This window comes from Pseudophryne corroboree, chromosome 6 (genome assembly GCF_028390025.1).
Source record: "Pseudophryne corroboree isolate aPseCor3 chromosome 6, aPseCor3.hap2, whole genome shotgun sequence".
NCBI classification, from domain to species: Eukaryota; Metazoa; Chordata; class Amphibia; order Anura; family Myobatrachidae; genus Pseudophryne; species Pseudophryne corroboree.
In genome coordinates, this window is record NC_086449.1 from 794,257,468 (window position 1) to 794,545,825 (window position 288,358).

General features: G+C 46.8%; 2 protein-coding genes across 6 annotated transcripts in view; both read left to right on the plus strand.

The window, feature by feature from the left end:
• The first annotated feature begins 25,371 nt into the window (after positions 1-25,371).
• FGD4 (FYVE, RhoGEF and PH domain containing 4) lies at positions 25,372-240,120 on the plus strand. Of its 2 annotated transcripts, none has more exons than XM_063928870.1 (17): positions 25,372-25,895; positions 169,355-169,519; positions 203,796-203,967; positions 205,847-206,456; positions 209,518-209,604; positions 212,954-213,099; positions 214,915-215,071; positions 216,794-216,932; positions 217,323-217,381; positions 217,896-218,042; positions 225,447-225,619; positions 227,395-227,425; positions 228,269-228,364; positions 230,108-230,233; positions 231,459-231,602; positions 231,868-232,008; positions 233,603-240,120. In XM_063928870.1, exons 1-17 carry the CDS (start codon positions 25,781-25,783, stop codon positions 233,846-233,848), a joined length of 2,754 nt encoding a protein of 917 aa, XP_063784940.1. In that variant the 5' UTR covers positions 25,372-25,780; the 3' UTR covers positions 233,849-240,120. The 2 variants fall into 2 exon arrangements, with proteins under 2 accessions (XP_063784940.1, XP_063784941.1); XM_063928871.1 differs by lacking the exon at positions 25,372-25,895 and adding an exon at positions 133,262-133,479.
• A 45,275-nt stretch (positions 240,121-285,395) lies between these two features.
• DNM1L (dynamin 1 like) overlaps positions 285,396-288,358 on the plus strand; it is an 87,765-nt gene continuing 84,802 nt past the window's right edge. For 2 of the 4 annotated variants that reach the window (XM_063928872.1, XM_063928874.1), the window contains exon 1: positions 285,396-285,657. In XM_063928872.1, coding sequence (XP_063784942.1) covers positions 285,556-285,657 — 102 coding nt within the window. In that variant the 5' untranslated portion in view covers positions 285,396-285,555. The remainder of the gene's footprint in view (positions 285,658-288,358) is intronic. The other 2 variants (XM_063928875.1, XM_063928876.1) reach the window with 2 other exon arrangements.

Sequence of the window (288,358 nt, forward strand, 5' to 3'; positions counted from 1 at the left end):
TTTCATGTGTCGACCATTTTAATGTGTCGACCATTTGTCCACGTTGACCATGCCAATGTCGACCAATAGTGGTCGACCTAATGACTGATGACCATAACATGGGCGACCATTCATACCGGAACCAGGCTGCGGGAGGGGGTGGTTAGGGTTAGGGTTAGAGATAGGGGTACGGTTAAAATGCTCGCCAAGATGCGTCGGGATTCTGACCGGCAGAATAGTACAAAACGTGCTACCAGCCAGGTATAATCTATTGCGCTGTCAGCGAGATCAGTAAATCATTACTAGGAGATGACTGTGACATGGCACTATCCCTCGCAGGGAAATATGACTGGTCCTGCCTTTATAACAGGTAATAAACGTGGCTGATAATAAAACTTCAGCAGACTGTATACTGAGCTATTACATCACACGGATTTCACTCCCATGAAGTAATCACAGGCAAGAAGACCGGTCTCATCACTAGAGATGAGCGCCTGAAATTTTTCGGGTTTTGTGTTTTGGTTTTGGGTTCGGTTCCGCGGCCGTGTTTTGGGTTCGAACGCGTTTTGGCAAAACCTCACCGAATTATTTTTGTCGGATTCGGGTGTGTTTTGGATTCGGGTGTTTTTTTCAAAAAACCCTAAAAAACAGCTTAAATCATAGAATTTGGGGGTAATTTTGATCCCAAAGTATTATTAACCTCAAAAAACATAATTTACACTCATTTTCAGCCTATTCTGAACACATCACACCTCACAATATTATTTTTAGTCCTAAAATTTGCACCGAGGTCGCTGTGTGAGTAAGATAAGCGACCCTAGTGGCCGACACAAACACCGGGCCCATCTAGGAGTGGCACTGCAGTGTCACGCAGGATGTCCCTTCCAAAAAACCCTCCCCAAACAGCACATGACGCAAAGAAAAAAAGAGGCGCAATGAGGTAGCTGTGTGAGTAAGATTAGCGACCCTAGTGGCCGACACAAACACCGGGCCCATCTAGGAGTGGCACTGCAGTGTCACGCAGGATGGCCCTTCCAAAAAACCCTCCCCAAACAGCACATGACGCAAAGAAAAAAAGAGGCGCAATGAGGTAGCTGTGTGAGTAAGATTAGCGACCCTAGTGGCCGACACAAACACCGGGCCCATCTAGGAGTGGCACTGCAGTGTCACGCAGGATGGCCCTTCCAAAAAACCCTCCCCAAACAGCACATGACGCAAAGAAAAAAAGAGGCGCAATGAGGTAGCTGACTGTGTGAGTAAGATTAGCGACCCTAGTGGCCGACACAAACACCGGGCACATCTAGGAGTGGCACTGCAGTGTCACGCAGGATGTCCCTTCCAAAAAACCCTCCCCAAACAGCACATGACGCAAAGAAAAAAAGAGGCGCAATGAGGTAGCTGTGTGAGTAAGATTAGCGACCCTAGTGGCCGACACAAACACCGGGCCCATCTAGGAGTGGCACTGCAGTGTCACGCAGGATGTCCCTTCCAAAAAACCCTCCCCAATCAGCACATGATGCAAAGAAAAAGAAAAGAAAAAAGAGGTGCAAGATGGAATTATCCTTGGGCCCTCCCACCCACCCTTATGTTGTATAAACAAAACAGGACATGCACACTTTAACCAACCCATCATTTCAGTGACAGGGTCTGCCACACGACTGTGACTGATATGACGGGTTGGTTTGGACCCCCCCCAAAAAAGAAGCAATTAATCTCTCCTTGCACAAACTGGCTCTACAGAGGCAAGATGTCCACCTCATCTTCACCCTCCGATATATCACCGTGTACATCCCCCTCCTCACAGATTATCAATTCGTCCCCACTGGAATCCACCATCTCAGCTCCCTGTGTACTTTGTGGAGGCAATTGCTGCTGGTCAATGTCTCCGCGGAGGAATTGATTATAATTCATTTTAATGAACATCATCTTCTCCACATTTTCTGGATGTAACCTCGTACGCCGATTGCTGACAAGGTGAGCGGCGGCACTAAACACTCTTTCGGAGTACACACTTGTGGGAGGGCAACTTAGGTAGAATAAAGCCAGTTTGTGCAAGGGCCTCCAAATTGCCTCTTTTTCCTGCCAGTATAAGTACGGACTGTGTGACGTGCCTACTTGGATGCGGTCACTCATATAATCCTCCACCATTCTATCAATGTTGAGAGAATCATATGCAGTGACAGTAGACGACATGTCCGTAATCGTTGTCAGGTCCTTCAGTCCGGACCAGATGTCAGCATCAGCAGTCGCTCCAGACTGCCCTGCATCACCGCCAGCGGGTGGGCTCGGAATTCTGAGCCTTTTCCTCGCACCCCCAGTTGCGGGAGAATGTGAAGGAGGAGATGTTGACAGGTCGCGTTCCGCTTGACTTGACAATTTTGTCACCAGCAGGTCTTTCAACCCCAGCAGACCTGTGTCTGCCGGAAAGAGAGATCCAAGGTAGGCTTTAAATCTAGGATCGAGCACGGTGGCCAAAATGTAGTGCTCTGATTTCAACAGATTGACCACCCGTGAATCCTTGTTAAGCGAATTAAGGGCTGCATCCACAAGTCCCACATGCCTAGCGGAATCGCTCCGTGTTAGCTCCTTCTTCAATGCCTCCAGCTTCTTCTGCAAAAGCCTGATGAGGGGAATGACCTGACTCAGGCTGGCAGTGTCTGAACTGACTTCACGTGTGGCAAGTTCAAAGGGCATCAGAACCTTGCACAACGTTGAAATCATTCTCCACTGCACTTGAGACAGGTGCATTCCATCTCCTATATCGTGCTCAATTGTATAGGCTTGAATGGCCTTTTGCTGCTCCTCCAACCTCTGAAGCATATAGAGGGTTGAATTCCACCTCGTTACCACTTCTTGCTTCAGATGATGGCAGGGCAGGTTCAGTAGTTTTTGGTGGTGCTCCAGTCTTCTGTACGTGGTGCCTGTACGCCGAAAGTGTCCCGCAATTTTTCTGGCCACCGACAGCATCTCTTGCACGCCCCTGTCGTTTTTTAAAAAATTCTGCACCACCAAATTCAAGGTATGTGCAAAACATGGGACGTGCTGGAATTTGCCCATATTTAATGCACACACAATATTGCTGGCGTTGTCCGATGCCACAAATCCACAGGAGAGTCCAATTGGGGTAAGCCATTCCGCGATGATCTTCCTCAGTTGCCGTAAGAGGTTTTCAGCTGTGTGCGTATTCTGGAAAGCGGTGATACAAAGCGTAGCCTGCCTAGGAAAGAGTTGGCGTTTGCGAGATGCTGCTACTGGTGCCGCCGCTGCTGTTCTTGCGGCGGGAGTCCATACATCTACCCAGTGGGCTGTCACAGTCATATAGTCCTGACCCTGCCCTGCTCCACTTGTCCACATGTCCGTGGTTAAGTGGACATTGGGTACAACTGCATTTTTTAGGAGACTGGTGAGTCTTTTTCTGACGTCCGTGTACATTCTCGGTATCGCCTGCCTAGAGAAGTGGAACCTAGATGGTATTTGGTAACGGGGGCACACTGCCTCAATAAATTGTCTAGTTCCCTGTGAACTAACGGCGGATACCGGACGCACGTCTAACACCAACATAGTTGTCAAGGACTCAGTTATCCGCTTTGCAGTAGGATGACTGCTGTGATATTTCATCTTCCTCGCAAAGGACTGTTGAACAGTCAATTGCTTACTGGAAGTAGTACAAGTGGGCTTACGACTTCCCCTCTGGGATGACCATCGACTCCCAGCGGCAACAACAGCAGCGCCAGCAGCAGTAGGCGTTACACGCAAGGATGCATCGGAGGAATCCCAGGCAGGAAAGGACTCGTCAGACTTGCCAGTGACATGGCCTGCAGGACTATTGGCATTCCTGGGGAAGGAGGAAATTGACACTGAGGGAGTTGGTGGGGTGGTTTGCGTGAGCTTGGTTACAAGAGGAAGGGATTTACTGGTCAGTGGACTGCTTCCGCTGTCACCCAAAGTTTTTGAACTTGTCACTGACTTATTATGAATGCGCTGCAGGTGACGTATAAGGGAGGATGTTCCGAGGTGGTTAACGTCCTTACCCCTACTTATTACAGCTTGACAAAGGGAACACACGGCTTGACACCTGTTGTCCGCATTTCTGGTGAAATACCTCCACACCGAAGAGCTGATTTTTTTGGTATTTTCACCTGGCATGTCAACGGCCATATTCCTCCCACGGACAACAGGTGTCTCCCCGGGTGCCTGACTTAAACAAACCACCTCACCATCAGAATCCTCCTGGTCAATTTCCTCCCCAGCGCCAGCAACACCCATATCCTCCTCATCCTGGTGTACTTCAACACTGACATCTTCAATCTGACTATCAGGAACTGGACTGCGGGTGCTCCTTCCAGCACTTGCAGGGGGCATGCAAATAGTGGAAGGCGCATGCTCTTCACGTCCAGTGTTGGGAAGGTCAGGCATCGCAAACGACACAATTGGACTCTCCTTGTGGATTTGGGATTTCAAAGAACGCACAGTTCTTTGCGGTGCTTTTGCCAGCTTGAGTCTTTTCAGTTTTCTAGCGAGAGGCTGAGTGCTTCCATCCTCATGTGAAGCTGAACCACTAGCCATGAACATAGGCCAGGGCCTCAGCCGTTCCTTGCCACTCCGTGTGGTAAATGGCATATTGGCAAGTTTACGCTTCTCCTCCGACAATTTTATTTTAGGTTTTGGAGTCCTTTTTTTTCTGATATTTGGTGTTTTGGATTTGACATGCTCTGTACTATGACATTGGGCATCGGCCTTGGCAGACGACGTTGCTGGCATTTCATCGTCTCGGCCATGACTAGTGGCAGCAGCTTCAGCACGAGGTGGAAGTGGATCTTGATCTTTCCCTAATTTTGGAACCTCAACTTTTTTGTTCTCCATATTTTATAGGCAGAACTAAAAGGCACCTCAGGTAAACAATGGAGATGGATGGATTGGATAGTTTACTAGTATACAATTATGGACGGACTGCCACGGTTAGGTGGTATAAAAAAACCACGGTTAGGTGGTATATATTATAATAATAATACAATTATGGATGGACGGACTGCCTGCCGACTGCCGACACAGAGGTAGCCACAGCCGTGAACTACCGCACTGTACACTGGTTGATAAAGAGATAGTAGTATACTCGTAACAACTAGTATGACACTATGACGACGGTATAAAGAATGGAAAAAAAACCACGGTTAGGTGGTATATATTATAATAATAATACAATTATGGATGGACGGACTGCCTGCCGACTGCCGACACAGAGGTAGCCACAGCCGTGAACTACCGCACTGTACACTGGTTGATAAAGAGATAGTAGTATACTCGTAACAACTAGTATGACACTATGACGACGGTATAAAGAATGGAAAAAAAACCACGGTTAGGTGGTATATATTATAATAATAATACAATTATGGATGGACGGACTGCCTGCCGACTGCCGACACAGAGGTAGCCACAGCCGTGAACTACCGCACTGTACACTGGTTGATAAAGAGATAGTAGTATACTCGTAACAACTAGTATGACACTATGACGACGGTATAAAGAATGGAAAAAAAAACACGGTTAGGTGGTATATATTATAATAATAATACAATTATGGATGGACGGACTGCCTGCCGACTGCCGACACAGAGGTAGCCACAGCCGTGAACTACCGCACTGTACACTGGTTGATAAAGAGATAGTAGTATACTCGTAACAACTAGTATGACACTATGACGACGGTATAAAGAATGAAAAAAAAACCACGGTTAGGTGGTATATATTATAATAATAATACAATTATGGATGGACGGACTGCCTGCCGACTGCCGACACAGAGGTAGCCACAGCCGTGAACTACCGCACTGTACACTGGTTGATAAAGAGATAGTAGTATACTCGTAACAACTAGTATGACACTATGACGACGGTATAAAGAATGGAAAAAAAACCACGGTTAGGTGGTATATATTATAATAATAATACAATTATGGATGGACGGACTGCCTGCCGACTGCCGACACAGAGGTAGCCACAGCCGTGAACTACCGCACTGTACACTGGTTGATAAAGAGATAGTAGTATACTCGTAACAACTAGTATGACACTATGACGACGGTATAAAGAATGGAAAAAAAACCACGGTTAGGTGGTATATATTATAATAATAATACAATTATGGATGGACGGACTGCCTGCCGACTGCCGACACAGAGGTAGCCACAGCCGTGAACTACCGCACTGTACACTGGTTGATAAAGAGATAGTAGTATACTCGTAACAACTAGTATGACACTATGACGACGGTATAAAGAATGGAAAAAAAACCACGGTTAGGTGGTATATATTATAATAATAATACAATTATGGATGGACGGACTGCCTGCCGACTGCCGACACAGAGGTAGCCACAGCCGTGAACTACCGCACTGTACACTGGTTGATAAAGAGATAGTAGTATACTCGTAACAACTAGTATGACACTATGACGGTATAAAGAAAGAAAAAAAAATACCACGGTTAGGTGGTATATATTGTAATACAATTATGGATGGACGGACTGCCTGCCGAGTTCCGACTGCCGACACAGAGGTAGCCACAGCCGTGAACTACCGCACTGTACTGTGTCTGCTGCTAATATAGACTGGTTGATAAAGAGATAGTATACAATACATACAACAATGAATATACTACTATACTGGTGGTCAGGCACTGGTCACCACTAGTCACACTGGCAGTGGCACTCCTGCAGCAAAAGTGTGCACTGTTTAATTTTAAATTAATATAATATTATGTACTCCTGGGGGCTCCTGCTATAACAACCTGCAGTGCTCCCCAGTCTCCCCCACAATTATTATAAGCTTTGCCTTTTATACATTGATGTGCAGCACACTGGGCTGAGCTGAGTGCACACAGACTGAGTCACACTGTGTGACTGGCTGCTGCTGTGTATCGTTTTTTTTCAGGCAGAGAACGGATATAGCAGAGAACGGATATATATTAAAATAAATAAAAGTTAACTAACAACAACTGCACTGGTCACTGTGGTAAACTCTGTCTGACTCTGCACAATCTCTCTCTCTCTTCTAATCTAATTTCTAATGGAGAGGACGCCAGCCACGTCCTCTCCCTATCAATCTCAATGCACGTGTGAAAATGGCGGCGACGCGCGGCTCCTTATATAGAATCCGAGTCTCGCGAGAATCCGACAGCGTCATGATGACGTTCGGGCGCGCTCGGGTTAACCGAGCAAGGCGGGAGGATCCGAGTCTGCTCGGACCCGTGAAAAAAACATGAAGTTCGTGCGGGTTCGGTTTCAGAGAAACCGAACCCGCTCATCTCTACTCATCACTATGTGCACGAGTGGGATGTATGGTCCCTTCACTTGTAGTACACCTGTTGCTTTCTGCAGATCAGTGGTTAGCAAACTACGTAGGCGACATGGGGGTCTTGCAAGGCACTCGCAGGGGTTCCGTGGGTTGCATGTGGCATCTGTGTAGGTTGGGCCGTGCTCTACATGTTGACTTATAAAAGCAATGCAGAGCAACGGTGATCACAGACTCTGCCAACCTCCCCCCACTGCCCGCGGGACAGTGTCCGAATAGCAGGTCTGTCCTGTCTGGGACAGGTGAGAGGTATGCATGTGCACTGCACACCCATTATACATACTCTGCTGTCCTCCATACACCTTCTTACACAAGAGTCCCGGAGGACCGCAGTGTAAGTAGGGTCCCCTTCCTTCCCTGTTCCACTCCATTCTTCCTCCATTTCAGGGACAGATCTAGACTGTTCTTGTAGAGGAGGGGGGCAGTTTAAAAATGAATATAGACTCCTCCTCTCTCTACTCATTACTCCTCCCACTTCCAGTCCTGCCCCTCCCATTTTTTAGACTGTGACGTCATCTCCCGGAGTCAAGAGCAGGGCTGCCCCACCTGTAGCTCCCAGTCAGTCAGGAGGAGGCTGAGAGAGAAGGAACCTGGGAGGAGCAGGGCATGCTGGAACTTACAGTTCCACCACACTTGAAAAACTATAGGGTACACAGGCTTGCATTAGATACCTTACATAAAACCCGAAGACGTGTCTGCAAGGTTTATCAATAAAAATGGTGTATTCCTAAGGCTTCCTGTATGCAACACCTGCCCGCCTCAGATAATGCAGTGTCATATAGCCTGGCTGATCATGAATGTACTGCCTTAATACAACCAATACGCCAAAAGTTCTCATAGCTTTATTTCTGAGAACGTAAGATGCATAGAAACACACACCTGATAAATAACTTTACAGAATAATTAAACAGCGGAAGTGAGTACAACTGCAGCTTCTCCTAATGTACAGAGGTGTAGCAAGGTGTCATGGTGCCTGGAGCAAAGTATATTTCGGCGCCCCCCTCCCCTGTTCTGAATTGGGGGCATGGCCACCAGGGCCGGTTCTACACCTTGTGGCATCCAGGGTGAAAGTTTCCTTTGGCGCCAAAGGCACGCAGCAAAAAATAGGAGTGTGGTTTCATAGGTAAGGGGCGTGGCCACAGTTATGCCCACTGTAGTTATGGACCCAGTGGTTGTGCCCCCTGTAGCTGTGCCCCCTGTAGATTTGCCCCTGGTAGATGTGCCCCCTGTAGCTGTGGCCGGAGTAGCTGTTCCCCATGTGGCTGTGCCCCTAGTAGGTGTGTCCCCAGTAGGTGTGCCTCCTGTAGCTGTGCCCAGAGTAATTGTGCACCCTGTAGATTTTCCCCCAGTAGTTGTGCCCCCTGTAGATTTGCCCCCTGTAGATGTGCCCGGCGTAGTTGTGCCTCCTGTAGATTTGCCCCCAGTAGTTGTGCCCCCTGTAGATTTGCCCAGAGTAATTATGCCCCTGTAGCTGTGCCCCCTGGTAGCGCCGCAAACACAAAAGAAAAAAAGAAAAAACAACACTCACCTGTCCGCTCCTGCTTTCCGACTGCTGCTGGACGTATTTCCGTTCGTTCGTGCGTGTGACGTCACACGCAAGTCACGGACCGGCGGTAAGCGGAGGGGGGGAGAGTGGAGGGGAAGGAGATCCTTGCTGCGGCTGCGAGCTGCTTGCGGGAGGGAGGTTCCGGCGGAGTCGAGCTGCAGCGCCCTGTACTGTCTTGGGCGCCTGGAGCTCGAGCTCAACCGGAACTGCCCTCCCTACGCCCCTGCTAATGTAGTTCACAATCTGCACCCCTGCCCTGTCACACTGCCTACCAACACAAAGTGCAGTAACATTGACAGAACACTGCCACAACACTGTACAGGTTGAGTATCCCATATCCAAATATTCCAAAATACGGAATATTCCGAAATACAGACTTTTTTTGAGTGAGACTGATATAGTGAAACCTTTGTTTTCTGATGGCTCAATGTACACAAACTTTGTTTAATACACACAGTTATTAATAATATTGTATTAAATGACCTTCAGGCTGTGTGTATAAGGTGTATATGTAACATAAATGCATTCTGTGCTTAGATTTAGGTCCAATCACCATGATAACTCATTATGGTATGCAATTATTCCAAAATACGATATCCAAAATACCTCTGGTCCCAAGCATTTTGGATAAGGGATACTCAACCTGTACTGTTATTCAGAATAGAGCTGTCTGACAGTACAATGGGGGTCATTCCGAGTTGTTCGCTCGTTATTTTTTTCTCGCAACGGAGCGATAAGTCGCTAATGCGCATGCGCAATGTCCGCAGTGCGACTGCGCCAAGTAAATTTGCTATGCAGTTAGGTATTTTACTCACCGCATTACGAGTTTTTTTCTTCGTTCTGGTGATCGTAATGTGATTGACAGGAAGTGGGTGTTTCTGGGCGGAAACTGGCCGTTTTATGGGTGTGTGCGAAAGAAACGCTACCGTTTCTGGGAAAAATGCGGGAGTGGCTGGAGAAACGGAGGAGTGTCTGGGCGAACGCTGGGTGTGTTTGTGACGTCAAACCAGGAACGACAAGCACTGAACTGATCGCAGATGCCGAGTAAGTGTGAAGCTACTCAGAAACTGCTAAGAAGTGTCTATTCGCAATTCTGCTAATCTTTCGTTCGCAATTTTGATAAGCTAAGATTCACTCCCAGTAGGCGGCGGCTTAGCGTGTGCAAAGCTGCTAAAAGCAGCTTGCGAGCGAACAACTCGGAATGAGGGCCAAAATACGTACATATCATCTGGCTAGTCCCAGAAGCAGCCTCCTTTTGTCCCTCCTCCTTGTCCTCCTCCGGCCGGACAGCATCCTCTTAATCACAGCGATTGAGCAGCAGCATACTAAAGAGTCAGAATGACTTATTACAAAGCCGCCGGCTGGCCGCGGGTCCCTTCACAGCAGACGCACTGACAACGCAGCTCACCCCTCACAGCCCAGAGCTGCAGCAACAGAAAGTTTCTAAGTGGGCGTGGCTGTATCTGTAAGTTAGGGGGGCGTTCACCCCAATCGTCCCCCCCCTAAATCCGGCCCTGCTCCATTTGACTTACCGCATGTTCACCTATCTTCGGTCTGTGACTCTGTCCCTCTATGTATGCCTGTCACCCTTTTTATATTATGCTCTCTTTCCCCTATCTGTATGTGTAGTGTACATGTCTGTCTGTCTCCCCATGTGGGTCTCGCTGTGCCCCATATGTGTGTATGTCCATTCCATCTGAATCCCTGCCTTTTTCTGCTATCTGTTCCCACAACCCACTGTCCAATTGCACTACTCCCTCTTGCCCCTTGTCTTCCATTTTTACCCTCTTCACAGTTTTTTTTCCTGCTGGTCAAAGTGACAGAAAACCGAGTGCTGGAACGTGGACATAAAGCAGCACAACGGTGTCCACCAACACATAACTCAACCTAGGGATGACAGGTAAGCACGGCTTATGGCATGTGCAGCTGAGGACGGGGTCATGATTAGAGGGGGCTCCTACCTGATTGGAGGAGGGCTGCCGCTACCCATGCCAGGAGAGGAGACAGCCACCTGACCAGCCAGGTGCCGGCACCTACGCAATGGATCTGACAGGCATCAAGTGGCGGTGGGACTGCACATGCCCAAAACCCTGGCTTCTATGGACTGCATCGTCAGCAGCCATAGAAGCTGGGTAGGACTGACGATCAGGCAGGGAGTGTCATCCCACAGGGAGCATGCTCTCTGCTAATCACAGCCGAGTCTGGCAGTTCCAAAAGGAGGAAACCCCTCCCAATTGGACTGCCTGTCCTGCGCGTGATTAGCAGGTAGCACTTCCAAATGGGAAGTCACGGTCAGTCAAAGCATAGCCAGTGCAGTCATGGATTGCAACTGGCTCACTGAGGTGGTGAATTTTACTGGTGGGGCTGTAAATCCTCCCCTGGTCATGATGATGCCAAATACAATGCTATGACCCTCTCCCTGTGCAAGCCACTTAACGCAAATCAAAACAATTAGGCAAGTACGCGTCAATTAATTAAAAATATATGAAAACAAATAATAATGATTATAAATCTTGTTTCAGAGATGTGTTTGACACCGCAGTCTTTCAATATAAGTGTGACAGGTGCGTCCCCAGTCTGCAATTCTCTGTGGCGCACGTGCGGTTTGCAGATAGATGTGAGAGCTGTCCGCATTTACACCGTCTGACTCAGAATCAGGATAGATAGATAGAGAGAGAGAGAGAGAGAGATACATAGGTAAATAGATGATTGATAGATAGATAGATAGATAGATAGATAGATAGATAGATAGATAGATAAACAGGTGATAGATAGATAGATAGATAGATAGATAGATAGATAGATAGATAGATAGATAGATATAATAGGATTTTAATACCTACCGGTAAATCCTTTTCTCTTAGTCCGTAGAGGATGCTGGGGACTCCAAAAGGACCATGGGGTATAGACGGGATCCGCAGGAGCTTGGGCACACTAAAAAGACTTTGACTGGGTGTGAACTGGCTCCTCCCTCTATGCCCCTCCTCCAGACCTCAGTTATAGGAACTGTGCCCAGGAGAGACGGTCATTTCGAGAAAAGGATTTATGTTTAAACAAAGTGCGAGAAACATACCAGCCCACACCACAACATACCGTACAACTGAAGTAGTATAAAACCAGATAACCGTATAAATTAACAACAGCAACAAGCTGAATAAACTAATACACAACCCATGTGTAAACAAATACAACCAGTAATACTACAACCGCAAGTAACAGTCCGCACTGGGATGAGCGCCCAGCATCCTCTACGGACTGGGAGAAAAGGATTTACCGGTAGGTATTAAAATCCTATTTTCTCTTACGTCCTAGAGGATGCTGGGGACAAGGACCATGGGGTCTATACTAAAAGCTCCAGAGCGGGCGGGAGAGTGTGGACGACTCTGCAGCAACGATTGAGCAAACATGAGGTCCTCATCAGCCAGGGTATCAAACTTGTAAAACTTAGTAAATGTGTTTGAACCCGACCACGTAGCTGCTCGGCAAAGCTGAAGTGCCGAGACCCCTCGGGCAGCCGCCCAAGAAGAGCCCACCTTCCTAGTAGAATAGGCCTTTACAGACTTCGGCAACGGTTTCCCAGCCGAAGAATGAGCCTGCTGAATCGTATTACAAATCCAGCGTGCAATAGTTTGTTTAGAAGCAGGATTTCCAATCTTGTTGGAAGCATACAGGACAAACAAAGCTTCTGTTTTCCTGGTACGAGCCGTTCTGGCAACATAAATTTTCAAAGCTCTTACAACATCAAGAGACTTTGGAACTGCCACAGCATCCGTAGCCACAGGTACCACAATAGGTTGGTTAATGTGAAACGAAGAAACCACCTTCGGCAGAAATTGTTGACGAGTCCTCAATTCCGCTCTATCCGAATGTAAAATCAAATACGGGCTCTTGTGAGACAAGGCCACCAACTCTGACACTCGCCTGGCCGACGCCAGAGCCAAAAACATGACCACTTTCCAAGTGAGAAACTTTAACTCAACCTTACGCAAAGGTTCAAACCAGTGAGACATAAGGAACTGCAAGACCACTTCAAGATCCCACGGCACCACCGGCGGCACAAATGGAGGGTGGATATGCAACACTCCCTTCACAAAAGTTAGATCCTCGGGAAGGACGGCCAATTCTTCCTGAAAGAAAATAGATAAAGCCGAAATCTGCACTTTTATGGAACCCAATTTCAGGCCTGCATCTACGCCAGCCTGCAAAAAATGGAGAAACCGACCCAAGTGAAACACCTCCATCGGAGCTGCTTTGGTCTCACACCATGAAACATATTTCCTCCAAATACGGTGATAATGTTTTGCCGTAACTTCCTTCCTAGCTTTAAGGAGAGTGGAGATGACCTCCCCTGGAATACCCTTCCGAGCTAAGATTTGGCGCTCAACTTCCACGCCATCAAACGCAGCCGCAGTAAGTCCTGAAACACACAGGGCCCCTGCAACAACAGGTCCTCTTGTAGAGGAAGCGGCCAGGGATTTTTCACTAGTAATTCTTGAAGATCCGGATACCAGGCCCTCCGTGGCCAATTTGGAACAATGAGTATCGCCTGAACCCCTGTTCGTCAAACGATCCTCAGCACCTTCGGAATGAGAGGGAGCAGAGGGAACACATACACCGACGGAAACACCCACGGAGACACCAGGGCGTCCACTGCGCTGGCCTGGGGGTCCCTCGACCTGGAACAATACCTCGGAAGCTTCTTGTTGAGGTGAGACGCCATCATGTCTATCAGAGGAAGTCCCCAATGCTTTGTCACTTCTGCAAACACCTCTTGATGAAGAGCCCACTTTCCCGGATGGAGATCGTGTCTGCTGAGGAAGTCTGCTTCCCAGTTGTCTACTCCCGGGAGGAAGACTGCTGACAGAGCGCTCACGTGCTGTTCCGCCCAGCGTAGGATTCTTGTGGCCTCCTCCATAGCCACCCTGCTCCTTGTTCCGCCTTGGCGGTTTATGTACGCCACTGCTGTTATGTTGTCCGACTGGATTAGGACAGGGAGACCCTGAAGAAGGTTCTTTGCTTGCAGCAGTCCGTTGTAAATGGCTCTCAACTCGAGAACATTTATGTGGAGACAAGATTCCTGGCTTGACCATTTTCCCTGGAAATTTCTTCCTTGCGTGACTGCGCCCCAGCCTCGGAGACTTGCATCTGTTGTCAGGAGGACCCAGTCCTGCATTCCGAATCGGCGTCCCTCTAGAAGGTGAGAGCCTTGCAGCCACCACAGGAGAGAAATACTGTCTCTGGAAGATAGAGTTATTTTCCGGTGCATGTGCAGGTGAGACCCGGACCATTTGTCCAGCAGATCCCACTGAAACACCCGGGCATGAAACCTGCCAAACGGAATGGCTTCGTAAGCCGCAACCATCTTCCCTAGTACCCGAGTGCATTGATGAATTGACACACTTGTCGGCCTCAGGAGCTCCCTGACCATGGTCTGGATTTCCAGAGCTTTGACCTCCGGAAGAAACACTCTCTGTATCTCCGTGTCCAGGACCATGCCCAGGAAGGGCAGCCGAGTGGCCGGGATCAACTGAGACTTTGGCAAATTTAGTATCCAACCGTGATGTCGCAGAACCGACAGGGAGAGATCCACATTTCTTAACAACTGCTCCTTGGACCTCGCCTTTATCAGGAGATCGTCCAAGTATGGGATAATTGTGACCCCTTGCTTGCGCAGGAGGACCATCATCTCTGCCATTACCTTGGTTAAAACCCTCGGGGCCGTGGAAAGCCCAAACGGCAACAACTGAAATTGGTAATGACAATCCTGTACCGCGAACCTCAGGAAAGCTTGATGAGGAGGGAATATCGGGATGTGTAAGTAAGCATCCTTTATGTCGACTGACGCCATAAAATCTCCCTCTTCGAGGCTGGAGATAACCGCTCGAAGAGACTCCATCTTGAACTTGAAAGTTTTCAGGTATGGATTGAGGGATTTTAGGTTCAGAATCGGTCTGACCATCCGGCTTCGGCACCACAAAGAGGCTCGAATAGAACCCTTTCCCCCGATCTGACGGGGGATCCGGCACCACGACCCTCTGTTGACACAACTTTTGAAACATAGAATTTGTCGGCAGATAAGCACCACTTGGCCCATCTAGTCTGCCCCTTTTTTTTTTTTTTATATTATTTTTATCTCTAACCTTATTTGATCCTTATTTCTTTGTAAGGATATCCTTATGTCTATACCATGCATGTTTAAATTGCTCTACTGTCTTAGCCTCTACCACCTCTGATGGGAGGCTATTCCACTTGTCCACTACCCTTTCTGTGAAATAATTTTTCCGAAAATTTCCCCTGAACCTCCCCCCCTCCAGTCTCAGTGCATGTCCTCGTGTCGTATTGCTTCTCTTCATTTGGAGAATGTTTCCCTCCTTTACTTTGTTAAAACCCTTGATATATTTGAAAGTTTCTATCATGTCCCCCCTTTCCCTTCTCTGCTCCAAACTATGTATCGCATCTCTTACCACCTCTCTTTTGGGAAGAGAAGTTGGCAAGGCCGACACGAAAAAACGGTTGGGGGGCATCTCCTGAAACTCTAGTCTGTACCCTTGGGACACTATGTCTAAGACCCAAGGATCCAGAGCCGAACAAACCCAGACCTGACTGAAGAATCGGAGCTGGCCCCCCACCGGTAGGGACTCCTGGGTGCCTGATACTGCAGGCGACTTCCTTCCCCTACCTCTACCCTTTGAAGCGAGGAAGGATGAGCCCTTACCTCTTTTGTATTTATTAGGCCGAAAGGATTGCATCTGCTGATGGGGTGCCTTCTTCTGTTGTGTGGGAACATAAGGGAGAAAAGATGACTTACCCGCCGTAGCGGTCGACACCAGGTCAGCCAGGCCTTCACCGAACAAGACACTACCTTTCAAAGGAAGAGCTTCCATATTCTTCTTGGAGTTGGCATCAGCATTCCATTGGTGAATCCACAGCGCCCTCCTGGCCGAAATCGCCATGGCATTGGCTCTTGATCCCAAGAGACCAACATCCCTCGCCGCATCCTTTAGGTAATCTGCAGCGTCCTTAATATTACCAAGAGTCAGAAGAATATTATCTTTATCAAGAGCATCCATATCAGAAGCCAAATTTTCAGCCCACTTTGCAATAGCACTACTCACCCATACCGACGCCACAGCAGGTCTGAGCAATGCACCAGTATTGACGAAAATGGACTTCAAAGTCGTCTCCAGCTTATGATCCACTGGATCCTTGAGGGCAGACGTGTCAGGAGACGGAAGTGCCATCTTCTTGGACAATCGGGATAGAGCCTTGTCCACATTTGGAGACGACTCCCATTTTTCCCTATCGTCAGAGGGAAAAGGATATGCCATCAAAATTCGCTTGGGAATCTGCCAGCTTTTTTCAGGCGACTCCCAAGCCTTTTCATAAAGCGCATTCATTTCATGAGAGGGGGGACATTTTACCTCAGGTCTTTTCCCCTTAAATAAACAAACTCTTGTGTCAGGAACGGAAGGTTCCTCAGATATACGTAACATATCTTTAATGGCTATAATCATGTACTGAATACTCTTGACAACCTGTGGATGCAAAGAAGCCTCATTTAAATCGACATCGGAGTCAGAGTCCGTGTCGGTACCTGTATCTGCCATCTGGTTAAAAGCACGTTTCTGTGACCCTGAGACTGTTTGTACCTGAGACAATGCGTCTGAGAATCAGATTTATCCAGTCTCTTTGACAATAAAGCCACATTTGTATTCAGTATTACTCAGCATAGTCATCCAATCAGCCGTCGGCTGTGCCGACAGACACATATTTAAATCTTTTTCTGCAGCCCCCATAACTTCCTCCGGGTAGAAACACCCAGGCTCAGACATGTCAACACCTCGTGCCGACACACTCACACTCACACAGTCCACAAACCCGGAGACAGACCCACAGAGAAGCCCTTAGGGAGAACACAGAGAGAGTATGCCAGCTCACACCCCCAGCGCCCATACACTAACCGAAGCTAGTAATATGCTCAGCGCCGGCAATATAAATTGAAAAACACCAATTTCTCTAAAGTCCTAGTGGATGCTGGGGACTCCGTCAGGACCATGGGGATTAGCGGCTCCGCAGGAGACAGGGCACAAAAATAAAGCTTTAGGATCAGGTGGTGTGCACTGGCTCCTCCCCCTATGACCCTCCTCCAAGCCTCAGTTAGGTTTTTGTGCCCGTCCGAGCAGGGTGCAATCTAGGTGGCTCTCCTAAAGAGCTGCTTAGAAAAAGTTTTTAGGTTTTTTATTTTCAGTGAGTCCTGCTGGCAACAGGCTCACTGCAACGAGGGACTTAGGGGAGAAGAAGTGAACTCACCTGCGTGCAGGATGGATTGGCTTCTTAGGCTACTGGACACCATTAGCTCCAGAGGGATCGAACACAGGCCCAGCCATAGAGTCCGGTCCCGGAGCCGCGCCGCCGACCCCCTTACAGATGCCGAAAAGCGAAGAGGTCCAGAAACCGGCGGCAGAAGACTTTTCAGTCTTCATGAGGTAGCGCACAGCACTGCAGCTGTGCGCCATTGTTGTCACACACTTCACACCAGCGGTCACGGAGGGTGCAGGGCGCTGCAGGGGGCGCCCTGGGCAGCAATGAGAATACCTTGTTCTGGCTAAAAAATACATCACATATAGCCCTTGGGGCTATATGGATGTATTTAACCCCTGCCAGGTCTCACAAACTCCGGAGAAGAGCCCGCCGAAATAGGGGGCGGGGCCTATCTCCTCAGCACACAGCGCCATTTTCCTGCTCAGCTCCGCTGCGAGGAAGGCTCCCAGGATTCTCCCCTGCACTGCACTACAGAAACAGGGTAAAAAAGAGAGGGGGGGGGCACTTTTTTTTTTGGCGTTTTTGATATATATTAAGCTGCTATAAGGGAGACAACACTTCTATAGGGTTGTTCCTATATATTTATAGCGCTTGGGTGTGTGCTGGCAAACTCTCCCTCTGTCTCCCCAAAGGGCTAGTGGGGTCCTGTCTTCGATAAGAGCATTCCCTGTGTGTCTGCTGTGTGTCGGTACGTGTGTGTCGACATGTATGAGGAAGATGTTGGTGTGGAGGCGGAGCAATTGCCGGTAATGGTGATGTCACCCCCTAGGGAGTCGACACCGGAATGGATGGCTTTATTTATGGAATTACGTGATAATGTCAGCACATTACAAAAATCAGTTGACGACATGAGACGGCCGGAAAACCAGTTAGTACCTGTACAGGCGTCTCAGACACCGTCAGGGGCTGTAAAACGCCCTTTACCTCAGTCGGTCGACACAGACCCAGACACGGACACCGAATCTAGTGTCGACGGTGAAGAAACAAACGTATTTTCCAGTAGGGCCACACGTTATATGATCACGGCAATGAAGGAGGCTTTACATATCTCTGATACTGCATGTACCACAAAAACTACCTGTAGTTTTTCCTGAATCAGACGAATTAAATGAAGTGTGTGATGAAGCGTGAGTTAACCCCGATAGAAAACTGCTAATTTCAAAGAAGTTATTGGCATTATATCCTTTCCCGCCAGAGGTTAGGGCGCGCTGGGAAACACCCCCTAGGGTGGATAAGGCGCTCACACGCTTATCAAAACAAGTGGCGTTACCGTCTCCTGAAACGGCCGCCCTCAAGGATCCAGCGGATAGGAGGCTGGAAACTACCCTGAAAAGTATATATACTCATACTGGTGTTATACTGCGACCAGCCATCGCCTCTGCATGGATGTGCAGTGCTGGGGTGGTTTGGTCGGATTCCCTGACTGAAAATATTGATACCCTGGATAGGGACAGTATTTTACTGACTATAGAGCATTTAAAGGATGCATTTCTATATATGCGAGATGCACAGAGGGATATTTGCACTCTGGCATCGAGAGTAAGTGCGATGTCCATATCTGCCAGAAGAAGTTTATGGACGCGACAATGGTCAGGTGATGCGGATTCCAAACGGCATATGGAAGTATTGCCGTATAAGGGGGAGGAATTATTTGGGGTCGGTCTATCGGATTTGGTGGCCACGGCAACAGCCGGGAAATCCACCTTTTTACCTCAGGTCCCCTCCCAACAGAAAAAGACACCGTCTTTTCAGCCGCAGTCCTTTCGTTCCTATAGGAACAAGCGGGCGAAAGGACAGTCATATTTGCCCCGAGGCAAAGGAAAGGGTAAGAGAGTGCACCAAGCAGCTTCTTCCCAGGAGCAGAAGCCCCCCCCGGCTTCTGCAAAGCCCTCAGCATGACGTTGGGGCTTTACAAGCGGACTCAGGGGCGGTGGGGGGTCGACTCAAGAATTTCAGCGCACAGTGGGCTCACTCACAGGTGGACCCCTGGATCCTGCAGATCATATCTCAGGGTTACAGGTTGGAATTCGAGAAGTCTCCCCCTCGCCGGTTCCTAAAGTCTGCTCTGCCAACGTCTCCCTCAGACAGGGCGACGGTATTGGAAGCCATTCACAAGCTGTATTCTCAGCAGGTGATAGTCAAGGTACCCCTCCTACAACAGGGAAAGGGGTATTATTCCACACTATTTGTGGTACCGAAGCCGGACGGCTCGGTAAGACCTATTCTAAATCTGAAATCTTTGAACCTGTACATACAAAAATTCAAGTTCAAGATGGAGTCACTCAGAGCAGTGATAGCGAATCTGGAAGAAGGGGACTTTATGGTGTCCCTGGACATCAAGGATGCTTACCTGCATGTCCCAATTTGCCCTTCACATCAAGGGTACCTCAGGTTCGTGGTGCAAAACTGTCATTATCAGTTTCAGACGCTGCCGTTTGGATTGTGCACGGCACCTCGGGTCTTTACCAAGGTAATGGCCGAAATGATGTTTCTTCTACGAAGAAAAGGCGTATTAATTATCCCTTACTTGGACGATCTCCTGATAAGGGCAAGGTCCAGGGAACAGCTGGGGGACGTAGTAGCACTAACCCAAATAGTGCTGCAACAGCACGGGTGGATTCTGAATTTTCCAAAATCTCAATTGACCCCGACGACACGTCTGCTGTTCCTGGGAATGATTCTGGACACGGTTCAGAAAAAGGTGTTTCTTCCGGAGGAGAAAGCCAAGGAGTTATCCGAACTTGTCAGGAACCTCCTAAAACCAGGGAAAGTGTCTGTGCATCAATGCACAAGAGTCCTGGGAAAGATGGTGGCTTCTTACGAAGCGATTCCATTCGGCAGATTCCACGCACGAACTTTTCAGTGGGATCTGCTGGACAAATGGTCCGGATCGCATCTGCAGATGCATCAGCGGATAACCTTGTCGCCACGGACAAGGGTGTCTCTTCTGTGGTGGTTGCAGAGTGCTCATCTGTTAGAGGGCCGCAGATTCGGCATACAGGACTGGGTCCTGGTGACCACGGATGCCAGTCTGAGAGGCTGGGGAGCGGTCACACAGGGAAGAAACTTCCAGGGAGTATGGTCAAACCTGGAGATGTCTCTTCACATAAATATACTGGAGCTAAGAGCGATTTACAATGCTCTAAGCCTGGGAAAAACCCTGCTTCAGGGTCAGCCGGTGTTGATCCAGTCGGACAACATCACGGCAGTCGCCCACGTAAACAGACAGGGCGGCACAAGAAGCAGGAGAGCAATGGCAGAAGCTGCAAGGATTCTTCGCTGGGCGGAAGATCATGTGATAGCACTGTCAGCAGTGTTCATTCCGGGAGTGGACAACTGGGAAGCAGACTTCCTCAGCAGACACGATCTACACCCGGGAGAGTGGGGACTTCATCCAGAAGTCTTCCACATGATTGTGAACCGTTGGGAAAAACCAAAGGTGGACATGATGGCGTCTCGCCTCAACAAAAAACTGGACAGGTATTGCGCCAGGTCAAGAGACCCTCAGGCAATAGCTGTGGACGCTCTGGTAACGCCGTGGGTGTTCCAGTCAGTGTATGTGTTTCCTCCTCTGCCTCTCATACCAAAAGTACTGAGAATTATACGGCAAAGGGGAGTAAGAACGATACTCGTGGCTCCGGATTGGCCAAGAAGAACTTGGTACCCGGAACTTCAGGAGATGATCACGGAAGATCCGTGGCCTCTACCTCTAAGACGGGACCTGCTTCAGCAGGGACCGTGTCTATTCCAAGACTTACCGCGGCTGCGTTTGACGGCATGGCGGTTGAACGCCGAATTCTAAGGGAAAAAGGCATTCCGGAAGAGGTCATTCCTACACTGGTAAAAGCCAGGAAGGAGGTGACTGCACAACATTATCACCGCATTTGGAGAAAATATGTTGCGTGGTGTGAGGCCAGGAAGGCCCCCACGGAGGAATTTCAATTGGGTCGATTCCTACATTTCCTGCAAACAGGATTGTCTATGGGCCTCAAGTTGGGGTCCATTAAGGTTCAAATTTCGGCCCTGTCGATTTTCTTCCAGAAAGAATTGGCTTCAGTTCCTGAAGTCCAGACTTTTGTAAAAGGAGTACTACATACAGGGCCGGCAACAGAAATCTTGGGGCCCGGTACAGTAATATCTCTGCGGGGCCCCCCACCCGGCCCTAAAAACATTGTCTGCACTATGTTCTTCCCCACGACCGTCACATGCACCTCCCTGGGATGTAGTTATGATCCCGGCAGCCGGGATCCTGGTGGTCAGCATACCGACGCCGGGATCCCGGACGCCAGAATGCCGGCAGGGGGCCCAGCCATATTCCCACTTGTGGGTATCCTGGCGTCAGTATGCTGACCACCGGGATCCCGACCGCCGGTCACCCGATCCCAACCCCGCCTGCCTAATACAATACTGATATATTGGGATCATCTCTTTCCAAAATTAAGATTCCCAGACACACAATGGCCAGGCATTTTGTACTGTCTGTGCTGAGCAGCAGATGAGCCTGAAAGACCAGTCACCACCACACAGACATTCTGCTCTGATCTCATCTGACATGCATGCATGCAGATGCATCTATATGTGCAGAATGCTGCATGCATAATGTGCCTGCCTGCCCGCAGCCCAACCCAAACCAATCCCAAAGCCCCAAACCAAACCCAAACCCCTAAACATTCTGGAGTTGGAGAGCCTTACCAGCAGCAACACACAGCCGCCGGCGCCGCTAATTGACCAGGCTCAGAATCCCGCAGTACTGTCCTGGGCCACTCCTGCTTGGCGCTCTGGCTCCTTACAGCTCACACAGCAGAGACAGGGAGGCGTGCGGTGAGGACTCGAAGAGGAGGGGCGGTCCGGACGGGCGTCATCGTGTGTGACTGGTGCAACGTCAGTGCACTGCACAGCATACAGCACGGCCGGGGACTGGCTGGCTCAGGCTGACAGCTGACCTGGCTGGGGCTGTGCACTGAGGGGGTGACCACACGGCTTGGGGGGAAGGGGGGGTGCTGCCGCAAAAAACAACAACTCAACCACACAGCGGGCCGCACGCGGCTGGTGCGGTGCCGCGAGTTATAGAATTATGTACATTTATTATGATATGCTGCCACCGCTGGACCTTGGGGCCCCTCACAATGACGGGGCCCGGGACGGGTGTCCCCTTTGACCCCCCCTGTCGCCGGGCCTGACTACATATACAGCCCCCGGTTGTGCCCCCAGTGGCTCCGTGGGACCTTAATGTAGTTTTGGATTTTCTCAAATCCCATTGGTTTGAGCCACTCAAATCGGCGGATTTGAAATATCTTACATGGAAAGTAACCATGCTACTGGCCCTGGCTTCAGCCAGGAGAGTGTCAGAATTGGCGGCTTTATCGTATAAAAGCCCATATCTGATTTTCCATTCGGACAGGGCAGAACTGCGGACGCGTCCTCATTTTCTGCCTAAGGTGGTGTCAGCGTTTCACCTGAACCAGCCTATTGTGGTGCCTGCGGCTACTAGCGATTTGGAGGATTCCAAGTTGCTGGACGTTGTCAGGGCATTGAAAATATATATTTCAAGGACGGCTGGAGTCAGAAAATCTGACTCGCTGTTTATACTGTATGCACCCAACAAGCTGGGTGCTCCTGCTTCTTTCTAAGCAGACGATTGCTCGTTGGATTTGTAGCACAATTCAACTTGCACATTCTGTGGCAGGCCTGCCACAGCCTAAATCTGTCAAGGCCCGTTCCACAAGGAAGGTGGGCTCATCCTGGGCGGCTGCCCGAGGGGTCTCGGCATTACAACTCTGCCGAGCAGCTACGTGGTCGGGGGAGAACACGTTTGTAAAATTCTACAAATTTGATACCCTGGCTAAAGAGGACCTGGAGTTCTCTCATTCGGTGCTGCAGAGTCATCCGCACTCTCCCGCCCGTTTGGGAGCTTTGGTATAATCCCCATGGTCCTGACGGAGTCCCCAGCATCCACTAGGACGTTAGAGAAAATAAGATTTTACTTACCGATAAATCTATTTCTCGTAGTCCGTAGTGGATGCTGGGCGCCCATCCCAAGTGCGGATTGTCTGCAATACTTGTACATAGTTATTGTTACAAAGAAATCGGGTTGTTATTGTTGTGAGCCGTCTGTTCAGAGGCTCCTACGTTGTCATACTGTTAACTGGGTTCAGATCACAAGTTGTACGGTGTGATTGGTGTGGCTGGTATGAGTCTTACCCGGGATTCAAAATCCTTCCTTATTGTGTACGCTCGTCCGGGCACAGTATCCTAACTGAGGCTTGGAGGAGGGTCATAGGGGGAGGAGCCAGTGCACACCACCTGATCCTAAACCTTTATTTTTGTGCCCTGTCTCCTGCGGAGCCGCTAATCCCCATGGTCCTGACGGAGTCCCCAGCATCCACTACGGACTACGAGAAATAGATTTATCGGTAAGTAAAATCTTATTTTTATGTGCCCGCCTCCCCCCGTTTTTCCTCCCCATGTACTTGCGGGAGCTTGGAGGTCCGGGCAGCGTCTCTGCAGCGCTGTAGAGATAGGAGAAAATGACGCTGGTGAGTAATGTGCGGCTAAGCCCCACCCCCTTCCCGGCGCGCTGTAGCCCGCTAAAATTTGAATCTGTAAACTGGCGGGGGTACTCTATACAGTGATCGGACACTGTATAGCCCTTTTTTAGCCAGCCAAAACCTCAGTAACTGCTGCCCAGGGCGATCCCCCTAGCGCCCTGCACCCTGTGAGTGCCGTTGGTGAAGTGTGTGGGAGCATGGAGCGCAGCGCTACCACTGCGCTGTACCTCCGTTACTGAAGTCTTCTGCCGTCACTGAAGTCTTCGATTCTTCTAATACTCACCCGGCTTCTTTCTTCTGGTTTCTGTGAGGGGGGTGACGGCGCAGCTCCGGGAACAAGCAGCTAGGCGCACCAAGTGATCAAACCCTCTGGAGCTAATGGTGTCCAGTAGCCTAAGAAGCAGAGCCCTTGAACTAAGAAGAAGTAGGTCTGACTTCTCTCCCCTCAGTCCCACGATGCAGGGGTGGTATTCATGTGACCGCCGGTCAGCTGACCGACAGTCACATGACCTCCTCCACCAGCCCGACGGGTCACTATCCCGACGGTCGGCATGCTGACCAACAGGGACTATATCCACTCGTGGGTGTCCACGACACCCATAGAGTGGAAATAGAACCCGTGGCGACCGCAGGTCGCCACCGAGCCCGCAAGGGGCTTGCTGCACTCGCCCCTCCCCGCCGGGATACCGGCGTCGGTATGCTGCCGGGATCCCGGCGTCGGTAAGCTGACCGGCGGTCAGGAGACCGCCGGTCAGCAGTACTACACCCGCCAGCAGGTCTGTCTGAAAATAAAAAACCTAACATAAAGTCTTTTAGAGAAACTCTGTAGAGCTCCCCTAGTGTGTGTCCAGTCACTCCTGGGCACAAAGTCTAACTAAGGTCTGGAGGAGGGGCATAGAGGGAGGAGCCAGTTCACACCCAATTTAAGTCTTTATAGTGTGCCCAAGCTCCTGCGGATCCCGTCTATACCCCATGGTCCTTTTGGAGTCCCCAGCATCCTCTAGGACGTAAGAGAAAAAGAGATGATAGCTAGATAGGTAGATAGATAAATAGACAGATAGATAGATAGATAGATAGATAGATAGATAGATAGATAGATAGATAGATAGATAGATAGATAAATAGATGATAGATAGATAAACAGATGATAGATAGATAGATAGATAGATAGATAGATAGATAGATAGATAGATAGATAAACAGATGATAGATAGATAGATAGATAGATAGATAGATAGATAGATAGATAGATAGATAAACAGATGATAGATAGATAGACAGACAGACAGACAGACAGATAGATAGATAGATAGATAGATAGATAGATAGATAGATAGATAGATAGATAGATAATAGCATGAACAAGTGGTGTTTATAGCAAACCCTTGCACAGACATTTTATGCTGTAGCTTATATAACAGCTGCAAATGTGGGACAAGTATTGTGGTAACAGGCTGGAGATGTTTCCTCAGCTGTTTACAGAAAGTGAAGTGTGAATCTTGCTCTATAATTGGAATTGCCAGCAGCCCTAGCAACCAGTATGCACGGTGCATTCACTGTGCTGCTACCTCTGCTGCTCAGGTGAGCAGATTCCCCAGGTGAGGGAGGAGTCAGAGGAAAGGGGGCGGGCCGTGTCTTGTCACTCACACATGCCCTAGCTTGCAGCAGTAGTTGTTGATCAGCTTAGTACTGAGCTGGGGGTTGGTTTGGTTACAGCCTGGAATGTGTCTTGGAGAATTCTGCAGTGTGTCACCTGGGTGCAGGCGGTGGGTGGCATTCCTGGTGGCACCTGGCACTCACTGGTAGTGTGGCACAGCAGGGTAGAGGGATATCCCGTCCTGGATAACTTTTGCAAATTCCACAGGAGTACAATAACTACACAGGAGTACAGCCATACAGGAGTACAATAACTACACAGGAGTACAGCCACACAGGAGTACAATAACTACACAGGAGTACAGCCGCACAGGAGTACAATAACTACACAGGAGTACAGCCGCACAGGAGTACAATAACTACACAGGAGTGCAGCCATGAGCTCAGATGATTTTAGGAGAGTGGCAATCCGCAGAAAATCCAGTCCATGCCTGACCAGGGGCACCTTATCCTTAGCTGTGCAGCTAGAGAATGAGAATGGGCAGCAGAGTGGTGAGTACAGCCAGACTAATGCTATTACCTACAGCTGTGTGTATAGTAAGCAGAGTGCTGACTATCTGCAATAAATGCAATAATATAATACATTGCACACAGTGAGCTGTAGCTGCCACTTTTGTGCCTACAGATCTCATTACTCTGTAGTGTTGTGTGTATGTGGTGTTGTGTTACCCCCAGCAGCAGTTACCCGTTTACCACCCTGTGAACACATGTCTGAGTCATCATTGTGCAAATACAACACTAGTGTCATGTTCACAAGCTCACACCACTATAATCCATCTGTGCATATTACATATGGTGCACTATCACCACAGTCTGCTATCATATATGTATGGGACATATTGTGTGTATTGCGTAATGGCTTGCAGTAATCATCACTGTATATGACATGTAAATCACTTTCTATGTAACACAGATGTGCAAGATGTTTCCAAGGACATTTTGCCGCTGAAGTATTGCGCAGTTGTGTCATGCTTATTACATTGTGTTATCATTTATTTTATTGCGCTTTAAATGTAGTATTTAATATCAACCTTGAAAAGCCCGGATACTAGGTGCAGACTGTACTATTGGTTATGGGCCCTATTTATCAATGTGGGAGATAAGGTATTCAGTTGTACAGTAGTACACTACTTTCCCAATTAATATAAAGGACAGTACCTGTACCAATGATTGTGATAATGAAGTTGGGAAGTAAAGTCCGCCTGTCGCCTACACACAGCGCGATTATATTGCAGGATGAACTGGTTGCCAGCCTATGAACTCTCTTGGAACTAGTGATGTCATGGAACCATCAGGCACAAAGTACAGATACAGTATACCTGACTGGGGAATGATATTGGCCAGCCCACAGAATTGCTGCCTCAGCTGTGTGAAGGTGACGGGTATAAAATGCATGATATAAAAATAAATTGGTTCTAAAACACTAAGGGGAGATTTATCAAAGTTTAGAGAGAGATAAAGTGCCAACCAATCAGTCCTGTCATATTTCTATTACTGCCTGTAACATGGCAGTTAGAAACTGATTGGCTGGTACTTTATCTCGCTCCGATTGACCTCTCTCCAAGCTTGGATAAATCTCACCCAAAGTAAGAGACTCTGTATATGTTTTAGGGGTCTATTTACTAAGCCTTGAATGGAGATAAAGTCCCAACCAACCAGCTTCTAACTGTCATTTTTCAAACGCAGCCTGTAACATGGGGGGTAATTCCAAGTTGATCGCAGCAGGAAATTTTTTAGCAGTTGGGCAAAACCATGTGCAGATATAACATGTGCAGAGAGAGTTAGATTTGGGTGGGTTATATTGTTTCTGTGCAGGGTAAATACTGGCTGCTTTATTTTTACACTGCAATTTAGATTGCAGATTGAACACACCACACCCAAATCTATCTCTCTCTGCACATGTTATATCTGCCCCACCTGCAGTGAACATGGTTTTGCCCAACTGCTAAAAAATTTCCTGCTGCGATCAACTTGGAATTACCCCCATGGTAGTTAGGAGCTGATTGGCTGATACTTTATCTCCGTCCACTTTATCTCCATCCAGGGCTTAGTAAATAGACCCCTTAGTGATAACTGGGTACCACAATCCTACTTTATATACGTTACGCACATGGATTGATGACCGGTGGTCGCCAATGTCCTGGGAAAATTCTGGTTTATATCCATCGGCAGTACGCCATCGATGATTAAGCACCGCTCATGTGCACACTTCCGCCATCAGACCTCGGTCACTGGCATGATGCATCATACCCCCACCATGGATGGCATAATCAATGAGCATCGGTTACAAACCATCGATAGTTGCTAAACATGATAGTCCATGGCCATCCCTAGTGCAGGATAAACTAGATGCAAGATGGCTATCTCGCATTCTTGTGAGTTGTCTCATTTACGTGTATTACAGGTCAATGAAACACACACATAAGCCGTGATATAAAAACACTGCGATTACTAAACAACAGTTGTGGTGCAGGATAAGCGAGGTTAGCAGGTGTGGTTAATTAAGCGAGCCAAATGAGTCTACCGCGAGCTTGATGAGACTGGTATAATTGTTTTGGGTTGGCACGTTTATACAAGGACATGAATGGAAGGTGTAAAACGTGTATATGTCATTTGTCCTCGCCGTGAGAGAATGTTAAACACGTAGGATATTTTAAAGATGTACAGTAAGGCCTAAAATATTGCTGTTTGTGATTATTAACCGTATGCTCGTGAGTGGCGGTAACATTCCACAAATAACGAGCCGCATAATGATTAAGAGGGAGATACCGTAAACCTTCTAAAGACGAGGGCAGCAATTAATGAGATTCTAGCTATCATTTTTATAGAATGCACTAGATAATAGCTAGAATCTGATTGGTTGGTTTGGGAAACGCCTCCACTAGCTCTATTAAAAAGGTTGCATAAACTTCCCACGTTTATCTGAAAAATAGGAATGTTATCTTATGTTTAATAGTTCAGAATAAACTACAAGCAGGAAAGATAACACCAGTTACCGGATCCGTCAGGCGCCTGTCTGATACCTGTGGCGTCTGCATTTTGTCAAGTTTTACTCATATTCCATTGTGTGTGGCCCCCCTTCCCAGATACCTTGCAGGGTTTAGCCACACATCTGTAGGATTAGCATGATCTGTTGGATTACAGGAGCGCAGGAGACAAAATGGCGACGGAGCAGGCTAAGGGGGAGGGACGCCGTGCGGCCCGCGGGCCAACGACGGGAGAAAGGGGGGACGGGCAGGTATGCCCGGCACTCCCCCTTTCACACCTGGGGAGCAAGCGGCCAGTAGGAAGCCGCAAGGGAGGGGGCGGCTCAGAAGGGGTTAAAAGCCGGGGGTGGGGGACGGGAGGATTCGTACAGCACCCACCCAACCCTCATGTTGTGAAGTGTCAGCTATGTGTGCAAAAAGAAAATAATTTTTTTTATATATATATATATATATATATATATATATATATATATATATATATATATATATATATATATGTATACCTTTGTTTGCTGTGTTTTGCTTTAATGTATAAGTGTGCTTTGCAATATTAGGTACGGATTGTCAATCCATTGAATGTCAAATTGTTGTCACAGTTGGCGGGCGGCGGAAACAAGCAGCGCGCAAGGCATAGGTAAAGGGGGAACCAGCTGAGGTTTGCAGACTCACCCTCGGAAAATGGGCGCACGCTCGGCACCAGCTTTGGACGGTTGGGCCATGTGGGCTGCGTGCCAAGCGAGCGTGAGATGCGCCACAGGGGGCGGGTTCCCTAGAGGGGTGTGGCTGTGGCGCCTACCGGGTAGGCGGACACACCCCCGGGAAATAATCAGGGGGATAACGAAAGCTTGCCTTGCCCACTGCTTATTTTTGGCGCCCTGCAACATAGGTAACGAGGTAACAAAAATAAAGCTGTGACCAGATTATTCATCCAAAAATCCTGCCTCCGAGTCGTCTATTCATGGGGGGGTCATAGCCGATTTAGAGGGACGCAGGCAGGTCGGTCTCTACCCCTTAGCATGGCAGAGCGGCCGGAAAAGGAAGCCGTGCGCATGAAGTGACCGGTCAAGTTCTGTTGAGGTGATAAGTGATGATATCCGGTCTCTAGGTCGATCACACTCAGGTTGACATGCATTAGGTCGACCACTATTGGTCGACATGGTTATTAGGTCGAAATTAGTTTTTCACGTTTTTTTCCTTCTTTTTTTTTGAACTTTTTCATACTTTATGTTCCATGTGGACTACAATTGGGAACGGTAACCTGTGTGGAGCGCAGCGGTAGAAGAGCGAGGAACCTTGCCCGAAGCATGACGAGCGAACATGGTGCACTACTTGGGGTTCCCGGTCACTCCATGAAGAAAACGACACCATTTTTTTAAAAAAATCCACGTTGACCTTTTATCATGTAGACCTTGCTCATGTCGACCTAATGTTTGTGTCGACCTATTTTAGGTGTCGACTTAGTTACTGTCGACCAATAGTGGTCGACCTAGACACTGTCGACCTAAGTCGACCCTATGAACCACACCCGTGTTGATGCAGAAAACCCCCCAAACATCCTTTATCACCGAAGAGTCATAAAAAGGCCTATTAGTCTCTAACGGGTCATTTACACGTACAGAAAGAAATGTACTTCTAGCTTATGTTTGTGTTATACACATATACCTTCAGCATGTGTGAACGAGCATATACCTGAAACCACACTGGAAAAATAAAGGATATTGGGGGTCTATGTACTAAGCCGATAAGAGATAAAGTACCAGCCAATCAGCTCCTAACTGTCATTTTTCAATCTGTAAGGAGCTGATTGGCTGGTACTTTTTCTACGTCCACTTCATCTCTCGCTATAGACCACATTGCCATTTAAACAAGCATTATTTTCTATACACATGTGGATGATGTGATACATTATTTTATTTGTACATATAACAGTGACGGAAAGTTTACTCGTCATACGTGTCTCCTAATGGGCATATGTTTTTGGTTGTCATGTTCAGATGGAAAAAGAGTTTGATCTGTATATTACATGTGGCACCTGTCACGTTGCGTTACCTGACATCTAATGCAGTGTTCTCTGTGCGTGTCACTAATGATCAGATCATTCCGTTCATAGTCTATTTAATTCCCTCTCAGGCTACGGGTTTATAAAACATCGGTTTCCTGCATCTATATATTGTAGCTTTCTATGGACACAAATGGCCGCCCTGGCTTCACATATTAGGGTTTTCCTCATTACATGAATGTAAAACTCATCTGCATACGTGTAGTGTTCACGCTAGGCTGTTTTAGCAGGGCGCCGCGCCCTGCCCATTTTTTAACAGGCAAAACCCGCCCTGCCCCTTTTGCGGCGCCCTGCTAGAACAGCCGCCCGCTCCCTGCCCTCCCGGCGTGTATAGATGCCGTGCGCATGCGCGCGGCATCCATTCACGCATTGGGAGAGGGCTGGGGGAAGCCCAGCACTGACGGAGGTGCTGGGCACGCCCCCAACAGTGACGTCGCCGGCCACAGACGCTCTCTATAGTAGCGTCTGTGGGCCGCACCGCCCCCTAAAATGACGGAGGCGTGGCAACGCCCCCTAATTTGCGTGGCCGTGCCCCCATTTCGGACGTGCGCACATGTGCCCCCGGAGTCCAGCGCCCTGCCCCTTTTCACTCCTAGAGTGAACACTATACGTGTATCCCCTCATATAATACATTTTTAATCGTTCTCTACTGACATTGGCAGCCACGGTCTGTCAGAAATAATTAGATTTTTCCTGAGGCTTAATTAAGCGTTAAACAAAAATGAGGCCACCAACAGCGAGATAAATGAATTACAATTTTATGGGCCTTATTCCAGTATTTGTTCTGTGTCCCCTCTTCTGTCTCATTTATAGTGTGACTTTGATATATGGTGGACTAGACACGCACAGCATATGGTATTATAGTGACGTATATTTTTATGTACATCAGGGAGCTACCCCTTCTTGCAATATAATTTATGCCTAAGGTCGCAAGCGGCCTCCTGTTTGGCTTACATACGTTATCCCGGTGGATTGGATGCCGGCTGTCAATATTCCGACAGCGGCATCCCACCCACTAGAATGCCGGTAGGGGGGCGAGTGCTAAGAGTCCCCTTGCGGGCTTGCTGTGCTTGCCACGCTGCGGGCTCGATGCACTTGCCACAGGATCTATTTCCGCTCTATGGGTGTCGAATAGCCCTGGTACGCTGGGATTCCGGCTGGCAGTATTTTGGCGTCGGTATCGTAAACGCCGGAATCCCGGCAGCCAGCATTCCTCATATTCACCTACCACCAACTGCACCAATATCACCACACTGGAAGCTGTATAACAGGCATAAGAACCATAAGTCCCAGCATGCCTTGTGGGATACCAACACCACTACACGGGAATCACATATCCCTATATATAATAGGCTTAGGAAGACCGTGAATCTCCAGCTGTTGTGGAACTACAAGTCCCTGCATGCCCTGTGGGATACCAACTCCACTACCACCACACGGGAATCACATATCCCTATATATAATAGGTTTAGGAAGACACTGAATCTCCAGCTGTTGTGGAACTACAAGTCTCAGCATGCCCCGTGGGGTACCCGCCTCACACTTTTTTTTCTCTCTTACATTTTTTTTCTTTTTTTTATTATTATTATTTTTTTACATTCTCTTAATTCCTCAGAATGTATGCCCCTAAACAATTTTATTTTGAAATAACCTGTCAGCGCTGCCTGCTGCCAGTTGGCAGGTGTCCCAGTGGGCGCAGCCAGCGGCTTCGTAATGGAATTCCGGCCTTTCGCCCAAGAGGTATAAAGATCAGAAGTCGGGCGATAATTCCCTGCACTTTCTCGAATACACTTGTAGAGCTTTTCCCTGTTACGTAAATACATGGTGTGTGTGCATAAGCCACCGCTCCGCTGCAGGGCAGCAGTTCAGTAATTATACTGTAGCTGAATAGTAATTAACAGGTTGCTGGAGGCCCAGGGTCAGCGTGGAAGGGGTGATCAGAAATGATTATGTTGTTATAAAGGAGTTGAAATATCCAATGTCTACTTACCATACTATCATAATATCGCCCTTTCCTAATCCTGCCAATTCTTTTTCTGTTTATACTGCATGAAGCTTGAGAAGAATTCCACATAAACTAAAAGTTCAGATGGTCATATGATCTAGCGCTGCAGCACTGTGTAAATATAGATAGATCAGCGCTATATAAATACATGTGACGGGTATGGCAAATATTAGCCTCAGACAGATAACGTTGTATATTTATTAGATGCAGAAACATAGTGAGGGTAAAACATGTTTAATCCGAAATATTGTGCCCAAGAGCTCACTACAAAATACAGTCATGGGCCTATAAACAGGGGCTCTGCAGGGGGAGGGGGAGGCCGCCAAAGAGGCAAAGCCACGCCTCAGCAGCATCTACAGAAGGGTCTGATATCCTAATCTGCCCCACCACAGAAGCCTAAAGGGGGGTACTCACGGAGCGATATTCTAAGCAATCTGACTAGATTGCTTAGAATATCAGCATGATCGCTCCGTGTGTAGCCCCCTCGGCGATAGCGATGCGCGGCTCCGCACATCGCTATCGCTGCTGCTAGATTGGCCTGCATGCAGGCCAATCTAGCGGGTCGCTCACTTCACTTCACTTCACCCGCTAAAAGCAGCTTGCGAGCGAACAACTCGGAATGACCCCCAAGGTGTATGTGAAACATTAATGAATTGTGTGAATGTAGACACACTTTGTTTAATGTACAAAGTTCTAAAAAATATTGGCTAAAATGACCTTCAGGCTGTGTGTATAAGGTGTATATGAAACATAAATGCATTCTGTGCTTATATTTAGGTCCCATCACCATGATATCTCATTATGGTATGCAATTATTCCAAACTACGGAAAAATCCGATATCCAAAATACCTCTAGTCCCAAGCATTTTGGATAAGGGATACTCAACCTGTATTAATTACCTTTATTTATACGCGGCACCGCCAAACACTTACACAGGTAGAATCAGGACAAAATAAACCCCGCCCATGATACATCTGAAACCCGTCCGCATTTCAGCCATGACCAGGCCCTAATTCATCCAATCAAGCCCACTCTCCCACTTTGACACAAGCCCCACCATTTCCCTGGTATGCAAACCCAGAATGTCCCACTGCAATTAGCACAGTTGGCAGGTATAGTTTATATTACACCAACATATTAAATAGTGCATTGCAAAGAATATTTCTCTGACGTCCTAAGTGGATGCTGGGACTCCGTAAGGACCATGGGGATTAGCGGCTCCGCAGGAGACTGGGCACAACTAAAGAAAGCTTTAGGACTACCTGGTGTGCACTGGCTCCTCCCACTAAGACCCTCCTCCAGACCTCAGTTAGATTTCTGTGCCCGGCTGAGCTGGATGCACACTAGGGGCTCTCCTGAGCACCTAGAAAGAAAGTATATTTAGGTTTTTTATTTTCAGTGAGATCTGCTGGCAACAGACTCACTGCAGCGAGGGACTAAGGGGAGAAGAAGCGAACCTACCTAACGGGTGGTAGTTTGGGCTTCTTAGGCTACTGGACACCATTAGCTCCAGAGGGATCGACCGCAGGACCCGACCTTGGTGTTCGTTCCCGGAGCCGCGCCGCCGTCCCCCTTACAGAGCCAGAAGCACGAAGAAGGTCCGGAAAATCGGCGGCAGAAGACTTCGGTCTTCACCAAGGTAGCGCACAGCACTGCAGCTGTGCGCCATGCTCCTCATGTACACCTCACACTTCGGTCACTGATGGGTGCAGGGCGCTGGGGGGGGGCGCCCTGAGGGCAATAAATAACACCTTGGCTGGCAAAATATACATCATATATAGTCCCAGAGGCTATATAGATGTAAAATTACCCCTGCCAGTATCACAGAAAAAGCGGGAGAAAGTCCGCCGAAAAGGGGGCGGGGCTTCTCCCTCAGCACACTGGCGCCATTTTCTCTTCACAGTGCAGCTGGAAGACAGCTCCCCAGGCCCTCCCCTGTAGTTTTCAGGCTCAAAGGGTTAAAAAGAGAGGGGGGTCACTAAATTTAGGCGCAATATATGTATACAAGCAGCTATTTGGGGAAAAATCACTCAGTTATAGTGTTAATCCCTGCATTATATAGCGCTCTGGTGTGTGCTGGCATACTCTCTCTCAAAGGACTTTGTGGGGTCCTGTCCTCAGTCAGAGCATTCCCTGTGTGTGTGCGGTGTGTCGGTACGGCTGTGTCGACATGTTGGATGAGGAAGGTTACGTGGAGGCGGAGCAGAGGCCGATAAATGGGATGTCGCCCCCTGTGGGGCCGACACCAGAGTGGATGGATAGGTGGAAGGTATTAACCGACAGTGTCAACTCCTTACATAAAAGGCTGGATGACGTAACAGCTGTGGGACAGCCGGCTTCTCAGCCCGCGTCTGCCCAGGCGTCTCAAAGGCCATCAGGGGCTCAAAACAACGCCTGTTACCTCAGATGGCAGACACAGATGTCGACACGGAGTCTGACTCCAGTGTCGACGAGGTTGAGACATATACACAATCCACTAGGAACATCCGTTACATGATCTCGGCAATGAAAAATGTGTTACGCATTTTCTGACATAAACCCAAGTACCACATAAAAGGGGTTTTATTTTTGGGGAGAAAAAGCAGCCAGTGTTTTGTTCCCCCATCAGATGAATGAATGAAGTGTGTAAAGAAGCGTGGTTTCCCCCGATAAGAAAATGTTACTGATGGCGTACCCTTTCCCGCCAGAGGATAGGTCACGTTGGGAGATATCCCTTAGGGTGGATAAGGCGCTCACACGTTTGTCAAAGGGTGGCACTGCCGTCTTAGGATACGGCCACCTTGAAGGAACCTGCTGATAAAAAGCAGGAGGCGATCCTGAAGTCTGTATTTACACACTCAGGTTATATACTGAAACCTGCAATTGCCTCAGCATAAATAGTGCTGCTGCAGCGTGGTCTGACACCCTGTCAGATAATATTAATACGCTAAGACAGGGATAATAATATTTGCTAACATTGAGCATATTTAAGACGTTGTCTTATATATAAAGGATGCACAGAGGGATATTTGCCGGCTGGCATCCAGAATTAATGCAATGTCCATTCTGCCAGGAGGGTATTAGAAACCCGGCAGTGGACAGGTGATGCTGCATTTAAAAGGCACATGGAGATTCTGCCTTATAAGGGTGAGGAATTGTTTGGGGATGTTCTCTGGGACCTCGTATCCACAGCAACAGCTGGGAAGAAAAATTTTTACCTCAGGTTTCCTCACAAAAGCCTAAAGAAAGCATTGTATTTTCAGGTACAGTCCTTTCGGCTTCAGAAAAGCAAGCGGGTCAAAGGCGCTTCCTTTTTGCACAGAGACAAGGGAAGAAGGAAAAAGCTGCACCAGTCAGCCAGTTCCAGGATCAAATATCTTCCCTCGCTTCCTCTGAGTCCACCGCATGACGCTGGGGCTCCACAGGTGGAGACAGGTGCGGTGGGGGCGCGTCTCGGGAACTGCAGGGATCAGTGGGCTTGCCCACAGGTGGATCCCTAGGTTCTGCAAGTAGTATCACAGGGATACAGACTGGAGTTCGAGACGACTCCCCCTCGCCGTTGCCTCACATCAGCCTTGCCTGCTGCCCTCGGAGAAAGGTAGTACTGGCGGCAATTCACAAGCTGTACTTCCAGCAGGGTGAAATCAAGGTACCCCTCTTTCAACAAGGCCGGGGTTACTATTCCAAAATGTTGTGGTACCGAAACCAGACGGTTCGGTGAGACCCATTCTAAAATTGAAATCCTTGAACACTTATATACGAAGGTTCAAGTTCAAAATGGAATCACTCAGGGCGATTATTGCAAGCCTGGAAAATTTCAGGGTATCACTGGACATCAAGGATACTTACCTGCATGTCCCTATTTACCCTCGTCACCAGGTGTACCTCAAAATTGTGGTACAGGATTGTCATTACCAATTCCAGACGTTGCCGTTGGTCTGTCCCCGGCACCGAGGGTATTTACCAAGGTAATGGCCGAAGTACTCATCCCGTACTTGGACGATCTCCTTATAAAGGCGAGGTCCAGGGAGCAGTTGTTCGTCGGAGTAGCACTATCTCGGGAAGTGCTACAACAGCACGGCTGGATTCTGAATATTCCAAAGTCACAGCTGGTTCCTACGACGCGTCTACTGTTCCTGGGTATGGTTCTGGACACAGAACAGGATAAAAAGGGTTTCTCCCGGAGGAGAAATCCAAGGAGTTGGCGTCTCTAGACGGAGACCTCCTAATACAAATACAGGTATCGGTGCATCTATGCACGCGAGCCTTGGGAAAGATGGTAGCTTCTTACGAAGAATTTCCATTCGCCAAGTCCCATGCAAGGATCTTCCAGTGGGATCTGTTGGACAAGTGGTCCGGGTCGCATTCTCAGATGCATCGGCGGATAACCCTGTCTCCAAGGGCCAGGGTGTCGCTGTGGTGGTGACTGCACATCTTCTAGGGGGCCGCAGATTCGGCATACAGGACTGGGTCCTGGTGACCACGGATACCAGCCTTCAAGGCTGGGGGGCAGTCACACAGGGAAGAAACTTCCAAGGCCTATGGAAAATTCAGGAGACTTCCCTACACATAAATGTTCTGGAACTTTGGGCCATTTACAATGCCCTAAGTCAGGCTAGACCCCTGCTTCAACACCGGCCGGTGCTGATCCAGTCAGACAACATCACGGCGGTCGCTCATGTAAACCGACAGGGCGGCACAAGAAGCAGGATGGCGATGGCAGAAGCCACAAGGATTCTCCGATGGGCGGAAAATCATGTGTTAGCACTGTCAGCAGTGTTCATTCCCGGAGTGAACAACTGAGAACTTTCTCAGCAGACACGACCTCCACCCGAGAGAGTGGGGACTTCATCCAGAAGTCTTCCAAATGATTGTAGACCGTGGGGAAAGGCCACAGGTGGACAGGATGGCGTCCCGCCTCAACAAAAAGCTACAAAGATATTGTGCCAGGTCAAGGGACCCTCAGGCGATAGCTGTAGACGCTCTGGTAACACCGTGGGTGTACCAGTCAGTGTATGTGTTCCCTTCTCTGCCTCTCATACCCAGGGTAATGAGAATAATATGAAGGAGAGGAGTAAGAACTATACTCATTGTTCCGGGTGGCCAAGAAGAGCTTGGTACCCAGAACTCCAAGAAATGATCTCAGAGGACCCATGGCCTCTGCCGCTCAGACAGGACCTGCTGCAGCAGGGGACCTGTCTGTTCCAAGACGTACCGCGGCTGCGTTTGACGGCATGGCGGTTGAACGCCGGATCCTGAAGGAAAAGGGCATTCCGGAGGAAGTTATCCCTACGCTATTTAAAGCTAGGAAAGAAGTGAACGCAAACCATTATCACCGCATATGGCGGAAATATGTTGCGTGCTGTGAGGCCAGTAAGGCCCCAAAGGAGGAATTTCAGCTAGGTCGTTTTCTGCACTTCCTACAAGTCAGAGGTGACTATGGGCCTAAAATTGGGTTCCATTAAGGTCCAGATTTCGGCTCTATCGATTTTCTTCCAAAATAGAACTGGCTTCACTGCCTGAAGTTCAGACTTTTGTTAAGGGAGTGCTGCATAGTCAACCCCCGTTTGTGCCTCCAGTGGCACCGTAGGATCTCAACGTAGTGTTGGATTTCCTGAAGTCGCATTGAGTTGAGCCACTTAAATCCGTGGAGCTACAATACCTCACGTGGAAAGTGGTCATGCTGTGGGCCGTGGCGTCGTCCAGGCGTGTATCAGAATTGGCGGCTTTTGTCATACAAATGCCCTTATCTGTATTCTATATGGATAAGGCGGAATTGAGGACTCGTTCCCAATTCCTTCCTAAGGTGGTATCAGTTTTTCATGTGAACCAACCTATTGTGGTGCCTGCGGCTACTTTGGACTTGGAGGATTCCAAGTTTTCTGGACGTAGTCAGGGCCCTGAAAAGTATATGTTTCCAGGACGGCTGGAGTCAGGAAAACTGACTCGCTATTTATCCTGTGTGCACCCAACAAGCTGGGTGCTCCTGCTTCTAAGCAGACTATTGCTCGCTGGATCTGTAGCACGATTCAACTTGCACATTCTGCGGCTGGAATGCCGCACCCTAAATCTGTGAAAGCCCATTCCACGAGGAAAGTGGGCTCTTCTTGGGCGGCTGCCCGAGGGGTCTCGGCTTTACAAATTTGCCGAGCTGTTACTTGGTCGGGTTAAAACACTTGCAAGAGTCTACAAGTTTGATACCCTGGCTGAGGAGGACCTAGAGTTTGCTCATTCGGTGCTGCAGAGTCATCCGCACTCTCCCGCCCGTTTGGGAGCTTTGGTATAATCCCCATGGTCCTTACGGAGTCCCAGCATCCACTTAGGACGTCAGAGAAAATAAGATTTTACTCACCGGTAAATCTATTTCTCGTAGTCCGTAGTGGATGCTGGGCGCCCATCCCAAGTGCGGATTGTCTGCAATACTTGTATATAGTTATTGCCTAACTAAAGGGTTATTGTTGAGCCATCTGTTGAGAGGCTCAGTTGTTATCATACTGTTAACTGGGTATAGTATCACGAGTTATACGGTGTGATTGGTGTGGCTGGTATGAGTCTTACCCGGGATTCAAAATCCTTCCTTATTGTGTCAGCTCTTCCGGGCACAGTATCCTAACTGAGGTCTGGAGGAGGGTCTTAGTGGGAGGAGCCAGTGCACACCAGGTAGTCCTAAAGCTTTCTTTAGTTGTGCCCAGTCTCCTGCGGAGCCGCTAATCCCCATGGTCCTTACGGAGTCCCAGCATCCACTACGGACTACGAGAAATAGATTTACCGGTGAGTAAAATCTTATTTTAATTATTTACATCTGTCCATGACCCTGACCCATAGTTCTTAATCCTCTACCCCACAAAGCCACACAGTATCGTAGGAAGAAACTGAAACTGCAGTGACCAGAGGCAGACATGGGGAGAACATACAGACTCCACACAGATTGTGCACTGATCACAATAGAGGTCATGACCATGCAGAGATTTGGAGCTCAGCAATCAGTCACGTGACACAAGTTTATACTGGCTACAGGAGACTGCTGGGATTTGTAGTCGCTGCATTTTCTGTGAAAATGTAATCCATGAGCAGAGACACAGAATTGATCAATATTCTCCTTTTATAAATGAGCTGCCCAAGGACATGAATTGTTTCTGGGCTGTTCTTGCACAAACGTCTGTTAATCATCATCCGTACAGGTGGATTACATGGTTATTTGTCCAGAGGTCGTATTCCGGTTCCAATTGTATTCTTTATTTAGTATTTATTTTTCTTTCATTCCTTATGAAGAATGTGGCCTAGAGATAATTATGTGAAGCATTTGCAGAATATCCATTAATGGTTATAAAACGGATTGGTTTAATTTTTAATGAGAAGAAATCACGATACAATATTTTGGTTTCAGTGCCACTCCCATAACACGCCCATCTCGTGCGTCCGCTAAGCCACCTCCCTGTCTCCGCCCAGTAGCGTCCAGTATATTTTCAAAACATTTCTGAGAAAATTGGCCAGGATGTACAGTACTAAGGCACTCATTCCGAGTTGATCGCACGTAGCAACTTTTTGCTGCTCGTGCGATCAACCTGATGCCGCCCATGGGGGAGTGTATTTTAGCATAGCAGGGCTGCGGATGCTTGTGCATCCCTGCTATTGTAAAAAAGTTTCCTGCAAAACAAGACCAGGGTCAGACTTACTTAACCTGTGCGACAGATCCAGCGACGAAGGTCCTGGGATTGATGTCAGACTCCGCCCTCCAAACGCCTGGACACGCCTGCGTTCAGATCTCCACGCCCAGAAAACGGTGAGTAGATGCCCCGGAATGCCTCCCCGCCGTCAATCTTCTTGCGATCGCCGCTGCAATCACTTTCTGCGCTGGCGCCGCCGCGCAGCCACAGTCCCGGCCTGTTAGCACCGCTGCGTGCGAACGGTTCGGAATGACCCCCTAACGGCAGAAATGGGTCCGAAAATTCTGTTTTCAGAGTTTTGGCTGCATTCCCATATGTATCAAGCTCCGGAATGTGCTACATTCTGGAGCTTGGGCCCGGTGGGTAACGCTAAATTTGATGTGACAATTTAGTTTAGGGGAGATTTATCAAAGCTTGGAGATAAAGTGGAGAGAGATAAAGTACCAACCAATCAGCTCCTAACTCATTTTTCAAATGCAGCCGGTAAAATGTCAGTTAGAAGATGATTGACTGGCATTTTATCTCTCTCCATTTTATCTCTCTCTGGACGGGATGTACTAAAGTAAAAGAATGTGTCCAAAAGCCAGGAAATCCAGTTTTCAGAGTTTTGGGCACATTTTCATCTATATCAAGCTTTGCTTGAACTCGGTTGGTAACCCCATCCCACCACCCCACGCAGAACATATCGCATCGGATTGGAGCGTACCATTATCCCAGCGACTCCACATGCACCTTACATCTTTGTTTGGGAGACTCGCGAATAGACCAGCCTCCAGAACCCTCCCGCTTACCAAGTGAGGTGGGCTGTCCGGGCCCTTGCTGTATTGTGTTATCTTGGGCCACATCCAGCGGCACAGTGCCACGAATGGCGGTATCGTACGGAGGATGGCACAGCACCGACTCATGGCATCACTCCCCCACAATCTGCAATCTGGACTTCCACCACTGGGATTCTTCCCCCCCCCCCCCCCTAACACCCCCCTCTCAAATAAAGGGTCATAATTCAAATGACGCCGCACAGTAGCACAATCTTATTCACATTACACAACATAGTAGTGTCCCTTATTCATGGTATGACGCATATTAATGCCCCTTATACATAAAGCCCATAGTAGTAGCACCCCAAATACACATAATGCCCACAGCTACAATGCCCTCAGTAGTAGTGCCCCTTATGCAATGCCCACGGTAGTGGTAGTGCCCCTGATCTAGAGCCCGTAGTACTGGTGCCCCCAGTAGTAGTGCCCCTTATGTCCCCAGGAGTGATGCCTCTTATTAAGTGCCCCCTATGCAATGCCCCCCTGTAGTTCTGCCCCCCTGTAGTTCTGCCTCAGTAGTTCTACCCCCAGTTGGTTTTTCCCCAGTAGATACGCCCCCAGTTGGTCCCCCCCTGTAGCGCAGCTTACACACACACACACACACACACACACACACACACACACACACACACACACACACACACACCCACAATACTCACTAGCTCCGCTCCTGCTTCCGGACTGCTGAACTCCACCTGCCCGCCCCGCTCATAGGAACTTTGGGAGAGGCGTCATGACGTCTCTCCCATAGTGCACTCTGCGGGACTCGGGAGCCGGAAGTGGGAGCTCAGCCGCTGAGAGGAAGGAGCCGGGCGCCCGCTGGTAACACAATCTCAGTGGGCGCCCGGAAGCTCCAAATGAAACGCAGTTTCGCCCCGTTCTGGCTCACTTTAACCTCTGGTTATTTATTTATTAAAATGTACTTATATAGCTCCAGCATATTCTTTTGCATATTGAAATGTTATGAACTGTGCCTCACACTTGTGCGCATTTGGTGGCTCAGCACTTCATATTCCGCAGTCACATCCCTAGAGCCTGGGGCACAGACCCGTAATCCCCGAATGGCATGAGGTTCCGGTATGAATGGTCGACACTGTTAAGGTCGACACTCAGGTCGACCACTATTGGTCGACATTGACATGGACAAAAGTTCGACACATGAAAAGGTCGTCGTGAGTTTTTGTACTTTTTTTGGTGTCGTTTTCTGTGTAAAGTGACGGGGAACCCCAATTAGTGCACCACGTCCCCTCGCATGGCTCGCTTCACTCGCCATGCTTCGGGCAAGGTTACCGTTCACAATCGTAGTCCACATGGATTGTAAAGTATGAAAAAGTTCCAAAAAAGCAAAAAATTTAAAAACTCACGGCGACCTTTCATGTGTCAAACATTTTCATGTGTCGACCATTTGTACATGTCGACCATGTCACTGTCGACCAATAGTGGTCAACCTAATGAGTGTCGACCTTAACATTGTCGACCATCTGACGGATACCATGGCATGACTAGATGTGCAAAGACGATGTTGGAATTTATGGTTCAGTGTGCAGTGTAAATTTACTTTGTGTTTCTCTTATTTTTGTTTTAAAGTAAGCGCACCAGTGGGGGGGTCAACCATTGTCTTGGCATGAGAACTTATTATCCAACGTTTAGGTCAGTGGTTCCCAAACTGTGTGCCATGGCTCCCTGGGGTGCCTCGGGACACTTGCAGGGGTGCCTCGGATTGGTAGTCCAGGACCAATTCAAATTATTTATGGTCAATATAATAGGCAAAACTAGTGCTAGTAGCTGGCAGTCATAAAATATGGGGACAAACAGAAGCAAATCTTGTCCCTCACCACACGATTCAGCCTAAGGATGACCTATAAACACAATCTACTTAATTTAATACTTCTTTCTAAATTTCTCAATAAGAAATGTTTGGCCTAGGGGTGCCGTGAAAAAAAATTCTGATACTCTAGGGCGCCGTAATTCAAAAAGTTTGGAAACCACTGGTTTAGGTTATTCACGATGCAGCACAGGCGGGTAAGAAGGCGTGGCCATGCTGCACTGGGGGTGTGGCTGTGTCACATGGGGACATGTCTAGTGCTTGTGCATATGAAAGCTATTACTGAATGTTCAAAGAGGGCTTAAGAAAACTCCGTCTGTGTTAAATAAATATCTGACCGAGTTAGAACAGGGTGTGTAGGACATATTCTTCATACTTCTAAATTACTCTGGCTCACTCTGTTTTTGCCGGAATTTTGCAATATATTTTCTTTAAAAAATGCAGGTGTGTCCCTCCCCCGCCGGCCTGGGGCTCCGTGTTCCTGTGTCTTTGCTTGTGTGTTATCTGTAGTGAATGGAGTAAATCCATCTAAAGGGGTTACATTTCTTCCCTGGCAATCCATGTTGTGATGCAATTGTTTGCACTTTTGTAAGAAAACCGGTAAAGAATTGGCTGCTTCAGCGCGTAATGCCAGGGCAAAGGTAAAGGGATATAGGGCGACAAGCCTAACTGGTACCGTTACTAATATAAACTATATCAGGATGTCCACTGAAGGGTCCATGTATAAAGGTATATTACTTTTCAGGAAATTCCTTGAAATACCCATTGCCTGGAGTCATATACTCCCAAGAGATTATATCAAGTGCATTTGCAGCGTGAAAGGAGAGGGTAATGGCTGAGGCTCTCCTGGAATTTATAACCTGGATAAGATCTGTGTACCGCCTTGCATTGTTATAATAAACAAGCCTCTTGAATGCTTTGCATAATACACTGGGAGATACTTCCCAACTGCCAAACAGGTCAGGATAATGCAGTCCCAGTCGTGACAGGGAGACAGAGCCCTCAAATCTGTATTATCGGAATACTCCCAGCAGCACATAGTATTTCAGGAGAGATGAACTGAAGTTATGGGATAACAGGGTATGCGGTCAGTTTGCTGGGTGTGGGGATCTCGGAGGTCAGGATACAGACGCTGGAATCCCGACACCCGGTAAAATCCTGACCGCCGACCGGAATTCCCTCTTGGGTGGTGGTCCATGCGTGGCGAGCAGACACGCTGCGCTCGCCGCCGGTATTCCAGCTGTCAAGATTCCGGCGTTGGTCTGCTGACCGCCAGGACCCCGACAGCCGGGATATCATACTGATGCCTTTAACAGGTATGGAAAGGTGCAATCCGGAGGGCTAACTGGAGGTATATAAAATCCAAACATTAAAGGGCAGATTCAATGCAGTGCCGTTGGCAGCTCGCATTGCGCAATAGTCTGCCAGTTACAGAAGGCAGATCCTGTTTATAGCTCCATAGCCTGCTCTCCCGAAACGGCCAGGAAGCACCGGAAAAACCGGACAAGTCTCCAGGAGCCGGCCGCAACCCACCCACTTACCAAATGAAAATGGGCGATGTGGGGTGGTCGAGGCGATTCGCACTGAATTAAATCATCATAGCTCCACCCACCGCAGCACATCATTGTGTAGCAGTGGTGGGGCCAGAATGACGCAATCACGTACTCATTATTCTCACTTTCTTGAAACACTCCCCCTTTCGCCCCCAGCTGAGCTGACCTGTTGAAAAATGTGTACAGGTGTAAAGGCTCTGGATCATTTTTCTCTAAGATCCAAGCGGTTTCTGGCTAAGGTGGAGATTCCCAAGGACAGGTATTCTCATAGAGGAATAGTCCTCAATTCCAGCTCGTATCGTGCTCTAAAGCTCTTTCTGAAGGGAGTGCATCGTCCGCTCAATGGGATTAGGTTAATGAGGGCCGGGCCGTGCTATTATGTGTAGGGGGAGGATCGGTATGTGATCCCACCGCACGGGATGCCGAATGTCAGTATACTGACATCGGGGCGAGCACCGCAAAGTTCCTTGCAGGCTCGGTGACTTTGCTCGCCACAGGTTCTATTCTCCCTTTATGGGTGTTGTGGACACCTATAGAGGGGGAATCACCTACCTTGACGGTATTCCGACGGCGGTATAGTACCCCCATTGGGATCCCAGCTTTGGTATTCAGACACCTGGGATCCTGACGGGCGGTATGTTAACCGCATACCGTAGAGGGGAAGTGGGATAGTGGAAGGAAGGAACAGGATGTCCTGTCCAGAACAGTGAGGTGAAGTTCTATTCAAATTGCTATGGAATCCATATAAAATGACATTTATACATCCAACTAATTCTAGGAATATCTAGAAAGTGCAAGGACTTGGTATTAACTAAGACCAATAAAATAGCAGCCAGTCAGCGTTACAGTGCACTCCACCAATAATATCATTGTGAGTCACGGTTTATTGGTGATAAAATTCCTTGCACAAATAAATACTAGAAGTACTGTACGCTCTTTAGGTCAGTGACCTGCAGTAACTACCACACATCAGTTCCTGCTGTTTATTATATTACACTTTTATTAGGTTTGGCATGTGCCCAGAATATGTCCTTAGTAAAACCCATTGCTTAAACCAGTTAGTCAGGAACGGCGAGTCACACATGAATTTTAATGGGTCGAAATTTTCCATTTAATTAATGGGTCACTGTAATTGTATATGGATAATCTGAGTAGCAACTTTCTGTAAGACAACACTTTAGTGTTCTCCTATAAAGGCAAATCGCATTTCTCTAATCCTCAATGGTAACTACTAGGAAAATTGGTCTGCCGAAGAGCTAGCAATCTAATGCTCCCTACACATTTGGCGATCTGCCGCCGAGCTGCCCGACGGCGTATATGGCCGACGGGCGACACGGCGGCGGGGAGGGGAAGGTGACGGGGGGAGTTTAGTTTCTTAACTCCCCCCGTCACCCGGCTCCATAGCCCTGTATGCTAATATGGACGAGATTGTCCATATTGGCCTGCATGCATAAGCGACCCGGCACCAACGGTGAACGAGCGCTGGGCCGCACATCGTTCATCGTTGGTGCCTACACATTGAACGATATGAACGAGTTCTCCTTCATTAATGAACGAGAACGTTCATAACGTTCAGTATTATCTGCCAGTGTGTAGGGCCCATTAATATTGAGCCTCTGGGTTGAGCTAGGTATAAATAATAGTGCAAATTTCTAGGTTTATTTGTCCATTAAATTCTGTGGAAAATATTTATTTGTACTGTTAATGTGCAAGCGTTGGACAGTGGGTAAGAACAGCTTATGGAAATAAGGGGACCAGTTAAAATGTTTATATACCGCTTGCAAGATATAATATATGGGGGAGATGTACTAAGCATTGGAGAGAGTTGGATAACCAGCAAATCAGCTCCTAACTGCCATGTTACAGGCTGTGTTGGAAAAATGACAGGGCCTGAGGCAGATGTGGTTGGAGAAGCGGCCGCTGCTGCTTACATAGAAGCAGTAATATGGTAATGCAGCAGTAGGGGGCATCACACCAAGGACACAGTATCGGATCATCTGCCACACTACCGGTAGGCTGCATGACCCATGGGGTCACACAAGCTGGCTGCCACAGAAGCTGCCAAGTCGACAGGAAATCTCTGGCCTCGTCCTTCCCCCGCGAGGGCGGCAACACGCCTCTGTTTTGAGAAACGGAAGCCATCGTCGCCCCCAAATGGCATCAGACTGTCAATCACTGACGGTCTGATGCTGCTTTTGTGTGCGCCGTCACAGTCCCCCTATTGCACATGTGCAGTACAGGTCCAGCGCGCACGCAATGTACTGAACATCGGTACTTTGCAGCATGCACCGCTTATGCGTCAGGATCTGAATAAGGCCCATAGTCAGGAATTGGTCATTTATCTCTTTTTCAAGGTTTAGTACATCTTCTGCTAGGCCTGCTTCAGAGGTGTACGCAAATGCTGTCACAACTGCGTATTTGTATGCAGCAGCTGTGTGAAAAAAATATGTGAATGTCGCAGCCACTAAGAGTTGTATTGAAACGCCCATAATCGGTGTCTCTGTTCCGTCATTTGGGTACAATGACGTAACCATCTGACCCACATCAGTCAAACAGCGACCTTCTGACTGACCCTATGGTTGCGCAGCTTGGCCGCTGAAAGTAAGGCGCTGCAGCCAGTTTTATGGCGTAGTACGGGATATCCGTTGCAAGCCGTGACACACCCCTAAATCAATTGCAACATGCCTGCATTTTTGCCGCCACTGCCTTATTACTTCCATCAAAATTCTTTTAACCATAAAAAAAATTCCACAAATGTCTTAAATATTGTTTTTGTTTTTTTACTTTTCAAATTATGTAAATGAGCTATGTAACTTTTTTATTCTGTATGGTTTTATCAACATCTGTATATATGTTAGTAAAATTATTCTGAATCAGATTTAAAAAGGTATTACTTACAAAATTTGAAAATTAAATAAAAAGATCAACAATTGTATTAACATTTTTGGACAAAATATTAGCCAGTTAAGCAGGTAAAGGAGCATGAAGACGCTGAGTTTAATTGAGACAATGCAATGGTGTCTAACCCAATGCATTGCAGAATTCAGCTGTAATTATTTTACGCAACGTAATCATTTATGTTTTACTGTACTGCCGTTAAATGATTCTACCCTAGTTTGGAATGTCATGGAAGTTTGTGTTATAAAACCCTCCGCGCTTCCCTCCCTTCTTATTACTGGGAAGATTCACATTTCAGATCCCTCTAACACTTTGGGCGTTCCCTCACAAGATCTACAAGCGTGGACCTGTCACTCCCAGGCTACGCTGCTCGGATAAAATGAGAAAGATCATTATCTCTGGCTCACGTTCTATCTGATTTAGCCCGGATCTGTGAAGAATCAAAAAATAAGCTCAAGATTTATCAAGCCTTGGAGAGTGATAAATTTCACTATGATAAAGTACCAACCTATCCGCTCCTAACTGCCATGTTACAGCCTGTGTTTCAAAATTGACAGCTGATAGGTTGGTATTTTATCATCGTGCAATTTATCACTCACAAAGGCTTGAGAAATCTGGGCCTAATTGTTTTATGATGTAGCGTAGTCCTGGAAACGTATGCTTAGCTTGGCTTGTTCGAAGAAGAAAGAGAATTTGAGTTAAGGTGTTGCTCGTAGCAACCAATCCGGTTTTTACTAGCATTTTCTACAGTGTACTAGATATGATAGCTAGAACATGATTGGTTCCACTGGGCAGCAGCTCCACTGGTCCTTGTTCGAGACTGTCCATACCTTGTCTAGGCGTAGACAACCTAGGAGCAAGGACATGTGAATTAACCTCTTTAAAATGACAAGGTGTCTCACTACTTTTAGAACCCTGGGGGATGTTTACCTTCCAGCTCTCGCTAACTTCCTGACCTAGGAGCTAAAATTACCCAATATGTGAAAAGTTCACTGGGAACAAAAAAAAAAAAAATATGACACCTATTTACCAAAGGCCAGTACTCACTGGCCAATGCGGGAGAGATGTGTGCTGAGCGAACCGCTCAGCACACATCTCTCCCACCGCTCAGCACAGCGCGATCTGTGGTGAGCGTGCGGGGGGAGACGGGGGGGGGGGGCGATCACTTCACCCAGCGGCTGAAATGAGCGACCTGCTAGATTGAGCACCAGCGATAGCGATGCGCGGGACTGCGCATAGCTATCGCTGTAGGGGGTACACACGGAGCGATCATGCTTAAAATCTAAGCAATCTAGTCAGATTGCTTAGATTTTAAGCAGCGATCGCTCCGTGAGTACTCCCCTTAAGATTACCGTGACAAAAACTACCACCATTGTGTCCTTTCAGTCTATAGGTTGAAGGCATATCAAGCTACATAAATTGAGAGTTCCCTGCATATGGCTGAATTTCGCCTCACAATTGGCAATTTATTACCGAGCACTTATTATATTGCTTGTACTAAGTAAAAAAACAAACAAACAAACAAACAAACAAAAACGCCCACAAATTCTGGAGGCAACCATGTTTTTAGCTATCTACCGGCAAAGTGGTTATTCTCACAGCCCAATTATTATTCCATGACATCCTGTCCATTCTTTTCCAATTAGAATCTTCCGTAATTCATCTGGGGGTCGAGCTTTTAGTCATGCGGCTCCGACTCTATGGAACTCACTTCCCCGCAAAGTGCGAGAGGCCCCAACTATAGAATCCTTCAAAAGTAGACTCAAGACTTTCCTGTTCACTCAGCATTTCCATAATGTCCCTTTAGTATCTACATGCTTCTGTATTTTATTAAAAGCTGTTCTGTACTTCATTATTTTCTGTACTATATTATGCTATGTATCTGTTAAGCGCCTTGAGTCCTGTTGGAGAAAGAGCGCTATATAAATAAAATTATTATTATTATTATTATTATTATTATTATTGTTATTAATTATATGGAGCTGGAGGCAGCATCCTGTTTTCAGAGTGTGGCTAGTACCAAAGTTTGGGCAAATGGTGCACAAACTGTTGAAATGCCTCTGAATTAATTGATCTACCTCTACTATAGGCAGCACTGCAATGCAAAGGATTCTGGGGGATATTCCATGGCTTATAGTTTTTGTTAATAAACCTCCTTCACTTTAACTTTTTCTTATTTCATTGCTATTTAGGGCGTCTTACTGTAGTATGGGATACAGTCATTATGTCGACCACTATTGGTCGACATGCAGTATGTCGACAGGGTTGCTAGGTCGACGTGAAAAAAGGTCGACATGAGTTTTTCCACAATTTTTTCTTTCTTTCATGTTTTCAACTTTTTCATACTTTACAATCCACTTGGACTACAATTGGGAACGGTGACATGGTGCACTAATTTGGGTTTCCGGTCACTCTACGATGAAAACAACACCAAAAAAACAAACAACTCATGTCGACCTTTTTCATGTCGACCTAACACATGTCGACCTATAGACCATGATCACCTAGCAACCCTGTCGACCTAGCAAACCTGCATGTCGACCAATAGTGGTCGACCTAATGACTGTCTACCTAAGTTTGGTCGACCCAACCACCCATACCACTGTAGTACAGGTGTATTTCCAGCTGTGTATAATTCTGAATATAATTTTTACTAAAATAATGTGAAAAAGGGTGTTTTCCCAACCTGTTCACATTATTTTAGTATCCCCTAAATGTACTAAGAGGGAATTGGAGGAGAATTTGCTAAATTCTACTCCAAGCCTTTAATATAGTATTATTTTTAGTAAGTGCGGAGGGAATTGGCAGGACAGATCTTTCTCACAAGCTCTATCACTGCATGCGATATTTGATACATCCAAGCGACAATTATTGACAGGTTGATTCTGCCTAGTAAATAATCGCCACTTAAAAAAACCCGAAACGTACAATTTTGGCCGGAATCTCGGAGCTCCAGCCGCCTCGCACTGCGTTACATCCGGCCCATATTGTTTGTCTCTAGAACACACAATGGGGCAGATGTAATAAGCCTGGGGAAGTGATAAAGCGGTGATAAGTGCAAGGTGATAACGCACCAGCCAATCAGCTCCTAACTGTCATTTTTCAAATCCGTAATGATTGGCTGGTGCGTTATCTCCTTCCACTTATCACTGCTTTATCTCTTCTCCAGGTTAATACATCTGCCCCAATGTATCTGTCTAGTATGTACCCAGCTATAGACACACACTTTTACTTCAGAGTTTATCTCTATTTAGATTCTTGGAACGGCCTCTTAATGTTAAAGGACTTCTCACACCTCCAGCTCGGAGCCTTTGATATTGCGGATGTTGTGTACTTGGTATTTCTACTTCCGAGATTGTCCAACCTCCCAGCGCGGCGAGATAGTAGACAAGCAAGTCATTTATTAATTTGGTTTCAAAGTCCACATGTAGACAGTTCTTCCCTCCTGACTGCCAAGATGGCAGTGATAGCGTGGGTTATCCAACCTTGTAACCAGGCCGTATCTCCATTACTGTGCCCCCCCCCCCTGCTTTTGGGAGGCATTATTGAAGGGGGAATAAGCAGCTTTGCTCCGCTGTGAGTCACGGGGAGATATAACGCCACCACCCCCTCCCCTGTCACTATTACCTGACCCGTTGATGGCCAGTTCACAGTTGTCTCGCATTGTGGGTGTGTAGTGTTTGCAACACCTGATTAAACAAGAGTCGCAGCCAATCTGTCACTGTGCAGTGCACACGCCCCGACCTCTGGATGCCCCGTCCTGATGGATATTTTGTTGGAGTGTAATCAGAACCATTGATACTACAGAAATACTCCGAAGGCGCCTCTCCATTATCAGATGTCCGTTTACCGTTCATAGCAGATTATGTGGACAGTGGAATCATTATCAGTTGTCCGTTGCCACCGGCGAATGCCTTTCCCTTGCTGGCAGTAAGCTTCGGTTGGCTTTCACTTATCAGGGTGGCGATAACCACAAATAAAATAAAATAATAATTGAAAAAAATGTTCTATTAACTGAGTAAAGCATTTTTTCAACTTTCGACAGTTCTGGAATATTCCTTTCCATATTTGTACGCTAATTTGAACTTTTTTTGTTGTCCCCATTTTTAGCCTATATCAAATGTATCTGAATAGCCCAAGCCGGGTGTAGTACGGTTGACCGGCGGTCTCCTGACCGCCGGTCAGCTTACCGACGCCGGGATCCCGGCAGCATACCGACGCCGGGATCCCGGCGGGGAGGGGCGAGTGCAGCAAGCCCCTTGCGGGCTCGATGCGCTCGCCACGCTGCGGGCTCGGTGACGACCTGCGGTCACCACGGGTTCTATTCCCACTCTATGGGTGTCGTGGACACCCACGAGTGGAAATAGTCCCTGTTGGTCGGCATGCCGACCATCGGGACAGTGACCCGTCGGGCTGGTGGAGGAGGTCATGTGACTGTCGGTCAGCTGACCGGCGGTCACATGAATACCACCCCCCAAGCCAGGGCATCTGCTGCATGTACTGGTAACGTAGGAGCAGATGGAGAGAGATAAAGTAGGCGTACCAGCCAATCAGCTGTCGACTGTCATTTTTCAAAGACAGCCTGTAAAGTGGCAGGTAGCAGCTGATTGGCTGGCACTTTATCTCCGTCCGTTTTATCTCTCTCCAAGGCTTAGTATATAACCCCCTTAACTCTTACCGCTCCAGGATAGTATCACTCAGGTGCATTGGTGAGATTTCCTTGAAAAACTGTTACGATAAGCGGATAACCAAACTCATTGGTATCAGTGCCTATATCACTGCAGCATTAAGAAGGCATCAGATGACAAGACACAAAGGAGGAAGGGGGTATATAATTAGTGACGATTTCAATGAATATTGGGGCTAATTCAGACCTGTTCGCTCGCTAGGGTTTTTTTTTGCAGTCCTGCATTCGCATAGTCGCCATAGGGGAGTGTATTTTCACTTTGCAAGTGTGTGAACGTATGTGTAGCAGAGCTGTGCAAACAGATTTTGTGCGGTCTCTGCGCAGCCCTGGACTTACTCAGCCGCTGCGATCACTTCAGCCTGTCCAGGACCGGAGCTGACGTCAGGAACCCTCTCTTCAGACACTTGGACACGCCTGCGTTTTTCCGACCACTCCCAGAAAACGTTCAGTTGCCACCCACAAACGCCCTCTTCCTGTCAGTCTTCTTGCGAACGGCCGTGCGAATGGATTCTTCGCACAAACCCATCACTTAGCGGCGATCCGCTTTGTACCCGTGCGGCACGCCTGCGCATTGCGGTGCATGCGCAGTTTAGACCTGATTGCTCGCTGTATGAAAACGCAGCCTAGCGATCAGGTCTGAATTGGCCCCTTTGTGTGCTGATTTGGGGAGTATTCTGTACGTGACGCTCTGCTGCAGAGTTATGCAGTTATATATTAAGACGTCCTCCTTTTTTGTTTTCTCTCTTTTCAAAGGACATTGTATGGAACAAGGAATTCTAGCAGAATTTCCACCAAAGTGATTTAATTTCAGCACCATCCTCTGTAGAGTTACAAGCAAGGCAAACATTTAGGGGTACATTTACTAAGCAGTGATAAGAGCAGAGAAGTGAGCCAGTGGAGAAGTTGCCCATGGCAACCAATCAGCACTGAAGTAACATCTATAATTTGCATACTATAAAATGATACAGAGCTGCTGATTGGTTGATGGGGAAATTTCTCCACTGGCTCACTTTTCCGTTCTTATCACTGCTTAGTAAATGTACCCCATAGTTACCAGTGTATGAGTAGAGTACGGTTACCCGGCCTATTGGCTCCGTTTTTGTGCATTGTACACGCTGATACCCTGAGGCTGTTCCGTTGCGTGATACAGCTGCTAAATATAACTTTGGCGCTTTCAGTTGGAAGAGAAAGTGAAATAAATCCTGCCTTTCACACTGTCAGCATCACACGACGTGTCTATGTCGTATGTAGTTGAGCAATGTTTTTATTTTGCTTATGAGTGCCGATTTCAGAGACACACACATGGAAATATGGGTTGGAAATGTATTTGGTGTCTGATGTGTGCTAAGAAAATATTCCTCATACATTTACACCACCACCAGCCCGTTCCAAAAGAGGGAAGGGGACTCTTTACCTGTGCCCGGGCTCCCCAACACAGCACACAAGGGTCCAGGGAGGACTCTGCCGCTGCGGATAAGCCCCCAGCGTCCCCCTTCCCCCATGCAGTGGGTGCGGCAGCTCATACTCCTTTAAAAATATATGCCAGAGGCCCATCACCACTCTTGACGGCACTGCCAGCCCAAACTGTTGACCCAAGGCAGGATGGATCGATGGATTCATGTTATTTACACCAAGGGGTGGATTCAGTTAGCCTTTGGCAGCTCTCGTTGTGCATTTATCCACCTATTGTGGTAGGCAGATCCTGCTTGTACCTCCAGAGGCTGCAAGCAGAACCTGCCTTTTTGCTGTTAACGTGCGGAGGCCCAGCAATATGGCACCAGCTACCATTGCAAGATCAACTTCACTTTAATCACTTTTCTTCCCAATTCTGTTGTTTGGTCTGAACAACAGCTGAACCCCTTGACCATGTCTGCATGCTTTTATGTATTGAGTTGCTGCTTCCTGATTGGCTGATTAGATATCTGCGTTAGCAAGTTGGTAATCGGATATCTGCAATAACGAGCAGGTGTGCCTTATAAAGTGGCCACAGTACTCCCACAAAATGGAGGCAACACACCTCCATCTTGTGTAACGGCTACCATCACCGCCCCCTCCCTGGCCCCCAAATGGCTAGAGACTGTCGGTCACTTGATGTCTACAGCTGTACTGGGTCCAATGACGCAGAACCCGTACTATACATGTGCAGTACAGTTCCAGCGCTTGCGCACAATATCGGCCGTGGCTAGTCTGCAGAATTTTAGCTGTTGCGTTGGGACCTGAATCGAGCCCAGTGAGCAACAGGGCTATTCCCACTCGTGGGTGTCCATGACACCCATAGAGTGGGAATAGACCCTGTGGCAAGAGCAGCGAGCCTGCAAGGGGGCTCTTAGCGCTCGCCCGGCTGCGGGCATCTGGCGGATTGGATGCCACTGTCGGGATTTTGACAGCCGGCATCCCGTCCGCCGGTAATCCATACCGAACCCTTGTAGAATAACTGTAACGTGTGAATACTAGAGATGAGCGGGTTCGGTTTCTCTGAATCCGAACCCGCCAGAACTTCATGTTTTTTTTCAGGGGTCCGAGCGACTCGGATCTTCCCGCCTTGCTCGGTTAACCCGAGCGCGCCCGAACGTCATCATGACGCTGTCGGATTCTCGCGAGGCTCGGATTCTATCGCGAGACTCGGATTCTATATAAGGAGCCGCGCGTCGCCGCCATTTTCACACGTGCATTGAGATTGATAGGGAGAGGACGTGGCTGGCGTCCTTTCCGTTTAGAATAGATTAGAGAGACACTTGATTTACTAATTTTGGGGAGCATTAGGAGTACTCAGTACAGTGCAGAGTTTTGCTGATAGTGACCACCAGTTTTATTTATAATCCGTTCTCTGCCTGAAAAAAGCGATACACAGCACACAGTGACTCAGTCACATACCATATCTGTGTGCACTGCTCAGGCTCAGGCCAGTGTGCTGCATCATCTATTATCTATATATAATATTATATATATCTGTCTGACTGCTCAGCTCACACAGCTTATAATTGTGGGGGAGACTGGGGAGCACTACTGCAGTGCCAGTTATAGGTTATAGCAGGAGCCAGGAGTACATAATATATTATATAGTGAGTGACCACCAGACACACAGTGCAGTTTATTTAATATATCCGTTCTCTGCCTGAAAAAAGCGATACACACAGTGACTCAGTCAGTCACATACCATATCTGTGTGCACTGCTCAGGCTCAGGCCAGTGTGCTGCATCATCTATTATCTATATATAATATTATATATATCTGTCTGACTGCTCAGCTCACACAGCTTATAATTGTGGGGGAGACTGGGGAGCACTACTGCAGTGCCAGTTATAGGTTATAGCAGGAGCCAGGAGTACATAATATATTATATAGTGAGTGACCACCAGACACACAGTGCAGTTTATTTAATATATCCGTTCTCTGCCTGAAAAAAGCGATACACACAGTGACTCAGTCAGTCACATACCATATCTGTGTGCACTGCTCAGGCTCAGGCCAGTGTGCTGCATCATCTATATATATTATATATCTGTCTGACTGCTCAGCTCACACAGCTTATAATTGTGGGGGAGACTGGGGAGCACTACTGCAGTGCCAGTTATAGGTTATAGCAGGAGCCAGGAGTACATAATATTATATTAAAATTAAACAGTGCACACTTTTGCTGCAGGAGTGCCACTGCCAGTGTGACTAGTGACCAGTGACCTGACCACCAGTATATATAATATTAGTAGTATACTATCTCTTTATCAACCAGTCTATATTAGCAGCAGACACAGTACAGTGCGGTAGTTCACGGCTGTGGCTACCTCTGTGTCGGCACTCGGCAGCCCGTCCATAATTGTATATACCACCTAACCGTGTTTTTTTTTTCTTTCTTTATACATACATACTAGTTACGAGTATACTATCTCTTTATCAACCAGTCTATATATTAGCAGCAGACACAGTACAGTGCGGTAGTTCACGGCTGTGGCTACCTCTGTGTCGGCACTCGGCAGCCCGTCCATAATTGTATATACCACCTAACCGTGGTTTTTTTTTCTTTCTTTATACATACATACTAGTTACGAGTATACTATCTCTTTATCAACCAGTCTATATATTAGCAGCAGACACAGTACAGTGCGGTAGTTCACGGCTGTGGCTACCTCTGTGTCGGCACTCGGCAGCCCGTCCATAATTGTATACTAGTATCCAATCCATCCATCTCCATTGTTTACCTGAGGTGCCTTTTAGTTGTGCCTATTAAAATATGGAGAACAAAAATGTTGAGGTTCCAAAATTAGGGAAAGATCAAGATCCACTTCCACCTCGTGCTGAAGCTGCTGCCACTAGTCATGGCCGAGACGATGAAATGCCAGCAACGTCGTCTGCCAAGGCCGATGCCCAATGTCATAGTACAGAGCATGTCAAATCCAAAACACCAAATATCAGTAAAAAAAGGACTCCAAAACCTAAAATAAAATTGTCGGAGGAGAAGCGTAAACTTGCCAATATGCCATTTACCACACGGAGTGGCAAGGAACGGCTGAGGCCCTGGCCTATGTTCATGGCTAGTGGTTCAGCTTCACATGAGGATGGAAGCACTCAGCCTCTCGCTAGAAAAATGAAAAGACTCAAGCTGGCAAAAGCAGCACAGCAAAGAACTGTGCATTCTTCGAAATCCCAAATCCACAAGGAGAGTCCAATTGTGTCGGTTGCGATGCCTGACCTTCCCAACACTGGACGTGAAGAGCATGCGCCTTCCACCATTTGCACGCCCCCTGCAAGTGCTGGAAGGAGCACCCGCAGTCCAGTTCCTGATAGTCAGATTGAAGATGTCAGTGTTGAAGTACACCAGGATGAGGAGGATATGGGTGTTGCTGGCGCTGGGGAGGAAATTGACCAGGAGGATTCTGATGGTGAGGTGGTTTGTTTAAGTCAGGCACCCGGGGAGACACCTGGTGTCCGTGGGAGGAATATGGCCGTTGACATGCCAGGTGAAAATACCAAAAAAATCAGCTCTTCGGTGTGGAGGTATTTCACCAGAAATGCGGACAACAGGTGTCAAGCCGTGTGTTCCCTTTGTCAAGCTGTAATAAGTAGGGGTAAGGACGTTAACCACCTCGGAACATCCTCCCTTATACGTCACCTGCAGCGCATTCATAATAAGTCAGTGACAAGTTCAAAAACTTTGGGTGACAGCGGAAGCAGTCCACTGACCAGTAAATCCCTTCCTCTTGTAACCAAGCTCACGCAAACCACCCCACCAACTCCCTCAGTGTCAATTTCCTCCTTCCCCAGGAATGCCAATAGTCCTGCAGGCCATGTCACTGGCAATTCTGACGAGTCCTCTCCTGCCTGGGATTCCTCCGATGCATCCTTGCGTGTAACGCCTACTGCTGCTGGCGCTGCTGTTGTTGCCGCTGGGAGTCGATGGTCATCCCAGAGGGGAAGTCGTAAGCCCACTTGTACTACTTCCAGTAAGCAATTGACTGTTCAACAGTCCTTTGCGAGGAAGATGAAATATCACAGCAGTCATCCTACTGCAAAGCGGATAACTGAGTCCTTGACAACTATGTTGGTGTTAGACGTGCGTCCGGTATCCGCCGTTAGTTCACAGGGAACTAGACAATTTATTGAGGCAGTGTGCCCCCGTTACCAAATACCATCTAGGTTCCACTTCTCTAGGCAGGCGATACCGAGAATGTACACGGACGTCAGAAAAAGACTCACCAGTGTCCTAAAAAATGCAGTTGTACCCAATGTCCACTTAACCACGGACATGTGGACAAGTGGAGCAGGGCAGGGTCAGGACTATATGACTGTGACAGCCCACTGGGTAGATGTATGGACTCCCGCCGCAAGAACAGCAGCGGCGGCACCAGTAGCAGCATCTCGCAAACGCCAACTCTTTCCTAGGCAGGCTACGCTTTGTATCACCGCTTTCCAGAATACGCACACAGCTGAAAACCTCTTACGGCAACTGAGGAAGATCATCGCGGAATGGCTTACCCCAATTGGACTCTCCTGTGGATTTGTGGCATCGGACAACGCCAGCAATATTGTGTGTGCATTAAATATGGGCAAATTCCAGCACGTCCCATGTTTTGCACATACCTTGAATTTGGTGGTGCAGAATTTTTTAAAAAACGACAGGGGCGTGCAAGAGATGCTGTCGGTGGCCAGAAAAATTGCGGGACACTTTCGGCGTACAGGCACCACGTACAGAAGACTGGAGCACCACCAAAAACTACTGAACCTGCCCTGCCATCATCTGAAGCAAGAAGTGGTAACGAGGTGGAATTCAACCCTCTATATGCTTCAGAGGTTGGAGGAGCAGCAAAAGGCCATTCAAGCCTATACAATTGAGCACGATATAGGAGATGGAATGCACCTGTCTCAAGTGCAGTGGAGAATGATTTCAACGTTGTGCAAGGTTCTGATGCCCTTTGAACTTGCCACACGTGAAGTCAGTTCAGACACTGCCAGCCTGAGTCAGGTCATTCCCCTCATCAGGCTTTTGCAGAAGAAGCTGGAGGCATTGAAGAAGGAGCTAACACGGAGCGATTCCGCTAGGCATGTGGGACTTGTGGATGCAGCCCTTAATTCGCTTAACAAGGATTCACGGGTGGTCAATCTGTTGAAATCAGAGCACTACATTTTGGCCACCGTGCTCGATCCTAGATTTAAAGCCTACCTTGGATCTCTCTTTCCGGCAGACACAGGTCTGCTGGGGTTGAAAGACCTGCTGGTGACAAAATTGTCAAGTCAAGCGGAACGCGACCTGTCAACATCTCCTCCTTCACATTCTCCCGCAACTGGGGGTGCGAGGAAAAGGCTCAGAATTCCGAGCCCACCCGCTGGCGGTGATGCAGGGCAGTCTGGAGCGACTGCTGATGCTGACATCTGGTCCGGACTGAAGGACCTGACAACGATTACGGACATGTCGTCTACTGTCACTGCATATGATTCTCTCAACATTGATAGAATGGTGGAGGATTATATGAGTGACCGCATCCAAGTAGGCACGTCACACAGTCCGTACTTATACTGGCAGGAAAAAGAGGCAATTTGGAGGCCCTTGCACAAACTGGCTTTATTCTACCTAAGTTGCCCTCCCACAAGTGTGTACTCCGAAAGAGTGTTTAGTGCCGCCGCTCACCTTGTCAGCAATCGGCGTACGAGGTTACATCCAGAAAATGTGGAGAAGATGATGTTCATTAAAATGAATTATAATCAATTCCTCCGCGGAGACATTGACCAGCAGCAATTGCCTCCACAAAGTACACAGGGAGCTGAGATGGTGGATTCCAGTGGGGACGAATTGATAATCTGTGAGGAGGGGGATGTACACGGTGATATATCGGAGGGTGAAGATGAGGTGGACATCTTGCCTCTGTAGAGCCAGTTTGTGCAAGGAGAGATTAATTGCTTCTTTTTTGGGGGGGGTCCAAACCAACCCGTCATATCAGTCACAGTCGTGTGGCAGACCCTGTCACTGAAATGATGGGTTGGTTAAAGTGTGCATGTCTTGTTTTGTTTATACAACATAAGGGTGGGTGGGAGGGCCCAAGGACAATTCCATCTTGCACCTCTTTTTTCTTTTCTTTTTCTTTGCATCATGTGCTGATTGGGGAGGGTTTTTTGGAAGGGACATCCTGCGTGACACTGCAGTGCCACTCCTAGATGGGCCCGGTGTTTGTGTCGGCCACTAGGGTCGCTAATCTTACTCTCACAGCTACCTCATTGCGCCTCTTTTTTTCTTTGCGTCATGTGCTGTTTGGGGAGGGTTTTTTGGAAGGGACATCCTGCGTGACACTGCAGTGCCACTCCTAGATGGGCCCGGTGTTTGTGTCGGCCACTAGGGTCGCTTATCTTACTCACACAGCGACCTCGGTGCAAATTTTAGGACTAAAAATAATATTGTGAGGTGTGAGGTATTCAGAATAGACTGAAAATGAGTGTAAATTATGGTTTTTGAGGTTAATAATACTTTGGGATCAAAATGACCCCCAAATTCTATGATTTAAGCTGTTTTTTAGTGTTTTTTGAAAAAAACACCCGAATCCAAAACACACCCGAATCCGACAAAAAAAATTCGGTGAGGTTTTGCCAAAACGCGTTCGAACCCAAAACACGGCCGCGGAACCGAACCCAAAACCAAAACACAAAACCCGAAAAATTTCAGGCGCTCATCTCTAGTGAATACATCCATCGCCCATTGAAAAATACACTGTTTGTCCAAAATGGGTGTTAAATGGTGAGTGCTCTTGCAGGGCAGAGGGGTCAAACGAGTAAAGAGCTGGTTCTTAATCTGTACCCTATTAGCGAAACACACAAAAAAAGTACACCACAAATACATTTTATTCTTTACATACCCATGGCACATGAGGGTTTTTCTTAGGGAATAGATATTAATTACACTGCTTCTTTCCATTTTCTTTCCTTTCATATAATTAGTAATATGTTCGTGTAACATGCATTGATATTACCTGTGCTTCACAGTATGGCCAGCAGGTGGTACTGTTGCAGTGGGGATCGGGTCAGTGTTCTCCATACAGCAGGGATGGGGAACCTTCGGCCCTCCAGCTGTTGTTGAACTACACATCCCAGCATGCCCTGCAACAGTTTTAGCATGGCCAAATATTAAAACTGTAGCAAGGCATGCTGGTATGTGTAGTTGTTCAACAACAGCTGGAGGACCGAAGGTTCCCCATCCCTGCCATACAGTCATGAAGTTTCTGGTTTTGGTAGCAGGCTTTCTTACTGCAGCACAAGGATGGCGCTTTCAGAGGCTTCAGTTACTGCTCTATGCAAATAATGAAAGATTGTCACTGGGGTCTTGCTAGACCCGGACGCTGGTTTGCTACACATCACGTTACATGCAGATTCATTTTTAGAATTCTTGTTTTCTATTAGGCTTCAATTATTAAAAACAGAAATGTCGTCTTTTGTTAGAGCCACTTATAACGTTATAGCACATGCATAGACGGGAGCAGCTTCAGGTGTTCTGGCTGTAGGGCCGTACTCTGAGGGGTATTAGTAATTGTACCAAAGATCTATTCTAAAGCCGATTTAAATCGATCAACATATGTGGTTTTTCAGGGCCTAAATCGTACATTTACCAACAGCCTTTTTTTTTTTTTTACATAGTTTCTATGAAATGTGTGATTTAGACCCGGAAATGGAGCATTGATGCTGCTCGATGTAAAACCAATTTTTAATCGATCAACATCGATCTTTAATACATCTACATTTTCGTCATGAGAACCTGTCTATACGTCGGAGTGGCCGCATTCTTGGGTATTCCTATGATTTGCAGGATATGTTGGGCCTTGTTGTATCACTACAGCTAGTAAACCATGGGTGACCTTCCCCCTTTAAATCAGAGGGTTTAAAATTGTGTTGTTTTTTTTTATTGTATTTTGCTGTAACACGTGGAGATAGTGGCACCCAAAAGTTGGTTTCAGGGCGTTTTGGTGGCATTTGGTGGTTTGACTTGCGTGTTATCGCCTTCTCGTGGCTGATCTGCAATATAAAGTTTTTTTTTATTTTCTATTTTCTCTAACGTCCTAGAGGATGCTGGGGACTCCGTAAGGACCATGGGGAATAGACGGGCTCCGCAGGAGATAGGGCACTTTAAGAAAGCTTTGGATTCTGGGTGTGCACTGGCTCCTCCCTCTATGTCCCTCCTCCAGACCTCAGTTTTTACACTGTGCCCAGAGGAAGATGGGCGCACTGCAGGGAGCTCTCCTGAGTTCTTTGCATTAGAAAGCATTTTTGTTTGGATTTTTCTATTTTTACAGGGAGCACTGCTGGCAACAGGCTCCCTGCATCGAGGGACTGGGGAGAGAGGAGCAGACCTACTTAAATGATAGGATCTGCTTCCTCGGCTACTGGACACCATTAGCTCCAGAGGGGGTGAACAGAGGTTGGTCCTGGGCGTCCACCCCGGAGCCACGCCGCCGTTCTCCTCACAGAGCCAGAAGAACAGAAGCAAGAAGACGTCTCAGGCGGCAGAAGCTTCAGCGGCTTCACTGAGGTAACGCACAGCACCGCAGCTGTGCGTCATTGCTCCACACACCTCACACACTCCGGTCACTGTATGGGTGCAGGGCGCAGGGGGGGCGCCCTGGGCAGCAATAATAACACCTCAAAACATGGCAAAAAGATATATACATGTACAGCTGGGCACTGTACATGTATATAAAAGAGCCCCCGCCATTTTTACACAAATTTGAGCGGGACCGAAGCCCGCCGCCGAGGGGGCTGGGCTTCTCCCTCAGCACTCACCAGCGCCATTTTTCTCTCCACAGAACGCTGAGAGGAAGTTCCCCGGACTCTCCCCTGCTTACACACGGTGAAGGGGTGTTTAAAAGAGAGGGGGGGGGGGGGCACATAATTGGCGGATAAGATATTATACAGCGCTGCTGGGGAAAAACATTTTGTGTTGGTCTCCAGGGTCATTGCGCTGGGGTGTGTGCTGGCATACTCTCACTCTGTCTCTCCAAAGGGCCTTAAAGGGGATACTGTCTTCAGAAAGGAGTTTCCCTGTGTGTGTGAAGTGTGTCGGTACGTGTGTTTCGACATGTTTGACGAGGAAGGCTCGCTTAATGTGGAGGGGGAGTGTTTGAATGTCAGGTCGCCGTCTGCAACACCGACACCGGACTGGGTGGATATGCTGAATGTCTTAAATGCAAATGTGAATCTCCTGCATAAAAGGTTAGACAAGGCTGAGGCTAGGGATCAGTCAGGTAGCCAGACTGTGCCTGTCCCTGTGGTGCCAGGACCTTCATGGTCTCAAAAGCGCCCCATATCCCAGGTCGCTGACACAGATACCGACACAGATACTGACTCTAGTGTCGACTATGAGGATGCAAAATTACAGCCGAAGGTGGCAAAGGGTATTCGATACATGTTTATTGCCATAAAAGAGGTTTTGCATATCACTGAGGAACCCCCTGTCCCTGACACGAGGGTTCACATGTATAAAGGCAAAAAGCCTGAGGTCACGTTTCCGTCCTCATTTGAGCTAAGCGAATTGTGCGAAAAGGCTTGGGAGTCTCCGGATAGGAGACTACATGTTCCCAAAAGGATTCTTATGGCGTATCTTTTTCCACAGAAGGATAGCATACGATGGGAATCTTCGCCTAAAGTAGACATGGCACTGACACGCTTATCCAAGAAGGTGGCACTGCCTTCTCCGGATACTGCTTCCCTCAAGGATCCTGCTGATCGCAAGCAGGAAATTACCATGAAGCACATTTACACACATTCAGGAACTATCGTTAGACCGGCCATGGCGTCGGCCTGGGTTTGTAGTGCTGTCGTGGCATGGGCAGACTCCTTATCTACGGAGATTGACACCTTAGATAGGGATACCATTCTAATGACCATTGAGCATATCAGAGATGCTGCCTTGTATATGAGGGATGCTCAGAGAGACATTTGTTTATTAAGCTCCAGAATAAACGTTATGTCTATTTCTGCTAGGCGACTCTTGTGGACCCGACAGTGGACGGGAGACGCCGACTCAAAGCGGCATATGGAGTCATTGCCTTACAAGGGGGAGGAGTTGTTTGGAGAAGGCCTCTCGGACCTTGTCTCTACTGCTACGGCCGGTAAATCTAATTTTTTACCTTATGTTCCCCCGCAGCATGCTAAGAAGGTACCGCATTATCAAATGCAGTCATTTCGTTCCAATAAAAGCAAGAAGGTACGAGGATCGTCCTTTGTTGCCAGAGGTAAAGGCAAGGGAAAAAAGCTGCACTCGGCTAGTTTCCAAGAGCAGAAGTCCTCCCCTACTTCCGGAAAGTCCACCGCATGACGCTGGGGCTTTCCGTGGGGGGGGGGTCAGATCACGTGGGGGCACGTCTTCGTCTTTTCAGCCACGTCTGGGTTCTTTCACAGGTGGATCCCTGGGCAATAGAGATTGTTTCCCAGGGATACAGACTGGAATTCGAAGACATGCCTCCTCGCCGGTTTTTCAAATCGGCTCTGCCGGCTTCCCCGTCGGAGAGGGAGCTGGTGTTAGCTGCAATTCACAAATTGTACATTCAACAGGTGATAGTCGAAGTTCCTCATCTCCAGCAAGGAGAGGGTTATTATTCATCCCTGTTTGTGGTATCGAAACCGGACGGTTCGGTCAGACCCATTTTAAATCTGAAATCCCTGAACCTGTACTTGAAGAGGTTCAAGTTCAAAATGGAATCGCTCTTAGCGGTCATCGCCAGCCTGGAGGGAGGGGATCGGATGGTGTCCCTGGACATAAAGGTTGCGTACCTTAATTTTCCGATTTTCCCTCCTCACCAGGCGTTCCTGAGATTTGCAGTACAGGACTGTCACTACCAATTTCAGACGTTGCCGTTTGGTCTTTCCACTGCCCCGAGAATTTTCACCAAGGTAATGGCGGAAATGATGATGCTCCTGCGCAGGCAGGGCGTCACAATTATCCCGTACTTGGACGATCTCCTCATAAAGGCGAGATCTCGGGAGAAGTTGCTGGACAGCGTGTCTCTGTCCGTGAAGACGTTGCAGAGGCACGGCTGGATTCTCAATTTACCGAAATCCCAGCTAGTCCCTGCAACGCGTCTGACCTTTTTAGGCCTGATTCTAGACACAGACCAAAAAAGAGTTTTTCTTCCAGTGGAGAAGGCTCAGGAGCTCGGAGCTCTGGTCAGGAACCTATTGAAGCCAAAAAAGGTTTCAGTGCATCATTGCACGAGGGTTCTGGGGAAGATGGTGGCTTCATACGAGGCCATCCCCTTCGGCAGGTTCCATGCAAGGACCTTTCAATGGGACCTATTGGACAAATGGTCCGGGTCCCATCTACACATGCAAAAACAGATCACCCTGTCTCCCAGGGCCAGGCTGTCTCTCCTGTGGTGGCTGCGCAGTGCTCACCTCCTGGAGGGTCGCAGGTTCGGCATTCAGGACTGGGTCCTGGTGACCACGGACGCGAGCCTCTGAGGTTGGGGAGCTGTCGCACTAGGAAGAAATTTCCAGGGTCTCTGGTCAAGCCTAGAGACTGGTCTCCACATCAATGTCCTGGAGTTGAGGGCCATATACAAAGCCCTACGCCAAGCGGAGGAATGGCTTCGGAACAAACCGGTTCTGATTCAGTCAGACAATGTCACGGCAGTGGCTCATGTAAACCGTCAAGGCGGCACAAGGAGCAGAGTGGCCATGGCAGAGGCGACCAGGATTCTACGCTGGGCGGAAGGCCATGTAAGCGCACTATCAGCAGTGTTCATCCCGGGGGTGGACAACTGGGAGGCGGACTTTCTCATCAGGAAGTCTTCACACAGATCACGGATCGGTGGGGACTGCCTCAGATAGACATGATGGCGTCCCGCCTCAACAAAAAGCTAAAGAGGTACTGCGCCAGGTCAAGAGACCCTCAGGCGGTTGCGGTAGACGCTCTGGTGACACCTTGGGTGTTCAGATCGGTCTATGTGTTTCCTCCTCTACCTCTCATACCCAAGGTGTTGAGGATAATAAGAATAAGAAGGGTCAGAACAATCCTCATTGTTCCAGATTGGCCAAGGAGGACTTGGTATCCGGATCTGCAAGAGTTGCTCACAAAAGATCCGTGGCCTCTTCCTCTAAGGCAGGACCTGCTGCAGCAGGGGCCCTGTCTGTTCCAAGACTTACCACGGCTGCGTTTGACGGCATGGCGGTTGAACGCCGGATCCTAGCGGAAAAAGGAATTCCGGAGGAGGTCATTCCTACCTTGATCAAGGCTAGGAAGGACGTGACGTCGAAACATTATCACCGTATATGGCGAAAATATGTTTCTTGGGCCGTCTGCTTCACTTCCTTCAAACGGGAGTGAATTCGGGCCTAAAATTAGGGTCCATAAAGGTTAAAATTTCGGCCTTATCCATTTTCTTTCAAAGAGAATTGGCTTCTCTTCCTGAAGTACAGACTTTTGTGAAGGGCGTGCTGCATATTCAGCCTCCCTTTGTACCTCCGGTGGCGCCGTGGGACCTTAACGTGGTATTAAGTTTCCTCAAGTCACCTTGGTTCTAATTACCTCTTTATAATGCCATATAGAATATAACTGATGTGTCACGTGGAACGCAGACGTTCTCGTAGCTCATTGTGATTGAAGAAGAGAACATTGTGACTGCGTCTCTTATGGAAGAGATAATTGCTTTTGGCACTAATTCATACACATTGATTTTTCATCTTTGCCTTTAATATAAAAGAAAAGAAAATGCAGCGCGGCCTAAATGTGTTTCGTTTAAGTCTGTTTTTAAGCCTTTTGAGAAAAGAGATTTCAAGAGCTTTTGTGGCCCGAGAGCCCCTGTGGGCTCGTCCTGTATCTCTCCAACAATCAAGACGGTTACTGGCTCATCTTATTGTTTATCTCTGTACCGTATTCCTGGGATGGACCCTTCCTCATATTGCTCAAACACAGGAGATTCCGTAAAACGAATTATATTTGTACTCATTCAGACGCAGTCATTCTCCTAATTTACTCTGACTGGAGAATGGGACAAAAGGAGTCCTTGCTGCACTGCCATGTAGGTCACAAACACACAATGCATTGTGGGTAGGCAGGCCCAGCGTCTTCCTGACACTCATACTATATGGAGTGCCAAGTATAGTGTCCAAACTCAGCCTACAGAAGCTATCAATCAAGCAGCCATTATATTTTCCCATCAGTATACTCATTTTATAACCTGGATGTGTATAATAAATATATATTATACATGTCCTGATACGGAATATGTGATTATTAGAAGGGTGTAATAAGATGCCACTGCTTCGGAGTGAAACCATTGTAGGGCTCTGAGTGTCTGACATCCGCTTGTCACTGCCTGAGGCCTCGTCTTTCAGGACTAGCCTGTGACCAGCTGTGATAATGACCCGTCACCGCTGTCTTTGTGTTGGAGATTATCTGCAGATGAGTGACTGGCCTTGTTGGGCCTAGTGCTTATTGTGTCACACTAGGACCCCTAGGCCTCTGAGGAGTCAAAAGGAGTCCCCAGGGAGATGGATGGAGAGGCAGCAAACAATGAGTGGATGGAACAAAGGGCAGGACACAGAAGTAAGAAGTAGTGAGGTATCAGGTTCTTCCATGCACAGGGATAGGTTATCAGCTGCTGGGACTGATGGCAATTACCTGCCTGTTCCATAGATCTGACAGTCCTCTTTTCTAAATGCTATGTAGAGTCATCAGGACGAGGATGTAATCCAGGGTGACATCTGTCAGAGTTCTTTGTATGTAGATATTCTGCCTGACAAGCGAATCGCCAGATATCCGGAAGATTTTGCTGCAATTGGCCTGCTTCTGAGTCCCATACTCATACCTGCTTTTGAGTCCCATACTCATACCTGCTTTTGAGTCCCATACTCATACCTGCTTTTGAGTCCCATACTCATACCTGCTTTTGAGTCCCATACTCATACCTGCTTTTGAGTCCCATACTCATACCTGCTTTTGAGTCCCATACTCATACCTGCTTTTGAGTCCCATACTCATACCTGCTTTTGAGTCCCATACTCATACCTGCTTTTGAGTCCCATACTCATACCTGCTTCTGAGTCCCATACTCATACCTGCTTCTGAGTCCCATACTCATACCTGCTTCTGAGTCCCATACGATTGTACTGCATCTAGCGATTTATAGCAAACTGCATACATCTTTAAGTGAAACATTTGGGATTACATATGATTTGCCGGTGGACGGGATGCCGGCTGTCAATATTCCAATAGCGACATTTTGCCCGCCAGAATGCCGGCAGCGGAGCGAGCACAAAGAGTCCCCTTGCAGGCTCGCTGCGCTCACCACACTGCGGGCTCCATTCCCACTCCATGGGTGTTGAGGACACCCATGAGTGGGAATATCCCTGTTGCACTGGTATTCTGGCTGTCGGCATTGTCAGATGTTGGGATCCCAGCGTCGGTATCCTAACCGTCGTGATCCCGACAGCCGGCAAATTAAATGCATCCCCATTCAGTGAGTGTGTATCCCCAGTATACGCTGTGCAGTCTCATCTCCCACACCTGGGTATGGGTCATGGATCGACATGCATTAAGTTGACAGTCATTAGGTCGACCACTATTGTTCGAAATGCATTAGGTCGACTTGTTCTAGGTCGACATGACAAAAAGTCGACATGATATTTTTTGGGGAAAATTGGTCTCGTTTTCTCCGTAGAGTGACCGGAAACCCCAATTAGTGCACCGTTTCCGCTCATATGGCTCGCTTTGCTCGCCATGCTTCGGGCAAGGTGTCTCGCTCCGCTACCGCGGTGCACGGAACAGGTTACCGTTCCCAATTGTAGTCCAGGTGGATCATAAAGTATGAAAAAGTTAAAAAAATTAATTAAACAGTGAAAAACACATGTCGACCTTTTGTCATGTCGACGTAGGGACCATGTCGACCTATAAACCCTGTCAACCTAATGCATGTCGACCTAATGACCGTATCCCCCACACCTAGCATGGGGTAGGGGTAAGTGCAGTTGACATTGATGGCAGCTGATCTTGCGGAAGGACTGGGGGCGGTGTGATCGCGCAGCGTATGACAGAATACCGACATTGAGTCACAGGCCGCTGCGACCCCTTTTGCCGTAGTCCCGTCTTCGTCTTTATGCTAATGCTAGTAAAACCCATCGCCTTTTATCCCCCTATCCTCAACACCTTGGTCCATCATTTCTGCTCCTATCCTAATAATGGTGTATTTCCGCTCTTCATTGTCACCCCCCCCCCCCCCCCCCCCCTATATTCTTACCTGGTACGCTTATGTTCAGGTGACTAGCTGGTGCGGTAATTGTGAATTGTAGAACGTTTTTCCATGATGATATTTTATCCTTTATATACCATAAGATGTGTATAACAGTCTGCTCTATCTCTAGCCCCCCATTGTATCATTAACCCTTCTATCGGATGAAGCATGGCTTGTGTGCTGCATATCACTTATATAACTAATATAGAACAATAAATAAAGACATGGAGACTTAGACTGGGCAGAAGAATCTGTTAGCTATTTATTAACTTTATATTTAATTAATGGAAAGTTTGGTGGCAAAGAAGGATGGCCAAATTCAGCACATGCATTGCAGACGGATACTGCCCAAGGTACATATCACAGCTGCACACCCTTATAACCACAGACGGTATCCAACCAACCTTCAGACTTGACTACACATCCGTTTGGGTGATGACACTGCCCTCCCCCGTTAGGGTGGTACAGCCAACTACCAGCCAACGAAGGGAGCGCACCTAAACTCAATAAACTGCACCTATACTGGCGATATGCCGTTCTTCCCCGCTACAGAATAGCCAACGTGAAAACATCAAACTTGCTCCGAGGGAAGGGAGGGTGGGAAGACTTGAGACTTGACACAAAGAGGCCTTGGCCTGCAGAGCCAGACACTTCTATAAGCATTCACTGGAAACACGCCCCTACGCTGTCATAGGTTAATAAGAATTAGGGTCAGCGCCCATGCCACCCCATCCTTAAACACACCTCTTTACTTATGGCAATCATGTGCTTTCTCTTCTGAGACCGCACATCTCTATCAGTCCTGCAACGTTATATGCAAACACCCTGGGACACGTGCGCTAGGCAACTTCTTTGCTATTTAGATGCATGCACAGTTGAAAAACCACCGACCATACGCGGGAAAATCAGCATAGGTGCGACTCAGAATTAGGCCCATTGAGTTGATTGGACCACATGATCATTTCTTACTGCGTCTGATCTACTGTACAAGCGAGGGACAAGTTCTTATTCCAGTGGAGGTGGTATGAAGGCTTGGCCTGGAACCTGGTAGCGGTGTATCCTTTTGCACCTTCTTATATAACACTGCGGTTATACAATGCAGCTCTGCGGTGTCTCTGCAGCGTCAGCTCTCGGCTCCTTCTCACATTGGTACATGTCCACCTTGTCACTGTACATAGCCTAAGCGAGCACACTCACCCCCTATCCACTTGTTAGCCACTCCACAGTGTATTGGACCTTAGCCAAAGAGTGTAAGGGAACTGAAGGTCGGACTATGTACGGCGAGTAAGAACAAACCTACAGTGAGCAGTCTTGGACATTTCAGAATTGTTCGGATCCTTTTTTTTGCTGAAAGGAAGTTTGGCTTAGTTGATAATATAAGGAAACAGTTCAGGGTTGTGAAACTGGTGTGAAAGTAGCACTTTTCCATCTACAGTATCTTAAGTCTGTAATTATACAGGATTATTTTTAAATAAGTACAAAGCCCATCTGACTGTCCGCGTTTGTTCTGAAACAACGTACTGATAACCCTCGTAGGGCCTCTCGATTCCCTAGGAACCAGTGACATCATTGAAACATGAGGTAAATTCGGGAGTCACTGATGTCAAAGTGACCGTGAGTTGGTTGCTGTCTCCTCCAGGGACAGATCTACTATGAAACTAATGAAGCTTACGTTTCAGGGCCCCTAATTCCCAGAGGGGCCAATTTGCACCTCTTGTTTTTATGTACTGTATGGTTATAGCTCGTCACCAATAACACCATGACAACCAGGTTTCTAGTACAGCATAGATGCTTTTACGGTTTGGGTGCGCGTTGATTAGTACTGCAGGAGTTGTAGTCTAGCTCTGTGATTTGTGTCTGTAAATAGCGTGAAATGTGTATACGTTTAAACTACAATTCCCGACAGCCTGAAGATCGTCTCTTCGTGACATTCCCAGGAATGGCGGAGCGAGAGATTTGGTGCTGTACATACATCCATTACATAAGAAAACCCGAAACCGGGCTAGTATAAAATGCGGGCGTAAAGTGTTAAACACATAAATACGTTAGGATTAAAGATTAGTGCCGCTGCTAAACAGGTGCCTTCTCCGAGTCTAACCTCCCCACCAGATTTGCAAACAAAAGGTCATTTTTCCAGAAAACTATGGCAGTGATTTTTTTTTTCTTCTTTTAGTTGACATTTTCCAGGGCTGCGAAAATTTCCTGTCACAAAGATAAATTAGGGAGTCACCACAAGTGTAGGATCTGTGGATACCGTGCTGAATACACTAATTAAAGTTGGACTATTTATAGGGTTGGTTATTGGTTTCTACCATGAGCCTTAGAGGGGACCACACGAATTATCCCCGAGCACAGGCTTGTTGGAATTCATCTGTGTCTCAGCAGAACTTTACATGCTAGTTCTGATCCCAGCTAAGTGGGTGGGCGCATTTGTTCTCTCAGGTAGACGGCTGATCACTGTTATTCCTTCCTTGTCATAATGAACAGGTGGGAGGGGGAAAATAAGCTGCCATTCTGGTTACCAATGAAATGTTTAAAGCTGCTGCTTCAACACGTAATGATAAAATAGGGATGCAGTCAATTTACCTCCAATCAAAATCCCGACGGTCGAAATCCCGACAGCAATTGACCGACAGTCAAAATCCCGACAAGGACAAAATACCGACATTTAAAATACAGATGAGGGCAAAATACCCACATGTACAATGCCGACAGGTCAAATGCCGACATGAGTTTTTCATGATTTTTTCATTGAAACCGACTTGTTAATACTTTTTCATCTTAGTGTACCTGGAGAAGGAATATAATAGTGTGCCCGAAGCATGGCGAGTGCAGCGGTACACTTATTTGGTGTCCATGTCAACCTATGTCGACATACACACAAAACCCCCCAATGAAAAACGCATGTCGGTATTTTGACCTGTCTGCATTTTACATGTCGGTATTTTAAATGTCGGTATTTTGTCCATGTCGGGATTTTGACCTTGTCGGGATTTGACCGTTGGTCAATTGCTGTCGGGATTTCAACCGTCGGGATTTTGATTGGAGGTATTTCATACCGATCCCATAAAATACAGTGCATCCCCGTCGAATGCATATATACTGCAGAGACGTAGTATACTAGTGATGGGCTCTGCAATGTATACACAAAACATGTGGACAAATCTTAAATCTAGTCGTTTAAAAAAGTCCGACATTATCAAGAGGTCAACAGGGTCATTTGGTCGACAGGTGAAATGCCGACACATAAAAATTTTGCCGTGGGAAATGGTTGGCACAAAATAGGTCAACACAACATTTTTATTGGGGGCGTTTGGGTCGTTTTCGCCATCAAAGCACATACAACCCCAATGAGTGTACCGTGTCCCCCTGCAGGGCGAGAGAAGATCCTCGCTCCGCTGCGTTGTGTCGACCATAAGCCCTGTCAACCTTTTACATGTTGACATATTGACTGTTGACCTTTTCACTGTCGACCAGATACCCTAAAATACAGACCCCCAGTTTCCCTTGTGCAGTGCGGACAGCAATCTCTATTCTTTTCTGGGCGGCAGCTTCACTTGTGATGGTTAGCAAGCAGGGACGGACTGGGGCTCGTTTTCAGCACTGGTATTTGTGCACACAGGCACAACACGGGGGTGTGCACACATCGCAAGGGGGGGGGGGCAGAAATGGGGGGGGCGTGGACTCATGGCATGCCCACATATTTCTAAGAGACAGGCACTTTGGGCAGCAGGATGGAACAATCAGAGAGTCGGGAGCTGCGCTGCGCGCGCCCTTCCCGGCTCTATGTGTGACTGGATCAGCACTTCTGGCATTTTCCAGAAGTGCCAGATGGGCAGTCCGGCCCTGTTAGCAAGTCCATAGCCTGGAAAATCACATCTGCGTAGGAATGTGTGCACAAATCCAAATCAGGCCCTGTGTCCGCTTTCAGGAAGACATATAGCATGCTGGACAGGTTCAGATAAAGGGTTCCCCTATGCTGACACAGTGCAGGCAGACATTTTGTGGGCGGAGTCAATATTGTTGAGGCATGAGACAAAATTGTTAGTAAATTGATGGGCCGAATATTGTCTGAGAATAAAAAATAAAAAAAAAGTGGTCTCCGTGTGTGCCATGATAAGCCTAGCTCTGTTACTTCTGACGTATTAGTTACCTCGGTAACGCAAACTTTCCTGTGCGTTTGTTAAGAGAACAGCTTTGTATAATGGCGGCTTGGCACAAACCCATGCCTACAATTTTTAAATGCTGAAAACAATCCTATCCTCTACAGCGGTTCTGCAATGTATCCCACGCTATGACCTACAAAAAAAAAAAAAAAGGAAGCTGAAATATAAGGTAAATATAGAGCTTTCCGTTCCGGCTTGTTCTACGGAACCCGTTGCTGATGAATTCGTCTATAAACAATGCACAGCCGAAGCGCGGCGAGGAAACTGGAAAGGTAAGGGACTTAAAACAATCCAAACGCACAAGTCAGAGGGACAACTTCCTCCCGTGTTTTGAAATATTCTTGCATGTTTCCTGTCGTTGCAAATTGTTTGCAGCTTTACAAAATATACAGCATTTCCTATACGGCTGCCTTAATTAACATTCGTGCTGGCAGCCCTGTGTCTGTAGCTAGACGTAAGGTTCTAAGGGAGAATTTGGGATGGGTGGGAGGCTTTTGGCAACTGGCCCTGCGGAGATGTAGAGCCACCCGAAGGAGCGACTCATGGGGGGGTGTGAGTATTGCAGATTCTAGCTGTTTTTAATGATGCACAGAAACTTTTAATTGAATTGAAAACCCACCCACCAGTTCCTCTTCCTCCTCTGTGTGTAATGTTCTCTATAATAACCCTCTGTGTTCAGGACTTTATAATGCAATCATTCTGTTTTGTTTTATTATTAGAATATTGTACTGTAATTATTATTTAATGGGTTTATGGTTTTTGTTAGTTGTTTGGTGAGGTTTAATTGATGCAGGAATCATTTATTGTCATGCTCTGAGAGCAGTGCTTTCGGGTTTAGAAAGCAAACCGATAAAATGTATTCTTAGGAACTGATAAAGACAGAAAGAAAACATTGTTTTTGCTAGAGTGGCCCAGAATGTATCACGTTCAGTGTGATTCCTGTGTCCTGGAACTTACTGTACAGAAACGCACATTTTACCTGTGTTCTTTGGATAAGTGCGTACCCCCAAAAGGGGTGTGGTTGCATGACTGGGGGTGTGGCCTGCTGCCCTGTCCCCCAGGGCTGTACCTAGTGCAGAAGTTCTCAAAAGCGGCACCCCAGCGGTCCAGGTTTTAGGTATACCCATGGCTCAGCACAAATGATTAAATCAATTTGACTGACTGAGGTGTTAATTAAGTCACCTGTGGCCAAGCATGGATAAACTTTAAACCTGGACCGTTTAGGTGCCTTGAGGACTGCATTTGAGAACCTGTAACTAGTGCTTTTGACGGTGGTGCAATAGTCCTTGAAATTGAGGTCTTGTGGAAGTGGGTATGCTAGGCATAATAGACTTCCTACCTGTAAATCTGTAAAAGTGGGGGAAGACGTTCTGTATACTGACCAATAGTTATGAAAATGCAATCTATCAATACGCCAGGAACTGAGGCATTTCTTTCTCAGGAAGTACATTACCGTCAAGAGCGGTAATGGCTGCAGGGTGCCATCCACCAAGCCAAATGCAGGGGCCCTTGAAGCAGCTATGGTGCCGCCCCTAGGGCCCTGCCCCATTCACCACTCCCACACCCCTAGTTACAGCCCTGGAACCCTGTAATGTCCGGTCCTTCTCTTGTGGTCTACGCTCTCTCCTGCTTTACTGTCCGATCAGTTGGTTGTTGTAAGATTTCTTTAAAATTACTGCTGCTATTTTCTCACATATAATATTTGTGTATCTTTCTTTGAGTATATGGGGGGGGGGTCATTCCGACCCGATCGCACGCTGCGCTTCTTCGCAGCCGTGCGATCAGGTCGGAACTGCGCATGCGCGGTGGCCGCTTTGCGCAGGTGCGTCGTTGACCGTCGCCAGGCAGCGACGCCGCTACCGAAGCAAGCGACCGCAAGAAGATTGACAGGAGGAAGGCGAATACGGGCGGCAACTCACCGTCATCGATGAGTGGTGAGTCCAACGCAAGCGTGTCCAGGCGTTTGGAGGGCGGATGTTTGACGTCAATTCTGGGACCTGCATCGCTGGATAAATCGCACAGGGTAATTAACTCTTACCCGGGTCTTCTTTTACAGGAAACTTTTTTTGCATAGCAGGGCTGCACAAGCGTTCGCAGCCCTGCTATGCAGAAATACACTCCCCCATAGACTGCGTCTAGTTGATCGCACTGGCAGCAAAAAGTTGCTACGTGCGATCAACTCGAAATGACCCCCATTGTCTCTTTCTTTGAGTATATATATGTAATACCTGATGTTAAAGGTAATGCGCAGCGTACTTTCAGGGAATGTTCAGGAGACCCACGCAAGCACGTGGAGAACATACAAACTCCACACAGTTATGGCCATGGTGGGAATCGAACCCATGACCGCAGTGCTGTATGGCAGTAATGCTAACCATTACACCATCCGTACTGCCCAGTTGAGAGATTATTTGCAACTGCGCACATTTTATGAGTGTGTTCATTATTTCTCTAACGTCCTTGAGGAAGCTGGGACTCCGTAAGGACCATGGGGAATAGACGGGCTCCGCAGGAGATAGGGCACTTTAAGAAAGCAGTGGACTCTGGGTGTGCACTGGAGAGTTTTACACTGTGCCCAGAGCAAGATGGGTGCACTGCAGAGAGCTCTCCAGAGTTCTCTGCCTAGAAGCATTTTTGTTTGGATTTTTTTTTTCTACCTTTCTCTGACGTCCTAGTGGATGCTGGGTACTCCGTAAGGACCATGGGGAATAGACAGGCTCCGCAGGAGACTGGGCACTCTAAAAGAAAGATTAGGTACTATCTGGTGTGCACTGGCTCCTCCCTCTATGCCCCTCCTCCAGACCTCAGTTAGAATCTGTGCCCGGCCCGAGCTGGTTGCACACTAGGGGCTCTCCTGAGCTTCTAGAAAAAGAAAGTATTTGTTAGGTTTTTTATTTTCAGTGAGATCTGCTGGCAACAGACTCACTGCTACGAGGGACTGAGGGGAGAGAAGCGAACCTACCTGCTTGCAGCTAGCTTGGGCTTCTAAGGCTAGTGGACACCATTAGCTCCAGAGGGATCGAACACAGGGCCCGACCTCGATCGTCCGGTCCCAGAGCCGCGCCGCCGTCCCCCTTGCAGAGCCAGAAGACAGAAGAGAATCCTGAAAATCGGCGGCTGAAGACTTCGGTCTTCATTAAGGTAGCGCACAGCACTGCAGCTGTGCGCCATTGCTTCCTATGCACACCACACACTCCGGTCACTGATGGGTGCAGGGTGCTGGGGGGGGGCGCCCTGGGCTGCAATTAGATTACCTTACATGGCTAATTGACACATAATACAGCTTTTAAGCTGTATATGTGCATAATCCCCCGCCATTATACAGATAAAAAAGCGGGAGAAGTCCGCCGAGAAGGGGGCGGGGGCTATCTTCCTCAGCACACCGGCGCCATTTTCTCTTCACAGCTCCGCTGGAAGACAGCTCCCCAGGCTCTCCCCTGCAGTTTCCAGGCATCAAGGGTAAAAAAGAGAGGGGGGGCACTAAATTTAGGCGCAAACTATATATAAAAGCAGCTATAGGGAAAATCGTTTTGTTAGTGTAAATCCCTGATTATATAGCGCTGTGGTGTGTGCTGGCATACTCTCTCTCTGTCTCCCCAAAGGACTTTGTGGGGTCCTGTCCTCATTCAGAGCATTCCCTGTGTGTGTGCGGTGTGTCGGTACGGCTGTGTCGACATGTTTGATGGGGACGCTTACGTGGAGGCGGAGCAGGAGCCGATAAGTGTGATGTCGCCCCCTGCCGGGCCGACACCGGAGTGGATGGATATGTGGAAGGTTTTAACCGACAGTGTCAACTCCTTACATAAAAGGTTTGACGACGTGACAGCCATGGGACAGTCGGCATCTCAGCCCGCACCTGCCCAGGCGTCTCAGAGGCCATCAGGGGCTCAAAAACGCCCGCTGACTCAGATGGCAGACACAGATGTCGACACGGAGTCTGACTCCAGTTTCGACGAGGATGAGATAAATGTACAGTCCACAAGGGCCATCCGATGTATGATTACGGCTATGAAAGATGTTTTACACATTGCTGACATAAACCCGGTTACCACAAAAAAGGGTATTATGTTTGGGGAGAAAAAGCAGCCAGTGACTTTTTCCCCCATCTGATGAGTTGAATGAACTGTGTGAAGAAGCGTGGTGTTCCCCTGATAAGAAACTAGTAATTTCTAAGAGGTTACTGACGGCGTACCCTTTCCCGCCAACGGATAGGTTACGCTGGGAGACATCCCCTAGGGTGGACAGGGCGCTCACACGCTTATCAAAAAAGGTGGCACTGCCGTCTCAGGATACGGCCGCCTTAAAGGAGCCTGCAGATAGAAAGCAGGAGGCTATCCTGAAGTCTGTGTATACACACTCAGGTACTATACTGAGACCTGCTATTGCTTCAGCATGGATGTGTAGTGCTGCAGCAGCATGGTCTGATTCCCTGTCAGATAACATTGATTCCCTTGACAGAGATACTATTTTGCTAACTATAGAGCATATTAAAGACGTAGTCTTATATATGAGAGATGCACAGAGGGACATTTGCCGGCTGGCATCTAGAATTAATGCAATGTCCATTTCTGCCAGGAGAGTATTATGGACTCGGCAGTGGACAGGTGATGCTGATTCTAAAAGGCACATGGAAGTTTTGCCTTATAAGGGTGAGGAACTGTTTGGGGACGGTCTCTCGGACCTTGTGTCCACAGCAACAGCTGGGAAGTCGACTTTTTTACCTCAGGTTCCCTCACAGCCTAAGAAAGCACCGTATTATCAAGTACAGTCCTTTCGGTCTCAGAAAGGCAAGCGGGTAAGAGGCGCGTCCTTTCTGCCCAGAGGCAGGGGTAGAGGGAAAAAGCTGCACCAGACCGCCAGTTCCCAGGAACAAATATCCTCCCCTGCTTCCACTAAGTCCACCGCATGACGCTGGGGCTTCACAGGTGGAGCCAGGTGCGGTGGGGGCCCGTCTCCGGGACTTCAGAGACCAGTGGGTTCGCTCACGGGTGGATCTCTGGGTTCTACAGGTATCTCAGGGATACAAGATGGTGTTCGAGACGTCTCCCCCTCGCCGTTACCTCAAATCAGCCTTGCCTGCTACTCCCAAGGAAAGGGAGGTAGTACTGGCGGCAATTCACAAGCTGTACCTCCAGCAGGTGATAATCAAAGTTCCTCTCCTTCCACAGTGACGAGGTTACTATTCCACAGTGTTTGTGATACCGAAACCAGACTGTTCGGTGAGACCCATTCTAAATTTGAAATCCTTGAACACTTATATAAGGAAGTTCAAGTTCAAAATAGAATCGCTCAGGGCGGTTATTGCAAGCCTGGAAGAGGGGGATTTTATGGTGTCACTGGACATCATGGAGGCTTACCTAAATGTCCCCATTTACCCACCTTACCAGGAGTACCTCAAGGTTGTGGTACAGAACTGCCATTACCAATTCCAGACGTTCCCGTTTGGTCTGCCCACGGCACCGAGGGTGTGTACCAAGGTAATGGCCGAAATGATGATACTCCTTCGAAAGACGGGAGTTATAATTATTCCGTACTCGGACGATCTCCTTATAAAGGCGAGGTCCAAGTAGCAGTTGTTGATCGGTGTAGCACTATCTCAGGAAGTGTTACAACAGCACGGCTGGATTCTGAATATCCCAAAGTCGCAGCTGATTCCTACAACGTGTCTGCTGATATTGGGCATGTTTCTGAACACAGAACAGAAGAAGGTGTTTCTCCCGGAGGAGAAGGCCAAGGAGTTGTCATCTCTGGTCAGAGACCTCCTGAAACCAAAACAGGTGTCGGTGCATCATTGCACGCAAGACCTGGGAAAGATGGTAGCTGCTTACGAAGAAATTCCCTTCGGCAGGTTCCATGCAAGGAACTTTCAGTGGGACCTGTTAGTCAAGTGAGGATCGCATCTTCAGATGCTTCGGCTGATCACCCTGTCCCCGAGGGCCAGCACCCTGTCCCCGAGGGCCAGGGTGTCTCTGCTGTGGTGGCTGCAGAGTGCTCATCTTCTCGAGGGCCGCAGATTCGGCATTCAGGACTGGGTCCTGGTGACCACGGATGCAAGCCTCCGAGGTTGGGGAGCAGTCACTCAGGGAAGAAAATTCCAAGGACAATGGTCGAGTCAGGAGACTTCCCTACACACAAATATGCTGGACCTAGGGGCCATTTACAATGCCCTAGGTCAAGCAGAACCCCTGCTTCAAAACCGGCTGGTACTGATTCAGTCAGACAACATCACGGCTGTCGCCCATGTAAACTGACAAGGCGGCACAAGAAGCAGGATGGCGTTGGCAGAAGCCACAAGGATTCTCCGATGGGCGGAGAATCACGTGCTAACACTGTCAGCAGTGTTCATTCCGGGTGTGGAAAACTAGGAAGCAGACTTCCTCAGCAGGCACGACCTCCACCCGGGAGAGTGAGGACTTCATTCAGAAGTCTTCACGCAGATTGTAGACCGTTGGGAACGGCCACAGGTGGACATGATGGCGTCCCGCCTCAACAAAAAGCTAAAAAAGTATTGCGCCAGGTCAAGAGACCCTCAGGCGATAGCTGTGGACGCACTAGTGTCACCGTGGGTGTACCAGTCGGTTTATGTGTTCCCTCCTCTTCCTCTCATACCCAAGGTACGGAGGATAGTAAGTAAGAACGGAGTAAGAACTATATTCGTAGTTCCGGATGGGCCAAGAAGAACTTGGTACCCAGAACTACAAGAAATGATCTCGGAGGACCCATGGCCTCTGTCTCTCAGACAGGACCTGTTACTGCAGGGGCCCTGTCTGTTCCAAGACTTACCGCGGCTGCGTTTGAAGGCTTGGCGGTTGAACGTCTGATCCGAACGGAAAAGGGCGTTCCAGATGAAGTGATTCCTACGCTGTTAAAGGCTAGGAAAGACGCTGCCTGAAGTTCAGACGTTCTTAAGGGAGTGCTGCATATTCTGCCCCTTTTTTGTGCCTCCAGTGGCACCTTGGGATATCAACGTAGTGTTGGATTTCCTAAAATCACATTGTTTTGAGCCACTTCAGACCGTGGAGTTGAAGTATCTCACGTGAAAAGTGGTCATGCTTTTGGCCTTGGCTTCGGCTAGGCGTGTGTCAGAATGGGCGGCTTTGTCATGTAAAAGCCCTTATCTGATCTTCCATATGGACAGGGCAGAATTGAGGACTCGTACCCAATTTCTCCCGAAGGTGGTATCAGCGTTTCTTTTGAACTAACCTATTGTGGTGCCTGCGGCTACTCGGGACTTGGAGGATTCCAAGTTGCTGGACGTAGTCCGGGCCCTGAAATTCTATGTTTCCAGGACGGCTAGAGTCAGAAAAACTGACTCGCTGTTTATCCTGCATGCACCCAACAAGCTGGGTGCTCCTGCTTCTAAGCAGACTATTGCTCGCTGGATCTGTAGCACAATTCAACTTGCACATTCTGCGGCTGAACTGCCGCATCCTAAATCAGTAAAAGCCCATTCAACTAGGAAGGGGGCTCTTCTTGGGCGGCTGCCCAAGGGGTCTCGGCATTACAACTTTGCCGAGCTGCTACCTGGTCGGGGTCAAACACGTTTGCAAAATTCTACAAGTTTGATACCCTGGTTGAGGAGGACCTTGAGTTTGCTCATGCGGTGCTGCAGAGTCATCCGCACTCTCCCGCCCGTTTGGGAGCTTTGGTATAATCCCCATGGTCCTTACGGAGTACCCAGCATCCACTAGGACGTCAGAGAAAATAAGAATTTACTCACCGGTAATTCTATTTCTCGTAGTCCGTAGTGGATGCTGGGAGCCCGTCCCAAGTGCGGATTTTCTGCAATACTTGTAAATAGTTATTGCTTACCTAAAGGGTTATTGTTATGAGCCATCTGTTCAGTGAGGCTCAGTTGTTATTCATACTGTTGACTGGGTATAGTTATCACGAGTTGTACGGTATGATTGGTGTGGCTGGTATGAGTCTTACCCTGGATTCCAAATCCTTTCCTTGTAGTGTCAGCTCTTCCGGGCACAGTTTCCCTAACTGAGGTCTGGAGGAGGGGCATAGAGGGAGGAGCCAGTGCACACCAGATAGTACCTAATCTTTCTTTTAGAGTGCCCAGTCTCCTGCGGAGCCCGTCTATTCCCCATGGTCCTTACAGAGTACCCAGCATCCACTACGGACTACGAGAAATAGAATTACCGGTGAGTAAATTCTTATTTTTACTACGTTTTTACAGGGAGCACTGCTGGCAACAGGCTCCCTGCATCGAGGGACTGATGAGAGAGGAGCAGACCTTCTTGTCAAAGATAGGCTCTGCTTCCTCGGCTACTAGACACCATTAGCTCCAGAGGGGGTGAACGCAGGTTCTTACTGGGTGTCCACCCCCGGAGCCGCGCCGCTGTTCTCCTCACAGAGCTAGAAGTACAGAAGACAGAAGTCGTCAGGCGGCAGAAGCCTTCAGCTTCACTGAGGTAACGCACAGCACTGCAGCTGTGCGTCATTGCTCCCATACACCTCACATATTCCAGTCACTGTAAGGGTGCAGGGCGCGGGGGGGGGGGGCGCGGCGCGCCCTGGGCAGCAATATAAACCTCTGCATGGCAAAAAGACTATATACATGTACAGGTGGGCTCTGTACATGTATATAAAAAAGCCCCCGCCATATTTTACTAAGTTTGAGCGGGACAGAAGCCCGCCGCCGAGGGGGCGGGGCTTCTCCCTCAGCACTCACCAGCGCCATTTTCTCTCCACAGCACTGCTGATAGGAAGCTCCCTGGACTCTCCCCTGCTTACACACGGTGAAAGGGTGCTTAAAAGAGAGAGGGGGGGGGGCACATAATTGGCGGTTTACATATTATACAGCGCTGCTGGGGAAAAACATTTTGTGTTGGTCTCCAGGGTTATTGCGCTGGGGTGTGTGCTGGCATACTCTCTCTCTGTCTCTCCAAAGGGCCTTGACAGGGATACTGTCTTCAGGAAAGGGGTTCCGTGTGTGTGTGTGTGTGTGTGTGTGTGTGTGTGTGTGTGTGTGTGTGTGTGTGTGTGTAGTGTGTCGGTACGCGTGTGTCGACATGTTTGACGAGGAAGGCTCGCTTAATGTGGAGGGGGAGTGCTTGAATGTCAGGTCGCCGTCGGCAATGCCGACACCGGAATGGGTGGATATGCTGAATGTCTTGAATGCAAATGTCAATCTATTGCATAAAAGATTAGACAAGGCAGAAGCTAGGGATCAGTCAGGTAGCCAGTCCATGCCTGTCCCTGGGGCGCCAGGTCCTTCGGGGTCTCAGAAGCGCACCATATCCCAGATCGATGACACAGATACCGACACAGATACTGACTCTAGTGTCAACTATGAAGATGCAAAATTACAGCCGAAGGTGGCTAAGGGTATACGGTACATGATTATTGCCATTAAAGAGGTTTTGCATATTACTGAGGAACCCCCTGTCCCTGACACGAGGGTACACATGTATAAAGGGAAAAAGCCTGAAGTCACTTTTCCATCCTCATTTCAATTAAGTGACTTGTGCGAAAAGGCTTGGGAATCTCCGGATAGGAGACCACAAGTTCCCAAAAGGATTCTCATGGCGTATCCTTTTCCACAAACTGATAGAATACGCTGGGAATCTTCGCCAAAAGTTGACAAGGCGCTGACACGTCTGTCCAAAAAGGTGGCACTGCCTTCTCAGGATACGGCTTCCCTCAAGGAACCTGCTGATCGCAGGCAGGAAATTACCTTAAAGCACATTTACAATCATTCCGGTACTATTGCTCGACCGGCTATGGCGTCGGCCTGGGTTTGTAGTGTGGTTGTGGCATGGGCAGATTCCTTATCTACGGAAATTGACACCTTAGATAGGGACGCCATTCAAATGACCATAGAGCATATCAGAGATGCTGCCTTGTATATGAGGGATGCTCAGAGAGACATTTGTTTATTAAGCTCCAGATTAAATGCTATGTCTATTTCTGCTAGGCAGCTCTTGTGGACCCGACAGTGGACGGGAGATGCCGATTCAAAGCGGCATATGGAGTCCTTGCCTTACAAAGGGGTGGAGTTGTTTGGAGACGGCCTCTCGGATCTTGTCTCTACGGCTACGGCTGGTAAGTCAAATTTCTTACCTTATGTCCCCCCGCAGCATGCAAAAAAGGCACCTCATTATCAAATGCAGTCCTTTCGTTCCAATGAAAACAAGAAGGTACGTGGATCATCCTTTGTTGCCAGAGGGAAAGGCAGGGGGAAAAAGCTGCACACAGCTACTTCCCAAGAGTAGAAGTCCTCCCCTTCGTCTGCAAAGTCCAACGCATGACGCTGGGGCTTTCTGAGGGGAGGCAGATCTGGTGGGGGCTTCGGTTTTTCAGCCACGTCTGGGTTCACTCGCAGGTGGATCCCTGGGCATTAGAGATTGTTTATCAGGGATACAGGCTGGAATTCGAAGACTTGCCTCCTCAACGATTTTTCAAATCGGCTCTGCCGGCTTCCCCGTCAGAGAGGGAGCTAGTGTTGGCAGCAATCCAAAAATTGTATATTCAACAGGTGATTGTCACAGTTCCTCATCTCCAGCAAGAAGAGGGATATTACTCAACCCTGTTTGTGGTCCCGAAACCGGACGGTTCGGTCAGACCCATTTTAAACTTGAAATCTCTGAACCTGTACTTGAAGAGGTTCAAGTTCAAAATGGAATCACTCAGGGCGGTCATCGCCAGCCTGGAGGGGGGGGATTGGATGGTGTCCCTGGACATAAAGGATGCTTACCTTCATATTCCGATATTCCCCCCGCATCAGGCGTTCCTGAGATTTGCAGTGCAGGACTGTCGCTACCAATTTCAGACGTTGCCGTTTGGGCTTTCCACGGCCCCGAGAATTTTCACCAAGGTAATGGCGGAAATGATGGTGCTCCTGCGCAGGCAGGGGGTCACAATTATCCCATACTTGGACGATCTCCTCATAAAGGCGAGATCTCGGGAGAGGTTGCTGGACAGCGTGTCTCTGTCCATGAAGACGTTGCAGATACACGGCTGGATTCTCAATATACCGAAGTCCCAGCTAGTCTCTACAATGCGTCTGACCTTTTTGGGGCTGATTCTAGACACAGACCAGAAAAAGGTTTTTCTTCCGATCGAAAAGGTTCAGGAACTCATAGCCATGGTCAGGAACCTATTAAAACCAAAAAAGGTTTCAGTGCATCATTGCACGCGGGTCCTGGGGAAGATGGTGGCTTCCTACGAGGCCATCCTTTTCGGCAGGTTCCATGCGAGGACTTTTCAATGGGACCTCTTGGACAAGTGGTCCGGGTCCCATTTACAAATGCATCAAAGGATCACCCTGTCTCCCAGGACCAGGGTATCTCTCCTGTGGTGGCTGAACAGTGCTCACCTACTAGAAGGTTGCAGGTTCGGCATTCAGGACTGGGTCCTGGTGACCACGGATGCAAGCCTCCGAGGCTGGGGAGCAGTGACACTGGGAAGAAATTTCCAAGGTCTCTGGTCAAGCCTAGAGTCTTGTCTCCACATCAACGTCCTGGAGTTAAGGGCCATATACAATGCCCTGCGTCAAGTGGAGGAATTGCTTCGGAGAAAACCGGTTCTGATTCAGTCAGACAATGTCACGGCAGTGGCTCATATAAACCGCCATGGCAGAAGCGACCAGGATTCTACGCTGGGCGGAAGGCCATGTAAGCGCGCTGTCAGCGGTGTTCACCCGGGGGTGGACAACTGGGAGGCGGACTTCCTCAGCAGGCACGACCTGCATCCGGGAGAGTGGGGACTTCATCAAGAAGTCTTCGCACAGATCACGGATCGTTGGGGACTGCCTCAAATCGACATGATGGCATCCCGTCTCAACAATATAAAAGGGAAGTATAGGGTTGGATCGGGTTCTAGGTACCAGATTATCACTCTGATTTATGGGCATCCATGACTATTGGGTAGAAATGTAATTATCTGTAAAGCTCAGTATTTGCAAAAAAAGAAAGGGGATGGGAAAGGGTGTAGGGAAGGCCGCACAGGATTGATAATTGGACAAATTATGACTACCTCAGAAAAACTGACACTCTTGGGATATTTTTCCCTTTTATTAGTCAATTGTATACCTATAACCCAATGGTATGATTGGTAACAATAAATTTTGACGGTCAGTGGTGCTTCCAAGGGTATAGAGACACAAATCATGAAAAAGACTACAAAGAAGACAAGATAACCCTGGTAGGAAGCACTCTTACCTGAGGTAACAAGATAAATTAATGTGTACAAATGAAAAAATAATAATCTTAAAATTACAAATTTTATTAGATATGCCTTAAAAAATTATTTTTCAATGTCCATGTGAATTCACTGATAAGTATGTGATCTTTTGCGAAAATATGTTGAAAGATATGGTCTTCTCTAAATGACCTCAGTCAGAACAATAAATATGTTCGAGTCCGTCTGCGTGATAATTCCCTTACCATTGGTGTATAACTAAATCAAAATGTACAAAAATTTGATAGTGTGACCATTATCTTTATCATTTATATAGCCCATATATAAATTCTCAGGGCAATAGTTTTGAATCATAGGTCACTTAATGGATTATTTTCGGTTGGGTCACTTATACACCAGTGTGTGGCCCAGTTAACAAGGAGAAGTGTCTGTGAAGCCGTTTCTTAGAGATATAACAGACAAGGGCATGCCATCAATTGGACATGAAATGGTGCCACCTGTGTGAAGAGATAATGATATTCAGTTTGTGTCAGTTCGCACACATACACAAGATGAAAGAGTACGAGGCACCCGTATTGTAAAAAACCCCCGTGTGTTCTATCTCAATTAATCCTAGGTTAATCACCCAAAGGGAAATAAATTTACCTTAGATATGGATCACAATCGCTGCTATGTAGACGTATGAGGTGCATGTGCCTCCATTTTCAGCAGTTGTCAAACATTCCATTTGCTGGGTTAAGGGAGGGATATGAGGTAGAAGTGCTCAAAGGCGGTTATCTGATTAGTAAATTGCTTCGTATCAACAGTCATATAGTAATTACTCCAAAAGAAGTGTGCCTTGATTATCCGCAACTGAATACACCCATGTCTTGAGAGACAAATCTTTTCTGTAAAAAACCCACGCCGTATCACTCCAAATCTCTTTACCATCAATTCCTCCACATATATCCCAGCAGTTTGAGCAAGAGAACTGTAATGACTTGGTCAGTGCTTGATGACAGCTATCTGATGAAATTTTGTTGTTAAGTACACTCTTGCTTGACCAGAGATGTGAGACATGTGAACCTCAATTTGTTTAGCAATAGCCTAACAATTTCAGAATACTAAATCCAAAACCTGATATTACACTCATGTCCTGATAGAGGTATGAGGCACCAATACCTCTGTTTTTATCAATGGCTATCACGCAATTACAGATGCTTGACAAAGGTATGAGGCACAATAGCTTCAGTTCTTTCCAGCGGCTACCAAGCAATTTCAAATATTGATATTCGTTACAATCATGTCCAGACAGAGGTATGAGGCACCAATATCTCAGTTTTTATCAATAGCTATCAAGCAATTGATTCAGCAACAACCTGACAATTTCAAAATGCTGAAGTCAAAACCAGATATTAATTACAATCATATCCTGACAGAGGTATGAGGCACCAGTACCTCGGTTTCTCTCAATGGCTATCAGGTGATTTCAAATGCTTGACAGAGGTATGAGGCACAGAAAACTTAGGTTCTTTTTAACAGCTACCAAGCAATTTCATATGTTGATATTATTTACAATCATGTACTGACAGAGGTGTGAGGCACCAATACCTCAGTTTTTATCAATAGCTATCAAATGATTTCAAATGCTAGACAGAGGTATGAGGCACAGAAGCTTCAGTTCTTTTCAGCGGCTACCAACCAGTTTCGAGTGTTAAATTCCTATAATAATGACCATCATACTATAACAGAGGTGTGAGGCATATATATCTCTCAATTTCTCAACAGCTGTCAGCTAATTTAATGTGCTAAATTTATGACATAGTATTCTTAGAACACATAGAGGTGTGTAAAGTGGCCAAGATACAGATAGACCTCCCTTCTGCTGTTCTCCCGTCTTGCCAGCAGGTATAGGACGAGGAATGAGAGAGGGTAGGTGCACCCAACTTGGCCAGAAGGAAGAAAGAGGAGGTATCAAGCAGGGAGACTCAGGCGGGTACTCTCTGGTGCCTTATAACAGGTAGTGCAGAGATTTGAACCTGCACATTTGCCTCTAATGCGATACACTCCCGAATGGTTATATTGTAATTAATGAGAGACATAAATTGACCACTATTGACTATTGCCAGTATGAACCAAATTGTATATAATAATGTTACTACTTCATCTCTCTTTACCACTATTATCTTCCTATATACACCCCAACAAAAGAGATGGTGGAAAAAAAATCACAATCACTATCAAAGCTCATTAACATATCATAATCAGCTGTTCCCTCTTATGCAGTTTTGCTGCACTGCCAGTAATTGCAGCCACTATTAAAGCTCACTAAATGTGGCAATGGGTTATTCCCTATTGGTAATTTCTAGCTGTTGCCAGCATACTAATACCAATTGTGTTTTAAATATAAATCCTATGTCAAAAGAGATGATACATTGTCACAGGACATGTTGCTGTTCTTGAAGTGACACTTTGAGAGTAGCACTGAGTCAATTTTAAACAATTTGTATCCTCATAGCTATTATCCTGATCCTTTAAGATGAAAACAGGGTGTTTGAAGCGTCATGGAAAAAATCTATAAAGCCATAAATAAATTCACCGGACACCACTATGTCTGTATAGTTACCACTCCCGAGACAGGCCGCAAAGAGAAAGGGGAATGCCGCCCCAGAGTCCCACATGTAGGCGTCTGCAATCAGAGACGATCCCCGCCGCCCATCAGCCGCGCGGGGTCCCGTCCGCCTGCGGCCGCTCCGACCAGCGGCAACCAAACACTCCCTCCGTTCCCAGCTGCCACACTGCTATTCCGCTGACGGAATAGCAGTGTTTGCCAATGTATATAAGCAGTTTCCAGAGTCACATTATTGCTGTGCAAGCGCATCTGTAGTAATAATATTAGATTATTATAAAAATATATTTTTATGATGTCATTATTAATATTTAAAAAAGTGAATACGATGCTTTGCTTGTTTATTTGAAGCAAGTGAATAATTCATAATTTGAGTACAACAAAACCAATTTCAAGATACAGCAGTAAAAAGAGAGGAGCAGTGGCCATCGGAGAAGTTGCCATAGCGGTATTGCGCCAGGTCAAGGAACCCTCAGGCGGTAGCGGTAGACGCTCTGGTGACACCTTGGGTGTTCAGATCGGTCTATGTGTTTCTTCCTCTCATACCCAAGGTGTTGAGAATAATACGAAGAAGCAGGGTCAGAACAATACTCATTGTTCCGGATTGGCCACGGAGGACTTGGTATCCGGAGCTGCAAGAGTTGCTGGCAGGGGATCCGTGGCCTCTTCCTCTAAGGCAGGACCTGCTGCGGCCGGGGCCCTGTCTGTTCAAAGACTTACCGCGGCTGCGTTTGACGGCATGGCGGTTGAACGCTGGATCCTAGCTAAAAAAGGGATTCCCGAGGAAGTCATTCCTACCCTGATCAAGGCTAGGAAAGATGTGACGTTAAAACATTATCACTGTATATGGCGGAAATATGTTTCTTGGTGTGAGGCCAGAGCTGCTCCTACGGAGGAGTTCCATTTGGGCCGTCTACTTCACTTCCTTCAAACAGGAGTGACTTTGGGCCTAAAATTAGGGTCCATAAAGGTCCAGATTTCGGCCTTATCCATTTTCTTTCAAAGAGAATTGGCCTCTATTCCTGAAGTACAGACCTTTGTGAAGGGAGTGCTGCATATTCAGCCTCCCTTTGTACCTCCAGTGGCGCCTTGGGATCTTAACGTGGTGTTACTTTTCCTCAAGTCACCTTGGTTTGAACCACTCAAAACTGTGGAGTTGAAATACCTCACGTGGAAAGTGGTCATGTTGTTGGCGTTAGCTTCGGCAAGACGTGTTTCCGAATTGGCGGCTTTATCACATAAAAGCCCATACTTGGTTTTTCACGTGGATAGGGCAGAGTTGAGGACTCGCCCTCACTTTCTGCCAAAAGTGGTCTCATCTTTTCATGTGAACCAACCTATTATCGTGCCTGTGGCTACACGGGACTTGGAGGATTCCGAGTCCCTGGATGTAGTCAGGGCTTTGAAGATTTATGTGACCAGAACGGCTAGAATCAGGAAGACTGAAGCTTTGTTCGTTCTTTATGCGGCCAACAAGGTTGGCGCTCCTGCTTCAAAGCAGACTATTGCTCGCTAGATCTGTAACACGATTCAGCAGGCGCATTCTACGGCAGGATTGCCGTTACCGAAATCGGTTAAGGCCCACTCCACTAGGAAAGTGGGCTCTTCTTGGGCGGCTGCCCGAGGGGTCTCGGCATTACAGTTGTGCCGAGCAGCTACTTGGTCGGGGACAAACACCTATGCAAAGTTCTATAAGTTTGATACCCTGGCTGAGGAGGACCTCCTGATTGCTCAATCGGTGCTGCAGAGTCATCCGCACTCTCCCGCCCGTTTGGGAGCTATGGTATAATCCCCATGGTCCTTACGGAGTCCCAGCATCCTCAAGGACGTTAGAGAAAATAAGATTTTACTTACTGGTAAATCTATTTCTCGTAGTCCGTAGAGGATGCTGGGCGCCCGTCCCATGTGCGGACTTCTTCTGCAAGACTTGTATATAGTTATTGCTTACATAAGGGTTATGTTATAGTTTTTCGGTGGAACCGTGGCTATGTTGTTGTTCATACTGTTAACTGGGCAAGTTTATCACAAGTTATACGGTGTGATTGGTGTGGCTGGTATGGATCTTGCCCTTAGATTTACAAAAATCCTTCCTCGTACTGTCCATCTCCTCTGGGCACAGTTTCCCTAACTGAGGTCTGGAGGAGGGGCATAAAGGGAGGAGCCAGTGCACACCCAGAGTCCAAAGCTTTCTTAAAGTGCCCTATCTCCTGCGGAGCCCGTCTATTCCCCATGGTCTTTACGGAGTCCCAGCATCCTCTACGGACTACGAGAAATAGATTTACCGGTAAGTAAAATCTTATTTTCCCGTATAGGGGACAATGCTTGTGTTACGTGATGGAAACTTTCCGTAGTGCGTGTACTGTGAGGATGAATCTGCAATGCTTTATCCTGAGATCTGCTTCACATCTTTACTCTGAGAGTTCTGTGACTTGTATAAACCATCGAAGCCTCAGATTTATAGCAATAGTAAATGTAGGCATGCAGAGAGAGAGAGAGATTAGGATCACTTGTTACTTGACAAAAATAATCGAGCCATACGTGGCCCTAGACTGTCTCAGAACCTGAGTATCCTTCCGTTCTCTATCTCTGACATGTTTACTTTGCTACTTAAGATGCTGTCATATACTGAAATAGGTTATTCTATTAATTACAGCATCTACTATATATCTCTTTTCCCCCCAGTTTTTCAGAGGGTGGGGATAGACAACCTGTAGCTAATAAGATCCTTTCAACACTCACAGCAGCACAGAGTAATTCAGGTGTCTCAGAATGCTCTCCTCTACGATTGGCTGTCATTGAAAAACTACAATCTTATCAGGGGCCCAGAGAAAGCGAAATGCGTTTACTACGTGGCTCACATGCAGTATATTAGCAATTGATGTGCACTAGTCAAGCTCACAAGCAAGTGTATCTGGAAAAATACAGCACAGAGGTTTTCCCGTTCATTTCATTGGCCCATTAATTTCAGTGGTGTTTCCAGAGTGTAGAAAGGCCAGTGCAATGAAATGGCTGCTAAAATGAATGTGAGAAGCTCCATTAGTGAATAAATAATTTAGTATTAAAAAAACAGACGTGCTTTGTATTTAGAATTATTGCTCCTTTAAATCCGGTGGCTTTGAAAACCACCTCTTAGTAAATTTAACCCAATACGTAGGTGACATGCACTTTAAAGATATCCGAGTATAATTGTTTATTTATGTTGTTTCTTTAATATAACATATTCTCTAAAGCCTGCTGCACCGGGAATAGATTATTTTTATATTCAGCGCTGCCCTTGTATAATTTGTATTCTATATTGTTTTCCTCTATATTAAACAACCTCATTTTTATTTAGGGGTATCGTGCGTGTGCTTCCTCTATAAGATAAGTGTGAAGATCACACACACATATATACATATATATATATATATATATACATATATATATATATATATATATATATATATACTGGTTAATCTCGACTAACAAATTCATACACACACACACACACACACACACACACACACACACACACACACACACACACACACACACTATAAAAGGGAAGTATAGGGTCGGATCGGGTTCTAGGTACCAGATTATCACTGTGATTTATGGGCATCCATGACTATTGGGTAGAAATGTAATTATCTGTAAAGCTCAGTATTTGCCAATGTATATAAGCAGTTTCCAGAGTCACATTATTGCTGTGCAAGCGCATCTGTAGTAATAATATTAGATTATTATGAAAATATATTTTTATGATGTCATTATTAATATTTAAAAAGTGAATACGATGCTTTGCTTGTTTATTTGAAGCAAGTGAATAATTCATAATTTGAGTACAACAAAACCAGTTTCAAGATACAGCAGTAAATAGAGAGGAGCAGTGGCCATCGGAGAAGTTGCCATAGCAACCAGCTTCTGCTTTCTATTCTGTAAATCGATATGTACTTCATAAAAGCTGCCTCAAAACTGGTTGCTATGGCCAACGTCTCCAGTGGTCTACTTCTCCCCTCTTTTCACTTCTTGATACATTTCCCCCATAGTGTCTGATTCCAGGTCAATTGATTCCAAATGCGGCTATAGCCCAGGATTTTTAGCAAATTTGTGTTGCAGCCTGTACACGCAACCTCAAGCATCTACGAGTGATTCTGAGTTGTACACATCTAAAGGCCGCCTGATGTAAGGGGGTTACATGAGGCGGCCCGATTCCCTGACCCACCGACTGGCTCCGTTGATCGGCAGCCAGCGATGATCATTGGCACTAATTGGGGGGGAGTGTGTACTGATGGCCTGGGCTTGTTGAAGGGGCGTGTGTCTGCTGCAGACACCCCTTCTTCCCCCATTCTCCCAAGGTATATACTTACCTTGTGTAGGCAAGCGGGTCCCTCCTCTCTCTCTCTGGCGCCATCTTCCCAATGGCCTCTACCTCTGATGAAACTGTTCTCCCCTAGTGACCAAGAAACGCGTTAGCCTACTACTCTGCTATAACGTCAATTTGGATTTGAATAAACCGTTGGCCACTGTGTTTTATTGACTGTATGCCGCTTAAGAAATGCTTAGAGCCGCCCAGGTGCCTCCTGAGGTACCATTCAGCCACTTGCAGTGTCTCATTATCTGCCCTTTATAAGCTCTGCTCACAGCTGCGCTGATGCACAAAGTGCAGCTTTTACAAGTGCCGGTCATCCGCAAGCGGCAGCTCACATCATCTGACCATTAGCGCTCTGAACTGTTGGTGGAGTATATGTATTGTTGGTAAGGGGTGTGGGATAATAGATCTACACATTTTAGATAGGCAGTCGATAGATTGACCCTATATGGTCTATAGGGTCAAAAGGTCGACTGTGACTAAGATCGACAGGGTTAAAAGCTTGACGCAATTTATTTATTTTTTTACTTTTTTTTTTTTTTGTGGGATGGGGCAATATTTGTCCACTTCACAGTCTGACCACAATTAGTGCCAATGTGTCCCTCGCAGGCTCAATCACTACGCTTCGGGAAAGGTTGCTATTCCCAATCGTAGTCCACGTTGATGGTAAATAAAGCAAAAGTTTTAAAAAAAAAAGCAAAAAAAAACCTTGTCAGCCATTTGTGTGTCGACCATTGTCATGGCAATCTTTTGAACCTGTCATCCATAAGCACCATTGACCTTTGACCGTGCTGACCTATTGCTTGATGACCAGATGGGGTTGACATAATGATGCATTGGCACCCGTGGGTAAGTGCTGTAGGACTTTTATTCATATTTTTTGCTTGATTAAAACCTCTGTTTATAAACTACCATTTGCGCTTCTTTATTATTTGTTACCAGTTATTTATATAGCGCACACATATTCCGCAGCGTTTTACAGAGAATATTTGGCCACTCACATTCGTCCTTGCCGCAGTGGAGTTTACAATCTACATTCTCTACACACACACTTTGTTGGGAGCCAATTAACCTTCCAGTATATTTTGGGAGGAAAGCTGAGGAAACCCATACAAGCACAGGGAGAATATACAAACTCCACACAGTTAAGGCCATGGTGAGAATCGAACCCATGACCATCTGTGGTGCCATCTTGTTCTGTTTCTTTGTCACTATATTCCTAAGGGGAGCCGAACCAGTCTTTTTTTTGGGCAACAGCATATGGTTATTAGATCCGTGATTAATAGCACCTGGTTCCACTTTTTGTAAATTTTTGGGAAGATGGCACCACACATTGAAAGCAGAGACTCTGGCCCTGTGCCAGAGACTTTGCTCTCTAGTGCACATGGCCATCTTCCTGAATGTCACTGGTACAATGTCTCCGCCGAGTGGAAGGAACCCGCTTGCCTTTACAAGGTAAGAATAATGCACTGATCGCCCCCTCCCCCTTGCAAACTGCACCCCTCTGTGTAGTGTGTGACCCCGCAATTAGTATTTTTTTTTAGGGGTCATGGCCATGCCCCCATGGACCACGCCCCCATCAGTACCTGGGCCAGTGCCTCTACGCTTTCTATGTCCCCGGCGATGATCGGCGATCTGTTGGAGAATCAGGGAATTGAAACATGTTAAAAATGTCACATTTGCCGATCCCGGCCATTTTCGGTCGAGTTCAGGGAATCAGGATTTTTAAACATGATTCATATTCCCGATTCCCAGACCCAGCTGATGGTAATTGTCGGCAATGGTGCGTTAGCTCATAGGAACGACATCCCGTGTGTTGTGGACATTACGTCTGATTCTGAATTGATCGCAAGTTCATGCCATATTCTGTGCTATTCATTACATACTCACAGATGTGTCCTCTCAGGCACCGAGCCTTAGGGGTCTATTCATGTAGGATTGCTTAAAACTCGCTTTACGTATCACCACCCATCGCAGTCTTATCTCAGCTCATTTTTAGTTTCTGCTCCGCAATTCATTAATGTCTGCTGTGCTTGAGTTGTGAAGCGGTAACTCCTCCCCCCACGATCCCGCCTTCTCACCGTCTATGTATGTTTCCGCGGCAAGAATGTTAATCGAGCATGCGCACTTGTTGACCTCCCGGCAGACCGCAGTGGTTGCTGGGAGGTCGGGGGCGGAGCCAGCGCAAGGTGCCGAGCAGCGATCAGGGAAGCATTGAGCTTCCTTGCCGTCTCCGCACCACAGTTCAGGTTACGCCGTTCTGAGATGGCGAACCTGAACTCCATAGAGAAGCGAAAAGCAGAGCTTTCCGCACCTTCATGAATCGCACTCACCGTACAAAGGTATGGTGATGCGATTCAGGCACAGAGCGGGGGTACCGCTGGAGAAGTCAGGGACTTCTCCACGGTAACCCGCTCTGTGAATCGCAGTAGGCAGAGAAAAGCCCTGTTTAACGCAAAACAGGGCTCTTCACTGCTGCATGAATAGACCCCTTAGTACGCCATGCGCTGCGAGATGTCCAGCGCGACTGAGCTGCTGCGAGAGGTTTAGCGCATTGTCGTTAAGTCAGTTTTTCAGGTAGTCTCCCGGTGCATCTGCCACATCCCGCCCACTTCCTAGAATAGTACAGTGAACCGTGGGTCCGAAGGGAGGATGTCATAGCTTAATATGACTCGATTCACGCCGTTTTAGCCAATCCCCTTGCCCACAGACCAACGATTCACTGCGTTTTGTTGCAACAGACAAAATGCAGATGGAACACTCTACGGGCGGGGGCTGGGCTCTTTAATTAATTAGGCCCCGCCCCTAGAGTGGTCATCTGCACTTTGTCTCTGGGCTTCTACTAAAGAGGAGAAAGATAAAGTAGACAATTTTGACTTGGGCCTATACAGTGCTTACTAGAAATTGTATCCGCTGCCTGTCGTACACCGTGCAGGCAGCAGAACCCACAAACCATCATAAGAAATATGATATATTTTATTTTATTTGGATTATTCCCTTTCATTCAATCTACGGGCTATGCGGAGTTGTGTGTACACATAAGTCAGCCTTTTCTCAGATTGCTTCAGATGGATCTTTTGCGCCAAAGAATAGGGAAAGTGTCGCGCTGCGGAAATTTGTGGAGCCTTATCAGTTAATTAAATTAACCAATTATTTCAGTTCAATTAATTCAATTAATTTGTCTGCAGTAATAATGATGATCGCTATGAAACCACACGTATGCATAGGGGTATGGTGGCCACTGAGGTGTAAGTATCCACATAGGTGCAAAGATACGAGCTTAGGCCCTCATTCCGAGTTGTTCGCTCGCAAGCTGCTTTTAGCAGCTTTGCACACGCTAAGCCGCCGCCTACTGGGAGTGAATCTTAGCTTATCAAAATTGCGAACGAAAGATTCGCAATATTGCGAAAAGACTTCTCTGTGCAGTTTCTGAGTAGCTCGAGACTTACTCTTCCAGTGCGATCAGTTCAGTGCTTGTCGTTCCTGGTTTGACGTCACAAACACACCCAGCGTTCGCCCAGACACTCCCCCGTTTCTCCAGCCACTCCCGCGTTTTTCCCAGAAATGGTAGCGTATTTTCACACACTCCCATAAAACGGCCAGTTTCCGCCCAGAAACACCCACTTCCTGTCAATCACATTACGATCACCAGAACGAAGAAAAAACCTCGTAATGCCGTGAGTAAAATACCTAACTGCATAGCAAATTTACTTGGCGCAGTCGCACTGCGGACATTGCGCATGCGCATTAGCGACTAATCGCTCCGTTGCGAGAAAAACATACAGAGCGAACAACTCGGAATGACCCCCTTAGTTCTGTGGACGCAATATGGAACTTGCGTTTAACTCTTTAAGTACAACTGAATTTGCTGCGCTATATAAGAAACTGATAATAACAATAATAGCAACTTTTCTTCAGTCCATGGTGAGGATTTTCATGGTTTTACTGTCCCCAATTTACAGGGATGGTCACTGGTTTTACAGACTGTCTCTGGTTTACGTTCCTGGCCAGCTGCACAGTACAACTTCTCAGTTGCCTGTAAATACTCCCAGATGCACAGTGTATTGTTATTTGTTCTTGCACATTGTGTTCCTCCCTCTGCAGGGGGATTACAGGAGATAACATGTTTTCGCTGACTTACAAAGTCCTATCTCTACTGCCTGCCTGCCCGTCTGCATTGCTTACAGTACATCTTCTGGTCTCCTTTAAGTCTATTATGCTGCAAACTGCTGCACTGCTTAAGTAACTGAAGAAGGGTGGGTGGGGGGGGGGGTGGGGGGGCCTCAGCACCTGTCAGCCATGGCTTGGGATTGCTGGGAGCAGCTTGTCCCTTCATTAAGAAATTTGCAAAGCACAGGGACAATGAGAGGAAAAAAGAATGGTTGCCCAATAGGCGACAGACGCATTCATCCAATAGTGTTGCTCAGGCCAGTTACCAAGGAGATTGCCATCTGTTCCCTCCCCACTGGAATGTGCAGAGAGTCGGGGAAAAGCTGTGCAGAGTGTGGGATACTGGGAACTGCAATGAAGTGTGCACAGGCGAACCTTGGACCAGCTGGGATTTAAAGACAGGGTTCTGTGCAGGTGGCTGCTCCCAGGGACTCCGCAGGCTAAGGTGAGTAATGCATTGCTAATGCCATACATATAGAGTAAAGGAAAAATATATATACACATGCACACCTGATGTGTCTATTATTCTGCAAAGACCCCAATTGTTATAATGGACATGACACAAGAAAGCCAGCAGTGCAATGATATCATGCTGAATCTGTCTAATAAGCCCAATTGCATGCTATGTCATCCAGTGGCTTTGTGGTACTCTGGGTGTAATATATGTGCGGCTGTACCTGGTTGGTCCTCCTAGGATGGAGGCTGAGTGAGCAGGGATCATACGGTTACCTTGCCATGCTTTATTAGAGTGCTGCTGCATCCTGGTCCCGACTCCTGCCTTTGGTTGCATTTTGCAGCCCCCTTGTCCTAAACTTTCAGCCAGCGTAGCCATACATCCAGTGTCCGCCTTATGCCTGTATCTACTCCCTATGTAGAACATTAGAACTGGTGTCCCCGTCCCCTTTCCACCCACAGGCCCTGCTCTCGTTTGTCCGTGATCCCAACGTAGGAGGCTGGTAAAGATTTGGATAATGAATGCATGCCTGGCATTCTTCTGTACACTGGCAGGATAAGAATAAGATGCTTTGTTTTCAAGACCCAGTTCTGGTGTATAGCATCCGTACCACTGTGTATATAGCATCCGTACCACTGTATATATAGCATCCATACCACTGTGTATAGCGTCCATACCACTGTGTATATATCATCCGTACCACTGTGTATATAGCATCCATACCACTGTGTATATAGCATCTATACCACTGTGTATAGCGTCCATACCACTGTGTATATAGCATCCGTACCACTGTATATATAGCATCCATACCACTGTGTATAGCGTCCATACCACTGTGTATATAGCATCCATACCACTGTGTATATAGCATCCGTACCACTGTGTATATAGCATCCATACCACTGTGTATATAGCATCCATACCACTGTGTATAGCGTCCATACCACTGTGTATATAGCATCCGTACCACTGTGTATATAGCATCCATACCACTGTGTATAGCGTCCATACCACTGTGTATATAGCATCCGTACCACTGTGTATAGCGTCCATACCACTGTGTATATAGCATTCATACCACTGTGTATAGCGTCCATACCACTGTGTATATAGCATCCGTACCACTGTGTATAGCGTCCATACCACTGTGTATATAGCATCCATGCCACTGTGTGTATAGCATCCGTACCACTGTGTATATAGCATCCGTACCACTGTGTATAGCGTCCATACCACTGTGTATATAGCATCCATACCACTGTGTATAGCATCCATACCGCTGTGTATCATACCACTGTGTATATAGCATCCATACCACTGTGTATATAGCATCCGTACCACTGTGTATATAGCATCCGTACCACTGTGTATATAGCATCCATACCGCTGTGTATCATACCACTGTGTATATAGCATCCGTACCGCTGTGTATATAGCATCCATACCACTGTGTATAGCATCCATACCACTGTGTATATAGCATCCGTACCACTGTGTATATAGCATCCATACCACTGTGTATAGCGTCCATACCACTGTGTATATAGCATCCGTACCACTGTGTATATAGCATCCGTACCACTGTGTATATACCATCCATACCACTGTGTATAGCATCCATACCACTGTGTATATAGCATCCGTACCACTGTGTATATAGCATCCGTACCACTGTGTATATAGCATCCGTACCACTGTGTATAGCGTCCGTACCACTGTGTATAGCGTCCGTACCACTGTGTATATAGCATCCATACCACTGTGTATATAGCATCCATACCACTGTGTATATAGCATCCATACCACTGTGTATATAGCATCCGTACCACTGTGTATATAGCATCCGTACCGCTGTGTATAGCGTCCATACCACTGTGTATAGCATCCATACCACTGTGTATAGCGTCCATACCACTGTGTATATAGCATCCGTACCACTGTGTATATAGCATCCGTACCACTGTGTATATAGCATCCATACCGCTGTGTATCATACCACTGTGTATATAGCATCCGTACCGCTGTGTATAGCGTCCATACCACTGTGTATATAGCATCCGTACCACTGTGTATATAGCATCCGTACCACTGTGTATAGCGTCCATACCACTGTGTATAGCGTCCATACCACTGTGTATATAGCATCCATACCACTGTGTATATAGCATCCGTACCACTGTATATAGCATCCATACCACTGTGTATATAGCATCCGTACCACTGTGTATATAGCATCCGTACCACTGTGTATATAGCATCCATACCGCTGTGTATCATACCACTGTGTATATAGCATCCGTACCACTGTGTATAGCGTCCATACCACTGTGTATATAGCATCCATACCGCTGTGTATCATACCACTGTGTATATAGCATCCGTACCACTGTGTATAGCGTCCATACCACTGTGTATATAACATCCGTACCACTGTGTATAGCGTCCATACCACTGTGTATATAGCATCCGTACCACTGTGTATATAGCATCCGTACCACTGTGTATAGCATCCATACCACTGTGTATAGCGTCCGTACCACTGTGTATATAGCATCCATACCACTGTGTATATAGCATCCGTACCACTGTGTATAGCATCCATACCACTGTGTATAGCGTCCGTACCACTGTGTATATAGCATCCGTACCACTGTGTATAGCGTCCATACCACTGTGTATATAGCATCCATACCACTGTGTATATAGCATCCGTACCACTGTGTATATAGCATCCATACCGCTGTGTATCATACCACTGTGTATATAGCATCCGTACCGCTGTGTATAGCGTCCATACCACTGTGTATATAGCATCCGTACCACTGTGTATATAGCATCCGTACCACTGTGTATAGCGTCCATACCACTGTGTATAGCGTCCATACCACTGTGTATAGCGTCCATACCACTGTGTATATAGCATCCATACCACTGTGTATATAGCATCCGTACCACTGTGTATAGCATCCATACCACTGTGTATAGCGTCCGTACCACTGTGTATATAGCATCCGTACCACTGTGTATAGCGTCCGTACCACTGTGTATATAGCATCCATACCACTGTGTATATAGCGTCCGTACCACTGTGTATATAGCATCCATACCACTGTGTATATAGCATCCGTACCACTGTGTATAGCATCCATACCACTGTGTATAGCGTCCGTACCACTGTGTATATAGCGTCCGTACCACTGTGTATAGCGTCCATACCACTGTGTATATAGCATCCATACCACTGTGTATATAGCATCCGTACCACTGTGTATATAGCATCCATACCGCTGTGTATCATACCACTGTGTATATAGCATCCGTACCGCTGTGTATAGCGTCCATACCACTGTGTATATAGCATCCGTACCACTGTGTATATAGCATCCGTACCACTGTGTATAGCGTCCATACCACTGTGTATAGCGTCCATACCACTGTGTATAGCGTCCATACCACTGTGTATAGCGTCCATACCACTGTGTATATAGCATCCATACCACTGTGTATATAGCATCCGTACCACTGTGTATAGCATCCATACCACTGTGTATAGCGTCCGTACCACTGTGTATATAGCATCCGTACCACTGTGTATAGCGTCCGTACCACTGTGTATATAGCATCCATACCACTGTGTATATAGCGTCCGTACCACTGTGTATATAGCATCCATACCACTGTGTATATAGCATCCGTACCACTGTGTATATAGCATCCATACCACTGTGTATATAGCGTCCGTACCACTGTGTATATAGCATCCATACCACTGTGTATATAGCATCCATACCACTGTGTATAGCATCCATACCACTGTGTATATAGCATCCGTACCACTGTGTATATAGCATCCGTACCACTGTGTATAGCATCCGTACCACTGTGTATATAGCATCCATACCACTGTGTATAGCGTCCGTACCACTGTGTATATAGCATCCATACCACTGTGTATAGCGTCCATACGACTGTGTATAACATCCATACCACTGTGTATATAGCATCTGTACCACTGTGTATAGCATCCATACCACTGTGTATATAGCATCGTATTACTGTGTATATAGCATCCGTACCACTGTGTATATAGCATCCATACCACTGTGTATAGCATCCGTACCGCTGTGTATAGCATCCGTACCACTGTGTATATAGCATCCATACCACTGTGTATATAGCATCCATACCACTGTGTGTATAGCATCCATACCACTGTGTGTATAGCATCCATACCACTGTGTATATAGCATCCATACCACTGTGTATATAGCATCCATACCACTGTGTATATAGCATCCATACCACTGTGTATAGCATCCGTACCACTGTTTATATTGCATCCGTACCACTGTGTATAGCATCCGTACCACTGTGTATAGCATCCGTACCACTGTGTATAGCATCAGTACCACTGTGTATCATACCACTGTGTATAGCGTCCATACAACTGTGTATAGCATCAGTACCACTGTGTATCATACCACTGTGTATAGCGTCCATACCACTGTGTATATACCATCCATACCACTGTGTATATAGCATCCATACCACTGTGTATAGCGTCTGTCAAAGTCGAAAAATATCATGATGCATATGCCTTGTACTAACCCCTCATGCACATGCACGCTGCTCGTGCACCTGCTCCCCCGTGCGTACACATACCCGCAAGTTGCGTAAGAGACGCTCCAGCGTCTCGTGCGCATGAGATGTGTATTTACGGCGGAGTTTGTGAGCGTGTAGCGTGCGACTCGATCGTAGCATATTTAACCCATATAGTGTGTTTTGTAGTTAATATTCCCCTAGACCATGTCAGCGAGTATGTTTAGTTTAAACTGTTCCTGGACAGAGAGTTAGGAAAGGATCGCTCGCTCCTGCGTATAGTTATGTACAAATGTAGTTTATGAACATTAACTGTATTTGCTGTAAATTACACATGCGGCGGGAATCCTGAGGATACCTCCCACCAGAGCAGTTGGGGAAAGACACAGCCCACCTGTTCAAATCCACCTATGACCTTTGCTATAATGTAGAGACACATCCCTGTGTCCAATGAACAATGAGATACAAGGTACCATTGTATTGTGAATGTATGTTGTGCTATATAAAGACCACCATTGCCTGGCCAGCCTCTCTGTCTCTGAAGGCTTTCTCCCTGAATGCTGAGGACTGGATCCAGGTCGCGCATGCGAATCATCCCCACGTATGTATTATTCTCTGTAGCCATTTTGTTCGCCATTTATGTTCTCATTTGTTCACTCTTGTTTGCAATTGTTCGCCATTGTTCACATTATTTTCTGTTATTCTGTTTAGATTTCTATGTTAGTTTGTAGTGTATAACTTGTATTGTGTTTCCCTTTTTCTCTAAACCATCCACGGCGGTGTTAGAGCTGCTGTGGTTTTTAAATCCAAACCAGGTCTTGTGTTTTCACTGTTTACTGCAAAGGGCTTTTCTTAGCGTCTCAATCGCTCAAACAGCATACACATTGTTAAGGTTTTTAAGCGTTACATCATTGTAGTATCTGACTACAAAGGTTTAGAGAATAAGCATATTCTTACTGTGTTTTATTAATAAGGTTTACTGCGTATCATTCTGTGAGCGTCTGCGCCGCTCGTGTCTCACTCTCACGGCGCAGCGTCCGCTACGCCAATAGCGTAGCAGTACGGTACTCGGTACGCCTATAGCGTGCTTGATACGGAGCGTGAATCCGTGAGCGTACGTGTCGCTCGTGCGTCGCGCCCACGGCCTAGCGTCTGTTACGCTAAGTACGTACCCCTACGGTACTCAGTACGCAAATAGCGTACTCAGTCTGTAATAGTGTATAGCTTTATGTTTAATGGTAATAATTGACATTATCACGTCCATACCACTGTGTATATAGCATCCATACCACTGTGTATATAGCATCCGTACCACTGTGTATAGCATCCGTACCACTGTGTATATAGCATCCGTACCACTGTGTATATAGCATCCGTACCACTGTGTATATAGCCTCCATACCACTGTGTATAGCATTCGTACCACTGTGTATAGCATCCATACCACTGTGTATATAGCATCCGTACCACTGTGTATATAGCCTCCATACCACTGTGTATAGCATTCGTACCACTGTGTATAGCATCCATACCACTGTGTATATAGCATCCATACCACTGTGTATATAGCATCCGTACCACTGTGTATAGCGTCCATACCGCTGTGTATCATACCACTGTGTATAGCATCCATACCACTGTGAGTGCTGTTATATGAGCACTAAAATGTATGGCTCCATCCTGGTGCATTAGGAACCCCGGGGAATGAGATGGGAATGGTTTAACACAAACTGATTGTGATGTGTGTGTGTGTGTGTGTGTGTGTGTGTGTGTGTGTAAATATATACATATATGTGTGTGTGTGGATATCTATGTATGTATGTATGTATGTATGTATGTGTGTATATATATATATATATATAAAATGTATATTTGTGGTGTGTGTGTATTTATATATATATATGTGTGTGAGGGTGTGTGTATTCATCTATCTGGATTGAGCAAGTTGCATTAGATCTGCTTTCAAGATGTTGTGTACTGTAAGAGGATGGAGTTGTGATCTCTTTGTTGCATAATATTGTCATGTGATAGGTTTTTTAGGGATGTGATACTGCAGTGGCTGTTCCCTCCGAGGGCCTTATTACGTTAGCTTTGGTTCAGGGGGGACCTGCTGGTCTTGATTTATTAATGGTACTTCCAAATTTCTCTAAGTCTTTTCTTTTTCTTATATGGGCCCAAATGTATTATTAAACTTTAACAAGAGTTAAAGTTGAGATGGACAAAGAGAGATAAATGATTATCCAATCAGCTCCTAACTGTCATTTTTCAAACACAGCCTGTTACATGGCAGTTAGGAAGCAGGTTGTCTGGTCATTTTTTACTCTTTGGGGCAGATGTATTAAGCCTTGAGAAGGGATAAAGCAGTGATAAGTGAAAGGTGATAACGCAGCAGCCAATCATCTCCTAAATTGTCATTTTTCAAACCTGTAATGATTGGCTGGTGCATTATTACCTTCTACTTATAAAGTATACAGTATACTATATTTCTATAATGCAATTTTTTTTAAATCAGAAAATAAACTTTTTCAATAGGCAGTGTTTATAAATAGTAGATGTATTGCTTACTGAGCAAACTGGGGTACTCACATCTTATAGAGTCTGTTGGTATACAAGTACCATTTTGTTGCAGTGCTCCTTTTGGATTTCCAACATTTTAAATAATTCCCGCGGGATGTGCCAGCGGCAGGTTTTGCGGGTAATGTTTAATAAATTAGAAATTATTATTATTATTATTTTTTTTTACTTAGTAAGAGTTTTGTCTGTACTGCTGCCCCCTAGCTGACAGGAGTGTAGCAGCAGCTGGACAGTGGTATTGTTACCTTGCTCTCATAGGCCCTCATTCCGAGTTGTTCGCTCGGTAATTTTCTTCGCATCGCAGTGATTTTCCGCTAATTGCGCAATGTTCGCACTGCGCCAAGTAAATTTGCTAAGAAGTTTGGTATTTTACTCACGGCATTACGAGGTTTTTTCTTCGTTCTGGTGATCGGAGTGTGAGTGACAGAAAGTGGGTGTTTCTGGGCGGAAACTGGCCGTTTTATGGGTGTGTGTGAAAAAACGCTGCCGTTTCTGGGAAAAACGCGGGAGTGGCTGGAGAAACGGGGGAGTGTCTGGGCGAACGCTGGGTGTGTTTGTGACGTCAACCAGGAACGACAAGCACTGAACTGATCGCACTGGAAGAGTAAGTCTCGAGCTACTCAGAAACTGCACAGAAAAATCTTTTCGCAATATTGCGAATACTTCGTTCGCAATTCTGCTAAGCTAAGATACACTCCCAGAGGGCGGCGGCTTAGCGTGTGTAATGCTGCGAAAAGCGGCTAGCGAGCGAACAACTCGGAATGAGGGCCATAGGCCCTCATTCCGAGTTGTTTGCTCGCTAGCTGCTTTTAGCAGCATTGCACACGCTAAGCCGCCGCCTACTGGGAGTGAATCTTAGCTGTGCAGATTTGCAAACGAAAGATTAGCAGAATTGCGAATAGAATAGCGATTAGAAACTTCTTTGCAGTTTCCGAGTAGCTCGAGACTTACTCTGCCACTGCGATCAGTTAAGTCAGTTTCGTTCCTGGTTTGACGTCACAAACACACCCAGCGTTCGGCCAACCACTCCCCCGTTTCGCCAGACACTCCCGCGTTTTTTCCAGAAACGCCAGCGTTTTTTCGCACACACCCATAAAACGGCTAGTTTCCGCCCAGAAACACCCACTTCCTGTCAATCACACTCCGATCACCAGAACGATGAAAATTCTTTGTTAAGCCGTGAGTAAAATAACAAACTTTTGTGCTAATTTACTTGGCGCAGGCGCACTGCGAACATTGCGCATGCGCAGTTTGCGACTTATCGCACCGATGCGAGGAAAAAGAACGAGCGAACAACTCGGAATGGGGGCCATAGACAATTAAAATGACATGTAGGTTGTTGTTTTTTTAAACAGGCGACTGCAGTTCACACTCCTCGCCAGTGGTGGCACTGCTGCAGTGTCTGAATGACTTTATCAATTACAGTATGTCTCCTATCACAGCCCTCAACAAGGAATGAATTAATCCATAGAACTGCAGATCATGTGATAATAATGCACAGCCCCCATACATAGTCATCTTTAACCATGTGTTAACTGAACATTACTGCAAATTCCCAGTTGTAATATAATAATTTTATAAGACCTGAAAATGGATGTAAAAGGGCCTCTCTGTAACCTATAGCAACCAATCCCATACCCACTTATTACTGTGTATTGTGTGTTGGGTAGAGGGCTCATGTGAGATTACAGTTAGGCATTACATAGCACTCTGGCCTGGTATCATGGGACTGCTATTGGAACCACCCTGCATTCTGACTCACAGCATTACACTGCTATATTTCAGCTGTCTTCTTGTTGTTCGTTAATTGTTTCAGAATGTGAGCTACAGCCGCAGTGCTCAGGGATCTGCTTTGGAATTTTGTGCACTCTCTGTCCTCGGAAAATGTCTTTTATCCTCGATGGGAGATGTCCAGGGAATCGAGTAGAAGAAACCAGTGACCTTTTTGCTTTAAAAATGATCATTTCCTAAAAATATGTATGTTGTAAGATTCTGCGGGACATAATTAAAGTAATCCCACACTGGAGGCGGCCATCTTGTGGGCTGAACCAGGAATTGGGAGAATCTAGCGTAAGGCTGGACAAAGTAAGCTGGGCCCACCGCGTTCCTTCCAAACGTAGGGGCCAGAGCTGTATTATCCTAGGGGCGACAAGGGTGGCCGTCCCGGGGGCCCCACACATTAGGGGGCCCCACACACTGCGTTATAAATCGGAGCAGTTTCCCTCAGAAGCCGCCGAGGAGCTCCGTGTACAGAGTGTACACGGAGCTCCTCGGCGGCCGCTGACAGATACTGCCCCGATTTAAAACGCAGTCTGTGGGGGCCCTTAACGTGTGACTCAGTAACGCACGCCAGCGGCTCAGTCAGTGTCTCGCGGGATTTCTTTTCACTGCCCCGCGAGACACTGACTGAGCCGCCGGTGTGCGCTGCTGTGAAGCTACTGCTCTGTATATGGGTGAGTATGTGTGTGAGTGTGCCCGTCGACCCGCCCGCGCACGGGGTGGGTCTTTGGCCGCAATTTTTAGTGGTGGGGGTCCCCACCAGCCTTAATCCGGCCCTGGTAGGAGCCCATTTATCAATGCGTTTTATCTTATGCTACAAGCTCTAAAACTCATTGCATGTGATAAATGGTGCTCCAGCCAATCAGCTCCGAACTATCATGTGTTTGAAAAATGACTGTTGGGAGCTGATTGGCTGGAGCACCATTTATCATATGCAACGAGTTTTAAAACTTGTTGCATAACATTAAACGCATTGATAAATGGACCCCTTAACCTGAATCACCTAAACCCTTCCACCAATCAGGCGCACATTCTGTTAAAGCCACGCCCACTTCCTTATAGACCTACTTCTTTTTCGGTCCAAGAATTTTGGTCATTCTGGCAACGACAAGGGGTATGGGTCGTTGGGTCGACTCAACTTAGGTCGACAGTCATTAGGTCGACCATGGAAGGTCGACATGCATTAGGAAGACAGGGACAATAGGTAGACATGGTCATTATGTTGACATGTACTTGGTCGACAGGTCAAAAGGTCGACAGGTGTGTTTGGACTTTTTTTGGTGTCATTTTCTTGGTAAAACTGGTGCAGACTATAGTTGCTTACATGCTAATTATGCATCCTTCATGGTCTGCCAACAATCGCTTTAAACTCAAACTTTTGGAAAGCGCCCTCCAGAAATCCTGCGTTTGCCCCTGGGAGGTGGGGGGGGGGGCACGGTGCAATTTAACACCCCCCTGTGCGTCTTTTTATGACTGGTGAAACACCATTGTGCTCCTAAGTTAGCCAATGGCCTGCACCACTGTGATACCCGAACTGTGCACTTTAATCATTTTTAAACTAGTGATGTCATATGGTCCCAGTGATGTAATATTTCCCCAGTTATGTCACATGACCCCATTGATGTCGTATGGCCCCAGGGTGAGATGCATTAAACATTTGAGAAAGTGGATAAGTTGCCCATCGCAACCAATCCGAACCTAACTTATTTTATAGATTGGGTTAGATAAATGATAGATGGGAGCTGATTGGTTGATATAGGCAACATCTCCACTTTTTCTATGTGGTAAGTTTGATACATTTCCCCTTCGGTGAGCTGACATCCCTCTGTGGAAGCTTTGACTAGTTTGTGATGCTTAAGTATGCCAGGGCCGAGACCACACAGCCACTGTGTCCTGTATCAAATGGTCTATCTGCATGTGTATGTAGCACACCTTCCATTTACTCAAGCACACTGGCTTGTGCATGCCCTCCAGTGCCCTTGTGCGTTCCGTCAGTGCTTTTCAGCCATGTGTATATATCAGCCAGTACATTTGTTTGTTTTCATTACCTTGGAGTATGACAAAGCTCCTCTGTGGTCTCATGGGCAGGACCCACCATCTACTTGTTTATCTCTTTGCACTATCCACGTCCCCAGTGCCTCTCCGCTCTCAGTCACTCGGCAGCGCTGATCCTGTGTGGCTGCTACCCCAGGGTGCTAACGTATAGGCAGGGACCCCACGATTCCTGGGGCCTTCGAGCAGGTGAGGGCTGGACTGGGGGAAATTTGCTCCCAAGGCTAGTGCCTCGGGTAGATAATGTTGCCTGACCGCTCTGAGTGGCTGTCAGCTAGCTGATTGGTGGATGGCTGGAGCTATCCACCAATCAGAGTGCTGGCAGCCAATCACTGTATGGAAGCATGTGGAGAGACTCTACAGTAGGCCTGGCCAACCTGTGGATCTCCAGCTGTTGTGAAACTTCACATCCCAGCATGCTCTGCCACAGTTTTAGCATTTCCTAATAGCAAAAGTGTAGAAGGGCATGCTGGGACTTGTATTTTCACAACAGCTGGAGAGCACATGTTGGCCAGGCCTGCTTCTACAGGACTCCAGGGGGGTAAATGATGATTTCTTTCTTTTTATTTATTCCCGTGAATGGGTGGGTATGGGTCCCAGACCCCAGTGCATTGCTTTGCCCAGGGACTACAATGCTGTTAAGACAGCCCTGTCCTAGGTCACTGACTGCTGCTATCAGCTGTCACTCTGTGGTATAGAGATCTCGCTGTGTGATTCCCCTGTGCACAACCTGTCTGAACTTATTATATTTCTCCTTCATCCACTAGGGGACACTGGAACGTATATGTTGGGCTATAGACGGTGTGTGACTGGAGCCTGGCACTTTAAATTTCAAAGATGTGCAGTCGGCTCCTTCCCCTCTATACCCCTCCCAACCCCAGTTTTAGATTAGTGCCCGAGGGAGCCGGGTGTACAGAGGGCAGTCTCCAGCCCTTTTTTGTTATACTGTATTTTCTATTTTTTTATATGATTTTTCTTCAGGATGTTCTTCACAGGCAAACTGCATGCTGCTGCAGTTTACCTGCACTGTGGGATGCCGTTGGAGGGGACCCGTGTGGCTCTTTGTAAATATAAGGATATTAATATATTAGTTACAGTTTTGCCCAGAAAGCCGCTTTGCCTCGTACCCCGTCTGACTGATGGGATAAGTACAGTCCAAGAAATGTATTTAAAGGACAGTTCAGTAAAGTGAAGACATCTGGAGATGCAGGACCCATTAGTAATTTAATTGCTGGACATTGTGTGTAGCCGAGCTGAATAATCACATGTGAGGGGTAATAACTGTCAGATATTCTGCAGTTTTTCATCATTAATCATCTCTCCATGGAACTTGACCAGACATAGGACCCTATTGTGCGAATGCACAGCCCCCAGAACACTGCATTCTTAAGGCAGATCTTTGTAGACCATGTAGCAGTGCAGTGATGTCACATAATGGGACAGCTTACACATGCTGCTGGGCTTCTATAGTAGCTGCGCCTGGCGAACGCAGAATACTGGGGTCTGCAACCGGGAACAGTCCGTGTTCTAGTGCTAATATATCTGCAGATATAGCAAGCATTGGCGGTGCTGCTTGTACAGTGCCATATATCTGCGAGTGACTTCGTTCAGACATATCGCCGAAGGCTCGCGATATACCGCCCGTTTGCTTGATCTGCCGATGTATCACCTTGTGTGGCGATAGATCTGCAGGGTGGAATTCAGTTGTTTTTTTGCGCCACCCTTAAGTAATGGGCACCTGGCGGAGCTATTCAATTGTTTTGTCGATCAGGTGCGAGTGCCTTACTTACATCGCTTGTTGCACCCAAATGTGGGTGTAGAGCTATTCAATTGTTTTGTCGATCAGGTGCGAGTGCCTTACTTACATCGCTTGTTGCACCCAAATGTGGGTGTAGACCCGTAAAGTTCCATAGCGTGCCCAAACAGCTGACTTTTCAGGGATTTTTGGGAGACAGCCTCCTCATAAAGGGGGCAAATCCCCTGTATCCTGCTGGCCGACCATTTTTATTGCATCTTTATTTTCCTGTTTTTATCGTATTTGGCTTTAGGCATATGTGACAACATTGTGATTGAGTATGCGCTACGCACAGAGCGTATCTTTAAATATCTAAATACATACAGAAAGGCTAGGAAAACAAGTGTGTGTGTGTGTATATATATATCACACACACACACACACACACACACACACACACACACACACACACACACACACACACACACTTTTCCTAGACTTTCTGCATGTATGTTTAAACGGCTTTTTGAAGCAAAAACAGCTTTGATACATACGCACCTTGGCCTTTTAAAATCACACTTCACAATCTGGCCACAAGGTGGCACTGTTTTTTTATGGACTCTCTAGAGGGGAATTTGTTGTACATCTGCAAAGCAATAAATGTGACACCAACAATCCATGGAAGTTTTTCAAAGTTTCCTCATTATTCTATCATGAAGGGTTGGCAAAACTCCAGTTGTACCAGTCAGACCAGATCCGTATGGATAGGGAGTGAGGTGCTGCTTTGAGTGATGCAGTGAGAGCACTTATTATAGCAGGGATAGGAGTAGCGGCTCATTCAGGGCTATTATATCCTCCTGACCTCTATATCAAGTTATAATTTGAAGGAGTGATATAAGCTTTCCCGGGACACAAGTGGCGCAGTCCGTCGGTCTAAAAAGACTGACGCTGGCTGTTTTGTGTTTTTGCTTACTCTATTAATAGAACTTGCTGTGTGTGGCTGGAAAGATAGGAAGTGCAGTTCTCTAAAGAAAGTGTTTATTTGGCTGATATACTTCACAGCCAGGGCTGTTGTGAGGAGACACTTGTCACCCTATTGCAGATACACCCCGTTTCAGCGAGCCTTGGGCACACCTGTCGGCTGCAAGTACCCCACACACCGTCTGTTCAAAGCCTGCCACCGTGCCAAGGTAGATTTATTACCATCTGACCTCTCTGCTGTCCGGTTTCCTTGCATGCCGCTTTCTATCGGGACTGCTATATAGAACTATAGGGAAGAAGTGATTTATACATAGCAAATGTATTCATATAAATAGGAATTGTGTTACTTTGTCATATGTATATGTTCTTGTAATGTGTCTGAGCTATTATTGCTTTATCACTTGGGGCTCTGAGAGACAGCCTGCACTGTCCCTATCCTTCTGTACCATTACAGACGGGAAATCTGGAGTGCATTGACGGAAATGCATTCTCAAACCCCCCCCCCCCCCCCCCCATCACAGTGAAAGTTTGAGACACATTGAACAAAGGTTCTGATGTACTAGTGTTATACCACACAAGTCTGACAGTTGTATCTAGAAGTTGTGCAGACACTTGGGGATCCCCATGTACCATATCCACTTTATTCTGATGCGATACCCTCTTTCCCATGATGCACATGTGCGAGTCGGAAAGGCCATGAGTAGAGAGGCCAATCCCAGGCCGTTTTTCAATCCCAGGATACCCAGGATTAGCTAGAAAGAAAAAAAAAAAGAAATACTCACCCTCCTCAGGTCCGGCTGTCGGTGAGTCTGGGCGGCAGATGTCGGGTGCGGCCATTCCGGACAGCGGTACGGATTGTGCTGTGCAGCGTGACCTCTAACACCACGGGGTATATTTACATAGATTTGTGTTTTTGCCGTTTTGAAGGGTGTTTGATCTCGAATGGTATCGGGTGCATTTTACTGCAACTTTTTGAATCCTGATACGATCATTCACTAAGCTGCTGACTTTTCCCAATTTGTATTTTCCGATGTCGATGTGATTCGTAATGTCAGGCAGTGTTTTACGGGAGTGATGAGTAAAACACTGCCTGACAAAACACAAGGAATCCCGGCCGGATCTGTAAGATCCGTGCAGGGCTTCATTGTGTACCTTAAAAAGGTGTTTAAAGTCTTTAAAAATCTGAAAAAAATTGCGTGGGGTCCCCCCTCCTAAGTACAACCAGCCTCGGGCTCTTTGAGCCGGTCCTGGTTGACAAAATATGGGGGGAAAAATTACAGGGGTTCCCCCATATTTCATCAACCAGCACCGGGCTCTGCGCCTGATTCCAAAAATACGGGGGACAAAAAGCGTAGGGGTCCCCCGTATTTTTTAAACCAGCACCGGGCTCCACTAGCCAGGTACATAATGCCACAGTCGGGGGACACTTTTATAGTGGTCCCTGCGGCCATGGCATTACATACCCAACTAGTCACCCCTGGCTGGGGTACCCTGGAGGAGTGGGAACCCCTTAAATCAAGGGGTCCCCCCCTCCAGCCACCCAAGGGCCAGGGGTGAAGCCCGAGGCTGTTCCCCCCCATCCAAGGGCGGCGGATGGGGGGCTGATATCCTTGTGTAAAAAATGTGAATATTGTTTTTAGTAGCAGTACTACAAGTCCCAGCAAGCCTCCCCCGCAAGCTGGTACTTGGAGAACCACAAGTACCAGCATGCGGTGGAAAACCTGGGCCGCTGGTACCTGTAGTACTACTACTAAAAAAATACCCCCAAAAAAAACAGGACACACACACCGTGAAAGTATAAGTTTATTACATACATGCACACCTCCATACATACATACTTACCTATGTTCCCACGAGGCTCGGTCCTCTTCTCCATGTAGAATCCTTGGGGGACCTGTGAAAAAAATTATACTCACATAATCCAGTGTAGATTCTGTCCTTTGTATAATCCACGTACTTGGCAAAACAAAAAAAATGGAAACCCGACCACAGGACCCCCCTGACTCCTGTCAAAGAGGGTCCCTTCAGCCAATCGGGGAGCGCCACGTCGTGGCACTCTCCTGATTGGCTGTGTGCTCCTGTAGTGTCTGTGAGGCAGCACACGGCAGAGATACAATGTAGCGCCTATGCGCTCCATTGTATCCAATGGTGGGAACTTTGCGGTCAGCGGTAAGGATACTTTCGGTCAACCGCTGACCGCAAAGTTCCCACCATTGGCTACAATGGAGCGCATAGGCGCTACATTGTATCTCTGCCGTGTGCTGCCTCACAGACACTACAGGAGCACACAGCCAATCAGGAGAGTGCCACGACGTGGCGCTCCCTGATTGGCTGAAGGGACCCTCTTTGACAGGAGTCAGGGGGGGTCCTGGCAGTCGGGGAAAGGGGTCCCATGTGTAAACATGGGACCCCTTTCAGTGCGTGGTCGGGTTTCCGTCTTTTGTTTTGCCAAGTACGTGGATTATACAAAGAAGACAAGCAACACTGGATTATGTGAGTATAATTTTTTTCACAGGTACCCCGAGGATTCTACATGGAGAAGAGGACCAAGCCTCGTGTGAACATAGGTAAGTATGTATGTTTGGAGGTGTGCATGTATGTAATAAACTTATACTGTCACGGTGTGTGTGTCCTGTTTTTTTGGGGGTATTTTTTAGTAGTAGTACTACAGGTACCAGCGGGCCCGGTTTTCCACCGCATGCTGGTACTTGTGGTTCTCCAAGTACCAGCTTGCGGGGGAGGCTTGCTGGGACTTGTAGTACTGCTACTAAAAACAATATTCACATTTTTTACACATGGCTATCAGCCCCCCATCCGCCACCCTTGGATGGGGGGGGACAGCCTCGGGCTTCACCCCTGGCCCTTGGGTGGCTGGAGGGGGGGGGACCCCTTGATTTAAGGGGTTCCCACTCCTCCAGGGTACCCCGGCCAGGGGTGACTAGTTGGGTATGTAATGCCAGGGCCGCAGGGACCACTATAAAAGTGTCCCCCGGCTGTGGCATTATGTACCTGGCTAGTGGAGCCCGGTGCTGGTTTTAAAAATATGGGGGACCCCTACGCTTTTTGTCCCACGTATTTTTGGAACCAGGACCAGGCGCAGAGCCCGGTGCTGGTTGATGAAATATGGGGGAACCCCTGTCATTTCCCCCCCCCATATTTTTTCAACCAGGACCGGCTCAAAGAGCCCGAGGCTGGTTATGCTTAGGAGGGGGACCCCACGCAATTTTTTTTCTGTTTTTACAGTAAACAGACCCTTTCCCATAGATAACCATGCACAGATCTCACTGATCCGTGCATGGTTATCCAAACTCGACTGGAAAAAGCAGGTCTATTTTTTAGCTGCTTTTTTTAACGATTCGCAAAAAAACAGACCCGCACTTGAGCACTCAGAGACTAACATCCAAATACGAATGAATAGTGAATACCCGTATTGTATGAAATAACAGCCGCGTTTGACCGATGGTCTATTCATTCGTATTTCAGAACTTTGCCAATCAAACCATTACGAATAGACCAGACACTGCCGAGTTTTCTGCTTAGTGAATTCCCGGATTGGGACTTAGAAAAAAAACACAAATCAGCAAAACTCGGATTTTTAGTAAATACTGGCCCACGTCTTGCTGCGCAGTGCGCACACCCGGAGGCAGGGGGAGACGGGCAGCATCTGAGCCGTATGCTGAACCAGCCCAGACGCTGCCCGGCATTAAAAAAAAAAAAAAAGCATTGCCCCAAAACTCGGGATTGAAAGCTCCAATCCTGGGATTCAGCCCCGGAAAATTTTAAGCCAAAATCCCGGGATCCCGCAGCTCCTGGAATTGGCCACCCTAGCCATGAGACCAGCGACCTTTCCCACATCCACATAGAAGACATTTTTCACATTATCCCAGATCTGTAGTGTTCATTCTAGCACCCTGGACCTGTCACAACCCATGCAGTTCCTCTTTCCTGCCTGAGGTGTCGCTCTGTGCTCTTGTGCTTCTATCACACTCTGGTCTGTATCTCAGCTTCTATCATTTTATAGAATATACTTGATATATGTTACCTCAAAGCTACTTGGTTGCTATCGGCAACATTTCCACTATTTCACGTCACTACTGGTTACACTGCCTGATACAATGGATCATGGGATTCAGATAGAGAGCTGGATCAATCTTCAGTTGGATCAAATCTTTTTATACATTGGGGTATATTTAATTAAAGTCGGATCCATTCCAACATGCATTTGTTGGAATGGATCCGACAGGACCTATTCAGTGAACGGCCAAATCCGACTATCTGATTTGGCCGTTCCCGGTATCCCGTCCTGTTGCTGCTGTCAGTGCCGGCCAGGGAGTGCTGCGGGAGAGAGGAGCCTGGCCGGGGGGACGTCCAGTGCCGGCCGGGGAGCGCTGCCCAGCTTGCCGGAAAAAAAATGGGGTATATTGAATAGGTCGGAACCCCTTCCGACCTGAAAAAGTTGTAAACTGCCGTCTTTCCGATAAGACGGTGGTTTCGACTGTAATTGACTATACCCCGTTGAGAGGTCAGAGTCAACAATAGTGAATAGGCGCTACCTGGTCTCTGCATTGGGTAGAGAAGATCTCAATGATTGTCTAGCAGTAAACATGTAGCAGAATTGTTCATAGTTGGTGCAATACAAAAGGCGCAATGTAAGTACCGGCAAACAAAGTTTTGATTATCAACATGCACATACCTATAATAATTTGGTACATTTTGTGGGTTGTTTTTGTACACGTCTACCGCTCAGGTAAGCAGTAAGGAGCCCGCTGTGCACTGTCAGAATTAGAATTTTCAATAGAAATATTTGTTCAACGGACTGTTCCGCAGCTGTAACGCAAACCGTTACCCCCATTATAACCAGGGACTTGGTAGCTGTGTGGTTTGATTCCGTAAACTGTAGAGAAATGGAATAATAAATACTAAATACCCCATATAACAACAAGTTTTATACCAGAGGCATATTTCATTTTGTATTGCAGTGATACTAACAAATTTGACTTGGTATTCATCATTACTTACCTCTCCAGCGAGGTCCAACTCCTTGGCAGCATCTTGGCGGGCTGATGAGTCATTCACAAGCGCAACGGCGGGCTACGGATGCGCATGACTCCTTCAGACAGTGGGGAGACGGCTGTGGCTGGAAGGCTTTGCTGAAGCCGGAAAGGGGGACCGTGTCGCTCTGTTCCGGTATGAATGGTCGACAATGTTAAGGTCGACCACTATTGGTCGTCATGGACTAATGGTCGACACATGAAAAGGTCAACCTGAGTTTTTTTGTACTTTTTCGGTGTTGTTTTCTGCGTAAAGTGACGGGGAACCCCAATTAGTGCACCGCGTTCCCTCGCTGAGCTCGCTTCACTCGCCATGCTTCGGGCAAGGTTACCGTTCCCAACAGGGGCGTCTCTAGAGAGGAGGGGACCCGTGTGTGGGCCCCCTCCTCTCCTGTAGCCGTCACACCGCTGCTAGTGCGCTCAGCGCTCTAGACTCTGGCACAGTGCCAGAGTCTACGGCGCATGCACAGGACTACGAAAAATGGCTGCCGCGCCATTTTTCTGGAGTCCTGCGCATGCGCTGTAGACTCTGGCACTGTGCCAGAGCCTCTAGTGGTCAGTGCGCTAGCAGCGGCGGTGACGGCTACAGGAGAGGAGGGGGCCCACACACGGTCAGCGATGGACTCCGGAAAGGTAAGTATAGGAGAAATGGGTGCAGTGTGGGCCCCCCCGGGACTCGGGGACCAATGTGCACCACACACACTGCAGCCATTATAGAAACGCCAGTGGTTCCCAATCGTAGTCCACGTGGATCGTAAAGTATGAAAAAGTTCCAAAAAAGGAAAAAAAATTGAAAAACTCATGTCGACCTTTTCATGTGTTGACCTTTCATGTTTCGACCATGTCCATGTGTCGTCCATTTGCCCATGTCGACCATGTCAGTGTCGACCAATAGTGGTCGACCTAATGCGCGTCGACCTTAACATTGCCGACCATCTGAACGGATACCGTGTCACTCTCGCCATCTATTGATGGTGAAAGCGATACATCGACAAACAGCCATAATCTCGGTTTACTGCTGTTTGTTGAATACTGAAAGGAGGACTTAACCCCTTTCGCGAGTGCTAATAGGGTTATGCCTCATTTTTAAATGGGGCCCTATATTTCAATTACAATTTACTTTGTTTATTTTGCTATTTCTGTAGTTTATGATAGACATCTAGGACAAACTCTTTCACATTTTCCTTCAGTTGATTTGGAAGTGTCAATACCCTCTTTTTTATTTTATTTTTTTATATAAATGGGTGTGCCCATACTATGGGTTAGATTTCTATCAACATGTATTTTAGCGGTCTTATAGCTGATTTGCTACAAACAGCCAAAAACAAACCAAACTCTAAATGTAGAAAAGTACTTAAAATAAATAATTCAGTGAATGCTGATTTGTGGTCTGTGATTAAGATTATTTTGTTTTTCCTACACTTCTACCAGCAAACCAGCAACAAGGCAGTCACACATTTTGCTTTTTTCAAATGTTGGGAGGTTTGGCAAATCTTTGGTTTCCCAGCAGGCTTTGCAACTATTTCCCAGCAGGCTCTGTCCGACTGCGCACAGGGAAGGCAGACATTTTGAAGAGGCATTGGACTGAATGAAGGGGACCTGGTACATGACTTCCAGGGTGGTAGGGAGTGTTTAATACGTAGGGGAGGGGTGGATAGTTGAGTGTGCTTAATATTCATCATTTTCCGGTGGGAGGGCAGCTTGCTTGACTGCAGGTATCTCCAGATCCTGAAAATAGATTTCTTAGCATTTAATGGGGTAAAACAGTAGAGTCCCACCTTTCAGGAGGTACTGGGGACTTGGGGATCAGAGTTCAAGAACCAGAGCAATCCACCAATGAAAATATGAAACTGCATACCAGGCGTGTGGAGCTGGGGCAGGGACCAGCTGCTTGAAGGCTGATATCTCTGGTTCTAGGCATAATAGAGACAAGCTGCCAGTGTCCACCAAAAGTGGAGAGTCCCAGCTTTTGGAATATACTTTCAGAAAAACTCTACGTCAGACAGAACCCAAGATATCTGGCTGGGAAGATAAATTTACAGGCTCGGATGGGGACCACTGCTTTGAAGTCAGATATCTTCGGTTCCCCAGGGCCGATCTTCAAAAATCTAGTACCCCTGGAAAGAGGAGACCCTCAACTATCGGCCTAAGACCATTATACTCCTGGGGTCCTTGGGCAAGAGCCCATTGAGCCCTTTTGGAAAGACGGCCCTGTGTGTATTGTTGTGCATGTGTGGTTCATTGTTTGCTTATCTAGTTAGAGAAGCCCCTCTCTCTGATTACTTTAACCTGCACGAGAGTGGTGACAGACAGCATAGGTAGTTATGTAGCCTATAAATGCTCCATTTATCCCAATATATTTATTTGACATATAATAATGTAGAAAAAAGTGACCCTACTTCCCATTCAGAGTCTCATGATTGGTTCCCCTTTGATGTATCACGATTGCTTCCCTTTTGTAGATCATGTTTCATTTTACTGCTGTAGAAGAAGTTTAAATAAGTGGGGGTGGGGGGGAGAGGTCACCGCACAGGAAAGGCAATTTTATGACCATACTGTGTAGTATGTATCAAAGCTACAATTGTTACCTATAAGATAGGCTGAGACAATGTTCCTGTTCCTAAGAACTATGGCCCTCATTCCGAGTTGTTCGCTCGTTATTTTTCATCGCATTGCAGCGATTTTCCGCAAACTGCGCATGTGCAATGTTCGCACTGCGCCAAGTAAATTTGCTAAGAAGTTTGGTATTTTACTCACGGCTTAATGAAGAAATTTCATCGTTCTGGTGATCGGAGTGTGATTGACAGGAAGTGGGTGTTTCTGGGCGGAAACTGGCCGTTTTATGGGAGTGTGCGGAAAAACGCTGCCGTTTCTGGGAAAAACGCGGGAGTGGCTGGAGAAACGGGGGAGTGTCTGGACGAACGCTGGGTGTGTTTGTGACGTCAAACCAGGAACGAAACTGATTGAACTGATCGCAGTGGCAGAGTAAGTCTCGAGCTACTCGGAAACTGCAAAGAAATTTCTGATCGCTATTCTATTAGCTATTTTGCGAATCTTTCGTTCGCTATTCTGCAAAGCTAAGATTCACTCCCAGTAGGCGGCGGCTTAGTGTGTGCAAAGCTGCTAAAAGCAGCTAGCGAGCGAACAACTCGGAATGAGGGCCAATATGCATCATTATGCAAACTTATTATGGTACAGCCTACAATTAAAAGAAACTACAATGAATAAATTGTATGTATATGCATCTGTTGTTGGGCACCCAGCACATTTTTTTTCTTGTCTTCAATCTGTTGCGTATATTTAGGGGGATATCCAATTCCCGCACTGTAAAATATCGGTCCGAAAAACGGCCGTTTTTCGGACTTCTTTCCGATGTTTCACCGATTTTTTTTATGTTATTTTACAGGCTATTCAGATGGGTCGTCTGTAAAAAAAAACCCTGCTTCTCTCGAAAACACACAGGTTCAGTGAAACCTGTGTGTTCTCGTGTGAAACAGACCCGTTTTCGGACGAAAATGGTCTGTTTCCGGGGATTCTGCTTCGCAGGTGAAACAAAATCCCTGATAAGCCGGCGTGTGCGCGGCTTATTGGGGCTAATTAGCTAGCCCCCGGCGGGACAATTAGCCCCGGTAATTTACACCCCCGTCCCCCGTCACCCACAGCCTAAACCTAACCCCCCGTGGGTGGCACCTAACCTCCCTTTCCCCCCCACCCTAATCCGCCCGCTATACTTACAGTCGGGAAGCCGGCTGTTGGGATTCCTGCGTCAGTCTCCTAACCCTGTCTGGATACCGGCATCGACATTCTGACAGGTGTCTGTATTCCGACTGCCGGGATCCCAACAGCCGGCATCTAATGTTGTGTACACACGGGGAGATTGACTATATAGTCAAAATTGTAAGAAAAGTTAGTGCAGATCGCAAGGTGAAAGTCACCTTGCGATCTCGATTCGATGCCGATGCGCGGCCTCGTAAGCATAGATAGTTAAAATTGACTTGCCTGCACAGTCTATCTAGTAGAAAAGATACTGAACTTAGCCAAAATCGCATATCGTCAGTACCGCAAGCACAGTCATTATGTGCTTGCGATGCCGACCTAGCCCCTGTCGCATAGTGAGAATCGGGCATAGCCCGAATCTCACCGTGTGTATGGGCCTTTAAGCGCATCCCGTCCCAAAATACAGTGGAAACTAAAACTATGTATTCTTTCTACATTACCAACATATATATGTTTTTCAGAAACTTTCACTAAAGTAAATAACGGAAAGAAATGTTATATGTAACGCATACAGTACATGTTCTCAAAAATACTGCCAGCTTTCACTTGGCTCCTCTTATTGAGTGAAGTGAGGGTACTCCCCATTCCGAGAGTACTTTTTAAAAATGTAATGGTTGGCTGTACCGTGTAGACATTGCGCCACGGGGATGTGGGCACTGTATGGTACTGTGCCAGCCTTAAATCTGTTCTGCCTGGCATATCATGTGACCCTGATTATAGATATATACTTAAGCATAATAACAAGAATGGACATATTTGGTTTGCTGGAAATCTGCTGTAATATAAAACAAAATATATAAGTAAAGGGTATTCAGTGTATAGTATAATATTGTATCAATTCTCTATTGGGGTGGTCTTCACTGTGCCGGCGGTCGGACTCCCGGCGACCACCATACCGACGCCAGAATCCCAACCGCTGGCATACCGACAGTTCTTCTCCCTCCTGGGGGCCCCTCTGGAGGGAGAATAAATAGCGTGGAGCGCGCCACCATGCCCGCAGCGTGGCGAGCGCAGCGAGCCCGCAAGGGGCTCATTTGCGCTCGCCCAGTTGTCGGTATGCCGGCGGTTGGGATTCCGGCGCCGGTATGCTGGTCGCCGGGAGCCCGACCGCCGGCAACACATACTACACCCCTCTATTTATAGGGCTGGATAGTCTGTAACAAGTCCTTCATCAGGTCCTTTCAGAAGCAATACATGTACCCAGTAAGCAATCAGTGCTGGTCTTGGTGACAGGTGGATAAACATTTAGGCTGATGTTTAATAAATGCCTGACCTTGTCTCGAAGCCGTGCACCCAGCTACCGCCTGCAATGTGAGGTCTGCAGTGAATCTGTCACTGTTTATTTTCCGCTGACATTATAAATGACAGTATATGTATATTTTTTCAATACATACAAGGTTGAAGAAAAAAAAAAAAAAAAGCTGTTCCCACATGTTCTGCCTGTTATAAGCTCTACCTGATTTGATCTTGAGTACAGGTTCTCAAACTCGATCCAGTGCATGTTTTCCTGGTCTTCTCACAGAATCGCAAGTTAAATAATTAGCTCCACCGGTGGATCTTTTAAAATGTGTCAGTGAGTAATGGCTGCACCTGTGCACCTGCTGGGTGACCAGCAAAACAGGAACTGTTGGGGGTCCTTGAGGACCAAGTTGAGGAACAACTGATCTAGAACAGTGGTTCTCAAACTCTGTCCTCAGGACTGCACATGGTTCACGTTTTCCATGTCACCCAGCAGCTGCACTGTGTATCACCAACTGTCACATTTTAAAAATCTGCAGGTGACCTGCAAAACATGAACCGTGTGGGGTCCTGAGGACAGAGTTTGAGAACCTGTGATCTAGAGCAGTGGTTCTCAAACTCGGTCCTCAGGACCCCACACAGTGCATGTTTTGCAGGCAACCCAGCAGGTTCACAGGTGTATTAATTACTCACTGACACATTTTAAAAGGTCCACAGGTGGAGTTAATTATGTCACTTGCAATTCTGTGAGGAGACATGCAAAACATGCACCGTGTGGGGTCCTGAGGACCGAGTTTGAGAACCTGTGATCTAGAGCAGAGGTTCTCAAACTCGGTCCTCGGGGGCACACACAGTGCATGTTTTGCAGGTCTCCTCACAGAATCGCAAGTGAAATAATTAGCTCCACCTGTGGACCTTTTAAAATGTGTCAGTGAGTAATTAATACACCTGTGCACCTGCTGGGTTACCTGCAAAACATGCACTGTGTGTGCCCCCGAGGACCGAGAACCTTTGATCTAGAGCATTGGTTCTCAAACTCAGTCCTCAGGACCCCACACAGTGCATGTTTTGCAGGTAACCCAGCAGGTGCACAGGTGTATTAATTACTCACTGACACATTTTATACGGTCCACAGGTGGAGCTAATTATTTCACTTGTGATTCTGTGAGGAGACCTGCAAAACATGCACCGTGTGGGGTCCTGAGGACCGAGTTTGAGAACCTGTGATCTAGAGGAAGGAGTATATTTACTACAAGTCGGTTTGGTCGATGTTTGATCAATTTTGTGTTTAATGGATTAAATCACACATTTACCAACAGATGATTTATGAAATTGTTTTAAAAAAAATGTCAAAACTCATCCCGACACGTACTAGGCATATTTGCCTACCTGACCCTCTCCATGAGGGAGAAAATGCTCTGTCCCTGGACTTTCCTGGTAATGTATGATTACCATCACCTGTGGTGAAACACCTTTCTTATCAATTAACTAGCTCACCACAGGTGATGGCAATCATACATTACCAGGAAAGTCCAGGAACAGAGCATTTTCTCCCTCATGGAGAGGGTCAGGTAGGCAAGTATGGTACTAGGTGAGTATACGATCTCCCCAAACGCCCTAACCCTCTATTTCTGTAGCCTCACCCTAATCGCCCCCTTCCCGCAGCCTAACCCTAACCCCTCCCCAGTGGTGCCTAACCCTATCCACCTGTTCCCGCAGCCTAAACCTAACCCTTCCTCCCCTGCAGCCTAACCCTCCAGGGGGTGTCTAACCCTAACCCCCCCCCCCCAGTGGTGCCTAACCCTATCCACCTGTTCCCGCAGCCTAAACCTAACCCTTCCTCCCCTGCAGCCTAACACTCCACAGGGTGTCTAACCTTAACCCCCTTGCAGCCTGACCCTAACACCCACCCCAATGGGCGCGGTTTACCTCTCCGCTGGCCCGTCAAATCCTCATGACTGCCAGGATCCTGACCGGATCTCATTCCCCATATGTATCAAGCTCTGGAAAGTTTCTACCCGATAGGCAATGCCACCTATAGTTTTTTTTCTTTGTGTTACTTTTAGATGGTCTTTCTAGGGAATTTTTTTTTTTCTGTTACATTTATCATTAAATCAACATTTCAATCACAAGAATATTGCCTTGGTAACCTGATGACAATCTTCCTGTGATTAAAATGTTGATACGCAAACTGCTGCCGTGTCGGCGCTTTATTTGAACAGCCTGGAGTGGCGCACCTTTGGTTCCTTTGTATTTCGTTCGATGTGGGAGCACCGGGCGTCTTTTACATTAATATAGAGTGCCGGTTCTTGGGCTGTATAAACTTCAGTGCGCTGTAGCTTGTAGACTACACTATGGTTATAGGACCTTATTTACTAAGGATTGCAATTTCTTCTAACAAGCAGTTGCTGTGATCAAATAGTTGCCGCTCAGAAATAGAGAAGACGACGCCCGTTGCAAAAATTGCAATTGCATCGCAATATGCGGGCTGATCGCATAAACCATACGCAATTACCGGAACACCGAAGATTTTTCCTATCTGCGCCAGGCAAAGTCATCCACAATTCTTGCGACACAGGAAGCTGGAAGTGGTCATTGCTGACGTCAGAAGCCCTCCTTGGGCACGCCTGCGTTTTTTCAGACACGCTCACAAAATGACAGGTTTCCGCCCAGAAACGCCGGCTTCCTGTCAGTCAAACAGCGGCTGCATTGCGATCATGATCTGTATGCAATTTTTGTCGCTATTTTTGCTCATGCGTGCGCAATGCAAATCGCAAATTTTACAATCCTTTCTGAATAAGGTCCCTGGCAAGACGGTTCTGATAAATGTGGTGATCTTGTGGGACACGGCGACCTTACCGGGTCAGGGAGGACAGGGCTGCATGTGACAGGGACGTTGGTTTCTTTTAGGTTTACTTTTTTTCACTTTATGGGGTATATGCAATAGCGGGCGAAATCGCGGCAATTTTCGCCGTTTTTTCAATTCGACCAAATTCGCCAGGTGAATTCCGGAAGGTGGCTTCCGGAATTCACCATATGCAATGAAAAACGGATTCGCCAGAGTCGCGGGCGAAAATCGGCCGATTTTGCGGATTTTACCGCGATTTTAAAAAACGGGAAAAAACGGGGAAAAACCCGAAAAAAAAATGGCGTGGGGTCCCCCCTCCAAAGCATAACCAGCCTCGGGCTCATCGAGCTGGTCCTGGTTCTAAAAATGCAGGGGAAAAATCGGGCAGGGATCCCCCGTATTTTTAAAACCAGCACCGGGCTCTGCGCCTGATGCTGGTGCCAAAAATACGGGGGACAAAACGAGTAGGGGTCCCCCGTATTTTTAACACCAGCATCGGGCTCCACTAGCTGGACAGATAATGCCACAGCCGGGGGTCACTTTTATACAGTGCCCTGCGGCCGTGGCATCAAATGTCCAACTAGTCACCCCTGGCCGGGGTACCCTGGGGGAATGGGGACCCCTTCAATCAAGGGGTCCCCCCCCCCAGCCACCCAAGGGCCAGGGGTGAAGCCCGAGGCTGTCCCCCCCCCCATCCAATGGGCTGCGGATGGGGGGGCTGATAGCCTTTGTGTTCAAAAAAAAAGATATTGTTTTTTCCATTAGTACTACAAGTCCCAGCAAGCCTCCCCTGCAAGCTGGTACTTGGAGAACCACAAGTACCAGCATGCGGGAGAAAAACGGGCCCGCTGGTACCTGTAGTACTACTGGGAAAAAAATACCCAAATAAAAACAGGACACACACACCGTCGACAGTAAAACTTTATTTCATACGTCGACACACACATACTTACCTATGTTCACACGCCGACATCGGTCCTCTTCTCCATGTAGAATCCACGGATACCTGAAAATAAAAGATCAATTATACTCACCTCAACAGGCTCCAGAGATAAATCCACGGACTTGGCAAAAAAAGAAAGCGCATTTACCCGCACCAAAAACGGACTGAAAGGTGTCCCATGCTGACACATGGGACACCTATCCACGATTAAGATCTGTCAGTGACAGTTGTCACTGACAGGTCTCTAAGCCAATCAGGAAGCGCAACTTCGTTGCGCTAACCTGATTGGCTGATCGCTGTGACAGCGCATCGCACAGCTCCCTCCATTATATTCAATGGTGGGAACTTAGCGGCTAGCGGTGGGGTCACCCGCCGGTCACCGCTGACCGGCGGGTGACCTCACCGCTAGCCGCTAAGTTCCCACCATTGAATATAATGGAGGGAGCTGTGCGATGCGCTGTCACAGCGATCAGCCAATCAGGTTAGCGCAACGAAGTTGCGCTTCCTGATTGGCTTAGAGACCTGTCAGTGACAACTGTCACTGACAGATCTTAATCGTGGATAGGTGTCCCATGTGTCAGCATGGGACACCTTTCAGTCCGTTTTTGGTGCGGGTAAATGCGCTTTCTTTTTTTGCCAAGTCCGTGGATTTATCTCTGGAGCCTGTTGAGGTGAGTATAATTGATCTTTTATTTTCAGGTACCCCGGGATTCTACATGGAGAAGAGGACCGATGTCGGCGTGTGAACATAGGTAAGTATGTGTGTGTCGGCAGTGTGTAATAAAGTTTTACTGTCGACGGTGTCTGTGTCCTGTTTTTATTTGGGTATTTTTTTTCCATTAGAACTACAGGTACCAGCGGGCCCGTTTTTCTCCCGCATGCTGGTACTTGTGGTTCTCCAAGTACCAGCTTGCAGGGGAGGCTTGCTGGGACTTGTAGTACTAATGGAAAAAACAATATCTTTTTTTTTGAACACAAAGGCTATCAGCCCCCCCATCCGCAGCCCATTGGATGGGGGGGGACAGCCTCGGGCTTCACCCCTGGCCCTTGGGTGGCTGGGGGGGGGGGGACCCCTTGATTGAAGGGGTCCCCATTCCCCCAGGGTACCCCGGCCAGGGGTGACTAGTTGGATATTTGATGCCACGGCCGCAGGGCACTGTATAAAAGTGACCCCCGGCTGTGGCATTATCTGTCCAGCTAGTGGAGCCCGATGCTGGTGTTAAAAATACGGGGGACCCCTACTCGTTTTGTCCCCCGTATTTTTGGCACCAGCACCAGGCGCAGAGCCCGGTGCTGGTTTTAAAAATACGGGGGATCCCCTGTCAATTTTTTCCCCGCATTTTTAGAACCAGGACCAGCTCAATGAGCCCGAGGCTGGTTATGCTTTGGAGGGGGGACCCCACGCCATTTTTTTCCCGGATTTTACCGTTCCAGCAATAAAAAAAATAAAACAATAAAAATATTATTTTAAAAAATATATAAATAATATTTGTGCCTCCCCCAAAAAAAAAAAAAAAACCTAATCCCTTCTAATATAAATAGATCTGCTATTCCTAAAAAAAAAAACACAAAAAAAAACATGTTTAAAATTTTTTTATTTGTTTTCACCCTCCAAAGTGTGGCGGAGTGAAAATCGCGAATTTGCTGTCTAAAAGCACTGCAGGCGAATTTCCAAACTTGAATTGAATATGCTGGAGGCGAATTGCAGCATCTGTACCATTGCAGAAAAGGCGAATTCGGAAAAAGGCGAATTGAGAAAAGGCGAATTTTGACGGGCCGTTTTTTTGCGAAAAATGACTGCACTGCATAGGCGAATTGATTTTTGGAGGCGAAAACGGCCCGGAATTCGCCTATTTTGCCAATTCGCCCGCTATTGCATATACCCCTATGTGACTAAAACCAATAATTATTCCCTGATGTGGTGAAAAGGATGTGGGTAGAACACAGAATTTGCAATCATTACTGTGTGCTCACTGGTGCTGAGAATCAGTTGATGCTAAAGTGTACGAGGTAACTGTGATAAAGAACCAGCCAATCAGTTCCTTGGGAGATGCACGAAGTCTGGGATAGAGATAAAGTACCAGCCAATCAGCTCCTAACTGCCATGTTACAGGCTGTGTTTGAAAAAAATGACAGTTGAGAGATGATTGGTTGGTACGTTATCCCACAGACTTTACTACCGACATTGCCACATACATTCTCCTCTCTCCGGCTGGAGAAGGAGACGCTTCCGCACACATCGCGCTCACGTGACCCGGCACGTGACGCGCGAACCAGGAAGTCAGAGGACGGGACGGGAGTTTAGGAGACCGGCATTTACAGACAAGGTGCGCGGCTTCTGAGACACGGAGGACACCCAGAGAGGATACATCGAGGAACACAGGCTTGAGGACGGCTAAGAACTGGTCACCGGCGGCAGGTAGCACCTGCCCCCGGCGGTAAGTTTCATTACACAGTATATGACCACGCCACTCGTTGCCACACACGGAAGGGTCTGACAGGCGGGACGCCGCACTAGTCACACCATAAACTTAACCACAAACCTAACAATAGACACAGCATCAGAGGATACATAGGACCATCCACACCTATGGTAAAGGTGGCCCCTAGGGCATACCTAACATTTACCTGAGCTGTAGCTCCATCAGTATACCAATAGGAGGGTATACTCAGAGAAAGGGTAGTCTGCAAGACACACCTGATAAGTGGTGAACCAACCTGGGACATTCATTATTGACTATGGAATATTAATCCTATTACATCCAAATAAAATCCTATATTTCATTTACATCGAGTGATCATTACCACATCCCCTACAAATAGATACACAGAGAACACATCACTTCACACACCACCATCCACCTCTCCAATCAATCCAATCCCTCGCACACCCTTTAGAGCGCGCTGACCACCACGAAATACGTTATCTCACTTCAGTTTATCACTCTGCAAGGCTTAGTACATATGCCCCAGGGCCGTCTTTTCGTATGGGCTCAATGGGCTCTTGCCCAAGGGCCCCAGGAGTATAAGGGCCCTAGGCTGATAGCTGAGGGTCCCCTCTTTCCAGGGGTACCAGATTTTTGAAAATCGGCCCTGGGGAACCGGAGATATCTGACTTGAAAGCAGTGGTCCCCATCCCAGCCTGTTAATTGCTCTTCCCAGCCAGATATCTCAGGTTCTGTCCTACTTAGAGTTTTTCTGAGGGTATAATCCAAAAGCTGTGATTCTCCCCTTTTGGTGGACACTGGCAGCTTGTCTCTACTAAGCCCAGAACCAGAGATATTAGCCTTCAAGCAGCTGGTCCCTTCTCCTGCTCCACACGCCTAATATACAGTTTTAGATTTTCATTGGTGAATTGCTCTGGCTCCTGAACTCTGATCCCCAAGTCCCCAGTATCTCCTGAAAGGTGGGACTCTCTAGTTTTTAACCCAATAAAAGCTAAGAAATATATTTTCAGGAACTTGAGATATCTGCTGTCAAGCAAGCTGCCCTCCCACCAGAAAATGTTAAATATTAAACCCACTCTACTATACACCCCTTCCCTACATATTAAACACCCCCCCTACCACCCTGGTCATGTAGCAGAGCCTCTTCATTCAGCCCAATGCCCCCGTATACAGTTTAGCCCCATCGGTGCAGTACAGGAGTAATTTGCACAAATTACTGCTCCAAGTCCTACATGCTGAGCGGAAGATAGAACAACACCTACTGCCCGCGGGACATCAAAGCTACCATTGATAGTACCCCCCACCCCTACCGCTGGAGAATGGGTAGGGGGCCCAGTTCATTGCTGTGCCCAGGGGCCTACACAGCTGTTAAGACGGCCCTGATATGCCCCAGATAGTGGTGACTTTTTCCAAGCTGTCCAACCTAACATATAAGCAGTGCCGCTCAGCTGTGCAGCCATGTATGGCTCCCGGCTTCAGTGAGGCACCAATATTACCCCAGTAGGGTTTCTCAGCTGAAGTCCCAGGCTGTGGTTGAGGTGGACAGTTTATTTTAGAGTGTGGTGATATCCACAGTGTTATTTGCAGAGTCTGCACAGTGCTGAGTACATGAAGCACACTGTCTGTCTGGGATTGGTTTGAGGTTTCTTTGTCCCTCCTGCCCCCTCATCTGAAGTTGAATTGCTCTCTAACACTTTTGCTGTATACAGTGGCGCTAAGAGGAGGGAAAGGGGGGGGGACAGGTACTGATTGGAGGGGCCTGGGTCTGCAATATACCCCCACCCCGCCCTTCTTACCTGTCAGCCTGCAGCACAGCAGGGTGTGGATCATAGGGTCGACAGTAACTAGGTCGACACCTGGAATAGGTCGACACGGTCATTAGGTCATCATAAACCAGGCCAACGTGGAAAAAGTTCGACATGAGTTTTTACATTTTTTTGGGTGTCGTTTTCTTCACAAAGTGACGGGGAACCCCAATTAGTGCACCGTATCCCCTTGCTGCGCTCGGCACAGGTTACCCTCCCCAATTGTAGTCCACATGAATCGTAATGTATGAAAAAGTAAAAAAAAAAAATGTGAAAAACTCATGTTGACCTTTTCCCATGTCGACCTAACACATGTCGACCAATAGTGGTCGACCTAATTAGTGTCGACCTAACGCTCGGATCCTGCACTGCAACCTCTCTTCCCAGCCCAGCAGCGCTGCTGTGTGCTGGGCTGCAGTGGACCCGGGGAATCTCCTCTGCCTGCAGGAGGGGTTAGCGAATGTGCGCCGCCCTAACCTCAAATCTGTGCCTGGCTTAGGTGCGTACACATTGACAGCTGTGGCGGCATTAGCATACAGCCCTGATTCAGGCCCCTACTTCCACCCACTGACTGGAACCCCTAGGCCATAAAATAATGCCTACCTTCTTATGAACACTAGGTGGCGATGTATTTCTGATACGGTTTATGTGCAGGCTATACCAGGTCTAGATTCATATGTACCAGACTTTTATATGGCACAGTTTATGTTATATGCGTGTATGAAACACAGGGTGCAGCATTATACAGAACGGGGATATGACTGAGGAAAATCTTACATTTGCTCCGTTACACTTTGGAATCTACCCCTCTGAGATCCTGCGATTGCACCTGTCATCCACTTGTTTATACAGTCCTTGGTCCATCCACAGGGAATAGAGAGAAGGGATTGGACCAAAATATACAGTAGGCACCAATGGGGGAAATAATCTCTCTCTCCGTCCTGGTTGGCCGTGGGAAGTGAGACGTTAGCATTAGTTAATATTTCTCAAAACTTGGCAGGTTGTAGTTATCAGAAGAGGGAGCACTGGCAAAGTGTTCACGGTCACCTGTACATAATCTACACGTCTGTTCCAGTGTCAATAACTGCATATTATTCCAGCAACATTTTCTGGTGCCTTGCTAATCTGCACTGAGCCCTGGGCTGCTTCTGTCTCCGGAGTTCCCCAGTGTCTGGGTGAGTGTCCTTCCTCCTGAGCTGGAAGCCTTGCACTGGTGGCCATAGTGGTGGTGGTATAATACCGTGCAGAGGATCGATGAGTTCCAGCTTGTATACTGTAGCCAGTTGCACATTTGCTTTGGAACCTTTCAGATAACTGTAGCACAACCCTGAACTACTCATCAGGAGGACAGGAGCTAATAGGCCCATTTCCTGTAAGGACCACCCGTCCGCCTGCACCCAGGTAACATCGGAGCATAACACCCAGGACAATAGAACATAACACCCGGGCCTGTTTGCCCCTTGGGTCTGTTAATGCAAAATATAGGGGTATATTTACTAAAGTGTGAGGTATTTTTAGAATTGATGTTGTCCATAGCAACCAATCAGATGCAACTTATCTTTCATCTACAGTAGCTGCTTCTAGAAGATAATAGCTAGAATCTGATTAGTATATATACCCATAGTTTCTTTAATGTTTATGTGATCTGTTATCTGGAATGATGGAGGTTTTGCTTATCTTCAAGCACAAGTGACTGGTAATTGCATGAACAGCAGGTTGGTGGTTTCAGGGTAACAGGTCCTGTATGTGTGTATCTGCTGGACTTATGATAGTAGGTAGGTACTGCTACAGTAGGTTCCGCTTGGAGAGGGCTCTGCATGGTGCAGTGTTGTCACACAAGTTCCCCCGAGACAGTGCCTAACAGCACAGAGATCAGGTAGCAGCTGTCAGTCCGCATTCCTGCAGCGTGGCCTTTCGTCAGGTGACATTCCAAAGTCATTGGCGTATGATCCTAACTGTGTAACCTGTGTTACTTCCTGTAAGGCGTTACCCTCAGGGGAGAAACCACCCTTTTTTTTTTTCTTCTTTGCTTTGAAATATTAATGTGACAGGATGGACTGAATCTGCTCTCAGACAGTCCTAAATTGAGGACTCGGGCCCTTTGCGTACATTGAAATTAATTGGTGCTTTAAGGGGAAAGGAGAAACGGGGTGTTCCAGCACACTGTGAAGCGTGACCACACATCCCTTCTTGTGTACGGTATCCGGACTCCAGGTCGACATCACAAAGGTCGACGCCAATTGGTCGACACACCTTATGTCGACGTGGGCAATAGGTCGACATGGACAAAAGGTTGTCAGGAACAAGGTCACCATGGAAAAAGGTCGACATGAGTTTTTCACGATTTTTTTTCTTTTTTTTGAACCTTTTCATACTTAACGATCCACGTGGACTACGATTGGAACGGTAAAGTGTGCCGAGCGAAGCGGTAGCGGAGCGAAGGCACCATGCCCGAAGCATGGCGAGCGAACGCGGTGCACTAATTGGGGTTCCCGGTCACACTACGAAGAAAACGACACCAAAAACACATAAAAAACTCATGTCGACCTTTTTCCATGTCGACCTTGTTCCTGTCGACCGTTTGGCCATGTCGACCTAAGGTGTGTCGACCAATTGGCGTCGACCTAAGGTGTGTCGACCTTTGCGCTGTTGACCCTCAGTCCCAGACCCCTTGTGTACACGTTCACTTGTCTCATTTACCCAGGTCCAAAAGTTGGCCTGTACGGGGGAAGGGGGGGATGTGCTGATCGCTTCTAGTGGTATCACTTGGCGATGGTTGCCATGAGAAATTTCAGTCATGGTATGAGGGCAGGAGGGGGATTTGGCCGCACTGTTGGAGCATATCTGCGCCTCTTTGGCAGGTCCGGGCACCGGTACTGTAGGAGAAATAACAGAAAAGTGGTTGGCGGTTGTCCACATACATATTCCCGTACATCTAGGCGCAGCTATAATTTGTAGAGGTGTCTGGCACCGGGTACACGGCACAAAAAACAAGATGATTGATGCTGCACTTTGTAAATTAATACAGGTATACAGGCCCACAATGTTTCCACAAGAGCCCCGCACAGCAGTCAGATCTCACAGTTTATTTTTCTCCATTTCTCAAGGAGTTCGTCACAGAACATAGCTACATCAGCTGAGTACTTCTGGGGGCAGATGTACTAAGCCTTGGCCAGAGATAAAGTACCAGCCAATCATCTCCTAACTGTCAGTTTTCAAACACAGCCTGTAACATGGCCGTTAGGAGCTGATTGGCTGGTACAATATCTCTCTCCACTTTATCACTCTCATGGCTTAGTACATCCCCTCCTAGTGAGATAGAAAGGCAGTGAGACTGAGGCACAGAAGCTAAACAGACGACTTTACCATTAACACCATAAAAAAATACTAAATATGGAGACATTTCAACAGACTTTTACTTACACAAAAGAGATCACTATTCCCCTTCCCCAAATTACTTTTCTGATCTATGCATATTGGTGGTCATTGCGAGTTGATCGCTCGCTAGCAGTTTCTAGCAGCCGTGCAAACGCTATGCCGCCGCCCACTGGGAGTGTATTTTTGCTTTGCAGAAGTGCGAACGAAAGGATCGCAGAGCGGGTACAAAGTTTTTTTTGTGCAGTTTCAGAGTAGCTCAAAACCTACTCAGCGCTTGCGATCACTTCAGACTGTTTTGTTCCTGTTTTGATGTCACACACCCGCCCAGCGTTCGCCCAGCCACGCCTGCGTTTTTCCTGGCACGCCTGCGTTTTTCCAAACACTCCCTGAAAACGGTCAGTTGCCACCCAGAAACACCCACTTTATGTCAATCACTCTGCGGCCACCCTGTGCAAAACTACATAATTCGTTGTGCCCGTACGACGCGCGTGCGCATTGTGCCGCATACACATGCGCAGAACTGCCGTTTTTTTTGCCTGATTGCTGCGCTGCGAACAAATGCAGCTAGCGATCAACTCTGAATGACCCCAATTGTGCTGATGGTAACAAAAATATCATTGTCTGGATCCCTATAAATGAAGAACTTTTATATATCCTATAGATTGTAAGCTTGCGAGCAGGGCCTTCCTACAGTACCTCTGCATACGAAATGCTGTGTTACAGTGTTTGCTAGGAAAACACTTTAGCATACCATTACGTATGCAGATACAGCCGCAGTCACACACAGAATACAGGCATTCCGCTTATCATTTTAATCGGCAAAAGCTGCTTGTGCGTCCTGTTCGCATCGATGTGACGCATTTTAATGGAAAGAGAAACACGAAAAGATGCTTGGCGCTACCAAGTCACGGCACGGCATGACGAGAAGGGTTGTTTAACGTGCAGGGAGGCTAGACGTAAGTGGACGCATCTGTAACCTAGCAGCAAGCAAGTAATGAATCCAGTTGCACACATCCTTTTGTTCATTTATCAGAAAGGGTTCAAGCAATATGGCGGCCGGTCACACATACAGTTAAATAGACGTGGCAAGCATTGGCCATGGGTTAATCGGATCATCCGGCAAGTCCCATTAAAATAATGATGAATTTTTCTTGTCTCTCCGGTTCCACACAAACCGCTTTGTCGGGTCAGTTTGGTTGAAAGGTCTGTATGTCCACTGACATGTCTATACTCTGCTCGCAAAAGCTTACAATCTAATTGGCTGCGAGGCATAAATATCAAACTCCTTGTCCGATAATATACTAAACCAGAACCCCAATGGTTACATAAGGCAGTAGTTCTCCCTTGCTGGCTGTAATGGTCAGGGGGGGGGGGGTTTCTTGTACTGCCTGTCCTGTAAGTCTGCTGTGAGTCTAGGCATGCTTGTTCTGCTGTGGGGACACGTTCCCTGCCTGTCTCTCTGCTGATTTTCATAAGCTATAAACATCTCTGAGAAATAGAGTGTCATTGTGCAGTGAGAGTTTGCCGAGGAGGAAGTTCTGTCTTTCCCTGGCAGGGAGGAGCGTGTATTGTGTTTGTAGTACAGAGGAGACAAGGGCAAAATGTAAGGCACGGGTCACAACGCAGCAGAAATCGCATTTTTGGACAAAAAACAAATCCTCCAAACCTCCATCTGTCAACCGGTTCTGCGCCTTTTACTCATTTCCTACTTTCTTTTTTGACTTCTCCAAACTCTGGGAGGAGAGAGACGGCTGACAAATGCATGCAAACTGCGTGAAGCCAGGTTCAGGTGAGTGCTTCTGGTTATTTTCCCATGAGATGACCTGTGTGGGACTAGACGGCGGGGTGGATTATTGCTCTCTCACGTAGGTTTGGAGTCGGTAAGTGAGTGCGCCTGTCCCGGTAGACCCCCAGAGAGTTGACTTTGATAACCGTCCTCTCTCCCCAATTTTCAGGCTTACTGCAGGTTGCTCTGTGCTTATTACAAGATCAGCCAAAGGCACGTCAGCGTTCCCCTTACTCTGTTTTCCGAATCTTTCTCCTTGTTTTGATTTCCGAATGGTTTTCTTGCACCTTATTTGCTGTTCTCTGGGATTTATAAGTCGGTACTTAGTGAAGTGGAAGATTTAGTTAATTCCGTAGACGAGGAGGAATGGAGAATTGTGTTAATATATCTATACATTATATCACATTTTTTCCTTTACTGTCCCCTCTCTGTTAGTATTATGCTTTTTTGTTTCATACATTGGGGGAGATTTATCAAAGCTTGTGGAGAGAGAGCGCGAGAGAAAGTGGAGAGAGAGAATGTACCAACCAATCAGCACCCAACTGTCATTTTTCAAACACAGCCTGCAACATGGCAGTTAGGAGCTGTTTGGTTGGTACTTTATCTTTCTACTCTTTATTGATCTCCAAGCTTTGATAAGTCTCCCCCCCTTCTATCACATATATTTTCCATTACTTCCCCTGTTCTCAGACTTATGGGGAAGACACCTCAATTTAACGTCCAGTTTGTACAATGCATACTAGTAACATACTGAGGGGTCTATTCATGAAGCAGTGAAAAGTGTGGAGAAGTGAGCCAGTGGAGAAGTTGCCCGTGGCAACCAATCAGTGTTGAGGTAACATTTATAATTTGCATACTATGCAATTGTATGGAGCAACTGATTGGTTGCCATGGGCAACTTCTCCACAGGCTCACTTCTCCACACTTTTCACTGCTTCATGAATAGACCCCTAAGAACAAAAAAGCGCCTCAATTTTTGTTTTTAATGATATAAAAAAAAATGTAAATTTTTACCTCCTTTTAATATGATAGTGTCAAATATTTTAAAGATACTCATGGAGTAAAAAATAATCGTCCTCTATATGGTGGATTTTATTTCAGCTGGGATAATGGACATATATACTGTAAAAAGATGAATCGCAGGTAGGCAACCTGTGGGTTTCCAGGTGCATGCTGGGGCTTGTAGTTCCACAGTGTCTGGCAGGGTAAAATTTCCCTTTTACAGGCGATCCTTGAAGGCGAGACTTATTGTATAGGCGAGCTTTGTTACAGTGCTGTATATGGTGTCATTATATCTGTATCTACTGTATAATACAGTCCGTTCTGTTACTATAACTACACATTCGTTGCAGTATATTACTCGCTGGTCAGTGGTTAACGTGGGGTCGTGTGGGAGAAGAGTGTGTGTGTGACACAGACATGAAGCAGTGGCCTTTGCACAGTATGATGTGATGATTCACTATGGTTACCTTAAACCCATACACGTATGTTCTCTCTCCGTACCGGTATCCATTCACATGTCAACACCAGAATGTCAACAGAACGGTTCAGTGTTATTGTTAGGGTAAAGCTTGTCGACCTAACACCCATGTCTGTATTCAGAACATGTCAACATTATTGTGTCGACTTTTCATACCACTCCTCACAAGAGTGAGAGAAGGGGCTATGTATCAAAGCTTGGAGGTAGATAAAGTACCAACCAATCAGCTCCTAACTGTCATTTTTCAAACACATCCTGTGACATGATAGGAGCTGATTGGTTGGTACTTTATTTCTCCCCACTTTATCTACATGTTTTGATATATTTCCCCCCAGAGAGAGATGTATTTGTCTTCCTAGCCTTCTGTAAGATGTTACATAATCTTTGGAATCTCCATGGTCCCATATTAAATCTGTGTACCCTGTTGAGCCAGAGTCTTGTCTTAAACTCACTGAATTAATTGTCCATACAAAGTTTAGCTTTGTATATGTGAGATTCTACTAAAACTCAGCCTGTACAATTACAGGAGAAGATTGGTTGGTACTTTATCTCTCTCCAATCTTTGATTAAATACCCCCCTTAATTTTTGAGACTAAAGGCCCATACACATTAGACGATGTCGCTCTGTGAGCGACATCGTCTAATGTTTCCCCCTCCCGGGCCAGCAGGTCGGCTGCCGACTGTACACACTGAGCGATATGACCGCTCATATCGCTCAGGGGTGGTCATTCCGAGTTGTTCGCTCGTTGCCGATTTTCGCTATATTGCGATTAGTCGCTTACTGCGCATGCGCAAGGTTCGCAGAGCGCATGCGGTCAGTTATTTTACACAAGAGTTAGGTATTTTACTCACGGCATAACGAGGATTTTTCATCGTTCTGGTGATCGCAGTGTGATTGACAGGAAGTGGGTGTTTCTGGGCGGAAACTGGCCGTTTTCTGGGCGTGTGTGAAAAAATGCTGGCGTTTCTGGGAAAAACGGGGGAGTGTCTGGGCGAACGCTGGGTGTGTTTGTGACGTCACACCAGAAACAAAACTGACTGAACTGGTCGCAATGGCAGAGTAAGTCTCGTGGTACTCAGTAACTGCTAAATAATTTCTATTCGCAATTCTGCGAATCTTTCGTTCGCAATTCTGCTAAGCTAAGATACACTACCAGAGGGCGGCGGCTTAGCGTGTGCAATGCTGCTAAAAGCAGCTAGCGAGCGAACAACTCGGAATGAGGGCCAGTGACGTCACGCCTCCGCCAGCCCTGCATGAAGGTCGTGGACAACAGTCCAGATCCTGCATGCCCTACCGACAGCGACGATCGTTGTCGACCCGCGGGGCCGCGCATCGGTTGTCGCTGGCGGCATACACACTTGAGGATAAAATGAGCGACGTCGCTCAGGGAGGGGGAAAAGGAGTGACGTCGCTCATTTTATCGTTAAGTGTGTATGGACCTTAAAATCATATTAAGATTACTTTTTTTCCTGCAAGGATTAGCGAACCTAACTTAGAAATGTCCATGCAAAAATGAAGTAGGGAATGGACGATTGAAGAGAACTGATTGATCTTTTGGAGCAATATGGGAGTATTACTTGCGTATTGATAGAGTGCGACTATCGACAGGGGAAAATCAATCCATATATATATATATATATATATATATATATATATATATAATGCACATGTGCGCAGGATAACCTCTCTTCACAAAATGCAGCAGTATCCTTCCCTAGCAGTGCACACAGTATAATTATCAATCCGCTGAATATATCACAGTGCCTGTAAGAGTGGAAATCAAAAGCAAAAGAAAAAAAAACCCACACCCGCCAAATATCGATAATCTTAATATAATGATGGTCGGTGCCCAACCCTAGTTGTGAGGTGGTTATGTTTATCTAACACAAGTGTACATTATACAATGCATACATTTCATAGGGCTGATTCGTTTTCATGTTTGCTTTCCATTAGCGCTGTGACTACAGGGAGCAAAGGTTGTCCAGTCTGTTCCAGCTTCCCTTAGTCTTCTGCAAGATCACCTGGTCTAGACCGGCGGTAATCAACATTCTACCCACCAGCTGCTGTGGCACTACACATCCCAGCATGCCATGCCACAGTTTCAGCAGGCACTCACCTGTGTGTAAACAGTTTTACTCAATTCATTGAATACTTCAGACATTCTTGGACAGGAGATGGCATGAGGCCAAGTCAAGGAGGGGGCATGTTAGCGTTATAGGGGAGGAATTCAGGCTGACCCTACAGTTTTCGCCAATCACACTGTCCCTGCGACACCACTGACGGCTGATTGACCCAGTGCAGTCCCCGTTGTGACTACGCAGTCCTGATCATGATGTTGGGCCAGAGACCACAAATCATGGCTGCCCTGCTGAAATCGGCACAGTTGGCAGGCAGGGAATTATGTCCTGTCGCCATAGTGCATATCAGCCTATACATTGTTGATCTACCATCCGGATACCGTTCAGCTATATGTTACGTAGAAGCCATAATATTGTGGTGAATATAAATAAGGAATAATAGTTGATACCGTGGTGCAAAGCGGAAAATAATCACTTTTATTTTAGAATGTTGCCACTGAGAAAAATGTTATAAATATCCCCCTATATTTTTGTATATTCACCAAACAAGTCGTAGACTTCAAAGACGGTATTTTTAGTTAGTAAAACATTTCTTCCAGTCCAGCTGTGCGGGAGATTAGGAGCCCCCATAGTGACCGGCGGATGCCAGGCAGAGCTGTCTGTACAGCGGAGATTATTACAGAGCTGAGAGAACAAAGATATCCAGATATATAGACCGGCACATTAATATTCAGGACACCCAGGCACAAGATAACACGCAGACGTACCTCTGAAGGGATTTGGGAGACTGTGCGGCTGTACTTAATAATTTCACTGAAGTTGGCAGTTTTGAGTCACCTTTGTATCTCCTATCCCTGTGAGCTGGATATAATAGGATTTCAGTAGCTGTTATACTATAGATGTTAAGGGGGACATTTACTAAGCAGTGATAAGAGCAGAGAAGTGAGCCAGTGGAAAAGTTGCCCATGGCAACCAATCAGCACTGAAGAAACATCTATAATTTGCATACTATAACATTATACAGAGCTGCTGATTGGTTGATGGAGCAACTTCTCCACTGGCTCACTTCTCTGCTTTTATCACTGCTTAGTAAATGTCCCCCTAAGGCTGTTACAGATTGTGCTTATCAGGACTATCAGGTTTCATTGCTGTGTCTGTGCACTTTTTAGCAACTTTTTGGGCCACTAGATGCACTTGTCACCCCAATTCTACTGGCATGAGAGGGGTAGGGATATTATTTTATAATCTGGGAATACAGTATTACCGTTTCACATCACCAAAATAACCCATTATATTGCCGGGTTGACCCGGATGGAGGTGCGATGTGAAAGGGCCAGGTTGAAATATTCCGGGTCGAGCAATCCGGAATTAAAGGAGAGTTTTACACTAGTTACTCTCGTGTTAGGTGCGGTGGGAACGGGTTACCCAGGTCGATGCTATCCAGGTCCCGTTCACACTATGGAGGAGGCTACGCGGAGATGATCTCATCTCCAAGTGCTGCCTACGCACAAGATCCCGATTATGTCAGAGCCACCCCTGCCCCCGTTGCCGGTCTGAAAGGGGTCTCTTGGCGGGTTGCACCCTGGAAGGATCCGTGTACAATTCCCGGGTGCAACCCGCGTTTGTGATGTGGAAGCGTTATCACTAAACACTTCATCTTTACTTCCATGTGGTGTGATACGTGCGGGACCTAATACTTGTCTGAGGCGGAGAACACTGCCTGATAGTCCTGACGTTATAGCCAGACAACTCAAATGGAAAAAATCTCTTATTAAAGGCCAAACACAAGAAGTAAAATAGACACTAAGGACGGCAGCTGCAGTCTTCACCTCGTTGTGGGGTACGGGTCAGGATTATGGGGACGGAATCCCTAAAAAAAGCAAAGTACAGAGAAATCCTGGAGGAAACCCTGCTGCAGCTTACATGGGTGCTTGGACTTGGGAGAAGATTCGTCTTACGAGATGACAGTGGTCCAAAGCCTACAACAGCCAACCTGGCGTGGCTTACCTACAAATAGAATAATGTCCTGAAGTGGCCAATCATAGCTGAGATCTCAACCCAACTGGGTGTCTGTGGCAACTTATAAAAGTTTTGTCGGACATTGAAAGGGGTGGAGTTTTGCGCCAAATGGCTTTCGGTCGATAGGAGCAGAGGTTTGGGCAGTTGAGGGCAGAGTTGGCAATGTCACAGCCTATGAGCGACGTCGTCTAGTGTTTCCCCTCCCGGGCCAGGCGGTCGGCGGCTGGCCATACACACTGAGGAATATGACGACCATATTGCTCAGTGACGTCACATCGCAGCCGGCCCATGCAGGCAGCTCTTGGACGATGGTCCAAATAGAGCATGTGTGCACCACCGACACGAGGCTCGTTAATGACCCACGGTGTCGCGCATCGGTCGTCGTCGGCATACACACTTGCCGAGAAAGTTAACGAGGTCGCTCAGGAAGGGTGAAAATGAGCGACGTCGTTCATTTTAGCGGCAAGTGCGTATGCGTCTTTGCACGATCCATTCTTCCCCTGATAAAATTGGCAGTGAGATAAATTATCTGCAGTCTTTATGGTATAGTTATTTATCAACACTGAAATACACACATCTTTTTTTTTTTTTCTATGTATAAAAAAGAAACACGACAGCCCCAATGGAATTAATAATAATAAATGACACGAAAGATATAACAACTGAGAACCGGAAAGCTTCGTTATTGTGTCTGTGATGGAAGCCAGAGCTTATCGGCGTGTGGTGCTTACAGCTGTTATTATAGTAATGGCTGCAATTACAGTGGGTTATGCAGTGACATCATGTCTGCGTTTTTGGAAAAGAGCCTTTCTCTATCGTCCTAGTGGATGCTGGGGTTCCTGAAAGGACCATGGGGAATAGCGGCTCCGCAGGAGACAGGGCACAAAAAGTAAAGCTTTAGGATCAGGTGGTGTGCACTGGCTCCTCCCCCTATGACCCTCCTCCAAGCCAGTTAGATTTTTGTGCCCGGCCGAGAAGGGTGCAATCTAGGTGGCTCTCCTAAAGAGCTGCTTAGGAAAGTTTAGCTTAGGTTTTTTATTTTACAGTGAGTCCTGCTGGCAACAGGATCACTGCAACGAGGGACTTAGGGGAGAAGAAGTGAACTCACCTGCGTGCAGGATGGATTGGCTTCTTGGCTACTGGACATCAGCTCCAGAGGGACGATCACAGGTACAGCCTGGATGGTCACCGGAGCCTTGCCGCCGGCCCCCTTGCAGATGCTGAAGTAAGAAGAGGTCCAGAATCGGCGGCAGAAGACTCCTCAGTCTTCTAAAGGTAGCGCACAGCACTGCAGCTGTGCGCCATTTTCCTCTCAGCACACTTCACACGGCAGTCACTGAGGGTGCAGGGCGCTGGGAGGGGGGCGCCCTGGGAGGCAAATGAATACCTATTTTGGCTAAAAATACCTCACATATAGCCTCCGGAGGCTATATGGAGATATTTAACCCCTGCCAGAATCCGTTAAGAGCGGGAGACGAGGCCGCCGAAAAAGGGGCGGGGCCTATCTCCTCAGCACACAGCGCCATTTTCCCTCACAGAAAGGCTGGAGGGAAGGCTCCCAGGCTCTCCCCTGCACTGCACTACAGAAACAGGGTTAAAACAGAGAGGGGGGGCACTAATTTGGCGATATGCTTATATATATATTAAGATGCTATAAGGGAAAACACTTATATAAGGTTGTCCCTATATAATTATAGCGTTTTTGGTGTGTGCTGGCAAACTCTCCCTCTGTCTCTCCAAAGGGCTAGTGGGTCCTGTCCTCTATCAGAGCATTCCCTGTGTGTGTGCTGTGTGTCGGTACGTGTGTGTCGACAGGTAGGAGGACGATGTTGGTGAGGAGGCGGAGCAATTGCCTGTAATGGTGATGTCACTCTCTAGGGAGTCGACACCGGAATGGATGGCTTATTTAGGAAATTACGTGATAATGTCAACACGCTGCAAGGTCGGTTGACGACATGAGACGGCCGACAAACAATTAGTACGGTCCAGACGTCTCAAAAACACCGTCAAGGGTTTTAAAACGCCCGTTTACTTTAGTCGGTCGACACAGACACAGACAGGGACACTGAATCCAGTGTCGACGGTGAATAAACAAACGTATTCCTTATTAGGGCCACACGTTAAAGGCAATGAAGGAGGTGTTACGTATTTCTGATACTACAAGTACCACAAAGGAGGGTATTATGTGGGATGTGAAAAAACTACCATAGTTTTTCCTGAATCGGATAAATTAAATAAAGTGTGTGATGATGCGTGGGTTCCCCCCGATAGAAAATTATGGGCGGTATACCCTTTCCCGCCAGAAGTTAGGGCGCGTTGGGAAACACCCTTTAAGGTGGATAAGGCGCTCACACGCTTATCAAAACAAGTGGCGGTACCGTCTATAGATAGGGCCGTCCTCAAGGACCAGCTGACAAGGCTGGAAAATATAATAAAAAGTATATACACACATACTGGTGTTATACTGCGGCCAGCGATCGCCTCAGCCTGGATGTGCAGAGCTAGGGTGGCTTGGTCGGATTCCCTGACTAAAAATATTGATACCCTTGACAGGGACAGTATTTTATTGACTATAGAGCATTTCTATATATGCGAGATGCACAGAGGGATATTTGCACTCTGGCATCATGAATAAACGCGATGTCCATAACTGCCAGAAGATGTTATGGACACGACAGTGGTCAGGTGATGCAGATTCCAAACGGCACAGTATGGCCGTATACAGGAAGAGGACTTGTTTGGGGTCGGTCCATCGGACCTGGTGGTCACGGCAACTGCTGGAAAATCCACCGTTTTTTACCCTAAGTCACATCTCTGCAGAAAAAGACACCGTCTTTTCAGCCTCAGTCCTCTCGTCCCTATAAGATCATATCTGCCCAGGGATAGAGGAAAGGGAAGAAGACTGCAGCAGGCAGCCCATTCCCAGGAACAGAAGCGTTCCACCGCGTCTGACAAGTTCTCAGCATGGCGCTGAGACCGTACAGGACCCCTGGATCCTACAAGTAGTATCCCGGGGGTACAGAGGGGAATGTCGAGACGTTTCCCCTTCGCAGGCTCCTGAAGTCTGCTTTACCAAGTCTCCCTCCGACAAGGAGGTAGTATGGGAAAAAATTCACAAGCTGTATTCCCAGCAGGTGATAATTAAATTACCCCTCCTACTACAGAAAAGGGGTATTATTCCACACTATATTGTGGTACTGAAGCCAGAAGGCTAGGTGAGACTTATTCTAAAAATTTGTTTTTGAACACTTACAAAGGTTCAAATTAAGATGAAGTCACTCAGAGCAGTGATAACGAACCAGGAATAAGGGGACTATATAGTGTCCCGGGACATCAGGGATGCTTACCTCTATGTCCCAAATTTGCCCTTCTCACTAAGGGTACCTCAGGTTCGTGGTGCAGAACTGTCACTATCAGTTTCAGACGCTGCCGTTTGGATTGTCCACGGCACCCTGGGGTCTTTACCAAGGTAATGGCCGAATTGATGATTCTTCTTCGAAGAAAAGGCGTCTTAATTATCCCTTACTTGGACGATCTCCTGATAGGGGCATAGTCCAGGGAACAGTTGGAGGTCGGAGTAGCACTATCTCGGATACTGCTACAATCAGCACGGGTGGATTCTAAATATTCCAAAATCGCAGCTGATCCCGACGACACGTCTGCTGTGCCTAGGGATGATTCTGGACACAGTCCAGAAAAAGGTGTTTCTCCCGGAAGAGAAAGCCAGGGAGTTATCCGAGCAAGTCAGGAACCTCCTAAAAACAGTGCATCATTGCACAAGGGTCCTGGTAAAAATGGTGGCTTCCTACGAAGCAATTCCATTCGGCAGATTTCACGTAAGAACTTTTCAGTGGGATCTGCTGGACAAATGGTCCGGATCGCATCTTCAGATGCATCAGCGGATAACCCAATATCCAAGGACAAGGGTGTCTCTCCTGTGGTGGTTATAGAGTGCTCATCTTCTAGAGGGCAGCAGATTCGGCATTCAGGATTGGATGCTGGTAACCACGGAGCCCAGCCTGAGAGGCTGGGGAGCAGTCACACAAGGAAAAAATTTCCAGGGAGTGTGATCAAGTATGGAGACTTTTCTCCACATAAATATACTGGAGCTAAGGGTAAATTTATAATGCTCTAAGCTTAGCAAGACCTCTGCTTCAAGGTCAGCCGGTATTGATCCAGTGGGAAAAACATCACGGCAGTCGCCCACGTAAACAGACAGGGCGACACAAGAAGCAGGAGGGCAATGGCAGAAACTGCAAGGACTTTTCGCTGGGCGGAAAATCATGTGATAACACTGTCAGCAGTTTTTCATCCCGGGAATGGAAACTGGGAAGCAGACTTCCTCAGCACGACCTCCACCCGGGAGAGTGGAAACTTCATTGAGAAGTTTTTTCCACATGATTGTAAACCGTTGGGAAATACCAAAGGTGGACATGATGGCGTCCCGTCTGAACAAAAAACGGGACAGGTATTGCGCCAGGTCAAGAGACCCTCAGGCAATAGATGTGGACGTTCTGGTAACACCGTGGGTGTACCAGTCGGTGTATGTGTTCCCTCCTCTGCTTCTCATACCTAAGGTGCTGAGAATTATAAGACGTAGAGGAGTAAGAACTATACTCATGGCTCCGGATTGGCCAAGAAGGACTTGGTACCCGGAACTTCAAGAGATGCTTACAGAGGTCTTATGGCCTCTGCCGCTAAGAAGGGACTTGCTTCAGCAAGTACCATGTCTGTTCCAAGACTTACCGCAGCTGCGTTTGTCGGCATGGCGATGGAAAGCCGGATCCTAAGGGAAAAAAGGCATTCCGGAAGAGGTCATTCCTACCCTGGTCAAAGCCAGAAAGGAGGTGACCGCACAACATTATCACCACGTGTGGCGAAAATATGTTGCGTGGTGTGAGGCCAGGAAGGCCCCACAAAGAAATTTCAACTCGGTCGTTTCCTGCATTTCCTGCAAACAGGAGTGTCTATGGGCCTCAAATTGGGGTCCATTAAGGTTCAAATTCGGCCCTGTAAATTTTCTTCCAGAAAGAATTGGCTTCAGTTCCTGAAGTCCAGAAGTTTGTCAAGGGAGTATTGCATATACAAACCCCTTTTTTGTGCCTCCAGTGGTACTGTGGGATCTCAACGTAGTTCTGGGATTCCTCAAATCACATTGGTTTAAAACCAGTCAAATATGTGGATTTGAAGCATCTCACATAAAAAGTGACCATGCTCTTGGCCCTGGCCTGGACCAGGCGAGTGTCAAATTGGTGGTTTTTTCTCAAAAAAGCCCATATCTGTTTGTCCATTCGGACAGGGCAGAGCTGCGGACTCGTCCCCAGTTCTCTCCCTAAGGTGGTGTCAGTGTTTCACCTGAACCAGCTTATTGTGGTGCCTTGCACCTACTAGGGACTTGGAGGACTCCAAGTTGCTAGGAGTTGTCAGGGCCCTGAAAATATGTTCCAGGACAGCTGGAGTCAGAAAATCTGACTCGCTGTTTATACTGTATGCACCCAACAAGTTGGGTGCGCCTGCTTCTAAGCAGGCGATTGCTCGTTGGATTTGTAACACAATTCAACTTGCACATTCTGAGGCAGGCCTGCCACAGTCTAAATCGGTTAAGGCCCATTCCACAAGGAAGGTGGGCTCATCTTGGGCGGCTGCCCGAGAGGTCTCGGCATTACAACTCTGCCGAGCAGCTACGTGGTCAGGGGAGAACACGTTTGTAAAATTCTACAAATTTGATATCCTGGCAAAAGAGGACCTGGAGTTCTCTCATTCGGTGCTGCAGAGTCATCCGCACTCTCCCGCCCGTTTGGGAGCTTTGGTATAATCCCCATGGTCCTTTCAGGAACCCCAGCATCCACTAGGACGATAGAGAAAATAAGAATTTACTTACCGATAATTCTATTTCTCGGAGTCCGTAGTGGATGCTGGGCGCCCATCCCAAGTGCGGATTATCTGCAATACTTGTACATAGTTACAAAAATCGGGTTATTATTGTTGTGAGCCATCTTTTCAGAGGCTCCGCTGTTATCATACTGTTAACTGGGTTTAGATCACAAGTTGTACGGTGTGATTGGTGTGGCTGGTATGAGTCTTACCCGGGATTCATAATTCCTCCCTTATTGTGTACGCTCGTCCGGGCACAGTACCTAACTGGCTTGGAGGAGGGTCATAGGGGGAGGAGCCAGTGCACACCACCTGATCCTAAAGCTTTACTTTTTGTGCCCTGTCTCCTGCGGAGCCGCTATTCCCCATGGTCCTTTCAGGAACCCCAGCATCCACTACGGACTCCGAGAAATAGAATTATCGGTAAGTAAATTCTTATTTTTATGTTCCCACCTGCTGCGGACAGCGCAGGTTCCTGCATCACTGTAGGAGCGAGTAAATGTGATATTATTACAGTTATATAAGGACTTGTGGCTTTTTGTTTTCCCTGCACAAGTTTTGCACTAGTTTTATCCTTGGTTCCATTTATTTTATCTCTACTACTGGACTCCTACCATTCATTTACAACCTAAATGGGGCTCAACAAACCTATTTCTTGCAGAAAACCTACAAGTTGCAGTTAGTTGAGGGGATGCAATACGTTGGACTATAGTGTGCTCCACTCACTGGTGCAAGTAGAAATATTTTCTTAGTGGTACCGAGTGCCGAAAAATGGGCATGGTCATTGTTGTGAGGGGGCGTGGTCACATGCTGCTAGTGGGAGTGGCTATATGACACTAGCAGCGTGGCCACGCAACACAGACCCTTTTTTGGGGGGAATCTGGAGGAAAGGCTAAAAATGTATAGTAATGCCTCCAGTATAATAGAAATATATAGTGATACCTCCAGTATAATAGAAATATATAGTAATGCCCCCAATTTAATAACAATATATGGTAATGCCTCCATTACATGAAAATACAGCCACTGTCACACTCCCAGTAACCCTGACAAAGTGGGAGGAGCCGTCATGCTGCCAAGCACCATGGTCTTGTTGCTTTGTGGCACATTATAATTGTGGTAATAGCAGAGTGTGTGGCAGGTGGTACTGCGTACCCGCTGTCAAATTTTTAAGGGTACTCCGTACCCGAGCGTACCTGCATACTTTCACCGCTGACTCCACACATCACCAACACCAACAAGCAAACACTCACACCTTGAAGTACGCATAACGGACAGTATGCCGCAACCGCACAAGTAAATATAAATAAATAAAAAGTAATTTAGCCACATCCCAACAGTCCTGGCTGCAGCGGTCCAGTCCCAGTTCACGGACCCTGTAAGTCAGGCCTGGCCAACCTGTGGCTCTCCGGCTGTTGTATAACTACAAGTCTCAGTATGCCCTGCTATGCTTTTGCTAATAGGAAATGCCAAAACTGTGGCAAAGCATGCTGGGATGTGTAGTTTCACAACAGCCGGAGATTCTCGCCTCAGGTTGGCCAGGTCTGCTGTAAGTGGGGGGACTTATGGGCAGGATAACATGGTTAGGAGGACAGTATGTGTTGGGCTTGTGGTTTGTACAGTTTGGGCTTATTTTGTGTTCCTGGATAACTGTTGGGAGGGCGTGCTTAGTGATAAGCCGAAAAAATGTCCGTCTCCGCTGTGTCCATCTTAATGCAGGGCGGCATGGGGGGGGGGGAAGGGCAGGGAATTCTTACCTAAAAAATAAAAAAAGAGGTTAAACACCTCTGGAAATCTGTGCTCGCCTGGCTCTCCTCATCTATATTTATTTTCTGTTCCTTTTACATTGGGATGCAGTTACACCGAGTACAACCTAAGGTTTAAATACTTGTGCCGTATATGACCAAGGTAATATATTGCACATGGGGGGTCATTCCGAGTTGATCGCTAGATAAAAATGTTCGCAGCGATTAAGTGAAAAGGCGGCACTTCTGCGCATGCGTATGCGGCGCAATGCGCACGCGTGACGTACTTTCACAACAGCCGATGTTTTTTTACACAAGGTCTAGTGAAGCTTTTCAGTCGCCCTGCTGGCCGCAGAGTGGTTGACATGAAGTTGGCGTTTCTGGGTGTCAACTGACCGTTTTCAGCAGGCGTGCCAGGAAAAACGCAGGCGTGGCTGGGCGAACGCAGGGCGTGTTTGTGACCTCAAAACAGGAACTGAATAGTCTGAAGTGATCGCAAGCGCTGAGTAGGTCTGCAGCTACTCTAAACCTGCACAATTTTTTTTTTTTTTAGCCGCTCTGCGATCCTTTCGTTCGCACTTCTGCTAAGCTAAAATACACTCCCAGAGGGCGGCGGCTTAGCGTTTGCACGGCTGCTAATAACTGCTAGCGAGCGAACAACTCGGAATGACCACCATTGGCCTCTGTAGGAAGCTTCCCAGAGATGAGCAATAAAGTAATATACAGTGCTGTGAGACCACTGTTACCACCGCCTGATTGGGGGTGGATCAAAAATGCTATGGTCGACGGCGTTCAAAAGGTCGACAGGGTCAAAAGGTGAACAATACAATGGTGGACACACAAATGATGGACACTTTTTCTGTGCCAAATCTGGTATATTTCATGTTATGTGACCACCATCAGTACAAACATGTACCCTTGTGGGCTCACTACAGGTTACTATTCCCAGTAGATGTCTATGTGTAGACACCTGTAGTCTTATAGGGTCACAGAACACCTAGGTAGCTTCTCGCACGCCTGTAACAACTGTCATTTTTCAAAACCAGCCTGTAACATAGGAGTTAGGAGCTGATTGGCTGATACTTGATCACTCTCCACTTTATCACTTTTCAAGGCTCAGTACATCTGTCCCTAAAGGAGGTAGGCTACAGAACAAAAAGGTGAAATGTCAGTGAGTTATGTTGTTGTTTGTGCGTGAACTGCTTAGAATTATTTGATAGATCACATAGATGATTGAGGATTAGATAACACTTTATAACTAAAAGTGATTGTATTCCACTAAGTATTCCTTCATCACTTTGAAGCTTCAATATCTGAGCCGCCGTGGTGTGTGACTAGCAATCTTGCACACTTGCTCCATATAAGTGTGCTGTGTGTGGTTTATCAGATTCATATGCGTGGCAAAACCCAGTGATGTGATTGCAGCTCACAGAGCCGTAACTAGACTTTTTGGTGCCCTGTTCCAGAGCGAGAATTGCCCCCCCCCCCCCGCCGCACACACCATTTTTCCAATAGGGACATAGGGAGCATGCCTCGTGGGGAAGATGCATGACAAGATTGATCCCAGCAAAAGCCCATGCTATGATGCCCCTTCCCACATTTTGTTTTATATTACGCGCACACACACACACACACACACACACACACACACACACACACACACACACACACACACACACACACACACACACACACACACACACACACACACACACACACACACACACACACACACTGTTGTTATTGAGTTACGGTACCCTCTATTAAACAACACATTTCAATATATTGCCATACCCAGGAATCAAACCTATAACCTGTTGAATTCTAATCAAACACCCTACTCATTGAGCTAATTGATCCTGCATAAAACGATGAACACTATATGAAGCTACTGGTACTGTGTAAAAAACAATAATCAGCATTGCAATTGAGCAGATCTATGTAGTGTGCAGCCACACATCCTATCTCTTGCAGCCATACACTACATAGATCTGCTCAGCTGCAATGCTGATCATTTTTTCACAAAGTACAAGGTAAGCTTCAAATAGTTAGAACTATTTAGCTTACAAATATCTACCTTTCTATGCAAGGGCAGATAGCTCAATGAATAGATTGTCTGACTGCAATGCCACGGGCAGTGGGTTCGAATCCCGGATATGTCAGCATCTTGAAATGTAAGGAAGGACAGTGTGATTGAATAATAAGGAAATCTCAAGTTGAGACAGAAGGGGTCAGGGTAGGAGACAGGGGTGGTCAGGAGATGCTGGTCTTCAAGAAGGGTGGAAGCTGCAAGTGAAAGTAATTAAAACAGATAAATGACAGGTGCCGCCAACAGCGCCCCCTACCCTGCAGCGCTATGTACGGTGCCCCCTCCGCACACACCTAGTCACGGCCCTGGCAGTGCATATGACGGAAGTATCCTATATCTGTCAGATTCCATTAGGACACTGTCCTAAAGATGTGAAAGGGCTACCAGTCCCGTACTTTAAAAGCTGAGATAGAGAATCTCCCTTTTCCGAACATTGCAACTTGGTCCAAGAAACCCACGGGGACATGTATCAAACCTTGGAGAGAGAGAGAAAGTGCCAACCAATCAGCTTCTGTCGTGATTAAACACAGCATGTAAGGTGACCAAAGCTAAATGGTCGGTACTTTATCTTTCCCCGAGGTTTCATATACTGTATCTGTCCGGTACCACTGGGTGGCAGAGGCGATTGTGGTCCTGATTTTTTATTGGAGGACGCAACTAAGGATGGTGTCAAAGAAGCTAAAATAAAATGTTAGCGCTCATAAGAGGCGATTTAGTTTTCGCTATGTGCTATACAACAGCAGCTCTGATCTTCCATAGGTTGCATACAAAAATCTGTGATAGCAACCAAATATTGCAGGGAACATGGTCCAAATGCAAATTCTGTTTTTATACATGCGGTCACAGTCAATAAAAAATTGTTACTCAAATATTTTTTAAGTACCGAAAAAAAATAAAAGTGATATTGCGCCATACATGTAATGTAACATGCTAATACTAAAATCCAATACAATTTACATAAGAATCCCCAATCTTGTGTAGGTGATATTGTGTACATTGCGCATCTGTTATTTTAAGGAACTGAGGGGCAGATTTATTAAGCTCGGTGAAGTGATAAAGTGAAAGGTGATAACGCACCAGCCAATCAGATCCTAACTACCATGTCACAGGCTGGGTTTGAAAAATGACAGTTAGGAGCTGACTGGCTGGTGCGTTATCACCTTCCACTTTATCACTTCACCAAGCTTAATAAATCTGCCCCTGAATACTGCGGGGGTTTGCAGAATGCAGGTTCTTACTTACTGCAGAATGAATAAATGCAAAATATTTGCATCCTGGAATGAAATAATTGCTTTCCCACGGCTTTAAATAGGACTTGGGGAACATTTCTAAAGCCAAATATAGTTCTGGGTAAATATAGAAATGTACTGGAGATTGTTTGTTGTTCTAAAAAAAAAAAAATACTAATAAAAAATAAAAATAAAACGGCTTTATATGTAAAATGACTGTTGCAAATGTCATGAGGCGACATGTGTTTATTGTGTAATGTATTTATTAGGGTTACACCTTTTATGCTGATCTGTTCCTTATGTTGGAGGTCATGGCTGCCCCCCAGATTGCCGCCGTCTTGTTCGAGGTTCCCACAACCTCATCCCATGGAAGGACTGTCCTAACTCAACGAACATTATTTATTCTAGTAGAATTTCCCTCTACCTAACTACCAAGGGGTGAGGAGAGGGGACGATGGTTAGACAGATGTGGACATCACAGTAGATATTGATTTTTGGCTGCACTGTCCGGTAATCTCGGAGTAATTTCTCCAAACGATCAGACGATCTCATCCACATTTTGTTGTGTGTATGAATTACCCAGCTTCTGCCCAACGCTTCTGCCCATAGCTCATTTAAAAACATGGACTTTTAACATATATGTGACGATCCTTAGGACAAATAATAGTTTGGCTTGGACCGATACATCGATAGTGTGTAAATGTAAAATCGGATGTTTTCAAGAACGTTCCATCACCTAGAAAATTGTTTCGTACAGTAGGTAGGATTGCGAGTGAAATAGTCCAGGCTTGCACCTAGCAATGCAGTCATTGTTCTACGGGCACCAGATCTGTGTCCTCGTGGAACTCTTTGTATTATGGCCCTGCTTGTGTTGTGTTACACTAGCCGCCTCTTCATGAGTCTCTGTCGCCCAGGGCCGTTTCTAGCCAATTTGGCTTCCAGTGCGAGATTTAAAAATGCGCCCCCCCCCCCCCCCCATTCACATAAGAAAAAATGCGCCCCCCATAAATCTAAAGAGGAAAGGGGGGCGTGGCCTCGTTTAAATGGGCGTGACTTTAAGATGGGCGTGGCCTCATCTGATCTCATTGTGGCCACCACAGGATAAAAAAAAAAAAAAGGCCTCATTTTACACAGCACGGCAGGCAAGTGTCCCCATTTTACACAGCACGGCAGGCAAGTGTCCCCATTTTACACAGCACGGCAGGCAAGTGTCCCCATTTTACACAGCACGGCAGGCAAGTGTCCCCATTTTACACAGCACGGCAGGCAAGTGTCCCCATTTTACACAGCACGGCAGGCAAGTGTCCCCATTTTACACAGCACGGCAGGCAAGTGTCCCCATTTTACACAGCACGGCAGGCAAGTGTCCCCATTTTACACAGCACGGCAGGCAAGTGTCCCCATTTTACACAGCACGGCAGGCAAGTGTCCCCATTTTACACAGCACGGCAGGCAAGTGTCCCCATTTTACACAGCACGGCAGGCAAGTGTCCCCATTTTACACAGCACGGCAGGCAAGTGTCCCCATTTTACACAGCACGGCAGGCAAGTGTCCCCATTTTACACAGCACGGCAGGCAAGTGTCCCCATTTTACACAGCACGGCAGGCAAGTGTCCCCATTTTACACAGCACGGCAGGCAAGTGTCCCCATTTTACACAGCACGGCAGGCAAGTGTCCCCATTTTACACAGCACGGCAGGCAAGTGTCCCCATTTTACACAGCACGGCAGGCAAGTGTCCCCATTTTACACAGCACGGCAGGCAAGTGTCCCCATTTTACACAGCACGGCAGGCAAGTGTCCCCATTTTACACAGCACGGCAGGCAAGTGTCCCCATTTTACACAGCACGGCAGGCAAGTGTCCCCATTTTACACAGCACGGCAGGCAAGTGTCCCCATTTTACACAGCACGGCAGGCAAGTGTCCCCATTTTACACATTGCGGCAGGCAAGTGTCCCCATTTTACACATTGCGGCAGGAAAGTGTCCCCATTTTACACATTGTGGAAGGCACGTACCCCCATTTTACACAGTACGGCAGGCAAGTGTCCCCATTTTACACATTGCGGCAGGCACGTGCCCCCATTTTACATATTGCGGCAGGCACGTGCCCCCATTTTACATATTGCGGCAGGCACGTATCCCCATTTTACACATTGCGGCAGGCACGTGTCCCCATTTTACACATTGCGGCAGGAAAATGTCCCCATTTTACACATTCCAGCAGGCAAGTGTCCCCATTTTACACATTCCAGCAGGCAAGTGTCCCCATTTTACACATTCCGGCAGACAGGTGACCCTATTTTACACAGTACGGCAGGTGGGGGGGGGGGGGGGGGGAGAGGGAGAGGGGCTGACTTACATTTGAAGCGGTTCTTCCCGCTCTTCAGCCGCCTCTCCATCGTCTGCACAGTGCTGGCTGGCTTGGCTCCCCCTTCTCCCTCCTCCCGAGTGCCCAGCTTGGGGGGGCGGGGTTTCGCGGAATGACGCGATTGCGTCGTGACGTCATGACGCAAACGCGTCATTCCGTGAAACCCCGCCCCCCCCAAGCTGGGCACTCGGGAAGAAGAGGGGAGGGGGTTTGAAAGTGCTCAGGAAGTGCCGCGGCGGGCGCCCCGTGCGGTTGCACGGCTGGCCCGCCGCAAGAAACGGCACTGCTGTCGCCTAAACCTGGAGACTTATCAGAACACATCAGTATGTTTTCTTGAGCTGCACCTGATTTAAAAGAACATGGGGGGGTCATTCAGATCTGATAGCTATCCTGCGTTCAGATAGTCACAGCCCATAGGGGAGTGTATTTTCGTTGTGCAAGTGTGCGGTCGCACGTGTAGCAGAGCTGCACAAACTGATTTTGTGCAGTCTCTGCGCAGCCCAGGACTTACACTTCCAGTGCCATTGAATCCTGCTGATGGGGGCCGGAGCTGACGTGAGACTCACTCCCTGAAAACTCTTGGAAACGCCTGCGTTTTTCCGTATACTCCTTGTAAATGCTCCGTTGCCACCCACAAACGGCCTCTTCCAGTCAATCACCTTGCGAACGCCCGTGCGATCGGCTTTATCGCACCATCCCGTCGCTGACCGGCGATCCCCAGTGTTGTTGTTGTCCAACGCGCGTGCGCATTGCGGTGCATATGCGCTGTTATGTCCTGATCGCCCGCTGTGCGAAAACGCACAGCAGCGATCACATCTGAATGACCCCCATGGTGTATGAACTTCTATTGCTTAGCGTCAGGATCTTGTGAGCGACAGGGAGTAGAGCTGGCTGGTACTTTATCTCAGTCCACTTTATCTCTCTCCAAGGCTTATTAAATAGACCCTTCAGCAAGGAGCATAAACAGGGAAGGCAACGCCAAATCTGCTTTGACAAAAGAATGCAATTTTTACTATAAGAAATGTTTTTGCCTGAGACATTGATTACTGTAACAACTTTAGGTGAAAAGAGGGAACACCCAGCCAATTAAGGTTCTGGTCTCAGTTTCTGTAACATAGTCCGTGCGGCATACTTATATTTATCTGCGAACAACTATACGAAGGGAAAAAGGAAATTCTCTGTGAAAGAGGATCTGTGACATTCTCCGGCAAGTGCAGGTTTTATACAGTAGATTGAAGAGCTCCGTTGCACCGGTGAAGGTGACACAAAGGGGTCGATTCAATTCAGTAAAAGATGAACAGCGCCGGGAATTAGCTCCCAACGCTATTCAATTCAGCTAAAGTTAAGTCGGCAAATGCCCGTTCTCGCCGACTTAACAGGTAGATTTGTTGGGAGAACGGGCATTCTCCGACTTAACTATGTATTTATTTATTTATTAACAGTTTCTTATATAGCGCAGCATATTCCATGCACTTTACAATTAGAACAACAGTGATAGAACAAAACTGGGTAAAAACAGACAGACAGAGGTAGGAAGGCCCTGCTCGCAAGCTTACAATCTATAGGACTACCCGCGGTAATGCTGATTCCCAACAAAATCAGCCTCGCGCTGGCCGCGCAGCAGCACTTTTGTCGGTTTTCTTCTCTCACCCCCCGGGGGTGAGAGAAGAATTCCCGACAATTGCTAGTAACTAGTAGCTGAATTGAATAGCGTCGGGAGATAATTCCCGGAGCTATTCATCTGTTGCCGAATTGAATCGACCCCAAAGTGACCTTTATAAAGCTTGCATTGTGTATTTAGCACACGTCTAAAATACACTTTTTCGCTCTTGTCTACTGCTGGAATAATACCCGCACCTACAATACTAACTTATACCCAACATGGCATTCTAATTAGTCCTAGCTAGATATTACATATTGGACAGCTTTCATCATAATATATATGTGTGTGTGTGTGTGTGTGTGTGTGTGTGTGTGTTTGTGTGTGTGTTTTCCCATATATATATATATATATATATATATGTATAATTTATTTTTTATTAGTCCTTTTTCTATAGTTCTTGGACGCCTAAATCAATGTTTTCGTTGTTACAACTGCAAAACCTTTCCCGCTGCAACTGTTGTCACAGCTTTCTACTACAGGCGTGCGCGGACCACTTACCTCTTGCCTTTTCCCAGGGAAGGGGCAGCCTCTTTTTGAATCCAAGATGGCCAATGTGAAACTGCTGTATCTGAATATATAGCAGCTTCACATCAGACATCTTGGATTGAAAATGAGACCGCCTCTTCTCTGAGAGCTGGTGATAGCAGAGAGGACAATAGTGGTCACCACTGCTGGGCAGATTGAATAGTGGTAGTGTATGCCATGGAAGGGTGGGGCTAGGGTAGGTAGAGTTAGTTCCTGGGTATTGGTGGGGTGGGTAGTGTATCTTCAGAGGGCAATGATATATCTGCTGCGGTTCCTCTATGGTACATGCTGGTGATACTTCATATTTGCAGGTATCCCCAGAAAACTTCTGCTTTCAGGAAGATTTCCAGCAAATATTGGGGCAGATGTATTAAACTTGGAGATGACATAAGGAATTGATAAACCAGTGATATGTGCAAGGTGATAAATTGACCAGCCAATCAGATCCTAACTGTTAATTTACATATTGGAGCTGATTGGCTGGTGCATTATCACCTTGTACATATCACTGGTTTATCACTTCCTTATGCCTTCTCCAGGTTAATACATCTGCCCCATTATTTGATAAATAAGCCCCTTATTGTGATCAATATCAGGTACAAGTTTTTCCAATGGAACATTTGCCAGGGGTTGGTTATATTTCGTTTTTAGAACATTCTTACGAAAATAGGGAAGAGAAAGGAATAAAGAACGTACGGAAATACAGAAGGCTAACACTACTTCTTTTCCCATCTGAACACTTTCACAGCAAGTATATGCAACTTCCCATATTCACTAAACAAGAAACTGCATTGTTTGATGTTCCTGTATAATGAAGATTAGATAATACTCTATACCTGAAACAACTAAAGTGTTCATAATCCACTAAATATCTCCCTCCCTTCATCTCTATGTAGCAGTGAGGAGCTGCCCTTCTGTCTGAGCCATAGGATTGTGACTAGCCGACGCGCCGACTTTGCAGCAGAACTGCACGGTGGGCCTTACGAGGAACATCGATTTCTCGAATGAGTCTATGGTCACGTAGACTGCCCGCAGCAGTAGCGAGGCTGACGCCATATTGCTATACGTGATGGCAGCTGAAGACAGATCCACGCTCCGAAAACGGGCATGACCTGCCTATGTTTTCGCCGCCACTCTCCGTTACCTCCCGCAAACGGTCCCTTCCTTTCAATCACTCTGCGTTAAAACTCTTACTACGAGCGGCATCGCAAAAGGTACCTTGGCGCGTGCACAGTGCGATCACAGCACATGCGTAGTCTGCCGATAATCACTTCATTGCGTGGACATCGGCATACGTACAAACATGAATTAGACGCGGATTGGTGGAAACATTTTATTTTGGATTGCATAGATCCACACGTATATTCTATGTCAGAATTTTCTGGATTTAGACAACTACCTTTGTACTGCTCGCTGAAATGTAGAAACAACCCTATCTTGTAGCTGATCCTATGGGAAAAATAAACAGTTATACTTCAAAAATCCCAACTGTTGCTCGTCATATCCCAATGTTTTCCTGTGGATAACCTGTGGACCCTGCCGGAGAAAGATGTAAATAGATGTTCGCATAAAACCTCTATGTAAATATGCATAAAACCACAAGAGTTTAATGTTCCGGGATATAAATAGCCACAATTTAAAGACCGTGGAAAACACAAAAAAATTTGTTTAGCCAAAAATAAAGAGGTGTCATCATCTCAGGCTGAATGAGGGTTAGGAACGTATGTAGTATATATGTCAGAAATCTATCCATAGCCACCACTAGGATGGAGCACAAAGTACATATCACTGTATATTTAAACGTCTGCAAAGTACTCACTCCAGGAAGTAGCCACTTGGTTACATGATAGTGGAAGTGCGCTCCGTGAAGTGACTCCTCTATATATACCTTCCTCTTTCAGACCATGTCCTTTTCCAGTATGTCTGCTCTTCTAGTAAGTATCTGACGGATGCTATAGCAGACTCCAGTGGCTGCTTCCTCATTGCAGTAATTCCGCTATGGTTTGTACCGCCTGGGAAAGAGATCACTGGTGTACTCAGTTTTACCGTGTTCTGCTCTCATCCCGGCTCTTAGTGCTGCAAGGCTCAGTGCTCCCCTAACCGGAGATTCCAAGGTGGAAGGGGGTACAGTGTATTTTATTAAGGAAGTATGGGGGTCATTCTGACCTGATCGCTCGCTGCAGTTCTTCGCAGTGACCTGGTCAGAACTGCGCCGGCGCCCCAGTGCGCCGGCGCCCCAGTGCGCCGGCGCATGGCTGATAGCCGACAGCTGTCGTTGCCTAGCGATCGCCTCTGCCTGATTGACAGGCAGAGGAGGAAGGGGGCGGCACGGCGGCGTTTGGCCGCCGTTTTGTGGGCGCGGTCCGGCCAACGCAGGCGTGGCTGGACTGTGCGGGGGATGATGTCACATGCAGACGCTGCGACACGGGCAGCGACGAGTAGCTCCCAGCCAGCACGCAAAAGCTGCGCTGGCCAGGAGCTACTCCTTAAGTGCAAAAACATCGCCGCTGTGCAATGCTTTTGCACATCTGCGAGGGGGCAGGGACTGACATGCAGGGCAGGCTAGCGCTGTGCTGGGCGTTCCCCCCCCCCCCCTCCTTCCTGCATGTCTGTGTTCCTGATTGTAGCTGTGCTAAATTTAGCACAGCTACGATCAAGTCTGAATTACCCCCTATATACAGTGCTGAATGTAGGGTGGTACGGAGTATCATTAAGAAATGTGATGGTGGTACTCAGTACCACCAGCCCTCCACTGGGGCATAATTTATAAGGGGCATTTTTGTGTGTGGGACATAAAATGATTTCAATGGCATAACTGTGTGTGGCATAATATGTAATAGGCATTTCGGTGTGTGGTATAATATGTAAGGCATTACGGTGTGTGGCATAATGTGTAAGGGGCATTACGGTGTGTGGCATAATGTGTAATGGGTATTACGGTGTGTGGCATAATGTGTAATAGGCATTACGGTGTGTTGCATAATGTGTAATAAGCATTACGGTCTGGCATAATGTGTAATGGGCATTACCCTGTTTGGCATAATGTGTAAGGGGCATTATGGTGTGTGGCATAATGTGTAATGGGCATTACGGTCTGGCATAATGTGTAATGGGCATTACCCTGTTTGGCATAATGTGTAAGGGGCATTATGGTGTCTGGCATAATGTGTAATGGGCATTACGGTGTGTGGCATAATGTGTAAGGGTCATTACGCTGTGTGGCCATGCCCCTACTGTCATGTAGCCACTCCCCTAGTTTCTTGTGACCACAACACCTCATGGCATGTGACCATGCCCATTTTTACTATCCGTACCAATAAGAAAAAATTTCTACTTGCACCACTGAGTATATCCAAAAGTTGGTAACGCCTTTTGCAATAAGCATATTTATATTGCACATTTTACTGAATGTCGTGCAGAAAATTTGCAGGTATTCAAGTGAAAACTGGGGATTCAAAGGGGAGATCCCTAAGGCAGTAACTAATAGCCACGAGTGTTTGTTATTATCATTTATATGGCGCCACCAAATTCTGCAGCGATGTACAGAGTGTGTAAGTCGTCTAAGGGGGAGATGACTCAAGCCTTGGAGAAAGAAACTGACCAGCTTCTAACTGTCATTTATCTAGCACAGTCTTTGACATGACAGTTGGAAGCTGGTCGCTTTGGCAACTTCTCCACATATCCTTCCAAGGCTTGATACATCTCCCCCTAAATTTACTAAGATACCACACACACTCACGTTAACTTTGTCAGAATCCAAGTAACCTATGAGTATATTTTTTGGGTGGAGTCTGGGAAGAAACCAGTAACAAACACTTGGGATAACATGCAAACTGCACACAGATAGTCCATGATTGAGAACTTAACTGATGACCTGAGTGCTGTGCGGAGGTATCGATGGTTTGATTTAATTTATATCGCAGGTCAATCATTTATGCATTTGCTTCTCATAAGGGACTATAATATTATTTTAAATGATTTTTCCTGTTTATCGCACCTAGGGTCTTATTCAGGTTTGTTAGCAAACCAAACCAAAAAAGCACACTAATGGTCAAAACCATGTGCACCGTAAGTGGGGCCGATGTAACATGTGCAGAGAGAGTTAGATGTGGGTGGGGTGTGTTCAAACTGAAATCTAAATTGCAGTGTAAAAATAAAGCAGGCTGTATTTACTCTGCACAGAAACAATATAAGCCCCCCCCCCCCCCCTACCCTCCCCACACACACACACGCAGTGCAACATGGTTTTGCCCAGATGGTTGCATTTTTGGTTTGCTAACAAATTTGGGTAACCCCCCTAGTCCAATAACAGTCATATATTACAAAAAGTCCAAAAGTATATAAAAGTCCAATAAAGCAATATGGTAGCACGATGTCTGTATATCGTCTTCTGTATGCGCTAATATAACAGTTATTTAGTGTCTATCACCGAATTCATGAAAATGGGCAATACAACTTATTTCCAGGTTTCCATCTGTTATTTGGAAAGTTTATAGTTTTAATGAAACATGCTTCATTTACAAGTGTTAAAATACAGAATCTTCATTATCACTAAGTGCACCAGGCCCTCCTGGAAAACCATTATATTCTGTGCACAGGCTCCAAGTCCATGATTAATTCAGAGGTTGCTGATCCGAATCTGAGGGGCTGGAAGGGGCTTACATATCCCTCTGTGGACACTAATGCAGTCCACGGAGACTGCGATTAGCCATAGTAAATGTAACATAACATATTCTACCTATGGGAGCTGGGAAATGGGAAATGGAGGAAAAATGGACACAGGGGACCTGCTTATGTACAAACCAGGTTTCCCTGCCAAGCCTGTATTCTGTGCAAACAGTTTCCATTGCATGCAAAATTTAACGTGATATAGATATAGATATAGATATATGTATGTATATATATATATATATATATATATATATATATATATATATATATATATATTTCTCTGACGTCCTAGTGGATGCTGGGGACTCCGAAAGGACCATGGGGAATAGCGGCTCCGCAGGAGACTGGGCACAAAAGTAAAAGCTTTAAGACTACCTGGTGTGCACTGGCTCCTCCCCCTATGACCCTCCTCCAAGCCTCAGTTAGATTTTTGTGCCCGAACGAGAAGGGTGCAGTCTAGGTGGCTCTCCTGAGCTGCTTAGAAAAAAGTTTAGTTTTAGGTTTTTTATTTTCAGTGAGACCTGCTGGCAACAGGCTCACTGCATCGAGGGACTAAGGGGAGAAGAAGCAAACTCACCTGCGTGCAGAGTGGATTGGGCTTCTTAGGCTACTGGACATTAGCTCCAGAGGGACGATCACAGGCCCAGCCATGGATGGGTCCCAGAGCCGCGCCGCCGTCCCCCTTACAGAGCCAGAAGAGCAGAAGAGGTCCGGAAAAATCGGCGGCAGAAGACGTCCTGTCTTCAATAAGGTAGCGCACAGCACCGCAGCTGTGCGCCATTGCTCTCAGCACACTTCACACTCCGGTCACTGAGGGTGCAGGGCGCTGGGTGTGGGCGCCCTGAGACGCAATATAAACACCTTAGGGGGCAAAAAATGCATCACATATAGCTCCTGGGCTATATGGATGCATTTAACTCATGCCCGTTTTTCCATAAAAAAGCGGGAGAACGGCCGCCGAGAAGGGGGCGGAGCCTATCTCCTCAGCACACTGGCGCCATTTTTCCTCACAGCTCCGTTGGAGGGAAGCTCCCTGACTCTCCCCTGCAGTCCTGCACTACAGAAACAGGGTAAAACAAGAGAGGGGGGGCACTAATTTGGCAGATAAATCTATACAGCAGCTATATAAGGGAAAAACACTTATATAAGGTTATCCCTGTATATATGTATAGCGCTCTGGTGTGTGCTGGCAAACTCTCCCTCTGTCTCCCCAAAGGGCTAGTGGGGTCCTGTCCTCTATCAGAGCATTCCCTGTGTGTGTGCTGTGTGTCGGTACGTTGTGTCGACATGTATGAGGAGGAAAATGGTATGGAGGCGGAGCAATTGCCTGTATTAGTGATGTCACCCCCTAGGGAGTCGACACCTGACTGGATGGTCTTATGGAAGGAATTACGTGATAGTGTCAGCACTTTACAAAAGACTGTTGACGACATGAGACAGCCGGCAAATCAGTTAATACCTGTACAGGCGTCTCAAACACCGTCAGGGGCTCTAAAGCGCCCGTTACCTCAGGTGGTCGACACAGACCCAGACACGGACACTGACTCCAGTGTCGACGGTGAGGAAACAAACGTATTTTCCAGTAGGGCCACACGTTACATGATCACGGCAATGAAGGAGGTTTTGAACATTTCTGATACTACAAGTACCACAAAAAAGGGTATTATGTGGGGTGTGAAAAAACTACCCGTAGTTTTTCCTGAATCAGATGAATTAAATGAGGTGTGTGATGAAGCGTGGGTTTCCCCCGATAAAAAACTGCTAATTTCTAAAAAATTATTGGCATTATACCCTTTCCCGCCAGAGGTTAGGGCGCGTTGGGAAACACCCCCTAGGGTAGATAAGGCGCTCACACGCTTATCAAAACAAGTGGCGTTACCGTCTCCTGATACGGCCGCCCTCAAGGAACCAGCTGATAGGAAGCTGGAAAATATCCTAAAAAGTATATACACACATACTGGTATTATACTGCGACCAGCAATCGCCTCAGCCTGGATGTGCAGTGCTGGGGTGGCTTGGTCGGATTCCCTGACTGAAAATATTGATACCCTGGACAGGGACAATATATTATTGACTATAGAGCATTTAAAGGATGCATTTCTATATATGAGAGATGCACAGAGGGATATTTGCACTCTGGCATCAAGAGTAAGTGCGCTGTCCATTTCTGCCAGAAGAGGGTTATGGACGCGACAGTGGTCAGGTGATGCGGATTCCAAACGGCATATGGAAGTATTGCCGTATAAAGGGGAGGAGTTATTTGGGGTCGGTCTATCGGACCTGGTGGCCACGGCAACGGCTGGGAAATCCACCTTTTCACCCCAGGTCACCTCTCAGCAGAAAAAGACACCGTCTTTTCAGGCTCAGTCCTTTCGTCCCCATAAGGGCAAGCGGGCAAAAGGCCACTCGTATCTGCCCTGGGGCAGAGGAAGGGGAAAAAGACTGCAGCAGACTGCCTCTTCCCAGGAACAGAAGCCCTCCCCCGCTTCTGCCAAGTCCTCACTGGGGCCTTACAAGCGGACTCCGGCACGGTGGGGGCCCGTCTCAAGAATTTCAGCGCGCAGTGGGCTCACTCGCAAGTGGACCCCTGGATCCTGCAGGTAGTATCTCAGGGGTACAAATTGGAATTCGAGACGTCTCCCCCTCGCCGGTTCCTGAAGTCTGCTTTACCAACGTCTCCCCCCGACAGGGAGGCGGTATTGGAAGCCATTCACAAGCTGTATTCCCAGCAGGTGATAATCAAGGTACCCCTCCTACAACAGGGAAAGGGGTATTATTCCACGCTGTTTGTGGTACCGAAGCCGGACGGCTCGGTGAGACCTATTTTAAATCTGAAATCCTTGAACACTTACATACAAAGGTTCAAATTCAAGATGGAATCACTCAGAGCAGTGATAGCGAACCTGGAAGAAGGGGACTATATGGTGTCTCTGGACATCAAAGATGCTTACCTCCATGTCCCAATTTGCCCTTCTCACCAAGGGTACCTCAGGTTTGTGGTACAGAACTGTCACTATCAGTTTCAGACGCTGCCGTTTGGATTGTCCACGGCACCCCGGGTCTTTACCAAGGTAATGGCCGAAATGATGATTCTTCTTCGAAGAAAAGGCGTCTTAATTATCCCTTACTTGGACGATCTCCTGATAAGGGCAAGGTCCAGAGAACAGTTAGAGGTCGGAGTAGCACTATCTCAAGTAGTACTACGACAGCACGGATGGATTCTAAATATTCCAAAATCGCAGCTGATTCCGACGACACGTCTGCTGTTCCTAGGGATGATTCTGGACACAGTACAGAAAAAGGTGTTTCTCCCGGAGGAGAAAGCCAGGGAGTTATCCGACCTAGTCAGGAACCTCCTAAAACCAGGCCAAGTGTCAGTGCATCAATGCACAAGGGTCCTGGGAAAAATGGTGGCTTCTTACGAAGCGATTCCATTCGGCAGATTCCACGCAAGAACTTTTCAGTGGGATCTGCTGGAAAAATGGTCCGGATCGCATCTTCAAATGCATCAGCGGATAACCCTGTCTCCAAGGACAAGGGTGTCTCTCCTGTGGTGGTTGCAGAGTGCTCATCTTCTAGAGGGCCGCAGATTCGGCATTCAGGACTGGGTCCTGGTGACCACGGATGCCAGCCTGAGAGGCTGGGGAGCAGTCACACAGGGAAGAAATTTCCAGGGCTTGTGGTCAAGCATGGAAACGTCACTTCACATAAATATCCTGGAACTAAGGGCCATTTACAATGCCCTAAGTCAGGCAAGGCCTCTGCTTCAGGGTCAGCCGGTGCTGATCCAGTCGGACAACATCACGGCAGTCGCCCACGTAAACAGACAGGGCGGCACAAGAAGCAGGAGGGCAATGACGGAAGTTGCAAGGATTCTTCGCTGGGCGGAAAATCATGTGATAGCACTGTCAGCAGTGTTCATTCCGGGAGTGGACAACTGGGAAGCAGACTTCCTCAGCAGACACGATCTCCACCCGGGATAGTGGGGACTTCACCCAGAAGTCTTCCACATGATTGTGAACCGTTGGGAAAAACCAAAGGTGGACATGATGGCGTCCCGCCTCAACAAAAAACTGGACAGATATTGCGCCAGGTCAAGGGACCCTCAGGCAATAGCTGTGGACGCTCTGGTAACACCGTGGGTGTACCAGTCAGTGTATGTGTTCCCTCCTCTGCCTCTCATACCCAAGGTACTGAGAATCATAAGAAGGAGAGGAGTAAGGACTATACTCGTGGCTCCGGATTGGCCAAGAAGGACTTGGTACCCGGAACTTCAAGAGATGCTCACGGAAGACCCGTAGCCTCTACCTCTAAGAAAGGACCTGCTCCAGCAGGGACCATGTCTGTTCCAAGACTTACCGCGGCTGCGTTTGACGGCATGGCGGTTGAACGCCGGATCCTGAAGGAAAAAGGCATTCCGGATGAAGTCATCCCTACCCTGATCAAAGCCAGGAAGGATGTAACTGTGCAACATTATCACCGTATTTGGCGTAAATATGTTGCGTGGTGTGAGGCCAGGAAGGCCCCTACAGAGGAATTTCAACTGGGTCGTTTCCTGCATTTCCTGCAAACAGGACTGTCTATGGGCCTAAAATTAGGGTCCATTAAGGTTCAAATTTCGGCCCTGTCAATATTCTTCCAAAAAGAACTAGCTTCAGTTCCTGAAGTTCAGACGTTTGTCAAGGGGGTACTGCATATACAGCCTCCTTTTGTGCCTCCAGTGGCACCTTGGGATCTCAATGTAGTTTTGGGGTTCCTAAAATCACATTGGTTTGAACCACTCACCACTGTGGACTTAAAATATCTCACATGGAAAGTGGTAATGCTGTTAGCCCTGGCCTCAGCCAGGCGTGTCTCAGAATTGGCGGCTTTATCCTATAAAAGCCCTTACCTAATTTTTCATACGGACAGGGCAGAATTGAGGACTCGTCCTCAATTTCTCCCTAAGGTGGTTTCAGCATTTCACTTAAACCAGCCTATTGTGGTGCCTGCGGCTACTAGGGACTTGGAGGATTCCAAGTTGCTGGACGTAGTCAGGGCCCTGAAAATATATGTTTCCAGGACGGCTGGAGTCAGAAAATCTGACTCGCTGTTTATCCTGTATGCACCCAACAAGCTGGGTGCTCCTGCTTCTAAGCAGACTATTGCTTGTTGGATTTGTAGTACAATTCAGCTTGCACATTCTGTGGCAGGCCTGCCACAGCCAAAATCTGTAAAAGCCCATTCCACAAGGAAAGTGGGCTCATCTTGGGCGGCTGCCCGAGGGGTCTCGGCTTTACAACTTTGCCGAGCAGCTACTTGGTCAGGGGCAAACACGTTTGCTAAATTCTACAAATTTGATACCCTGGCTGAGGAGGACCTGGAGTTCTCTCATTCGGTGCTGCAGAGTCATCCGCACTCTCCCGCCCGTTTGGGAGCTTTGGTATAATCCCCATGGTCCTTTCGGAGTCCCCAGCATCCACTAGGACGTCAGAGAAAATAAGAATTTACTTACCGATAATTCTATTTCTCATAGTCCGTAGTGGATGCTGGGCGCCCATCCCAAGTGCGGATTGTCTGCAATACTTGTACATAGTTATTGTTACAAAAAATCGGGCTATTATTGTTGTGAGCCATCTTTTCAGAGGCTCCTCTGTTATCATGCTGTTAACTGGGTTCAGATCACAAGTTGTACGGTGTGATTGGTGTGGCTGGTATGAGTCTTACCCGGGATTCAAAATCCTTCCTTATTGTGTACGCTCGTCCGGGCACAGTATCCTAACTGAGGCTTGGAGGAGGGTCATAGGGGGAGGAGCCAGTGCACACCAGGTAGTCTTAAAGCTTTTACTTTTGTGCCCAGTCTCCTGCGGAGCCGCTATTCCCCATGGTCCTTTCGGAGTCCCCAGCATCCACTACAGACTATGAGAAATAGAATTATCGGTAAGTAAATTCTTATTATTGGATGGAGACAGGCGGCACTCAAGCAGACTCAGATGGAATGAAAAAAGCGGTCCGTTTATTGATCCGACATGTTTCGGGGAACTCCCCGTCCTCCGGGCCTAACAAGACGGGGAGTTCCCCGAAACATGTCGGATCAATAAACGGACCGCTTTTTTCATTCCATCTGAGTCTGCTTGAGTGCCGCCTGTCTCCATCCAATATATTGAGGATCAGCATTGTTTCTCTAGGAGGGCACCGCAGCACATTACCATTTGGAGAGGGAGTGCCGGGATTACTACACTTTGTGTGTATATATATATATATATATATATATATATATGTGTGTGTTTATGGCTTTAGCATGTGTGTAAGAATTCGCTAATACCTAATTAATAAGCAACACTAATATCTGCAAGCTATACCATTCACGATAAACTGCTGCCGCTATAGTCTATATATAAGGCAATTAAGCCTAAATTACAGCTTCACCTAATATGAAAATTAATTAAAAAAAAATCCTAATTGCATTGAATCTTGTAACATTCTGAAATGTGTTTGTAATACCGTGTGCGAACAATGTTGCCGACGCATTGTTATCGTCCACCTCTGTCGTCTGTACATGCAGCTCAATTTGGCGATATCACTTATGGAGCGTATTGTCTAGTGTGTTTCCAGCTATACATAAATGCGAAGCCACAGATTACATCTTTCATTTGTGTGTGTGAGCAATCCCACTTTCATGTTTGGCGCAGTCAGCATACTATATTTAAGACAGGATTTTGTTCAGGGCCAAGTAATTGGTGTCAAAGTTGTATCCTACCGTGTCCTCTGTGATTCGGGAAGATGAACAAATAATCTCTGATTCTCTGGAATGCATACAGTAACGTTCATCTTCAAACTATTTATTCGTCCTCTCCAGGAAAAATTAGGTTGCATCCAATTATTTACATTATTTTAATAATTCATAATACTGGACTAAGAATAAGATTACGGGGTATGTCCTGGGCAGTATGAATACCTTAATAGGCAAAGAAATATTTCCAGCCTTGTTGTGATTGGAAGGATTTATAGAATGCAGGTCACTCCTTCTGGATAACCTGAGTGGATTTACATGGCCACTCCTGGGGGTCAATATTGCCGTCAGCAACCGCCTGATACTGACTCCTCCTATTGTGAGAGGTTAATTTGCTGTTACCACCAGTCTTCTGCACTGGCACCTGGGAATGCTTACTCCGGGCAAGTGTGGCCACAGGATGGCAATGGCTAATTCCCACTGGCCTCTTACTGTGGACCTGTCTGCCCTGGTAGCTTAGTGGGCAAGTTCCAAGACACTGGGGTTGATTCTGAGCAAACCGGGCATCTTAACGTATGGAAACAGTTGTTCAAGCTGGACCTGGGTTTTCCATGGCCCAGGTCTGTCCAGCTTTACAGTGGGTGCTTGGAGATTTCATCTGCACACGCTACTGCAGACAGCCAATCTGGTGGTATGCGGCACCACCCAGGTCATCACAATCCGGGTCGGACCGGTCACATTGCGCCGTGTCCCAGTGTCGGTCCCGTGTCCAACCCTGGTCACGACCTGGGTTGGATTTCCGGGTCTCTCGACCCAGGTTATTTTTCTCTGCCCCTTTCAGACTGGGCTGTGACTTGGCTTGACCCAACTTTATTGCAGCAGTCTCAAAGGGATCAGTATGAGATTCCGACGCGCGTGATCCCGGAGTTCGAAATACCGACGCCGGGATCCCCTCTCCCCACCCCCATAACCCTCCCTACCCACAGCCTAACCCTAACCTCTCCCCCCTTAGTGCCTAACACCCCCCTCCCCCCCCCCCCCCCCCCCCAGCGGAGGTGCCTAAACCTAAGTACCCGTCTCCGCTGCCTAAACTTAACCCCCCACCCCACCCCCCGTAGCCTAACCCTTACCCTTAAGCACAATTAATATTATATGACTTTCTGTGTCAGACTATCTCAAAAGGATTTGATCATCGAAATGGGCGATACCTTATTAATCAGATCCATTAAAAATGCACATTTACAACTTAATACCATTTGGTGCTGTATCAATGGACATTAACGATTTCAGCAGTGCTGTGCCACCCAGTAAATATAAAATATTATTAAAGTTGAACATAATTAAATATACCATTAATGATATGTTCAATCCATATTAGGCACATAGTGCTAACAGTTCCCCACTTTTTGCAAGTAATGGCCTTCTTAGATGCTTGTTGTCGGTCCCCAGCCGCAAGTTGTGTATTGCTCATTAAGATGCTCTCTGTGTTGTATATTGCTCATTAGTTGGGTCACTAGAAGCTCTCTGTATTGTATATTGATCATTAAGATGCTCTCTGTATTGTGTGTGGGTCACTAGAAGCTCTCTGTGTGTTATATGGCTCTTTAAGATACTCTTTGTATTGTATATTGCTCTTCAAGATGCTCTCTGTATTGTATGTGGATCACTAGAAGCTCTGTCTATTGTATATTGCTAATTAAGACACTGTATTGTAAATGGGTAATTAGAAGCTCTCTGTAATGTATATTGCTCATTATGATGCTCTTTGTATTGTATATGGGTCACTAGAAGCTCTCTGTATTGTATATTGTTCTTTAAGCTGCTCTCTGTATTGTATACAGGTCACTAGAACCTCTTTATTATTATTTATTATTAAGATGCTCTCTGTATTGTTGACGGGCCTCTAGTACCTCTTTGTATTGTACAGAGCAGGGGTGCATAACCATTACATTAGTAGAGTAAGCACTTTAACCACAGAAGCACTAAACTAGGTGTATTGGATCATCCACAAAATATATATCAAAAACCACATTTACATCAGATTATGTAATTTTTATTGTAACCTATCGCCTCCAGATGGGTTTGCAAGTTCAGTTTACGCGGCTGCTGCAACATAATTACCAATCAGGTCCTTCGCAAAAAGGTTCCTGCTTTCAACAATCGATTTTGCGTTATTCAAAATTGTACATGTTTAGCTTAAATGTTAATTTTTGTAGATTTTATCTCTGTATCTTTACAAAGAACCATTGTGTAACTGTTCACTTGTTAAATTATCAGATCTGCTCTTCATGAGTGTTAACAGCAGCCCCCTGTTCCAGTGGAAAATAATATGTTTGCCGGACCTCAGTTGTCCCCAGGACTGTATCTTAAGTGATAAACAGGTGTAGGTTATCACAATTGGTTAATAGCAAAGATAACAGTCTGACCTGAGAGTAGTGGAGTAGTCAATAGTCAAAAGTTAATTGTTGGAGAAAACTATATCAGAAAAGCATAGAACAAATCCAACCGTGGCTCACTGTCAACAGGCATGAGGTATCATCGCCCCAAGTAACCCAGGGTGCCTCATCTGTGAGACACAGAACACAAACATTTCTGAAGCGTCTAGTAGTAACTACTGAGATTTACAAAAATAAAATCATCACTTTAACCATAACAACTAGTTGTCTACCCAAAGTAAGATTACAGTAGAAGAACCATGAGTAAGCTGGATACTACAGTGCTAAGACCGTGCCTAGACTTAGAAAATCTCTAATACTAAAAAAGGTAAACCTCGAGAAAAACATCCACACTCCTGTAACACTGCAAGTAACAGTCCTATGAAGAAAGGAGAACTGCTGTCCACCGCATGTCCATATGTTGTGTAAAAGCACACGTACAGTGCCCTGACTGAGATGTGATGAGATGTATTGTTAGAAGCCATGATTGAGGTTCTCCTCAAGGTTGAGAACTATCTGTAGCTGGTAAATACCCACCAGCCCATGTAATTAGTACACCTTTCATGGGCTTCATCCACATTGCTGCAGGATGACCCATAGGTCTCGATTGAACATGGAATCTCTTTGTGATGTTGCTGAGCCTGACTTTGGGTTCTATATTTATGTGTACTAGTGCTAGTGCACCATCTACCATGTATCATCCCACTGTTCTGGTTTTAGAAGGACTGTCCCAGTTCTCGGAACCTTGATATGGTTGTTTACTTGGAAGTGTTTCTGACTTTGTGAGAATGTGGGTTGGATGGACTTGGGCAGGTCTGGGCGGACCTGGTGTGGTGATGATGGATTGGGTGTGGGCTCTATCTTGTCCTGATTTTTATTTTTAGCCTGTTGTAAGTATACAGTATGCAGCACTACTTCTACTGTTCTGTAGTTTTCAGTAACGATTGTTGTAACGATGAGCTAATCCCGTTCTCTTGTTATTACAGGCAACAGTGTGAGCTGTCCCCAGATCCTTCCAATCTGGAAACCGCTCTCCACCAGCACAGAACTACGATTGAGGCAGGAGAGGAACAACCGGCAGAATGATGACGCTCAGGGGATAAAAACCAGGGAGCTTTCCAAGAACTTCCAACAAAGTCCAAAGCCCTCAGGTAATCATGGATGGTCCATGGTTCGTTTTTCTTTGTCATGTTTTTCTGCCTAGTGTATAAAATATGCGAGATGATGTGTTAAAGTGGCATGAAGGTGGAAAGCCCTTTATTAGCTCTGTAATGGCTTGGCCTGCACTATACCTCCCAGTGACACTTTATGCACCAGTTTAGTGGTGGGAGATACCAGCTGAGGCTCTGTATTGTTATGCTGCGTGTTACCAACCACATTCGAGGCAGTTGACCCTTTTTAGAAAAATGTTTGAGTTGAAATAATTGGAAGCCATGCAACTCTCTATAAATCCTTCACTGTGTTACGCCAGATCCTAATTGTGTAACCCTGATATCACTCAAGGTTCCCATCTGGCCTGTTAATGGACACGGGGACAGTTATAGGGCAAATAGCGTCCTGGGACAGATTTAATCAATGAAACATCTTTGTCAAAGATAATGAAAATATGTGATATAAATGTCAGCGGCTCGGTCATTGTTGGCCGTGTTAAGGCAAAATAGAGAGGTCTTCTTCATTCGATGGTAGGGGATGTGGCAAGGCTTTGCTGTGAAATTAGACCCATAATAATTTTGTTTTTTTGTGCGATATTGATTTTGGTTTCACATTGGTGGAGACTAAAATGAAGCCAAAATCCCAACGCCGGCACACAGTGTTGTGGACGAGATATTAAACATTTACAGCAAACGCTCCTACCTTTTAGCTGTATAGATTTTTTAACGTTCTATTACAGAATAAACACATTTTATGAGCTGCAGGGGAGAGAACCAGAGCCTCGTCTTACCGTTAAGTGTTTTCCCGTTGGTTCCAAGGAAAGAAAAAAAATAAGTAAACAATAAAAATCTCTAAAATAAAATAATTGCAGTACAGTACAAGATTAAAGATGACTGTAAATACCCCCAATAATAGCACCAACCTTCAGTGGGGGCTGCAGAGGTGGGGCTGCAGTGCAGTCTAACATTCAAATAGGGGAACCACAGTGTTTGGGGTGGCAGTTGGTGTTGCTCCTCTATTTGAATTTTGGACTGTGCTGCCGTCCCAGCTCTGGAGACACCACCGCCAACCTTCCAATGGTGGTTCCCCCAAGACTCTTGTTAGCCCGCAGTTCTAGTTTAAAGTAGGTTCTTTGCACCCTATAGGGTCTATTCATGAAGCAGTGAAAAGAGTGGAGAAGTGAGCCTTTGGAGAAGTTGGCCATGGCAACCAAACAGCTGCTCTGTACAATTGTATAGTATGCGAATTTTAAATGTTTCTTCAATGCTGATTGGTTGCCATGGGCAACTTCTCCACTGGCTCACTTCTCCACATTTATCACTGCTTCATGAATAGACCCCTTTGTATTTTATACTGCTGTTTATTAACTCTGTAACTGCATCAGATATAAGGCCTGATTCAGGGGTGGTTGCGTTGCCGATGTATCTGCAGTTGACCGTTGACGTACCGGGCCTGCACACTGAGATGCAGCACAGAATCAGATGCAGGGTCTGAGAATATTAGCGGGCATTTCTGGGAGGTAACAGGAGCGTGGCAAAGCCAACGCAGGCTTGTCGCTGAAAGGGTCTGTGTCCACCTGTTAATCAGGCCCATAGAGGGAAGTTCTCATTTTTGGAATCTCTATCGTCTGGAATTGTCTGGTATTGAACTACCTACTATAAAGTAAGTCATTAAGACCCGCCCAATTCTCCCTATTATATTGTCCATAAAACAATGCAGAGTTCACTATACCATTGGAACATTACCAACCGAAACAAGTTATGCAACAGCTTCTGTCAGCAACTAAAAAGTTTTGAATGGAAACATGCAACAAAGGTGCCAGTCACCTGCGGATGTAAAGAAGTCACATGACCGATGAACAAGTCTCAGTGAAGGGCTATATTATATATTGCTGCCCAGGTATTATTGGGCTGCATTGCTTACAGGGCAGAGAGTAATACTGAATCATTAACAGCTCGTTGGCGCTGCTTATAGATTTGCGCAAAAGCGCATTAAGCTGACAGAGCAAGATGGCGGCGATTGCAGATATGCAGAGGTTTGGAGCAGCCAACGAGAGGAGATTTGTAGCGTGAGGGCGTTCCCCACAGAGTTCAGCGTAAGTCCATAGGAATATTGCCTATGTGAGGTTTCATCTTGCTGACATATAACTAAATGAGAAAAAGTGCTAAATTCAGTTAGCTGCGAGTTCCGTACTGTGAAGTCCTGTGTTAAAGTAGTGTGCCCTCTGCTGGCTGTGTACATGAAGCGCGCTCCTGATATCTGGGCAATTTAATAAAAATGGCAATGCCGCGTGTTTACTCTGCAGTGGGCAACCTGTGTGTAGGTGTAATGCATGAAAGAGTGGGGGAAATCATCCTGAACCCATAAAACATTGGTAAATAAGGTAGCAGAACAGTGTAGGAGACTATTAGAGGTCGTACGCAAAGTATTGGAGGCTGTTACACGGTGGCACAGGTTTCACATTTAGAACGTTTATGAATGATGGAAAAATATCAGCAAGTAAGAGTATTTAGAGTATTTTAGGGTATATTAAAAAAATCACTTTGTAATTCCACTTTCAGACAGAAAGTGGAGAAAACCCCGGATTTTACCTGGCATTGGAGAGACAGTTTTTTCTTTTCCTGTCCCAGTCTGACCCCACTTTCACACAGAAAACAAAATTACCAGGTCAAGCATTTTCACCCAGTAATTTGCCAATCAACACAGTTATTTTTTCTGTTTGGGAGGGGTCAAACTGGGTCTCAATTCCCAGGTCTTCAACCCTGGTAAAACTAAAGTCCCGGGAATTTCGATCCGGGTTGACCCCTTCACACAGAAAAAGGATCAGTGTTGATCCGCAAATTACCGGGTCCAAATGCTTGACCTGGTAGTTTGCTTTTCTGAGTGACAGGGATACATTGTTTAAGTGTATAGATGTAAATTTCTACAGTAACCCCCAACTGCAAGTTCAGATACCCTTTTCACATTAATAGAAACCACACAGAAATGATTAAAACAACAAATCCTAGAGCGCACACTGAGCATACTGCAGGATTTGTGCTGATATTTTTGGTAGTAACTTCTACGGGTTTATTTTCCATCCACACAAGGTGCCAGGAGAGGCAGCCATCTTGGGAGCACTATGTAGGATTACCCGGGGTGGGATAGGTTACCCCTAGAAAAAAATTACACAAAATGGGTGATTGCAGTGATCTAACGCTGGGAGTAGGGTCCTAACAAAACTGCCAGGTCCATGTATTTTTCATCCAATCCACGAGCGCACCAGATGAGGCAGCCATGTTGGGCGCGCTACGAAGGTTCCACTGTGGGATTTAAGCCATACTAGGACCCAAGGCATAATTGTGCAGTGCTCACTAATAATTCCCAGTCAGTAAAAGGGACTTGGACTTTGCACCAGTTCGATGCCAAAAATTGTATCTCGTCCCTATAGCTTGTGCCTTGTAGTATCATCCTAGTGCATTTGTAACCACTGGTTACCCAGTATTTCGCATAATGTAAAACCAATGAATAACAGTGCACATTATACAATATATAGTTGCAGCATAATGGGGGTCATTCTGAGTTGATCGCTCGCTAGCAGTTTTTAGCAACCGTGCAAACGCATTGCCGCCGCCCACTGGGGAGTGTATTTTCCCTTTGCAGAAGTGCGAACGCCTGTGCAGCGGAGCATCTGCAAAATCTTTTTGTGCAAAACAAGATCAGCCCTGTAGTTACTCTTCGTGTGCGTTGTTTCTAACGACGGAGGGACGGCTTTTGACGTCACACACCCGCCCAGCCACGCCTGCGTTTTACCCGACATGCCTGCGTTTTTCTAAGCACTCCCTAAAAACGGTCGGTTGACACCCAGAAACGCCCACTTCATGTCAATCTTCCTGCGTTGTGCCGTGCGACTGAAAGCTTCGCTAGAACCTGTGCAAAACCACAAAGGACTTTGTGCCCGTACGTCGCGCGTGCGCATTGTGGTGCATACGCATGCGCACAAATGCCGACTTTTAGCCTGATCGCTGTGCTGCGAATAACGGCAGCTAGCAATCAACTCGGAATGACCCCCAATGTCCCTTTAATCCCAGCGGTAACACGCCTTGTCCTAAACTGAGACAACCCTGTGACCTTATTACTCAGGCAGTCTTCCTCAGACTCAGCCAAGTAACCCTCTGTGTGCCACACCTTAGTAGAACAATCACTGTCCTGGAGGGTACGGGAAGGGCATTCGTGACCTGTGGCATGTCAGCAATAACTAAGTCCAACTACAGTCCCAGAGGAGCAATAGCTGCGTATAAAGGAACCCATCCTACATCCTTTTATCTGCAGCAGCCACCTGTGTGTCTTCACCCGTCTATTCCTGTATTTGGGTGGTTCACTTATGTCATTATCTCGCTAGGTCGAGAGTCACTTTTATATAATGATTTGTTTCAGACCACGCACACAAAACCTCAAATCATTTTTTCTTTTAATGAAGTAATTAAAAAGTTAAAGTTGTGACTGCTTATGTCATTTGAAGAAATCTTAATCTACCGAGACGCTGAAAATCTGCTGTTCAGCGCAACCCTGCACAGTTTAGGGGGTTTGGGATCTGCCCTGCCCCAGTTGTAGCCTGTGGAGGCATTTCTGATCGGTAAAAAGCAACATGCAGGCTCAGATAGACAAGTTACAGAGGGTGGAAAATCACTACATATTATATAACCGCAATGATGTAACAATGTGTAATGCAAGCCTGGGTCCAGTTTAGTTTTACAGGGAAATAGTTACAGTTTATTGGCTGACTGAACGGTAATTACGTGGCTGCAAGTGTTTCACGTTTACTGGCAACAGCCTAAGATCTGGAACCAGAACTCCAGCCAGGAACACTTGTCACAATGTATCAAACCTTCTACAGAGGACAAGTGGAGGTGTTGTCCATAGCAACCAACCAAATTCTAGCTTTTATTGTACATAATGCACACGATAAATGACAGCTAGGAGCTGATTGGTTGCGGCAACACCTTCACTTGTCCTCGTTACAAGGTTTGATAAATCTCCCCCAGTTGTAGTGCACCATAGCGACACAGTGTATTATATGCTTACATCATATTATAGGATATTATATTATGTCATATGCCTGTTCAGTATCAAGGGTGCCTCCTGTGGTTGGGTATGGTATGCCAGCGGCCGGGATCCTAGCTGCTAAAATGCCGGCAGGGGGCCAGCGCAACAAAGCCCCTCGCAGGCTCGGTGTCTCACTGCACTCACCGTAGGTTCTGTTTCAACTCTATGGGTGTCGTGGACGGGTTCACTACGATATGCCAGCGGCCGGGCTCCCGGCGACCAGCATACCGGCGCCGGGAGCCCGACCGCCGTCTTACCGACAGTGTGGCGAGCGCAAATGAGCCCCTTGCGGGCTCGCTGCGCTCGCCACGCTACGGGCACGGCGCGCCACACTATTTTATTCTCCCTCCAGGGGGGTCGTGGACCCCCACGAGGGAGAATAAGTGTCGGTATGCCGGCTGTCGGGCTCCCCGGCGCCGGTATGCTGGTCGCCGGGAGCCCGACCGCCGGCATTCTGAAGACCACTCTCGTGGACATCCACGAGTGGAATAGCCCCTGTTAGTCACCATTGTCAGCGGTCGGGATTCCGGCGTCTGCATCCTGACCGCCGGGATCCCGACTGCCGACGATGTAACCGCATCCCGCTGCCTGTAACTATGGCAAAAGGGTTCCAGAAGGTGGACATTAAAAAAAAAAAAAAAAAAAAGTACGTCGACAATTTGTGTGACGATGCAAGTTGTTGTTTTTTGTTTGCTATTCACGTTTTTCCACTTTTGCTTGATTTACCATCCACATGGACTACGATTGGGAATAGTAACCTGCGGCGAGCGCAGTGATCCATCTTGCCCGAAGCGTTGCAAGCGTATGTGTTTAGCCTGATTGTGATCGCAGATGACGAAACATACAAAACTAAAACAAACCTGTGTCGACCATTGTCACGTCAAACTTTTGTACCTGTTGACTGGTACGGTCTGCCTTTTCACTGTCGACCTTTTGACCCTTTTGGCCTAAGGCACGTCGACCATATTTAGTCGATCTAATGATGGTCTATCTCTTTACTATAGATCTATACCACACTCCATTGCAATGTTAGGCCTGATTCTGAGTGTGTTGCGGTCATGTAGCATCACTGGTTGCAAAATCAGCTGCTTAATAGCATGCATTGGAGGCCAGACACTGACGCAGAATGGGGCTCATGCACGTTTCGATAATAATGCAAATGATGGTTGCATCTAAAGACGCACAAAGTTGTATTTCAAGGGAAAGGCTTTTATTAGCAAAAAGTTGCAGATGGGAGTAAAGCAAAAGACGTTAAAGCGATTACAGCACCGCTGGACACGGGCAGATTTATGAAGCCTGGTGAAGTGATAAAGTGGAAGGTGATAACACACCAGCCAATCAGCTCCTAACTGTTAGTTTTCAAACCCAGCCTGTGATATGGAAGTTAGGAGCTGATTGGCTGGTACTTTTATCACCTTCCACTTTATCACTTCACCAGACTTCCTAAATCTGCCCCTCAGAATTCGCCCCCTAACGTCTACCAGCCAGCAAGGGTCACTTGCAACTGTACAAAAGTGCTATCCCACTCCCACAGCACAAATGTTATGTTATTACCTCACGTGTGGCTTATGTGCAGGTGATCCGTTCATACCAGACGGTGCATGAACGTGCAGCGGTCTCTGCAGGGTGTGGCACATGCATTGGCCAATGGGAGCAATTTGGCAGAACAGTCGCCTTTCCTAACGTGAATGTGTTAAATGCACGAATGCGTCAAACATGCAAAAATAAGATTTTGTTTTGCCAAACGAGATAAAGGGGTTGAAAGGAAACATTCATAAGGGATTACCCTGTTTTTCTCCTTGCAAAGGGACACAGTTAATGTATGCACGCAGTGATACAAGGGTGTACGATGGTTACAGAGTGTTACGAGCTGGTATGAGGGGGGTGCTGGGATCAGTGCGGAACATAAAGTAGAGCATAACCAATTACTGAATACACAATGGCTGAAGGAATGGCTAGAGCAGGCCTGGCCAACCTGTGGCTCTCCAGCTGTTGTAAAACTACAAGTCCCATCATGCTTTGCCACAGTTTTGCTGTTAGTGAATGATAAAACTGTGGCAGGGCATGCTGGTATGTGTAGTTTCACAACATCTGGAGAGCCACAGGTTGGCCAGGCCTGGGCTAGAGCATGCTGATGACCTGGGGGGGCCTGAAGAACGCTAAATAATTCATCATTATCGTACAAAATAGGTTAGTAGACAACTGCTGAAGGTTGTGTCTATGCTCCCTTCGTAATCAGGACCTGGAAGTGACATAACGAGTGGGCAGGAGAGAACTTCCGCCCTTACAGCACCTAAATGTTTTCTCCGTTCATTTGAGGGTTTTTTTCTATGCACCATTGGACGCTCGCCACGCTTCGGGGTCGGTGTCTCGCTTCGCTCGCCACAGGTTACTATTCCAAATAGTTTGTGACATGGACCCAGGGGTTTATGGGAAAGGTCCTCTCCACGAAGGGAAACTAGACGCTACCACTGCGGACGAGTTCTCCCATGTACTGATGTATAAGAAACCTGTGTTAGTCTTATTTTTAGGTTACAGGAAACCTAGCTGTCAGCCCAGTTCCATATTTTTAATCTCGGTTTGACAGAATAGTTACTAATCAGCCAAGGTACATTCTAATTCTCCTGATGGTGAATAGTTAACCAGCTTTATTACCTAAAATCTAAGAGAGGCTTCTTCTATACATGTATAAATACACGGTGGAGTCACATTACTATGACCACCAGCTAATAGCCAGAGTAACCGCCGTGTGCAGCATGGACAGCAGCTAGACCGGCTGAACTGTCGTTTTAGACACACGTCTGGTAGCCCCCAGGCTCATTGTGACGGTGAGCTGCTCCACTGTAGCGTGGGTCGCCGCAGTTTCCACGCCGGTTATTGCAATGGTGCCATTTGTCCAGTCACGATACACCTTCACCACAGCAGCACGCAAACAGTTCACAAACTGCGCTGTTTCAGAAATACTGCCACCCAGAGGTTAAAGTGAACCGGAACGGGCGGAACTGCGTTCAGTCAGTTCCAATTGGAGACGTGGGTTTTTTTTGTCTTTTTTTTTTTGTGTGTGTGAAGCGGCGCTATTAGGGGGCAGCTTTTACTGGGGGCATCTATACTGGGGTATAACTACAGGGGGCAGCTTATACTAGGGGCAGCTTCTACTGGGGCATAACTACAGGGGGCAACTGTACTGGGGGCAGCTTCTACTGGAGGCAAGACTACAGGGAGCATCTGTACTGGAGGAATAACTATTAGGGGCATAACTACAGGGGGCATCTGTACTGAGGGCAGCGCTACAGGGGACATCTGTACTGGGGCCATCTGTACAGGGGGCAGCTCTACAGGGGACATCTGTACTTGGTGAATAACTACAGGAGGCATCTGTACTGGGGGTATCTTTACTAGGGGTATAACTACAGGGGGCATCTCTACCGGGGGCATTACTACTGGCGGCAATACTACACGGATCATTACCACTGGGGGCACTACTAATGAGGGCATTGCATAGGGGGCACTTAATAAGGGGCATCACTCCTGGGGACATAAGGGACACTAATACTATGGGCTTTACATAAGGGGCACTACAACTGTGGGCAGGGCCGAAACTAGGGGGGGGCTAGGGGGGCAGGCGACCTGGGCGCCGGATTGGAGGGGGCGCCGAGACCCCCTAACACCCGCCGCGGCACTTTTAGACTTTGAAACCCCCTTCTCCCGAGTGCCCAGCTTGGGGGGCGGGGTTTCGCGGAATGACTCGATTGCGTCGTCACGTCACGGCGCAAATGCGTCATTCCACGAAACCCCGCCGGAGGAGGGAGAAGGGGGAGCCGCGCAGACGAGGAGGGAGAGGCGGCTGAAGAGCGGCGAGAACCGCTTCAAATGTAAGTCAGCCCCTCTCCCTTCCTCTCTCTGGGCGGGATGTACTAAGATGTTACGCTGCGCTAATAACCCTCAAACCGCTCTGAAGCATGTTAAAATCCTCCTCAGCCTCCCGGCGCTGTCATTCTTTCCAAGCAGTTTCTACATCACGTGATACCTTCGTATTGTTTCCTGACTCCATTGGCTGTACTGGTCCTCCGCAGGCACTGTATGCACTATCGAAACATGATGCAGAAACTGCTTAGAAAGAATGACAGTGCCGGGAGGCTGAGGAGGATTTTAACATGCTTCGAAGCGGTAAGAGGGCTATTAGCGCAGGGTAACATCTTAGTACATCCCGCCCTCTCTCTCTCTCTCTCCCTCCACCACCTGCCGCAATGTGTAAAATGGGGACCTGTGCCTGCCGCAATGTGTAAAATGGGGACACTTTTTCCTGCCGCAATGTGTAAAATGGGGACACTTGCCAGCGTACTGTGTAAAATGGGGACCTGTGCCTGCCGCAATGTGTAAAATGGGGACACTTGCCAGCATACTGTGTAAAATGTAGAGATGAGCGCCTGAAATTTTTCGGGTTTTGTGTTTTGGTTTTGGGTTCGGTTCCGCGGCCGTGTTTTGGGTTCGAACGCGTTTTGGCAAAACCTCACCGAATTATTTTTGTCGGATTCGGGTGTGTTTTGGATTCGGGTGTTTTTTTCCAAAAACACTAAAAAACAGCTTAAATCATAGAATTTGGGGGTCATTTTGATCCCAAAGTATTATTAACCTCAAAAACCATAATTTACACTCATTTTCAGTCTATTCTGAATACCTCACACCTCACAATATTATTTTTAGTCCTAAAATTTGCACCGAGGTCGCTGTGTGAGTAAGATAAGCGACCCTAGTGGCCGACACAAACACCGGGCCCATCTAGGAGTGGCACTGCAGTGTCACGCAGGATGTCCCTTCCAAAAAACCCTCCCCAAACAGCACATGACGCAAAGAAAAAAAGAGGCGCAATGAGGTAGCTGTGTGAGTAAGATTAGCGACCCTAGTGGCCGACACAAACACCGGGCCCATCTAGGAGTGGCACTGCAGTGTCACGCAGGATGGCCCTTCCAAAAAACCCTCCCCAAACAGCACATGACGCAAAGAAAAAAAGAGGCGCAATGAGGTAGCTGACTGTGTGAGTAAGATTAGCGACCCTAGTGGCCGACACAAACACCGGGCCCATCTAGGAGTGGCACTGCAGTGTCACGCAGGATGGCCCTTCCAAAAAACCCTCCCCAAACAGCACATGACGCAAAGAAAAAAAGAGGCGCAATGAGGTAGCTGACTGTGTGAGTAAGATTAGCGACCCTAGTGGCCGACACAAACACCGGGCCCATCTAGGAGTGGCACTGCAGTGTCACGCAGGATGTCCCTTCCAAAAAACCCTCCCCAAACAGCACATGACGCAAAGAAAAAAAGAGGCGCAATGAGGTAGCTGTGTGAGTAAGATTAGCGACCCTAGTGGCCGACACAAACACCGGGCCCATCTAGGAGTGGCACTGCAGTGTCACGCAGGATGTCCCTTCCAAAAAACCCTCCCCAAACAGCACATGACGCAAAGAAAAAAAGAGGCGCAATGAGGTAGCTGTGTGAGTAAGATTAGCGACCCTAGTGGCCGACACAAACACCGGGCCCATCTAGGAGTGGCACTGCAGTGTCACGCAGGATGTCCCTTCCAAAAAACCCTCCCCAAACAGCACATGACGCAAAGAAAAAAAGAGGCGCAATGAGGTAGCTGACTGTGTGAGTAAGATTAGCGACCCTAGTGGCCGACACAAACACCGGGCCCATTTAGGAGTGGCACTGCAGTGTCACGCAGGATGTCCCTTCCAAAAAACCCTCCCCAATCAGCACATGATGCAAAGAAAAAGAAAAGAAAAAAGAGGTGCAAGATGGAATTATCCTTGGGCCCTCCCACCCACCCTTATGTTGTATAAACAAAACAGGACATGCACACTTTAACCAACCCATCATTTCAGTGACAGGGTCTGCCACACGACTGTGACTGATATGACGGGTTGGTTTGGACCCCCCCCAAAAAAGAAGCAATTAATCTCTCCTTGCACAAACTGGCTCTACAGAGGCAAGATGTCCACCTCATCTTCACCCTCCGATATATCACCGTGTACATCCCCCTCCTCACAGATTATCAATTCGTCCCCACTGGAATCCACCATCTCAGCTCCCTGTGTACTTTGTGGAGGCAATTGCTGCTGGTCAATGTCTCCGCGGAGGAATTGATTATAATTCATTTTAATGAACATCATCTTCTCCACATTTTCTGGATGTAACCTCGTACGCCGATTGCTGACAAGGTGAGCGGCGGCACTAAACACTCTTTCGGAGTACACACTTGTGGGAGGGCAACTTAGGTAGAATAAAGCCAGTTTGTGCAAGGGCCTCCAAATTGCCTCTTTTTCCTGCCAGTATAAGTACGGACTGTGTGACGTGCCTACTTGGATGCGGTCACTCATATAATCCTCCACCATTCTATCAATGTTGAGAGAATCATATGCAGTGACAGTAGACGACATGTCCGTAATCGTTGTCAGGTCCTTCAGTCCGGACCAGATGTCAGCATCAGCAGTCGCTCCAGACTGCCCTGCATCACCGCCAGCGGGTGGGCTCGGAATTCTGAGCCTTTTCCTCGCACCCCCAGTTGCGGGAGAATGTGAAGGAGGAGATGTTGACAGGTCGCGTTCCGCTTGACTTGACAATTTTGTCACCAGCAGGTCTTTCAACCCCAGCAGACCTGTGTCTGCCGGAAAGAGAGATCCAAGGTAGGCTTTAAATCTAGGATCGAGCACGGTGGCCAAAATGTAGTGCTCTGATTTCAACAGATTGACCACCCGTGAATCCTTGTTAAGCGAATTAAGGGCTGCATCCACAAGTCCCACATGCCTAGCGGAATCGCTCCCTTTTAGCTCCTTCTTCAATGCCTCCAGCTTCTTCTGCAAAAGCCTGATGAGGGGAATGACCTGACTCAGGCTGGCAGTGTCTGAACTGACTTCACGTGTGGCAAGTTCAAAGGGCATCAGAACCTTGCACAACGTTGAAATCATTCTCCACTGCACTTGAGACAGGTGCATTCCATCTCCTATATCGTGCTCAATTGTATAGGCTTGAATGGCCTTTTGCTGCTCCTCCAACCTCTGAAGCATATAGAGGGTTGAATTCCACCTCGTTACCACTTCTTGCTTCAGATGATGGCAGGGCAGGTTCAGTAGTTTTTGGTGGTGCTCCAGTCTTCTGTACGTGGTGCCTGTACGCCGAAAGTGTCCCGCAATTTTTCTGGCCACCGACAGCATCTCTTGCACGCCCCTGTCGTTTTTTAAAAAATTCTGCACCACCAAATTCAAGGTATGTGCAAAACATGGGACGTGCTGGAATTTGCCCATATTTAATGCACACACAATATTGCTGGCGTTGTCCGATGCCACAAATCCACAGGAGAGTCCAATTGGGGTAAGCCATTCCGCGATGATCTTCCTCAGTTGCCGTAAGAGGTTTTCAGCTGTGTGCGTATTCTGGAAAGCGGTGATACAAAGCGTAGCCTGCCTAGGAAAGAGTTGGCGTTTGCGAGATGCTGCTACTGGTGCCGCCGCTGCTGTTCTTGCGGCGGGAGTCCATACATCTACCCAGTGGGCTGTCACAGTCATATAGTCCTGACCCTGCCCTGCTCCACTTGTCCACATGTCCGTGGTTAAGTGGACATTGGGTACAACTGCATTTTTTAGGAGACTGGTGAGTCTTTTTCTGACGTCCGTGTACATTCTCGGTATCGCCTGCCTAGAGAAGTGGAACCTAGATGGTATTTGGTAACGGGGGCACACTGCCTCAATAAATTGTCTAGTTCCCTGTGAACTAACGGCGGATACCGGACGCACGTCTAACACCAACATAGTTGTCAAGGACTCAGTTATCCGCTTTGCAGTAGGATGACTGCTGTGATATTTCATCTTCCTCGCAAAGGACTGTTGAACAGTCAATTGCTTACTGGAAGTAGTACAAGTGGGCTTACGACTTCCCCTCTGGGATGACCATCGACTCCCAGCGGCAACAACAGCAGCGCCAGCAGCAGTAGGCGTTACACGCAAGGATGCATCGGAGGAATCCCAGGCAGGAGAGGACTCGTCAGACTTGCCAGTGACATGGCCTGCAGGACTATTGGCATTCCTGGGGAAGGAGGAAATTGACACTGAGGGAGTTGGTGGGGTGGTTTGTGTGAGCTTGGTTACAAGAGGAAGGGATTTACTGGTCAGTGGACTGCTTCCGCTGTCACCCAAAGTTTTTGAACTTGTCACTGACTTATTATGAATGCGCTGCAGGTGACGTATAAGGGAGGATGTTCCGAGGTGGTTAACGTCCTTACCCCTACTTATTACAGCTTGACAAAGGGAACACACGGCTTGACACCTGTTGTCCGCATTTCTGGTGAAATACCTCCACACCGAAGAGCTGATTTTTTTGGTATTTTCACCTGGCATGTCAACGGCCATATTCCTCCCACGGACAACAGGTGTCTCCCCGGGTGCCTGACTTAAACAAACCACCTCACCATCAGAATCCTCCTGGTCAATTTCCTCCCCAGCGCCAGCAACACCCATATCCTCCTCATCCTGGTGTACTTCAACACTGACATCTTCAATCTGACTATCAGGAACTGGACTGCGGGTGCTCCTTCCAGCACTTGCAGGGGGCGTGCAAATGGTGGAAGGCGCATGCTCTTCACGTCCAGTGTTGGGAAGGTCAGGCATCGCAACCGACACAATTGGACTCTCCTTGTGGATTTGGGATTTCAAAGAACGCACAGTTCTTTGCGGTGCTTTTGCCAGCTTGAGTCTTTTCAGTTTTCTAGCGAGAGGCTGAGTGCTTCCATCCTCATGTGAAGCTGAACCACTAGCCATGAACATAGGCCAGGGCCTCAGCCGTTCCTTGCCACTCCGTGTGGTAAATGGCATATTGGCAAGTTTACGCTTCTCCTCCGACAATTTTATTTTAGGTTTTGGAGTCCTTTTTTTACTGATATTTGGTGTTTTGGTTTTGACATGCTCTGTACTATGCCATTGGGCATCGGCCTTGGCAGACGACGTTGCTGGCATTTCATCGTCTCGGCCATGACTAGTGGCAGCAGCTTCAGCACGAGGTGGAAGTGGATCTTGATCTTTCCCTAATTTTGGAACCTCAACATTTTTGTTCTCCATATTTTAATAGGCACAACTAAAAGGCACCTCAGGTAAACAATGCAGATGGATGGATTGGATACTAGTATACAATTATGGACGGGCTGCCGAGTGCCGACACAGAGGTAGCCACAGCCGTGAACTACCGCACTGTACTGTGTCTGCTGCTAATATATAGACTGGTTGATAAAGAGATAGTATACTCGTAACTAGTATGTATGTATAAAGAAAGAAAAAAAAACCACGGTTAGGTCACTGGTATATACAATTATGGACGGGCTGCCGAGTGCCGACACAGAGGTAGCCACAGCCGTGAACTACCGCACTGTACTGTGTCTGCTGCTAATATATAGACTGGTTGATAAAGAGATAGTATACTCGTAACTAGTATGTATGTATAAAGAAAGAAAAAAAACCCACGGTTAGGTCACTGGTATATACAATTATGGACGGGCTGCCGAGTGCCGACACAGAGGTAGCCACAGCCGTGAACTACCGCACTGTACTGTGTCTGCTGCTAATATATAGACTGGTTGATAAAGAGATAGTATACTCGTAACTAGTATGTATGTATAAAGAAAGAAAAAAAAACCACGGTTAGGTCACTGGTATATACAATTATGGACGGGCTGCCGAGTGCCGACACAGAGGTAGCCACAGCCGTGAACTACCGCACTGTACTGTGTCTGCTGCTAATATATAGACTGGTTGATAAAGAGATAGTATACTCGTAACTAGTATATATGTATAAAGAAAGAAAAAAAAACCACGGTTAGGTCACTGGTATATACAATTATGGACGGGCTGCCGAGTGCCGACACAGAGGTAGCCACAGCCGTGAACTACCGCACTGTACTGTGTCTGCTGCTAATATATAGACTGGTTGATAAAGAGATAGTATACTCGTAACTAGTATGTATGTATAAAGAAAGAAAAAAAAACCACGGTTAGGTCACTGGTATATACAATTATGGACGGGCTGCGGAGTGCCGACACAGAGGTAGCCACAGCCGTGAACTACCGCACTGTACTGTGTCTGCTGCTAATATATAGACTGGTTGATAAAGAGATAGTATACTCGTAACTAGTATGTATGTATAAAGAAAGAAAAAAAAACCACGGTTAGGTGGTATATACAATTATGGACGGGCTGCCGAGTGCCGACACAGAGGTAGCCACAGCCGTGAACTACCGCACTGTACTGTGTCTGCTGCTAATATATAGACTGGTTGATAAAGAGATAGTATACTCGTAACTAGTATGTATGTATAAAGAAAGAAAAAAAAACCACGGTTAGGTCACTGGTATATACAATTATGGACGGGCTGCCGAGTGCCGACACAGAGGTAGCCACAGCCGTGAACTACCGCACTGTACACTGGTTGATAAAGAGATAGTAGTATACTCGTAACAACTAGTATGACGACGGTATAAAGAATGAAAAAAAAACCACGGTTAGGTGGTATATAATACAATTATGGTTGGACGGACTGCCTGCCGAGTGCCGACACAGAGGTAGCCACAGCCGTGAACTACCGCACTGTACACTGGTTGATAAAGAGATAGTAGTATACTCGTAACAACTAGTATGACGACGGTATAAAGAATGAAAAAAAAACCACGGTTAGGTGGTATATAATACAATTATGGTTGGACGGACTGCCTGCCGAGTGCCGACACAGAGGTAGCCACAGCCGTGAACTACCGCACTGTACACTGGTTGATAAAGAGATAGTAGTATACTCGTAACAACTAGTATGACGACGGTATAAAGAACGGAAAAAAAACCACGGTTAGGTGGTATATATTATAATACAATTATGGATGGACGGACTGCCTGCCGAGTTCCGACACAGAGGTAGCCACAGCCGTGAACTACCGCACTGTACACTGGTTGATAAAGAGATAGTAGTATACTCGTAACAACTAGTATGACGACGGTATAAAGAACGAAAAAAAAACCACGGTTAGGTGGTATATATTATAATACAATTATGGATGGACGGACTGCCTGCCGAGTGCCGACACAGAGGTAGCCACAGCCGTGAACTACCGCACTGTACTGTGTCTGCTGCTAATATAGACTGGTTGATAAAGAGATAGTATACAATACTACTAATATACTGGTGGTCAGGCACTGGTCACCACTAGTCACACTGGCAGTGGCACTCCTGCAGCAAAAGTGTGCACTGTTTAATTTTAAGATAATATTATTTATCATGTACTCCTGGCTCCTGCTATAACAACCTGCAGTGCTCCCCAGTCTCCCCCACAATTATAAGCTTTATATACAATACATTGATGTGCAGCACACTGGGCTGAGCAGTGCACACAGACTGAGTCACTGTGTGACTGTGTATCGTTTTTTTCAGGCAGAGAACGGATATATTAAATAAAACAAACAACTGCACTGTCTCTGGTGGTCACTGGTCACTGTGGTCGTCAGTCACTAAACTCTGTCTGCACTCTGCACTCTCTTCTAATCTACAGTATCACAGCAATCTCTCTCTCTCTCTCTCTCTTCTAAATCTAATCTAAATGGAGAGGACGCCAGCCACGTCCTCTCCCTATCAATCTCAATGCACGTGTGAAAATGGCGGCGACGCGCGGCTCCTTATATAGAATCCGAGTCTCGCGATAGAATCCGAGCCTCGCGAGAATCCGACAGCGTCATGATGACGTTCGGGCGCGCTCGGGTTAACCGAGCAAGGCGGGAAGATCCGAGTCGCTCGGACCCGTGAAAAAAAAAGTGAAGTTCGTGCGGGTTCGGATTCAAAGAAACCGAACCCGCTCATCTCTAGACTAAAATGGGGACCTGTGCCTGCCGCAATGTGTAAAATGGGGACACTTGCCAGCGTACTGTGTAAAATGGGGACCTGTGCCTGCCGCAATGTGTAAAATGGGGACACTTTTTCCTGCCGCAATGTGTAAAATGGGGACACTTTTTCCTGCCGCAATGTGTAAAATGGGGACACTTGCCAGCGTACTGTGTAAAATGGGGACACGTGCCTGCCGCAATGTGTAACATGGGGACACTTTTTCCTGCCGCAATGTGTAAAATGGGGACACCTGTCTGCCGCAATGTGTAAAATGGGGTCACCTGTCTGCCGCAATGTGTAAAATGGGGAATGGGGACACTTGCCTGTCGTACTGTGTAAAATGGGGACACTTTTTCCTGGATATGAAATTTATGTTAGAAAAGGCAATTTTTCAGGTAAAAAAGTTCTGAAAGAGAGAGATATATATATATATATATATATATAATATTTTTATTCATTTATTTATTTATTTTTATTATTTCTATTTATTTATTGTAAAAAAAAAATTATTTTATTTTTGCGGGGGGGGGGGGGGGGTGTCAAATGACTACCTTGCCCCGGGTGACAAAAATCCTAGTTTCGGCCCTGCTGTGGGCGCTCTCACTACATTGGGCATTACATAAGAGGCACTACTACTGTGGGCATTGTATAAGGGGTGCCACTGCTATGGTCATGTTGGATGACCACACCCCTTCCTGGTTTGAGACCACGCCCATTTTTTTATTTTTGTTTTTGCAACGCGCGCCTAAGGCGCGCACAGTGCCTTTAGAGCTGCGGTGGGGGGTGAGTTCCACCACCTCTCCAGGACCACTTTAAGTACTGCTGCCACCCTTGGCCTGAAAGCCATTAATCATCGCTTTTTGCAATTTTTTTTTCCTATCAAAAACCCTGTGGGAATTTGAAGGAAAAAAAAATTAGGGAACAACATTTACCCACCAAAAATATAAAAAAAAATATTGGGTAATAGTAATAATGGTTATTACTGTCCCAAAGAGAAATATTTTGATTGTTAAAAATGCTGCAAATGGGTGATTTGTGCATTATTATTATTTTTTTTTTGGTAAGTAAAATTAAAAAAAAAGAATAAAAGGAAACTAATTTAGTTTAAGTACATTAACGATTTTAAATGAAAAATGCAAAACAAAGTAAAAAAAAGGTGATTTAGGGGTCATTTGCGGCCATTTTAAAGGTAAAAAACTAGCAAAAAAATAAAAAATATTTGAAGCAATTATTTTTCATTTAATTCAATACTTGAACCATATTTGGGGTATATAAAAAAAAAGGTTATTTTGGGGTAATTTAAGGAAATGGTCATTTTTTTTTTGCCCCAATATTGACGAGTAATTATTGGACCAATTAGTCCAACCGAAAACTTCCAATTGCCTAATGACTCATTACGGCGTTGTCTAAAGGAGGTCCCCGACATTTTTACCTTTAAAATAGGGATTTTTAAATTATTAAGATCTACTCTGGGGCTGCAATTAAAAAACCTCAATAGTTCCTATAGATACTTGTCCGATGTTTTGCAATATGTCACAGACAATTGGATATGCCTATTTAGGTTAAACGTTTCAGTTTTTCTGAAACCTTCTAGAGAGGACAAGGTTACACCTGGGTATATATCAACACTCCCGGGTGATTATACCAACCTCCTGTTTCCCACCTATTTCACCGATGGTGCAATTTGTGGAGAATCCTATCATTGTTGCATTGTACGGTGGAGGGCAGGGCCTATGTGACATGATTCAAGCCCCTATGCCAACCACAGCTTGCACCAGCACACCCCCTATTTGATTCCCTGTCAGAAATTATGCCTATAAAGTGTTTATGCCCGGCTACATCCCTATCACCAATTACCACCTTGCTTCCATGACTATTAAACAAGCAAAAAAAGAAAAATAGAGCAGTAATCTGTGACTCATTTAACACCTTTTTTATTTTGCTCACTTATGCAGAAGTAGCTTATTGAAAGTCAGACCTGGGATGGGTGTCATTTCCTCTGACTGCCCTTTACTCAGGTGTAGGTGGACTGTAGAATGCCCGTCACAGGGGCTCTGCAGTCAGGACAGGGCTGAGGGAAGGGAGGAACGTACTGCCGCCTGGGTCTAGGGTGTAAAGTAAATTTGTCAAGAGCTTATACAGACAGGAAAACCTTCCCTGCATCATACCAGATGGACTCTAGCTGTGTAAGTATTATTAGGTTCCCTTGACATTTTTGGGGGAAACGTATCAAAGCTTGGAGAGAGATTAAAGTACCAACCAATCAGCTCCTGTCATGTTACTGGCTGTGTTTGAAAGAAGACAGGAGCTGGTTGGTCATCTTTCTCCAAGGCCTAATTCATCTCTCTCCAAGGCCTAATACATGTCCCGCAATGTATTTCATTCTTTTATGTATTCCACGGGACAGCCATTTTGTTTCATGACAGACCTCCGTTTTGGTGAGTTAATAATTACTTGTAAAATGTCATTCAAACAAATGAAATACTTCATATGTTTTTGAAGGTTAAGCCCATTCTATATAGAGGTTTAAATTAAAATCCATACGACAGGATATTTCTTTCATGTTAGCTCTGAGGCCGAGCCATACTTATGCACTCATTTTTTTTTCCAGCAGTATAATGCAATTGTTTCCCTGTGTAATTAAAGGTAACAATTACCTCCCTACTCCATTACAGATTTATAAAGCTGCATCTGCTTTTGTAAGCAGTGTCTTTAAAAGTCAGAAAATGGACATCGGAGTCCGATAAGCTGCTGGTACATTAATAACCCTGACCCTGAATAATTATCTGCAAGTCTACAAAACTGTCACTCACACTGTGATGACTCAGAGAACGACCTCCTCTTTAATAAGGGAAAATATAGCAAAAGCAGGGGGGGGGGGGGGGGGGGGTTTCCAGTTGCCTGGAAACCCTCCTTCTCCACAGCCTGGCCAGTGGCCACTACATGCTACATGAAGGGTGGAATGGAGCTGCTGCACATATCCAGTGGCAGCAGATTTAAACAGAACTTTGTTTGGTGCAGACTATGGGGATCATTCAGACTGGACTAAATTTAGCACATCTACGATCAAATTTGAGTGACCCCCCCCCTTCCCCCCCATAGCTTGTTACATGCTAATTATGCATCCTTCATGGGCTGGCGACAGTCACTCTGAACTCAAATATTTGGGAACCCCTGTGTTTGCCCCTGGAACCTGCAGCAGAGGGGCAATAGAGTGCATGCCAGACATATCTAGTTTGATCATAAAAACAGATAGTTGATACATAAGCCAGGCCAGTACTATACAGCCACACTGATATATAGGAATGGGAAATAACTGCTCAGCTTGCCGTTTAAGCAGGACACTGGTGCACTGGGTAAAGTACAACACAACGGGTCATATCGGGATCACGGAACCTGGGATGCTGGCAGTTAGAATACCGACATCGGCATCCCAATGCACAGAATCCCGACACCTGGTAGTTAAGTAGCCTAACTCTCCCCGTCTTCCCCCTAACCCTAACCCTCCCTCCCTGCAGCCTCAACCTAACACACCCCTCCCCCCCTACCACGCGCACCCCCTGACCTTCCCTGATGGTGCCTAACCCACCCTCCCTGCAGCCTCAACCTAACACACCCCTCGCCCCCACCCACCCACACATACACGCACGGGATCAGTACGTAATCCCGCTGGACGGGATCCCGGTGGTCGAAATACCGACGCCAGAATCCCGACAGGGGTGGCGAACGGAACGCAGCTCCTTGCCACTGCGGGCACGGTGCCTCGCAACGCTCGCCACACTATTATATTCTCCCTCTATGGGTGTTGTGGGATCTGGATTGAAAGTCGACAGTAACTAGGTCGACAATGTCTAGGTCGATCACTATTGGTCGACAGTAACTAGGTCGACAGGGTCAAAAGGTCGACATGTTCTAGGTCGACAGGTCAAAAGGTCGACATGAGTTTTTCACAATGTTTTTTTCTTTTTTTGAATCTTTTCATACTTAACGATACACGTGGACTACGATTGGAACGGTAATCTGTGCCGAGGGAAGCGGTAGCGGAGCGAAGGCACCATGCCCGAAGCATGGCGAGCGAAGCAAGCCATGCGAGGGGACGCAGTGCACTAATTGGGGTTCCCGGTCACTCTACGAAGAAAACGACACCAAAATAACATTAAAAACTCATGTCGACCTTTTGACCTGTCGACCTAGAACATGTCGACATTTTGACCCTGTCGACCTTTTGACCCTGTCGACCTAGTTACTGTCGACCAATAGTGGTCGACCTAGATATTGTCGACCTAGTTACTGTCGACTTTCAATACCACACCCGGGTGTTGTGGACACCCACGGAGGGAGAATATGTCGGGATTGTGGCAGTCGGGATTCCGGCGTCGGTATTTCGACCAGCGGGATGTTGACCGCATCCCACACGCACACCCTAACCTTCCCTGATGGTGCCTAACCCTCCCTCCCTACAGCCTCAACCTAACCCCCCCCCACACACACACACACACACACACACACACACACACACACACACACACACACACACACACGTGCACACCCTAACCATCCCTGATGGTGCCTCACCCTAACCCCCCCCCCCCCCCTTCTTAGTGCCTAAACCCTAACCCTCCCCGAAGCCTAACACTAACCTTCCCCCATCCCTCAGCAGCCTAAACTTCCCCCCACAACCTAAACCTAACCTCTCTCCTCCTGCAGCCTGACCCTAAACTGCTCTGGCATAATTATTATTATTCTTTTGTTTATGTGGCGCCACAAGGGTTCCGCAGCGCCCAATTACAGAGTACATATGCACATAATCAAAACAGGAAAACAGTGACTTACAGTTGAAGACAATATAGGACAAGTACAGGGTAACTAAGCATAACTACACCAGTAGACGACATAGAGATAAGTTTCAAGGTGGCCAAAAAACTGCGGGATTTGGGCAGTTGAGGATTATTAAAGTAAGAAAAGGATAAGCACATGAGGGAAGAGGGCCCTGCTCGTGAGAGCTTACATTCTAAGGGTACTTACACTCAGGATGCCGGCAGTGGGGATTGCGGTGCCGGTATTGTGATCCATGTCGGTATCCTAGCGTTGGCCTTCTAACCAGTATCCGAATACTGGTGTGCTGACCAGATTCCACGACACAGCCGCAAAGGAAATCTTGTTTGTAGTTGATTCTGAGGGTTACACGCATTTGAACAAAACCGCCACTTACAGAAATTTGCGAAAAATGTTTATCATTATTAATGTGTATGTTGAAAACGTATGTATCGTGCTACAACTCACTCAACTGAAAAGGAGAAGAACTGCATCCTGGGAGCACAAAGAAGAAGTAATTAATAAAACAGCTTTTCATTTTCAATCAATAATGATTTTTTCTCTGACGTCCTAGTGGATGCTGGGAACTCCGAAAGGACCATGGGGAATAGCGGCTCCGCAGGAGACTGGGCACAACTAAAGAAAGCTTTAGGTCACCTGGTGTGCACTGGCTCCTCCCACTATGACCCTCCTCCAAGCCTCAGTTAGATTTTTGTGCCCGGCCGAGGCTGGATGCACACTAGGGGCTCTCCTGAGCTTCTAAAAAGAAAGTATATATATTAGGTTTTTTATTTTACAGTGAGACCTGCTGGCAACAGGCTCACTGCACCGAGGGACTAAGGGGAGAAGAAGCGAACCTACCTGCTTGCAGCTAGCTTGGGCTTCTTAGGCTACTGGACACCATTAGCTCCAGAGGGATCGACCGCATGGAACTGGCCTTGGTGTTCGGTCCCGGAGCCGCGCCGCCGTCCCCCTTACAGAGCCAGAAGCAAGAAGAGGTCCGGAAAATCGGCGGCAGAAGACATCTGTCTTCACCAAGGTAGCGCACAGCACTGCAGCTGTGCGCCATTGCTCCTCATACACACTTCACACTCTGGTCACTGAGGGTGCAGGGCGCTTGGGGGGGGCGCCCTGAGAAGCAATAAAAACACCTTGGCTGGCAAAACAATCACAATATATAGCCCCAGAGGCTATATATGTGATAAATACCCCTGCCAGAATCCATAAAAAAGCGGGAGAAAAGTCTGCGAAAAAGGGGCGGAGCTATCTCCCTCAGCACACTGGCGCCATTTTCTCTTCACAGTGCAGCTGGAAGAAAGCTCCCCAGGCTCTCCCCTGTAGTTTTCAGGCTCAAAGGGTTAAAAAGAGAGGGGGGGCACTAAATTTAGGCGCAATATTGTATATACAAGCAGCTATTGGGGAAAATTCACTCAGTTATAGTGTTAATCCCCACATTATATAGCGCTCTGGTGTGTGCTGGCATACTCTCTCTCCGTCTCCCCAAAGGGCTTTGTGGGGTCCTGTCCTCAGTCAGAGCATTCCCTGTGTGTGTGCGGTGTGTCGGTACGGCTGTGTCGACATGTTTGATGAGGAGGATTATATGGTGACGGAGCAGATGCCGATAAATGTGATGTCGCCCCCTGTGGGGCCGACACCAGAGTGGATGGATAGGTGGAAGGTATTAACCGACAGTGTCAACTCCTTACATAAAAGGGTGGATGACGTAACAGCTGTGGGACAGCCGGCTTCTCAGCCCGCGCCTGCCCAGGCGTCTCAAAGGCCATCAGGGGCTCAAAAACGCCCGCTCCCTCAGATGGCAGACACAGATGTCGACACGGAGTCTGACTCCAGTGTCGACAAGGTTGAGACATATACACAATCCACTAGGAACATCCGTGACTTGATCCCGGCAATAAAAAATGTGTTACACATTTCTGACATTAACCCAAGTACCTCTAAAAATGGGTTTTATGTTTGGGGAGAAAAAGCAGGCAGTGTTTTGTTCCCCCATCAGATGAATGAGTGAAGTGTGTGAAAAGCGTGGGTTCCCCCGATAAGAAACTGGTAATTTCTAAAAAGTTACTGATGGCGTACCCTTTCCCGCCAGAGGATAAGTTACGCTGGGAGATATCCCCTAGGGTGGATAAGGCGCTCACACGGTTGTCAAAAAAGGTGGCACTGCCGTCTTAGGAACGGCCACTTTGAAGGTACCTGTTGATAAAAAGCAGGAGGCTATCCTGAAGTCTGTATTTACACACTCAGGTACTAGACTGAGACCTGCAGATCGTGCTGCTGCAGCGTGGTCGGTGACCCTGTCAAACATACTAGTTTGCTAACATGAGAACATATTAAAGACGTTGTCTTATATATGAGGGATGCACAGAGGGATATTTTGCCGGCTGGCATCCAAAATGAATGTAATGTCCATTCTGTCAGGAGGGTATTAGAGACCTGTCACTGGACAGGTGATGCTGACTTTAAAAGGCGCATAGAGATTCTGCCTTATAAGGGTGAGGAATTATTTGGGGATGGTCTCTGGGACCTCGTATCCACAGCAACAGCTGGGAAGAAATATTGTTACCTCAGGTTTCCTCACAGACTAAGAAAGCACTGTATTATCAGGTACGGTCCTTTCGGCTTCAGAAAAGCAAGCGGGTCAAAGGCGCTTCCTTTCTGCACAGAGACAAGGGAAGAGGGAAAAAGCTGCACCAGTCAGCCAGTTCCCAGAATAAAAATTCTTCTCCCGCTTCCTGTGAGTCCACAGCATGACGCGGGGGCTCCACAGGTGTAGCCAGGTACGGTGGGGGGCCGCCTCAAAAATTTCAGCGATCAGTGGGCTCGCTCACAGGTGGATCCCTGTTTCATTCAAGTAGTATTTCAGGGGTACAAGCTGGAATTCGAGATGTCTCCCCCCCCCCCCCCCCCCCCCGCCGTTTCCTCAAATCTGCCTTGCCAACAACTCCCTCAGGCAGGGAGGCTGTGCTAGAGGCAATTAACAAGCTGTATTCCCAGCAAGTAATACTCAAGGTGCCCCTACTTCAACAAGGACGGGGTTACTATTCCACACACCTTGGGGTACCGAAACCGCATGGTTCGGTGTGACCCATTTTATATTTCTCTAACGTCCTAAGTGGATGCTGGGGACTCCGTCAGGACCATGGGGAATAGCGGCTCCGCAGGAGACAGGGCACAAAAATAAAGCTTTAGGATTAGGTGGTGTGTACTGGCTCCTCCCCCTATGACCCTCCTCCAAGCCTCAGTTAGGTTTTTGTGCCCGTCCGAGCAGGGTGCAATCTAGGTGGCTCTCTTAAAGAGCTGCTTAGAAAAAGTTTTTTAGGTTTTTTGTTTTCAGTGAGTCCTGCTGGCAACAGGCTCACTGCATCGAGGGACTTAGGGGAGAGAATTTCAACTCACCTGCGTGCAGGATGGATTGGATTCTTAGGCTACTGGACACCATTAGCTCCAGAGGGAGTCGGAACACAGGTCTCACCCTGGGGTTTGTCCCGGAGCCGCGCCGCCGACCCCCCTTACAGATGCTGAAGATTGAAGGTCCGGAAACAGGCGGCAGAAGGCTCTTCAGTCTTCATGAAGGTAGCGCACAGCACTGCAGCTGTGCGCCATTGTTGTCAGCACACTTCACACCAAGCGGTCACGGAGGGTGCAGGGCGCTGCTGGGGGCGCCCTGGGCAGCAATATTTTAATACCTTATGGCAAAAGAATACATCACATATAGCCATTAAGGCTATATGTATGTATTTAACCCATGCCAGTTATCTAAATCTACGGGAGGAAAGCCCGCCGAAATAGGGGGCGGGGCTTATTCTCCTCAGCACACAGCGCCATTTTCCTGCTCAGCTCCGCTGTGAGGAAGGCTCCCAGGACTCTCCCCTGCACTGCACTACAGAAACAGGGTAAAACAGAGAGGGGGGGCATTTTTTGGCGATATATTGGATATATTTAAGCTGCTATAAGGAACAACACTTATATAAGGTTGTTCCCATATATATTATAGCGCTTGGGTGTGTGCTGGCAAACTCTCCCTCTGTCTCCCCAAAGGGCTAGTGGGGTCCTGTCTTCGATAAGAGCATTCCCTGTGTGTCTGCTGTGTGTCGGTACGTGTGTGTCGACATGTATGAGGACGATGTTGGCGTGGAGGCAGAGCAATTGCCGATAATGGTGATGTCACCCCCCAGGGAGTCGACACCGGAATGGATGGCTTTGTTTATGGAATTACGTGATAATGTCAGCACATTACAAATCAGTTGACGACATGAGACGGCCAGCAAACCAGTTAGTACCTGCCCAGGCGTCTCAGACACCGTCAGGGGCTGTAAAGCGCCCTTTACCTCAGTCGGTCGACACAGACACAGACACTGAATCTAGTGTCGACGGTGATGAAACAAACGTATTTTCAAGTAGGGCCACACGTTATATGATCACGGCAATGAAGGAGGCTTTGCATATCTCTGATACTGCAAGTACCACAAAAAGGGGTATTATGTGGGGGGTGAAAAAACTACCTGTAGTTTTTCCTGAATCAGAGGAATTAAATGATGTATGTGATGAAGCGTGGGTTAACCCAGATAGAAAAATGCTAATTTCAAAAAAGTTATTAGCATTATACCCTTTCCCGCCAGAGGTTAGGGCGCGCTGGGAAACACCCCCTAGGGTGGATAAGGCGCTCACACGCTTATCAAAACAAGTGGCGTTACCGTCTCCTGATACGGCCGCCCTCAAGGATCCAGCGGATAGGAGACTGGAAACTACCCTAAAAAGTATATACACACATACTGGTGTTATACTGCGACCAGCCATCGCCTCAGCCTGGATGTGCAGTGCTGGGGTCGTCTGGTTGGATTCCCTGACTGAAAATATTGATACCCTGGATAGGGACAGTATTTTATTGACTATAGAGCAATTAAAGGATGCTTTCCTTTATATGCGAGATGCGCAGAGAGATATTTGCACTCTGGCATCGAGAGTAAATGCGATGTCCATATCTGCCAGAAGGAGTTTATGGACGCGACAGTGGTCAGGTGATGCGGATTCCAAACGACATATGGAAGTATTGCCGTATAAAGGGGAGGAATTATTTGGCGTCGGTCTATCGGATCTGGTGGCCACGGCAACTGCCGGAAAATCCACTTTTTTACCTCAGACCCCCTCCCAACAGAAAAAGACACCGTCTTTTCAGCCGCAGTCCTTTCGTTCCTATAAGAACAAGCGGACAAAAGGACAGTCATATCTGCCTCGGGGCAGAGGAAGGGGTAAGAGAGGGCAGCAAGCAGCCCCTGCCCAGGAACAGAAGCCCTCCCAGGGTTCTGCAAAGCCCTCAGCATGACGCTGGGGCCTTACAAGCGGACTCAGGAACGGTGGGGGGTCGACTCAAGAATTTCAGCGCACAGTGGGCTTGCTCACAGGTGGACCCCTGGATTCTGCAGGTAGTATCTCAGGGTTACAGGTTGGAATTCGAGAAGTCTCCCCCTCGCCGGTTCCTAAAGTCTGCTTTGCCAACGTCTCCCTCAGACAGGGCGACGGTATTGGAAGCCATTCACAAGCTGTTTTCTCAGCAGGTGATAGTCAAGATACCCCTCCTACAACAGGGAAAGGGGTATTACTCCACGCTATTTGTGGTACCGAAGCCGGACGGCTCGGTAAGACCTATTCTAAATCTGAAATCTTTGAACCTGTACATACAAAAATTCAAGTTCAAGATGGAGTCACTCAGAGCAGTGATAGCGAATCTGGAAGAAGGGGACTTTATGGTGTCCCTGGACATAAAGGATGCTTACCTGCATGTCCCAATTTGCCCTTCACATCAAGGGTACCTCAGGTTCGTGGTGCAAAACTGTCATTATCAGTTTCAGACGCTGCCGTTTGGATTGTCCACGGCACCTCGGGTCTTTACCAAGGTAATGGCCGAAATGATGATCCTTCTACGAAGAAGAGGCGTATTAATTATCCCTTACTTGGACGATCTCCTGATAAGGGCAAGGTCCAGAGAACAGCTGGAAGACGGAGTAGCACTAACCCAACTAGTGCTGCAACAACACGGGTGGATTCTGAATTTTCCAAAATCTCAGTTGACCCCGACGACACGTCTGCTGTTCCTGGGAATGATTCTGGACACGGTTCAGAAAAAGGTGTTTCTTCCGGAGGAGAAAGCCAGGGAGTTATCCGAACTTGTCAGGAACCTCCTAAAACCAGGGACAGTGTCTGTGCATCAATGCACAAGAGTCCTGGGAAAGATGGTGGCTTCTTACGAAGCGATTCCATTCGGCAGATTCCACGCACGAACTTTTCAGTGGGATCTGCTGGACAAATGGTCCGGATCGCATCTGCAGATGCATCAGCGGATAACCTTATCGCCACGGACAAGGGTGTCTCTTCTGTGGTGGTTGCAGAGTGCTCATCTGTTAGAGGGCCGCAGATTCGGCATACAGGACTGGGTCCTGGTGACCACGGATGCCAGTCTGAGAGGCTGGGGAGCGGTCACACAAGGAAGAAACTTCCAGGGAGTATGGTCAAGCCTGGAGATGTCTCTTCACATAAATATACTGGAGCTAAGAGCGATTTACAATGCTCTAAGTTTGGCAAAACCCCTTCTTCAGGGTCAGCCGGTGTTGATCCAGTCGGACAACATCACGGCAGTCGCCCACGTAAACAGACAGGGCGGCACAAGAAGCAGGACAGCAATGGCAGAAGCTGCAAGGATTCTTCGCTGGGCGGAAGATCATGTGATAGCACTGTCAGCAGTATTCATTCCGGGAGTGGACAACTGGGAAGCAGACTTCCTCAGCAGACACGATCTACACCCGGGAGAGTGGGGACTTCATCCAGAAGTCTTCCACATGATTGTGAACCGTTGGGAAAAACCAATGGTGGATATGATGGCGTCCCGCCTCAACAAAAAAACTGGACAGGTATTGCGCCAGGTCAAGAGATCCTCAGGCAATAGCTGTGGACGCTCTGGTAACACCGTGGGTGTTCCAGTCAGTGTATGTGTTCCCTCCTCTGCCTCTCATACCAAAAGTACTGAGAATTATACGGCAAAAGGGAGTAAGAACGATACTAGTGGCTCCGGATTGGCCAAGAAGAACTTGGTACCCGGAACTTCAAGAGATGCTCACGGAGGATCCGTGGCCTCTACCTCTAAGACGGGACCTGCTTCAGCAGGGACCGTGTCTATTCCAAGACTTACCGCGGCTGCGTTTGACGGCATGGCGGTTGAACGCCGAATTCTAAAGGAAAAAGGCATTCCGGAAGAGGTCATTCCTACACTGGTAAAAGCCAGGAAGGAGGTGACTGCACAACATTATCACCGCATTTGGAGAAAATATGTTGCGTGGTGTGAGGCCAGGAAGGCCCCCACGGAGGAATTTCAACTGGGTCGATTCCTACATTTCCTGCAAACAGGATTGTCTATGGGCCTCAAATTGGGGTCCATTAAGGTTCAAATTTCGGCCCTGTCGATTTTCTTCCAGAAAGAATTGGCTTCAGTTCCTGAAGTCCAGACTTTTGTAAAAGGAGTACTACATATACAGCCCCCAGTGGCACCGTGGGATCTTAATGTAGTCTTGGATTTTCTCAAATCCCATTGGTTTGAGCCGCTCAAATCGGTGGAGCTGAAGTATCTTACATGGAAAGTAACCATGCTACTGGCCCTGGCTTCAGCCAGGAGAGTATCAGAATTGGCGGCTTTATCATATAAGAGCCCATTTCTGATTTTCCATACGGACAGGGCAGAACTGCGGACGCGTCCTCATTTTCTGCCTAAGGTGGTGTCAGCGTTTCACCTGAACCAGCCTATTGTGGTGCCTGCGGCTACTAACGAGTTGGAGGATTCCAAGTTGTTGGACGTGGTCCGGGCATTGAAAATATATATTTCAAGAACGGCGGGAGTCAGAAAGTCTGACTCACTGCTTATATTGTATGCACCCAACAAGATGGGTGCTCCTGCTTCTAAGCAGACGATTGCTCGTTGGATTTGTAGCACAATTCAACTTGCACATTCTGTGGCAGGCTTGCCACAACCTAAATCTGTCAAGGCCCATTCCACAAGGAAAGTGGGCTCATCCTGGGCGGCTGCCCGGGGAGTCTCGGCATTACAACTCTGCCGAGCTGCTACTTGGTCAGGGGCAAACACGTTTGCAAAATTCTACAAATTTGATACCCTGGCTGAGGAGGACCTTGAGTTCTCTCATTCGGTGCTGCAGAGTCATCCGCACTCTCCCGCCCGTTTGGGAGCTTTGGTATAATCCCCATGGTCCTGACGGAGTCCCCAGCATCCACTTAGGACGTTAGAGAAAATAAGAATTTACTTACCGATAATTCTATTTCTCGTAGTCCGTAGTGGATGCTGGGCGCCCATCCCAAGTGCGGATTGTCTGCAATACTTGTACATAGTTATTGTTACAAAAAAATCGGGTTGTTATTTGTTGTGAGCCGTCTGTTCAGAGGCTCCTACGTTTGTCATACTGTTAACTGGGTTCAGATCACAAGTTATACGGTGTGATTGGTGTGGCTGGTATGAGTCTTACCCGGGGTTCAATATCCTTCCTTATTGTGTACGCTCGTCCGGGCACAGTATCCTAACTGAGGCTTGGAGGAGGGTCATAGGGGGAGGAGCCAGTACACACCACCTAATCCTAAAGCTTTATTTTTGTGCCTTGTCTCCTGCGGAGCCGCTATTCCCCATGGTCCTGACGGAGTCCCCAGCATCCACTACGGACTACGAGAAATAGAATTATCGGTAAGTAAATTCTTATTTTAAAATCCTTGAACACATACATAAAAAAATTCAAGTTCAAGATGGAATCGCTCAGGGAGGTTATTGCAAGCCTGGACGAGGGGGATTACATGGTATCCCTGGACATCAAGGATGCTTACCTGCATGTCCCCATTTACCATCCTCACCAGGAGTACCTCAGATTGGTGGTACAGGATTGCCATTACCAAGTCCAGACACTGCCGTTTGGACTGTACATGGCACCGAGGGTGTTTACCAAGGTAATGGCCGAAATGATGATACTCCTTCGAAAAAAGGGAGTTTTAATTATCCCGTAATTGGACAATCTCCTTATAAAGGCGAGGTCCAAGGAGCAGTTGTTAGTCGGGGTAGCACTATTTTGGAAAGTGCTACAACAGCAGGGTTGGATTCTAAACAGTCCAAAGTCACAGCTGGTTCCTACGACACGTCTACTGTTCCTGGGGATGGTTCTGGACACAGACCAGAAAAAAAGTGTTTCTCCCGGAGGAGAAAGCCACGGAGCTGTCATCTCTAGTCAGAGACCTCCTGAAGCCAAAACAGGTATTGGTGCATCATTGCACGCGAGTCCTGGGAAAAATGGTAGCTTCCTATGAAGCAATCCCATTCGGCAGGTTCCATGCAAGAACTTTTCAGTGGGACCTGTTGGACAAGTGGTCCGGGGCACATCTTCAGATGCATCGTCTGATAACCCTGTCTCCAAGGACCAGGGTATCTCTACTGTGGTGGCTGCAGAGTGCCCATCTTCAAGAGGGCCGCAGGTTCGGCATACAGGACTAGGTCCTGGTGACCATGGATGCCAGCCTTTGAGGCTGGGGGGCAGTCACACAGGGAAGAAACTTCTCCAGGGACTTTGGTCAAGTCAGGAGACTTCCCTACACATAAATATTCTGGAACTAAGGGCCATTTACAATGCCCTGAGTCAGGCAAGGCCTCTGCTTCAAAACCAGCCGGTACTGATCCAATCAGACACCATTACGGCAGTCGCCCATGTAAACCGACAGGGCGGCACAAGAAGCAGGATGGCGATGGCAGAAGCCACAAGGATTCTCCTATGGGCGAAAAATCACGTGTTAGCACTGTCAGCAGTGTTCATTCCGGGAGTGGATAACTGGGAAGCAGACTTCCTCAGCAGGCACGACCTCCACCCGGGAGAGTGGGGACTTCATCCAGAAGTCTTCCAACTGATGGTAAACCGTTGGGAAAGACCACAGGTGGACATGATGGCGTCCCGCTTAAACAAAAAAACTAGAGAAATATTGCGCCAGGTCAAGAGACCCTCAGGCAATAGCTGTGGACGCTCTAGTGACACCGTGGGTGTACCAGTCGGTTTATGTGTTCCCCCCTCTGCCTCTCATACCAAAGGTACTGAGAATAATAAGAAGGCGAGGAGTAAGAACGATACTCGTGGTTCCGGATTGGCCAAGAAGAGCTTGGTACCCAGAACTTCAAGAAATTATATCAGAGGACCCATGGCCTCTGCCGCTCAGACAGGACCTGCTGCAGCAGGGGCCCTGTCTGTTCCAAGACTTACCGCGGCTGCGTTTGACGGCATGGCGGTTGAACGCCGGATCCTAAAGGAAAAGGGCATTCCGGAGGAAGTCATTCTTACGCTGATTAAAGCCAGGAAAGATGTAACTGCAAAACATTATCACCGCATATGGTGGAAATATGTTGCTTGGTGTGAGGCCAGAATGGCCCCAACAGAGGAATTTCAACTAGGTCGATTTCTGCATTTCCTACAAGCAGGAGTGACTATGGGCCTAAAATTAGGCTCCATTAAGATACAGATCTCGGCTCTGTCGATTTTCTTCCAGAAAGAACTAGCTTCTCTACCTGAAGTTCAGACATTTGTAAAAGGAGTGCTGCATATTCAGCCCCGTTTGTGCCTCCAGTGGCACCTTGGGATCTCAACGTAGTGTTGAGTTTCTTAAAATCACATTGGTTTGAGCCACTAAAAACCGTGGATCTAAAATATCTCACGTGAAAAGTGGTCATGTTATTGGCCTTGGCTTCGGCCAGGCGTGTATCAGAATTGGCGGCTTTGTCATATAAAAGCCCTTATCTGATTTTCCATATGGATAGGGCAGAATTGAGGACTCCCCAGTTTCTCCCTAAGGTGGTATCAGCTTTTCACTTGAACCAACCTATTGTAGTGCCTGCGGCTACTAGGGACTTGGAGGATTCCAAGTTACTGGACGTAGTCAGGGCCTTGAAAATTTATGTTTCCAGGACGGCTGGAGTCAGGAAAACTGACTCGCTGTTTATCCTGTATGCACCCAACAAACTGGGTGCTCCTGCGTCTAAGCAGACTATTGCTCGCTGGATTTGTAGCACAATTCAGCTGGCGCATTCTGCGGCTGGACTGCCGCATCCTAAATCAGTAAAAGCCCACTCCACAAGGAAAGTGGGCTCATCTTGGGCGGCTGCCCGAGGGGTCTCGGCTTTACAACTTTGCCGAGCTGCTACTTGGTCAGGGGCAAACACGTTTGCTAAATTCTACAAATTTGATACCCTGGCTGAGGAGGACCTTGAGTTCTCTCATTCGGTGCTGCAGAGTCATCCGCACTCTCCCGCCCGTTTGGGAGCTTTGGTATAATCCCCATGGTCCTTTCGGAGTTCCCAGCATCCACTAGGACGTCAGAGAAAATAAGATTTTACTCACCGGTAAATCTATTTCTCGTAGTCCGTAGTGGATGCTGGGCGCCCATCCCAAGTGCGGATTGTCTGCAATACTTGTACATAGTTATTGTTAACTAAAGGGTTATTGTTGAGCCATCTGTTGAGAGGCTCAGTTGTATTTCATACTGTTAACTGGGTATAGTATCACGAGTTATACGGTGTGATTGGTGTGGCTGGTATGAGTCTTACCCGGGATTCAAAATCCTTCCTTATTATGTCAGCTCGTCCGGGCACAGTATCCTAACTGAGGCTTGGAGGAGGGTCATAGTGGGAGGAGCCAGTGCACACCAGGTGACCTAAAGCTTTCTTTAGTTGTGCCCAGTCTCCTGCGGAGCCGCTATTCCCCATGGTCCTTTCGGAGTTCCCAGCATCCACTACGGACTACGAGAAATAGATTTACCGGTGAGTAAAATCTTATTTATTCACACACTAGTCAATTATTACAGTGAAAAATAGAGGTTAACGTCACAAAGACTTGACATACATAAAAATTAGTTTGGAAAATAAAGACTGTGTCATAAAGATTAAAACTCGTGTCCACGTGTTATCAATATCCGGACGTGTCTTACTTTTGATGGCTTATTGAATATAGAATAATTCCAAATCAATCCACAGATAAGGCTACTAGGTATATATGTGCCTTTATTCCAAATGAGTTTGAATAATGTGTATATATGTGCTCAACATGTGCCGCCTCTGTGTATAGAGTCTGTGCTCTTTAATAGGCCCCATTAGCCCTTACCAGTAGCCGGAACTCACATAACTTCAGCAGAGTATATTGTCCTAGCTGCATGGTCCTGCAGAAGGATCCGAGCCGCAGAACGGTTGTTTGTTTTTAATACATCAAATAGACATACTGTATACACTTTTCCTGTATTTCATAATTAAAAGGCATTAGGGTTGTTGTATTCACCTGGCAGGTTCATAGTTATTTCTCAGAAGGAGGCTTCTAGTTGACATGTCAAAGTAGCTAAACTCCTTCCATCATGCTAACATTGCTTTTATGTTGTTGTTTTTGTTACAGTGCCACCGAAACCTATCAATTTGCCACCTTCTCCATCGCCATACAAGCAACAGACTCCCAGCTGGAGGAGGACCTTCCCTCGGGGTCAGATCAGTATGGAAGAAGGGACACCTTCATCGTCTGACAAATCCAGCAAGATCTCAGATCTCATCAGCCGGTTCGAAAGCAACAGGTGGGTATGTGGGGCTCAAATTGTGAGTGTAAAGCAAGTTATGTCCACCTGGCCTAACCACAGAGTAGGGATGGTCTTCAACTATGGAACCATCGCTGGTTGAGGGTTTCACGCCATATGCCGAAAACCATAGATGGTTGGGGACATCACACATGCAAATGGCAGGAACCACCACCAGGCATGCTCAACTCCGATACTGGTGAAACCATCGCCGTTGGAAGCTATCCATCAATGGTCAATGGTCATCTTTTCAGTAGAGATCAAACGCACATACTGCACTGCGGTTCTCTGTCCAGGAATGAACAGGGAGCAGTGCCAGTAAGTTAAAGTACCTATGCTGTGGTAAAAGGGTTTGGTAATTGTACTGTACTCATAGCTTGCTGTGGAGGCCCAAAAAAAAAATTGCAACTTCTGCAGTTGTTAATCTCTCACCCTCCAGCTGTAGACATTGGGAGGTGGCGGTGTCCATTCGCAGTCAGGGGGGCATCTCCCTGTGTTCGGGTGGTCCTTCCTGTACATGTGGAGCTGACAGATCCACTGGCTTCCTGCCTTGCCCTTTCCCATCAGTTGTGTCTTAGCACCTGGATAGAGCTTCCTGTGTGTCTGCGCGCGATGGATTACGGAATGAAGCGCACGTGGATATGAGGCTCGGTGCCAAAGCAATGAGCAGTGTGTGTGTGTGTGTGTGTGTGTGTGTGTCTGTGTGTGCGGCTCACAGTATGTTTCATTAAATAATATTGTCAGTCAACATAAACACACACACTGCCTGCCAGAAGCAGGTTGGAACGGCAAATCGTGAATTATCTGCAGTCACGTGCTGCGAACATTTTCTGTCCGGCTAATTTTAGAACAGAATTTACCAATAATGAATGCATTTGCTCATTCTTCTGCATTTCATATAGTGATTTCAGCCCAATCACTAGGCTGTACTGATTGGTATTACCAGGCAAGTCTGTGGGGGTGACAGCAGATGTCTAGGTGCTTTTACACGTCTTCATGCAACTTTTACTAACATGTTTAGCTTTGTTGTCTCCTAGCTGACGTCTGTTGTTTTATTAAGTGGCTGTTGCGGCACTAGATACAGATGCAGTCCATGTAATGGCGATATATGCACTTTTGCAATGTCTAGCCGATGTGCTGCAACACAATGCAACCAAACTGACTTCTACTTTCATTAGTCTGACTGCACTTGTCTTCTGAAACCCGATATCTGGTTGCTATGGGTTATGGCACATCATTATTCTTTGCAGTAGGCTGGCCAATGCCTGAAACCATCACAAATCGCAGATGCTAAGAGGAGGCGTCTCTGTCCTAGAGATGCCTCCTGCGGCATTTCAATTTTAATGACACGGAATTGCACTGCCGCTTCCTGCAGCTGTGCAATTCCTTCCAAACATAAATTAGGCCCCATGTGGCTAAATACGCCATACGGTACCTAAATCTATCAACTAGACACATTTACTTATTATTATTATTATTATTTTTATGTGTTTTATTATTTTAGAACACAAAAAGTTGCATATTTGAATGTTACATGTTTGTATATTTGCTAGATTTTTGAATACATAGTCATACAGTTTCAAGAACTGTGATTGGTCCTCGCTGTTTCCAGAGCATCAGTGATATCCTATGAAGTAAAGTGAAATGGTTCATTTTTAGGCAAGGAGAGGAGTTTTCTGCGCATGTGACCTTAGTAGAGTAATGGTTCCCATTGCATTGTGGAAGTCATTTGGAGGAAAACCACAAACTATACAAACCCATGGAGTTTAGTACCAAAAGAAAAGTACACGACTTGTGGCCAGCATTTGAGTGTCCGTTACAGGGACTATTGAGGATTGACATGTCTATAATGTGTGCCTTATATTTCTGTTTCCTCCAGCCCTCTTGACACCAAGAAAGAAAATCTGGACCTGAACAATGGATCCAATCACCGAACGGTAGCTAAAGTAGTTCTCCAGCCACGGCCTTTCACCGAGCACCCCCTTCTCCAGAGGCAAGGCATCAGTCTGGAGCTAACAGAGGACCGCCCAACACCAAAATACAACGGGATCATCACCTCTAACCCGGCGGAATATGAGGAAAACACGCACCCTTCTCCTGTGATAGAGACTGAAACGTCTGAGACTGACTCATCAACGTCTGAAATACAAGGTCATCCTGCCTCAAGATCTCTTTTTATTGGCAGTGGAGGACCAGATATGCCAACATCTCCTACTAGAACGCAAGGGCCTTCTCCTGGAACATCAGGTCCACCCTCTTTTCTGGAGAGGGCGTCTCCCCCATCTAATGAAGCTGCTATGCAGAACCACCTAAACGGAGAAGGACCCAATTCTCCCAGGGATGGATCCTTAAAATCCAGTCACTGCGGACATACGAACGAGGGGTACCAGGAAACTGAACCACCTGTTAGTTTACCATCAGAGGATAAAGACACTGAGGACAACCGGAATAGCATCAAATCTACACTTAGTGAGTCTGGAGAAATAAAGGTATGTGCTGTACATTTTAACTTATACACTGATAACTTACAGAACCGTTCCCCAGCTACATAGTATACTGTAAGTTTAAATAGAATAAATGTAATTATAGGCTAACAAAAAAACTGGAACATTTCAGGAGTCCCATGAAACCTGTCTGCAGTACAAGGTAATATAACAAAACACAATGCCCTTGTTGACATCTGTGGAGCAATGTCGGGTAATGTACACTACCCCTCATTGGCTTTGGTTTTCACCCCCCGAGATGCCGTTCGGAAAAGTTACAAAGTGCTACCTACCCCTTATTGATCAGTCTTGTTGGGATATTTTTTGCTATTTTTACATATATGTTGATTCATGTATTCTTTTATTCAGTATCTTGGAATGATTTATACCCCTAATACAATTTTGTTTGTACAAGAGAGCGTCTAACATTCTCCAATATATATACGTTTAATTGTGTCATTATTGGCAGCTTGTCAGAGCTGAAAGTCTTTACGATAAAGCCGTTTCCTGTAAACTGCCCTACATCAGACCACGAGTACTTCTGGTAAATGAATGGACGGAGTCATTTATATAGGGCTACTTGAGCGTGGTTCTCTATAGACCACCCAGGCAATATCTAATATCCTAATCCTCGTACTGTTATGGAAAGTTACATAGGTGTTAATAATGTACAGGTTTAATGACTCTTAACGGGAAAGGACGATTTTGATTCATTATTGTAAGTCACTTGTAGAGAACACTGAATGGTTTATGTAATAATGGGGGGTCATTCAGATCTGATCGCTCGCTAGCAGTTTTTTTGCAGCGCTGCGATCAGATAGTCGCCGCCTATAGGGGAGTGTATTTTAGCTGTGCAAGTGTGCGAACGCTTGTGCAGCCGAGCGGTACAAATAAACTTTGTGCAGTTTCTGAGTTGCCCAGACTTACTCAGCCGCTGCGATCACTTCAGCCAGTTCAGGACCGGAATTGACGTCGGACACTCACCCTGCAAACGCTTGGACACGTCTGCGTTTTTCCAGCCACTCCCAGAAAACCGGTCAGTTGCCACCCACAAACGCCTTCTTCCTGTCAATCTCCTTGCGATCGGCTGTGCGAATGAATTCTTCGTAAAACCCATCGCAGAGCAACAATCCGCTTTGTACCCGTGTGACGCGACTGCGCATTGTGGTGCATATGCATGCGCAGTTCTGAACTGATCGCAGCGCTGCAAAAAACTCTAGCGAGCCATCAGATCTGAATTAGGCACAATATGTAAATGGAAGTTGAATACCAGCTGTGACTCATATACACCCTATTGACTAAATACTGTAGGAACTAGTCAGTGTTCACGCTAGGCAGTTTTAGCAGGGCACCGCACCCTGCCCGATTCTCTAAGGGCAAAACCCGCCCTGCCCTTTCTGCGGCACCCTGCTGAAACTGCCGCCCGCTTCCTGCCCTCACAGCATGTAAAGATGTAAAGCATGCGCGCGGCATCCATTCATGCTGAGAGAGCGCTTGGGGGAAGCCCAGCACCTCCGTAGGTGCTGGGCACGCCCCCAACAGTGACGCCGCCGGCCGCCCACTACTCCTATTTTACGTCTGCGGGCTGAACCGCCCACTTTTATTACCCGCAATGACCCCGCCCCCTATTTTGCATGGTCGCGCCCCCTTTTCGGTGCGCTCTAGTGCCCCTCTAGGTCCAGCGCCCTGCACGGATTCTAGAATGAACTCTATAGTCACATAATACCACAGTGCGAAACGTTTTACTGGGGCCTAGCGACCTGAAGAGGGTCCCCTCCACTCTGTGTCGCAGACTATGGGAACGTTTCAGCACCTGTACCAAAAATGCAAAGTACCTTGTTCCTCATCTCGGAAAATAAAAGCTGGCTTATAGATTCCTCACATCTGCAGCAGCCTGGAAGACTCTTTGGGTCGCATTCCATGAGGGATGCAGCGCTGTCCATGTCTGCGTTTTTTGCGGCCTCCCGTGTGTGACTTTATACAAAGCTGCTACAGATGTGTCCCACTGTGCAAGGACTAAGATGCCCATGTCAGTGTTCATTGATACTGAAATGCTGATTTCAGTATCGCTGTGACATAACTTCCACCAGCTTTATGATTTCTGTGTCTGGGTACGGCATCTCTGTACCCAGGGCTGGACTGCCCATCTGAAACTTCTGGCAAATGTCAGAAAGGTCAATGATTTGATGGGTCCTTCCGGCCACACAGAGGGACAATCGGGCCGAGCAGTGCAGCCTCCTGGCGCTCTGATTGGCTACCCAGCACAAGACGGGGCTGGCTGTCCATCATGCAGATACAGGGGCATGCCACAAGGCCACGCCCCAAGATATGTGACCACACCCCCTTTTTGGGAGCTCTGGGGTCACACAAATGCCAGGGATGTAATACCGCCCCATCCGGTCCCTGTCTGTACGTAGCTGCTTTCAGCGACACACGTATAAGACGGGCAATCTCTGTGCGTGTGCTAAGCCACCTCCCTGTCGCCTCGCCACCCAGGATCGCCCAATGCCAAACTCAGAATCAGACCCATTATCCATATATTATAACCCAAAGCACCACTAGACCTAAATACATACATACATGCATGGCTAATTAGAATACCAACAATTAAATATGTAATACGCCTCATTTCCTGTCCGAACTTGAGATATTCGGATACGTAATGGCGCATAGTTTTCCCCTATCAACTTTTAAACAGATTTTTTTTTAAATGTTTTTTTTTTTTCATATTCTATCAACTTCTGATGATGTTTCGCAGCCCTTTAATAAAAACACCAACATAATTCAGACTCCACTTACAAAACCCACACAGCATGAAATGTTTTCCGTCTGGTATGGTTGGAGCTGTGCAATAAACAGGTACAATCAAAATTCCTGCGGTTCCTGGATTATCATTAGCAGAACCAAGGAAATGTCAAATGACCTCCTAATTGGGAAGGTATTTTCAGATGTTGCTCTGCGTCATGCGGCTATATGGAAGCTTGGTATCTCATTAACGTTCCTCACACAGATCAATGCTCTCCTCTCTCTCTATCACTCCATAAATCAGAACATTCCTGTTTTCTAGGAGACAAACGAGCAGAGACTTCACAACATCGCCAATGAGCTTCTACAGACGGAGCGGGCTTACGTCAGCAGGCTGGAACTTCTGGAGGTAAAGAGTCACTTACAGTCATTACTTATCCTTCGTACTCATTTACCTCACATGAGGGTACCGCAATGGGAGCCAAGAAGCTCCCTCTAACTCTGTGTTGATATCTGTGTGATAGAGTCTGACTTCCCTTAAGGACCATGTAAATAGATAATAAAATGTTCTGCAAACTTATTTTAAATTATCTTCTCTGCTTCTCTGCTGCCTTTCCGGTGGACAACCAAGCATATATTAAAGCTGGTTATAACTTGTAAATCTGATGGTGTAATGGGTAGCATTACACCACAGCACTGAGCACCTCACAGCACCGGGGTCTTGTGTTCAAGTCCCACATGGCCCTAACTGTGTTGAGTGTGTATTCTCCCCGTGCTTGCGTGGGTTTCTTCCAGGTGCTCCAGTTTCCTCCCACAATTCAAAAATATACTGGTGGGTTTATTGGCTCTGGCCACATCCACACAGAACCGGTCACAGCACCCCCCTTCTCAGTATAGGCCCTTGAACTAGGGGTGGGCATCGATGGGTTAACAATTGATGTTCACCATCAATAGTACCGTTGGTGGTTATTCTTGATTATCTAAAACCATTGACAGGGAAGCAATAGGTAGTTTCACCTATCGATGGTCATGTTCTATTACTCACCAGGCCAATCAGAGTTGGGGCGAAGCCTCAGGCCGGCGATAGGCGGGGGGTCAAAGGGAACACTTGTGACAGGACCCGTGATCCCGGGCGGCCCCGGATCCTCGGGAAACTTGGGAGTCAAGTCGGTGCCCTGTATGCTGCTGATCTAGACTGAGGCAGCCAGCATACTCAATCGAAGATCTTTGATCTCGGCAAAGCAGTACTTTGACCGGACCAAAGATCTTAGATTAATTATGCTGTCTGCCTTAGTCTGGATCTATCGAGTGCCGTGCTACTAAATGCTCAGACCCGGCATCAATGACCTCCTGCTGCAGCAGACTCCAGTAGTTAGTGTAAGTGCGTGTGTATTTGTGTTCTATATAATGTATGTGTGTGTGTGTGTGTGTATATGTATGTATATATATATGTATGTATGTGTATATATATATATATATATATACTGTGTGTGTGTGTGTATGTGTATATATATATATATATATATATATATAAATATTATAGGAACCCCCCCTCCTCCCCACAAATTCGGCATTAACTCCTGGGCTGAGAGACACAAGGTGATGGGGGGGATGAGAGACACAAGACAATGGGGAGTCTAAGAGACATGGGAATGGGGAGGCTGATAGTCATTGGGAGGCTGAGAGACACAGGGGGAGGTGGGAAAGATGAGGCTGGAGGTTTGGAGCAATACATGCGAGGAGTGAGGCTGGAGAGAGACAAGGGGGGAGGGAGGGATAAGCCAATGGCCAACTAGCCTGTGCCTACCTTGGATGGATAGGGGGCCCCAATAATAGGAGTGTCCCGGGCCTTGTGGGTTTGTTTGACTGTGATGCAGGCCGTGCTGTGCTGCTGTGCTCCTTGTCCTGCCGCAAAGAAGGGGGGGAAAACAACTTGGGGGGGAGGGGGGAATTGTGCCACTGCTGGGGCCGAACCATTGGATGCAAAAGCATCTACCATCAATGATTATCCATCAATGGTCGATGGCCATCACGACCTTGAATATTTTCAGCCCCAGGCCCTGTGCTCCTTAATTCGGCCCTGGGAAAATGTATATACAGGAGAGACTGTGGATGGCACGTTTATAGTTTCCTCTACATTCCACCTTTGCAGCTTCCCCATGACATGTTATATTGGCACTTACATTTCTTTTGTTGTAAGAAGCTGCTGATTCCTGTTGCATGCTCCAGAAATTTTCTCCCAGACTGTTGCAGCGTCAGTACAAATTCTGCTGTGGCACGCAGGAGCCATATTCTGTGGGGGCAGTGCCATCAGCTGGCATAAGCTACGTGTTCAATGCCATATGGCTAAAAATTGTGCAGAATAATATTTTTGCCTCTTTAATAAGCATATCCTCGAATAATTATAAAGTTTAAATGTTTTAATACTACCCACTCCATTAACCCACTAATCATATACACTTTATGAAACACAGGGGGACATTTACTAAGCAGTGATAAGAGTGGAGAAGTGAGCTCTTATCACTGCTTAGTAAATGTCTCCAACAGACTTTTGTATTTGATATACGTACTGTACATACTAGATAATAACTAGGTTATTCCTGACAAATACCTCTCTCCACTCCAATCTATCCTCAATGCTGCTGCCCGGCTCATCTTCCTCACCAAACGCACTACGTCCACCTCTCCTCTCTTACTAGACCTCCACTGGCTTCCCTTCCCTTTCAGAATCCATTTCAAGCTTCTCACACTCGCTTACAAAGCCCTCACCCACTCCTCTCCCATCTACATCTCTGACCTTGCTCCCTTTACACTCCCACCCGTCCTCTTCGCTCTGCTAATGCACGCAGACTCTCCTGCCTACGGATTACTTCCTCCCACTCCTACCTCCAAGATTTTTCACGTGCTGCACCACTTCTCTGGAATTCCCTACCTCTCCCCCTCAGACTCTCCACCTCTCTACAAAACTTCAAACGGGCTCTCAAGACCCACTTCTTCACCAAACCCAGCCAAATCTCATTCTAACCCTCTGTTCTACGCTCTCTATGTACCCCATCTGTGCCACCCTGTCTGTCTACCCCTCCCCTTTAGAATGTAAGCTCTCACGAGCAGGGCCCTCTTCCCTCATGTACTTATCCTTTCTTACTTTAATAATCTTCAACTGCACCAAATCCATCAGTCTTCTGCCACCTGATACTTATTCCAGCGTCATCTGCTGATGTAGCTATATTTATTTACCCTGTACTTGTCCTATACTGTCATCAACTGTAAGTTGCTGTTTTCATGTTTGATTATTTGTTTATGTACTCTGTAATTGGGCGCTGTGGAACCCTTGTGGCGCCATATAAATAAAGTATAATAATAATAATAATAATAATAAAGACTTGTTGAAAACCAGGCTCGGAGGGATATAGGGGGAGATGTACTAAGCAGTTCTAAAAGTGGAGAAGTGAGCCGTGTAGAAGTTGCCCATGGCAACCAATCAGCATTGACGTAACATTTATAATTTGCATCTAAAAGTATACAGAGCAGCTGATTGGTTGCCGTGGGCAACTTCTCCACTGGCTCACTTCTCCACTTTTATCACTGCTTAGTACAAGTCCCCCATAGAGGGAGAGGAGCCAGCTACACTTCCTGAAAAAGTTAAAGTGCCAGGCACCAATTATCCACTTGCCTATACCCCATTGTCTATATGCTCCAGTGTCCCCTAGTGGATGAAGTAGAAAGTATCTTAAAATATATATTTCTTTTTTCCCCAGACTTTTAATAAAGCTCTGGAAACTGAAGCCAAGAAAGGTTCTTTTCCGGTGGATGTGCCGAACAAAATCTTCTCCAACATCTCATCCATTCACAGCTTTCATTCGTCGTTCCTGTTGCCGGCGTTAGAGGAGCGGATGAATGAATGGTAAGTAGCGTTCTTCAGTTGAATAGACGCACACCTTTTCATTCATCAAGTGGGGAAAAAGACAAAGTAAAAGTTCTAAAAGCAAGACTATTATGTACATTAATTTAAGTATCATTCTTGTGACTGTACTCAGTAAGCGGTCTGTTTATCATTATGTCCCAAAAGGAAAAAATTCCTGTTGTTGCATGCATTTTTATCAGGAAAAAAAATTGTCTGGGCAGCGTATTTTCTGTTGAGATTTACTCTTCAGCAGAAATAAATGTATCTATTTTTATTTGCAATAATGGATTTTTTTTAACACACTTATAAACAAGAGCGAGACGTAATTATAAATATTGGCGAAAATTAATTTTATAATGTTATGTAGAGGAAATGCATGTTTCCATTTGGCCAGGGTGTGGCTGGAATTCAGAGGGTGAGATTCCAAATACTGAAGCTATTAAAGGGGCTTCGAACGATAGATAATTGTGGGGATTATATCGGCGTTATACGAATAGGTAGAGGGAACACGTATCGCTGTGAATACCAATACTCGAAGGAGCTTGATCTCTAATAATGATTTAAAGGGGGAGATTCAAATGTTTGAAAAGTCAGTTGGGTATCTGTTTTTTCCTGTATATTAGACAGACACCCAACCGACTTTTCAAACATTTGAATCTCCCCCAAAAAGTGGAACAAAGTTCAGTTAATGGGGGAGATTCAAATGTTTGAAAAGTCAGTTGGGTGTCTGTTTTTCCTGTCTATTAGATAGGAAAAAACAGACTCCCAAATGACTTTTCAAACATTTGAATCTCCCCCTATAAAGGAACAAAAAAAAAAGTTTGACAGTATGTTCCCCCCCGGTGGCGGCTTCCGGCTCTGATTGGACTAAGGAGCTGCTGGCGGCGCAGTGGGGTCATGCCAGCCAAACCTATAGACCAAACACTGTGGCTGTGGTGCTGAAATGAGTTGCGGCTTCTGCTCCGAGGGGGTTCCCAGGCTCCAGTCATACCCTCCCAAACACACCGTCGCCGCCGTCATTGCTGTCAGTAAATCTGTGATCCATACAAGATTAAGGACCATGAGTTTTGCAGAGTTTAGTTTGAGTTTCACCAGTGTGTTCCTGCAGCGGCATTTGGGATCTTCACTATGGGTGGAGGTGCTGAAAAAATAGGATTTGTGTCCTGAGCTCAACTCGTGGTGTCGTAACTTTGCAGCGATTAGGATGCAGAGGGAAAAGATATCTGGCTGTTCAGTGATTTCAGAATATAGCCCAGGGAATATCTGGGTTGGGCCGTTATTCATAAAACTGCAGCTGAGCACTTTGCTAGAAATCAGGGACCGGACTGAGACCTGCGGAAGCTTGAGTTTATAAATTATTTCAATTTTGTAGCACAAAAAAAAAAGTATTGATTGTTTGCAATCAGACACTTCTGATATATTGGGAAGGGTCACATGACACGCGACCATATTGTGTCAGTACAGAGGAGGGATTGAGGCCTAAGCTGACCACAATAGTCCTCTATCTATGATCCCCTCTCCCCCACGGCAACTGATTTCATGAGTGATCCAAATTACTTTTCTCCCCTCTATTGTTTAAAGCCGATTAGTTTGGCGTTCTGTAGCAATGCTCTCCAGCTGGAGCCTGCAGGACAGATGTGGTTCTCTGACATCTGTAAACTCTGCGGGGTGACATTTAAAAAAAAATAGAATAGGCCCACAAACACCTAATTATAGCCGGGATTTTGGTCGTCTTCATGGAAATACTTCGCTCTGCCAGAGCATATTTTCAGTCCATCCTTATCTTTGAACTCTGCAACTTGCGTTTTTGGACAGGTCCGTCAGCCCGAGAATTGGTGACATTTTTCAAAAGTTGGCGCCGTTCCTAAAGATGTACGCGGAGTACGTCAAAAACTTCGACAACGCCATGGAAACGGTGAAAACGTGGATGGATCGGTCTGCGCAGTTTAAACACGTTGTTGAAGAAATTCAGGTGAGGCTGCCGCTATGGTCATTGCTGAGAATGTGTGTGTGTGGCGGAGGGATGGAAAATACACAGAAACTTTTTTTTTATTTTTGTCTTTCGGATTTTTGTTGGTTTGTCGTAATATAATATTATTCATTTGAGAAGAGGAAATGGACAATGTCAGTAGCTTCATATTGTCCAGTTTGGAATTTAGCCGACATACTTTATTGATAATCTATCAATGTGCATGGCACGTATATGAATACCCATTGGTCTACTTGGTTACATTTACCAAACTTAAGTAGCCATCATTGCGGTATCCTGTAGCAGCTAAGAGGATAAAGGACTGCACTTCGATCCTCCGATGCCTTATTAAATAAGCCAATAGTGTAACAGCATCGCCTACACACTGTGGATTCACAAATGTTGTGGACAGGACCATTATTTGTGACCATTTTTTTGGTGGGAGGGTAAGGTGCACCTTAAGGTGGTATCCTGTTAGCAGCGGTACTCTGCCTCTGTGTAGAAGGTATGCTTCTGTACAGTTGAAATTAAAAATTTAAATGTTCTACTATTTGCATACTGGGTGCTGCCGTGGAAAATGGGGACTGGTTTTCAAAGAAAAGTGGCAGCATGTAGTAAGCAACTACTTGATACATTTAAAGCTGGGTACACACTAGCCGATATATCGCCCGTTCAATTGAACGGCCGATATATCGTGGGCGCGTGGGCTGTGCAGCACAGTTGATGGCCAATATATCTGTAGATATATCAGCACATCGTGCTGTGTTTACGGGCGATCACCCGATCACCCGTATACTTGCTGCAGAGGCCGTCGGTGACTGACATCACAACTGGAAGAGCACATGTAAATGCCTGCCCAGTTGTGATGTGACATCAGGCATGACACATAGGGCCGACAATTGGTAAGTGTGTATGCACTTACCAATTGTCAGGTTGGCGGAACAGCCAGCTGGCCGATGCATCGTCCGAGTGTGTACCTAGATTACAGTGACGCTTTTTGGACATTCAGGGAAAGGCAAAACAGTCCAGATCAGCCTTCTCTGTATAATTTTCGGAATGGGGTCAGGGCCATCTTAATATTTTGGCTCGCTAGGCAGCTGCCCAGGGCCCCACAATTCTAGGGCCTTCAAGCAGGGGTAGGCTAGGTCGGGGACATTTGCCCCCTGGATCGGTGCCTCCGGAGCTTCTTGGCAGACGTGGAGAATGCTGCCCAACTGCTCTGATTGTGAATACACAGAGTGGCCAGGCAGACATTGTCTACCTGCCTCCCAGCCTGCAGTCAGACAGTGAATGTCTGCCAGCATGCTGATTGTGGGATGGCTGGAGCTATCCACCAATCAGACTGCAGCATTCCCTACCTCTCTCCCAGCTTGCAGCCAGACAGTGAATGGCTGCCAGCATGCTGATTGTGGGATGGCTGGAGCTATCCACCAATCAGAGTGCAGCATTCCTAACCTGTCTCCCAGCTTGCAGCCAGACAGTGAATGGCTGTCAGCATGCTGTGGTGGATGGCTGAAGTTATCCACCAATCGGAGTGTTTACATCCGATCACTGTGTGGAAGCATGTAGAGAGACGGCGCTGGACTGCAGGAGGGATAAGTTATTATTATTATTTTCCCAGGGCCTGCAATGCTGTTAAGATGGCCCTGGGGGGGGTTTGGTTCCATTTTAATGTTTCAGTAGTATTTTAAGTTGGTAATACAAAACTCTACATGTCTATTACAGAGAGAAGGGAAGTGCGGCAATTTAACCCTGCAGCACCATATGCTGGGACCAGTACAACGAATCCCACGCTACGAGATGCTGCTCAAGGACTATCTCCGCAAGCTACCGGAAGACTCACTCGATCGGAAGGATGGCGAGAGTAAGAGCACATTTTGGTTTGCTGTAGAGCCGTTGCCCGTTTGGTTGAACCTGGACTCAGTGCACTGATCAGCGTCACTTACAAACTGCACATGGTTATAATTGCAGCACAAATGCTCCTCTGTGAGTTCGTGCACCTACAGGTGCTGATACGTACCTGTATTATGGGGAAGAGTGTAGACCTGTGGCCATGGTGGCAGCACCTGCATATAATGTGATTAAAGCTCAGCCATAAATCTGGCATCATTATTATTGTGATGGCTAACGATTAAAAGATAATAATTAGATAGTTTCAGATATCTCCTCACCACCCCAATCTGCATCACCTGTAAAATGGGTTACATTATATACCTGGTAACTGTCTCTCTCTCTCTCTCTCTCTCTCGCGCAGAGTCCCTTGACATTATTTCAACTGCGGCAAGTCACTCAAATACGGCCATCCGGAAAATGGTATGTAAATTGAATATCGCTCATGTCTGCATTGATGGGGTGGGGGTGGGCATACTCTGCAGCCCCCAGCGACCATTCCAACAACTATAAGGTTTTGTAAATGAAACCCATGGGGGCAGATGTATTAAGTAAGCCTGGAGAAGTGATAAAGCAATGATAAGTGCAAGGTGATACCGTACCAGCCAATCAGCCCCTAACTGTCAATTTACATATTGGAGCTGATTGGCTGGTGTGTTATCACCTTGTACTTAACACTGCTTTGTCACTCCTCCAGGCTTAATACAACTGCCCCCATTGAAGCAGCACTTCTGTATAACATGGGTCCACTTGTCCAGCTATTGCCTAGTTTTCAGACAAGTATTTTTCCAAGTAGAGGTAGACCAAGGTTTCTGGGACTTGTAGTTCATTGATAGTTTACGAGCCACCATTTGCAGAGTCTTAATGCAGAAATGTTGCCTGAATAAACCTCTCTGGAGTGTACTCACTGTGGATTGGATCTGTGCTGCTGTTACAGGAGAGTGTAAAGAAGCTGATGATGGTGTATGAAATGCTGGGGGAAGAGGAGGACATTGTCCACCCGTCCAACGAGTTTATAAAAGAGGGACAGATTCTTAAACTGGCTGCTCGCAACACGTCCGCCCAGGAGAGACACCTCTTCCTGGTACAGTATATTCGTCTTCTTCATTACATCTGGGCTCAAGTGTGTATAGTCCAGTCACTAGCTAAGATATAGATATATATATATATATATATATATATATATATATAGATATATATATATATAGATATATAGATAGATAGATATATATACACAGTCTACAAATGGATTGGCACTCACCCTTCTAGAAATATAAAATGCTCTGGTGCCTTCCGGAGTAGAATTATTTGCAGAACAGTCCTTACCAAACAGCGGCACTCAGAGACTGGAACAGCCTGTTCCAGTCTCTGAGTGCCGCTGTTTGGTAAGGACTATTCTGTATAGATAGATAGATAGATATATATAGATATATATATTTCTCTGACGTCCTAGTGGATGCTGGGACTCCGTAAGGACCATGGGGAATAGCGGCTCCGCAGGAGACAGGGCACAAAATAAAAGCTTAAGGATCAGGTGGTGTGCACTGGCTCCTCCCCCTATGACCCTCCTCCAAGCCTCAGTTAGATTTTTGTGCCCGGCCGAGAAGGGTGCAATCTAGGTGGCTCTCCTGAGCTGCTTAGAATAAAAGTTTAGTTAGGTTTTTTTATTTTCAGTGAGTCCTGCTGGCAACAGGCTCACTGCATCGTGGGACTAAGGGGAGAAGAAACGGACTCACCTGAGTGCAGAGTGGATCGGGTTTCTTAGGCTACTGGACACTAGCTCCAGAGGGACGATCACAGGTTCAGCCTGGATGGGTCACCGGAGCCGCGCCGCCGTCCCCCTTACAGAGCCAGAAGAGACGAAGAGGTCCGGTGAAATCGGCGGCAGAAGACATCCTGTCTTCAGACTAAGGTAGCGCACAGCACCGCAGCTGTGCGCCATTGCTCTCAGCACACTTCACACTCCGGTCACTGAGGGTGCAGGGCGCTGGGGGGGGAGCGCCCTGAGACGCAATATAACAGAATACCTTAGGTGGCAAAACAGAATACATCACATATAGCTCCTGGGCTATATGGATGTATTTTAATCCCCTGCCATTTTACACAAAAAAGCGGGAGATAAGGACGTCGTGAAGGGGCGGAGCCTATCTCCTCAGCACACAAGAGCCATTTTCCCTCACAGCTCCGCTGGAAGGACGGCTCCCTGACTCTCCCCTGCAGTCCTGCTTCAGAATCAGGGTAAAAAAGAGAAGGGGGGGCACGTTTGGCAGCAAATAAATATATTAACAGCAGCTATAAGGGAGTAACACTTATATAAGGTTATCCCTGTATATATATATATAGCGCTGGGTGTGTGCTGGCAGACTCTCCCTCTGTCTCTCCAAAGGGCTAAGTGGGGTCCTGTCCTCTATCAGAGCATTCCCGGTGTGTGTGCTGTGTGTCGGTACGCGTGTGTCGACATGTATGAGGAGGAAAATTATGTGGAGGCGGAGCAGTTGCCTGTGTTGGTGATGTCACCCCCTAGGGAGTCGACACCTGACTGGATGATTGTATTTAAACAATTAAGTGATAATGTCAGCAATTTGCAAAAAACTGTTGACGACATGAGACAGCCGGCAAATCAATTAGTGCCTGTCCAGGCGTCTCAGACACCGTCAGGGGCGCTAAAACGCCCGTTACCTCAGTGGGTCGACACAGACCCTGACACAGATACTGAGTCTAGTGTCGACGGTGACGAGACAAACGTAATGTCCAGTAGGGCCACACGTTACATGATCACGGCAATGAAAGAGGCATTGAACCTTTCTGACACTACAAGTACCACAAAGAAGGGTATTATGTGGGGTGAGAAAAAACTACCAATATTTTTTCCTGAGTCAGAGGAAATAAATGAGGTGTGTGAAAAAGCGTGGGTTTCCCCCGATAAAAAACAGCTAATTTCTAAAAAATTATTAGCATTATATCCTTTCCCGCCAGAGGTTAGGGCGCGTTGGGAAACACCCCCTAGGGTAGATAAGGCGCTCACACGTTTATCAAAACAAGTAGCGTTACCGTCTCCTGATACGGCTACCCTCAAAGAACCAGCTGATAGAAGGCTGGAAAATATCCTAAAAAGTATATACACACATACTGGTGTTATACTGCGACCAGCAATCGCCTCAGCCTGGATGTGCAGTGCTGGAGTCGCATGGTCGGATTCCCTGACCGAGAATATTGATACCCTGGATAGGGACAATATTTTGTTAACTATAGAACATTTAAAGGATGCATTACTATATATGCGTGATGCACAGAGGGATATTTGCACCCTGGCATCAAGAGTAAGTGCTATGTCCATCTCTGCCAGAAGAGCGTTATGGACGCGACAGTGGTCAGGGGATGCGGATTCCAAACGGCACATGGAAGTATTGCCGTATAAAGGGGAGGAGTTATTTGGGGCTGGTCTATCGGACCTGGTGGCCACGGCAACGGCTGGAAAATCCACCTTTTTACCCCAGGTCACTCCACATCAGCAGAAAAAGACACCGTCTTTTCAAACTCAGTCCTTTCGTTCCCATAAGTACAAGCGAGCAAAAGGCCATTCTTTTCTGCCCCGGGGCAGAGGAAGAGGAAAAAGACTGCACCATGCAGCCGCTTCACAGGAGCAGAAGCCCTCCCCTGCTTCTGCCAAGTCTTCAGCATGACGCTGGGGCTTTACAAGCAGACTCAGATATGGTGGGGGCCCGTCTCAAGAATTTCAACGCGCAGTGGGCTCACTCGCAAGTGGATCCCTGGATTCTACAGGTAGTATCGCAGGGGTACAAACTGGAATTCGAGGCGTTTCCCCCTCGTCGTTTCCTGAAGTCTGCTTTACCAAAGTCTCCCTCCGACAGGGAGGCAGTTTTGGAAGCCATTCACAAGCTGTATTCCCAGCAGGTGATAATCAAGGTACCCCTCCTGCAACAAGGAAAGGGGTATTATTCCACGCTGTTTGTGGTACCGAAGCCGGACGGCTCGGTGAGACCAATTTTAAATCTGAAATCCTTGAACACTTACATAAAAAGGTTCAAATTCAAGATGGAGTCACTCAGAGCAGTGATAGTAAACCTGGAAGAAGGGGACTATATGGTGTCTCTGGACATCAAAGACGTCCCGATATACCCTTCTCACCAAGGGTACCTCAGGTTTGTAGTACAAAACTGTCATTATCAGTTTCAGACGCTGCCGTTTGGATTGTCCACGGCACCTCGGGTCTTTACCAAGGTAATGGCCGAAATGATGATTCTTCTACGAAGAAAAGGCATTTTAATTATCCCTTACTTGGACGATCTCCTGATAAGGGCAAGATCCAGGGAACAGTTAGAAGTCGGAGTAGCACTATCTCAGGTAGTGTTACGTCAGCACGGGTGGATTCTAAATATTCCAAAATCGCAGCTGATTCCAACGACACGTCTACTGTTCCTAGGAATGATTCTGGACACAGTCCAGAAGAAGGTGTTTCTCCCGGAGGAGAAGGCCAGGGAGTTATCCGAGCTAGTCAGGAACCTCCTAAAACCAGGACAGGTCTCAGTGCACGAGGGTCCTGGGGAAAATGGTGGCTTCTTACGAAGCGATTCCATTCGGAAGATTCCATGCAAGAACATTTCAGTGGGATCTACTGGACAAATGGTCCGGATCGCATCTGCAGATGCATCAGCGGATAACCCTGTCGCCAAGGACAAGGGTGTCTCTCCTGTGGTGGCTGCAGAGTGCTCATCTACTAGAGGGCCGCAGATTTGGCATTCAGGATTGGATCCTGGTAACCACGGATGCCAGCCTGAGAGGCTGGGGAGCAGTCACACAGGGAAGGAATTTCCAGGGCCTGTGGTCAAGCTTGGAAACGTCTCTTCATATAAACATTCTGGAACTAAGGGCCATTTACAATGCCCTAAGTCAAGCAAAACCTCTGCTTCAGGGTCAGGCGGTGTTGATCCAATCGGACAACATCACGTCAGTCGCCCACGTAAACAGACAGGGCGGCACGAGAAGCAGGAGGGCAATGGCAGAAGCTGCAAGGATTCTTCGCTGGGCAGAAAATCATGCGATAGCACTGTCAGCAGTATTCATTCCGGGAGTGGACAACTGGGAAGCAGACTTCCTCAGCAGACACGACCTTCACCCGGGAGAGTGGGGACTTCACCCAGAAGTCTTCCACCTGATTGTAAACCGTTGGGAAAAACCAAAGGTGGACATGATGGCGTCACGTCTAAACAAAAAACTGGACAGATATTGCGCCAGGTCAAGGGACCCTCAGGCAATAGCAGTGGACGCTCTGGTAACGCCGTGGGTGTACCAGTCAGTGTATGTGTTCCCTCCTCTGCCTCTCATACCAAAAGTACTGAGAATCATAAGAAGGAGAGGAGTAAGAACTATACTCGTGGTTCCGGATTGGCCAAGACGGACTTGGTACCCGGAATTTCAAGAGATGCTCACGGACGAACCGTGGCCTCTACCTCTAAGAAAGGACCTGCTACTGCAGGGGCCTTGTCTGTTCCAGGACTTACCGCGGCTGCGTTTGACGGCATGGCGGTTGAACGCCGGATCCTGAGGGAAAAAGGCATTCCAGAAGAAGTCATCCCTACTCTGGTCAAAGCCAGGAAGGACGTAACCGCAAAACATTATCACCGCATTTGGCGTAAATATGTTGCGTGGTGTGAGGCCAAGAAGGCCCCTACAGAGGAATTTCAACTGGGTCGTTTCCTTCATTTCCTGCAAACAGGACTGTCTATGGGCCTAAAATTAGGGTCCATTAAGGTTCAAATTTCGGCCCTGTCGATTTTCTTCCAGAAAGAACTGGCTTCAGTACCTGAAGTTCAGACATTTGTAAAAGGGGTGCTGCACATACAGCCTCCTTTTGTGCCTCCAGTGGCACCTTGGGATCTCAATGTGGTGTTGAGTTTTCTAAAGTCACATTGGTTTGAACCACTTTCCACTGTGGACTTAAAATATCTCACATGGAAGGTGTCGATGCTGTTAGCCTTGGCTTCAGCCAGGCGTGTGTCAGAATTGGCGGCTTTATCATATAAAAGCCCTTACTTAATTTTTCATTCTGACAGGGCGGAATTGAGGACTCGTCCTCAATTTCTACCTAAGGTGGTTTCTGCATTTCACATGAACCAACTTATTGTGGTACCTGCGGCTACCAGGGACTTAGAGGACTCTAAGTTGCTTGACGTTGTCAGGGCCTTGAAAATATATGTTTCCAGGACGGCTGGAGTCAGAAAATCTGACTCGCTGTTTATCCTGTATGCACCCAACAAGCTGGGTGCTCCTGCTTCTAAGCAGACGATTGCTCGTTGGATTTGTAGTACAATTCAGCTTGCACATTCTGTGGCAGGATTGCCACAGCCAAAATCAGTAAAAGCCCATTCCACAAGGAAAGTGGGCTCATCTTGGGCGGCTGCCCGAGGGGTCTCGGCTTTACAACTTTGCCGAGCAGCTACTTGGTCAGGGGCAAACACGTTTGCTAAATTCTACAAATTTGATACCCTGGCTGAGGAGGACCTGGAGTTCTCTCATTCGGTGCTGCAAAGTCATCCGCACTCTCCCGCCCGTTTGGGAGCTTTGGTATAATCCCCATGGTCCTTACGGAGTCCCAGCATCCACTAGGACGTCAGAGAAAATAAGATTTTACTTACCGATAAATCTATTTCTCGTAGTCCGTAGTGGATGCTGGGCGCCCATCCCTAGTGCGGATTGTCTGCAATACTTGTATATAGTTATTGTTACAAAGATTAGGGTTATTATTGTTGTGAGCCATCTTTTCAGAGGCTCCTTTGCGTTTATCATACTGTTAACTGGGTTCAGATCACAAGTTGTACGGTGTGATTGGTGTGGCTGGTATGAGTCTTACCCGGGATTCAATATCCTTCCTTATTATGTACGCTCGTCCGGGCACAGTATCCTAACTGAGGCTTGGAGGAGGGTCATAGGGGGAGGAGCCAGTGCACACCACCTGATCCTTAAGCTTTTATTTTGTGCCCTGTCTCCTGCGGAGCCGCTATTCCCCATGGTCCTTACGGAGTCCCAGCATCCACTACGGACTACGAGAAATAGATTTATCGGTAAGTAAAATCTTATTTATATATATATATATATATATTTATATATAGATATAGATATGTGTATATCTATATCTATATATATATATATATATATATATATATACAGGTACAGCAGCAGCCGGCACTCCTCCAAAACGTCAACTTGCTCAGGTGCCAGATCAATCAATATGTAGAAATCCAATAAATGAACGGCACTCAGAGAAAGCAGCAGGTCAACTGACACTAATACACCATTTGACCTGCTGCTGTCTCTGAGTGCCGTTCATTTATTGGATTTCTATATATATATATATATATATATATATATATATATATATATATATATGCAAAAAACTCTCCTATTGCACCAGTTCCAAATCGAGAATTTGGTAGGCTGCCTTACCTCACGGAGTTCTCTGTTAGACAGAACCCAGACAACAAGAAACATATAGTAAAAGTGAGATTGGCGCACGGGGATATAATACATACCCAACTAATCTTAACCCCCATTATAGAGTTTATACTCAAACGTGGGATATAACCTTTATCATGGATTATGAATAAATAATGTGATCATTTCATACAATTTCTTAAAATGCATAAAAAGTGTTGTACATTCCCATAAGAAGAAAAAAAATGAAATAATTTTTTCAATTGTTAGCACAACTTCAGAATATTTACATGAGTTAATATACAGACGAATAGATGTTTCTTTACAGTCTCCTCCTCATGAGAGGTCTCAGTACAGTGAAAGAAAACCCATACAGACAGATAGATGTTTCTTTACAATCTCCTCCTCATAAGAGGTCACGGTACAATGAGAGAAAACCCAACGCGTTTAGTCTCTGCTGAGACGTCATCAGGGGTATATTTTTTAGGGCAGTTACCCTTTTGGATTTATACAGCTTATAGTAGAGTTCTCAAAGGGTTTGCATCAAACATAAGGACCAGAATAAATTCTAATGTATCATCCACAGGGCCTGGTGTGTTAACAAACAACACGTGGCACTCAGGGATCAATTTTTGGGGGATACTCATAAAATTATTTAACCTGGTAGGTCAAAAAATTATGTATATCACTCAGGTAACGAGTAATACTTCCAAAATTATCCAACCAATCAGTGAGGTATCATCTGGTAACCAGAGTACATAGTCACTATGTTTGATGCAAGCCCTTTGAGAATTTGAGGCTTTTACTGGGAAGATTTTTCAAAGAAAGACGGACATTTTTAATATAATATAAATGTGACAGCGGGACAGTATACACTGTAGAAACACATTTTTACTTTTGCTGTTCCACCAGTATGCGGTTTAAAAAAAAATTATGATGAAAGAATATATGGGGAAGTAATCGACCACCAGGAGCCGGGAGATGCAGCGTCTGTCATACGTGCTATGCCAAGTTCTTACATCTTGTTTTCTTTCAGTTCAACAACATGTTGCTGTACTGCGTGCCCAAGTTCAGTCTGGTGGGGCCGAAGTACTCCGTCCGTACAAAGATCGGGCTAGACGGCATGAAGGTGGTGGAGACTCACAATGAGGATTATCTGCACACCTTCCAGATCTCCGGTAAAGAGCGGACGCTAGAGTTACAGGCCAGGTAATGTGTAGATGCTGGTAACACTGGAGTATATATAGAAATAGGTGTAATGGGCATTTATCCACATGCACAGAATAATCCAACGCCAGTTACATCCAGCGCACAGGAAATACCGCAAGCTAATACGTGTGCAAATAAAGCTAAATGCCCCCAAACCAGCTCTGACCTGTCTCCTATCTGAACTAATTTTATTTTTTAATAAATCCTATATGTGACTAAATGAAATATTGCATTGAATCACTATATGCAGAGGCTGGTTTACAGGGTATCCGGACTCTAGGTCGACATACATTAGGTCGACACCTATTGGTCAACATTGAGTAGGTCGACACAGGAAATAGGTCGACACTGCCATTAGGTCAACATGAAAAAAGGTCGTCACGAGTTTTTCACATTTTTTTTTTCTCTTAATTTTTTAACTTTTTCATACTTTACGATCCATGTGGACTACAATTGGGAACGGTAACCTGTGCCGGGCGCAGCGGTAGCGGAGCGAGGCACCTTGCCCGAAGCATGGCGAGCGAAGCGGTGCACTAATTGGGGTTCCCGATCACTTTACGAAGAAGACAACCCCCCAAAAAAACATAAACATGTCGACCTTTTCCATGTCGACCTAATGGCTGTGTCGACACATTTCATGTGTCGGCCTAGCCACTGACAACCTAATGTGTGTCGACTTATACACTGTCGACCCTGAGTCCCATACCTGGTTTACAGGCGGATACATACAGTATGTGCTCAGAATGTACATAAGAAAAGTGACGGTGACCCGTATGTACAGTGGGTGTATATGTCCGGTTAGATGCTTCCAGCTCTGCCGTCCGGTTTTCCCACGTTCTCTAGGTAGGGCCTATAGACTGCACGCTATAACTCGGCTTCCTGTGTAGCAGAATCCTTTTGCGCTGCAGACTGTTCAATACATTGACCTGTTCTTCATTTGCTGCCAGCAATAGAGGTTTCTTTATCTCTAGCACAGGCCTAATGACCTTAGGCTGCCAGCAATAGAGGTTTCTTTATCTCTAGCACAGGCCTAATGACCTTAGGCTGCCAGCAATAGAGGTTTCTTTATCTCTAGCACAGGCCTAATGACCTTAGGCTGTCAGCAATAGAGGTTTCTTTATCTCTAGCACAGGCCTAATGACTTTAGGCCGCATTTAAATGATGAGTCAAAGTTTACCTATAAATTTACCGACCCTGCATGGTTGATCTGATTAGAAAATGATAAATTATGCCAGGATCTGCGCTGGTGATTGAACTACAGTAATTTATGTGCTGTTCCGTGTTCTTGAAACATGGTAAGGAGAGGACAAGGGTGAAGACAGGAACATGATATATCCGTGTTGCTGACCAGAACCCATCTAGAACCAGGGTTCACTCTAGGATCAGCGTCAGAACCCCAACATTATTTAAAATGCTAAATATTTTTACTTTTGTGAATTCTTTGGGAAGTGAAATACTGCACGTGGAATGTCTCCTGCAGTCCAGCATTCCACTGGCAGCATGAACACCGGTGCCTCCTGTGGGCATATAGGAGGGACAACTAGCAGACGCAACCACCAGCGGGTGCCCTGGGGTACCTTCTTTCCTAGCCAGTCCTGTACTTTTCTCTATCACAGTGCAGTAATGGGTCTCGCCTGAAATTACAGTGGGCTATTGCGCTGTCTCAGCAGAAGATTAAGGAGGCATCACCCCTGTTTGCCCTGGCACACAGTGGGGTCTCGTGAATATAAAACTCCTTTTTTTTTTAAAAAAATCTTTCTTCTATTTTATTTTAGTACTGGACAGATCAAGGAGGAATGGATTAAGGTAAGTGCATTACTTCATCTAAATTATATAAAAAAAGCTTTAAAATACATTGCTGAAATCTACAATACTATATTATAAAGGAGAATCAGCACAGGTACTCCAAAGTCCTTTTATATATACAGCAATATGTCCGGGAGTCACTAAGAACGGTATCTATTACTATAAATACAGTATTATGTTCTGCAAAAGACACTATGGGTCACTCTGCCATTAACTCCCTATTTGTAAACCGATTTTGGATTATGAACTAATAAACATGTCCTAACATTATTCTTTTTGTAGAATTGCCTATTCATTAAACAATAACAGGAACCCAGCAGAAATACAATATGTATTTAAAATATAGACGCAAAGCAGATCCATATATAGGTATCAGAGATGTTATATCCTGAAACCTGTTACTCGTAATGTTCCAGTGACCATAGAGGAAATAATCAGACAGTAATGGTTTTGCTAATTGTCCCATACACACTTCCCTGATCACTGATCTGTCTGCAGTCACTGTGAGGAACACTGCCGAACAATTCATCAACATTGGCGCAATGCAGGGGAAGCCGGGGGTAATTTATAAATGCGTTTTCCAAATGACGGTGACCAAATTCTTATACCATATCAAGAGCCTTACAATGGATTGAATATGGATTGGGGTGTGTGTAGTTTTAAAAACTTATTCCTAAGATGTTGATTCCCAAAACTGTGCTAAGGTCTCCCCAACAGTACCAGTTGTATGTAGTCGTGATTAATATGGCAAATGTTTTTATATCAGACCCAACTCTCCATGATGATATACAGAGAGCACATTTATACAGTAGTATATAAATCCAGATCTTACTTTTCCTTCAGGCTTTGAACAATGCGATTGCAGAATTTCAGCAGAGGAATGAAACTTTCCTAATCGCCAACGCCAAAAAAATGGAGGAAGCTACGCCGGAGGTTCTAGTAAGTTATGGCTGACTTATTTGATGTCCTTGAATTGATTTGGTCCAGTCACTGGCCTGTGAGCGCCGGCTTGTGGAAGGGCCATTGCCTTGCGATATATCTGTGACGGGTCGTGTGTCAATAAATCTCTTGTTCAGGTAGAGAGGAAGTAACGGAACCTGTTTTCACTCTTCCTCTTTTTTATTATTGACAAGTAACTGGCAGCTTAATGGGGCTTTCCACATAAAAAAAGAAATACATAAACATGACTACGTTCTTCCCCTCGGTCACCCACTAAATGCTGTATAGAGCTGAACCTTGGCACTTACATATAGCCAGGAACTCACTGGCTTGGGTCCTTCCATAGCTCCAACTGGAAGCCTCCGAGCCGCTATGATGGATTCACCTGCAGCCGAGTCCCTTACTAATGGGTGGTTGCAATTCTTAAAGAGGGATTTAGTAAATGTAAGATTTCCATACATGTGTCCTACATCCTTTGCATCCTTCAAACTTTTATCTACAGTAAGAAGACTTTAATCATTTGGGAATCCGGGATGCTCTTGGACATATGTGTCAGCTGAAAGCGAACTATATTTACTGAGACCTAGATAAGGGTATTGCTTTCAGAGGGTAAACAAAGAAACAGGCCAACTGGGGGCATGCAGTCCGTAGCTGGGGCAAGTCAGGAGTTTATTCCAAATTCATACAATGACTGTTGTAGGCCGCTGAAATATACTTTACGTAACCCGGGATCCAGACGAATACGTCATTGCTGCACATCTACACAACCCGTTCCGTCAGGTTCACCTCAACCATATATTTAGTTAATAAGCTGGTTATAAATAGTCTGTAGCATGGGGTTCACACCTATTGTATGTATCACATAGGCATTAAAAACATAACTACTTTAGTTGGCGTGGCTCTATGATCCATGGACAAGAAAGCAATGTCCTGTGATTTTGCCCGGACATCTTCCATAAACGTAAAGAGAACAAAACTCGGGGGAGTTCCTTTATTGATCCAAGTCACCAGATGTCAGGTCTCCAGAGTTTAAAGGGGTTGGTCATGTGTGAAGTTGATCAGTATGTGCAATCCATAGGTTCTGCCCATCTGTTAGCATGTCCTAATATGGATATCCAAAAGTCTATTCTAGCATAGCACCCTTTCTGGCATTATAATTATGACTGTAGTGCACCATATGACCAGCTAAAATCTTTGTCATCTAACATGCCAGAAGTATGAGCCAAGGGTAGAGAATGTGGGATTGGAGAGGGCATTGGGAGGAGTAAATAGTCCTCAAATAGTGGAGAACGGGCACTTATCGACTTTTCCACCTAAGATTAAAAAAATTCAGTGGGGTCCCTTACATCAACTCGGCCCTTGCTGTGTATATGTGCCAGTTTCTGGTACAGTTACTGAGGACCTCTGCTGGCCAGTCACCGTGTTAGTTTTTGAGTACCACAGGATGCAGTCCAAGCATTACAATGAAATGGTTGTGCCATTTTCCAATCATCCCTGGCTATACTCTACCTATCCCACCGGATTCTTCCCTCCTGACGGCTTTTACAGATGTTTAGGGAATCTAACCCAGGGGAGGGACCCCAAAGAGGGACTAATGTAGGGGTTATGGAATGTTTAAGGAACTCCCTTTGGAAAGTGGAAATTCCCATTAATAATGTAGATCTTCTTCATCTCCTTATGGTCCATAGATGGGTTTATTAACACCAAGATTTTAATAACATCTCTCCTTGGTCTTGCCTCCAGACTGCTGAGCTGGGACTTCGGGCCCCCCGGTGGATTCGAGACAACGAGGTGACCATGTGTATGAAATGCAAGGAGCAGTTTAATGCGCTGACTCGGAGGAGACATCACTGCCGGGCCTGTGGCTTTGTACGTATTACACTATATTGTACTATATAAGTTAACCAAAGGCCCATTTCTATTAACTTTCATTTCCATAAAGATGGAATCTTAAAAGAATGACTTAGAAAAAAAAAAGAAAAAAACAGATAACCATTAAACAGTTAAGGGACCATTAAATCTTATATAAGAAAAAAATATCCTTCTATTTTGGATTTTGCGCCCTACGCCTCATCTTAGTACATAGACGCCAGTGTCCTGAGAAGAGTACTGAGCGTGCCTCAAGAAAATCATTGCAGCGGTGCTTAGAAATAATCTGTTGGACGGGATCAGTATGAGATCCCGGCACATGGGATCCCGTCGCTCAAAATACCGACACCAGTATCCCGATGTGGAAGAAGCCGACAGGGGTGTTCTCCCCAAACCCCTAACCCTCCCTACTCGCAGCCTAACCCTGACCTCCCCCCTTGGTGCCTAACCCTAACCACCCCCCGGAAGTGCCTAAACCTAACCCCGTGTCCCCGCTACCTAAACCTAACTCCCCCCCTCCCCCGCAGCCTAAGCCTCCGAGGTGGCTGTCCAACTCCCCCCGCAGCCTAAACCTATCCTCCCTCTCCCCTCTGCCTACACAACCCCCCCCCCCCCCACACACACACAGCCTAACCCTCCGAGGGGGGTGCCAAACCGTAACCCCCCCCCTCCGCAGCCTAAACCTAACCTCTTCCCCCCCCCCCCACGGCTTACCTGTGGTGCACCGCGGTCTGTCCTCGTTCGGGATCCCGGCTGTTGGTATTCCAGCGCCGGGATGGTGCACCCATTCTGGATGCTGGTGTCGGCGTTCAGAATAGGTCAGTATTCCGGCTGCCGGGATATAAACAGCCGGGATCCTGACTGCTTCCCTGTTGGACATGTAGCTGAGAATGAATAGAGTAGCAATTGATTATTTTATTTGCTTAATAGCCGAAGACAGCAGATGAGGAAGACGATTGTGTTCGGCTGTTGGTCAGCAGGTTGTGCGTTATGCAAGTTAGTCATTAATATTTTGTTACCAATAATGCAGAAAGCACATTTAATGTAGGACAGGGACTGCTGCAAGTGAATGGTGGTACCAGCAATAATACATGAGCTTAGCCATCAGAACTGCCTGCTTCCCGCCCGACACAAGAACATCCAGACGAAACACCAAACAGAGCTGGGATTTTATTAGTCTTGTGTTACAAATGTTCAAAAACAAAAAGCATCCTGTTTCTGCCAGGTGGTGTGCTGGAAATGCTCCGACTACAAGGCTCCGCTACAGTATGACGGGAACAAGCTGAACAAGGTGTGCAAGGACTGTTACCAAATCTTACGAGGGTGTAACGACAGTGAAGAGAAGGAGAGGAGGAGAGGCATACTGGAGGTAGGAACCGGAGATCAGGTGGGACCACACAAATCCTCATTACTTCTCGTCCCTTCTTCCTGGATGCAGATATCTCAATATATAGATATCTTATAGAGTAATGTTGTACTAGCAGAACAGAGTGGTCCAGCTCTTCTTTTCACCACTCGTCCGTCTCCACTGAACAGTGGGTCTGCAAACGCTCCAACACTTAAAATAGGGACATCTGCCCCTTTGGCTGTTGTAGGCTATTTATCGTTATGTAATCTGTTCCTCTGCTCATCAGATTGAGTCTGCAGAAGTCTCAGGAAACAGTGTCATCTGCGGCTTTCTTCAGTATAATGAGAAGTCCAAGCCCTGGCAGAAAGTCTGGTGCGTGATTCCGAGACAGGAGGCGCTGGTGTTATATATGTACGGCGCACCACAGGTACGAGCAATGACTGATGTGCACCGCTCACATACATGTACAGTAATAGGGGGAGGTACAGTACTGCATGCTGTCGGGGAATCTATACTGTTGCGTGTTAGTGGGAAATACATTGGCCTGGGTTCTCTATGTTGTGGTGTGTTAGGGGAAAATACTTAGGCCTGGGTTCTCTCTATGGTGTGGTGTGTTAGGGGAAAATACATCGGCCTGGGTTCTCTCTATGGTGTGGTGTGTTAGAGGAAAATACATCGGCCTGGGTTCTCTCTATGGTGTGGTGTGTTAGGGGAAAATACATCGGCCTGGGTTCTCTCTATGTTGTGGTGTGTTAGGGGAAAATACATCGGCCTGGGTTCTCTCTATGGTGTGGTGTGTTAGAGGAAAATACATCGGCCTGGGTTCTCTCTATGTTGTGGTGTGTTAGGGGAAAATACTTCGGCCTGGGTTCTCTCTATGTTGTGGTGTGTTAGGGGAAAATACATCGGCCTGGGTTCTCTCTATGATGATGTGTGTTAGGGGAAAATACATCGGCCTGGGTTCTCTCTATGAAGTTGTGTGTTAGGGGAAAATACATCGGCCTGGGTTCTCTCTATGATGTTGTGTGTTAGTGGGAAATACATTGGCCTGGGTTCTCTCTATGTTGTGGTGTGTTAGGGGAAAATACATCGGCCTGGGTTCTCTCTATGTTGTGGTGTGTTAGGGGAAAATACATCGGCCTGGATTCTCTCTATGTTGTGGTGTGTTAGGGAAAAATACATCGGCCTGGGTTCTCTCTATGTTGTGGTGTGTTAGGGGAAAATACATCGGCCTGGGTTCTCTCTATGTTGTGGTGTGTTAGGGGAAAATACATTGGCCTGGGTTCTCTCTATGTTGTGGTGTGTTAGGGGAAAATACATCGGCCTGGGTTCTCTCTATGATGTTGTGTGTTAGGGGAAAATACATCGGCCTGAGTTCTCTCTATGTTGTGGTGTGTTAGGGGAAAATACATCAGCCTGGGTTCTCTCTATGATGTTGTGTGTTAGTGGGAAATACATCGGCCTGGGTTCTCTCTATGTTGTGGTGTGTTAAGGGAAAATACAACGGCCTGGGTTCTCTCTATGTTGTGGTGTGTTAGGGGAAAATACAACGGCCTGGGTTCTTTCTATTGGGTTGGATTGTTTGGCAGTTACATGCTTAAAACATCTGCCCATAGGTTTGCAGAACTCTGATGCCCAGTTCCATCATTATAGGAAACCATTTATGAGGTTCCTCATACTATCTCCAGTGTAGTATGTTATTGACTTTAATCATATTAAATTAAATATACCTAGAACGTAAAATTGTCACCAAAGGGGCTTGGTGTTTTATGTATTTACCAACCAATCAGCTCACTTTTCAAACACAACCTGTAAAATGACGAGAGCTGATTGGCTGGTACTTTATCTATCTCCACATTATCCCTCTCCAAGGCATAGGACACCTCCCCCTCGGACAGGTTTTGAGTCATGAGCTAGAGTGTCTTAGCTGAACATAAGAATTTTCACCCAAGAAAGACATTTTTGTAGGTGGACAAAAACTTTTATCATTTGTCAATGACTGTGTTGGTTTATGTTTTCAGGATGTAAAAGCTCAAGCCACTATCCCACTTTTGGGCTACGCCGTCGACGAATCACCCCGTGGAGTAGACTTGCCGTTTAGCTTCAAATTATCCCAGTCCAAGTCCGTGCACAGCTTTTCGTCCGACAGCGAGGAACTCAAACAGAAGTGGCTTAAGGTCATCAGCCTGGCTGTAAAAGGAGAGACGCTAGAGGATAGCGAAGAGGCTAATAGTGCAGAGGATGTACAATCAGAAGCTTCTCAGTAGTAGCCAAATCCCTGACAACTGAAGATGGACAGTCCGCCTCTTCTTAGTAGTGGGCAAATTCCTTGACACCTGAAAATGGACAGTCCATCTCTTCTTAGTAGTGGGCAAATTCCTTTCACACCTGAAGATGGACAGTCCGGCTCTTCTTAGTAGTGGGCAGATTTCCTGACACCTGAAGATGGACAGTCCGGCTCTTCTTAGTAGTGGCCAAATACGCTGACACCTGAAGATTGACAGTCCGCCTCTTCTTAGTAGAAACCAAATTCTCTGACACCTGAAGATGGATAGTCCGGATCTTCTTAGTAGTGGCCAAATTCCCTGACACCTGAAGATGGATAGTTCAGATCCTCTTAGTAGTGGCCAAATTCCCTGACACCTGAAGATGGATAGTTCACATCTTCTTAGTAGTGACCAAATTCCCTGACACCTGAAGATGGATAGTTCAGATCCTCTTAGTAGTGGCCAAATTCCCTGACACCTGAAGATGGATAGTTCACATCTTCTTAGTAGTGGACAAATTCCCTGACACCTGAAGATGGATAATTCAGATCTTCTTATTAGTGGATAAATTCTCTGTTTAACACCCAATAAAATATGAACACAAGACTAAAACAAAGTCAGGGAATGTATCTCGGTTACACTTGGTTTAAAGCCACCTGACCTCGGAGTGGAGTCTAATTAAATGTTCATTATCGTTCCATCGGATCACTAGGAAATAGGATAAAAATGTTTGTCAGGCGCCAACATTGTCCAATACATGGAATATCCAGAGATGTGAAACATTGCAGTTTGTTGTACAGTTTGCTGTTGAGAAAAGTGTTTGGTGGGAATCTAGTTATGACCTGTGATTTGTGTGGAAATGTCACTACATGGTAACGTTCTTATGGACCTTCACTAATAGAGTTGCTTCAACGTCTTTGCAGATCAGATGAGAGACACAAATAAAGGGCCTTGTATAGCTATTATATAGAATAAGTCAGCCGAAAGCTTCAGCTTTACATTTCTGTAGAGACGTCCCAGGACTGAAGCCATTTTATTATCGCACAATATGCTTAAAAAAACCCACACAACGTTCATTTATAGATTAAGTTCTAAATTTCGTTTGTCAACATTGAAAGGCACGAAGATTTGGACAAGAAAGCACATGGAGACTTGAAGAAGTATCTACGTCCTGTACCGATCCCTCAGGTCAACTAATATTTGCGCAGTTATATTTGACGATGAATTGCACTCTGACATCGGTATATTGAGTCATTTAAAGCTTCCTAAGCTTTGGGCCGTTTGTAAATGACTGTTAGGAGATGCCATGCTTTAGAATGGGCGTGCATAAAAGGCGGCTGTTAAAGATGGTGGCCGCTCACAGCCTGGCATGCCACCAACGTTTGATGCATGCTGTCAGGACCTAGTGCTGCACTTTGATAAACCCCACACTTATCTCAAATATGGGGCTGGGTTCAATTTTACACAATTTAATACATAATACCAGCAGCCTGTGCCCCCATGGGTTAATGTTTTTGATTCCATAGTGTATTTAAAAAAAAAAAAAAAGTTTTGTATGTCATGTCAATTTTTGCTTTTTAAATTATGTTTTTAGTTATTTATGTTTTTCAGATGTGTTTCCCCAATGTTCTGTTTAAAGCGCACCTGTTGGAAAAGTGAAGGGCAGCCATTTTGTGGACTAAAGTATCACGGGTTCCTGGTGAATTGATGGGCTGCATTGTCACGATTATGGATTTAGCTTACAAAATGGCTACCTTGCAGAGTGTGTGTGTAATAGACAGCTGCATCTTAATCACTGTAGTATCCCTTTCCATAGGTCAGGGAGGGAATATATTCAGCAGTCTTCCAGCAATTACCCCTTTTACGGTGTTCTGGGTCGCAGATAGCATAGGCAATTACAATACAATTTTACATAGGCAGTTTTACCATTTTTACGATACCTATGTACTTTTATGTGAGGGGGGAAAAAACATTAATCCCAAAAAATATAGATTACATGCCGTGCCATAACAAATTCTATATTATAAAGCATATTCTGTGCTTTATACAGAAAATAAAAACCCCTCTCCACAACGCCTTCTTGTTATGTATATCCAGTGTATGATGTTAAAGTCGGCCTTATTTTGCCTATTTTTTTAATAAATTGTGCCTTTTATCTGTGTGACGGTTCATGCCCGAAATCTGAAATTAGTAGAAATTAATTTCACTATTAATTCAATACAGGTGAAAAGTAGTATTCACTCTTTGCGTGTTCACATTACAGAGCAAATTGGTTAAATACTGTATTCAATAGCACAATGCGATCATTGTAAACGCTGGGACAACCAAACCCCAGCGTCAGGGTAAAGTTTATATCTCAGGTGCTTCTCTCTACCACTAAAAGTTGTCTAGAGCTGTGTGCCTGTAACGTACAGTAGAGGCAGACATTTTGTGGGATTATCCAGTGCTAAGAAGATCGCAACCTACTGTATAAATGCCCTAGGAACAATTTAAGGCACTGAGCTCTATTGTGTTGAATGTTGGCTAAGTTCTCAAAATGGCCGCCAGTAATGTGTGAAAGTAGCAGTCAGAAGCTAGCTGGTCATTTTCTCTAGTTTATGAAGTATTTTTTTCTTGCTACAGACTTTTACAAGTACACATAGATCACTGAGGCCAAACATGTCATGTTTCATTCCACATAGTACAAGGTTTAAATATTTATTGCCTTTTAACATGGCATATACTGTAATTGACCATTTTTCACAAGTTGAAACCGGATAGCCTGCTTTTCTCAAGTATTTATTTAATTTTTTTTTTTTTCCAGAAAAGTATTTGTAACACCATGTTTTAGATGGTTGGAGAATGATATAGCATTACATTGCATTTACATTGTTTTCAGATATAAATTAAAAACTTGTATAGATTGGTGTATAGGCATATATCTAGAATTTGTTGCTATGGTAGCTGGTTCTCAGGCTTCGGGCCTGCTGTGAGCAGTCTTTGTAAATCTTAGTTACAATGCCTATTCCGCATCATGGGAGAGGTCATTTAACGTGAGCTGTGTAGGTTGCATTGCTTTACTTTCAGACTAGCGGCGGACGCTTTTTTAAAGGGGCAACCGCTTACAAGGCAAAACCATGACTTGTAAATGTTTGCCCCTTTAAAAAAACATCCAAGATCGGCCGGCATACCGCACCTCCGGCGATCTCGGACGCCATTACATCTCGCATCAGATCTTTGGCTGAAATCCTTGAACTTTGTAGAACATAATTGTTATATACTATTATCTCCACGTAGTCTACAGATTTCCAATCTCAGCTCTCCTCCATGCTCATTTAATTCCATCAGACGTTTTAAAGGCTACAGATATCTAGTTAATCAAATAATAAAACGTATCTTGTATGTGTGTGTGTGTATATATGTATATTAGTATGTATTTGAATCCTCCTTTTATATTGAAATTTGCCTCCTTGTAGTCCTTTAATTGGGTATAATTAGTAATATGTGGTCACACACAGGCTCAGTGAGATGGTCACTGTGCATCTTTATGGCAGATGACCGTAATTCTGAAGTTGGTTGGGTGAGGTTCTGGGTTGTGGAGCAGAGCATCTGGTTGTTGTAATGTTGCAATCACGGGTGGCTTTACTAACATCACTTCCGATTCCCGACGGGAAGGCCAAGTGATGATGTGTCTGAGCTCCATTATAGTGGCTAAAGATGAGTGGGTATATACAACAGAAGATGCAGACTTTAACTTGCAGTCTTTAGCTCTCCCTTTGTATGGAAGACTGCACATTTACTGGTTCTTTGCAAGAACATATTTGCTCACCTAGTAAAGCGATGCGAGATGCGGCCGGTACAAAGCGGTTTCTCACTACAGTACAAAACAAATAAATCTCTGAAAGTAGATTTCTCCGCCTGCAAGACCTAATCTAACCTGTTCCGGGTGTAGGTGTTTCTTGGTGTAATGCTGCCGCTTACAAAGGTCTGCCAGTGGCTTATACAGGTGCTTTATTGCTATGTTTGTGCCTAGCTAGAGGACTACTTTCCTGCGGTCAGTAAGGAGATGGTTCCAGATTTCCCTCTGAACTTTATTCCTGTATGCAATAACATGTTATACATAACAGAACTGTACGGGCAGATCTGGGGCAGTGTCTCCGTTATACAGCGCAAACGGCGTCATCCATTTAAAACCGAAGACACGTCAAATACAGCCCCTGTATCATGTTGATCTTCCAGGGGGATGTAGTTGGCATCCCTGCGCTGAACTTATGTTCAGGATGCTGACAGTCGAGATACCGGTGCCGGAATCCCAACACTGGTGAGACCAGCTCACAATGCAGATGCCGAAATCCTTACTTTCTGCATCCTGAACATAAGTACGCAGGGGGTGGTTAGGGATAGGCTGCAAGGGGAGGGGTTAGGGTTAGGCAGTAAGAGGGGACAGTTAGGGTTAGGCTGCGGGGGGCTGCAAACTGTTAGGGCTAGGCTGTAAGGATGGGGGGCTGTTAGGGTTAGGCTGCAGGTAGGGAGGGTTAGAGAAGTAGGGGGAGAGGGTAAGTATACTTACCCACTGGGTGTCGGGATCTTGACCATTGGCATGCCGCTATTGGTCATGGCCGCTGGATTTAAACGGGCAAAAATATATTTAATTCAAACGTAGGCATGTTTTGTATTTAATATTACTATTGAAAATGCAGCGGCTTTGAAGAGCACTGCTTAATAAATTTACCCAGCAGTTGTACAGCAGCCGTATCCCGTGAAAAAAAAAAAAAGAAAAAAGGCAGCGCTTCTGGGAGTTTGTTTGTGTTCGGTTGTTTTTTCCATCCAACCAACTAATATTGGGATAATTTGGTCAAACACGGCCAGATGGCCTGAATTTATTGTGGCTAACTGAAGAGATCTGTCTCACCTACCCAAGTCTGGTTCTCGGACCGGAAGATCTACCCTGTTTATGAGTAGAATAAAAACCCAGACACCAACATTGGCTAGTCAGAACATTTACACCTAGATGAAAGCTAATCGGGATGATACATTCTAGTATTCTAGTGTTGGTTTTGGTACATGAGAAGATACTGGACAGGAAATAAATAAAGCTCCAAAACATATTGGACAAATGCAGTAGAGATGGTTTACGACATACATAGGTTACCTGACTGGAAAATGCCTAACACTCACTCTGTTTGCCTGAGCGTGAATTGACCATACCATAGTATAACAAGTCCCATTGCTAGAACAGTTTTTGATGATGGACAGCTGAGTAGGCCCTTCCCTAATTCAGGACAATCACAGCTGTGAAGGCCAACATGGAGAAGGCTGTCTGACCTTTAAATATGTTCAGCCCAATGATCAGACGAAAGATGCAAATATTTATGTGTGTAATTGTTTTTGAATTTGATTAGCATTCAGTGAAAACATTAGTGGGTTAATTCAGTTGCGGGTGATGCCCACAATGTGCCGTTGCAATGGCATTGGAACGGCCACAACGGCACCCCAAATCGCCCTAATTTCAGCCAGAAATGGCATATTTTTGTTAGCAAAAAATGCACAATTTCGGGGGTACTGTAAGTGCAACATATGCGCACAATAGATTGCAGGCATTACCCACAATTGAATGACCTCTAAGTATGAAATTGTAGGAACACATGGAGTTCAATGAATACTCTAGTGGCTGAGGAAGTTTAAATTGCAAGCTTTTAGGATTACTCTGGCCTATTCGTCAGGCGTTAAAGCTTACAATTTAATTCCAGTTAGTTAACCACTAAGGTGTACCCATTGAGATCCACTTTCTCCTGCAGCAAGCCACGGCTAGCACGGTACAGAACGTCTGAGTGACTTGGAAAACATTAATTATAATGTAATAGACGCGCAGCAAAATGTTTGGAATAATGTATATTTACTTCTCCCCCGGTTTCCCGATTTAGTGAAAAGTATTACCAGTGCAGAAACTGCGCATTCTAGAACAACCCCCCCGTAGCTTTATTATTGTGTTGTCGGTGTTAATGGAGAAAGTGATCCGTGTCTGTCGCCTGTTTCAACTTCTCAACGTTTAATATTTCTAAAGTTTGAATTGTAAATATATTTTGTTTCCTGTAATATATGTATATTTTGCATTCGAGGACCAGGAGAATTTTGGATGTGTTCTGTAAGAGAATAAAGCACTTTAATTGCTGTTAAATAGCTGCAAATTTATATTCTGTATAATAAATATCTTGAAATCGGATGAATGTTGATATTGATGAAAACTTTGTTTGGCTATCACGATTAATAAAATTTCCAAAGCTGGTCAGTTACATATGTGGTTGTTTTTTTTTATTTTGTTAACTTTAAAATTCTCGGTTTTGTATTCCAATTTTTTTGTTCATATGGAGATGTCGTGTATTGAAAGGATAATCTCATCTCCAGCTGATACAACATTAAACAATAAATGTATGCTATTTTCATATCAGGGCAAGCGAGAGTTCAGCCAGGCCCTGCTAGAGGAGGGGGGCACTTTGTACAAGCAGTGCACCAAGGGTGATGGGGCCCCTACCTTCATAGGGTCATGGGTTGTGCCTCCACTGCACTCCCAGGCCTCCAGAAAGGGCCCATTCCTTTCTTGGTGCTCCTGATTATAAGACCACAAAAATATACCTCCCAACCATCCTGATTTCAGTGGGACAGTGCCACGTTTCTGGTACTGTCCCACGGGCTGCTGTGTCCCATGGGTGGTCAGGAAGTTGGGGAACACTCACCGCTGCTTTGTCTACAGAGCAGAAGCGGTGAATGGATGTCCGCAGTCCAACAGTAGTGCCAGGAGGAGCCCAGGGACAGACTACTTGTCACCAGAGCGCTGGGCTCGCCCCCAGTGTGGCAAAAAAAACGGGGAAGTGAGTTCATGGGGATGCTGTCAGCATCTCGGTAGTTGGGTTGCCTGCGGTCATGTGACCGACGCCGGAATCCCGACACCACTCGGAATCCCGGCATCGGAACACCGACCGCAGACATCCCTAAGGTAGGTATCAGGATCACTGTTGGGGATAGGGCACGGGGGGAGATAGGGTTAAGCACTGGGGGGGGGGGGTCAGCCCTAACCACCACCCCCTGAATCTTAGCCCTAGCCACCAGGCCAGCTAGGGTAGGGGACGGGGGAGGGGTAAAATAATTACCCTGTGCCCTGTCGGCATTCTCATTGTCGGAATGCTGGTGTCGGTCATGTGACTGCCGGTAAAGTGCATCACACCCAGTTCATGACCCTAAAACAGCTTTTCAGGGGGTGCGGCCTAGTGAGCATGAGGTCACGCACCTTTTCGAGCAAGAATTTCTGAATGTTGGGAGGTATGCCTAAGGTAGCTTATGTAGGAACCTTTTTGAAAATCAGTATTGCGCATGTTAAGGTCTGGGCCATCCAAGGGTTTGATAATATATATATATATATATATATATATATAGAGAGAGAGAAACAAATAATCCATGGTGATAAAGGCAAATGTCCATATAACTGTGTCCAAATAAACAATGTTCAAAAAATCTGTTCCGCGTCTGTAAACAAGAAAAACAAGGGCGCCTCCTATAATCAATAAATGAAGACAACGTGGAACAACTGGTACAGCGACAAAATCAGGGCATCCCTGTAACGTTGATGGACATTGGAGGATTATTATTACCATTTATTACACACATATTCAGCAGCGCTTTACAGAGAATACTTGACCATTCACATCAGTCCCTGCCCCAGTGGAGCTCACAATCTATATTCCCTATCACATGTACACACAGACACATTCACGCTAGGGTTAATTTTTGTTGGGATCCAAATAACCTACCTGTATATTTTTGGATTGTGGAGGGAAACCGGAGTACCCAGAGGAAACCCACTCAAGCATGGGGAGAATATACAAACTCAGCACAGTTAGGGCCATGGTGGGAATCGAACCCGTGACCTCAGTGCTGTGTGGTAGTAATGCTAACCATTACACCATCCGTACTGGATAAACACAGTGATGCTCCCAAGAGGCCAAAGGCATTTCTAACGCCCATCTAAAAATAATAATAATAATAATGATACATTTAATATGTAAAAAAAAAAGGGCGCCTCCTAGTGCTGTATAACCAAAATCACACCTGTGAAAAAAAGGCACTTTACAAGTGAAAAGATGGCCCTGTACCGTACCGGTACATGGTTCTGCGAGCTTTTCAAGAAGGTTCAATGTCCATGGCAGAGAAAAAAGCGTAATCCAACTGTAGTGTAGTAGATCCAATAAAAATATATTTAATAAATGGTATAAAATGCACATTCAGGAAACAGAAATATGTATGCTCATCTGATATCCAAGTTGTGGTCTCAACATCCACATCCAATTCAAGACAATACTTAAATATAGAAAGCCATTTCCAATGCGTTTCGTCCCAAGACAGGGGCAAACGCAGGATTCCTGAAGGGGGGGGAAGGGGTTCCAAATGTTCGTTTCTCGAGAAGTTATCATCAGCCCATGAAGGATGTATAATTAGCATGTAACAAGCTATAGTATGCCCCAGAGTGCAGTGTATGTAACACAGTACATCAGACATATACAGGCCCAGTGATCACAGTAAGCCACTTACCATATTCTCTCTCTGGTGCAGTGACAGCACTCGGATCCACAGACAGACACAGCAGACTTTGTAGGACAATCTGGTGCCACTGGGCATGTGCAGCAGCTCCGTTTCACCATTTATATTGCATGTAGTAGCCACTGGTCAGGCTGTGGGGAAAGGGTTTTTTTTGGGCAACTGGAACCCCCCCCCCCCACCCCCCCTCCTTGTCTATGCAACCATAATGTCAGTCAGGTTTCAACAAGGCCAGCATTTATGTTCTGAAAGGAACGTCCAATAAATAGATCAATTACAAGTATAAAATCAGAGACCAGCTGGTACTTGTTGTTCCACAGCAGCACAAATTATAACAATTTTGTGATCTACAGTATTAATATTTGCCTGATTGAATGCGATATCGTTCACATCGCACTATATCATGTACGATGCGCGCTCCTGCGGGTTGTATGTGGCATCGCCTGTCGGACCTACATGCAGGTCCGACAGGTGATGTTGCTAACGAGGGCCCTGAACTGATATCCTCAAGTGTGTATGCACTTGCCGACGCCGAGTCCCGTAGCTAGCGATGTCGCATCGTCCTAGTGTGTACGTACCCTAAACCATTTGAAAGACAGCAATACAAGAAAAATCAGGGTCCTTCATGACATATAAACATCATCTCTATATGCAAAATGCAACATTATTATGATAACACATATACCATAAATTATACATGATACATCTCCATGCAGGATACATACTGTATGATATCCCAGTGGATTGGTTGCTGGCGGACATAAGACCGAAGCAGAGAATCCCGACAGGGGTAGTAAGTATGTTAACATCCCGCCCCCCTTCCCCCTAACCCTCCCTTTCCGCATCCTAACCCTAACCCCCCCCCCAAAAAAAAACGACCCAGCATAACCCCTACCCTAATCCTCCCCGGTGGTGTCTAAACCCAACCCTCCCCCACCCGCAGCCTAAACCCAACCCACCCGCAGCCTCAACCTAATCCTCCCAACCCCGCAGCCTAACTATCCCTCCCCGCAGGCTAACCCCCCCCCCACCCGCAGCCTAAACTTAACCCTCTCTTCCCGCATCTTAAACCTAATCCACTCCCGCAGCCTAACTATCCCTCCCCGCAGCCTAACCCACCCCCTCACCCACCCAAACACGCACACCGCAGCTTACCAAGCAGGAGTCCTGGCACATCTCGATCATGATTCCGGCATTTGGGATCCTCGGCATTTCCATCCATCTGTGGATACCGACCTTGGCATTCCAAACAGTGGCCCTCATTCCGAGTTGATCGCTCGCTAGCTACTTTTAGTAGCCGTGCAAACGCATTATCGCCGCCCACGGGGGAGTGTATTTTCGCTTTGCAGGAGTGCGAACGCGTGTGCAGCGGAGCGCCTGCAAACACATTTTGTGCAGAACAAGACCAGCCCTGTAGTTACTTATCCTGTGCCATGAGTGACACGGTAATGACGTCAGATACCCGCCCAGCAAACGCCCGGCCACGCCTGCGTTTTCCCAAACACTCCCAGAAAACGGTCAATTGCCACCCAGAAACTCCCACTTCCTGTCAATCTCCTTACGTTCGGCTGTGCGATTGGAATCATCGCTAGAACCTGTGCAAAACCACAAAGGACTTCGTACCCGTACGACATGCGTGCGCATTGCGGAGCATTCGCATGCGCAGATTAGCCGTTTTTTTCACTGATCGCTACGCAGCGAACAACGTCGGCTAGCAATCAACTCGGAATGACCCCCAGTGTCAGGATTCCGGCGTCAGCATTCCGACTGCCAGGATGCTGAACGTCTGTATCCTGAACGGATCCCCTCCATGCGCTCTGTATTTTATGAAAAGTTTTTCTGTACTTCATACTAGAGATGAGCGCCTGAAATTTTTCGGGTTTTGTGTTTTGGTTTTGGGTTCGGTTCCGCGGCCGTGTTTTGGGTTCGAACGCGTTTTGGCAAAACCTCACCGAATTATTTTTGTCGGATTCGGGTGTGTTTTGGATTCGGGTGTTTTTTTCCAAAAACACTAAAAAAACAGCTTAAATCATAGAATTTGGGGGTCATTTTGATCCCAAAGTATTATTAACCTCAAAAACCATAATTTACACTCATTTTCAGTCTATTCTGAATATTTCACACCTCACAATATTATTTTTAGTCCTAAAATTTGCACCGAGGTCGCTGTGTGAGTAAGATAAGCGACCCTAGTGGCCGACACAAACACCGGGCCCATCTAGGAGTGGCACTGCAGTGTCACGCAGGATGTCCCTTCCAAAAAACCCTCCCCAAACAGCACATGACGCAAAGAAAAAAAGAGGCGCAATGAGGTAGCTGTGTGAGTAAGATTAGCGACCCTAGTGGCCGACACAAACACCGGGCCCATCTAGGAGTGGCACTGCAGTGTCACGCAGGATGGCCCTTCCAAAAAACCCTCCCCAAACAGCACATGACGCAAAGAAAAAAAGAGGCGCAATGAGGTAGCTGACTGTGTGAGTAAGATTAGCGACCCTAGTGGCCGACACAAACACCGGGCACATCTAGGAGTGGCACTGCAGTGTCACGCAGGATGTCCCTTCCAAAAAACCCTCCCCAAACAGCACATGACGCAAAGAAAAAAAGAGGCGCAATGAGGTAGCTGTGTGGGTAAGATTAGCGACCCTAGTGGCCGACACAAACACCGGGCCCATCTAGGAGTGGCACTGCAGTGTCATGCAGGATGTCCCTTCCAAAAAACCCTCCCCAATCAGCACATGATGCAAAGAAAAAGAAAAGAAAAAAGAGGTGCAAGATGGAATTATCCTTGGGCCCTCCCACCCACCCTTATGTTGTATAAACAAAACAGGACATGCACACTTTAACCAACCCATCATTTCAGTGACAGGGTCTGCCACACGACTGTGACTGATATGACGGGTTGGTTTGGACCCCCCCCAAAAAAGAAGCAATTAATCTCTCCTTGCACAAACTGGCTCTACAGAGGCAAGATGTCCACCTCATCTTCACCCTCCGATATATCACCGTGTACATCCCCCTCCTCACAGATTATCAATTCGTCCCCACTGGAATCCACCATCTCAGCTCCCTGTGTACTTTGTGGAGGCAATTGCTGCTGGTCAATGTCTCCGCGGAGGAATTGATTATAATTCATTTTAATGAACATCATCTTCTCCACATTTTCTGGATGTAACCTCGTACGCCGATTGCTGACAAGGTGAGCGGCGGCACTAAACACTCTTTCGGAGTACACACTTGTGGGAGGGCAACTTAGGTAGAATAAAGCCAGTTTGTGCAAGGGCCTCCAAATTGCCTCTTTTTCCTGCCAGTATAAGTACGGACTGTGTGACGTGCCTACTTGGATGCGGTCACTCATATAATCCTCCACCATTCTATCAATGTTGAGAGAATCATATGCAGTGACAGTAGACGACATGTCCGTAATCGTTGTCAGGTCCTTCAGTCCGGACCAGATGTCAGCATCAGCAGTCGCTCCAGACTGCCCTGCATCACCGCCAGCGGGTGGGCTCGGAATTCTGAGCCTTTTCCTCGCACCCCCAGTTGCGGGAGAATGTGAAGGAGGAGATTGTCAAAGTCAGAAAAATGTCTCAATGCACGTTGCCATATTTGCACCGCACACTGGTCCGCGCTGCGCGTGCGTACGCTCTCCCGTGGAGGCGCATACCCGCAATAGCGTGCACTCGCAGGCGCGGTATGCGTATTTACGGTAGAGTTTATATAGTCGTAGCGTGCGACTCATTCGTTACATATTTTCACAATTAATGTAGTTTATAGATCATGGTCCCTTTGATAGATTCTGAAAGTTTGGTTAAAATACAATGTCCCAGAGCTGAGGAATCCCTCTTTATATCGTACGAAGGGTCTAACAGGAATCATACAGCAGTGTTTGGTACCCATCGGAAGAGTATTTAATTAGCAATATTCCGGTGTTGGTTTGGAGCGTATTAATCGCTCGTGCGAATAGTTATGGACATAAGAAGTTTATGTCCATTTCTATTATTTACACATACTCAGGTATGCGGCGGGAAACCTAGTTTCCCACCCACCTGAGCTGTTGGAAATCGTCACAGCCCACCTGTATGAATCACCCTATGACCTTTTGTTATGATGCAGGGCCGAATTCCTTCGGCCAATGGACAATGGGATTGTAGGACCAGGAGATTGCATTGTGTGTGGGGCATAAGTAGGCAGGCCGACCACATCCAGCTCTCACTCTCTCATCAACGGTTATCTGCTGATAGCCGGGAGCTGGATATCGAGGCGCAGGCGATCATACCCTTTGTGCGTAAGTTTCTCTCCGTAATCATTGTCTTTCTGTGAGCCAATTTCTCTCATCTCATCTCTCTCTCTCTCTCTCTCTCTCTCTCTCTGTTCTCTCATATCTCCCCTAGACTAGGCTAGTATTGTATTGTATTAGATAGTATTGTATTGTATTAGATAGTATTGTATTGTATTGCATTTAGGTCAGTGTAGTATTGTCTTTTTGTATTTATTGTTTAGTTCTGTGGTTAGGAAGTCTCTGTTATATTGTAGTGTATCATTTGTACTGTTATCCCCTTTTACAAGTATATTAGATATAATACAGTTAATAGGCTTTGGAACCTAAACCAGCATCTGTGTATTTCCTATAGTGTTAAGTGTTCACTTGAGCGTCGGTGACGCTCAAGCAGCTTTGTAGTTAGTCAGGTTACACAAGGTTGCACTTACACCCTGTACTCACATTAAGGTATTCAGTGTATTTCATTGGTATAAGGTTTTATCATAAAGGTATAGTGTTGTGAGCGTCTGCATCGCTGGTGACCTCCTCGTGGTCTCGAGCGTAGGCTACGCTACAGTGAATCTTTCCCCTAGTCATAACCAATAACGTGTCCTGTGATCACTGGGCCGCGAGCGAACGTGACGCTTGAGCGTCTCGCCTACGGCTGAGCGATCGTTACGCAGATAGCGTATCATTACGGTACTTCTTAAGTAAACAGCGTACAGTGTTCTTAGCTTCATAAAGGGTTGTTTATACGACAAAGGAATTTAGCATTGTCAATTGGGGACTCGTCCTATCCTTCTCATATCTGCACTAGGTAGATCAGCAGACATTATCCCCCAGCAAAGGGTGGGAGGTTGTCTCCCAGTGCTGACGGGATAAGCGTCTGCTTCGCTTAGATAAAGAGTGCTGAAGGAATCCGGGAACCGGAAGTAAGAACAAAACGCTTGTGTCTTTTAAAAACTGTTTTATTTCTCTTCTGTCTTGCGTATACACGCACGCATACATTTATCTGCATTTCTTTTTCAATTTCGTATATCACTATTCCTGTTTGCCAATTTTTATAGTTGATAGAAAGTGCTAAAAAGAGATTTGCTGTTATTTCATAGTAAAGGTAATAGTTAAAGTATAGAACAACACACGATTTGTCTAGGAGACAAGGCAGTCAGTGTGGATTGCGGTAGATGATCAGGGATCATTTACATTGATAAAAATATATATTGTGTTACGGTGGATCTTTGCATTGCGTACACGTGTCGCTAACAAAGACTAGCGTACGCAATCCAAAAGGCAGACGCACGCAGCGTACATTACGCAACGTAGCGTCCGGTTACGCTCACGTAGCTCAAGTCACGAAAAAGGTGAATTAGCGCAAAGCGAGAATTAGCGCAAAGGCGATAAGTAACACACAGCGGTAGATAACGCGAAGCGGTAAATAACGCAAATCTATTTTTGGAAAAAAAAAATCTGAAATTTAGTTTAACAGATCCTGCTCCTAATTGGTAACACTGTTGGACTGAAGACAATTTCTGCGCAGAAATAGATATAGAAACAAAAGTGTACATGTGTTGAGTGAGTGTGTTTTGTATACAAAAGTTTATATAACTTTAAGGTGGAACCAAAAGGAAAGCCGGGTACTCGTCAAGGGACACACGTGTAAGTGACATATACGGTGGCTAGGGAGGCATCCCTGGTTAAATAATATTTGAGCATTAGAGTATAGCGGACCATAAGGTAACAAGACCAGGAGGTCATAAGGTAACAAGACCAGGAGGTCATAAGGTTAAAATAGACAAAGAGGTCCGCTATAAAAGGAGTGGCACAACGCCTGGGGTGTTGGTGCAGAACCCATATAGGCCATACAAGCTCTTGCTGAAGGAATCGCGGCCGGAAACATCGATTCCATTGATCTTTCAGTACATGACAAGTAGTGCTCGTGTACTGAACGATTGGACCGCACGTAATTGTGTGCAGTAGTTAGTAATCTGACCTAATACCATTAGAGTAAAGTGGTCACAAACGCTATTTGTACATTCTGACGTGATTTGTGTAATTTTTTATTTTTGGAAGGGAAGTTCGCTGGTCACTCAGGAACTATCCAACAACCGATACTTGCTGGGGAACGCGCCCCAGTAAATAAAGGTTCACAGGGGCCCTGGGTTGGGTACCGCAGCTCTGGTTACAGTGATTGCAGCACAGGCCAACGTGGGCGAGAAGTAAGTGGGGTACTTGATAAACCACCACCGCCGGCCTGCCCAAGGACATCTTGGTTTGTTTGTAAGGGTTCGCTGAAAACCTTGAGATAAAGATCCAAGGAGGAATAAGCAACGCCTGCAGGTTATGGGGGCCATTTGTTCAGGTAGGGGGCGATCAACCTCGGTTCGGGTTGATTCAGAGAACCGACCAGTTGGGTCGGCACGATATGTAATGTGTGAAAAATACGGTAGTCACACAGAGGTTTTATGTGATGAATGGGAGAGAATGACTGTACAAGACAGGGACAAATTCCCAAGAATAGGTAGCTTCAGTCCAGAAGTGTTACAAAATTTAAGGAGGAGGATATGTCTCGTAAAATCAACAAAGAGACGAATTCAACATCATGATTATTTACAGTTATGGCACCAGGAAGGTGAGATACAGAGAGGTTTGGCTCTGGCGGCAGGATCTGGGGCAGTCAGGAAGCTGATAGCCACAGCTCCTCCTCCACCATACATTGCAGGAGAGAAGTTGATTGCGGAGAGAAACGCACTGGGTTGTAAAACACAAACTCTTAGTAACCTTGTAAATGTTAATGATGTTAACCAAATAACTCATGCAAGTATTAACCCGTGCAAGATGTACCCTGTTTTGAACCTTCCTCAGGAGTGTGATCAAGAAGACGATTCAGCAACAATTTCAGCTCTCTCTCTTGCAGCCACCATAGCAGAGACCACAGTAGGCACAGCGACACCCACGAGATTAGTGAAAGCCCCTAGCGGAGGGATAGGTGAGGTCGTGTCAACGGGTAAGTACGGCACCATGCACTACACTGAAACAATTGTACCACAACAAGCTGTAGAATCTACACAGGAAGAGGCTGTTAGAATTGCTCCTGTAAGGGTAATAGCAGTTCCCAATGGAAAAACAGATGTGTCTGGAGCCACTCCCATAAGGAACATTGCCATGTACACTCCATTTTCCAGAATGGAATTAAGAACAATAGTGTCCGAATTTCCTGACCCCAGAAAGGACTTAGTTGCTAGCCAAAAATACATCAGGGATCTAGGTAACACTGTAGAACCCAACAACAAGGATTGGCAGATACTGCTAAGAGCTTGTTTACCTTCCAATGTTGACGCAACTCAATTTTTAGCTGACTGTGCATTGGATAAAGATGTACCGCTTACAGACGTGTACAACAAGGATAATGTAAAAAGGATAAATTTACAGCTAAAGGAGTATTTCCCAGCCGTTGTTAAATGGAATAAAATATTTTCCATTAAGCAAAAGGAGTCCGAAACGGCAACAGAATATTTTCACCGGGCACTATTAGAAATGGCAAAGTACACTGGTATAGAAGACATTAAGACCAACCCAAACCATCGAGAAGTAGCAGTATCTGTACTGATGGATGGTTTGAAAGAAACATTAAAAGCTAGGGTACAGACCACACAACCATGTTGGCGAGGTCTGTCAGTGTCCACATTGAGAGAGGCTGCTATTGATCACGACAGAAACATCACTAGGCACAGGGAGTCGCAAAGTGATAAGTTGATGTCAGTAAGTATACAGGCGCTGACCACAAGGCAGCCTGCGTATGTACCACCGAATCCTGTGGGTAAGGCAAGTGTAATAACATGTTTTTCTTGTAACAGACCGGGACACTTTGCACGAGAATGTAGAACAAAGAATGTACAAAGATCTTTTCAACCCCCTAGACAACAACACAACACACGACATTGGGAGCAGGGTCCACAGAGGCGGAGTTTTGAGCCACATACAGGGGAAACAAAAAGATATCCCCCGAACAGAGATTGGCATGCCTCTGGTAGTTCCCAGCTAACCCCCTCACAAGTAGTTGCTGCCAACGGGATTCAGGGAGGTCAGCATACCCAATAGGGGTGTGGCCATACCTGTAATCTGCACCCAGTTAAGTTGATTGCTAGTCTTGGAAGCGAACCAGAAATTGCAATCAATGTAGCTGGTAAAACTTTAAACTTTCTTGTAGACACAGGGGCGGCCAAGTCAGTGATAAATTCGACAGTGGGCATGAGAACCACTGGTAGGACAATTCCAGCCATGGGAGTAACAGGAGTAGTCCAGCACTACCCTGTTAGCAAACCAGCCGAGATTACAATAGGGCCTTTGCATACCAAGCATTCCTTTTTGCTGGCTGCATCGGCACCAACTAATCTCCTGGGAAGAGACTTACTATGTAAAATGGGTTGCGTCATTTATTGTACTCCTGAAGGTGTATTCTTGGACATCCCTGAGAATCACGCTCAGGAAGTACGAGACATGTTAGACTCCCCATCAAAATTAATGTCACATTCCATTATGACAAATAGGAATCCATCCCAAGTAGAAGAGATGACATCTCAGATACCAGAGTCACTTTGGACAAAAGATGGACAGGACACTGGATTAATGGCAAATGTAGCTCCAGTAGTTGTACAAGTAAAAGATGGTAGGATAGCTCCAAAAATCCCACAGTATCCTCTGAAGCCAGAGGTGGAGTTAGGAGTTTTTCCCGTAATAGAGCGCTTGCTACAACAGGGCATTCTAGTAAGAACGTCCAGCACAGCAAATAGTCCCATCTTCCCTGTTAAAAAGAGTGGGGGGAGGGGTTACAGGCTAGTGCAAGATCTAAGGGGGATTAACAAAATAGTTGAGAGTCAGTTCCCCGTAGTGCCAAATCCAGCTGTCATCCTAATGCAAATTCCTCCCACTGCCAAATTTTTCACTGTTATTGACCTCTGCTCCGCTTTCTTTTCGGTACCTCTGCACCCTGACAGCCAATATTTGTTTGCATTCACATACAGAGGAGTCCAATACACGTGGACTCGGTTACCCCAAGGTTTCATAGATAGTCCAAGTATATTTTCTCAGGCTTTGCATGATTGTTTACAGTCTTTCCAACCAGACAGTGGATCAGTATTGATACAGTATGTGGACGATTTATTACTGTGTTCAGATTCACTGGAAGCATCTCTGAAGGATACGAAACAGCTCCTGTTTCATCTTTCAGACACAGGTCACAAGGTTTCCAAAGACAAGTTGCAATTATGCCAAGCTAAGGTAAAATATTTGGGACACTGTCTAACACAAGGACTGAGACACCTGACCGCTGATAGAATCCAAGCCATTAGAGACATGACACTGCCACAAACCCAACAACAGATCAGGACGTTTCTAGGAATGTGTGGGTATTGCCGTAATTGGATCCCAGGGTTTTCCATATTGGCGCTACCTTTGCAGGAAATGGTCTCCTCAAACAAACCTGATCGGATTTCGCATACAGACGAATCCGAAACAGCATTTGAGAGACTCAAGCAGTGTCTAACGCAGGCACCAGCACTAGGTATGCCAGACTATGGGAAACCCTTTGAACTATACGGAACAGAAAGTGCTGGGTGCGCAGCAGGTGTACTAACACAAAAACACGGTGACGCCAGCAGGCCAGTTGCATATTACAGCGCTCAGCTAGATACGGTAGCGCGATCCCTCCCCACATGCTTGCGTAGCGTTGCGGCGATAGCATTGCTAGTGACAAAAAGCGAAGATGTCGTGCTAGGCCACAACCTCACAATCCATACACCGCATGCGGTATCTGCCTTATTGAATTCTGCCCAAACCAGACACGTCTCATCAGCAAGGTTTACGAGATGGGAATTGGCATTAATGGCCCCAGTAAACATCACCATAAGGAGATGCAGTGCATTAAACCCTGCAACATTTCTCCCAGGTGTGCCTGGTCAGGCACAAAGGGTGGAAGGTGAGAGTGATGGGGAAGGAGGATTTAATGCAAAGGAAGATGCACATGATTGTATGGAATATTTGACCCAAAATTTTACCGCAAGGCCTGACATCAGTGACAATCCACTGGAAGATGCAGAACTCACGTTCTACACGGACGGTAGTTGTCACAGACAGTCAGACTCGGGAGACTTGTGTACTGGATACGCAGTCGTAGATGACCAAGACACCATAGAAGCGGAACCGCTAGGCCCACCTCACTCAGCCCAGGTTGCTGAACTGGTCGCCCTAACCAGAGCATGTGAATTGGCTAAGGGTAAGTCTGCCAATATCTACACCGATTCCAGATACGCGTTCGGGGTAGTCCATGATTTCGGAGCCCTATGGCGGCTCAGAAATTTCATGACGGCGGCTGGTACACCGATAGCGCATGCAGCCCACATAAAAAGGCTTCTAACAGCGATACAGGAACCCGACAGAGTGGCTGTTATCAAATGTAAAGCACATACATATAGCCAAGACCCAGTATCCCTTGGTAACAGCCGAGCAGACGAAGCCGCAAAGCTTGCAGCTGCTACCCCCATACAGACAGACACCACACAACTGATGGTATTTAATACCATCAACACACAAAAGTTGTGTGAGATGCAGAATTTGTGTTCCACACAGGAAAGAGCAGTCTGGAAGGCAAAGGGATATGGCCAGGAGTCCTCAGGGCTCTGGACGGATGGACATGGTAAACCGGTGGCCCCCAGGGCATACCTTCCATGTCTGGCTGAAGCAGCTCACGGGCTGACTCATCTAGGCAAGGAGGGGATGTGCAAATTGGTAAGAGCATACTGGTGCGCCCCAGGATTCTCCTCTCATGCGGGTAAAAGAGCAATGTCATGCCTTACCTGTCTGAGAAAGAATATTGGAAAAGCAATACCTACAGAACCATCCCATATCCCACCTGCCGGCGGCCCTTTCCAGGTAATACAAATTGACTTCATTCAATTACCCCCATGTCGAAATTTGAAATATGTACTTGTCTGTATAGATGTTTTCTCGAATTGGGTCGAAGCTTTTCCAGCAGCTACAAATACCGCTATGTTTACAGCTAAGAAAATTGTGCAGGAATTTGTATGTAGATATGGTATCCCTAGAATCATTGAAAGTGATAGGGGTACCCATTTTACAGGTGATGTCTTTCAAGGAATGTGTAAGTTGATGGGTATTGATAGCAAGCTGCACACTCCGTACCGTCCACAGGCGAGTGCGAAGGTCGAAAGAGTGAACAGCACTATTAAAAATAAATTGAGTAAAGTAATGGCAGAGACAGGATTGACGTGGCCAGAAGCTTTACCCATTGTTTTGTATAGCATCAGAACCACTCCCAGGTCCCCTCTTAATCTGTCTCCTTTTGAAATTCTGTTTGGTCGACAACCGCACGTCATGATTAACCCTCAGGATGATTTGAAATGTAACAATGAAGTAACTGTAAAGTACTTGATTAACATGAGTAAGCAGTTGAGGAGTCAAAATGATAATCTGAAGTTGGTGATTCCTGATTTACCAGGTAGTAATTGTCATGACATTGAACCTGGGGATTATGTAATGATACGAAATTTTCTACGCTCAGGTTGTCTTATTGATAGATGGGAAGGACCATACCAGGTTTTATTGACTAGCACCACAGCATTGAAGGTTGCTGAGAGAGAGACTTGGGTCCATTCATCCCACTGCAAAAAGGTTGCCGATCCAGAGAAGTCCCGTGATAAGGAACAGACGGTAGAGGTTGTATCACTGGAGTGTCTGTTCCAGGAGGACTGAGGCGGCACCTGAGCCTTGAAGACCGAAAGCAGTTGTCGACTCCCTTCTCCCTTTTATTGTTTTTCTCCACTTCCCAGCCCCTCTCCCTTAAAATTTCTTTTTCCCCCTTCTCATTCTTCTCTATTTCCTCCTCAAAGATGGACTTGCCCCAAGAGACTGTGATCCGGATTTTGATGTTAACCATGATGTTGACCAGAGCAGTCTGTTCCGGCGAGAGTACCATAGAGGTCGAAAGAGGTTCTGGAATGGGTTCCGATTATGATGATGGAGGCGTAGTTTTCCAAGATCAACCAAACCAACAAGCAAAGATACAAAGACCCCCTTGGACGAGGAAGCTGACGAGACGAGATGTATACAGACAACGGATTGACCAAAGAAGAAGATTTGACAACTTTAAATATGGACACTTGATGAACTTTGCCATGGATCCCCAGTTTCCCTAGTATTTTTAAACTCACGCTAGCCCAACATTTTTGTAAATCTGATGGCACTGACAAAGCTTGTTGCTCATGCCTAAGGAGCAAAACAGCGCAAAGAAGACGACTCTCAACAGATACCGAACACAACTTCAACAACAGATGTACATTTCCCTGACATAGAATATCATTGCATTTTTCGTAAGTGTTCTTTATCTTCATCTCTACAACCCTCAGGTAACGACACACATAGTCGATAGGGAATACAGGCACAGATATCAGCAACCACATACCTCCCCCATTCATGTATCATCAACTAAAATGTGCATCCCCATTTTGTTACAACCACAGCCGAAATGAGCTCGGTAGAGTTTGACAGCCCATCCACAGACCTGTACCACAGGATAAGAAGGAATTCAAATGTATACTTCGCAATACCTCGAAGCTTGATTTACCACACGTACGGCACGATGATACATGACCCTCCAAACATGGACTCATACACACATGCTTCTACTTTCTCACTAGGTCATACCCTTTTCACACCTACTCCTCTCTTCTTCCTTACCCCACCATGGAAATCAATTAACCCCTGACTTACATTTTTCTCCTTAAATGTTTTGTGGCAGTTATTATTGACTGCCAAAGGGTGGACTGTCAAAGTCAGAAAAATGTCTCAATGCACGTTGCCATATTTGCACCGCACACTGGTCCGCGCTGCGCGTGCGTACGCTCTCCCGTGGAGGCGCATACCCGCAATAGCGTGCACTCGCAGGCGCGGTATGCGTATTTACGGTAGAGTTTATATAGTCGTAGCGTGCGACTCATTCGTTACATATTTTCACAATTAATGTAGTTTATAGATCATGGTCCCTTTGATAGATTCTGAAAGTTTGGTTAAAATACAATGTCCCAGAGCTGAGGAATCCCTCTTTATATCGTACGAAGGGTCTAACAGGAATCATACAGCAGTGTTTGGTACCCATCGGAAGAGTATTTAATTAGCAATATTCCGGTGTTGGTTTGGAGCGTATTAATCGCTCGTGCGAATAGTTATGGACATAAGAAGTTTATGTCCATTTCTATTATTTACACATACTCAGGTATGCGGCGGGAAACCTAGTTTCCCACCCACCTGAGCTGTTGGAAATCGTCACAGCCCACCTGTATGAATCACCCTATGACCTTTTGTTATGATGCAGGGCCGAATTCCTTCGGCCAATGGACAATGGGATTGTAGGACCAGGAGATTGCATTGTGTGTGGGGCATAAATAGGCAGGCCGACCACATCCAGCTCTCACTCTCTCATCAACGGTTATCTGCTGATAGCCGGGAGCTGGATATCGAGGCGCAGGCGATCATACCCTTTGTGCGTAAGTTTCTCTCCGTAATCATTGTCTTTCTGTGAGCCAATTTCTCTCATCTCATCTCTCTCTCTCTCTCTCTCTCTGTTCTGTTCTCTCATATCTCCCCTAGACTAGGCTAGTATTGTATTGTATTAGATAGTATTGTATTGTATTAGATAGTATTGTATTGTATTGCATTTAGGTCAGTGTAGTATTGTCTTTTTGTATTTATTGTTTAGTTCTGTGGTTAGGAAGTCTCTGTTATATTGTAGTGTATCATTTGTACTGTTATCCCCTTTTACAAGTATATTAGATATAATACAGTTAATAGGCTTTGGAACCTAAACCAGCATCTGTGTATTTCCTATAGTGTTAAGTGTTCACTTGAGCGTCGGTGACGCTCAAGCAGCTTTGTAGTTAGTCAGGTTACACAAGGTTGCACTTACACCCTGTACTCACATTAAGGTATTCAGTGTATTTCATTGGTATAAGGTTTTATCATAAAGGTATAGTGTTGTGAGCGTCTGCATCGCTGGTGACCTCCTCGTGGTCTCGAGCGTAGGCTACGCTACAGTGAATCTTTCCCCTAGTCATAACCAATAACGTGTCCTGTGATCACTGGGCCGCGAGCGAACGTGACGCTTGAGCGTCTCGCCTACGGCTGAGCGATCGTTACGCAGATAGCGTATCATTACGGTACTTCTTAAGTAAACAGCGTACAGTGTTCTTAGCTTCATAAAGGGTTGTTTATACGACAAAGGAATTTAGCATTGTCAAGATGTTGACAGGTCGCGTTCCGCTTGACTTGACAATTTTGTCACCAGCAGGTCTTTCAACCCCAGCAGACCTGTGTCTGCCGGAAAGAGAGATCCAAGGTAGGCTTTAAATCTAGGATCGAGCACGGTGGCCAAAATGTAGTGCTCTGATTTCAACAGATTGACCACCCGTGAATCCTTGTTAAGCGAATTAAGGGCTGCATCCACAAGTCCCACATGCCTAGCGGAATCGCTCCGTGTTAGCTCCTTCTTCAATGCCTCCAGCTTCTTCTGCAAAAGCCTGATGAGGGGAATGACCTGACTCAGGCTGGCAGTGTCTGAACTGACTTCACGTGTGGCAAGTTCAAAGGGCATCAGAACCTTGCACAACGTTGAAATCATTCTCCACTGCACTTGAGACAGGTGCATTCCATCTCCTATATCGTGCTCAATTGTATAGGCTTGAATGGCCTTTTGCTGCTCCTCCAACCTCTGAAGCATATAGAGGGTTGAGTTCCACCTCGTTACCACTTCTTGCTTCAGATGATGGCAGGGCAGGTTCAGTAGTTTTTGGTGGTGCTCCAGTCTTCTGTACGTGGTGCCTGTACGCCGAAAGTGTCCCGCAATTTTTCTGGCCACCGACAGCATCTCTTGCACGCCCCTGTCGTTTTTTAAAAAATTCTGCACCACCAAATTCAAGGTATGTGCAAAACATGGGACGTGCTGGAATTTGCCCATATTTAATGCACACACAATATTGCTGGCGTTGTCCGATGCCACAAATCCACAGGAGAGTCCAATTGGGGTAAGCCATTCCGCGATGATCTTCCTCAGTTGCCGTAAGAGGTTTTCAGCTGTGTGCGTATTCTGGAAAGCGGTGATACAAAGCGTAGCCTGCCTAGGAAAGAGTTGGCGTTTGCGAGATGCTGCTACTGGTGCCGCCGCTGCTGTTCTTGCGGCGGGAGTCCATACATCTACCCAGTGGGCTGTCACAGTCATATAGTCCTGACCCTGCCCTGCTCCACTTGTCCACATGTCCGTGGTTAAGTGGACATTGGGTACAACTGCATTTTTTAGGACACTGGTGAGTCTTTTTCTGACGTCCGTGTACATTCTCGGTATCGCCTGCCTAGAGAAGTGGAACCTAGATGGTATTTGGTAACGGGGGCACACTGCCTCAATAAATTGTCTAGTTCCCTGTGAACTAACGGCGGATACCGGACGCACGTCTAACACCAACATAGTTGTCAAGGACTCAGTTATCCGCTTTGCAGTAGGATGACTGCTGTGATATTTCATCTTCCTCGCAAAGGACTGTTGAACAGTCAATTGCTTACTGGAAGTAGTACAAGTGGGCTTACGACTTCCCCTCTGGGATGACCATCGACTCCCAGCGGCAACAACAGCAGCGCCAGCAGCAGTAGGCGTTACACGCAAGGATGCATCGGAGGAATCCCAGGAAGGAGAGGACTCGTCAGACTTGCCAGTGACATGGCCTGCAGGACTATTGGCATTCCTGGGGAAGGAGGAAATTGACACTGAGGGAGTTGGTGGGGTGGTTTGCGTGAGCTTGGTTACAAGAGGAAGGGATTTACTGGTCAGTGGACTGCTTCCGCTGTCACCCAAAGTTTTTGAACTTGTCACTGACTTATTATGAATGCGCTGCAGGTGACGTATAAGGGAGGATGTTCCGAGGTGGTTAACGTCCTTACCCCTACTTATTACAGCTTGACAAAGGGAACACACGGCTTGACACCTGTTGTCCGCATTTCTGGTGAAATACCTCCACACCGAAGAGCTGATTTTTTTGGTATTTTCACCTGGCATGTCAACGGCCATATTCCTCCCACGGACAACAGGTGTCTCCCCGGGTGCCTGACTTAAACAAACCACCTCACCATCAGAATCCTCCTGGTCAATTTCCTCCCCAGCGCCAGCAACACCCATATCCTCCTCATCCTGGTGTACTTCAACACTGACATCTTCAATCTGACTATCAGGAACTGGACTGCGGGTGCTCCTTCCAGCACTTGCAGGGGGCGTGCAAATGGTGGAAGGCGCATGCTCTTCACGTCCAGTGTTGGGAAGGTCAGGCATCGCAAACGACACAATTGGACTCTCCTTGTGGATTTGGGATTTCAAAGAACGCACAGTTCTTTGCGGTGCTTTTGCCAGCTTGAGTCTTTTCAGTTTTCTAGCGAGAGGCTGAGTGCTTCCATCCTCATGTGAAGCTGAACCACTAGCCATGAACATAGGCCAGGGCCTCAGCCGTTCCTTGCCACTCCGTGTGGTAAATGGCATATTGGCAAGTTTACGCTTCTCCTCCGACAATTTTATTTTAGGTTTTGGAGTCCTTTTTTTTCTGATATTTGGTGTTTTGGATTTGACATGCTCTGTACTATGACATTGGGCATCGGCCTTGGCAGACGACGTTGCTGGCATTTCATCGTCTCGGCCATGACTAGTGGCAGCAGCTTCAGCACGAGGTGGAAGTGGATCTTGATCTTTCCCTAATTTTGGAACCTCAACTTTTTTGTTCTCCATATTTTATAGGCAGAAAAGGCACCTCAGGTAAACAATGGAGATGGATGGATTGGATACTAGTATACAATTATGGACGGACTGCCACGGTTAGGTGGTATAAAAAAACCACGGTTAGGTGGTATATAATACAATTATGGATGGACGGACTGCCTGCCGAGTGCCGACACAGAGGTAGCCACAGCCGTGAACTACCGCACTGTACACTGGTTGATAAAGAGATAGTAGTATACTCGTAACAACTAGTATGACGACGGTATAAAGAATGAAAAAAAAACCACGGTTAGGTGGTATATATTATAATACAATTATGGTTGGACGGACTGCCTGCCGAGTGCCGACACAGAGGTAGCCACAGCCGTGAACTACCGCACTGTACACTGGTTGATAAAGAGATAGTAGTATACTCGTAACAACTAGTATGACTGACTATGACGGTATAAAGAATGAAAAAAAAACCACGGTTAGGTGGTATATATTATAATACAATTATGGATGGACGGACTGCCTGCCGACTGCCGACACAGAGGTAGCCACAGCCGTGAACTACCGCACTGTACACTGGTTGATAAAGAGATAGTAGTATACTCGTAACAACTAGTATGACGACGGTATAAAGAATGAAAAAAAAAACCACGGTTAGGTGGTATATATTATAATACAATTATGGTTGGACGGACTGCCTGCCGAGTGCCGACACAGAGGTAGCCACAGCCGTGAACTACCGCACTGTACACTGGTTGATAAAGAGATAGTAGTATACTCGTAACAACTAGTATGACTGACTATGACGGTATAAAGAATGAAAAAAAAACCACGGTTAGGTGGTATATATTGTAATACAATTATGGATGGACGGACTGCCTGCCGAGTTCCGACACAGAGGTAGCCACAGCCGTGAACTACCGCACTGTACACTGGTTGATAAAGAGATAGTAGTATACTCGTAACAACTAGTATGACTGACTATGACGGTATAAAGAATGAAAAAAAAACCACGGTTAGGTGGTATATATTATAATACAATTATGGATGGACGGACTGCCTGCCGACTGCCGACACAGAGGTAGCCACAGCCGTGAACTACCGCACTGTACACTGGTTGATAAAGAGATAGTAGTATACTCGTAACAACTAGTATGACACTATGACGGTATAAAGAATGAAAAAAAAACCACGGTTAGGTGGTATATATTATAATACAATTATGGATGGACGGACTGCCTGCCGACTGCCGACACAGAGGTAGCCACAGCCGTGAACTACCGCACTGTACACTGGTTGATAAAGAGATAGTAGTATACTCGTAACAACTAGTATGACACTATGACGGTATAAAGAATGAAAAAAAAACCACGGTTAGGTGGTATATATTATAATAATACAATTATGGATGGACGGACTGCCTGCCGAGTTCCGACACAGAGGTAGCCACAGCCGTGAACTACCGCACTGTACACTGGTTGATAAAGAGATAGTAGTATACTCGTAACAACTAGTATGACACTATGACGGTATAAAGAATGAAAAAAAAACCACGGTTAGGTGGTATATATTATAATACAATTATGGATGGACGGACTGCCTGCCGACTGCCGACACAGAGGTAGCCACAGCCGTGAACTACCGCACTGTACACTGGTTGATAAAGAGATAGTAGTATACTCGTAACAACTAGTATGACTGACTATGACGGTATAAAGAATGAAAAAAAAACCACGGTTAGGTGGTATATATTATAATACAATTATGGATGGACGGACTGCCTGCCGACTGCCGACACAGAGGTAGCCACAGCCGTGAACTACCGCACTGTACACTGGTTGATAAAGAGATAGTAGTATACTCGTAACAACTAGTATGACTATGACGACGGTATAAAGAAAGAAAAAAAAATACCACGGTTAGGTGGTATATAATTATACAATTATGGATGGACGGACTGCCTGCCGAGTGCCGACTGCCGACACAGAGGTAGCCACAGCAGTGAACTACCGCACTGTACTGTGTCTGCTGCTAATATAGACTGGTTGATAAAGAGATAGTATACAACAATATACTACTATACTGGTGGTCAGGCACTGGTCACCACTAGTCACACTGGCAGTGGCACTCCTGCAGCAAAAGTGTGCACTGTTTAATTTTAAATTAATATAATATTATGTACTCCTGGCTCCTGCTATAACAACCTGCAGTGCTCCCCAGTCTCCCCCACAATTATTATAAGCTTTTATACATTGATGTGCAGCACACTGGGCTGAGCTGAGTGCACACAGACTGAGTCACACTGTGTGACTGCTGTGTATCGTTTTTTTCAGGCAGAGAACGGATATAGCAGAGAACGGATATATTAAATAAAAGTTAACTTAACAACAACTGCACTGGTCACTGTGGTAAACTCTGTCTGCACAATCTCTCTCTCTCTCTCTCTCTTCTAATCTATTCTAATGGAGAGGACGCCAGCCACGTCCTCTCCCTATCAATCTCAATGCACGTGTGAAAATGGCGGCGACGCGCGGCTCCTTATATAGAATCCGAGTCTCGCGAGAATCCGACAGCGTCATGATGACGTTCGGGCGCGCTCGGGTTAACCGAGCAAGGCGGGAAGATCCGAGTCGCTCGGACCCGTGAAAAAAAAAGTGAAGTTCGTGCGGGTTCGGATTCAAAGAAACCGAACCCGCTCATCTCTACTTCATACTGCATTCATTGAGCGCTACATAAATAAAATAATAATAATAATGTATTATTATTATTTAATTTCATTAGAATGTGATACCCCTTTTCCACTAGCTCTAAAAACACGGGTAAATGCGTGGGGGCGCGCATTTACCCGTGTTTTTCCCTAGTGGAAACGGGCCCCCCTGCAAATTCCTGGATCGAGTGATCCGGGAATCCTACCCGGGTAGCTGGCCGGGTTGAACACGTGTTCAACCCGGTAAGTTGTGTAGTGTAAACGGAAGCCGCGTCGATGTGACACGGCTCCCATTCACAGTGTATTTGAGGGCGGCGCTGGGAGATCATGTGATCTCCCAGCGCCGCCCCTGCCGCATCAGCAGCAGCATCACCAACCCGGCAATATGCCGGGTTGGTGAGCTAGTGTAGAAGGGGGCTCTAGCACGGGTCGCAGCCGTGTCAGGCTCCCGGCTGCGACCCGTGCTTCAAGTGGAAAAGGGGTATCAGTTGGTAGTGATGGATGATCATAGAGATAAGAAATAATCACATACATATGTGACCTGATGCTACGCGTGTGACTTGTGTGAAGTGCCAGTTGGGTGTGTTTCTTGATCTATTTATATGTCATCCACTTGGGTGTGCACCCAATAAGTAACGCTCAGCGACATATTTAGCATATGTATGACCTGTTCTTAATTGTGCAGCTCTGCCAGCGCTATTAGGAAGCCATGGAAATACCACAGACAACAACCCCACATCTTTACAGTTACAAAGACTTACAAAAAAATACAACATTTATCACAAACAGAAAACTTTACAGGGAATGTAAATCCTTCCTGGGACTTTTCTTTGAAATCCTCACTAGTCCTATACAAGTCTGTAGTTTGCTTAATAAGCAGACACTGGGGAACTCTGCTGGCCAGCCTCTGTAATCACTTCTGAACAAGAAATGAATCTCCGCTCCTGACTGCATGGCACAGTGCTCATGAAATCAGGGGTCACTTGCCATTTATATACATACTAGCTAAAAGCCCGTCAAAATGCTTTATATATATATATATATATATATTTCTCTTACGTCCTAGAGGATGCTGGGGACTCCGTAAGGACCATGGGGATAGACGGGCTCCTCAGGAGACATGGGCACTAAGAAAGAACTGTAGGTATGGGTGTGCACTGGCTCCTCCCTCTATGCCCCTCCTCCAGACCTCAGTTTATTACTGTGCCCAGAGGAGACTGGGTGCATTACAGGGAGCTCTCCTGAGTTTTCCTGAAAAGAAAGTATTTTGTTAGGTTTTTTATTTTCAGGGAGCACTGCTGGCAACAGACTCCCTGCATCGAGGGACTGAGGGGAGAGAAACAGACCTACTTTAATGTTAGGCTCTGTTTCTTAGGCTACTGGACACCATTAGCTCCAGAGGGAACGGAACGCAGGTCTCACCCCGCCGTTCGTCCCAGAGCCGCGCCGCCGTCCTCCTCGCAGAGCCAGAAGATAGAAGCCGGGTGAGTATGAGAAGAAAGAAGACTCCAAAGGCGGCAGAAGACTTCAGATCTTCATTGAGGTAACGCACAGCAGTAGTGCTGTGCGCCATTGCTCCCACACAGCACACACACACAGCAGTCACTGTAAGTGTGCAGGGCGCAGGGGGGGCGCCCTGGGCAGCAATAAGGACCTCCAAATCTGGCAATAAACATATATACAGACTGGGCACTGTATATAAAAGAGATCCCCCGCCAGTTTTGAATATTTCAGCGGGACCGAAGCCCGCCGCTGAGGGGGCGGAGCTTGTTCCTCAGCACTCACCAGCGCCATTTTCTCCACAGCGCACCGCTGAGAGGAAGCTCCCCGGACTCTCCCCTGCTTACCACGGTGAAATAGGGTTTTAAAGAAGGGGGGGGCACATAATTTGGTGCAAATAGATGAATACAGTGCTATCTGGGTAAACATACTGTGTTTTTTCCTGGGTCATTGGCATACTCTCTCTCTGTCTCTCCAAAGGGCCTTGTGGGGGAACTATCTTCAGATAAGAGGATTCCCTGAGTGTGTGGTGTGTCGGTACGCGTGTGTCGGCATGTCTGAGGTAGAAGGCTTTCCTAGTGAGGAGGTGGAGCAAATGAATGTGGTGTCTCCGTCGGCAACACAGACACCTGACTGGGTGGATATGTGGAATGTTTTAAGTGCTAATGTAAATTTATTGCACAAAAGGTTGGACAAAGCTGAGTCCAGGAATTATGCAGAGAATCAGGCCCTGCCTGCCCCTATGTCGCAGGGACCCTCGGGGTCTCAAAAGCGCTCACTATCCCAAATAGTAGACACTAATACCGACACGGATTCTGACTCTAGTGTCGACTACGATGATGCAAAGTTACAGCCAAAATTGGCTAAAAGTATTCAATATATGATTATTGCAATAAAGGATGTTTTGCATATCACAAAGGAGCCCTCGGTCCCTGACACGAGGGTACACATGTATAAGGAAAAGAAACCTGAGGTAACCTTCACCCCTTCTCATGAGCTGAACGAGTTATTTGAAAAAGCTTGGGAATCTCCAGACAAGAAACTGCAGATTCCCAAAAGGATTCTTATGGCGTATCCTTTCCCGGCAAAGGACAGGATACGGGGGGAATCCTCCCCAAGGGTAGACAAAGCGATGACACGCTTATCCAAAAAGGTAGCACTGCCATCCCAAGATACGGCTACCCTCAGGGATTGTGCTGATCGCAAGCAGGAGGCTACATTAAAGTCCATTTACACACACTCTGGTACCTTACTCAGACCGGCGATAGCGTCGGCTTGGGTTTGTAGCGCTGTAGCAGCGTGGACGGATACCTTATCGGCAGAATTGGATACCCTGGATAAGGATACCATTTTATTAACCCTGGGTCATATTAAAGATGCTGTCTTATATATGAGGGATGCTCAAAGAGACATTGGCCTACTGGGTTCTAGAGTCAACGCTATGTCAATTTCTGCTAGACGAGTCCTATGGTCCCGGCAATGGACAGGTGATGCCGACTCAAAGAGGCATATGGAGGTTTTACCTTACAGGGGTGAGGATTGTTTGGGGAAAGTCTCTCGGACCTGGTCTCCACAGCTATGGCAGGTAAATCAAATTTTTTGCCTTATATTCCCTCACAGCCTAAGAAAGCGCCACATTATCAAATGCAGTCCTTTCGTTCAAATAAAAACAAGAGAGCACGAGGATCGTCCTTTCTTGCCAGAGGTAAGGGCAGAGGGAAAAAGCTGCCAACCACAGCTAGTTCCCAGGAGCAGAAGTCCTCCCCGGCCTCTACAAAATCCACGGCATGACGCTGGGGCTCCGCTGAGGGAGTCCGCCCCAGTGGGGGCACGTCTTCGACTGTTCAGCCACATCTGGGTTCACTCACAGGTGGATCCCTGGGCAATAGAAATTGTCTCCCAGGGTTACAAGCTGGAATTCGAAGAGGTGCCCCCTCGCCGGTTTTTAAAATCGGCCCTACCAGCTTCTCCCCCAGAGAGGGAGATAGTTTTAAATGCAATTCAAAAATTGTGTCTTCAACGGGTGGTGGTCAAAGTTCCCCTGCTTCAACAAGGGAGGGGGTATTACTCAACCCTATTTGTAGTCCCGAAACCGGACGGTTCGGTTAGACCCATTTTAAATTTAAAATCCTTGAACCTATACTTGAAAAGGTTCAAGTTCAAGATGGAATCGCTCAGAGCGGTCATCGCCAGCCTAGAAGGGGGGGATTTTATGGTATCCCTGGACATAAAGGATGCATACCTTCATGTTCCCATATATCCACCTCATCAGGCGTACCTGAGATTTGCGGTACAGGATTGTCATTACCAATTTCAGACGTTGCCGTTTGGGCTTTCCACGGCCCCGAGGATTTTCACCAAGGTAATGGCGGAAATGATGGTGCTCCTGCACAAGCAGGGTGTCACAATTATCCCATACTTGGACGATCTCCTAATAAAAGCGAGATCACGAGAGCAGTTGTTGAACAGCGTGTCACTTTCACTGAAGGTGTTACAGCAACACGGCTGGATTCTCAATATCCCGAAGTCACAGTTAGTTCCTACGACTCGTTTGACCTTCTTAGGCATGATTCTGGATACGGACCAGAAAAGGGTTTATCTTCCGATAGTAAACGGCCAGGAACTCATGACTCTGGTCAGGGGCCTATTGAAGCCAAAACAGGTGTCGGTGCATCACTGCACTCGAGTCCTGGGAAAGATGGTGGTATCTTACGAGGCCATTCCTTTCGGCAGGTTCCATGCGAGGACTTTCCAATGGGACCTACTGGACAAGTGGTCCGGGTCACATCTACAGATTCATCAGTTGATCACCCTGTCCCCCAGGGCCAGGGTATCTCTCCTGTGGTGGCTGCAGAGTTCGCACCTTCTGGAGGGTCGCAGATTCGCCATTCAGGACTGGGATCTGGTGACCACGGACGCGAGCCTCCGAGGTTGGGGAGCAGTCACACAAGGAAGACGCTTCCAAGGTCTTTGGTCAAGTCAAGAAACTTGTCTTCACATCAACGTCCTGGAACTGAGGGCCATATACAACGCCCTTCGTCAAGCGGAGACTTTGCTTCGCGACCTACCGGTTCTGATCCAGTCAGACAACATCACCGCAGTAGCTTATGTAAGCCATCAAGGCGGCACAAGGAGCAGAATGGCAATGGCGGAAGCCACCAGGATTCTTCGCTGGGCGTAAAATCATGTGGGCGCACTGTCAGCAGTGTTCATTTCGGTAGTGGACAACTGGGAAGCAGACTTCCTCAGCAGACACGATCTACATCCAGGAGAGTGGGGACTTCATCAGGAAGTCTTCGTACAGATTGCAAGTCAGTGGGGCCTGCCCCAGATAGACATGATGGCGTCCGGCCTAAACAAAAACTACAGAGGTATTGCGCCAGGTCAAGAGACCCTCAGGCGGTGGCAGTGGACGCCCTAGTGACACCGTGGGTGTTCCAGTCGGTCTATTTGTTTCCTCCTCTTCCTCTCATTCCCAAGGTGTTGAGAATAATAAGGAAAAGAGGAGTACAGACAATTCTCATTGTTCCAGATTGGCCGCGAAGGGCCTGGTATCCGGATCTGCAGGAAATGCTCACAGAAGATCCGTGGCCTCTTCCTCTAAGACAGGACCTGTTACAACAGGGGCCCTGTCTGTTCCAAGACTTACTGCGGCTGCGTTTGACGGCATGGCGGTTGAACGCCGGATCCTAGCGGAAAAGGGCATTCCGGATGAGGTCATTCCTACTCTGATAAAGGAAGGCTAGGAAGGACGTGACAGCTAAACATTATCACTGAATATGGCGGAAGTATGTTTCTTGGTGTGAGGCCAGGAATGCTCCTACGGAAGAATTCCATCTGGGCCGTTTCCTTCACTTCCTACAAACTGGAGTGAATTTGGGCCTAAAATTAGGCACCATTAAGGTTCAGATTTCGGCCCTATCCATTTTCTTTCAGAAGGAATTAGCTTCTCTTCCAGAAGTACAGACTTTTGTGAAAGGAGTGCTGCATATTCAGCCTCCTTTTGTACCTCCGGTGGCACCTTGGGACCTTAACGTGGTGTTGAGCTTCCTTAAGTCACACTGGTTTGAACCACTTAAAACAGTGGAATTAAAATATCTCACTTGGAAGGTGGTCATGTTGTTAGCCTTGGCTTCGGCTAGGCGAGTGTCGGAATTGGCGGCTTTGTCTCATAAAAGCCCTTATCTGGTTTTCCATATGGATAGAGCGGAATTGCGGACCCATATGAACCAACCTATTGTGGTGCCTGTGGCTACGCGAGAGTTGGAGGATTCCGAGTCCCTTGATGTGGTCAGGGCTTTGAAAATTTACGTGGCCAGAACGGCTAGGGTCAGAAAAACAGAAGCATTGTTTGTCCTGTATGCAGCCAACAAAGTTGGCGCCCCTGCTTCGAAGCAGACTATTGCTCGCTGGATCTGTAACACGATTCAGCAGGCTCATTCTACGGCTAGATTACCGTTACCAAAATCGGTAAAGGCCCATTCCACTAGGAAGGTGGGCTCTTCTTGGGCGGCTGCCCGAGGGGTCTCGGCATTACAGCTGTGCCGAGCTGCTACTTGGTCGGGTTCAAACACCTTTGCAAAGTTCTACAAGTTTGATACCCTGGCTGAGGAGGACCTCATGTTTGCTGAGTCGGTGCTGCAGAGTCATCCGCACTCTCCTGCCCGTTTGGGAGCTTTGGTATAATCCCCATGGTCCTTACGGAGTCCCCAGCATCCTCTAGGACGTAAGAGAAAATAAGATTTTAAACCTACTGGTAAATCTTTTTCTCCTAGTCCGTAGAGGATGCTGGGCGCCCGTCCCAAGTGCGGACTACTTCTGCAAGACTTGTATATAGTTTTGCTTACATAAGGGTTATGTTACAGTTTTTCATCAGTCTCGGACTAATGCTGTGTTGTTTCATACTGTTAACTGGTTCGTATATATCCAAAGTTATACGGTGTGGATGGTGTGGGCTGGTATGAATCTTGCCCTTGGATTAACAAAAATCCTTTCCTCGTACTGTCCGTCTCCTCTGGGCACAGTTTCTCTAACTGAGGTCTGGAGGAGGGGCATAGAGGGAGGAGCCAGTGCACACCCATACCTAAAGTTCTTTCTTAGTGCCCATGTCTCCTGCGGAGCCCGTCTATCCCCATGGTCCTTACGGAGTCCCCAGCATCCTCTACGGACTAGGAGAAAAAGATTTACCGGTAGGTTTAAAATCTTATTATAGAGAAAGAGAGAGATATGCTGTATATCTGTAATGGGCAGGCTATAATGATGTTGCACTATATAAACCAGTACTGGCACGTGTAAGCTCACCAGTCCCCGCACAGCTCTTACCCAGTCTGGGGGTAGAGGACACCAGTAGCCACCATCAGCTGGCTGGAGGGGTCTGGGCATGGCTTATGTGGGGCTGTGGGAGGGGCAAGCATAGGACCCCGCCCCTCCACTGGCGTGCAGTATATATAAAGCAGTTGAGCCAATTAGCTGCCTCCTCACCAACGTCATCTCCAGCGTCACTGCTGGCCCCTCCTCCCCCCGGTCACCGCACTGCTCATGCCACAGAGGGTCTCACCCCTTCCTGCCAGACTGATTCACCTTCTCCCCCCGCCGGTAAGTGGCCACACGTGTCCCCGATGCCTCCACTCTGAGTGCTTTGGGACTGTCTGGTGGTTCCTACTTCTGTTTTCTGGTTACTGCTGTTACTTGTTGCCGAGTCCCGGGATGGCAAGTAACCTGGGGTTGCTGCAAAGTATATAGAGGAGGGGGTGCAGAGTATGCAGTATATAACGGAAGCGGGATATGGAGGAGGGGGTGCCCTGTATATAGGAAGCACTATATGTAAGGGTATGAGGGTGCAGTGTGTATATAGGGGCAGTATATGAGAGGGGTGTGTGTGTGTGTGTGTGTTCTTGTCCCTCCAGTGGCTGCCGACGGCACCACAGAGGTGAGGGGCAGTGTTAGATTAATGTAACCTTAAGTGAAAATCAAACAAAAGGATAGAAAATCTAGTCAATTTTGGCAACTGCCACATCAAAAACCTACCCCTTCCCCCACTCTTTCTCTTTCCATCATCCTGTCTCTATATTCAGCAAGTTGTGGATCAGTCAGATCAGTGTTTTTATGTAATTATCTGCAGGCTATAACATCTTCCCGCATGATCACTTTCATTTTCATTTGGTCTGTGTAGCGGCCTCTTGTTGCCACTGGTGCACATAAGAGGTGAGTAGCAGTTGGCCAATTATTATATAGGTTGTTGGATATTTCCATCCTCTGGAGATCTTCAGTGATTAGACCATATGACCAGCAGAGGCATCTAGTAATTGGGAATAGCCAAGCTGAATTGAACAAAAGGCAGGAGGTCTTGTCAAGAGATAAACACGAATGGGGGAATTCATGTAGCTGTGGCAATTTCCGTGAGGTTTAGCTCCCGGGTCAAGTGCCCGAAGTGATACAATTAGTGCCCACCACTAGCCCTAGAGGGTGGACTTCATTTGGATTTCCACTCTCATCCTCCTGAGGTGCAAACAGAAATCTTTGTTAACTAGTGGCTCCTTGGCTAGTTGCAGGCTTACCGTGGGTGGTAACTGCATAACTCTGGGCGCTTAACCAAGGAGCTATGCCCACAGGCTAAAGCTAGGTACACACTATACAATTATTGGGCCGATTTGCCAATAATTGGAAGAACGACCAAAGTTATTGTATAGTGTGTAGGAACGATCGTGTCGGCGTTTCGCCGATAATTCTGGAAAATCTTGCCCACACTCGCAAACAATCGATTTTCTGGTCTATCATCCCAGACCAAAAAGATCTGCTACAATCTCCCGATATAGGCCCTCATTCCGAGTTGTTCGCTCGCTAGCTGCTTTTAGCAGCTTTGCACACGCTAAGCCGCCGCCTACTGGGAGTGAATCTTAGGTTTGCAGAAGTGCGAACAAAAGATTAGCAGAATTGCGAATAGAATAGCGATTAGAAATTTCTTTGCAGTTTCCGAGTAGCTCGAACACTTACTCTGCCACTGCGATCAGTTCAGTCAGTTTCGTTCCTGGTTTGACGTCACAAACACACCCAGCGTTCGCCCAGACACTCCCCCGTTTCTCCAGCCACTCCCGCGATTTTTCCAGAAACGCCAGCGTTTTTTCACACACACACAGAAAACGGTCAGTTTCCGCCCAGAAACACCCACTTCCTGTCAATCACACTACGTTCAGCAGAACGATGAAATTTCTTTGTTACGCCGTGAGTAAAATACCAAACTTTTGTGCTAATTTACTTGGCGCAGGCGCACTGCGAACATTGCGCATGCGCAGTTTGCGACTAATCGCACCGATGCGAAGAAAAAGAACGAGCGAACAACTCGGAATGAGGGCCATAGTGTGTGTGCATTTTCAATAATCTTTGGGTGTATCTAAGCAAATGCAGTTTCATGTGGCAGAAAATTGGTAACTTAAAAAATAAAATATTTTAGTGTGTAGCTCAGATATTGGTGCCTACAATTTCCTGAAAATTGTCCGATTGTCGGGCAGACCAAAAAAATCTGACAGCGTGTACCTAGCTTGAGTACTATGGATAACTGAATCCCCACCAAGAGACTTAACATTGGTAGGGAGATGTGTCAATTTTCTGTAGAAATCAACGTCTTGCATCATCAGCTGGGTAAAGTAGATTCTGTACTGACTTAGGTGTTCACATAGATAACAAACTAAGCAGTAGTACCCAAAGTAGGATTGCAGCAAAAAAGGCTAATAAGATATTAGCATGCGTAAAACGGGGAATTGATGCAAGGGACGAGAGTGTTATACTCCCATTATATAAATCACTAGTGAGGCCGCATCTTGAATACTGTGTGCAATTTTGGGCACCATACTACAAAAAAGGATATTCTGGAGCTAGAAAAGGTTCAGAGGCAGGCGACCAAACTAATTAAGGGCATGGAGACGTTGGAATACGAGGAAAGGCTTGCAAGGCTAGGCATGTTTACACTGGAAAAGAGGAGACTAAGAGGGGACATGATCAACATCTACAAATATATATAAGAACTTGCAAGGGACCTGTTTTTAATAAGATCAGCACAGAGGACATGTGGACACTCACTTAGGTTAGAGGAGAGGAGTTCCCACACAATGAGGCAAAAAGTTTTTTTCACAGTAAGGACAATACTGAGAGAGTAGTAACGGTGTATTCAGTTAACACCTTTAAGAATGGGTTAGATAAATTCCTATTGGATAAAGATATTCAGGGATATGGTGCTAGACAAGCGTTAAAGTTAATATAACTAGTCCTAAAATATAAATATTTAGTCCTAAAATAAAACTGCATAGGAGACCACAAACAGGTTGAACACGATGGACAAATTGTCTTTCTCTTACGTCCTAGAGGATGCTGGGGTCCACATTAGTACCATGGTGGTATAGACGGGTCCACCAAGAGCCATTGGCACTTTAAGAGTTTGAGAGTGTGGGCTGGCTCCTCCCTCTATGCCCCTCCTACCAGACTCAGTTTAGAAAATGTGCCCGGAGGAGCCGGTCATAGCTAGGGGAGCTCTACAGAGCTTTTCTGGAAAAGTTTATTTTTAGAGTTTATGTTTTTACAGGGAGGCTGCTGGCAACAGCCTCCCTGCAGTGAGGGACTAAGGGGGGGAGCAGTGTCCGCCCTGCGGGGTCTGAGCCACTGTCTCCGCTGACTGGACACTGAGCTCCAGAGGGGTCGGATCGTTCTCCACCACAGGGGACCGCTCGCCCCAGCAGCATGCCGCCAACCCCTTACAGAGCTGAAGATGTGGTGAGTGAGTCACCAACCCCCCTAGCAAGCGGGGGGCCGGTGTGAAGATAGCGGCAACGGTGAGGGAGCACAGTATTAACTGCGCTCCTGGGAAAGCTCAGAGGCACATGGTGGGGCGCCCTGGGCCAGCGCTAACCCCCGCACTGGTCCAGAAGCCTGTTGGGGTCTGCAGATCTCAGCCAGCACATTTTCCTCAGGCCAGTATAATCCTTAAAGAGCGTGAAGACAGCGCAATTAAGGGGGTGGAGCTTCTCAGAGCAGCGTTCCAGCGCCATTTTCCTGCCTGCACAGCGCTGAGAGGAAGAACAGGTCCCTCCACAGCAACTCCATCTTACTGTACACGGTACCAGGGGGTTGTAGAATGGAGGGGAGGCTGTAATAAGACTGTGGGTCCTATTAAGGAGCACAGTCAGTGCTAAGAAGGGGTCTCCCTTTGCTAAAAGCGCTGTGTGTGGGTTGGCTCCAATCTCTGTGTCTCTCTTGCCATTCTTGGGGGGGAAACTCTGTCTGCCCTCACCTGTGTGTGTGTGTGTGTGTGTGTGTGGAGTGTTTGGTGGTGTCCTTTAGCTATGTCCAGGGACACTGTGTCATATGCTGCAGAGGATTTATCCTCCCAGGATGTTCCCATTCCATGTAATCAGGATAGCACTGGTTTAGCACAGATACCAGCAAGGGAACCTGAGTGGTTTTCCTCTATCAAATCTTGGATTTCTCAGATTTCTGACAGGGTTGCAAATAATGAATCTGCAACCCAGGTATTACAGAGTTCTATGGCTGTATGGCCGGTTCTGGTACCTCAGGACGACCCACTATATACCCCCACAAACGTGCGCTTGTGCATGTCAAACAAGACGACACAGATACTGATTCTGACACAGACGGTGATGGGGATGTGTTGCGGGGGTCCGCATCTCTTGCAAAGGGGTTGCAATTGTTGATAGAGGCTATCAGGGGTGTGTTAAATGTTAATGATACCACACCTGAGCAGGTTGAGGAGGCTTTTTTCACCGAAAATAAAAAAGCCTTGCTAATCTTCCCTGCATCAAAGGAATTGAATGCTATATTTGAGAAAGCATGGGAAAAACCTGAGAAAAAATACCAGGTCCCTAAAAGGGTTCAGGTGGCATTTCCTTACCCTGAGGAGGATAGGAAAAAATGGGAAAACCTGCCGATTGTTGACGCATCTTTGTCCAGACTCTCAAAGAAGGTGGTTTTGCCTGTTCCAGGATCTACCGCCTTAAAGGAGCCGGCTGATAGAAAAATTAATGACACGCTTAAATCAATGTACACTGCATCAGGGGCCATATTACGTCCCACTATTGCTACGGCATGGATTGCAAAGGCAATAGTAAAGTGGTCGGCTACCTTACTTGAGGATTTGGATACGATGGATAGGGATGATGTTGCATTATATTTACGCAACATACATGATTCAGCAGGTTTTATAGCAGAATCCATGAAGGACCTGGATTCCATGGCTGCGGGAATATCTTCCATGTCTGTTTCAGCTCATCGGGGATTGTGGCTGGTCCAGTGGTCGTCCGAAGCGGAATCCAGAAAAAGTGTGGAGTCCCTACCCTATACAGGTCAGGCTCTCTTTGGGGAAGCTCTAGACGCGTGGATATTCGCGGCTACAGTGGGTAAGTCTCCGTTTCTTCCCTCAGCAGCACCTGCTCCGAAGAAATCCTTCTCTTCATCTGCAACGCAGTCCTTTCGGCCTAACAAGCCAAGAAAGGCCAGGACGTCCAATACCTTCTTTAGGGGAGGTCGGATAAGTCCAACAAAACAAGGAACAGGAACAAAAGCCTGCTTCAGGTACACCAAAGTCCTCCACATGACGGTGGACCGCGCGGCCTGTAGGTGGGGCCAGTGGGAGCGAGACTCAGATACTTCAGTCACGTTTGGGTATCATCCGGCCTGGATCCCTGGGTGATAGATATTGTGTCCCAGGGATACAGGCTGGAATTTCAGAGTCGCCCTCCACCTCGCTTTTTCAAATCAGGCTTGCCAACTCTGTTGGCAGACAGCACTGTATTACAAGGCGCTGTCCAAAAACTGGTGGAGGCACAGGTCATTGTGCCAGTACCACCTCACATGCAGAACAAGGGTTACTACTCGAACCTTTTCGTGGTACTGAAACCGGATGGTTCGGTCAGGCCCATTCTGAACCTAAAATCATTGAACCCCTTTCTAAAGGAGTTCAAGTTCAAGATGGAGTCTCTCAGGGCGGTGATATCAGGTCTGGAAGAGGGGGAATTCCTGGTATCACTGGATATCAAGGATACGTACCTCCACATTCCAATCTGGCTGCCGCATCAGGCTTATCTCCGTTTCGCATTGCTGGACTCTCATTTCCAGTTCCAGGCTTTGCCATTCGGCCTCTCCACAGCTCCAAGGGTGTTTACCCAGGTGATGGCAGAAATGATGATTCTCCTCCGCAAGCAGGGTGTGAACATAATTCCATATCTGGATGATCTGCTGATAAAGGCATCATCCAAGGAGAAGCTGCTGCAGTCCATTGTTCTCACAACACGCCTCCTCAGGAGTCCTGGTTGGATTCTGAACCTTCCAAAGTCACATTTGGTACCAACCCAGAGGTTGTCCTTTCTGGGAATGATCCCGGATACGGAAGTGCAAAGGGTGTTTCTTCCGCAGGAAAAGGCGTTGGTGATACAAGCTATGGTCCGGGATGTCCTGAAGCCAGCCCGGGTGTCGGTTCATCAACGCATTCGCCTATTGAGAAAGATGGTGGCCTTTTACGAGGCTCTCCAGTACGGGAGGTTCCACGCTCGGACCTTCCAACTGGATCTCCTGGACAAGTGGTCGGGGTCTCATCTCCACATGCACCAGAGAATTTGTCTGTCGCCAAAGACCAGGATTTCACTCCAATTGCCTCACCTTCTAGTGGGGGCGGCAGGTTCGGGATTCAGGTCTGGGTCCTTCTAACGACGGATGCGAGCCTTCGGGGCTGGGGAGCAGTCACTCAAGGAGTAACCTTCCAAGGTCGGTGGTCAAGCCTGGATGCCGGCCTGCCCATCAATATCCTGGAACTAAGAGTCGTCTACAACGGTCTTCTTCAGGCGGCCCCTCTTCTAAGGAATCGGCCATTCAAGTGCAGTCGGACAACGTAACAACAGTGGCTTACATAAACCGACAAGGCGGAACAAAGAGCAGAGCGGCTATATCAGAGGTGGCATGAATACTCCTCTGGACAGAAAAGCACGCGCTGGCGCTGTCAGCCATCTTCATTCTGGGAGTAGACAACTGGGAAGCTGTTATGCACACCAGTGCCAGCAGGAATGTACTGGTGTCTGAACGGTGAGGGATGCAAAACAAATGAACTCACAGACAGACTGGGGAATATGACATTACATACACAGAAGGTGATAGGGTAACAAAATAAACACAAAGTGAACAGAGGAGCCCAAAGGCTAAGAAACTGGGTGTCTCCCTAGTATTAGGAATGCTCAGATGGAAAGAAGCGAGATGTAGTGATTTAATACGTAGAGAACCCGAAATGCTGTTGCTAAGGGCAACAGCAAAACCCTAAAGGGTTACCAACGGGTGTGGCAGTAAACTCCTTGGTCAGAGATGGAATAATAGACACAAGGAGAGTCTCCACAATCCTAGTCCTCACTTGCAGTGCACTGGTTCAGCTTACTGCCACTAAACTGACACCTGAACACCTTGCACAGTGAGAAAGGATTTTGGCAGGCAAGTCTGAGAATACAGCCGCAAACTTGCTAGGTTCACAGAGTAGCAAAAGAACCCCAGCAGGTTAAACAACTGACTCCAGTCTTACTGCTAGGTCTGGATTGGCAGAGTGTAATACCAAATCCCAAGGCCTATTTGCAGTAAGCAACAAACAAATACAAAGTTTACACAGTACTAGCTAGCTTTCAGGAACTGACTAACCAACAAAGATTCAGCAGCATCTGCCTAACCTGAGAAGAGGGTTTATATAGCAGGTGCTGTCCACGCCCCACTCAGACCTCACAGACTGTGAGCACAAAAACCAGCACCGGATCCCCTGCCGTGCACAGAGCCTGTAACCACTGCACAGCAAAAGACCCGAACCGGAGTATCAGCTACGCTCAGGTTACTCCGCTAGCACTTGTCTCCCGGTTGCCATGACGACGTGGCAGCACAGAGCAGGAGACCCTAACAGTACCCCCCCTCTGACGAGGGGTCAAAGAACCCCTACCACCGGGTTTATCGGGGAACTGCGAGAATAAAGAGCGTAACAGTCTGGGGGCATGAAGATCACAACTGCGCACCCACGACCGCTCCTCCGGGCCATACCCCTTCCAGTGCACCAAAAATGACAGCCGACCCCGAACCATCTTGGAGTCAAGAATCCTTTCAACAACAAACTCCCTCTGGCCACGTATCAGAAGAGGGGAAGGTCTTCCACTGGAAGAAGGATTACTAATCGCACGTTTTAAAAGGGAACAATGAAATGATACCCAAAGAACGGGGTAGATCTAACTGAAGTGCCACCGGATTGATAACCCTAGTGATCTTATAAGGACCGATGAACCGGGGGCCTAACTTATGAGATGGCTGTCTCAACTTCAAATTCTTGGTAGACAACCAGACGAAGTCTCCTAATTTGAAGCTGCAGGGTCTTTTCCGCTTATCAAAAACCCTTTTGGTCACTAATGACACAGACACAAGGGCTTTCTTCACTTTCCTCCAAATACCTCTAAGGACCGAAACCACAGAGGAACCACCAGGCGTGGAGTCCAGGGGGTCAAAAGAATTGGCCTAAGGATGATGCCCATACACACAAAGGAAGGGAGAGAGCCCTGTAGCAGAGTGAGCCGCGTTGTTATAGGCAAACTCCGCCATGGACAGATGAGCCACCCAGTCAGTGTGACATTTGGAGACATAACACCTGAGGAACTGCTCCAAGGACTGGTTCACCCTTTCAGTCTGCCCATTAGACTGCGGATGGTAGCCTGACGACAAGCTGACAGAAATCTGGAGATCGGAACAAAATGCCCTCCAGAATTTGGCCACAAACTGGGATCCGCGGTCAGAGACCACATCAAGTGGCAACCCGTGGAGGCGCACAACATGCAGCATAAATAATTCAGACAGGCGTCTGGCCGATGGCAGCCCAACCAATGGAACGAAGTGCGCCATCTTCGAAAACCTGTCAACGACAACCCAGATGGCTGTCATCCCCGAGGATTTGGGCAAGTCCACCACAAAATCCATTGAAATATGGGTCCATGGCTTAGATGGAATAGAGAGTGGATGTAATGGGCCAATAGGAACCCCTCTAGGAGTCTTATTTCGGGCACAGATGTCACATGACCGAACCCACTGATCCACATCCCTAGCCACCGAGGGCCACCACACCGTCCTAGATAGCAACTCCCGAGTTCTGGCAATACCCGGGTGACCTGCCGACTTCTTGGCATGGAATTCCAGGAACACTCGCTGTCTTAACCTAGGAGGCAAAAACAAAAGATCTACCGGAAGGTCTGGAGGAGCCTGCTCCTGTGCTCTAAGGACTAATGACAAGAGGTCCTGGGTAATGCCCACTTCAATACATGATGGGGACACAATGGGCAATGGCTCCTCGGTGGTCTCCTGGATTGGAGCAAAACTCTGCGAGGGCGCATCAGCCTTGATGTTTTTTGACCCAGGGCGATATGTTATCAAAAAATTAAAGCGAGCAAAAAACAAAGCCCATCGTGCCTGCCTGGCATTGAGGCGCTTCGCTGACTCTAAATATGCCAAATTCTTATGGTCGGTGAGAATTGAGACCACAAACTTAGCCCCCTCAAGCCAGTGTCTCCACTCCTCGAGTGCATCCTTAATAGCCAACAATTCCCGGTTACCCACGTCATAATTCATCTCGGCAGGCGAAAATTTACAGGAAAAGTAAGCACAGGGATGAAGGCGATTATCAGACACCCCCATCTTAGAGAGCACTGCCCCAATACCCATCTCAGAGGCATCCACCTCCACCACAAAAGGACGCTCTGGATCTGGGTGTCGCAGCACCTTGGCCGAGACAAATGCCCTTTTGAGACGGGCAAAAGCCGCTTTGGCCTCACAAGACCAGTGAGCAACATTCGCCCCTTTCTTAGTGAGTGCCACCAAGGGCGCCACTATAGACGAAAATCCAGCGATAAATCGTCTATAAAAATTCGCAAAGCCCAGGAAACGCTGAAGCGCCTTCAAACTAGTGGGCTGCACCCAATCCAGGACTGCCTGTACCTTGGAACCCTCCATTTGGAAACCTTCTGGGGAGATAATATATCCTAGAAATGCGATTTGCTGAACTTCAAATTCGCACTTCTCCAGCTTCGCCCCAAGCCGGTGGTCTCTGAGTTTCTGGAGGACTAAGCGTACATGCTTCCGATGTTCCTCCAGGGAATGGGAGAAGATTAGGATGTCATCTAAGTATACAACTAAGAATCTATCCAAATATTCCCTGAGCACATCGTTCATGAAGTCCTGGAAGACTGCCGGGGCATTACAGAGCCCAAAAGGCATCACCAAATATTCATAATGCCCTGAGTGGGTATTAAAGGCAGTCTTCCATTCATCCCCCTCTCTTATTCGGATTAGATTGTACGCACCGCGTAGGTCAATCTTAGAAAAAATGGTGGCAGTACGAAGCTGGTCAAACAAGACCGAAATGAGAGGCAGTGGGTATGAGTTTTTAATCGTGATACGGTTCAATTCCCTGAAGTCGATGCAGGGTCGCAACGAACCGTCCTTTTTACCCACGAAGAAGAACCCCGACCCAACTGGAGACTGTGAAGGTCTGATAAATCCCTTAGCCAAGTTCTCCTGAATGTACTCTGCCATAGCCTGAGTCTCAGGACGTGACAGGGAGTACAACCTGCTCTTGGGAAGCTTAGCATTCGGCAACAAATCAATGGCACAGTCATAGGGGCGATGGGGAGGTAGTACCTCTGCAACTCTTTTGGAGAACACGTCCGCAAAATCTGCATAACATCCTGGCAATCCTGGCAAACTTAGCTGCGAAAGCCTGACTGGAAGGCTCAAGCAACTCCTGAAACAATCAGTAACCCAACTAAGAATCTCCCCAGAGACCCAGTCAAATTGAGGATTGTGGGCCCTTAACCAGGGTAACCCCAACACCAATGGGGCAAAAGTACAGACAGTCACATAAAAGGACAATTTTTCAGAGTGTGTGGCTCCAATAAACAAAGAAATCTGGCTAGTGCAAGAGGTAATTTTACCCTGGGATAATGGTTCCCCGTTTAACCCACACATCTCAATTTCCGATGCCAATGGTACTAAGGGAACAGAGTGTTTCAGGGCGAATTGGCGGTCCATAAAAACCCCGTCGGCCCCACTGTCCACAAAGGCCTCAGTCTTGACAGTTTGACCGAGGATCTTCAAGGTCACCGGAATGATAAAAGTCTTCTTGGGAAATTCCGACTTCTGACCTGACAGGATATTTCCCATCACCCTCAGGCCCTGAAGTTTTCCGGCTTTTCTGGGCATGATACTACCACATGACCTTTATTCCCACAGTACAAACATAACCCCTGCTGTCTCCTCCGCGTCTTCTCACGCGAGGAGAGGCGGGTAGCCCCAATCTGCATAGGCTCCTCGGAAAATTCCTCAGAGTCTGAGGTTCCCTTGGGAAAGAAGGAAACCTCGGTCTCCCTTTCAAGCCTGCGCTCTCTCAGCCGTCTATCCACCCGAATGGATAACTGCATGAGCTGATCCAAGCTATCAGGCAAGGGATATTGTACCAGTTGGTCTTTTAACTGGTTAGAAAGACCTCTTCGGTACTGGTGTCTCAGGGCTGGGTTATTCCACTAGGTATCATGGGCCAACCTCCGAAACTCCGTACAATAAACCTCAACTGGCCTTCGCCCTTGCTTAAGGATCGAAATCTGAGCCTTGGCTGAGGCCGTCTTGTCAGGGTCATCATACAACATGCCCAGTGCCGTAAAAAAAGTATCAACACTTTTAAGCGACGGACAGTCAGGCTGCAACCCATATGCCCAGACCTGTGGGTCTCCTTGTAGCAAGGAAATCACTATGCCCACCCGCTGAATCTCCGACCCAGAAGACTGAGGCCTAAGCTGGAAATATAGCTTGCAGCTCTCCTTGAAACAAAAGAACTGCGAGCGATCTCCAGAAAAACGATCCGGGAGATTTAATTTCGGCTCCTTAACCCCTGAAGGTACTGCTGCTGCGGGAGCTCCGCCAGCGGCCTGCGAGGTGTGCATTTTAATGGACAAATCATTAAATTGTCGAGTCAGGACCTGCACCTGATCGACCACCTGTTGCAAAGTATTTTGAGGGGTATGCTCCATATTCCCACAAAATTTCAACAGGAGTATTAGGCTGCTGAATATGTTATGCACACCAGTGCCACCAGGAATGTACTGGTGTTTGAACGGTGAGTGATGCAAAACAAATGAACTCACAGACAGACTGGGGAATATGACATTACATACACAGAAGGTGATAGGGTAACAAAATAAACACAAAGTGAACAGAGAAGCCCAAAGGCTAAGAAACTGGGTGTCTCCCTAGTATTAGGAATGCTCAGATGGAAAGAAGCGAGATGTAGTGATTTAATACGTAGAGAACCCGAAATGCTGTTGCTAAGGGCAACAGCAAAACCCTAAAGGGTTACCAACGGGTGTGGCAGTAAACTCCTTGGTCAGAGATGGAATAATAGACACAAGGAGAGTCTCCACAATCCTAGTCCTCACTTGCAGTGCACTGGTTCAGCTTACTGCCACTAAACTGACACCTGAACACCTTGCACAGTGAGAAAGGATTTTGGCAGGCAAGTCTGAGAATACAGCCGCAAACTTGCTAGGTTCACAGAGTAAGCAACAAACAAATACAAAGTTTACACAGTACTAGCTAGCTTTCAGGAACTGACTAACCAACAAAGATTCAGCAGCATCTGCCTAACCTGAGAAGAGGGTTTATATAGCAGGTGCTGTCCACGCCCCACTCAGACCTCACAGACTGTGAGCACAAAAACCAGCACCGGATCCCCTGCCGTGCACAGAGCCTGTAACCACTGCACAGCAAAAGACCCGAACCGGAGTATCAGCTACGCTCAGGTTACTCCGCTAGCACTTGTCTCCCGGTTGCCATGACGACGTGGCAGCACAGAGCAGGAGACCCTAACAGAAGCAGACTTCCTCAGCAGACACGATCTCCATACAGGGGAGTGGGGTCTCCATCCGGAGGTGTTCAAGGAAATAACAGATCTTTGGGGGTTACCCCAAATAAACATGATGGCCTCTCGTCTCAACAAGAAGCTTCGGCGGTATTGTTACAGGTCGAGGGACACACAGGCAGTGGCAGTGGATGCCCTGGTATCTCCGTGGGGGTGTTCCAGTCAGTGTACGTGTTTCCACCACTCCCACTCATCCCAAGAATCATAAAGCTCATAAGGAGGACAAGGGTTCAAGCGATCCTCATTGCCCCAGACTGGCCAAGAAGGGCTTGGTACGCGGATCTTCTGGATATACTGCAAGAAGAGCCGAGGCCTCTTCCTCTTCAGGAGCACCTGCTGCAGCAGGGGCCGTTCGCCTATCAAGACTTTCCGCGGCTACGTTTGACGGCATGGAAGTTGAGTGCCTGATACTTGCTCGGAAGGGCATTCCGAAGAAGGTCATTCCTACCCTCATACAGGCTAGGAAAGGGGTAACGTCTAAACATTACCATCGTATTTGGAAGAAATATGTTTCTTGGTGTGAATCCTACGGTGGAGTTTCAATTCGGACGTTTTCTCCTCTTCCTGCAAGTAGGAGTGGATATGGGCCTGAGGTTAGGATCGATGTGTGAAGGTCCAGATTTCGGCCCTATCCATTTTCTTTCAGAAACAATTGACTGCCCTCCCTGAGGTTCAAACCTTTTTGAAGGGAGTTCTTCATATCCAACCTCCCTTTGTACCACCTACGGCGCCTTGGATCCTTAACGTGGTGTTGCAGTTCCTCCAGTCGGATTGGTTTGAACCTCTACAGGAGGTAGAGGTCAAATTTCTTACATGGAAGGCGGTCACGTTGTTGGCCTTGGCTTCTGCTAGACGCGTGTCCAAATTGGGGGCTTTATCCTGTAAAAGCCCTTACTTGATCTTCCATGAAGATAGAGCTGAGCTCCGGACACGTCAGCAGTTTCTTCCGAAGGTTGTGTCGGCATTTCATATCAACCAACCTATTGTGGTGCTGGTGGCTACTGACTCCTCAATTACTTCAAAGTCCTTGGATGTTGTAAGGGCTCTGAAGATCTATGTGAAGAGAACTTCTCGTGACAGTAAGTCGGACTCTCTGTTTGTCCTATATGATCCCAAGAAAATTGGGTGTCCTGCTTCTAAGCAGACGATCTCTCGCTGGATTAGGTTCACTATCCAGCACGCTTATTCTACGGCAGGACTGCCGTGTCCAAAATCTGTTAAGGCCCACTCTACTCGTAAGGTGGCATCTTCCTGGGCGGCTGCCCGGGGTGTCTCGGCATTGCAACTTTGCCGAGCTGCAACTTGGTCTGGGTCGAACACGTTTGCAAAGTTTTACAAGTTCGATACTTTGACTGAACTTCAGATCATCAGAGGCCAATCAGTTTTGCAGGAGCCTCCGCGCTCTCCCTCCCGTTCTGGGAGCTTTGATACATCCCCATGGTACTAATGTGGACCCCAGCATCTTCTAGGACATAAGAGAAAATAGGATTCTGGTTACCACCGGTAAATCCTTTTCACCTAGTCCGTAGAGGATGCTGGGCGCCCGCCCAGTGCTTCGTTTTCCTGCTATTGTTATTTGGTTCAGTACCAATTCGTTTTAGTTGAGTACTACATTGTTACTTGGTAAGTAATGTTTCACAGTTGCTGAGCGTTTCAAGCAAGTTAGCTTGTTGTGCCTTGTATGTGTGAGCTGGTATGAATCTCACCACTATCTGTGTTAAATCCTTCTCTCGAAGATGTCCGTCTCCTCGGGCACAGTTTCTAGACTGAGTCTGGTAGGAGGGGCATAGAGGGAGGAGCCAACCCACACTTTCAAACTCTTAAAGTGCCAATGGCTCCTGGTGGACCCGTCTATACCCCCATGGTACTAATGTGGATCCCAGCATCCTCTACGGACTACAAGAAAAGGATTTACCGGTAGGTAATCAAAATCCTATTTTTTCATCCTTAGATACTATGATTACTAGAGCTGCCGCCACATCATGCCGTTTAAGAGACATAGCAGAGCTGCTGCACATGCCCAGTGGTATCAGATTATTCTACCAGGTTTGCTGTGTGTGTGGGGTTCTGAGTCCTCAATCAGTGCTCTGGACCAGAGAGTAGCTGACAGGAAGAAGAGACAGGAGCCTTACCATGAGGTGGGGGAATGTGTACTTAGGAAGTGCAGTACTGGTTCTATTATGTTTTTGTATTTATTTATAATGGTATGTTTAATATTTTCTTGACCACTTATTTATGTTTTTTAAATATGTTTAATATAGGCTTATACCATGGACCATTTGTAGTGCTAAATATTAATACCGCATTCCATACAGTATCCAGTGTATAAAAAGACAATAATTACATTAATGTTCAGAGTCGTTACTAGGTTTTTCTACTGCTCCCCCAGACTCATGCACTTGCTCCAATGTTCTGCAGAGTGACAAATTGTGGACTGCATTTGGAAACCCCCATCTAGAAATCCTGCGTTTGCCACTGGGTGACATGACAATGGCAGACACACGTTTTTTTTTAGTGATCTGCGTCAAATCTTGTATGTTTCGTAATGTGTAACCACCATCAGCAGAAATGTATACCCTTGTGGGCTCGCCATACTGGTGCAAGGAGTCTTGTTCCGCTATCTCTGCGCTAGCCGCAGGTTACTATTCCTGATCGTAGTCCACGTGGATAGCAAATCAAGAAAAAGTTGGGAAAACATGTTAAAATGTAGTGAGTTCCATGGATGGCGGTCATTAGGTCGACTTGAGTTAAGTCGACATACATTGTGTCGACCATGTTTTGTCGACATGATCACTAGGTCTACATGGTCATTAGGTCGACATGCGTTTTTCACAATTTACATTTTTTGACCTTTTCCATACTTAACGATCCACGTGGACTACAATTGGGAATGGTAACTGCGAGGGGACCCGGTGCACTAATTGGGGTTCCCCGTAATTTTACGAAAACAACACAAAAAAAAAGTTAAAAAAAACTCATGTTGCCCTAGTACATGTCGACTAAATGTGGTCCACCCAATGAACCACACCCGATTTCCATCGCATGCTGGGAGCTCATTACTCTTAGCTGTTTGGTGTACGTTATAATAAAATACAACTACGCTCATTTGCTTATGTACTGTGTAATGGGCGCTGCGGATCCCTTGTGGCGCCATATAAAAAAAAAAAAATAATAATAATATATTCCGAATATTTTTTATTGTGTTATTATATTATAGAAAAATGTATTCTAATACAAATGGGTGACTTGAATGGGGAAAGCAAACCGCTTAATATATAGATAGATGTTTATTTTACAGAGTGTCTTGGGGGTGAGATATTTTGGAGGGAGAGCAATGTACGCCCCAGGAGCATGCTCTGCTATCTCTAGTTTCTTATCTCCCAATGTCACTGTCAGGGACCTTTCAAAATAAAACCATTACTTCCTGGTTTTTGAAGTGTGACGTATTTCCGGTCACCAGTCTATCACACAGCAGTGGACATATTTAGTGTGGGCAAAAGAAAACCTGTAATTGTGGGGCTAATGTACCCAAACCCATTACTGCACACTAGAGTGTGTTATCACTCCATGCACCAGCACATACGAAAAGAGTAGTGACTTCGTTCTTTTGTATTACAATTGTACCCGCCACATACAAGTCCCTAATCTGTTTTCCAAAACCAAAGATGGCCGCCGCGGCTTCCTATCAGCGCAGGAGTACTACATTTCCCGGCAGCTGCAGAGGTTCAGCGCATGCGCGCCTAATCTTCCGCGCCCTCCCGCATCAGTCCTCACTGCCGCAAAGGGCTGTGGGCCAGGTGAATGGTTGCTTAGTGGTGGTGCAGGCGGCAGAGAGCAGCGGCCGCTCCCGCCCCCCTGTCCCTCCATCCGTAGACCGCCACAGGCCTGAGACATGGAGGCCCTCATCCCGGTCATCAACAAGCTCCAGGACGTCTTCAACACGGTGGGAGCCGACGTCATTCAACTGCCCCAGATCGTGGTGGTGGGGACCCAGGTGAGTCTGGGGGGGCTGCTGTACCCCCATCTCCCCAAAGGAGCCCAGGGAGTACTGCACATGCACATTATGTATGTGTATATATAAAATATATATGATGCGCGTGTGTATATATATATATATATATATATACACACACCCACCCACACCAATCTTGCAGCAATATGTTAGCTTAAAAGTATATATATATATATATATATATATATATATATATATATATATATATACACATATATATATATATATATATATATATATATATATATATATATATACCCCCCCCCCTATTGTGCTGGTTTTGACGCTTACGTTGGTGTAGTTCACTCTCTGCCTGCAAGGCACGGTAATGCTGGGCACACAATGGGCGATATTTCGGCGTATGTGTACCAGCGATATGTCTGAGAAAGACGCAGGTCACAGACAAATCTGCATGGCCGTGGTGTCCGGTATATCTGCGCATCGCGCTGTGTGTGTGTGTGGGCCGTCGGTACACTTGCTGCGGGAGCCGATGCCACAGCTAGCCGGGCAAATGCCCGCCCAGCTGCATGACAGGGACAGACATATCGAGCAGCCAATCGGTAAGTGTGTCCACTTACCTGGATCGGCCGGTAGGTTGGCGAGCCGCCGACATATCTGTCAGATGTGTACCTGGCCTTTACAGTACAGATTTTAAGGATATCAATGAGGTTTTAATGAAGTCAGTATGGCTAACCTTAATATCAGGAGTGTCCGTGTGCCCTGAGGACTCTGGGTAGTTTGAGCCGCCTCGGTTATCTTTCAGAGCACATAGGAGACCACATGCTTGCAGTAGACAGTGTGGGGGGTATAAAACTAGCCAGGTATGTGTGCATTATAGTTACTGGGGTTGGCGAGAGAACATACCATATGATATATATAATATAATAGTATTCCTTATATTTGTTTGCACAGTATGGGGTATATGCAGTTGCGGTCGAACTCCGAATGGAATTCGACCGTTTTTAAATTCGACACAATTCGACAGTCGAATCCTGGCCGCCGGGACCCGAATTCGACATATTCAATAAACGGATTCGACAGTCTCGCTGTCGAAAAACGGACCAATTGACGGATAGTGTGCGTCCTGGATTCGACTTTTTGGACGGTACAAAAATGTTTAAAAAACCCAGAAAAAAATTGCGTGGGGTCCCCCCTCCTAAGCATAACCAGCCTCGGGCTCTGAGCCGGTCCTGGTTGTAAAAATACGGGGGGGGGGGGGGGGGGGATTGACAGGGGATCCCCCGTATTTTTACAACCAGGACAACAAGAAAAGTACTACCACCTTAACGCGCTATCCAACACAATGTTACAAAAATGCATAAAAATAAGGAGTGTCCCAACAATGTGTGGTTAATAATGATGAGTGTCCCAAATAGTGAAGGAGTCTCTAGTCTTGGAAAGGAACATTCATGGAGGAAAGTTCTTGAAAGCGGGAAAGAATTCCACGGGGTACACACCGTACTCATGTGGACAAAGGATAATCAATGTTCATAAAGGTTTCTTTTCCCATCGAGAGTTCACTGGCGGGATATCCAAGGAGGAGGGGTACTTCAAAAAACAGATGTATAGTTTCCTCGGAAATACAAAGGTGGAGAAACTGATGGTGTAGTATGTCTTTAACCAATTTACGAATACTGATGATAGGGGAAATGGAATAGGTACTGAATATTCAGGGGGAGAATTGGCGTACCGAACTTACGTTGGTACGTATGTAAATCCTCATATAAAGGTATCTTTAATAGATAATTCACAAGAGGGGATGTCCTAAGATACAGAAGTAGATGTTTTTTCTTGGTACACACCGTACTCACGTGGATTCTGAGTAATTGAAGCTCATAAAGGTTCCTTTTTCTGGTCAATGGTTCGTCTGGTTGATGTCCTCTTAATGCTACTTCTTCATAACGACGGATAATCTCCCAGGCGGACCGGAAACATAAGCAGCAAAGAAACCAATGGTATGGTATATCCCACCCGTATAGAGAGGGTAAGGGTAAAATGGAGATGGTGCAGACAGGGGAAACGTACCAAACTCACATAGGCATAAGTAGAGATCCTCATATAAAGGTATCTTTAACAAGTGGACACAAAGTGAGGGGAGGTCTTAAAATGGTGCGTACCGAACTCACATAGAAGAGATGGAAGACGAGGCTCATAAAAGTATCTTTAACTGATGTTTCCTTCAGGTATTCTATCTTCCTGGGGACAATACTCGCTTTCCAGCAGGAAAAGTTATTCCAACGACCTCCTTCTTTCTGCTTTCTCATCTATTCTCGACAGACACTGGAAGGCTGCAAGAGAGCGATGGAAACTCACTTCTTGTATGTGGAACGCACAGGCTCTGTGTCCGGTCCTGGTGCAAAAAATACGGGGGACAAAAAGCGTAGGGGTCCCCCTGTTTTTTTTTTAACACCAGCACCGGGCTCCACTAGTCAGAGAGATAATGCTACAGCCGGGGGACACTTTTATATTTGTCCCTGCGGCTGTGGCATTAAATCACTAACTAGTCACCCCTGGCCGGGGTACCTTGGAGTGGGGACCCCTTAAATCAAGGGGTCCCCCCTCCAGCCACCCAAGGGCCAGGGGTGAAGCCCGAGGCTGTGTCCCCCCCCCCCATCCATGGGCTGCGGATGGGGGTCTGATAGCCCAGTGACAAAATAAAGAGTATTGTTTTTTGCAGCAGAAC

Coding starts and splice junctions, on each gene's coding strand:
- FGD4 (XM_063928870.1), top strand. CDS start 25,781: ATGAGCTCAGATGATTTTAGGAGAGTGGCAATCCGCAGAAAATCCAGT. Junction 209,605..212,953: donor GCAGGCTGGAACTTCTGGAG/GTAAAGAGTCAC, acceptor TTTTTTCCCCAG/ACTTTTAATAAAGCTCTGGA. Junction 230,234..231,458: donor ACTGCCGGGCCTGTGGCTTT/GTACGTATTACA, acceptor TGTTTCTGCCAG/GTGGTGTGCTGGAAATGCTC.